This window comes from Hydra viridissima, unplaced genomic scaffold (genome assembly GCF_058129835.1).
Source record: "Hydra viridissima isolate aposymbiotic clone 2 unplaced genomic scaffold, HvirCarnegie_v1 scaffold_13, whole genome shotgun sequence".
Classification (NCBI taxonomy): domain Eukaryota; kingdom Metazoa; phylum Cnidaria; class Hydrozoa; order Anthoathecata; family Hydridae; genus Hydra; species Hydra viridissima.
The window spans coordinates 9,326,808-9,553,916 of NW_028324312.1; the positions used below are offsets into that span (position 1 = coordinate 9,326,808).

The window sequence follows — 227,109 nt, forward strand, 5'->3', positions numbered from 1 at the left end:
CTGAGAACTTGCTTTTTAAACACGCCGGTAAAAAAAACCTTGAAAAGTATAAGTGCTATGATGATGAATTTTTCAGGGATTGTTCATTTTGCCAATATTTATAATATGATCAGAGTAGAATTTCTTATATGACTTAAGATTTTGAGTCATTAAACTTTTTTCATTGCATTTAGACCTTTTTTTGAAAAACGTAATTTGTTTGTAGCCTGTTATAGAGAAAAAAATATTATTCAAAAATCTGCTTCCCTCATATCACAAATTTAGATACTTAGAACCGTTCTACAAAACTTTATTGACACTCCTTTACTTACAAGTCTTTATTTTTTTACAGCGTAAACACAGTTTTTGCGGTATTTTAAGCTATTTGTTTGGTTACCATAGCAGCGAGCTACCATTTTATGTTTCTTTTGGTATTTTTAATGTCAGTATAATATTTCCTATGAGACTAAAGAGAAAGTTACTTTATATGTGTAGTTTTGAAATTTGAGGGTAGTTGCCCCTGAACACTAGTTGTTCTAAAATCTTCATAAAATATGGTTTTTAGGTTTTTTTGTTTTGGTATCTTTTTTTTATTTTAAATGGAGTTAAACAAGTAAAGAACATTAGTACTTAACATTTATATACTATTAGTACTTTTTTTTGTTAGTATTATTTTAGCTTATTACAATTACTCTAATGATGCTATTGATATATTACGTTAATATATTTAGCATATTAACACCAAATTGTTTTCTGTTTCTTTGTCCATTTTGTTGATATATTCGATAACCAATCTTGTTGTCTAAACTTATACATTTTCTAGTAAAATCTTAAAAAAATATTTGTAAATTGTGTTGTAATTTAGAAAAACTCAAAAAAAAAAGCATTAATGGCACTTGTGAAGATTGCTTAACTAATTAGCTTTGAAGAAATAATAAACTATTAAAGTCACCCCCAACGAAGGATTGAGATAGCATTTTTGAATTAAAAATATATATATTAGAACCAAAAAAAAAATTATTTTTATGGATTCCTATAAAGGAAAGGTATAATGTAATATCGAAAAAATAGAATTCAAAATTAAATTTATACGAAAGAGTTTATTTGAAGGGGTCAGGGCAAAAACAATATATATATAATATATATATATATATATATATATATATATATATATATATATATATATATATATATATATATATATATATATTGATTGGTTATGTATTATATCAAAATAATACAAAGCTCTTGTGCGTAAAAGAGTGCTCAATATTATAATAATAGAGCAATATATATATATCTGTTATTTAAATGGAGAAAAATAACATTTTAATAGTACTTAAAGTTTCGTGCCTTACGGCAATCATCAGCTATTAATTACAAATTAAAAACGTAAAAAACCGTTTAAAAACGAATCAAATTTACGGTAGAACGAATTCTGACGTAATGAGCAAAAAGACGCAATCATTTAGTCTTCAGTATCAAAAGAGGATAAAAGGAACTTGTTAGCATGTCGACATTTAGATAATATTTCGCTTCTTTTGTTGAGTAGGTTGTTTTCTTTATGCGATAAAATTTCAAACTTCTCGTGAAGGCAAAGGTTACAGGTCTTGGTTTCAGGGTTGGAAGGTTTGCATCGCTTTACAATTCTCCACTTTATTATAGATGTGATGGCTTTTTCTTTTAATTTCCAAATTTCCTTTGAAAGTTCTGTATCATTCTTATACCTGACCGTATTAAAAGATTTTACATGGTTAGCATATCTTAGCTTAAATGGTGTCTCGCTAATGCAAAATAAACTTTTTCCTTGAGTTCAAGATTTTCGGAACTCACGATAGCTTTATAAACGATGTTGCTTAATAAACATTGATTGTTTAAAGGGCAAGTAGTTTTGTTAGTACAGTTGCAAGTGTTTTTTGGTATGCTTTTTTGGTCTTGTAAAATTTTGTGGTTATGCGAATTAATGATGGATTTTACGTTTTGCATACAGCTATAACTTACCTTGATCGAATTTCTATTAAAAATTTTGTGCAATCTATGATTTACCGGGAAGTGAAGGTCAACCAATGCAAGTAAACGGTTTCCTATTTTTGTTTCCACGTTTTGACTGAATGGAGGGTTAAACCATATAATGTTTCGCTTGCGTTTTGTATTTTTAGTGGTGGCAACATGATGTTGATAACTAAGTTTACATTTATAGCCTGCTTTATTTAAAGCCTCTTCGTAAGGTGGAGTAGCATTTTTAAAAATAAGTTCGTTTGATGAAGTTGAAGATAATCTTAGTTCAACAGTGCGAGGTAGTCTTTTGATAACACTTGGTGGATGGTTGGAATCACAGTTGACGTAACTCAGTTCGTTATCACATTTCGAGTAAGGTCGAAAAGAATTATCATTAAGATCAAGTGTCACATCTAGATAATTTACGATTTTCATATTGCATTTGATGGAAATAAGAAAGTCATTACTTTTAAATATTTTTACGAAATGCTTTTTGATTTTTTCCATCTGCTGGCCGTTTTTGTTTTTAAATATTGCTAGCCCGTCGTCACGATATAGCCCGAAATCTTCACTTTTATAATATTGAGAAAGTTGAAATAATAGAAAGATTCCTACTAACTCACATACTTCAGCACCATCGTAAGCCCCCATTGTAACATCGAACTGCCCCCCATTTTTCTTAATCCACGTTTCATTGTTGTTAAAAAGTAAAGATTTTCTTGCATGTTTTATTATTGCTTTTTGCTCCGAGTTTATTAAAAGGTGCTGTTCGGCAAAGTTGATTGCAGCGTTGAGAGTTTTTTCACTTATTGAAGGATAAAAATCATTAATGTCAAAAATTAGAAATTTGTAGAGATGCTTGTTTTTAATTTTTTTAAACCAGTCGGTAACATTTAAGGTGCTTTGCCATTGGTTTACAAGGAGCTTACTTTTGAGTTCATTGTTGATTTGAGATAAAATAAATTTGCTTATTCTTCCTACCTCGTTTTTTGCTGGATTTAAGAGTCGAACAGTAGGGTTGTTGATAAAGTTTTCTTTGTGGTCTTTCAATGTAATAAAACATGCAGAAGAACCGTTTATTTTGATTTTACTATAAACATCGTGGTTACGCAAAATGTTATTCCCTTCTTTATTTATTTTGTCTTTTAGTTTTGTGTCACCTTTTTTGTAGGTGGTGGTGATAGCATTAGTTAAAAGGTGGTTATATTCTTCTTTAGATAGCTTGTACATATTTGACGTTTTGTCAGCCTTTATTAGCGATTTATTAGACATTTGTATGGTTTTTATGTCCTTTTTCATTTTATTTTGAAACGTGTTTTTGACTTTTCTAAATTTTATTGTTCTAATTAAATGTAATACGTCCTTTTCGAAAGAAGCCATTTCTTTTATTTGCGGTGGACATTTTATCGAATTGATTCCATAAATCACATAATTATGATCGTCTTTAGAAGTTAGTTTGCTGTTAATGAAAAATAACGCCTTCCACCTCATCTTCTTCAAAAATGATTCAGTTTTCTCGATTAGCTTTAGTTTGTATTCTTTTTCCGATGGTATTGTTATGTTTTTGATGGAGTATCTTAAATTGAATTTTTCCATTTTACTGGACGAACTTGAGTAGAGTGCTCAACTAGTAGGAGCAAATATATTGATTGGTTATGTATTATATCAAAATAATACAAAGCTCTTGTGCGTAAAAGAGTGCTCAATATTATAATAATAGAGCAATATATATATATCTGTTATTTAAATGGAGAAAAATAACATTTTAATAGTACTTAAAGTTTCGTGCCTTACGGCAATCATCAGCTATTAATAACAAATTAAAAACGTAAAAAACCGTTTAAAAACGAATCAAATTTACGGTAGAACGAATTCTGACGTAATGAGCAAAAAGACGCAATCATTTAGTCTTCAGTATCAAAAGAGGATAAAAGGAACTTGTTAGCATGTCGACATTTAGATAATATTTCGCTTCTTTTGTTGAGTAGGTTGTTTTCTTTATGCGATAAAATTTCAAACTTCTCGTGAAGGCAAAGGTTACAGGTCTTGGTTTCAGGGTTGGAAGGTTTGCATCGCTTTACAATTCTCCACTTTATTATAGGTGTGATGGCTTTTTCTTTTAATTTCCAAATTTCCTTTGAAAGGAAATTTGGAAATTAAAAGGTCAGGGTGATAACAGGGGATCTCAGTTTTTGACAATTTTGAGATTTTTTTATTAACATGTTATACAAATCATAGGCTACATTCTATATTGAATTTGAAGCAAAAAAAAAAAAAACTAACGTGCCAATTTAGGGATTAAAGAATACCCCTGCTACGTAAAAACAGGGAATGTATTCCTGTTGCTACCGTAAAACCAGGAATCTCAAATATTTTTTGTTTTGAAAAGAATAAATACGGCCAAAAAAATAATGGCAGACGCACATCTTGAAATCTTAAAAAAACCTAGAAAAAGTCAAGTAGACGGCAGAAAACGAGACAGTAAAAAAAATTGAAACTTTCAAGTCATATAATAGACGAGTCTTGTTAACTGCATTCGTTTAAAGTGTTTTGAAGTTATTAGTTTGCAAGATAGACAAACAATTTTGGACAAGTTTAATCAAATGTCATGCAAAGACCAACAGGATGCTTTTTTGACATCCATTATAACTCCAATGGAAGTGAGACAAAGAAGACCTAGAATACGAAGTAATGAGAAATTGAGAAAAATGAGAAAAATCATTACTCTCTCAAAGATTCTAAGAAAGTCTACCTTCCTGAAGATCTTAATCTTAGCAAGATGATCTTAGAAAGTCACCAAGGTGAATCCTGTTCAAGAGAATGTTATAGGTAAGCAAAAATACAAAACAAAAATTATTGTGGCTGATTTTTGAGCAATATTCATAAAGTTGTAGACAGTTCTTATTTATCTTAATAATTTCAAATTTTATTCGTATTATTATTTTTTTATATTCAGACGCATATTTAATAAGAAGTTTAACATTGCTTTTGGTTACACAAGAAAAGACACATGTTCAACATGCGATAGATTTAAAATAGATTTGTCAAATAGTCATCCTCAACATGAACTAGAAAAACTTCTAGCTGAGCAAAAGCTTCACTTAAGGAAAGTAAAAATTTTTTATGAAAGAAAAACTCTTGCTATACACAGTGCACACTCTTTGACCTGGTTTGCTGCAATTGCGTTTAATTTTTGGAAGATTCTTCTTTGCCCTTATTTTAAAACCAATGACACATATTACAAAAAAAAAATTCTTTATATACTTTTAACATACATAATCTGGGAGCTAACAAGGTTTACCTTTTTTTTCTATGATGAGACAATATGAAAAAATGATCGAATGATGTAGCATTAATGTTGTTGCACTACTTAATTAAAATCCTGTCTAAAGAAGTCACTCACCTTCAATTCTTCTGTGATTCATGTCATGACAGAATAAAAATTGGACTATTCTACGATTTCTTCACTACCTGGTCCATCAGAAAAAAAAAATTTGAAAATATTAAACTTTTTCTATCAGAGGACACTCTTATATGGAATATGATCGAGACAATCAAAGAAAAATATGATCGTAATCAATCAAAAGATTCATATAGACACTCCAGCTGACTGGCGTAGGCTCTTTGAGGATGCAAGAAAAAGCCTTTCTCCTTTTCATATAGTTTCAGTTGAAAACACCATGCTGCTAAATATAGAAAAGTACATAAGAACTTTATATTTTACCTCATCTCCAATTCAAACTCAACCACTTCAAGAAATTGTAATATCAAAAACCCACCCAGATAAAATAATTTGCAGAGATAGCTGGAATGGACCATTCCTTGAAGTTACTGTCACAAAACCAATTAAAAAGAAGAGAATATTGTTGGAGCCCTTTCAGCCTTTAAACAGAGTTCTCATACCTATTTCGTCAGCAAAGTATAAAGACCTACAACATCTTAAACTCTTTTGCAAGCTTGATGCACAAGAAATTTATGACTATCTTCCGTATGAAGGAGATGGCCAATCATCTCTTGTAAATGATCACTCTGACTTTGATGAAGAAGAAGAAATTGAATTGTAAAATTTAAATTTAATCTTGTTTTTTACTTTTTAATTGATTGTATATATCATATATTCTTGTTATTATTCTTTGAAATGTATAAATCCGTTGAATACATATATTCGTATATATATATTCTTATATTCTTAATATTTTCTTATATATTCTTTTGAATATTCATTGAAATAAAAAGTAACTTAAAAAAAAGAGATAATATTGGTTTGTGAAAGGATATTAGAGCTTAAATCGCTCAAAGGTAACCCCAGTTTTAAAGAAATGTGTTGTGCAAATCAAAAACAGGGAACGTCATATTTAGAGACAGGTTGCAAAATTCAATAGCAAACAAACAGTTTTTGTCACTATTTGAAAACATTACATTTTTTCATTCATCCTAAGGTCAATAAAAATATAAAAATCAAGATCTAACTTCCTCTTGTAAGATTAAGGGGTAAACGAAGTCTTTGAAAACTGATTTTGAGTTTTCTCAGTTTGCGAAAAACTGACATCCCCTGTTTTTGCCCTGACATCCCCTGTTTTTGCCCATTTGCAAAAATGCTCAAAAACCAATCAAAATCACCCCGTTTGATGGTACTTCACTGGCCCCCAAAGGGTCTTTCTGATGACCGTGCCTTATCAAATAAGATATCACCAAAAGATGACTGGAGATGCTACTCTATAATAAAAATCATATTGGCACATTGTAAGCATTTTGAAATGAAACAATATATATTTGTTATTACTCATTTTATCTCTCACGAGTGTGTGAAGTGTTGGGAATCCTAATGTCTTTTCAGTTTTGTTGTTACAATCTATAATCTGGATTATGTTTGCTAAAAATTTGAATATGAAAACTATTTTCAATAATGACTAGGTGTAAACCCAAGGCATATGCCCAGGTTTGTACCATAAATCTATATTCCTTGGGCACAATAGCATATCAAAATGAGGACTTTTCAATTTTCTAGCTGACAAGCAAGAATGCATGACCTGCAACTACACTACAGAAGCTGATAGTAGCAATGACAAAAAGAAGTTTGAGGAACCTGCACTTTATCAATCAAGGGGAAAAGAATGCAAGAAAAAAAGACCCGTTATTTCTTCTGACTTTGAAAGTGATGATAGTGAAGTACGCCAGAAGATGCCTCTAAAACAAAGCAAACCCCATTTTGATGTATCTGCAGGTACCATTTTACTTTTAAAAGTAACAACTTAGTTTTCTTTGAATAATATTTTCTAAAATTGTTTTTTTGAAGTTGATAAAAGTAAGATTTTTTTCTTGTTCAAGTAAGCATGATGGTTTAAACGATGAGGAAGATAAAGAATTTGTACCTATGTCAAACACAAGTGAATATGACATTTATTTTTCGCTTAGTTTGTTTTAGAGTTTCTAAGACAAACAGTTCTCTCAAATTGATGCAATGTTTAAAGTTGGCTTCTTCTCAAAAAGATTGTTAACGTTATGTTAAGTTTTGGAATTTGTAACTATATTGTGATCTATGTTTAACCCTTAATGACCCCGGGTATCAGATCTGATACACAAACTTTAAACCACTCTATTTTTTAAATGGAAGCTTGTTTTTATCTGAAAAGACCCATTGTTACAAATCTGAGACGTGAATTTTCGATTCCCTACGATTATTACTTTTCATCCGGGTAGATTTTTTAGTTTATTAACATTTGAAAACGGCATTTTCTAGAAGTGGTTCACGTGTTGTTTACCAAATATTGTTTTTACTTCTATTTCATATTGGTTTTATAAACTTTTGTGCTGTTTATTACTTTTTTTTAGAATCAAGGCGCAGGAAGACTTTAATAACTGTTTCATACTTTTTGGTTATCAGATATGCATGACATTTGCTATTTGCATTTGTATGTATCAAATTTGATACCATGGGCGTTTAAGGGTGAAACCTTTTTCGAAAAAGTTCAAATTTTTATTTTTATTCATTTAAACAAATATAGAAAAATGATTTGTATATTTGTTTAGATGAATAAAAACAAAAAGACAACTGTCTTTGATGTTTTAAACTATGTATTTGATGGAGAAAGTTAATTTAGGGAGAGTGATGAAAGTGACAATGAGCTTGATTTGGGAAATGATGCAGCCAATACCAATATTGAAGAAGTGAGTATGAATATAATTAAACAAGTGATAATGAGCCATTAGCATGTATAGCATTAAGACTAGTTGAGAATGATGATGAGACACCTATTAACAAAAATAGTACTACACCAACTACTTACAAATGGAGAAGTAAGAACTTTGAACCCCTAGAGGACGTAACCTTCAAGGAGCCTGAAATAATACCAACATCAGATCTGGAAAAAACACCCTTTCAATGTTTTAAATTGTTTGTTAGTGATGAGATGCTGAACAACACCACAGAGCAAACAAATATTTACATCTTGCAATAAAAAGGTGCAGAAAAAAGCATACTAAGAAAGGATATTGAGAAGTTTATTGGCGTATTCCTCAGGATGGGTTTGGTAAGGCTCCGAAGTCAAAGATCAAATTGGGAAACATTTATGACCGAAAATGGGGTTTCTTCAGTTATGGGAAGGAACAAATTTGAAACGATTCTTCGGAATATTCATTTTGTAAACAATTTAGAAATAGCCGAGGAAGAAAAAGAAAGTAACCGCATATGGAAGTTACGAACATGGATAAAAGAGCTCCGCCAAAACTTTCTGAGAGTTTCACCGAAGAGTTTCACGCTGTTGATGAAATAATGGTTCCTTTTAAAGGGAAATCCCAACTGCGTCATTACTTGCCAAAAAAGCAACTTAAGTGGGGCTTCAAGCTTTGCGGTCGAAGTGACATTTAAAACTTTTTGTATGACTTTGATATTTATCAAGGAAAGTTAAAAAACATATCTGATTCAAGTTTAGGTATCAGTGCAGATCTAGTCGTCAATTTAACTTCTTCACTGCCTGATAAACACAACTCCAATTTATTTGCTGATAACTACTTTACAAACTTCCCCTTGATAGTTGAATTTAAGAAGCGTAACATTTTATGGGAACGATTAAAGGTTCACGAATGAAGAATTGTCGATAGCTGAGTGAAAAGGATTTGAGAAGGCAAGGTAGAGGAGCCATTGATTTTCAAGTCGATATAGCTTCAAATGTGGTTGCAGTTCGCTGGTATGATAATAAATCAGTTAATTTAGTGTCTTCATATGTAAGCATTGAACCACTTCACACTGTTCACAGATATGATCGTTCATTGAAAGAAAAGATTAATGTAAAGCAGCCCAACATTGTTCATGTATATAATCAATGTATGGGTGGCATAGACAAGTTAGATATGATGTGTGCATTATACATGCCAAGATTGAGAACGCGGAGATGGTACATCTATATTTGGTTTCATACAACTCAAACTGCTGTTGTAAATGCATGGTTTCTGTACCGGCGTGACTTGAAGATTTTTAGACTCGATGCTCAGTTAATGCAATTTAAATGCTTCCTTGTAGAAGTTGCTAAAAGTCTGATCAAAGTTACTTCATCTTGTGGAAGACCATCCTTTGATACTACCCTACAGCCACCTACAAAGGCAGCTCGAGTTCAAGGAAATCCTTCAATAGTTCAATAAGCAGTCCAATTTACTGCTCCTTGATTCAAGATATGGACATGCTGAACATGACCGATGAGATTATAGAATTTAAAAAGAACCTCTCGAATGACTCACTTTTGTCAGTAAAAGTAAGGATGTTAATAACAACTCTTTAATAGATACATGTATTCTATTAGTTGCCTAATAAACTCCACGGGGTTGGGTTGAAAAAAAAAACCTTAACCCTTTGCGGTCCAATGTCCCGTGTGACGGGACATTATGAAAATGTCGTTGCGGTCTAATGTCCCGTGCCACGGGACATCTACTATGTTGATGTTTATACAGAAAAAATTATCTTTTTAAGCTAACTTGGACAATTTAATAGGTTCAATTGGTAATATTATAGTGTGTTTTTAACTTTGTGCTTTTCAGTAACATTTTTTGAACGTCTAGCCTTACTTATACTCTTAGAAATTTTTATAAAAATTTACTTACTAATGGCAAGGAAGCGTTTTACAACTGAAGAAGTATTGATGGCATTGGATGAAACAAGTACTGAAAACGACAGTGAATACACTTTTAGTGAATCTGAGACTGAATTCTCAGAGATATCAGAGTCAGAGAAAGATATTGAACTGAATGAAATTGATGATAACGAACCTGCTTTAAACATAGGATGGATAAAAGTAGTGCAAGATACTCCTGCATTTGAAGCATTGCCATTCACAGTAGCAAATGTAGGCTCTCAGCATTCAATAAATTTAACACGTGAACTAGATTTTTTCAAGTTATTTTTTACTAATGAGTTACTTGCAGATATTGTAACTGAAACTAATCGTTATGCTAAGTCAAAAATTAAAAATAACAAATTGAAATCTCATTCTATTTGGCATAAATGGAAAGATGTGACACTTGAAGAAATTCATGCTTATTTTGGTACTATTTTGAATATGGCTTTGAATGAAAAATCAAGTATAAAACATTATTTTTCTTGTGATTGGCTAAACTACATGCCATTTTTTTCAGCAGTTTTTTCTCGAACTCGGTTTCTTCAGATACATTGGATGCTGCATGTATCCCCACCATCAAATTCATCTAATGAACTGAATAAACGTGCAAGGAAAGTGCATCGTGTTGTATCAGAAATGAAAAGTTCCTGTTCTAGAAATTTTGTCCCATCTCGTAATATTGCAATTGATGAAAGTACTATTGGATTCAAAGGTAGAGTTGCATTTCGCATGTACAATCCACAAAAACCCACAAAGTGGGGCATTCGTGTTTTTGTTTTAGCTGATAGTGAAACAGGTTATATTAGTTTCTTTGAACCGTATTATGGTAATTGCACTACTGAAAGTTTGGCAAGACCTATGATGCAGTTTACAAGTCGAATCGTGTTGCATTTGTGTGATGAGCTTTTAGAGGTTGCCCAAGGTAGTGGTTATCACTTATTCACTGACAGATTATATACTAGTTTTCCTCTTGCACAAGAACTCCTCAAAATGAGCATACAAACTACAGGAACAATAATGAAAAATAGAAAACAGTTACCTGAAGATATAAAAAAACTCAAATTAAAGAAGCACGAAGTTTCTGCATATGTACACTCTTCCAATGTTATGGTTTTGGCATGGCAGGACAGGCGACAAGTTCTGATGCTGAGTACTTTCCATGATTCAACAACTGAAGTTGCAAAACAAAGAACAAAACAAGGTATTGTAGACATTGATAAACCAACTGTTATTGTAAATTATTCGAAACATATGGGAGCTGTTGATCGAGCTGATCACTATTGTTCCAGCTATTCATTTCTACGCAAGTCTTTAAAATGGTGGAGAAAAATATTTTTCTGGTTGTTGGAAGTTGCAGTTGTAAACAGTTATATATTGTTCAATAAGTTTTGTGAAAGCAATGGTAAAAACAAACTTCGACACCTAACCTACAGACAAAACCTCATTGAGCAATTAGTAGGAACAGTTCGTAACATTCAAGAACGAAAAGGAAGGCGATCATCACTAGATGATAATGAGCGCCTCAACCAAAAGCCACATTTTATTGCACAAGTTCCAAGTAATAATGCCAAAGACTGTTTAGTATGCAGTGACAGAAAAACACAAGGTGGTAGAAAAAAAACCGTGTACTATTGTAAAACCTGCACTAGAAAACCAGGACTACACCCTACTGATTGTTTTGAACTTTACCATACAGAGACTGAGTTTCATGTAAAATAGGATATCCAAAGTCAATATTGCAATTTACTTAAGAATAAAAACAAGCTTGTACATATATTTGTTTTTTCTTTCTTGTTTAGTACTTGCACTTAGGTCATAGTGTTTTTGGCAGAATAAAAATTAAACAATTTAGTGCTACACTAAAAACCTATTTTTTGTAAAAAATAAAGAAAAGCCATGGGTCAAACATATATTTTCTGTTATATTTAAGGTCAATAAGTAAAAAAAAAATTTGGACCTGATAGGCAAAAAAAAATTTTTTTTAAAGACCTCAAAGGGTTAATAAGCGTTCCCTTCCGTTTATAAGGCAACTAAGAGTACATGTAAAGTTCTATTTATTAAAATCATGGTCTATAATAACAGGCCTTGACATCGCACAATAACGTTGTTTGACTGAATGCCGATTTATAATACTCCGTTTACATTTTGATTTTTTTAGTAATTTATGAAATCCTATTGGTTGATAAGTTATATAAAGCAACTTTAGGACGTAACAGCTAACTGGATGCTGTAATAACTAACAGTATATAGTTGTCGAATTAATGATAAGTTATTTTACCAGTTTAAAAAATGCCTTTAAAATGTTGTGTACCGCTCTGCAAGTTGAACTGTCACTAAACTGTAACGAAAACCTCGATTTATAAATTACCAAAGGATCCAGAGAAAATGAAAAGATGGAGTGATGCCATCCTAAGAGCTTATTTTATTGTCTCTGACAACACAGCAGTATTAGAGCTGCATTAGCCCAGATGATGCACCTTTTGTAACCAAATATGGAAAATAACGACCGTTAAACTCACCATCTATCTTTAAAAATATACTACCAAGTTGTTTACCAACACCACCAAAGCACGAAAAACTATGCGAGATAGCGGATTTTGAAATATTTTACCAGATGAGTTAAGTCTTTCTAAAAGATGATACACTTGTATTATATGACTTTCAATCTATGTTCATAAATAGCAATGATTGTATTGTTTTTCAGCTTAATGAAAAAAGTTTACACACACAGTCAAAAATTTTCGAACTTGGTGTTCCTTTTTTTTTTATGGAAATTTTTGATGATTTTTCATTTGCTGCTTATCGCAATGGCACCACTTCTAATATTTCATCTCTAAATAAAAACAGATTAACATTAATCAAAACTAAATCTTTTTTTTTTTAAAGCAGTTTGATTTTTAGTCTAAAGAAAATTCTCACCAATCTAATATTCTATTTAAGCACGTTAATTCCATGAGAAAGGATAACGTAGGTGAAATTTTTTATACCCCAGATATTATATGCACGGCATATGAATGTTTTGCTATGCAACAAAGTTTGTATGACCGTTTGTGAATTGACGACAAATTGCCTAGTATTCGAACTCTAATACGGCTGACCTCAAAAATTAGCTCAACCAATGACTTAAACTTCATAAACAGTATTCTTATGAATTCAAATCCAATGAAGAGAACCTTTATTCTTTTGATTGATGAGATGTTTGTTAAAGCTTCCCTTCTTTATCAAAGAGGTACTAAATTTGGTCATGTAGTAAACGACTCTGAAAAGTTGGCCACAACAATTTTATCATTTATGATAAAATGTATTTTTTGAGGTCCAGAGTTAATATATTTGTTGTCATCAGTATTTACTGCTAATGCCCAACCATTATGAATATCAATTATTGTTGATACAATAATTGATATTCATAATGGTTGGGCATTAGCAGTAAATACTGATGGCTACTGAATATTTCAGCGATTTTTTGCAACATTTAAAACAGCTGAAAGTAAAACATGGTTATCAACATGAGATAAACTTTAATTATATGATTATGTGCATCTGTTAAAATCTATACAAAACAATTGGTTAACAGAAAAGACTGGTCAGCAGCAATTTTTGCATAATGGAGTTATTTTCTTGGCTAAGTGGAGAGGTTTATAAATGTTACATAAAACTGAGTGCAATAGTCTTTTTAAACTTACAGCTAAATCAATTTATCAAAAACACTAGAGAGATTGTCTGTAAAGTTGTGTTTGTGTGTTTTTTGTGAAGCAACAACTGCTTTTAGAACACACCCAGACATTGAAAGGAAAGCTTTTGAAGGTACTGCCATACTTATAAAAAAAATTATTTCTTTTTGGAGTGTTGTCAACGTCAAAGTACCTGGTGCTAGCACTGGCCTTAGAAATAAATTAAAAATAAAGCAGCAGCTGGCAATGTTTGAAAAACATGGGTCACAAATTGTTTGTATTGATTCGACACATTGCACTAATCAGTATGCATTTCCTTTGGTAACTTTGCTAGTTCGTGATGATTTTAAGAGGGGCTATCCAGTAGCTTTTTTTTATTTCCAATCATTCTGATGAACAAACTATAAGACCATTTTTGGAGGAAATAAAGAAGAGATGTACCATTCCAGTACATGTTAACGCTGTTATGACAGATGATGATTGCTCAAGTTGGAATGCTTTTTCTAAAGTATTTGGAGAAACTCGTCACTTGCTATGCCAATGGCATGTAAAGCGTGCCTGGTGTGGCAAACTTCCTTTAGTTGGTTCTCAACATTTACAAGATATTTACCAGATCCTAGATACACTGATTGATGAGAAAGATCCTATAGTTTTTACATCAATTATGAATGGCTTTGTCAAAACATATGAAAGTATATGTCCTAATTTTGTAAATTACTTTGTAACATACTATGCTACTCGACATGAAAAATGGGCTTCTTGTTATCGCAACTTTCCACATGCGGATACTGACACTAATATATTGCTTGAATCATTTCATAACAAATTAAAAACAGTTTATATGGATAGACGACCCAATAAAAGGTTAGATGATCTAATAAAGTTACTTTTAAAAATTGAGGAAGATGATTATTGGAGACACAAAAGAGACAACATTTATCTAGGAACTATATCTCTCGCCCAAAAAATTTAAATAACGTCACGAAAAAGGAATGCTGATTTCAGACAACTGTGTTCTTAAATGTTCATCAAGTCAATGCACTGTGAAAAGTCAATCAAAAGACTTAACATATAAAGTTGACATTTTGCAAGACACCTGTAAAGAACTTTTATGTTCACACTTATGTATAAATCCAGCCTGTGTTTGTTTGTGTGCATATTTATGTAAGTGTAGTTGCAATGACAAGGTTAACCCTTGTAAGTATATTCACAAGCTACAATCATTCCTTATGAGAACAAAAAAAAACTTCCTAAAAGAATTTTCAGTTGTATCAGAGCATGGTCAGATGATGAAAAAGCCACAAACATTTAATAACGAGACTGAAAGGTTTTAAAAAAATGTTGATGAGTTATCTATATTAGTAACTAATCCCTTGGTAGTAAGTATTCAACTTCCATCAATAAACAGACAATTGGAAGACATGATTAGACAAGTCAAAGCCATTAAAGGCATTAACTCAATTGATGTACCTATGAAGGCAACTTTGCAAAGTAAAGTTTTGAACTTTGCACTAAATAAGAAGATAGATAGTCAATGGCAGCCTAATAAGTTCAGAAAAACAAGAGAAGATAAAAGGAAAAAAAACAAAACCATACCAATATCCTGAACAATATCAAAAAGAGGAGATAATTTTAAAAATGTGTCAGAAAGATATTGATTTAATACGCAATAAAGAAATTGCAACAATATGTGATGACATCAAAGCTAGTGACTTTACCAGTACTCTTATTAGGTTAGTGCCCCTGCAGTAAGCATTTTTGTTTCCATATTTTTTCTAGTGTGTCAGTCGAGAACCAACACTTTTTAAGGTCACTTTTTATGCTTTTGAGTTCTTTGAATTTATAGTTTATTTTATTCTTTTCTGATACTCTTAATTTTTTAAAATATATATATTTGAAGAATATATGTTGAAATTAGATTAAAATATGAATATTGATTGATATAATGCTAATTAGATTCATCAGTATGTTTTATCAACTGATTCATAAAAATATTAAAAATTTTTTTTAGACATGGTCCTCACGAACTTTCTTTTATTTCTCTGTTGACTCTCGAAAACAACATTTCTTCAGACTTATTGCTAAAATTGCAAAAGACTAAATATCATTTTCAGAAAGGCTGGCTTCAAGATGAAGTTATCGGAAGCTTCCTGCATTGTTTAGAAAAAAGGTTTCCTTTTATAAAATACTGTGGGACAACAGAAGCATTAGCATTAAGCCACTCGCAAAGTCTAGAACTTTTATGGAAAGATGTTGACATTGAAAATATAGATCAAGTCTTTATTCCCTTTAATCCAAATAATTCTCATTGGATTTTAATACATCTGAATGTAAAAACAGAAGAAATAACTATTCTTGATCCACTATATTCAAATACTTTATCAAATAATTTTTCACATGCTAACTCAATTGCAGTTGCCAAAGATATTTTCCAGCGTAAATTCAACATATTAAACGCAAATGTTGTTTTAACACAAAGTCATTGTTTACAAAAAGACAGTTTTAACTGTGGTGTTTATGTATGCTACTATGCATTACAGTTGTGTGAAGGTAAAGTTTATAGTTATGTTAGTAACATATCCAGCAGTTATTTTGGTACACTGGTTTTAGTGGTTAATGTAGGTGTTGATTCCCTAACCCTGGGGTTTTTTTCTTGGCTGTAAATCATGGATCTGTAAATCACAGGCTTGAATTTATAATGGTTAATGGTTTAAGTAGGTTAATTTATTTTTAATTTTGTAAAGGTTTACAAAGTCAGTCAGCATCAGTTAAGCACAAATTTATTGACATTAGATTTTCACGACAACATAGAAATAAAAATGGCTAAAACTTCTTGACCTCAGACACTTTACACATACATACATACATACATACATACATACATACATACATACATACATACATACATACATACATACATACATACATACATACATACATACATACATACATACATACATACATACATACATACATACATACATACATACATATATACATACATACATACAGACACACACACACACACACACACACACACACACACACATACATACATACATACATACATAAATACATACATACATACATACATACATACATACATACATACATACATACATACATACATACATACATACATACATACATACATACATACATACATACATACATACATGCATGCATGCATGCATACATACATACTTGGTAAAAGAATTACCTATGTCACTTCTTGTGCCTATGTCACAAAAAGTTATGTAGGCACTTCTTTTATCAAGGCACAGATTTTTTGTAAAAGCTGTTTATAAACACAACAAATTTAAATGATTTTTAGGGAAAAGTCTTAATGATTCATTTAATGAGGTGCAATTTCGTAAATTCATTTACGACACTTTATGTGGTGGGTGTTTAAAGAACCTTGAAAGTGGTTTTGAAAAGTTGTATGATATTTGCAGGGTAAGTGAATAATTCTTTAAAATACAATGGAAATAAATATTTTATTTAATTATTAGCAGTTATTCATTTTTTCCTTGAAGCTGAAAATGTTATGGAGAGAGGAAAATTATGTAAGTTTCCTCCATCCAATCAAACTTTTTTTATTTACTCAAATTTCTTCCATCCCCTTAAGTTTTGGAATAAAATAGTGGATAGTGGAAACTTTCTATGATTTGTCATCTAATCCTCTGTAAATTCACAATCCATTATTTTTTGGAATTATATGTAAATTTAGTTTATCCTTACTTTAAAATCTATATATCTACGGTCTTAGAGGTATACAGTGTGATATTACAAATATATTAATACTGATATAGACTGTAGTATAATCTTAGCTTTCTATTATTATAGGTTTGCAAAAATTCCTTTGGAAAGAAAGATTGGGTGAAGTGTACAAAGTGTCCGCAGTGGTACCATTGTGAATGTGTAAACTTATCTATCAACGATGCAGATCTCATTGATAGCTTTCAAAGCCAACGATAAAACATTTTAAAAAACGGCTATTTTCATAGCCACAAATCTTCCAAAAACATTAAATGACATAGATAACAATTTTGTCATATGGGGCAGGTGAGGCTTCTTAGCCCTGGTAAAGGCAACTTTCGTAACTTACTATTTTTACTTTTAAGTTACTTAAAAGTTACAATTATATCAATTTAAAATTTATTTGATAGTTATGACATATATATATATATATATATATATATATATATATATATATATATATATATATATATATATATATATATACATACATACATATATATATATATATAATATTTTAGAAGAAATTCCTATCGGGGCGATAAAAAAAGAGCTACTCGCTTCACATGCATATGGCATATTTCCGTTATGAGTCAGTCCCTTAAACCAATTCCTGCGCCGCTGTACCGACCATAAGATTTTATCTTATTCTAGTCCTGTCATAACCAGCAAAATTTTAACTTATAAATATAAAAATACCCGTCAAAAATATCTAAAGATTTATCTCCGCCTGTTGTTTACATTTATAACTTTTAAGTAAAAACATCACGAATATTAGAATTATTGCGGGACACGGATGCGGGTTAATTTGTAAAACAATAAGTGTAATTCTCCCCTACACTCGATTCGTTTATCAATGTTGCAAGTTAAATTAAATTTATTTTTATATACTTTTAAGTTGTAAATATTATAATGCAAAATGTTTTACTTGTTGTGAAATGTTTTTGTGAATTCATTATGTACTTTGAAGAAGAGGAAACTGATCATACAGCATTCATCAAAGTGAACACATATTCGCAATCGGAAACTGGCAATAACCATGGTATTTAACTTATGCTGCGCAGTGAGCTGTTTTCAGCATTTAAAAACATTAGTAAAACAGTGTTTGTCTTACTGAATTCAGTGTTTACTGTGTAGGATAAGATTTAGTAAAGATATTTAACAACTTAAACGACTTTGCTCATTTTAAATGAAATCTTTTTTAGGCGATCTTCCAACCTTACTCCGTTCAATGTTTGCTCGTCTCACAAAGATTGAACAAAAATTAGATACATGTCTTATGCAGCAGAAAATGATACTGAAGGTTGTTGGCTCATCAGAGGTTGCTGTTGCATTACTTGACAATATATAATTGCCATTGCATTCCATTGTGCAATTAGAACATCTTGAGCAGGTTCTAATAGAAAAATCTTCATTTGATGGATTGGTATAATTAATTTAGATAATATTTTTATTGCAGATTTTTATCTGGTTTTAATGGGTCTGTTATAAAAAATATAAAACTTTCCAGATTATGCATCTTGGTCAGATCGGTGGACGAACTGTTGCAGAAACACTGAGAAACGTGCTCTCTGAATTGATGGCTACAGAAGTGGCTCAAAAAATAAACTTTGAAGGTCGAGGTGGGCAAAAGCAAGGAATCAAAACCATGAAAATATTATCTGCAATTTACGGTTGGTGATCAATAAATGTTGTTAATTATGTTGTGTATGGCCATTAAGAGAGGTCGATTTTTGAAGTCGACTTAGCTGTTCCCTCAGATGCCTAGAGTTTTTTTTAACTAATAAAGAACTAATTAAAGTTTTTTAACGAATTTGTTTCAGTTTTTTCGCGTTTAGGATAATGACTACAGTTTTTTCATTTTTTACGACTTGAAAAATAAATGCGTAATTCAAAAGAAACTAAAAATTTCTACAGACGCGGGAATAGTTTTATAAAGAAATATTGTAAACAAAAGCGATCGGGTAAATAATTTAATAATAATTTAAAATGTCCTTTGGTTAAAACTTGTAATAAATGGGTCCAAAAACAAGACAAACCACTAAAAAACTCATTGGAGGTTCAAAAAGTGATTTTCCTGTAAGTGACTTACCAACTTATGGAGACATTTATAGATACTTTTATTTCGTACAATCGGAGTTTAAAAACAAATCTAACATAATTGATAAGACCCAACAAGAACTTGTGAAAATTTGGTTAAATGAAATCCAAAATTGCCCTTGATAAAAAATGAGTCAATTTATTTAAAATTGGTCAAAGCATTTAACACAATGAAACTTATTATTGGAAAAAAATGCAAAAAAAGGACTTCTTATTGCAGCATATAGTGTATTGGAAAATTTATACGATATTTCTACCTGTGGTTGTAATTTAGATGAAGTTCCCTGTCATGATGATAGGGTCAAATGCAAAAATCTAGTAGTAAACATTTTTTATGTGTTTGTCCGCCAGAGTACAAGGTTAGTTAAGAATTAAATTTTTTTTATAGAGTTTCTTTGAACTTCCTTCACAAAAGTTAATCTACTTGTTTATCTATTTCTTTTTAGTTTACATTTATGATATTTTAATTAAATTTTCTTAGGTTCCCCTTGAGGAACGAGAATACATCAAATACCAAAGATCAAGAAATGGCACAAGAGGAAACATGCAGCTAGGGCCAATAGATTGGAGCTCTGTAAAAAAAGAAAAAAGAAGAGTAGGAAAGTGTCCAAATATTAAAGTACCTTCATCTGATAACTGCAAATTTTCTTCTTTTGATATAAATTTTGAGTCTGGTTCAGTAAGAATAAGTTTATATTTTTGTCCTAAATAAACACACACTCACACACACACACACACACACACACACACACACACACACACACACACACACACACACACACACACACACACACAGATGATTGCTTTAATATCCAAAAATGTTATATTTTAGGAATCATCTGCAGATTTAGAATATATGGAGCCAATTGCTATTTCAACATATAATTTAAGAAAGCTTGATAGCTTTGCTTTAGAGTGTGTTCGGTTAGTAAATTTTAGTTTATTTAGTTCTTTATTATTTCATAATACGCAGCTACTTTATCAATTTAGTTGTTGAATTTTTCTTTTAAATCTGTTCTCCTTAAAGTCTCTAACTATTCAGGAATTTTCCAAATAAAAAGTGTTATTAAAAACTTTTCTATGAGAAATACAATTAAAAGACTAAATTGGTGTTTTTATGGTTGTCTTAGCAATTTATATTTGAACTTGGTTATAATCTACTTGATAAATGTATTTTTTTTACACAAAGTTGTTTATTTTATTGTAAATTTTTAGCTATGCGGTATCGAGTGAAGCTGCAGCAGCTCTTGACAATGGACTTTTGAAAGATCTTAGAATTATTACTAAAACTGATAAAACTGATGTTTTAGATAAGAGTAAAATGGACCGAGCTAATAAAAGAGTTTGTCTTCAGTCTGTTGCTGAACATGATATTACAGTCCAAAATCTATCATGTATTGGATGTAATAGTAAAGATGATAAAGGTAGCCTAGTTTATAGAAGTATGTTACTAGATAGTCTGCAAAAAAAGCAAATTAACTGAAAAGGCATTTCATCTAAGTTTTACAGTAGAATCAGGAGAAATGAAAGGTAGACATCTGGCACACAAAGACATTTTAAATGAAATGGGAGAAAATTTAGCTCAGTCTGCTTTTGAAGTGTTAACACAATACAACAGTGTTGATTCTTTGTTAGGAATTGTTTTTGACAATACAATTGTCAACACTGGGTATAAAACTGGTCTGTGTTCCAGTCTTGAAAGGAAACTTGGCAGAACAATTCATAAAATTGGATGTGCATTTCATAGCAATGAGTTACCTTTGCGCCATATTATAGCACATTTAGATGGGGGTACAAACACTCCACAAACATTTTTTGGTGAAATTGGAAAAGCCGTAGCACAAGACCATCATAATAAACCAATTGCCAAATTCGAACCTGTCTTGACTACTTTAGTCATTCTAGAAGAGAGTGTGATCAATGACTTAAGTTCTGATCAAAGGTTATTGCTGGAATATGTGTGGTATAAGTTCAGGTAAGTATAATATTAAAAATATAAAACAAATTTAATCTGCAGCTTAATTAAGGATGTTTACTCTTATTATAATTTGTTTTTTTAAAAGAAAAAAATCTATTTAAATTCAGGTGCTGTAAATCCAATTTACACCTATTATAAAGTTGGTCCTGTAAATCATGCCAGGTGGCTAACATTAGCAATACGAATTTTAGTTTTGTATACAAGAACAGAACAACCTACTCCTGTATTTAAAGTGATAGTAAAGTACATACAGACAGAATATGGCCCAACCTGGTTTGCTATTAAGAAATCAAAAAAATTTACTGAAGGGCCAAGTATTTTATACGCAACATCAAAAAATATTAAGACTTTTAGCCAAACTATATAACACATTATACTACCTGTTGTTTTAAGAAATGCATATTGTCTTCTCCCAGAAAACTTTCTTTTATCCCTTCTTGTTAATTATATGAAAGAAGTACGAAATAGAGCAGTTAGGTTGATTTTAAAATGCCGAGAAAATCCTCCAACTGCCCCAATTGATAGAATATATGGTGGCATCAGAATTAACAAAATCCCAAATATTGAAAATCTTAAAATTGAGTGTGATACATGGACAGAACTGGTTTCTGATGATAAACTGATCTATGAACCTCGAGCTACTAAAAAATTAACTTATCAGGAACCACTTAATACAATTGAATGTAAACCAGATCCTTGTGAGCTTGGCTGGGACTTTCAATTGCACAGTCAGTCTGTTGAGCGTGCTGTAAAGCTTGTTTCTGAAGTTTCAAAAAAAGCGTATTCTTTACAGAATAGGCATGAGTTAGCAGTAGGAAAACAAAAAAGTCGAATTTTAAGGAAAAAGTTTTATTCGAAAAAAGATTATGATATATAGTATTTATTGTTTTTAACTTTCTCAACATTCCTATGTTATAATCCACAGTGTTATAATAAATTTAAATGCTTTTATTTTACCTAAAGCGAAAACTAATTTTAGTTAAAAATCTATTTTTTTGTTGCTTATTTTTGGAACAATTGTTAGATTATACCTAGGGAATAGCTAAGGCTAAGCAATGCACTCTAATAGGATCTGAGAATATTTTGAAAACTAAATTTTTTTAGCCTAAAACCATATACTTTTGTTAAGCTGTAACGCTTTAAATAAACGCTGCGTGTTGAATTTATTTTTTATAATACCTAATTTGAATAATAAAAAAAATAAGAAAAATGTAATGGTTTTAATTGAGCTTAATTGAGTTTCGATTAGCTTTTACTATTAAAAAAACTATTTTTTCAATAAAAGGTAATTTACTTTTTAAACTGTTGGGGATCAAAGCTGCTACTTTTGCTACCTTTTTTCACCGGTTCCTGCAAATCTGTAAAATATAACACTAACTTGTATGTTTGACTTTTATATAACTAAAAATAGTATTTAGTTGATGGGTGCAAAGTAAAATCAGCAACGCCACAGTTTTTATTTTTACCAAAAAAAATTATGAATTATGTAACAAGGTTCGTTTTTCAGTTTTTAAGCATAAAATGTGTGGTAACTGAAAAGTTCCGGCAATGATTTTGCTTCTTTGTAACGATACAACAATATCCTAACTGTAAATGTAGGCAAGAGATCTAAAAAATCGAAAACCTTAAAACTACTAGTTTTCAATGATACCCTTCAATTGTTAAACACATTTTTAGTAAAATTGACGTTTTTACTGAATTTTTCTAATCAATTGCGAAAAATTTGAGTAAAGTAGAAAAAAAAAGAAAGATTGTTCCGAATTCCTGACAATATTTCCCAGCTATATGAGGGCACAGCAAGTTAAAACTTTGAAAAAAGTACAAAATCGACCTCCCTTAATGGGCATTTAGTTATAACTAGCAAAATTTACTTATGCATGTTTCATTAAATATACAGTACATGTAATGAAACATGTAAATTTTGTTAGTTACGAAGGTTTAAACCATAACGTATTAGGCCTCACATAAGGTTTTAACTTTCAGTTAACACGAGTATGCTCTATGAATAATAGATAATAGAAAATAGAATATCATGAAATTTACCATGAAAAATTCATTCGTTTTTTTTTTTTTTTTTAATGATTGCACAACCAATGACTTTTTAATTACTTTTAAACCAAATTTTCATCTATTTTTCTTTAGGGCTGCTGTGTACATTATATTAAATGTTTAATTTTTTTTATATGGTTAGGTGCAGTTCAGCATAATCCATATACAAAAAATGCTACGAAAACGGAAGTAAAGGAATACGTGAAGTCGTGGCATCGTAATTCGTGCGATAGCAAAAAGTCAGACGGATCAGGAGGGCGCAAACGTCGTAGCCTTGACAGTTCAACAAACAAACGTTTGAGGATTGTTTCAGCATCCCATTCACTACTTCAAGAAAAAGAGGGTGATGCAGATGACGACGATAATTAATGTACAACAGTTTATATCATCTAATATACGTATATTTTCTTACATATTTTTTATTCTCTACCTTGAAAAGGCATTTTGATACCTTAAAGTAATTTACCTTATGAATTCATCCACGCTTGATCGTGATACCATTCAAAAGGTATTTCGATTAAACTACTTAAATAGGTTTTATAATACATTAAATAATAACAAATAAAAGTTATTTTATTTTAACACTGGCGGAACTATGTATTAAGTACAAAAAGCGTTTGTAATTCATTGGCCCTAATAAAATATATATTCGGATACATGCTGGCTAAACAGCGTCGAGCCAATGTCAGTGGGCCAATGCATGCCCGGCGGTTACCACAGAATTGGCACAACGTTGGTTGCCAACGGTGGGTCTACTTTACGATAAGAATTGGCCAAACGTCGGGCCAACGATGGTGTGTTGGCTGGGATGTAATTTTCATTTCATAAAATTAACATTTTTATTGAAACAAAAACAAATTAAAGCAACCATAAGTTATAAGCAGTTGTAATTAGTTAGCTAGCAGTTGTTAATTGTTAACAGTTGCATAATAACTCCTCATACGCGTTGAAATAAGAACTGAATACATGTTTGTGGCCATTATATTTCATTGATATGACCGATATATCATGCCAATATTATTAATCCATATCAGAAGTTTTTATTTGAAGCACTCATTTAAAATCTCTAAACATGCAAAAGAACATGGTGATTTTGTTAAAAAGATTTGCATTTGCTGCTTTAGGAAAGGGTAGGACTTAAGACCATTAGGTAATGCTGAAACAACTTATTTAAATCTAAATAAATAGAAAAATGGCTACTCAAACCTTATCAACACTGTACCCAGCAAATATTTCAGCGTTGATTCAACGTTGAAAACCGGTCGCAAAAGATGTTGCGGAAACGTTGACAAAGTAATCGATTTTGCAAAGATATGTAACGTTGTTAAAGACACGTTGATTAATAGTCCGGTAGAATTTAGTCTTAACCTAGAAAAAATTAGTATAAAGACATGTTATATATCGTTGGAAAGCTTATTTTTTCCTCTTTTAAATGAGTAATTGGTAATTTTTTTTATTTTGGGGAAAAAAAGTTGTGACGTCATAAAGATTAGCAGAAAAGCACCAAAATTGACGTTTTTTTACTAAAAGAATTTATAATTTAAGCAAGTAAATGTAATATATTTTTATATTTATTACTCCTAAGTATTAGTAGTTGGTTTAATGAACTGAAAGCGAAATAATAATAACTAAAAGTACGGTATAAAGGTAGAGGGGGACGCTACTTTAGCCAATTTTTTGAAAATTTGACTTAAAGATGTGTTTACAAAACAAATATATTCAAAATATATAAAATACTGTTAAACGTAATTATTCTGTAATGTTACCAAGAGCATGTTAAAAAAAATTTACAAAGAAGTTTATCTTTATGCATTAAGTTTATCTTACTTATTCTGATTAAATTAAAATTTATGTAAAAACATCTGAGAAGTGACGGTCATGGGCTGGTTCATTTTCTTCGTCAACTTTTTCAATATTTGTACAGTTAATCCCGTGACAGGTAGCACACGATGAAGTGCAGTGAAGTCCCATCTTTCTGCAGGAACATCGACTCGAACAGGAGTTTTTACACCCAAATCGAACAACCTTTAGGATATCCTCTGGACCTGCATTTTCATCTGTCGCTATTGGTGAGTACATAAAGCCATTTAATTTCCATCCCCAATTAAGTGGGTCAAGATCAATTTCACTTAGACATCTCCAAATACGCACTTGATGATATACTCTCAATCCATGGTAGTAAGCAGCTCTAGGAGATGGTGGAAGAACAGAAGGGTCTATGTGAGCTCGATCTGAGTTTATCATTTCCTCGTACTTTTGCTTTCGTATTTGTTGTAGATTTGATGTTGAGGAATGTAGCAGCTGAAAGAAACGAATTGATGCATTTCCAATCTCATCAGGCGATTTATCATCATGGTAAAAAATATTTGCTGCATTGCACAAGTCTTTGGCTTCAAGCTTTCTAAAAATTGAAGTCTTTCCAAAATTGTGAATTGCTGATGTTGTATCACAACCTGTAAATGCGTGCGCAAAAAGAATATTGTTAATGACATGTTCTGCTGTACTGCCAATAATCTGATCAATGTCATAACATTCACGCTGGCAATCAACTCTATTTGTCATACTTGTTAAATATATTTTGTGTAAAGATTCAACTGATTTACAGTGGTGTAATAAGAGGCAAAGAATATCGCTGTCATCAGCAAATATTGTGACGGGCTCTGTTTTGGAAAAGTTAAGTGCAATTTTAACGATTGTAGTATCTGCGTCAGAATGACACACATACACAGTAAAACCTCTTTCTCTTAATCTAACTTCTAGAATTCGGATAAATGATTTTTTGTTGGCGTAGTTAGAGAAAAATTTACTTCTATCAGACGGACAAGGATTGCTTTTATGTATTTCAACTGCAAATTGTGATAAAGATCCACGCTTTATACGCGTAGCGTCTTTTGTAGAATTTTCATATCCATCGAATACTACTACACTAACTTTAAAGTAATTAAGAAATTGGATGTACTTTTCAAAAATATTGTCAAATATTTCACCCTTGTTCCAATCGCAGTAGTATAAAAGAGCGCCACCATCGGCAACTTTTAAAGAATAAGGAGCAAATGGCATAGATATAACTGGCTTTGTTAGGTAATTTTTCAGCTTGTGTTTTTGAGCACTGCGCATAAGACCATCTTTAAAAAGTGACATAGGGAACGAAGTTAGTTCATAGTAAAAGTAGTCTTCAATTTCTTTTTCTGGTTTTTTCTCAACGATAACTGATAAACGCAAAAACAATGTCAAGGGATCAACTGATATATTTTCATTGTTGACTTTAATATTTGAGTACAGTCCTTGAAGATTTTTGAGTTGATTACTCCTTTTGAAGGATACTTCTGTGTATGTCATATCATTCATTTGTGCCAGTATTGATGCACCAATGCTTTCAGAACAATCACAAGTCACCTGATTAAACTCATCTACAAGCCCTGAGTCCAGAGCCTGAAGTTGTTCTCTTACATCAAATGGGCTATGAGAATCAAACCATGATTTAATTTTTTGAAAATCTTCAGAGTCACGTCTAATCCTTCCCGCACAAAGTTCTTTGTGTTCTTTACTTGAGTTTCTTGGCGAGGTTAATGAATTTATTGCTTCTGTCATTTCAGCGCACCTTGATAAAAAATATTATTTCTATATTTGTAAATATTTGCCCCAACGAATGACCTGTTAAATAAATTTAGTTTTTCTTGTATTCTATATTGTTATGTGTAAAAATTTTTTTAAAAAACAAATACAAATAAAATTATCACTTAATAAACAAACCTCGTCGTCACTTAATAAACAAACCTCACTGCAGAAAACAATGCTTGTGAAATTGACGTTTGTTTTAATGGCACAGGAATTAGTTCTCTGATAAACACCTTCAGCAATAAGGGTATGCAGGTGTTTTCATTGTTAGCTACATCTTCTATTAAAGGATACGTTTTTACATCATGGTCAAAATTCTTTATACAATCACTCAATAGTTTTGCTGCTGCAGTTATAAGTCTGATTTTTTCGTCCTCTGCATTGTGTTTTTTTCTGGTGTACCAGTTTTCGCATAATATATGTCTAAATCTGTCCAGTATAATTACATTACTTTTACCTTATCGCGAGACTAATTGCATAGAATCTCCGTATTTTTCTTTTAATTTATTTTGCGTCATTTTAAGGGAATATATTTCTTCTCCAAATGTTTGCATCATCTCGTAAAACTCAGAGACTGTGTATAGATCAATATCTTCCTCAAGTTTTATGCATGCTGCATTAAAGACAGTAAGCTTTTCTGTTGATGTTGGTCTTCCACAGCTTGATGTAGTAATAGGTTTTTCAAATTTTGCACGACAATAGATGTGATATCGTGCTTCAACAGCTACAAGATCATTTATATTCAAAAGTCTAGCTTCAACTGTTTTAGATAAAAAATCGTTACGTTCGTTGCATAATTCTAGAGTTGCATGATAAACTTTTGATGATTTTGTTCTTACTTCTATGAAATTATTTCTCTCAGGATGGCGACTGTCAAGTGTGCACATATTTCCACAATAAAAACATTAAAAAAAATCTGTTCTGATCGAGTTGAACGTTTTCTTTCAATAGGAGTTTCCATCGATGCTTGTGATCGTTTAATTGATTTTGATTGGTTTCTTAATTTAGTTCGACACGATGAGTGAATAAAAACCTTTTCTCCTGTCTCTTGTTTTTTATTCAGTTCATTTACTAATACATTTAAATCCAATTTTAAAGCACATTCAATTAATTTTCCAAGAGCCCCTTGGTTATCAACATTCCTTCCAAATCTTGCCCCCACTTGGCTCAACGAATCTCCTTCTAATTTCATTTTACCACACAATGCACATACAGAGGATTCATTTTTTAAGTCCATAATTTTTCAGTTTCAGAACTAGTTTTATTATCACTTACAAGATCAGATAATTTATATTAAAATCTGAAAATAGCAAATCATTACATAATTATAAACACTAAGATAAATAATTTATTAAAAAGTTTTTGATAAATATTGCCAAAAAAATTCGATTACATTTCGAATACAAAAAGAATATTACATTCTAATAACTTTAAAATTTGAAATGTAGAACAAAGAATTTTTATTCCCTCTACCCATTTTTACTTACAGAAACAAAGTTTAACAAAAATATTTGACAAAAACAAACAAAAAATCAAAAATATTCCTCTTGCAAAATTCAAAAAAGGTCCTTTGGGGGGCTGCGGCCCCCGCGGCTCCGAAAGCCATGTTTCTAGTAACAAAAAATATATATATATACTCAACACTTTTATATTGTTTAAATATAAGTGTTATTATAGTTACAACGCAACTTATTGTACAGCATACTTAAAATTTATCAGCAACGTTTAAAATTTCGTATTTTACTCCTAATCTTTGTGACGTCATAACTTTTTTTCCCCAAAATAAAAAAAAATACCAATTACCCATTTTAAAGAGGAAATAATAAGCTTTCCAACGATATATAACATGTCTTTATAATAATTTTTTCTAGGTTGACCCCTTTTTTGGTGAAATTCTACCGGACTATAAATGTTGTTGCGTAACGTTGAAAAAACGTTACTAAAAGACGTTACAAAAATGTCGCAACTAAACGTTGAAAAAATGTTACTAAAAAAGCGTTGCATAAACGTCGCAACATAACGTTGAAAAAACGTTATTAAAAAAGCGTTGCTTAAACGTTGTTAAAGCAGTCGATTTTGCAAGGATTTGTAATGTTGATAGTAAAACGTCGATTTAACGTTACTCTAAGACGTCGAATAAAGGTTGAAATATAACGTTGAATCAACGCTTATATATATATATATATATATATATATATATATATATATATATATATATATCTTGAAATGGCAAATAAATATATATATCTTGAATTGGCAAATAAAACAAAATTGTTTGTTGAACTCTACACTTGAAATATTTCCAAAATCGATTTTTAATACAACAGTAATATAAAATGATAAATATAAAAAAAGCCTAAAATATACAATTCATAGATATATATAAAAATATAAATACGTGTGAGTGTCTGTATATATTTATACAATATATAAAAATACATTTTACAGGACATCGTATCGATAGGCCAGGATATCATTGAGATACAGAATCTAAACCAAAAAATAAAACTTTTATCATTAGTGGTCTGAGAGCAAATGTAAAAAAAAAATTATAATGAATTAGTATGATTATTAATAAATTTATAAAGTAAAAACAAATATATATAAATATATAAATATATATATAAATATATAAATATATATATATATATATATATATATATATATATATATATATATATATATATATATATATATATATATATATATATATAAACTTTTACTATCATCAGTTTCTCTGAAGCAATCTAATTAGCTGACTGTAGTTGCTTAAATTTGAAAAGCTTGAATAAAACAATTTATAATACAATGAAAGATTACACAAATAAACGTATATTTAAGAAAAAGCGCTTTACACAAGACACAAACAAAATCATATCACATATCCTAAAATGTCATTAAAAAACTCTAAACTTCCGATTACTGCTTTCTAGAAAAATTTATTGGCAAATATTTCAGAATTGATTTTACAGCTTCATAAATCCCTGCTTCAGCTGGGTATCTTTTTGAGACACTCTTTAAAATATAAAATTGAAACTTAAATGCTATTATTAAAATCTGCATACTTAAAAAGTTTAAACAAAACATATTACCAACTAAAACATGATACAATTTTGTCTTTGAAAAAGCAAACTTTTGTTTGGTTTTGTTCGTGGAATTGATTTGTCCCTTCATGTTTAACAAACAGCGCAACTCAATCGTTAACAGTCTAAAAAGTTAGTAATTATTTGAATCAATATTTACAATATTGTACAATGCAACATTCATGCTACAGGAAAGAAAGCATATAATGATATGCTTAAAAAAGCGTATAATTATATTTAATATAATAAATATATTTCGCAAACACTTTTTAAATTATCCAATAAAAACCATTGCCATTTTTGCTTGGAAAGGTGTAAAAAATTGACCTACCGCTCAATAACACGTTTTACATTATCTTTTAAGTTAACTCCACCAATTTTCGCTATTTGCGATACCTGCTTTCAAAAAAATCTTTAATCAATGCTTAAATAATTATATAAAATAAGGCAATCTTTTATAAAATCCCTTACATTTTTAAACAAATTAAAAAACATTGAAACTTGAAAAAACAAAAAGTATGTATAGAATGACAAATTATAATAAATAAAATTATATTCTTTAATTAACTTTTCAGTTAATAAGGTAAATCAATTTACCATGATAATATAAAGAAAAAAATCAAACTAGCAATAGCAACAGGGTAACTTACCCATTTAGAAAAAATGACACTGTCATTTAATGTAGTATCTAGCTCAATAAGTTGTTCTATTGAACTCAATGCACTTATTTGCAGATCTTCGCATATATCTGAAGAAACATTTTGAAGATCCTTTACCATATTTTCAATTTCTAAAAGTTGTTTAAAAACCTTTTTCTGAAATTCTAAAAAAAAGAAATGCAATTTATTAAGCATGTATGTACATTTTTTTTTTAAATACATACAACTCTTTTTTTTTTTTATTCTTTACCATATAAAAAACAAAGAAAAGAGAAATCCAAAAAGAAACACAATTATTCACAAACATAATTACTCACATTCTTCTTCAGATTCCTCATTTCAGAGTCATGAAATTAAATCCTTCACATGCTTCTTTATCTATTAATAATTATTTAGTAAAATAAATATAAACCATAAATGTAAAAACTAAAATGTAGAATAAGTGTAAACAGATTACAATATATATCTAGGCAATAATAATAAAATAAACAGATTCAAAATATTACTTATGTGTATATATACAAATAGCTGTCATGTTTTGAAAATGTTTGAGGCAGAATTTTCTTTTAATGGTTTACTACTCCAACAACTAATTTAAAAATGTCCAAAGTTTGCTACTGACTGAGCTGAAATTCATTTTGTATAGATATTTATATACATTTATGTGAAATTTTTAAAAAAGCATGAATATATAATACAGACATAAAAACACACAATGAGTCTTCACACAATGAGAGTTTAGTCTGTTAACAGACTAAATTTAGTCTGACTTATTATAATTTATAAGCTTTGATATTACTTTGTACATCTGAACATTGTTAAAATAAAGTACTATTTATAACTAAGAAATAACTTTTTTTAAAAAAATGAGCATCTTATTAAAATGGTCAACTTAAAATAAAATAAAAATATAGACAAAAATAACCTGAATAAATAGAATTTACCCTGAGATTTATGTATATTATATACACTTTGATATAAAATCTAAAAGTTTTAAATTAGTCGCATTAAAAATAGGTTATAAAATATAACTTTAAAATATTTTTTATACCATCTGCATGCATTCTATTAGGTTTTCCTTGCCTTTCCACTACGGCAAATTATTTTTGTAAGGGCTACATCAATGAGACAAAAATTGTCAATGTGCTACTTCCTCAACGTTGCGAAAGCAACGTTTTATTAACGTTGGCAAAAAAACACTTTTTCAACGTTTTTTAATTACCACATTTTCAACGTGGGTATACGTAACGTTGAATAAACGTTGTTTTATAAATAGCTTAAATACGTTGAAAAAGCAGCTAATGTGTAACGTTGATAAACCTTAAACTTTGCGACGTTTCTACTGTGATTATTTGCGTACTTTTATTCAACGTTGAATAAACGCGATTTTTTGAGAAGATAATATACGTTGAAATTTAAACGCTTTTTCAACGTTGAAAATGTAACGTTTAAAAAGCGGTTTATCTTTAACGTTGATTATGCATAAATTTTGAAACGTTTTTAAAGTGGCTTTTTGCGTAAAGTGATTCCACGTTGAATAAACGTTTTATTTTGAGAAGCTAAATTACGTTACAATTTCAACGCTTATTCAACGTTTCAATTTACCGCGATTTAGTATACAAAAACGGACATTGATTCAACGTTGAAAAGACGTTGTTTTTGTCACTGTAACGCTTTTTCTACGCTGCGACCGGTTTTCAACGTTGATTCAACGCTGACATGTTTGCTGGGTATTCTGGAAAGATTATTAAGCGGATAACCTTGACCTTCCTACCATGATTTGCTCGAAATGTAGAAAAAATTTTGTAGGGACTGTTCTTACTTCACTATGCGGCCGTGTTGTGAAGGTTATTATAACTATATTTTTAAATTTATATTATTAAACTTACTTTAGTTAAAATTTTTTTTACGAAACTTTGGTTATTATAGTTGCAATAAATATGCTATAAAATTTAGACCTGAATCCCAGTGTTATTAAAGGGAGAGAATATGATAGTTTTATTTGTTAAAATGGATGCAAGTCAAAAATAGAGAAAATATTGGCCCCTATGGTTGAATGTGTGTCGGGAAAACTTGTTTATCAAGGTGTTGAAGATGTTTCAAATAAACCTACAGAAAAACTAATTTTTCCACATTGCTATGCCCAAGTGGAACAAGGAATTACACATCCATGTGCGAAATTAGAAAGACAAAATAAATTGACTGCCATTGCAAAATCAACATCCTTAATAGCGCAAGAAAAAGTTTTGTTCAGTTCTACCAAAGATTTAAGCACAAATAACACAGGGAACACCTTACCTTTGAAAACTTATGGTTTGAAGCAACTCAGTCTCTTTCGGAAAGATTTAGATTAAAAAACCTTTCTTTTCTTTAGATAAACTTAACAAACGTCAATTAAAACTACACGCCAGGTAAGTTTTTGCTGCTTAAAAATACTTTAAAAAATAATTTTGTTATCAGTTTAAAGCCAATTTCTTTAATAACTTCATTATGATTTCTATGTAATCGCAACATGATTGAAGTTGCACAATTTCTGAGAAGTGAGGAGGGAAGGGGGGGGGGGGATAGAGGAAACGCATGGAATCTGGTTTCAATTTTAAACTGATTGAGAACAACGAAATGATTGGAAAATTATTCAATAGTGATAAACTTCCTTTGCAATTAGAATTAAATGAAAGCGAAGATGTATGTAAAACTATTACCAAAACAAATATTTTTTGATAGCTAGATTGCAACCTGTATCATTCATTTTGATTTTTCATGGGTTTATAATTGGTAGAAAAAGATACTCCTATTGTGTATTGCAATGACATTGAAGAGCTACTAGCAATGGTACTTTATCACAGAAGTTGAAGAACAAATGATGTTGATATCAAATTAGATGTAGATGGAGGGCAGTGATTCTTTAAAGTTAAACTGTTAATAACCCTAAAGCCAGAGTTAAAAAATAATAAAAATCCAGAGAAACTGAGCAAGTGTGGATGGATATGCCTGCAAAGGTTTTAAAGATTCAAGTGTCTACAAAACTATTATATTAACCGTTTTGCCTTCATTTAACGAAAAATATCATAATTTCCTGTTTATTTTGATTAAGTTAAAAATTTCATCCTTTGATTACACAGAATTTGAGGATCTAAAGGTTTTGCTGCAAATAATTGAAATACAAACTACAACTTCAGAGCACACTTGTGCGTATTGCAAAACGTCATCTCCGGACTTTTAAAAAGCTGATCATTTTATCTTTGTGTAGATTGTACCACAAATGGATGGGTAATGGTGCAAATTTTAAAAAAACACACAAATGTTGTTAATTCCCCTTTATTAACAGGCGAGAAAAACAAAAAATTACTGGAACTTGTAAAAATTCCTTGTCTACATATACTGCTAGGTGTTGTAGACAAAACTTTAAAAGAGTTTAAAAAAAATTTATTTGAAAACAAGGAGTGTGGGTTACAGTTTGTTAACCAATATCAATCTAAGATAAATATCTGCAGAGTGTCCTACCAACGGTTGCATCGTTTGGAAGGCAATACTTGCAATAAATTGTTTAAAAACATAGACAGCGTGTTGGAGTATCCACTGCCAAATACATTAAGGTACTTAGAGATTTTGAAAAAATGGTCCATGGTTGTTTTGGAAAATCATTAAGGTCCGCATATATTATAGATTTAGAGGAGTTCTTTATGAGCTTTAGAAATCTATAGGCTACAATTCCTTTAAAAGTGCACATAGTAAAGCGACATATTATCGAATTCATCGACATGAAAGGTGGAGTCTTTGGTATGATAAATAACTTTTTAACTTAATAGAAATTAGTTTATCATATCACGAATTAAATATTCTATTTCAACAGTTGAATCGAAAAATTTGGATAAATTATGACGAATGTTATTAAGATAAACTTGCATTTCTTTTGTACTTCTTATATTCTATAGGCTTAGGTTACTGGACCGAAAAAGCTCTTGAATCCATTCATCAAGATTTCAACCAGTTTTGGCGAATGAGAAAAGTTGGAGAGCTCAGCCCAAACTTTATAGAAGCGCTAAAAAACGCGGTTATTGTTTACAACTGCAAACACTTTTAAAGTAGCTTTCTTTTAGCAGAAATGTAGTTTCTAAAAAGTAATATATTAAACCTCCCATGAACAAACGTTTAGTATGATTTTGAAATGTAAAATATCAATCACAATTTAACCATAATGACCAGAAATTTTTTTTTTAATGTAGTAAATAGTTGTAGCAATCCCTTCTCGACCTCTAATACCCCTCACCTAGGGTATGATTCTTTAAAACCCTTTTCAATTTTTTGCTTGTTTTACATTTAAGTAGATCAAAATTCACCGACAGATTTCAAATTAGATCAAAAAAAAATTTTTTCGTTTAAACCTTAAGAACATTTAAAATTATTTTCGGGGGTAATTTTAAGCTTATCACGGTTATAAATCTTAAACGAAAAAAGAGATTAAAATCAACACATTCAACATATAAAGTAGTACATGCCGATTTACCACACCAATCGCTATTCACAAAAGCAAAAAACCAAATCATCGCAAATAAAATCATGATTTAAAAAAAAAATTATTTTAAAATACTTTAATTCTTTTATTATATCAAAAGATAATCATTCAGTATTTTAAGGATATTCTTGTAATTCATTTAGAATATACACACACAAAAATCATCATTTAACAAATTATGGTACGAAGTGAACATGGAACGATGTCTTTCGAGGACAAGTACAGGCATTTCAAGATCTAGGATTGAACAATTCTGAAATAGCTCGAAGATTGGGTTGTTCTTGTAAGGAATTTTTCAAAGCTATTAATTAATTAAACGATATTGGTTCATTAGACAACAAAAAAGTCTCGTTAACAAAAGATATCCCCCAGACAAGACTCAGCCTGTGTCCGTATCGGTAAGCTAAATCTGTTTTAAGCGCTACAAAAACTAAGGACCAACAGGGCGCGACAAGCTAACGAACGTGCGAACGTCTGCTAAAAAAAAGACTGAAAAACAACGTCACGCTCCTTTACTTTTCCTTACACAAACGTCGGCGTTCGCTTAAAATTTTTCAAAACGAACGCAATGCTAATTGAGCGATTGATAATTAAGCAATTGATCGTTTTTTATTCAATATAAAAAACACGTAATTGCAATAAAAAAACAATTAATTACGAAAGTTTTAAACGCATTTTCAAGGACTTTAAAAGAAATCACGCTAAAACTAATTTCTTCAATGGAACGAAGAAAGTAATTATGTTTGAGCATGGTTTTTGCATGCATTTACAAAAGTATTCAAAGTTTTACTAAAAATGACTGCATTTGCAATTACCTTTAAGAAGAAACCGTGCTTAAACTTAACGATTGCTTTCTTCGATAGCGTGCTTTTTTTTTCTTCTTATTTTCTTTTAAGTGAAGTAATATTTGTTTGCATATTAAAAAACTTCTGAAAGTTTTTAAAATAATTTTCAAGTTTTACTAAAAAATACATTAGCTATTAGAATGTATAAAGTTATTATGTGTATTATAATTTTAATTTTTTTATTGTGCGTTTAGCAACACCAATAATATGATATTTTTATTAACTTATAATTAAATACTTAACATACTATTATTTTTAAAGTTTTTAAAAAAATGCCAAAACAATTAAGCGTCTTTTCGATGTTAAAGAAAGATGGCACAGAGGAGCGTAGCATTAAACGCAAAGGGGAAGAAGAGAAACTAAACATACGAAAAAAAAGTGCAATGACTTGGACTGAACTATGACTTTGGGAAAATTGGATATATGGCCAAAAGTATCCAAATTTGTTGGGTTTGCCAAAAGTATCCAAATATTAGCAATCCAACCAATTCAGTAACAATGGGATGTAAATTTTGGCAAAGAACATACTTGTTACGCCACGATAAAGATGGTAGGCAAGAATTACTTAAGTGGCAAAGCTTGCAAAAACTTCGCTTCGTCAACTTTGTCTGACTTAAAATGCGCCTTAAGTTTAGACGCATGAAATGCTCGTTTTATTGCAATTTTATCTGACGGTTCTACTGATGAGAGTTTTAGTGAACAAGAAACAGTTTTTTTAAGGTTTAATAAAAATCAATAATTTGCCCGAAAAACTATTGATTTCAAAACGTTATCTTGTTAGTCGTTTAAAAATTGCAAAACATTACCACAAGGACTCGCATGTTTTGAAAAATGTGCTTTTGACTAACAAGTTTAATCGCTTTGAATCTGATGGAAAACAATGTTCGTTGTCAATATGTTCGTCAAAACTAAGAACTTAGCCCTCGGTATACTCTAAAGACCGTAAAACATGATGGTGGCATTGTGATTATTTGGAGCAGTTTTTCATAGTGTGGCGTGGGTCCGTTGCATAGAATTCAAGGGAAAACTGTTTAACAAATGTAAGAAAAATCTACAACAAAACGTCATGATGCCATATGCCGAGGATAATCTTCTTTTGGTTTGGAAATTCGAAAAAAGACAACGATTCTAAGCTTATCGTCAAAAGTGTTAAATTGTGGTTTAATGCTAAAAAGATTGATGTTTTTGAGTGGCCCGCACAGTCAACAGTCCTAAATCCGATAAAAAATTCGTGGGAGGAAGTTGACAAAAACATAAACCGGTCGACCGTTACAAATGTAGGTCCAATTTAGATCGAAGTAAAAGCTGCCTGGGCCGACATTACGCTTGAACGATGACAAAATCTGATCTCTTCAATAAGTTGCTGTTGTCAAGCAGCTATTGACTAAAAAGGATACCCCACTAGGTATAAGTTTACACCAAATAAAGTTCCAAATTAACGGGAAAAATGCTTCCAAATAACATGAAGCCAGTCATATTGTTCCTTGAAGTTCTTTTATTCATTTAAAAGAGATATTTTTTCAGAAAGTGACTTTTTGTCATCATATACATCAGATAGACCAGATCCTAATGTTGATTTTTCCACTGCAGTTTCTAACATTTCTAAACAAAAAAAATTTAAATAAATCGACGGCATTTCTGTCAACTTCAATGAAGTTTTTGTTTACAGATTTAAATGAAATACCAAGTGCCACTCCTAATCCTTTACTTTTACCATCGCCTGAAGAAGTAAGGTCTTTTGGAAAAGCTAAGCCTAGAAAACAGAGAATAAATAGGCCTAAAAACTGAAGCATAACATAAGGAACATAAACAGAAGACAGCAAAAGAAAAAAAAAAAGAAAAAAGAGCTTTGAAACAAAAAAAAGTAAATCACTTACTAATGAACTATTCTCTACAAAAGTAGGTGATACAAATGATTCTAAAAGCAGAAAGATTCAATCTTGCCAAACTAAGAGAAAGAGACCGAACAAGAATGATGAGGAAGATGACATTGACGTTGACAACGAAGATGCTTTATGTCTCAGATGCATCAAACATTCTCAAAACGTCTTTCGGGTACTGAGTGGATTCAGTGTTCAATCTGCCATCAGTGGACACATGAGTTGCATAGAAAAATAATTCAAGGGTCTATTTTAACAATGCTTATATTGTAATGATTTTTCAGTCCAATTAAATGAAGAAAGTGACTAATCTGTGATTAAACATTATAATGCATGTAACCATATTAAATGCTCTGATAAAAGAACCGCTGCTCATTTATAAATAATTGTTTTCACTGTATGCAATTTTCTTACCTCTTGTCTAACTATAATTTATATTGAGGGCCGGTCTGCCCTAAACCATAGCCCAACTTACCCCAAGTAAGTGGCACATTGACCCAAAGAACATCACCTTTAAGTAACGCATTTTAAAAATATTCACAAACTTATTTAAGCTTTTAATAATACATTTCTTGATTGTAGGGGAGACCTGGGCTAATTGGCAGCAGGGGTAAGTTGGCGGCAGGGGTAAATTGCGTTTATCTGCAAAGCCTGTCATCAGAAAGTGCCAATAATCTCAGAAACCTTCCTAGTTGACCATTTCATCTTTTACTGTAGTATTGGAATGATTTACGCATGCGCATTAAAGATATTGAGATTTATGTGTTTTTTTCCACATATTTGAAACTTTTTCGATTTTTAAAAGAAATTGCATTTATATATATATATATATATATATATATATATATATATATATATATATATATATTAGGGTGGTAGTCAAAAATTAAATGTTCAGATTTTGTCTGGGACAACCTCTAGTCCTGTTCCTATTGATCTCATGAACTCATGTGCAAAATTTCATAAAAATATTCTTTCATTAAAGGGTGCCACATGCCAACTGATAAAACCACATGTACGCGATAGAAAAGATAGCCCTGTAAATTAATGTGTTGTTGAACATTATTGAAATCTTTAAATAAATTTTTTTATCTGTAAATCCATTTTGAACACAACCAGATGTCTTTTCAATGAGGTGTACTCTTTATGTTTTTTTTGAGAATCTGACCAGTTGTTAAATTTATCAACTAATTAATGTTCTGTATATGAAAAATATTTATAAATTTCCAAATACAGATAAAAAAAACAGAAATTTTACTTTATAGCATTTTTAGAAATTTGTTACATTCAAATAGTTAAATTTTTATAGTGCTTAAATATTAATTACTTAGCTGCAGCCCACTTACTTATTTTTTCTATCCCAGAATTCCTTGTAATTTGCCACCCAATCGCCATTTTGTATGTTTATCACTATCAGACTACCAAATTAATTATTTTAACTAAAATTTTTCATTTTTAACATTTTTGCAGTGGAATATCTCAATTGTGAAAAGTCAGTCGTGACAGATATGAAGACGGTATATCAGATCCTGAAACAGCTTTAGTTTTTAACAGCAACAGAGAAATGATGAAAGAAGCTATTGATTTCATTCAAAACTGCTTGCTGACAGAGAACCAGCCTCGTGATGATTATAGGGAACTTTTAGAACTGTCTTTGATCTACCTGGGTCATATTCCTCCTCGCGGGGTTCATTTTATAGCTCCTGGGGCTATGCATCGGGCCAGATGGATGGCCATGGCTATTTATTCAATCAAAATTTTTCTCTTCAGATCCCAGTTTCGCATGACAAAGCGTGAAATAAATTTATCACGTTTCTTGAATATTTTTGTCTGCTTTGTCTATCTTAACTCATGGTTTACTGCTTCGCTGTCCATTCAAGCTCCACTGAATGATCTCATGTGCCTTAAACGACTCACACAATTCAGGACAATAAATTTAAATGTTGCAAATGTAGCGATAAAGGCATTGTCTCGTCATATGTGGTACCTCAGTGAGGAATTGAGTGCCTTTAGTTTTTTTGATGATCGTGTTGATGCAGCTACAAAATCCGAGATGGTAAATGCAATGAAAACAAAAACTGGAAATGGAATTCCTGCAAAACGTGTTCAACTACGTGAAAACAACATTTCATCATCAAAGCTTGCTGATTTCATTAACTCGAACACCATGAGGTTTTTTGTTATACTGGGCATCTCAACTTCTTGGCTCGAATTGGATTCATCTTTGTGGAACGAGGACCAAGTTTTTATTGCAGCTAAGCATTTTGTAGCCGGTTTGAGCGTTGTGAATGACAGAGCAGAGAGAGGAGTTGCTCTTATCCAAGACTTTAACCAAATTCTAACAAAAGATGAAGGACAAAAGCAAGCACTTCTCCATGTTGTGTCTGAGCATCGAAAACAGTTTCTAGATGCCAAGAAATCCACTGTTGTTAAACAGGACTAAATAGTCATTTTTCCATTCAAAACAAAATGAAAAACTAAAATGATATTGAAATTATAGTTATTTTTTCATGGTTTTTAATGTTCAATACTTTGTTATTTAAAAACTTTTGAATTAAAATAGTTTATGTAGAAAAATTTTTTAAAGTGCTTACAGCCATTAGCGTCAACCTTAGTGAAACTTTCAACCCCGTGTGGCACCCCTTAATGATGAAATATCCTTCTCAAATTTTGCACATAAGTTTGTTATGCTAAAAGGAACAAAAATAGAGGTTGTCCCATCAATTTACTTTGAGAAAGTTTTTTGAGCACCACCCTAATATATATATATATATATATACTTCTAAGAGCGCTATTAGGTCTACACAGTAAAAAAACCGCGTTAAGGGCGACACTGTGTTTTAGCTAAAATATTCATTAAATTTTAATTTTGGCGTATTTACGTCTTTGTTTGTAGCTTTTATGTAAATTTAATATAAAAAAAAAGTCTTAATAATATTTTCTAAAAATCTCGTGTAGCCCTTAATTTTTCTGATTTTTTTATGTAGACCTTAATAAAAAATATCTTTAAAAGCTATAGTAGGACTACACATATATAAAAGTTCGTTTTATTGGAACGCTTGTTTCCGACTGCAAAACAACTTCCTTTACAAAGTCAATTATTTAATAAGAATTAATGAAACCGCATTTTTATGATTTTTTTATTTGTTTGTTTGTTTGTTTATTTATTATTAAAAGACTTACTAAATATAAAAAATAGATAAATAAGTAAACGGAATTGTATTATCGCGCTCTGGTTATGTTCATGTTGTCTCTTGGTCAATTTTTTTTGAAAAAAAAAAGTAAAAAAATGTTATACGACTCATTATTTATATACCTTCATAACTTTTATACACTTTGTTTATACTATTTGGAATAAATTATTTTTTGTTAAAAGTTTGAAAACAGTTCTGCAAACAGTGAATGGACGTCATAAACACGAAGCCGTAAGCAGCTTATTTATTAATTAAATTGCCTGGATGTGCATCGTACGAGAAAAAAATTTTGTCTCGAAAGTATTTCTGAAAGCTTTCTCTTCACTCTCGATAAAAAGTGAATATCTTTAAAATATCTTAATCAGTTTTTTTTATTTATTTATTTAGATAACATGTAAAAAGTAAAAACTAAAAAAAAAAAATTTTTGATGTAAGGAAAGGATAACATTTAAGATGATCATTGAAATATGATGATGAAAAGAAGATGAGAAAGAAAAGAATTAAAACAATAAATAGTTAAGAAAACCCTCAACTCAAATGTCTATACTTCAAAAACACTGATGCTTTCGAAATTTGAGTTCGTGCTCATTTTAGCCTAGAAGTGGGATCAAATGGTGGTGTAGATTATGGTACTTAGTGCTATAGTCTCTTCGAAACCCCACGGTGACACAACTATGGCCCTGAGGACAAAGTCACTTTAACCACTACACTAGCAATTAGGACAAAGCACAGATGTTTTACCTTCTCCCCATCTTGTCCCCTACAATTTATTATTAGCATAAAATTTTGTGTAAAAAAAAATTTTGTGTATATGATTTCGTAAGTGTTGTCTAGTCTTCTTTATTAACAGTAATACAGTGAAGAAAATTTTCGTTTGGAAAATGTATATATATATAAAATAACAACAACTTATCCTGAAGTCCGTGTGGCATAGTGGATGGTTCTAATACTGATCAAAGAGTGTTCAAGGTTCGAACTAAACCTGCGTTATACAAAAATGTTTCTTTTGGGTTATTTAAGTTTTAAATTCTTTTAACCGCGCTCATCAAACTTTTGTACGTGTTTATATTGTAAAAAGACAAGCATATATGAAACAATCCGGTGTTTTGTTGTGTATGTTTGTCAACTATGCATAGCAATTAAACTTTTTAATCTCCGTGAATCTAGTCATCTCCCCAAAAACGTTTATACTATTTCTAATCTTAAAACTCATATTATTTCTTCCGAAAGGCAGCTACTCCTCGGTCTCAACTAGTATATGCATATACAAAGTAAATAGAATTTCTGATATTATGAAATGATAATGTTTAAGATAATCATAGGATAATGACGATAAGAGATAAAAGAGAAAGAAAACAGTTTACTGCAAAAATTAAAAAATGTTTAAACACAATTCGTAATGTTTTATATAATGAGCAAAAAGCTGATGTTGCAGTCAGTTATAGTTTTCTTTTAAATGTTGTTCAAATTCTTGCGTGTTTGAAAAAATGTATAACTTATCAACCACATGCAAAATTTTACTTTTAAATAGATAAAGTTCGCTGCTAATCACAAATTTAAATTTGATTAAGAAATATTTGCACTCAAAGCACGATTTCCTAATTGAAAAATTATTTTACGGATAGATGTGTAAAGTTAAAAAAGTTGCACTGAGTTTTATAACTGAAATCAATTAATGAATTAGTATGATATTACATTTGAATTTTACTTTGTGTAACAAGTCATGGAAGATTGCCAAATAATCGAATAAGAGCCACTATCAAAAGATTAATAGAAAAAGTTTAAAGCGACCATATAAAAAAGCAATAGAATGTCAGCTTTCTTTTTTGAATCTTGATAAAAAAATTTCTTTTACCAATTGAAAAAAATTTTTAAAAAATTAAAATTAAAACCAATTTGCAAAACACTATCCTTACATTGTTTGCATAAGCCTACATAAATTTGAAACCGTTTGACTTAGAAATTTAAAATTAGAAGAACAAGTTTTTATTTGAGGAAAAAGGTACGTGGCACGAAAAAAGTAACTTGAATATGAAAATTAAGTTTTTTATTAGCCCGACTTATAATATCTAACGAATTTTAAAATCCGCCAACAGATTTGTAGGCTTTTTGTACCAACTTTTATGCTTCAAAAACATCTTTCCCTATTACCAGAAAACGACCTCTCCATTCATAGGTTTAGAAAATTTCGGTTGCCGTGAAATAAAAACAAAGTACTTTAAGAATTTTTATAATATATTCAATAGCATTACAAGCAAAGTAACTAGCACGATGCGATAAAATAACGATATAATAAAGAAACTAGCACGATGCGATAATCTCTGACGCACTTTTGTTTGTTAGCAGTTCAAGTTAATACACGTTTTCCAATTCTGGTTATTTGTAGCTGTAGCATTGTTAATTAAAGCATCCGTTAGACAAAGGCGAAGTGTTAATGCAAATCTAGTTGACTAAACTCAAATATAAGCAAGTAATTCACTTTTAGGATCCCTAATATAATCAAAAATCGCAAGAAAGAAAAAATATAACTATGATTATAAAATGTTAATGTCTTTTAAACGTTCTTTCTTTTTATTTAAACTTTTCATTCGTTCATTTGTAAGTTTGGTTCGAGCTGTTTTATATGGAATTTCCTTCAAAAACTCTTCCAAAAACTCAAGCAATTCTTGTTTACCTAAAAAAAAAAATAAGTTAGAGATCTTCACTGCTAGTACAGTCAATTGAAAAAACAGTTAGTGTTCTAAAGCTTATTTTTATCATGATGTAGTTTGAAATATTGCCTTATACAATATCTCTTAGTTGTTTGTTTTATATTTTTTATTAGTTAAGCAGAAATTAAGATTATAATTATTTATAAGTATATATCTATATTTATATAGAACTATGGTTTTAAAATATTTATTTGTTATTTTTTATGCTCATGATTATATTTCAGATTTTGTAAAGCATAATCAAAAGCATAGTTCTTAGCGTAAAAGATTTCATAGTTTTTAAAAATGGAGATTACTTGGCATTTTGTTGTCATCAATGCAACTTTGAAATTTATCCAGCAGTATTTTTTCATCTCTTTGCATCCAAACATGATACTCTCTTTCTAAAAAATAAAATGAAAAAAATGATAATATTGGTTAGAGCATATTTGTGCAAAATAAAAAAGAAATATTTTTCAAAAAAAAAATACACATATATATGTAAATATACTCTACACCAATATCATGTTTACATTATACTAGTGTAGAGTATATATATAACTATTAGGAGAAGTTTAGTCATGTTAAATCTGGTTTATTTGTTATGTCTTTTTTAAAATGTTTAATATATTTTAATTTTTTCATTTATTCTGTATGTTTTGTTTTTTTTATTTTAGCAAATAAAAATGTGATGAATAACATTGGAGCACCATGTGTCTTGAGGTATTTCTCTTTTATTTCAGTCATTTGTTTTTTTTTTTGTTTTGTTTTGTTTGTTTAATCTTTAAAAAGCTTTAAAATGTTTGTTTTTTTTTCTAAGCCAATAATTGTTGGCTGCAAAATTTTATAGAAACATTTATTATAAATATGATTCTCTAGTTTACAGATAGTTTTATTTATATCTCAGAAGCATTCAAACAGTTAACCATTTCAAAAAAACTAATTAAAAATTATATTTGTTACTAAATAATTAGCTACCTGCCAAATCTTTTTGTGGCTCTTCCACTTTTTGTCTCTTTTTGTTTCTTTTCACAATTTCTAAGAGAACAAATGATACAAGTTACAAAAAACCATACTTTTTAATAATACTAAATTCTGACAGTCAAATTAAGAACAGTGTTTAAAATTTTGAATGTAGATCATTCAGTTACACTGAGGTAATTTTTGACCTTTTACATGATTTCAAGAGGTAGTTAAAATTTAAATAAGAATGTGAAACTTTTGAAACAAAGTACTTTTATTTATTAAAAGCTGAATTAAATGAAAAATTTTTAGCAAAAATATAAGATAAAATTTATGGGATATTATGGAAACTTAAATTTAGAAATGTAAATTTAGAAACATTAGAGCAGTTCTGAAATGTTTAAATTTCTGCATAAGTTTGGACTTTTTGTGCAAATTTATGCAAAAAGACTTTTTCTTATATTATTAAGAAAACATAAAATACTAAAGCTATTTATATTTTATTTAAAATTTACCACCAATTTCAACAAAAACTGTAAACTACCTTTTTGACTTTCAGCTGATGAATCTGCATAAGCTTTATCTATGTCATTTTTAGGTTCGACATCAGCTTTGTTAGACACAAGATTAATAGTTTGAGGGAACCTTGAGCTCTCATTAAGTGTCTTGGAACAACTTCCATCTTTTTAAGAAAATAAAATCAAAAAGATATAAGTTTTAAAAATTTTTTTTTTTTTTCTAGTTTTTTCTAAGAGCTGAGCTAAAGTGCTCTTTTTCCTACATCAAACATCTGTATGATAAATTCTCAAATTATAATAAAAAGTTAAACCTACTTGAATCAAAATTAAGAAGATGTCTTCCAACTTTAGTTATCTCCATCAAGGCAAGTGGTACTTGGTAGGTGTTCTCATTTATTTCTTTTTAATGGCCCATATGCTTAAAAAATACTGCTCTATCCTTTTCAGGTAAATCAAGGGCAGAAAATAATGTACTCACTCTATGTCGATTTGTAGTGGCTTTCAAGTTTTCTGGTTTTTTTAGATTTAATTTTTGAATGACACTATGAACAGCATTCCAACCAGATGTATGTCCTTCAGAATTTCTTGTACATGCAAATAAAAACTTATTTCCTTCTGGTATATTTACCTCTCTTCTTATATCGCTATTAGCTATAATTTTTAATGCTGGAAGGGTATCTGGAGGAATAAGAATAGGAACTAGATGATTGTTTCCTTTTCCAGACATAAAAGTTATTTTTAAAGTTTCAACTAGCTTTTGATCAATCTCATCTAGACCAAGCAAGCGTTGTTTGTCTATCCATGTGTTTTCAATAGCTTGCTGGTATTCATCAAGATGAAGCCTGGCTGGTTCACCACCTTATATGTAAAATGCAAATATAAAATTTAAAGTTTGTTTTATATAACTAGTTTTATATTAAAAAAAAAACAGCTTCAAAATTTTAATTTTTTCTACTTGGATTATCCTTTTATTTGTTTTTCTAATATATATCACATTTTGTATTAATAAAAACTCAATATAATATTAAGACATGAATAAGGACAATAATGATAATAATAGAAGTAATAATGATGATAATAATAATAATGTTAATAATAATAATAATAATAATAATAATAATAATAATAATAATAATAATAATAATAATAATAATAATAATAATAATAATGATAATGATAATAATAATAATAATAATAATAATAATAATAATAATAATAATAATAATAATAATAATAATAATAATAATAATAATAATAATAATAATAATAATGATAATAATAATAATAATAATAATAATAATAATAATAATAATAATAATAATAATAATAATAATAATAATAATAATGATAATAATAATGATAATAATAATGATAATAATAATGATAATAATAATAATAATAATAATAATAATAATAATAATAATAATAATAATAATAATAATAATAATAATAATAATAATAATAATAAATAGTAATATTAAAAATAATATTATTAAATAAAATATATAAAGTTATAATGATATTAAATAAAATACATTAAAAGAAAAATAATAATAATAATTATTATTACTATTACTTTTATTATTGTTACTATAAAAGTCAAAAAAAAAAAGAAGATATTTATTGACACTTAGCTTTTATATTTTTGCCATATATTTATAATAATGATCTACTATTTAATATGTTTAATCTACTAGGTTTGTTTAGTTTACCAATAAAATTAATTATTTGTATTATTTAAATATGTTAATATTCTATTCGAAGAACAATTTTATTTTAATCAAAGAAAAATCTCAAATACTGTTTTATGAGGATTCTTGTTTTATTTTTTATTTATTTTTTTTTTTTTTAGCAGAAACTATTGATTTATTAATCATGTGTTATAATTCTTGACCTTGTTATATCAGTTAAAAAGTAGGCATAGATTTTAAAAAAAGATCTTGTATACAAATAACATAAAAAAATTAAGTAAACAGATTTTAAAGCCACAAAGGTTGTGAGAACAGCAAGCTTTCATGTCAATTTCACAAATATTAGTTGAAAACCTTTATGTTTTACAAAATATCTTTTACGGTAAAAAACCACAACATTATGTTGCTAAATTAACACTATTTAAAATTACATTAACATCAGTTACAAGCTCTAATTTTTTTTTTTTTTAAGCTTAGATAAAATTGTATTTGTAATTATAACAAACTAAGATTATGCTAGTTATATGGAAGTAGTTCATCCTGAAATGATATGATGTTAATAGCTGATATTTTTTTAGAATTTGTTAAATAGTATAAAAAACAATAGTTGTAATTCCATACCTCTTCTAGCATTTAGCAATGTAAGTCTTGCACATGCGCAATCCCGAAGCTCAACAAAACATTCAGAGTCAAACCATTGGTAGGAGTCTTTTGCTAAATCTGCCACTTTTGTAATTACAAAATTGCGAAAAGCAATGACATCTTCTTCAACTGGAAGTTCAGATGGTTTACAGGATTTTATGTTTTTGTTTTTATTTAGTTGGTAAGTGGCATCTCCAAAGATAAAGTCCTCCCACATTTCTAAAACACTAACAAACTTGTCAGTTTCACTAGCATCACTGTCATTTGCTTCTGATAAATATAATGCTTTTAGAACTTTTGCAGCACGTTTTATTAAATAAAATAAATTTTGTTTTAAACCAGCTTTGATCCCTGAATCTGCCTTTTTGGTAAAAATATCTATTGCTTCTCTTAAGGCAAAGAAGTTAGAGCGCAAAAACATACTACTAGAATCTTTACTTTGTGTTGGTAAGTTTTTGCAGTGTAAAAATAGGTTGTAAAGATGTGCTAATTGTCTCATGGCATTTCTGACAGAGCTTCTTGCTTCCATAACTTTATCAAGTTTTCTCTTTTCTTTATCATAAAAGACTGAACCAATTTTAAGAATTGTTATGTCTTTTAGGCAAATCTGACCAGTTTTATCTGTTCGAAAATGTGATAAAATGTTTTTTTTAAATTCATCACTTAATCTTGCTTCTTCAGGTAATCTTAGAAGCCCCACTGGAACTGGAAGAACTTTTTGACATGAGTGTTTTTGACACGACTTCACATGATTGTGCCAGAATCGTTTTGAAACAAACACAAGGCATTGACTGCAATAACTAATTTCCATATATTTTTGAGCCTCTCGTTCTCTTTCATATTTTGGTTCCGCTTTTCCAGCTTCAGCTATATTGACTTCCAAAATCCCTTTTCTTTTAAACATTCCAAAAGCTTCATCTCTTTCTTTTTTCGATTTAATTGATAATGCAACTTCAACTTCTGGATGACTTTTGTGCATAAGCTTTATGTGTCTTGTTAAATATGATGTATAATTTTTACAAAAAATGCAAAATCGATGTGGTTTCTTTTTTCTTACATTCTAAAATTTAGAATTTTAAATTTCAATTTCTGAAAATTTTGGGATTTAACTTTATTCAGATTGATTTATGAATTGTGTAAAAAAAAATGTATTTTTAAAAGGTACCTTAACTTTTTTAGGCATTTCTTCATCAGGCAATGTTGGTTGGCTGTTTTGACCTACCTAGAATATTTATCAATAGTATGAAGTAAGAGATGTTTTCTTTTTTAATAGTTTTTCTTAATTTTATTTCATATAATGCTAAGAAAAATTTAATATGTTTAGTATAAAATCAGTGTTTTTCTTAGTTTTTAAAATGTGAAGTACTTAAAATATTTTTTATAAAAAAGTCAACTTAATTTTTACCTGAGATTTGTCTGTCATGTCATCTATCATAAAAATGCTTGAAGCTGTTTTGGCATTTTTGATATCGGATATCTGCAAACAAATGTGATTAATATATTTGCTACATTAATCAAAAATAAATCAAAAAGCAATAAACTTAACTTGATTTTGATCACTTTAAACATGGAAAAGTTATTCATAATCAAATAACATTTAAAATATTAAATTAAGTAACACTGAAAACATTTTGTGTATTTAAAATTGTTTTCAGCTTAATAAATAAAATAATAAATTTACCTCTAAAACTAAGTTGTAGTTAAGAGCTTCAAAATCAATATCATCCTAAAAAATCATTAGCATTTTGTTTAAATCAAATCATATCATAAATGCAAAGTGGTAGTAAATTAAAGTTAAAACTTCACAAACCTCACTGGAATCTGATCTTGATGTGCTTTCATTTTCTAGAGTATCAATTCTTTCTTCATCACAGGACTGTAAATTAAATTTTTAAAAATCTATATCATTTGTTGCACATAAGATATTTCCATTAAAGTTTGAAATGCTGAATATTTTTCCTCTCAAATGATCAATTAGTTTTAATCAATCTTCAAATATTAAAAAGCATGAATTTGTTTACAAAAGCGGTATACCTGTGGAGTTTGGGGTAAAGACTCTTTTTCACTTTGATGTTCTTGAGTGATTGATGAAAAAATCTATTGTAGATAAAATAAAAAGATGTTTCTTCTTTTTTTTTTTTGATAATTGATAAAGTCACTAGCCAAAACCAATGTTAAAAAAAGTGTAATAACAATTGAAAAAGAAATAGAATTAACAGAATCAAAGTAGAAATCTAGTCAAATATCTTTCGAATTTTCATTATGAGTTTGAGTTTGCTTATAAATACGAGGTTTTAAAAAATATTACTCCCTATATTTAAAATATCCTTACTTTATTAAGAATATTTTTAGGGTTAGAGTACATTAGATGAACCTTTAAGATTAAATACAAGAAGTAATATAATTAAAATAATGAATCTGTTATAAGTATGTTGCAAAACATGCGAAGAAAGTTTTTTTTTTTTTGCCAAAAAAATTTTGCTTTTAAGTAATAATATCATGTATGTTTGTTATATATTCATTTAGTCTTTTTTTTTAAATATTTACTTGAATATTGTCTTTTTCATCACAATCTGTAGCTGCCAATTTTGTGACTTTATTAAACTGTACATCACTTCTGACTTCTTTGTCTTTTTCTAACTGTGCACTTTTCTCAACTGGTTCTATGCCATTTTTCGGTCTTTGTAATTTTTCAATCTAAATGTTTGTTTGTTTTTTTTTCAATAAAAAGAAAATGATCAATTTTCTCATATAAAAATAGGCACTTTTTCATTATACTTTTTTAGTAACAGGAGTGAATATAACATAAATATAAAAAAAATTTCAAAAATATCTTGTTTTTTAAAATTGACTTTGAGATAACAAGAAAATAATGCTTCAAAATCAAAAAGTAACTTTAGAACTAAAAAAATCAGTAAATTGTTCTCAAAAATAAATCTTTCTCACTTAAGTTATTACTCATCCTTGTGAAGAAAAAAAAAAAGTGTATTTTATGATAGCCCTAAAAAAAGAACAGCTCTAACAATGTGAAAATAATTTTAGAGTTAGAGTGCAGCAAACTTTATTTATTATAAAACAATTCATTTGGGTATTATTAAATTGTTGTGCACACAGTTATTATCTTATAAAGTGTGGATAAAATTTTTAAAAGGTTTTTTTACCTTTGATATTCTTTTTTGTTCTGTCTTCATTTGAAATTCCTGAGTTAAAAAAAGGTTTTTTAGTAACGTTTTAAGTAAACCACCAGGGAATGCAAATAATTGGCAAAATATAAAAATAAGTAGGTAAAACTTGAGAAGAAAATATAAAAACCTCAGCATGCCACTTTAGATTATCAACTCCATAAAAGTAGAGAATTTCATCACCAACACAAATGTCTTTCAAAGCAAATAAACATAAATGAGGAACATCACAATGCAAAATCTTTTTCATGTGTGCATTTGCAAAGTATTTTGAGTCATTAACATAGCGTCCTAAGTATTCATTGTATGGAGTTGCGTCAATGCTAAATAAAAATTTTTGTTTTAAAAGAATATCAATATAAATAAAGAAAACATTATAAAATTTAGATGAATTTTAGAATAAAAATTAGTTTAGTACCAGTATTCAATATTTTTGTGTAAAAAGTCATAAACATAACTGCCAGCATTTGTTTCTTCGTATAACTTTTCTTTATTTTCCAGTGTGCTTTTTGCAACGAAATCCCCCCTATATTCTACTATGAATTCTCCTTTTTTTATGCTTTTGCATGCAAACACTCCAAAACCTATACAAGTAAAACCATATTTGATATCTGTTATGTAATATTTCATTCTGATATTATTTTTTTTACATTAGAAGTTTTCTAACCTTTTGTTTGATTAATAAATTCTCTTTTTAAATAACTTGGATCTTCCTTTAATGATATATAGTGCTTTGCTGCCTCAATTGGAGAAAGTCGTTTTCTCTAAAATTATAATTTTTAATCACTGAGTTTCTCCTAAAAAATTGGCTTGCTATTTACAATATAAAAACATAGGACAGTCAAAATGTTGCTTTTTTTTCCCTCTGGATTTATATGAATAAAATTCTACAGCAAAAGTAAATTTTAATATAAAGTTTATCATAATTATTATAATATATATTTTAATTATTATAAATATTATAATGATAATTACTAAAGTCTAAGTTATATAAATGCTCTTTGTTGTTATCATTGTTGAGTTAGTAACCTAATGGGTTTGTTACCTGACTTTTATTTACTATCTTCTCTTCATGATATGGCTGAATGCTACTTGATACCTATAATTGTATTTTTGAAATAGTTAGGAAGAAAGTCGTGTGCTATTGAAGGGTTATTTTCAGAACTACTTCTTTAAAAGTGAATTACTCAAAAGTCTGTAGAAGTTGTAAGTTTTCTTGTTTGCATGTTCTATTAAAAAAAAAAAAAAACCTGCAATGTTGATGTATTTATGTCACATGCTTGAATTGGTGCACCCTAATTCAATATAAGTATTTATAATGAACTGCGTTAAATATCATTTGGAATATTGTACTACAGTTACTCTCACATTGCATGAAATAAATTTTCAGAAGTTTTATTTTTAGCCTAGTATAAAGGTGGGCGTGGAAGTCTATTTTTAATGAATAGGTATGTGAGGATGCATATTAAAAAAACAACTTTTGAAATAAATAAATTACAAGTTTGCAATAATAATGTTTGTTAATGCTATAGCTAAAACATGAAAGGTGACCTACCATGACAGATGTTATTATACTTGACACTGTTTCTCTCCACTAAAAAAAATGTTTTTAATGAGCTTGTTATATATATCTTTAGTATATTTTTATATCTAAATTTCAAAGTCAAAGTGAAATTAAAGCTTTTCTTTTCTTATTACCTCAGATATGGTTGGTCTAGCCGTTGGATTGTCTTGCCATGTAGTCTCGATCAGGTTAGTAACTTTAACCACATTAATTGTATTTTCCGTATATAAACCGGTAATGTGGCTTATGTTTGGTCGTTTTCCAGATTTGATTGCATCAAGCAAAAGTATATCTTTAAACAATGGTATAACACCATGCCATGCTGTGGAAAAACTGCTAAAAAGCTCGAATGCAGTTATTGCAAGAGCGTACATATCGGATTTTTTGTTTGGAGATTCCACCTCACAATTACACAGTTCAGGACTTGTGTAGGCAAGGGTCATTCCTTGATTGTTGGGCTTCGTCATATTACATGTAACTGTTGCTTTTATATCAACAAAGTCATCAAAGTCGCTGACTTTTAAAGTTACATTGTACTGATGCCCTGTCACTAAAATGTTTGAAAGCTTGATATCTCTATGAACTATATTGTGTTCGTGCAAATATTCAATTCTTTCTGACATTTGTAAAAGAAAATCTAATCTTTGTTGAAATAAAAAAATTTTCTCTTCATTTAGGAGATCAATCAGCTGAGACAGATTATTGACTTCCATTTGTTCAATGTTAGTGGCGCATAATTCAAAAAAAAAAGCGGTTGGCCTTACAGAATAACCTAGAAAGTTTACAACATTTTTATGTTGTAGCTTTTTTAATTTTGTTGCAATTAGCATTGTTTTTCTTTGAGAAAATTGGGTTTTAATCAACTTCACGGCCGTTTGTTTGTTTCCTAAGTTATACTTGAAGACTGAAGCTGATGTTCCTTCACCTATTTTGGAAACCAAGTTTATAGGCATATCAAATACTTCATAGTTTTTTATGGAGTCCATTTCAGCAACATCTTTTACAAGCTGTAATATAAATCAGTAATGATAACGTTTAGAGTTTAATTATGCTAAATTTATAAATCAGTGACGTAACAACTTATGATGAGATAATAGTGAATGCTGCACTGAATTTTTGAAAATATTAGTGATCCAAAACCTTTATTATCTTAGATTTTCTTGTCAGGTTATACCAGATTTATAATTACTCAGTTGATTATTAATCAGTTAAGTAATGATAAAAATTTGATAAGTAAGTAATGAAATTTAATAATATCTGATTCTCCAAGAAAATTTATCTATATAATAATTCTATATTAAAAAGTAAATTTGCTTACCTTAGAACTCATTTTCAATAGTCCTCAGAATTTCGGAAAACTGTTAAAAATATTTCTAAATATAAAGTTTTAAGTTAATGTTGCTTTTGATGTGGCATGTATGATTTTAATGTAGAAAAAACAATTTCTCTACTTCTTAATGTAAAACCATGTTAAGTAGATGTTTAGTTGTTTATTATACTTTATTTTAATTTTGTTCACTGTACTAACAAACCAAGAGAACGTGTTTATGACAGTAATGATAAATAAAAATTTTTGTTAGTTTTATTTATTTGTGTAAGTAATCCAGTCAACTACGTTAAATTACAGGTGAATAAAAGATTTTACATCTCTTTAAAAATTTTTCCAAAGTTTGAAACTTATAAGAAATTCAATTTATATGCCATGAAATTCGGTTTCCGAATTTGCACATTACAGTAGCTAATGTAGAAATTAGGCAAATTTTATAATGAGATGCATAAACATTTTTTAAAAAATCAACAAGCGTTTTTTTTTAACGCTCAAGCTTCAATGTTCAACTGAAATCCACGTCTATTTTTTATTATAAACACTTTTGTTTTAGAAAGCATTTCCAATTATTTGAAAGATGATAGTAAATATAGAATAAACATAACTTAAAAATGGTTTTCATTTATAACTAGGTAATCTCAACCTGGGTTAGCTTTATTACTGTTCTAAGATTCTTGATATTAAGTTACAGTAATTTTGAAATACTCCTTATTATTTTGTTTTATCTCCCGTTTTAAATGTTGGGAGAAAATGAGTTGTTAATTTTAGTTAGCAATAATAACTTTTAAAAAACGCTTTATTTTATAAATTTTTTTCTAAATAATTTGCTTAAACAAATTATCTAAAGCATAAGTTTTTGTTTTTTTTTAAATTACAGCTAAAACTTTAAACAATTTTTACTTTAAGAAAAAATTAAAAACTTTCTCCCAACGTTTAACTTGGAGATAGAACAAAATAATTCTAACCTCGCGAATTGTTTAACACAAAACTTTAAAAAATAAGAAATACCTTTCTATCACTTACTCTTCACAGTCTTCTTCGGTCACATATGCCTTATGATATCTCCTAAAGGCTATTTAAACGTTTTCAAGGAGTCAATTTCGCGTTTTTAAAATGAGAATTAAAGTAAATCGGAAACATTTTGAAAAGAATGAAGTCAAATTCCAGTGATGGATAGAAACCAACTTCTAAGTTTACCGACTTATTAAGCAGATGAATTATTAAATTAACGACTTTTAAACTTCATAACAACTTTTTAACAGTAAAAGGTTACTCGAAAGGTATTAAAATCTTTGTTTGCTTTTCTTTTGTTAACCCGTTCTTAATTTATTTACTTCTACTTAATTGTTCTTAAATCCAATTTCCACTCTCACTCTTAATTAGGTTAAAAATCTGATTTCACTTCCTCAAACTGTTATGCAAAATGTCACTAGTTAAATATAAGTTTTCTGGTTCGGAAACTAAGTGTTACTAACAACTGCTTCATTTTTAATATCGCAAATATTATTCCTTTGTGAGCTTTTTTAAAAGTGTTGTTAATCTTCAATTGTATCTTTGAGAAGTCATTTGATATCTCAATTTAAAATTCTTTCTTGAATTTTACTAGTTAGTTAACTGTTACAAGAATCAACAGTTTAGAAAATCTTGAAGCAAGTAATAAAAGATGATAATTTACCCACAACATTTTTACTACTAAAAAATATATAATACTGTATTCATTTCTTATAGATGACTTTAAGTCTGCGAAGTTTTTTACCTTTTAGTAAAATTGCGGAGCAGCCATAAATTAACTCTTCTTGTCATTCATAATTATGAGGCAGACTCTTATTTCAGTTTCTGAAATAAAAGCGTTTTATATTTTTTAATTACGAACAGCCTCCCTTTTAATTGCCGTATTTCGTGTTTTGATAATGTAAAAAATACCTCTGATAGATTTCGATGTTTGTTTTTGCACATATTATCTACTGTTTATTACTTCACTTTGAAAATATATTTTATTCCCCTTGAATTGAAATTGATTAGGAAAGTTTCATATTATTTTTTGCAAAAAAGTCAATTGAAGTCGTTCCCAGCTGTCTTTAGTTCGATGCCTTCTAACTAACTAGTCAATTAGATAGCTGTTCCTACTTCAAAAACATACCTTTTTAAAGACCTTAATAGTTGCATCTTTTTTAGTTCGTTGTAAATTATCTAGTCACAATTATGTAAGTACAAATAGAAAAACGCACACAATATTTCAATTGTTTAACAGTTGGTTTATAGATAATCGTAACACTTTGCAACTTGTAATCTAATCATTGGTTACAGGAGTATAACAATTTCTCTCGCTGCGCATGTTTACGAGTGAACGCCGACTACTAAAACTCATAAGTTATTGTCAAAAAACTATTCTTCTTAAAACCCTTATATATTTGTCGAATTGATTGGTCTTCGTTAATTCTACCGAAAATCGAAATAGGTTTTTTCCATAATTTGTAACAAGTTATTAGGTTTCATCAATAGTAACTCGTTCTTTCGAGAAATGTTTCTTATTAATCACAAGAATTACAGATGACGAATGAAATTTTTTGGCGTTTCTCTCCTTGTAAAAAAACTGCTGCTCAAGTTGAACTCGGCAGTGATATTGGGTCACACTTTGAAACTATATTTTTAAACAAATTCAAATAAAAATCAAATAGCACGAGAAGTTTGGAAACCCATGGAAAATACTGAAGGTTGTAATTCACTGTTTTAAGTTTGGCAAATTAGCAAATTCGAGTTCACGTTGAGCACACGAACACTGAGAACAAACTTTTTTTGTAAAGGTTTTTAGTTCATTACAAAAGCTGTAAAAAGTTTCATTTTAGTAATTAAATTTATCTTTAATTTAACTTTTTAATATGAACTAGAAATATAAAAGTTCTTGGAATCTTTTCCATTTTCCATTTTTAGTTTTAAAAAAAGATTGAAGGTATTGATATTCTACTGTAGGAGCGCGACACGAAAAGGCATAGTTGCTTATACAGAAGCAAATAAAATCCTGGAATTGATAGTAAGCTTTTTCTATACATAAATAAAAACTTCCGTAAGAGGAAATTAGCTTCCCGTAAAAATAAAAATTTAATAAATCTGGAAATCTCTATGTGCGAAAGCCGCTGTAATCAATTCTGATGGAATATTGATAAAAATTTAGCATAGTTAAATGTATAAAAGCGTTCACTTAAACTATTACGGCTACAAACAAAACAAAACTTTAGTTTTTTGTTGTGAAAAGTAAAACTTAAATATAAAAAACTCATTTATCATAAAAATAGTAGTCTTACGTTTAATTTACGGAAAGCTATTACAGTACGTACATTAACCTCGTATGTATTTCGACCTTTAGTTTCCTCCTTTTTCTTTATCTCTGGGGAAGTATTAATTATTTTATTCCATGAACAATTATCACAGTTTATTGTTAGAACATGAGAGAATCCTTGTCTTTTTAAAATATCATCTTTTACAACAATGTTGCAAAAACATTCTGGACATACAAGAGTTTGCAAAATGCTTTTGAGTAGGTAAAAATGCACAATAATAAAATAGTCTTCTGTTTGTGGAAAAGAATTAGTAGAAAATTCAGTTAATGTTTTTGAAGAAAGTTTTCTTTCACTTGAGCATATAGATTTGATACCAGAATCTTTAAAAAATTTAACATTCTTTGGAACTATGCCATTCCATGCTCTCTTTTTTCTTCTGCTAATATTTTGTTTATTTGTTTTTTTAGAGTTCATTATCTTTCTTATTTGTTATTTATGATAGATCTTATAACTTATTACTAATTAACAATAAATCTCTAATACAATACTAACAACAATAGGGTCTAATACAACAATAACAACATGAATCTTTAAATCGTGCTACAGCAAAATTCTCAAAATTCAAATTTCTTTAAAAGCAAAGTTGATAAATAAACAATAAAAAGCATGATAGACACAACAAAAAGACAAATTAGCTTGCAATTTTGCTCAACGTATATAATAAACGAGGGTATGTTTGTGGTTGCTATGGCGTTGCTAAGGTAAATAATTTTGCAAATGTAGATTTTTAACACATTTCCAAAAATAGTTTCAGTTTCATACTAACATCAAAAGAAAGAGGATAAAATTTTAAATAAGATGAATGAAAAATTTTTTTTTTCATATTTTGATCAAATATTTGTATTTTAATTGTGCTCTACCACCTTAAGTTTATTGTAAACTCTGGAAAACTTAAATTTTTTAGCTATAAGAAATATGGAAGCATTAAATTAAATTTTTTTCCTTCTTTTTTTGAAGCTTAGCATGGTTTTGAGTCCATTTTAGGGAGTATATTACAGATACCGTTATTTTTTTCTCCAAATGTCTTTTCGAAAGATAATAGAATATATTGAAGTTAGCATTCATAAGTAACAATTTCCAGGTAGCTGTTTCCCAATTCTTTTTCCTTGAACTTGACATTGTAACAATGGATTTTAATTAAACTTCTCTATTACGGAGATGTTTAATAACTACGTGATTTTCCATATATTCATAATTATTATTTTTCGTGTGAACTCTATATTTCGCGTGAACTCTATTTTCGTGTGAACTCTATCTTTCGCCATTCAGCTTAACATTTACACTGTAATTTTTTGATTGTTTTAAAACACGGGGGCAGGTTGGGAGAAAATGAAAGCATTACTTAAATAATAATACTCATAGAAGTTGGAGCGCGACAAGAAAAGGCATAGTTGCTTATACAAAAGCAAATAAAATTCTGGAATTGATAGTTAGCTTTTTCTATACATAAGTAAAAACTTCTGTAAGAGGAAATTAGCTTCCCGTAAAAATAAAAATTTAATAAATCTGGAAATCTCTATGTGCGAAAGCCGCTGTAATCAATTCTGATGGAATATTGATAAAAATTTAGCATAGCTAAATGTACAAAAGTATTCATTTAAACTATTACGGCTACAAACAAAACAAAACTTAGTTTTTTTTATTGTGAAAAGTAAAATTTAAATATAAAAAACTCATTTATCATAAATATGCGACGTTTCTGGGTTTGTTCATTTGAACACGCGATTTATTGTTTTTTCTTTATTAGAATAGATTTTTTTTTATAATGCAGCTGCTACTACATTGTAATTCAAATCTATTCAAAATGTATTCAACTAAAAAACTGAAATACTATCCCTTATGAAATAGTTTCTGAAAATAAGTTTTCCATGTTTCACTAAATTGTCTAAAACGCTTTCTTTCTCTAGAATGTTTTTTACCGAGGTATAATTCCAATATATATTTAGTAACATTTATGTATTGAATACTAAGTGCAACAGTTGCGCCTTAAGTATTGAAAATTTCTGAAACAGGTTGACAACATCTTCATGATTAAGTTTAAAATTTTTTTTTCGCATTAAAGAATACTTTTGTGTAATTCTCGTCACTTGTTTTTGAAAATTATAAATTGTCCTTTCTTATTGGAAATTATAGATTTTTTAACTTGACTTATAAGAAAAGTTTTCGTTTGAAATTTGTCGGGATTTTGTTTCGTTATAGACTTTCTACATTTGGAGTCTAAAAACACATTCTGCACATATTTGTACCAATTTAAATTAAATAATATTTGCAAACGGATATTATTTTTAAAAAAAGACGCCGTTTATAACTTGACATTCTCTATATAGTTCACCGAAATCACACTATTTTTTGTATATAATAATAAATTAACGAAATAGCCTTTTCTTTGTCATCTGTAATTGCATTACTGAAATTCAGTATCATCTGTAATTGCATCATTGTACATCAGTGCCCAGATTACTACTAAAAAAATAAACTATACTCTTCTAAAAAAATACAGATTAATAATGAAAATTGGAACATAAATATCTTATCGGAACAAATTATTACAAAAGTGTTTCAATAAAACTTCAAAAGATAATTTCATTCTTATAAAGTTTTTTTTTTTTTGAAATCTCATTATGATTAAGTTTCCTTCCTTTACAATAACAACGATATTTTTTTTATTAGTTATTTTTTTTAAGTAGCTAGCTACTTTAGAGTGGAATTTTATAAAATGTTTCGCAGTTTGAAAATTTTTAGAACACCATTAAAAAATAGAACAGTTAAATAAATCCCATCATCATTATAAATATAATTAATAGTAAAAAATTTTCAAAAATTTAAATTTTGAGCATATTTCTAATACCATTATATTAGCTATACCATTATGTTACTTATTGCTATACTGTTTAAATAAAAACCAATGCAAGTTTTATTTTAATCACTATCCATTAATAATCCCATTCTGAACAACTTTTTAAAATGAAATTAAGGACATTGTTTAAATATAACTAGTAAGTCTGAATACATTTCGGATCCACCATTTATCTAATGAGATTAGCCTTAGCTCTGATTCAGTTTTCCACATAAAACCTAGCATATGAAAATGTCTTTGTTTTCGATGAGTTTTTCATGTAGTTTTGTTTCGTTTGTTAATATGCGTGATTCTTTAAATTTACATTGATTTTATCATTTCTTATTTAAAGTCAGCTAAGAAATTATTTCGATTATCGCTGTAGGATATTACAAACTCATTTGGTGTAGCCCTTATCTGCAACTTAAAACACTCAAAATATATATGCAATTTAAGGACGAGTCGCTTTAAAATTTTATTTATATTGTGTGACGTTAATCTCCAATTTCAATTGCTCAAAAGTGTAAATGCCTTTGAAGACAACACCGTGTAAAAATTTACAAAATTCGTGTAGACCTTATCTCTATTTTTAAGTACTCGAAAGTATATATGCAGTTTAAGGCGACACGCTGTAAAATATTGTTAGTTCTGTGTAGATCTAATCTCCAATTTTAAACATTTTTTTTTATTGTATTATATTCGGATTGTATATCTTTATTTCATTAGTAATTATAATATATAGCATTTGGTATATTTATTTACATCTAACTTAATCCATAAAATATGCTTGCTTATATATATAGTATATTTATTATATATTTCTATATTAGATTTTTAATTGAGTTTTCCTTATATTTATTTATCATTTATTATATTTGTATTTATTATACTTTATTTATTACACATTATTTAGGGTGGCCATCTGGGAGTATTGTGAGGTGGGGCTTTTTATAATTTACTTATGGGTATATTTCAGGGAATGGGGATGGGGTTTTGGTATTTCGCATAGGTTAGGAGGTTCGGGTTAAAAATGTGTGGGGGTATGGGGAAGCCTCCTGGTTCTATGTAGCATTCTGACTTATTCTTGTTAACACGCGTACTTTTCTTTACGTGCAAACTTTTGTTTTAACTCTAATAATAACAGTCCTTTTTCTTTAATATACCGTAATCGTTATTGAAATCTCTACACTTTAACATTATATAAATACTAATTCTTCTAAACTCCTTTTATAAAATCAATTCTCCGGTCTACTTATATTCCGAAGAACCTAAAACTTTGTACCATCTCTTTTCTTCGTAATTCTTGAAGTTGAATCTTGTATCCCCTCCTTTCGTATCTCTTAACTAACTCCTGACTGACCACTGACTGACTCTCATTTACCGACTAAATCCAACTAATTCTTCTCTGATTCCTACTCCAACTTATTCTTCTGTTTTGTATCTCCCTTTTTATATTGGTTCCAATGCTTCGGGTGTTGGTGTCTTTTCATTTTTTATTCGTTATTGTGTAAAATATTAATTAATGGCTATAGGTGGTTTTATTTTTATTAACGACATCTTGTTTTACTTAGAATTAGCTTCCTCACAGTATTTAGCCAGGACAGTCGTATTTTTACAAAATGTCCCGTGTCCTTTATTAGACCACATTTGTCCCGCATTTTTGAATTATTTAGTACAAACTTCACTTTTGATTTTTTAATGAAAATTTTAACGTTTTTTTTAAAACAATTTGCAAATAATGATGTCGTCGAATATTTCTATTTGAAAAACTAAATTTGTCATTTTATTTTTAAATATTAAATCAAAATCTTGTTTTATAAATTAAACTTCTTTTGTCTTACTAAAAAAATGTTTTCATCAAATAAATTAGTCAAGGAACAGTTTTGATGTTGCATCAAAGTATCAAATGTAAAAATCGACTTGATATTAGATAATTGATTCATTGACAACAATTAATTACAAATCTAACTTAAAATGCTTACATTTTCATAATCTAATTAAGAAAATGTTTCCTTCCTTAATAATGTTAGTTCAAAAGAAAAATATTTAAAGTAAAAGTAAATTTATTTTTTAAAACTTGATTTATTTGAAAAAATATCTCACAGTTATTATTGAGTTTCTCAGCCATTAAATTAAATTTTAAATTAAACAAAAAAAAATTTTTTTTGCAGCACAATAACGTTGTACTTGAAATTGCATTCTCAATTTTTTTTTACTTAAACGCACTTTTGTCATTCATTAAGAAATAAATTATATCTGAAAATGTTGAGGAACTTTTTAAAAATAACTACAAAATTTAAAACATTTTAAAAAACAAATCAAAAACTACTTTTTGCTTCAATATATTTACAATAAAATTTTTTTAGCTAATGTCCCGTATTTTTAGCAAAAATCCCGTATTTTTGCCAATTTTCCCGTTTTTTTGAAAAAAATCGAAGGCCACCCTAACTTTATATATTGTTTATTGTATTTTATTTATACTTTATCTTTTATTTCTTTCGAATAATTACTTGAAAATATATAAGTTGTTCAATTGATTTCGTGTAGACCTAATCTGCAATATTAGATACTCGAAAGTATATATGCAGTTTAAGGCGACACGCTGTAAAATGTATAAAATTCGTGTAGACCTTATCTCCGTTTTTAAGTACTCAAAAGTATATATGCAGTTTAAGGCGACACGCTGTAAAATATTTGTTAGTTCCGTGTAGACCTAATCTTCAATTTTAAACTTTTTTTTTTAAATTGTTTTATGTTCGTAATATACATTTTTATTTAACTTGTGTCTATAATATATAGCATATAGTATATTTATTTGCTTCTAATTTAATTCACAAAAATATACTTTTTTATATGGTACATTTATTGTATACTCCTATATTATATTATCATATTTTTTTATCATTTACTTTATTTATCATTTGTTATATGTATTTATCATACTTTATTTATTACACTTTATTTATTGTTTATTGTATTTTATTTATACTTTTTCTTTTGCTTCTTTCAAATAATTACTTGAAAGTATGTAAGTTGTTCAAATGATTTCGTGTAGACCTAATCTGCAAAATTAGATACTCAAAAGTATATATGCAGTTTAAGGCGACACGCTGTAAAATGTATAAAACTCGTGTAGACCTTATCTCCATTTTTAAGTACTCGAAAGTATATATGCAGTTTAAGGCGACACGCTGTAAAATATTGTTAGTTCCGTGTAGACCTAATCTCCAATTTTAAACATTTTTTTTTTAATTGTTTTATATTAGTAATATATATATTTATTTGATTTGTATTGACGATATACATCATGTATTCATTATGATTTGCATACATATATCGTATTTTATAAATTTATACTTCTTACCATTTTGCATACTGTGCATTTATTTTGATATAGTATATTCAATATATTTATTCTATATTTATTTTTTATTCCTATTGTAATTTATCTATTATTCATCATGTTTTATTTATGTATTACTTTTCATTCATCAAAAATTTCGACTATCTAATCGAATGTATATCAGTAGCCTATTCTCATATTTGAAGTATTCGATATTATATGCAGTTTAAGGCGATATCATTGCAAAATATTATCGATATCGTAGCTTTATATTCCTATTGAAGTACAATAGAACAAATATGTAGCATTGGATGAAGTTATTGCATTAGTTTGTTGAGAAATAACAGATTGGTGTTAACTTAAACACAGTTTTGTACGTATACAAGGAAGTGTCCGTTGCAAGCATCATTTCTTGTGAAGCGCGGTAAAAATGTAAAGAAACTATGATGATGTGGATAGATTTATATAGAAACCTTGATATTTATTAAATTGGTATAACTAATATTGTTTAGATTGATATAACATAATATTGTTTAAAAAAACTAATTTAAAAAAGATTTTCATTACTTAAAAATCTACGCATTACTTTTAAATTATAAAATGACGTAACTTCGATTCCGTGCCAAATTGAATTTTTTTTGGCGTAAGAAAATGTATATCTTGTTTATTTCGATAAACACTCGTTTTCAAGACAAAACAAAATATTTTTTAAATAAGTATTCTAAAAGTCTTTATTAAACAGTTTTTATATTTTTGATATAGACTTAAATAACATAAATAATTGTTAAAAATATTCGTGTAGGCCTAATCTTCACTTTTACGGATTTGTACGATATATATGCTTAATAATAAAACGCTGATTTTTAGCGAAATTTGAAATAAAAAACAAAAATGTTAAATGGAAACTCTATAAATTATCAAAGAAAACCACACGGGTTGTGAAAAAAGTATCAGCTAAAAAAAATTAGTCAGAAAAATTATGCTTGAATTAAGGTCTACACGAAATATGTCGCCCTTAGTTATATGTAGACCTAATATAGCAAACTTTCACATTTCGTGTAGACGTAAACTGCTCTTATATATATATATATATATATATATATATATATATATATATATATATATATATATATATATATATATATATATATATATATATATATATATATATATATATGAACTGCTAACTGCAGAAAGGAAACAAGTCCAAAAAATTCAAAAATGACTTTTTAACATAAATCAGTTTTGAAAAGGTAGACACACTATTTACTAGGGTGTCCCAAAAAAAAAAAAAAATTACCTCTCAAGTTTTTCCCATTCTCTAAGGTCTAAATGGGCTAAAAATACCACAGAAAAATTTTTTGTTCCAGTAAAAGTGATATCTGTAAAATTTCATTTTTCAAAAAAAATGCAATTTTTTGGAAAAAAATCATGTATTTTAGAAACTCTCTTGCAAATATATATTTCCAGTTTAAAAAATTAAATTTTTTTGAGTTGTTTTTTTGTCAGGCCCTTCTTCAGCTTCTTTCTGTTGTCTCTGGCAACCAGCATGAGGTTCTGTTTCATGTTGTCCGACCTGTAGCCTCCAACAAAGTCCTGGATTAGTCGGATATTCCTTTCAGCGCAGTCATTGACACATTTAATCGACTTCAAAAACCTTTTAAATATATCAAATGTCTGACTGGCATCTCCGCTGATCCACTTCTCCACCTCTTCTACAGGGATCTCACATACCTTGAACAAGATTCAGCTCTGGGAACCTACCAGCTCAGTAAGCTCTGTTGATCTGATAATAACCGGTAGCTTCGGTTTCCCCATATAAAACTGGTCAAGGACATCACACTTGACCAACTTCTCCAACATTTTCTTCTTTACCTTGTCGTCAATATCATCGTCAGCTAGGGACAGAATAACTAACTGTTCTGTTAAATACCAAGCATGCCGTTGCATGCTGTAAAGGGCCTGTCCAAGTTTTGGGTAGTGGTCCCTTATGTCAAACGATGACTTAAAGGCAGCCAAGTCATTTGAAGTCGACTTGTCCACCATACAGGATTTTAAGAACCAGGGCCCATAACATACAGAATGCTGCTGTCTTTACCATCTTCTTCTCTTCCTCATTCATCACCTGGGCTACCTTCTCAGTCATCCTCAGGGTCAGCAGGTATAGAGCATCTGCCATGAACCTTTAGAATAAATTATTATTATTATCAAATATGTAAGAAAAACTTGAAAATGTACTTTCCCCTAAACACAAAAATTATTGATAATATACTATAACTGTACCTGGCTTCATGGCAGGCTCCAGGTTGATAAAAATGAAATCCTGGCACATCTCCACCCAAATAGAAGACAACTAACTCACAAAGTTTCTTGTAGTCCCCTCTGTTAAATGTCTCTATGGTCAGTGCCCTCTTGCCAAACTCCAGGGCCTCCCTTGCAATGTTGTACAAGGATGATCCGACCTGTAGCTCATTCCAATCAAACCTAATGATCTCCTCCATCTTGTCTACCTCCTCCTTGATGTGTGGCCAGGTTTTCTGCAGTCTTACGTAGAGTGCTCTCCTTGGCCCCTTTGTTTTCTCACCAGTAAGAGCCTCCATAAAATGAGAGATGTGTAGCTCCAACATGTGTCGCCTGCATAGAAACCAGAGTAAAGGAATGTTGAGGATGTTTGTGAGGATGGTAATGGCCCCAAAATATACTCCAGTGTTGGAAGCAGTGGTGTCACAGCATATGGCAAAGATCTGATCAACAATATCGTAATATTCTAGGAGATTTAAGATCACATCTGCCTGGTCAATTCCCTTGGAGCTTTCAGCTTGAACTACTCCAAGGAGAATGTCATTTGTGTCTTCAATATCAGGAGATGTAACACTGATTGCAATCCTTTCAACAGTAACAGTTATGTTCAGGTTCTCCTCCATCTCTTTGATCTGTTTGCCGTCAAAATGTAGGACAAGCCTCTTTCCCTTCAAGGTTTCCATTATATCTTGTCTTATCTTGTCTCCTAGTAATTAAAATAACTTTATCACCTATATAATTTAATCTTTATTTATCCTAGTTTTACTTGACCTTCATTATTTTCAATAACTTTATATTCTACTATTTACTCTTACCTAGATCTTCAATCTTCTTGAATCTCTTTCGATGAACAGAGCTTCTGGAGATGGGCACATCCTCAAGATTCACGCCTGCTTTATTGCAGATTGCTGCAATGAGTGCGGTTTGAGGTCGAATCCCGACCCTGTATCGAGCAGATACTTCAGAAGTACAATCCACCAGATCCTCAGAACTGATACTTATCATTATCTACATAATAAACAGCTATGATATTTCTAATCTAATTGAATTCAGTTTGATTAAGTTTACTCAAAATTTGTACAACCAACTTTACATTTTATTACAATCTTTTATTTACCTTGCCTTTTACTGTAGAATCAGAGTTTTGGAGTAATTCATTGACTGAATCTTCATCTGTGGAAATTACAGCTTCTGACTCGGATGCAGAAGAACCAGCATCAGATTCAAAGGAAGCCTCAAGTTCACTTAGAACTAGTTCCCTTGTTTTTTGTCTTTTTTTCACTTCTGTAATCTTCATATTCTTCATTCTCTGCCACCGATCCTGTCTGTTTTTAACAGCTTTTTCAAATTCTTTGTCTACCTCTGTAGTTATATACATTTTTCTATCTTCTTTTTGATCTAAAAAAAACTGGATGTCCTCTGCCTTGGCCTTCTGGGAACGAAGTCGATCTGATTGGATCTTCTCCTCAAATTTCCCCACAGATATATCGAGGAGTTTGCTGCTCTCCTTAATGAACTCTTCCTGTATCTTAGTGAATCTACCAATGCTCGAATCCCAGTTTAGATCTCTCAGATGGATTATTTTGCAATACTTAATGTGGAGCTTCAGAATCTTATTCCTGATTACACATAAAAGAAGTTTATAAATTACATAAATATTGGTTTTTTTTTATTATTTGTATTGGTATTTGATTATTTATTTGTTTACTTTTTGATTTACTTATTTGTTTATTTACATAATTAAAAATTACTTAATTTTTTTACCTGACAGCAGCTCCAGAAATGATGAGTTCTCCAAAACCAGCCTTGTTCCACACATCCATTACAAGAGAAGTAACACATTTATGGTTGGGATCTTTACAGGATCTACCCTTGCAGATAAGGTCTTTGCCTGGAAAACTTTGAGGACAAGCTACAAAAGGTTTTGTAGATTTAAACTTTAAAGCCTTGGAAGATTTGATAAACTGTATATATCTGAGCACATTTCCAATGCTGGGGAGCTGGTTCGTGGGCAGCTGGTTGATAGGATACTTGAGAAGAAACAGTAGCCTTCTGGGATTAGTCTGTATCTTCCTCTTTTCTCCTTTATTCTTGTCTTTCTTACGATGACGGTCCATTTTAGAAATTACTATTAAATATTAAATTATATAACACACTTTATTTTATCTATTCATTCAACCATTCATTAAACAATTATATTATTCATTGAATCTTTTTTTAATTTTTAGCTATGTGTAAAATACATTATGTAGCATGACAACAAAAGTAAACTTGTATGTAGTACATATCTCTAAAACGTGTCATATGATCAAATCGCGCGTAATTAAATTTTCCTTTTTAATTGACCACAGACGACTTAAATTGACATTTAATCACACTAATACTAATAATAATATTGTTAAACTAGGGGATCATCATTAAGTTTATTAAAAACAAAATATAACATCAGAAAAATTTCACTACAAATTTATCAAACATTGAAATAATGGACATTTATTTCTAAAAAATCGTAATTTTTAAATTTTACAGATATCACTTTTTGACAAAGGTTTTTTTTTTCCGTTTATTTTTAGCCTTAGGGTACTTCAGAGAATGGGAAAAACTTGAGAGGTATCCTGGAAAAAAAAAAAAGTGTGTTTCTGGGACACCCTACTATTTACTGCTAAAAGGGATAAACCTGCTATAATTTTTATAGGCATGGCACCAGTTTGAATTTTGCGTTTACCGCAGAAAGGAAACACGTCCGGGACTTGTTCCTTTTCTGCGGTAAACAGTAACATAAAATAATAACATTTTGCTTGTGACTTACAAATTTCTTTGTTAATAATGAGTTATTCAGATGAAGATGACAATTCTTTAAAGAGAAGAAAGAAAGGAGTTGTTAATTCCGAAAGATATAAAAGGAATGTAATTAAGAAGGCTAAAGTGGCAGGAAAAGAACATATAAACATGGTTGGAAAAACAATACCTGCCAAGAAACCAGCATCTAATGTTTGCAGGTAAACTGTTATCGATTTATTTGTATTAATTGTTATAATATTTCAGTAATATTCATCTAGAAAGTTTTTTAAATACTGCTATCTTTCGTGTCTTTTGCATAAGATAAATTGGCTGAAGGAAATGCACAACATTTGTAGGTTTCTGGCCGCTGTGTTTGATTATGTGTCATAACATTTTGCATTTATGATATTTGAGCAAAGCTAGGTTACATTAAAACTACATAAATAAAGCCATGCAACAACTAGTACTACTAGTAGTAGTCTAATTTTCTGATTAATTAGGAAATACCTAGGGTTTTTGGTAGAAACCTAGCTTATGTGTTTTCAAACATAGATATTAAAACGTAGATAGACCTAACCTTTTCATTTTTATTTCAGTTGCAAGAAAAACAGTTTGAAGAGTTACATGGCGGATGACATGGTGGCAATATTTACCAAGCTACATGATATGGAAACTAAAACACAACAAGACGTCTACTTGCAGTCACTAATGGAGGTTTCCCCAGTTAACCGTCCAAGATCTAGACCAGGTTCTTCTTCTACAAAACCTAAATCTGTTGTAGTGAAGTACCATATTATGCACAATGGGGCTCGTATTAAGATATGTTAAAATGGATTTATAAAATCATACGGATGTACTTCCAAACAGTGTTACAGACTCTCACATCTGTTGCAGCTAAGCAAAACTCCAATAGATAAAAGAGGTAGAAATGTTTCTGGTAATGCCATTCCTAGTACTGTAATCACTTGTTAGAGAGCTCATATTGAACAATATCCTAGAGAAACTGAACACTATACTGGTAGATATAAAGAATACTTACCAGCTAATTTAAACGTAAAAACTATGTATGAGATGTTTATAAACAAACATAAATATTTCCTTTTAGCTACACTTGGCAGTGAGAAAAGACTGTCATATAAATTTTTCTGGCATTATTTCAAAGAAAATTACTCATTACGTTTGGTCAACCTGCAAAAGACGCATGTATTGCTTGTGAGGAACTTAAGTTGAAAATAAAAAGTCCTTTTCTTAATGACAATGAAAAAAGACATGCAATAGCAGAGCTTATGGTCCTCAATAGGAGGGCTAAAAAGTTTTACAACAAAATAAAAGATACCACAGAGAAATGCATAAAAGACGCTAAACAAGTTGGATTATGTATAGATTACATGTCTAATGTTACATTACCGTGCATACCAATACAAGATACTTATTATTTCAGGAAACTCATAGTAAACGTTTTTGGAATTCACGACATTGCTTCCCGAAAAATGTCTGTTTTTATTTATCATGAAGGCGAAGGAGGTAAAGGTTCAAACGAAGTATGCTCTATGCTTATGTGGTATGTAAAAAACAAAATTTCAGATGAAGTTAAAACTTTACACCTTTTTTGTGACAACTGTGCTGGTCAAAACAAGAACCACACCCTTGTTAGACTTTGTGAAATTAAGAGATTTGATAAAATAAATTTGGTGTTTCCTGTTAGGGGACATTCTTTTATGCCTAATGACCGTGATTTTGGAATTATAAGGAGAAAACTAAAAAAAGTAGAGAGATATTATGAAACTGATGATGTAATTAATCTGATTAACAGTTCTTCAAACATTCCTAGAAAGTTTAATGTGAAAAAAATGTCATTTGAAGATTTTATTGACTACGGTGCCTGTTGGCCCATGTTTTACAAGAGAACATGCTTAAGCAATGACTCTTATGGAAAAAAGGTACCAAAATCTAACAAAATAACATTTTCAATCTCAAAATATCGTGAGATGTCAGTTTCTTCTGATGAACCTGCGGAGATTGAATGCAGTATGCATATTGCTGGATTGATAAGTGACATTTTTCGCTTACGAAACACTATAGGAGACTTTCAACTACCAACCAATAAAGCTTATTCAGCTGTATTATCCATCAACCACTTAAAAATTGTAGATATAAAGAAAACTTTGGTTTATATTCCGGTTGAAAAGCTCCGATTTTGGAATGAAATAACGTTATGGCCTGTAACTACTGTGCCCATTCAAGAAGATCAACCAACTGAATAAATAACGTTCTTAAGTTGTAGTGTGCATTTTATTATGATAATAAAACAATAAAATAGCATTATTTAATTAGTGCAGCCTAAATAAATCACTTTTTAAGATTTTAGTAGTTTATTTTTTTTTTTTAAACCTCGTTTACTGCAAAAAGGGATCATGTCCATGTTTGAAAATGTGTCCTACACTCATAACAAAATACTTTAAAAAAATTCTATATATATCTTTCAAACCCCTACTAACTGTTGAATAACTAGGAAAAAATTGAAAACCCAAAGTTTAAAAATAAAGGGTCGAAAAAGTTTTTTTGTCTTTCCTGTAAAATTAGGATTTGTGGACTTGTTGCTATTCTGCGGTTAGCGATTCATATATATATATATATATATATATATATATATATATATATATATATATATATATATATATACACACACATATATATATACACATATATTATATATAAAAGTTTTGTTAGTGTTTTTATTTACAAAAACAGTGCTCAATGGTCTTGAAGAACATATCAGTAATATTTTATAACTGTGTGTTAGTGTGTGTTAACCTATGTGTGTGTTAAAGAACAAAGCAGTTTTATTTTATACACAGTTATATTTTATAACTGTGTATCGTGTGTGTTTTGGTATTGTTCGTTTAGGTCTTTACTGATTTACAAGAAGATTTGTAGGAACAATATCTGACTAAAGCTTCTGATGTTTATTATAGACTTTCTCCTCAGGAAGTAAGGAGACTAGCTTATCAGTATGAAAAAGCGAATAGCATAAAAATTTGTAATTATAGCGTTACTTGTGAATAATTGTATGCATAAAAGATATGTCATTATAGTGTTACTTGTAAATAATTGTATGTGTGAAAAGATGTGTGAATGCCTAATAGCGTTAATTGTAGATAATTATATGTGTGAAAAGATATGTGTGAATGCCTAGGGAATTAATTTGTATATAAATTGTGTTGAATTTTTTGAATCAGTAAAAATATGCACTGATTCGAAAGCAGTATAACATTGGGTCACCGATGCACTGACTGGAAAATCCAGATTGAAGACAAAGGCTTCAAACGAAATGCTGATTAGAAGTCGGCTTCAGACCATTTCGAATATTGTGGACGAATACAAACTCAGAGCGGATATCAAACTAGTACCTTTGGAGTCTAACTTAGCCGATGTACTTACACAAGTGCCTGGAAGTTGGTTGAAAATTATCGATAAGCCCACTGAACTTGCTGCAGGTAGAACGATTAGTTCTTCTCTATCTCCCAAAGAAATAAACCATGTACATAAGTCCACAGGTCATTATGGTGTGAAGAGAACACTGTATTTTGTTCGTAGGATTGACACATCAGTAAGCAGGCAAGAAGTCATACAAGTGGTTGAAAAATCTGTAGCCTGCCAATCAATTGATCCAAGTCCGATAAAGTGGCCGAAAGGAAAGATGGAAGTAAAAAGGACGTGGCAACGGCTTGGTATGGATATAACTCATTATGAGGGGCAACATTTCTTACCCTGATTGACTATGGGCCTTTACGATATCCAATATGGCGCCATCTTAAAGACCAAACTAGTGCATATGTCATTCAGGAATTAAACGCAATCTTTCTTTAACGACGCGATCCAAACGGAATTTTGACGGATAATGATACAGCATTTCGAAGCACATTATTTTCACAATTTATGAACAAATGGAAAGTTAAACTTCGCTTCAAGTGCGCTTACGTTCCTTCAGGGAACGGAATTGCAGAACGATGCTATCGAACAGTAAAAAGAACTGCGAAGAGAGTTCCGTACAGCATACCCAAGGCAGTTTATTGGTATAACGTCAGTCCAAAAGACTAATGTAAGTCATCTACAGCACCCGCAAATAAATTACACCAATACAAAATGAGAGTTAGAGGAATTGACGACGATAAAAACGCATATGAACCTTATGAGATGATCACCAACAAGTTTAAACTTGGCGATGAAGTATGGGTAAAGCCCCCGGACAACCGATGCGACTCTATACAAGATTGGAAGAATTACAGGAATAATTTCGGAGCAAACGGTAGAAGTGGACAAAGTGACAAAGTATGTCGACTAGGGATATGACTTTTTTGCAACCTACTAGGCCTGTATTGTAATTCAATGAACTTTTATGTAAAAAGAACGAATAGATGTTTCATTTTGACATATTTTGAAAAAAGGTCACCCCAAAACCAAAAAATCGAATTTTCAATAGGTACACTTTTGTACAGTAAATGAATATTAAAGGCTGAAGATGTTGTAAGAGTCATACTCCTGTTGTTATTTTATTTATTTATGCAACATGTACTGTGATATAACAAAAAACATTATGTGATATATAATTATACATGTATTACAAAATTAACAGTATCAAAGCGTCTAGTACAACAATATACATAACTGTCTGTGTCTATAGGCCTACTGTGTTTAGTACAGGGGTCACATGATGCTCACGTCTCATAAAGAGTCTAGCGCTTATTACTTAGAATGAATCGAAGTTGCAGTTTGTCTTTCTTTCTGCAGGAAGCATACAGGTCTTGCATCACCTTGATTGCACGTTCAGCTATCTGATTACTTCGTGGTATGTCGATGACGGATGGCTCTTTCTTCCAGTGATTTTTGAATGACTGCAATGCCTTTTTGTAAGGCTTCAATACATCAGATAAATTCTTGAAGTCATTGTCATTGTACTTTTGACTACTAAACCAATGTTCTGCCCACTCATATGAAATGAACCTGCAAACCTTCTCCAAATTCTTTCTCGCTTCAGGCATAAGAATGAACGCCAGAATGGCGAGAATGGCTCTTGAGTTCCATCTGGCATTGCTCATGTTAGGAATGTTCTGAAAGTGAGTCAGAGGGAAGTTTCTTTGTTCTTCATAGAACCTAAACACTCTTGTTAAATGGTACAAAAACTTCATATCGTCTCTCCACCCTGATTTATCAAGAATTTCTACAGTTCCATTCACAAACTTATCCTTCAGTTCATCATACTTATTCAACAGTTCAGACACAAATAGGTATTCAATGTTTGGAGATTTGGTATCACCCCCAAGTTCTTCGTCCATCACCAGACGGAGAATCCTGTCTAGTACGTGATGCTGACAACCGATAAATTGTGGTATTGTGACACCCTTTAATTTAAACATACGTTGCAACTTCACAACAACTCCATTTCTCTTCCCAGTATTGACGTTTGTTGTATCAGTAATGATCATCTTAATTGAATTCCACAAATTGAATTCATCAATAAGTTTGGCAATTTTTTCAGCAACAGTTTCAGCTTTGCCATCTTTTAAACGCAGTGCATCAAGTTTCACGTCAGTTCTTTCATTCTGAAGTACAACTACCTGATATTCCTTATCATCTATTCGTTTGCCGTCAAAGTGTAAGGACCACTGTTCCATTTTAAGTTGTTGTATCATTTCTTTTTTTAATTTACCTGCCTCTTTGAATGTGGACTTGTAAATTGCTGATTGACTTGGAGTTGGAATATCAATACCTTGTTGTGATAATACATTGCATATTTTAGCAGCTTTCTTTGTGGAAACTCCACTTGATGTAACCATACTTACAGCAAATTTACTTTTGTAGTGCTTTCTAGTTTTTTTCTGAGTGTCCTCATCATCGTCTTTATCACCGTCGTCGTCTTCATCATCTTCACTCTTACTTTTGCAGTTTTCAGATTCAGTACCACTGTCTGTGGTAGACAGGACTTGTGATGTGGAAGGTATTGCTGTTCCAGACTGGACTTTCCTTCTCTTGGAAGGGTGAATGGTTTCTTTACTTGCCACTTGTCCTGTTGAGTACCCCACCTGTCCTTTACTTTCTTTTTGTAGGTGGTATAGACGTTTATCTTCCGAGGATAACCACTGGCCATTCACTTTCGTGATGTCAAATAATGCATTGAGAACATCATATTTTCCACGCTTGACACATTCATCATAGACCTTCAGCACCTTCATAAGCTTTGCTCTTATCACTTGATCAGACACATGTGGAAAATTCAGTTTATTGTCCCACAATTTTGTAATTTCCTTAGAAATTTGGTCTATTCGTTCTTTTCTTCCTTTAACATATGCTCCGAGAAACTGGTCTCTTCCTACGATCTGCAATTGAAGTGGTATTCTGGATTTTTCATCGAGTGAATGTTCTTCTACAGCCACGCTTCCTCTTCTTCTGTGTGACTCTTGAAATCTCACCAAATTTTTAGTCCAAGTCTTCTTGTTCTTTGTTACTGTGGTATGACTTTTCTTGTGAGACATCATATAATATTGTTACGACTTTACGGATAGCTGAGCGTAAATATCCGTTTAATAAAGTCGTTTAATTAATAAAATACTTTAACTGTATAGTAATCCAATTATAGTTCGATAATCCAGTCAATGTTGATAACAGCTCGATAATCCAGTCCGTATCCTAACGATAATGCTACAACTACTTATACTTCGTACACTTACAGCGTCTTTAGTTCGCTACAGTAGTTCCTTATTAGCTCAGTTACACGCAGAGTACTTCATAGAACTATTCGCATTATCAACACTGAGCTCACATTAGCAACACTGAGAATTAAGCTGAGAATTAAGCTTAAGATTAAAACATCGGTCAAAAATGAATGTATAAAAATGGTAAATCAAATTTTTATTTTGGGGGTGACCTTTTTTTGTTGCAGAAAGCTATTTGGGCCTTTTTTCATGATTTTAGGTAAAAGTTCATCGATTTATGATACAGGAAACATTTTATTTGAAAAAAAATTAAAAAGTCATATCCCTAATGTCGACACATACGCGACCTAAGACCCGTCAGAGTTGATAACAAGTCGAATGAGGATCTAGAAGATGATGAAGAACTATGCGTTGTGTTGCCTGAAGACGAGACAAACCAGACGCCAATGTTGCAAAGAAGCACCCAAAAAAGGATGGCAGCTGAGCGATATAGGCCATGAGGTGAAGTAGTCGTTATGGCCAAGGGGGAGTGTAATTATAGCTTTACTTGTGAATAATTATGTGCGTAAAAGCTATGTCATTATAACGTTACTTGTAAATAATTGTATGTGTAAAAAGATATGTGTGAATGCCTTATAGCGTTACTTGTAAATAATTGTATGTGTGAAAAGATGTGTGAAAGCCTAGGGAATTATTTGCATAAAAATTGTGTTGAATTTTAAAAAGATATATCGGCGTTTTCGCACAACTATAAACGATCTTTTTTATGCGAAACTACAAAAATGCCTCATAATTGGAGTGCAAATGAAGCAGCTGGAGAGGACTGGTTCAGTGCTTACCTCAAAAGGCACAAAAAACTGTCAATAAGAAAACCTGAGGCAACAAGTCAAGTACGTGTTTCCAGTTTTAATCCAACAAATGTTCAAAACTTTTACAACAATTTAAAAATTGTTCTTAATCGTTTAAAGTTAGAAAGTGGAGATATTTGGAATATGGATGAAACTGGTATTACCACAGTTCAAACTCCAGATCATGTTGTAGCAAGAAAAGGTTTTAAACATATTGGAAGAGTCACTTCTGCTGAGAGAGGCAATTTAGTAACTGTGGCAGTTGCTGTTTCTGCAAGTGGAAATTCAAATCCTCCATTTTTCATATTTCCTCTTGTGAAATTTAAAAGCTACTTTTTAAATGGTGCTCCTAATGGAAGTGCAGGCGCTGCAAACCCATCAGGTTGGATGACTAGTTGCTATTACACAATCATGACTCTCATATTTCAGTAGAGGCTTTAAATTACTTTAAAGAAAATGGGGTATCAGTTTGTTCATTTCCTCCTCATTGCAGCCACAAACTTCAACTTCTAGATCGAAGTGTATTTGGACCTTTTAAAATACTCTAACACAGCTTGCGATGCATGGATAACAATGCACCCTGGTTCAACAATGTCTATTTACAGTATACCAGGTATTGTGGGTAATTCATTTCCATTAGCATGTACTCATAATAATATCAAGGCTGGTTTTGCAAAAACAGGAATTTTCTCACTAAATGTTAACATTTTTAGTGAACAAGATTTTATGCCAGCATATACCACAGAAAGACCATCTCCCAAACAAAACTGTGCTGTGGAAAGTACAGCACTAAATATAAGTAATGTAACTGATGTTGACTTTACAATATCAGAGAATGACATGTTAGAAGCTGGTTGCTCAAAAGATACAGAAACACGTCATGATATTCAAACAATAGTGATGTACAATGCATCTACAGAGTCAACTGTAGTTCTATCGCCTGAAGATTTAAAAGCATTAAAAAAAAACAGAACCAAAAAAAGAGTCAGGGTTGATAAAAGAAATAGAACCACATCAATTCTTACAGATTCACCAATATGAATGTTTTAAAAATGGAGAATCAGCTAAAAAGAAAAAAATAGCAATTGACGAGAGCAAACAAACAAAAAAGTAAAATAAAGATAACGATAAGATAAGTAAAAGATCAACTAGTAAAGGAAGTATACACTTAATGGGAAAAAGTTTAAATCGTCAAAATAGCTCTGTAGAATAGGAGTGTTTTTGTTTGATTTGTGTTGGAATGTTTTCTAAAAGTAAACCAGAAGAAGTCTGGGTTCAATGCACCCAATGTCACCTTTGGGGTCACAAGTCATGGATGATCGAAAACTCTTTGTTTTTTATTTGCAATAATTGCTGCTAGACGATTTGAAACTCAATTAGTTGAAAATATTAACAAAACAATATACGTTTTAATTCTTATTGTATAACCATAGATTGGGAACACTGTTTTGTTTTAATTTTTTTTTTACTTTTTAATTATATTATAAACTTTAAATACATCCTTTTTAACTATAATTACTCTTTTGCTTAAAATGTTAAAATGACTTGACCTAAAAGTTTGATGATATTGATAAAAGTATTTTTCAGCTTTGATTCCTTTAAAAAAAAAAAGGGGTGGGGGGTTAAAATATTATTGGAATACATATAAATAGGACCTTAAACTTTAACTTTTATTATTGTGAGTCAACTTACCCCTTGAGTATAAACAACTTACCCCGTGGTGGGATAAGTTAGCGCTAGTTTTTTTTTTTTGTAAATGAATGCAACTTTTAAAAGTTACCCAAATTCATACTCTTTGGGAATACACTTAAATATTTTCACAAAAGTGTGCCATTAGGGCTAAAGAGCTTATAGAATAAAAACCGAGTCAACTAGTTCCGGTCTCCCCCATATAGTTTAAGTAATCTTCTCCTATAAAAACACACAAAAAAGCATGAAATAAGAAGAAGCTAGGAATGAAAGAAAAAAAGCGGGCCAAAATGCCCTGGTCTACTCTACTGTAAGAAAAACTATTAGCCCACTTGCATAAAACGCTGAGTCACGAAATTAAAAAAAAAAAAACAACAACAAAACAAATAGAAACAACGCTGAAATTAACATATGATGAAATCAAAAGTTTACTTACAGCTTATGCATCAACTACTCTTATAGAAAAATTTTCAGGTTTATAACTTGATCTTTTTAAGAATCAGCTTTACAATCAAAACATTAAACCTAAAAGTCATCGATACTTGGACAAAATAAGAAATATTTGCATTAACTGTACATTTCTTTTCGCCATGTGCTTGTAATTTTCTTCGACCAGTACTGTCTTTTCCAGCTGCAAGTTCAATAGCCAACTAAACTTCCTCTCTAAATTAAGAACCTGGTTTATTTAATGATCTGATTTCTTTCCTTCAAGAGAAATCAAAATCTGATGGCAATTACAAGAATTGTGCTTTGCTTAAAGATGCTATGGCAACAAAAGCAACTTATTTGATAAGACTATGGGTCAATATATTAGATTTGTTGTTTATGGTAAAGATATTGGAGCTTGTGGTCCGGATACCATTCGTTACAGAAGCTTTAGTTTTTATATTTGTTGGTTTTAAAGGCACTTGAAGACACATATTGGTTACATTTTTCGTAGCATTTTTTTCGGTTGTGCTAGTACTAATTTTAATTCTGTTTTACCAGTGGGAGCGCAGTTAGGTAAAAAATCAAATGATATTAAGCCAAACTTTTTATATGGTGACGTTGATTATCCAATACATATTATTTCTGATCCTTGTCACTTGCTAAAACTAGCTAGAAATATTTTAAATGAAACTGAGATATTTGTAGACAGAGATGAAAATCATATAAAATGGAGTTATTTAAAAGATTGCATGATATGCAAGAAATAGAAAAATCAAAATCTGATAACATACTTTCAAAAAAATATATTTCAGTTCAAAAACATGTAAGGAATGTTAAACTTGCTGCCTAAACTGTGTAGTTCTGTTGCTTATGATATGTAGTTTTTACTTGTATCTCGTCAACCTCAGCTCAATAGGTTCAATATTTTTCTTAAAATGAAACAAGCACAGTAGACAAATAACAGCAGCAGATATGTTTTTAGATGAAAGCTTTCAATATATAAATATTATGCTACCTCCGTTCAATAAAAGTTGTCACATTCAGAATTTCTAATTTTGTACCGTTCTAATTATTTTCTAAAAATTAAGATAAAAAATTAGAAGTACTCACAACACAATACTAGTAGTATTACAGTGTGAATCTCCTATTTTTAAAATTTGTGCGCGCGCACACGCCCATGCTCATAACAAACACTGAGTGTGATCTGTTTTTTCAAGTGTGAAGTTTTTGACAATAATTTCGTGTTTACTGATGATATCAGCTCCCATTTGTGTTACTCGTAATTTTTAAGGGCTTTTAAACTCATTTTTATTAAAAATGGATGATAATCGAACACAAAAGGAACTCAATCAAAATCAGCGTGAGAGTATTCTTCAATTCTTATCAATAAGTTACAAAGATAGCAATCTCAATCATGGAGCTTTAAATGAAGCAGCAGCAAACTTTAAGGTGCATCGCAGAACAATATCTTTTTGGAAACGAGCACAGCAATCTAAAGAAAACGGAAATGAAGTTTTCAATGTGGAATCCAGAAAGCCTGAACGTTGTGGACGTTGGGAAAGAAGAAAGACTTTTCTCATCTATTGGAAAAAGTTAAAGATATTCCTTTAAACCAAAGAAGAATACTAAGATGCTTATCACATGCAGTGAATGTACCAAGAACGACTTTGCATTGAATTTTAAAGACAGAGTGTGTTAAAGCGTGTTTCATCTTCTATTAAACCAAGCTTAACCGACGTTAACTAAGTCGAAAGAGCTCAGTGTTTTTTTACAACATGTTTAACCTAATGGTTTTTTTTTCCTGAAATGAAGGATGTTGTTCATATAGATGAAAAATGGTTTTTATATCACAAAAACATCAAAGTCATTTTATATATCTTTAGAGGAATTAGTACTTTACAGACAATTTAAAAGTAAAAGATTCATCACTAAAGTAATGTTTATGGCAGCGGTGGCTAGAGGAAGATGGGATTTATCTAAAAACGAAAATTTCGATGGAAAAATTGGTACCTGGCCATTCACTTTCAAAGAAAATGCTAAAGAGAACTCTAAAAATCGTCTAAAGGGAACTCCAGTAATGAAAGTAATGGAACGGATCGACAAAGAAGAAATTTGAAATATGATGATTAAACATGTTTTACCAGGTGAAAAACTTCCAAAAAGTTAAAAGTCACGTTCTGTTTACATACAGTAAGACAATTTCGAGCTTCATTTAAGAAATAATGATTCTGCTTTACAAGAAGAACTTTTAAAAGAAGGCTGGAGTGTGCAATTGAAATATCAACCTCCGAATAGCCCAGAGTTAAATGTTTTGAACCTTGGGTTATTTAATTCTATACAAGCATTGGACATCAGATGGTCAATAAAAATATTGATGATTTAATTAGTGCAGCTTTCCAGCAATTGGATCGAGACACTAGAAAGTGTATTCTTAACACTACAAACTTGTATGGAAAATATCATCATATCAAACGGAAACAACTTTTATAGGATTACACATATAAATAAAGAAAAACTTCGAAAAGAATTTCGACCCTCCATAAATTTAAAGTGTAATGCCGAAGCCGTGGAGAATAGGAAAAGTTTTTTAAATATGAATTAACTAAAATAAATTTCATTACTATACAATTAATAAAGAACTTATTCCTGACGCGTAATTTATTATTCATCTATTGATCATCTATTTTTTAGTGCCCAAGCTTGTTAAAAAGCCTTGAGTAACCCTTTTCAACAAGCAATTATTTTTGAAAATTGGTCTAACACAATCGAAGCTATAGCTATAAAAGTTTGATCAAATGGGAAAGGTATTATGGAACAAAAATTATGCATCATATCTGACAAATATTGTGAAACGGAGGTTGTATTAGAAAGCTCAAACTCAATATGTAAAGAAGCCATCCTTGAGTATTTTTCTGATTGTTGTGTTACTAAAATGCTAAAAGAAATATCATGGATTATTTGTTCTGCTTCTCTAACAAACATATGTGCATTACAAAACCATACTAATGTTATCTCGTACAGATCACATTTTAACAGGGACCTTAAGACGGCGGGTGATGTAGACAACGGTTAAGTTTCAGTGATTTAAACTCCCGTTCTGAGTTTTTCCGTTTTCAGCTTTATAAATTAAGCAACATGCAAATCAAGTTTCCGTAAATTAAAGTAAAACTCATGTAAAAAAAATATGGCCTCCTTCAGAGAAAAAAAGAAGTTATTTTAGCTGCTCACAACCAAAATGAGATTTCGAATAAAGAATTTTTATTGTATGAAATAAATTCTAGAGCAAATTTTAACTTTTCATGTCAGAAACACAGTGACTACAAATTAGATTTAACCCTTTAAGGCCTGAAGTACAAAGTATATTTACTAAATTATGATTTTGCTCTAACATGACAGTATTTTATACTGAAACTTGCAGGGGTTAGCTTTAATCGAAATCAGTCTATACAAAAAATATTTGTATTGTGTGCTGGGACAATTTATTTGGATTAAAAATGCTATCAAGACAAAAAATTTCATCAGAGTAAGATTTGGTCAATACAGCAAATATTTTTCTGAAATTAGTTAAGATTTATAAACAGAATATAACTATAGAAAAGTATTGTTTAAAGGTTCTTTTAATATTTTATGAATATTTTGTCAGAATGTTACTTTTGCCTTTTGAAAAACTTATTTTTAAAGATTCTGTGCAATTTTGTGCAATAAGACCAACAAGTATTGTAGAATAGTCACAAACCAGTTCATTCCAATAAATTTTACATTGTGAACCACAGCGACCGTCAGGTTTGATTTTTCCCCACATCAATTTTTTTTTTACGCATACCTTATTTCATATATGAAAACAAATATTTGATTGGGAAAAACCTCTAATAGAGTGGAAAAATATAGGTAAATCAAAATAATAAAAGAGGAATTTTTATTTAAAACTATCGACCATTTTTATAAAAATATCGACTTCTCAATTAAAAAAACGGCATTTCTGTATTTTAACATATTTGGGTAAACAGGGGCTTCAGTGTTCTTAGATGGAGGAAAACAATGTGTGTGCTGTTTGTTTTAAAACTTTTAGTAAAAAATCTACAAAGCTTCATAAAATAACTACAGCTACTAAAGAAAAAGTAAAAGCATTTATCTGGAATAGCTATGATCAAAATTTAGCAAACCATCCTCAAGCTATTTGTAGCAATTGTTATTAGAATTTTTATTGTTTGGAAAAAAATAATACAAAATATATTGATAAATGGCTGAAACAAATATCTCAGGTTAGTTAATAAGATAAATTTTCATTTTATTCATGACTAGTTAACTGTTTGATTAGCTTTATTTGTTTTTTTTTTTTGTTTTGTTTTATCAACTTTATAGAAGGCAAGAACTCATTTTATAGTTATGTATAAAAAAAGAATTTTAATCTCAATGCACCTTCATAAATTTAAAAGCTTTTTTTTTTTAACAGTGTATTTTAAGAACTACAGTATTGGTCATAAGTTTAGAGCGACCTGTTTTTTTCATCATTTTGCGGATTAAGTATGGCGAGGTTAACATTATAAGCATAACAATGCAAATAGTAATTTGACAAGTTACGAATCTATTGATATTCATGAATAATTGTGTATTAAACCAAATATAAATATTGGTTTTCATGAGTTCATTAACATTATAGCCAATTTTTGAATATTTTAACATATTTTGGTAACTTTATGATGTATTGGTATCAATGTTTTGGTTAATTCAGTTGTTATTTATGCTACTTTTTGAAATGTGTACACTAGTTAGTTAATGTATTTAATGTTATTTTCTTTTATATTTTAGAGTTTAAGTGAAAATATTTTCTGAAATGGACAAAGCTAAAAGCCTTGATTCAACTGTTCGGGCCCAGGTGGTGGCTTTGAAGGAAATTAGTGGCTTAAGCCTAAATGATACAGCCAAAAAAGTGAAAAAAAGTCACCATGCTGTACAAAATGCATATAAGAAACATTTGGAATCAAATACATTCACGGACAAACCCAGATGTGGCCGTCCTAGAATGTCAGCTTTACGTCAAGATAGAACCTTAAAACGCCTGGCCCTAACAAATCGTCGCCTTTCTTCCGAAATTTTGTCTCAACAGTGGCATGATGTTGTTGGACCTTTAATTTCTTAAAATCTGTTCGTCGTCGTTTGAATAAACAAGGTTTGAATAGTCGTGTTGCTATTAAAAAGCCTTTTATCTCCAAAATTAATCAGCAGAAGCGTCTCAAATTTGCACAAGAATTTTTGCATTTTAGTGTTACTGATTGTCAAACGGTGTTGTGGTCTAATGAGTCCAAATTTAATTTAGCTGGTAATGAATCTCGACGTATTATCGTTTGGCGTCGTCAAAATGAATCATATAAACCGGAATGTTTGCAGGAAACTGTAAAGCATGGTGGTGGTAGCATCATGGTGTGGGGTTGTATGTCATCTTATGGGCCGGGCCAGTTGCATCAGGTGGAAGGAATCATGAATGGTACCATGTATAGAGATATTTTGCGAAAGCATATGCTAACTTCAGCAACAGTATTGTTTCCTGCAACTTTTCCATGGATCTTTCAGCAAGGCAATGATCCTAAGCACACGTCCAAAGTGGCTAAAGATTTTCTAGCGCCTAATGATGTTCAAGTCTTGCACTGGCCACCCCAGTCACCGGATTTGAACCCCATAGAAAATTTGTGGGATGAAATTGATTGCCGCAGTACAGGCAAACGTGCTAGTAATAAACATGAACTTTGGGACTTTATTTTTGCCGCTTGGACTAGTATCACTGCTGTTGATTGCAAGAAGCTTGTTGAAACTATGCCAGCCCGGTTGGCTGAAGTAATTAAAAGTAAAGGTGGACCTACTCATTATTAACATTTTAATACTCATTTTGGTACTAAAATGTTATAACAATATATTTTACATGTTTCAGTAATATATTAGTTTGCTGCACTGGGGTTATGGCTTTATAATCTGCAAAAAACTAAAAAAAATGGGGTGGCTCTAAACTTATGACCAGTACTGTATGTTTGTTTATTTATATTTATAAATTATTAAATAAGCTTTGTAAATTATCTTTTTATATATTTCTACACATATACTGTTAGATTTTTGTGGTCATAATTATTGTTTTTATTTAAGGACTCATTGAAATTCAGTTCTGTAACTAAATATAAAAAGTTAATTGTTCTATATTAAGATGTTTTCTGTTCAGATAAAACGTCAAATAATCAGAAGAACTTCAGATATTTCAGAAATATCAAAAGATAACGGGTGATTACTAAAAATCTGGACAAAATTGCTTACATCATATTTCTATATGCAACTAATACTTATTTTTTCAAACAATTTTTAAAATGTTGGAAATTTATTCTTCTTGTGAACTATATATAAACTTTTAAAAATGACGTCAAACGAAGAGCTCCAGAGAAAACGTGGGTACCAGTTTTATCAAGAAAATTCAGATAAACCTAAATCATTCACTGATTCTCATTTTGAAGCAGAAAATTTATCAAGATCGACTATATATGGAATTATTAAACGTGTAGAAGAAGATAAACCATTTGAAAGGCAAACTGGTAGTGGTAGAAAGCCGAAAATAATGACTAAGCGCGCCATCAGTCAACTTACCAAGCTTTTTGACCATAAATGTGGCATTTCTCAGCGTATAGCTTCAAAAAAGTTCAAATGTTCTCAGTCACTTATTTCTAAGGCATTGAAAACCAAAACATCAATAAAACAAAGAAAATAAATGAAGATTCCAAGTCGAACTGAGAGCCAGAGAGCAAAAAGCCGACGTTTGTGTGGTCAACTTTATAAAAATTATAAAGATTTTATTTGGGTTCTTGATGACGAGTCTTATTTTACTCTCTCGAACAGCCAAATTAATGGTAATGATAATTTCTATTCAAGTAACGTCGAATTAATACCAAACAATGTTAAACTCAAAGAAAAAAAGAAATTTGAAGAAAAATTAATGGTTAACGTGGTCATTTCGCCTTTTGGCCTATCAACTCCATACATTGTACAGTCTGGAACAGCTATTAACCAGCATACTTGAAGGGCTCAGCGGAAAAGTTGCCTAAGCCACAATTACTTCATTTTTAGTAAACTGTAAAAGACTTTAAGGGTATTTTTAAAAATAACAGGAAAAAGTATCATTATCAGAAAAATAGTATTTATTATAAAGACAGGTGAAAAAATACACTGGTATATCTACTAAAAAATTAGGACACTATATTACTGTGTTCTGCAATAATAAAAATGTTAGGCAACTTTGCCTCTTCAAAATTTTTAAAATATTGTTAATAGAGTTGGTTAGGCTAAATGGATGTTTTGTTTATGACTTGTTAATGATTCTTTTATATATGTAGCATGCACTAATTTATGTCTTCGTCACCAGAATCATCTGTTAGACCCAAATCAGTTGCCTCCTCGTCACCTTTAAGAGCAAGGTAATAGGGATGATGGAAAGGTAGCATGAATTGTATTAGCTCAAAAAGATCACTTAGGTTTTCTCTTGTGAGTTTTCTATCATTGGGGTACAAGGGCTCAAGTTCAACATTGATAGTGGTAGATGGCCGTCCACGATTTCACTTTGTTACGTCCAGCAACATGAATGTGTCACTTTCTAAATGTGTTTGCTTCATTTGAAATGAGCGTGGTGATCCTTTTTCCAATTTTATCCAGCATGTCTTTAACCATAAAACTTTTTCGCCATTTGTTCATTTTTTTCTATTGGTTATCCCACTCTCCAATGATTTTGTACTGAGAAATTCATGGGTCTCCATTTTTCTTACAATAAATATTGGGGCCCTCTTCTTTGCATTTTTAATAAGGTCTATCCAATGATCTGTAACAAAAATTTAGCTTTCCTTTTTTTGGTTTTTTCAATCACAGCAAAGTCTCGGTCGCAGGAGGAAAAACTATGCCCTGGTACAAAAAATTTCTGTTCAATGGTTTTCAGAAATAGAGATTTGTGCAAAATATATTGTAATATAAGAGACATTTTTATATTACGATTTTGTCCACCGCAACTATCGCTATACAATATTAAATGGGTCACAGTTTCTGGTATGTGTCGAAAAACATGCTCGAGGATACACGAACCTGTCTCTTGAGTACCTCTGGATGCTTGTTCCTCACTCCATACATACATAAAACTTGTCTTTAAGTTTTCATCGTGGATTCCAAGATTGTAGGTCCACATTTGCCTTTTATAGTAGGCTATTCCTGTACTAAGCACTGGTGTCGGTAGAGTTTTTTGTAAGTCGAAAACTAATACCCTCTTGTTTGGATTTGTATGTGCATCTAGTGTATCTTCTTTCATTTTTTCTTTTGCCTTTTCAGCCATCTCTTGATGAATAATAAGGTCCCTCCTAACAGTGTTCTTTTCTTCACCCTCTGAAAGACACCTGATTTTATTGTTAAATAGATCACATTTTTGACATGTATCTGATTGCGGATGGTGAAAATGTAAATTGAATTTTGTATTGAATATACGTCGAAATACAAAATTAAGTGGGGTGCGATCATTTTCATTGCAATTGCAAACATATTTCTTGTACATCGTTGACATTCGTAAAGTTGGAGGCAAATAATTTCTGTACTAGTTGTCTTTTCTGCTATATAGTTAGTTTAGTTTATAGGAACGACTATTTGCCCTACGGGAGTTATTTCATGCAGTATACGTCCTGTGTTTTCCTTTTACATCAACAGAACCCATCACAGAGGCGTTTTTTAAATCCCAGTTCATGGTGTAAAAGTTAGAAAAAATTTGATTACGGTGAGCAACTGTTATTTTACTGCTGCACTCTAGATTGCAACCACAATCTTTGTTAATAAAAATCTTTGGTTCAACTACTTTGCCCTTTGATGTAACATTTCCCATCCCTGTTGACCTTTTCTGTTTCAAAATATTTCTTCTGTGTAGTTCTGGATGAGCAACGCGCTTACGACTATGTCTATGACTATGGGTTTCTCCTTGTACTTCCTGGGAAAAGCTGTCGTCCTCTCCTACTTCTCCAACAAGGTTAACATTTGAATCTGCAATGAAAATGTTGGGCAAAAATTATTTTCTAACAAGAAAAGAATTCCTAACAAAACAAACTAAATGGCCCTAGCTAGTCTAATGCTAGACCTAACACCAATGTAAACAATCAGTCCTAGGCCATATCAATAGGACTAAAAAATTCCTTTTATAAGCCTATTTAATTTAGACAAATTGTACATACCATTAACTCCTGTTAATATAAATATAGGTCTTGCATTTTCTTCAACATATTGATCCCCAATACTTGAAACTGAAATAAAAAAGTGCATGTCAGTTTTGAAAAACTAGAAGAGGAAAACCTGCCTAAAGAACATTAAGGCTAGAAACTATATTATTGTATGATAAACTCAATGAAAAGTATATCTTGATCCTGCATTAATTATATACATACCTTCGCTAACATCATCCTCTAAAGAAGTGTTGTTATCTGCATCTGAATCATCACAATCACTTTTCATTAGAAACTCTTCCAAATCTGAGCAGTTCATTTTCGCCATGTTGATTGTTGTATAGGCAACTTTTCCACAATTCAAATTTTATTTTTCTGTTAAAGTAAATATGATTATAGGTAGTAGCACTGTATGGATGGGCTTTGGGGTTTGGCACTTTTTCCACAACAAACTACATACTCAATGTACAGTTTGCAGTGATAATCCAGAAAATTTCAAAAATGTGGGTTAGACCACTTTTCCGCTGAGCCCCTCATTTATGTTAATGAATGTTTGACTAAATAACTATTACCACACATCAAACAGCTTCCAAAAAATACCAAATACATATTCTGGCCTGATCTAGCAAGTGCCCATTACTAACAAAGCTGTTGAGTTTTTGAATGAAAATGGTATAAAGTTTGTAACAAAAAGTGAAAACCCTCCAAATATGCCTTAATGTCGTTGTATTGAGGATTTTTGGTCTTGTATCAAAAGAGATGTTTACAAAAATGGTTGGCAGGCAGAGAATTTTGATTAATTACGCTCTAGAATAATTTACTGTTTTAAGAAATTCGACAAAGAGCTGGTACAACGCTTGGCAGAGTCTACAAGAAGAAGACTCGACACAATAAGAAGACAAGGTCTTGTTGAATTAAGATAAACGTTTTTATTAAAATTAGAATAAATTTGCTATTTTATTCTTTTTAAAACAATAAAATAGGTCTTCTAGATTAAAAGTTATTTAATTTTTAGTTTTGTCAGATTTTTAGTAATCACCCGTTATTAATATTAATGCTTCTGAATTGAATCAAGTAAAAAGTGAAAGAAAGTGCTTAAAATGTTATGGAGTTGTTACTTCAGGAATTGTTCACGTTTGTGGGAAAGTTCGAACTGTAAAAAATATAGTTGATGCAGCATATGGGTTGGGATCAGCAAGTGCAGAGCGTGTTGCTTCAAAAACCAAAATGAAACAGGAAAATATTTTTAGAGGTGAAAAATTCACAATTGCTACGCATGGTAAACCATTGACCATAATAGCTGGGATTCAAGACAAAAAAAGTGACCGTGCTGGTCTTAGTCAAGTTTCTTTTGGAACAATAATGGAGCTTATTAAATGTCTAGAACTTGCCCAGCATAAAACCAAGAAAATGTGTTCTATATTTAGAACAAGTCTTGGGTTTTGACATAGCATTGAAGGAAATATATTTGAAAAATTAAAGGCTTTAAAAGCTGAGTTGGATGAGTATTTTACTTGTAAAGAAGAAGAATTCTATGATCCTCTTGATCTTCAAAATATTAAGTATTCTGTTGCATTTGATTTAAAGTGTGCAAATTAAATGTTTGGTATTTCAAGTCATGCTGGAAAATATAGTTGTCTGTGGTGTTAAGGAGAGAGTCTTTTGGATGCTGGAGAAAAAAGAACACTTGGTTCTCTTGATTACCATTACAGTAAATACCCTGAAGCTGGAAAACCAAAATCAAAGATGGCTGATTACAAAATTGTAATTAATCCAAGAGTATTGTATCTTGAAGAGGATCCAAGTACAATTATAGAACATTAAGTTCCAGTACCTAAGTTGCATACATTAATTGGGATAGTCGCCACTTTCGGAAAACTATTTTTGAAACTATGGTCTGGTTTTGAACAATAGTTAAACTCAAGTTATATAATTTTTTAGAGGCTACCATGTCATTGGATTTGATTGCAACAATGCTAACAGATTCTTGGATAATTTAGATATCCTTGCTCGTGATATTTCTGATCAAGGAAAACTTGAGTTATTTCCAATAATTGAATGTTTAAGAAAGTTTCAGGCAATGAAGCAAGCTTCCTTTGGTGTAAAAATAACTGCTAGTTATGAGATTACAGTTCGTCGCGTTGGTTTGACAAGGTTCTAACTGACATTTTTGCAAAAATTGACTTAATCATTTTATTAGACTATTTAAATCATGATGAACAAAATAAACTGAAATTTACAGCGATATAGCGCAAAACAAGCAAACTGCTAAAGTGCCAAAGTTCTATCTGCAACTTTATTTAACTAATATTTAGTTTGACAAGGTTCTAACTAACAATAACTTCATAATCTCTTGCTGGTTTTTATTAACTATTACGATAGAGAGTTTTATACCCATCAAAAATCATATAAAAAGCAGGTCTAAAAATCAACAAAAAGTGTTCTAATTTGACACCGATGCAACTATTTTAACTTGTTAAATAAAAAACATCAGTAATATTAAAATTTAAACAACTTATAATAAAACGTTTTTGTAGCAATAATAAAAACTAGGCTACGTAGTTAAAAGAGAAACCACGAAGAAAACAATTGTAGTGAAAATGCAAATAAAAACTGATGACCACGCTGAAAAACAAACTTTTTCAAAAAGGAATTAAGCCAATAGATATTTTTTTCATGTAAAAGGAGAAAAAGTCCGTGTTACCAAAACATTTTACCTAACTACACCGTCAATTTCACAAAAGCTAGTTTACCGAAGATTTGAAACAAATGCTCCTGCACAAGATCTACGAGGTAAAATAATGAAATGCAAACGCACAGTGCACGAAAACGTACACCAACTCAGCTAGGGATCACATAAAACCTTTTCCAACAGTTGAGTCACATTGTCGTGTAAGAACCAATAGAGATTACCTTGAGTCACACCATAATATTTAAAAAAATATATAATCTTTACAAAGAGAAATGTATAAACGAAAATGTTGAGCCAGTAAAAAAATCTATTTACTACCATAATTTCTCCACCGAATTCAATCTTCCCAAAAAGGATAGATGCGACCTTTGTGAGAAGTTTAAAGTTGCTGAAAACACTGATACTATGTCTGAAAAGTTGAGAGAAGACTTTGAAAGACATTAAGTTTTTAAAAAAGAAATGAGAGATATAAGTGCTAAAGAAAAAAAAGATAAAAATGTTCCGGTTTTACTTTTTGACCTTCAAAATGTTATTTTGACTCCGCATGCAGAAATTAGTTCCCTTTTTTATCTGAGAAAGCAAAGCGTGTATAATTTGACAGCTTATTTTTCAAAAACCAAAAAAGTGTACTGTGCATTATGGACTAAATCAATGGCGGGAAGAAGCGGCAATTATCTTGCCAGTGCCTTTTGCAAAATTTTGAGTGATGTGGCAGAGGAAAACGACGTAAGTGATTTAATTACTTGGTCTAACTCCTGCGTTCCTCAAAATCAGAATAGTATATTATCAAATATTGTGTTACATTTTTTAAGAGACAATCCTAACATTAACTCAATTAATATGAAATATTCCCTTCAGGTCATTCATGCGCCAAAGAGGTGAATCATGCCCATAGGGAAGTTGAAAAGCTCATGAGGAAAACTGATTTTTTTAGTCCAATTGGATTGATAAGGATGTTGAAACAAGTTAACAGAAAAAATCTTTGTCGTATCATTCAAATGAAACCACATAATTTCAAGGATTTGAGTTAACACAAAAAATCCTTGTCATATCATTCAAATGAAACCACATGACTTAAAGGAGTATTCAGTAACAGCAAAGCTGTTTAATTACAAGTCAGTTCCTTTTTCTAACGTTGCTGTTCTAATATTTACTTATACATCTTACATTATACATTTTAAATCTAGCCATGATTTAAAATTGTACAAAGGAACTTGTAGACTTAAAAAGAAAAGATATAAAAGCCGCATTTCTCTTTTTCCTCTCGAGGACAGAGATTACTATCGAGTTGTTCTTCACCTATAAAATAAACATGAAAAGCTTTTAAGGGTTGTACTTAATGTAAGAAAAAAGAGTAAACAAAATGTTGTAACCTTGTTTTGTGACTGAAACAATAATCTAATTTATAAAAATTAGCTTTTTATTATATTATCATTTCAGTTACAAAATTTAAAGTAACTAACTGCTTCAGTCACAAAATTTCAAAGTAACTAACATATTTCTAACTACCGTTAAATAGCAGTTAGAACCTTGTCATAGTGAGTATACGATTATTTCACTATGACAAGGTTCTAACTGCATTTTGGGGGTATTCATTTTTCTATGAAGAGTGAAACATTTTTTAATAAAAATTAATAATACTTATAGCAAATGCTTATGTTATCATGAGTAAAAAATATTATCGATAGATTTTAATAATATTTTATGGTGGGAACATAACAATTTTTAAAATTGATTTACTCAAAACTCTTCGCGGATCAGTTAGAACCTTGTCAAACCAACGCGACGAGTTACAGAATTTAAGACATCTTATGCCAATTTGATGGAATATGTAAATAATTACTATGAAAATGTTTCTTTAAACATTCCCTGCAAAGTTCATATTGCAGTTAACCATATTATACCATTCCTAAAAAGTACTAATACTAATAATGGACTTGGAAATTACTCAGAACAAGCTGGTGGATTCAGTCATCATGACTTCAAAAAAACATGGATTAGGTATAAGAGACAACAAAACCACTCAGAATATGCTAAAAGGTTTAAGTCAAGTATTGTTGAATTTGCAGCATTAAATAAATTGTCTTTATGTTTGTTATTGGAGTGATATATTGTTGACCTAGTGAAAAACTGTACGAAACATTATTGTTCATTTTAAGTAAATTGGATTTCAAACTATTTTTAAAACAAGAAAGCTTGTTGTTTTTTGTAGAGTATCTTGTCATTTGTGCATTATAAGTTGCAGCCTTATAAATACATACCGTTTTTAATGCATTTTAATATAAGAAGACATATAATACAGAGTAAAATTAGTTTGAGACATATCATGCATTAATTTTGTCTTAAAGATATGTGAAATATCTTTATTTCAAAACAGCCAACCATGTAACGCCCCTCTTTTTTTCATTTAAAACTTAAATGTTTCTTTTATTTCATTTTATCCATCTCTATGGAGGTTTTTAATACTCTTAGTTTATTTAACTAATATATTACTTGTCAATTAAAAAAAAATGGATGTGGGGAGACATCAAACCTGGCGGTCACTGTGGTTCACAGTGTTCAATCAGTTGTACTTCTAATCGGACTAATACCAAATCTGCTTGGGCCAGTAGAAGGTTGTAGACACGATAGCTCTATGCTTACCTCATTAAACCTAAAAAGTTTATTACTTCAAAATAATTTGAGGCAAAATGGAGATCATTTATGTATTTATGGACATCTAGCACTTCCACTGAAAATTCATCTTCATACCTCTTATTGTAATCATTATGCATTAAGTCCAGAACAAAAGGAATTTAACAAAGCTATGAGTAAAGCATCATCAGTGGAATGGGTATTTGGAAAATTATTAACAGTTTTGCAATTCTGGATTTTAAAAAGAAATTGTAAATACAATTAAGCGCAGTTGGAAAAATGAATAAACTTTACGTATTACTAACCACTTGTTTTCTCTTGAGCTTTCTGTTTTGATAAATACTGCTCGTGCTGTGAGAGAAAAATTTGGTTTACTATAACCTGAAAATCAATTTTTCTCTCACAGCACGGCGTCAACTTTAAAAGAAATCCCATCAGTAGAACTAGAACGAAGATTATTAGCAATTACTTTCCACGAACTTCCTTTTTCTCTGCTTCTTTTTTTATGTTTATAACGCTCTATCAACAGCATCTCTCGTAAAAGTAGTTCATTTCTCAAAGCACTCTACACATTTTTCTAAACAAATAGATTATCTAAAAATTAAATTTTCTGTTGACGATAATTTCTGTCGTCTTCGGAAATTATTTAGTCAACAATAAGTAATATTGTTCAAGTTAAGAATTAAATCAATTTTTGGCAACCTTAGCATGGATTAAAGTCATGTTTTGGTTGAAAAATTGACGTAATTTTTACATTAACATATGGCAGGGTTTTATAGAGAACTCATTAACAAACCTAACTTCTTAATTCTACTCTAGAATTTGTTATACATATAAAGAAAATGTTTACACTTTATATTAAACACTTAAAAATAAATATCACCTCTTACTGGTAATTTCAGTAATCTCCAGCAAACTAAAAATTCCGTTCAGAAGATTCTCTATACATAAAGTTGTTTCCGATGTTGATTTTTGAATATATATTTTAAATAAAAATAATTTTAAACCAGTTTTTTTGCCGTTACAAAAACAGACTATTGACAGTCTATTTTTGTAACCCTGTAGGTACATAAAAAATTGAATAATCAATTTATTATCAACTTCATTAATTGTTTTTTTTTAATTCTCTAATGTACAATTTTCCCAATACGTCAATAGCTCAAGCACATAGTTCAATAGCCGCATTTTTAACACAGGCCTCGTGGCGAGTAGTAGGGCCAAAAAAGAAATCTTCGAGACTAAGGAAAATGATATTAATGATGTAGAAGAAGACGAATAAGAATGATGATGTTGCCCAAGAACCTGCGCCGATGAACAAAAAACTGGCGCAAGAGGAACAAGAACCGGCGCTTGATGAACATGCGCTGGACGGTATATTAGAATGATTTTTGAGAAACCACAGAACACATAGATTTAAAACACATTTTTATAAGTTTGATAATTTTATTAGTAATCTTTAACTTAATAGTAAGGTAAACTATCTATCGAGCAGCCAGCATCACCAACGGCTTAGGCTTCCTCCGAACAAGAATTAAAACGGTCTGATTTAACTGAATCTTTTTGTAATGTCAGAATGTTCTAAATTAACTGAATCTTTTTGTAATGTCAGAATCTTTTTGTAATGTCAGAATGTTCCTCCGAACAAGAATTAAAACGGTCTGATTTAACTGAATCTTTTTGCCAAGCAGACGTTTAGAAAATCAACCCGTAAATTTCTCAATTCCTGGCTTAACACTTAGAAATGGCTTCATTATGACAAAGAAAAAAATAAAACTGCCTGTTTAAAATGTAAAAGAAAGGAAACTTAAAGGGTCGTTTATTCAAAGTTAACCCTAAAGGATTTGATAACTGGAAAAATGCTATTGTATGATTTATTATGCATGAAAAATCGGGCAAAGTATTACTAAAGAATCATACCAAGATAAAGGTATAAATATATCTTCATAATTTCGTCCTAGCACAAAAAATGTAAAATAAGGAATCAAGAAAAACTCACGATAAAATTATTTCCACTGCTACCTTAATCGGAAGACTAGGACTTGCCATTCAAGATCATACAGATGAAGCTTTAAATTTGAGTCAGTTTTTAAAAGATAGAGCTCCAGATGTTTCGCAATTGCGCACATGGTTGCAGAGAACGAAATGAGAATGGATTTCGTACGAAATAATAAATTGATTACTTAAAATAACGGCAGCGGAAATAATCAGAGCTATTTCTGCCAGAATAGTTAAATACTTTTTAATAATGCTTGACGAGACTTTAAACATACCTGTATTGGAACAGGTTTCATTGTGAGTTCGATCGGTCAACTATGACAAATTTCAAATTGAAAAATACTTTTTAGGTTTTTACGAAACAGACATAACTGATTGTAAACCCTTTTGAAAGTGGTTTGTGATATGTTAACCACATTAGATTTACCCATAAATGATTTATAAAGGCAATTCTTTAATGGTGAGAGTAATATTTCAGGAGTTTATAACGACTTACAAGGAAAAATAACAGCCATCGAATCAAGAGTATTATTTGTACCACGTCAAACGCGTTTACTAAATCTCGTAACCCAAAACTTTAGGTAGAATGTTATCGAAGTAAGAGATATTCTTCAGCTTACTAGGGAGTTAATTACGTTTATTCGTGAATCACCAAAGAGACTCGCTTGGTTCAAGATATTTCAGCAATAAAGTGAAAAAAGATATTTCAGCAAGAAATAGAAGAAAACAGCAGGAAAGTCAGCAGGAAAATTGTTACAGCAGGAAAATGTTACAACAGGAAAGTCAGGCATTATATACGACTTTTTCATTTATGCAGGTGCTACTAGAGCAGGTAGCCAAACTTGTGGTGCTAAAGATGTAATACTTCGACTAGTTCAAGAAATGCCTAAACACAAAAACCACTGTGTTTACTTTGACAACTGGTTTTCTACATCATCATTAATTAATAAACTGAGAATATTAGATGGGAATATTAGCTACAAGAACTTTCCGTAGTAATCAAATCGGAGAATGTCCACTTTTATCTGACAAAGAATCGAAATCTCAAGGAAGAGGATCTTGGGACTATTAAGAGGATTAAAAAATTACAAATTAAAAAATTACATTCCTTCTTTACTTGGAATTTTGTAACAGCCTTATTTTTTGACTATTTCAATTACCAATTCAAACAACAATAGCTGTTTCTTGATATCAGATCTTACCTTTATTCTTTCATTAATGTCAATTTAATAGAAAAATTGGAAAAATAAAATTGTTCTTGTGTTTAAGGCACATGGGAAAGATCCAAAACAAGCACGAATGTTCAAGAATGTCATTCACTTGGCACTCTTCAAAAAACCAAACAGCTCTTTGGTCCTCACCTTTATAGCACCCATGGAGCTACACCTCCTTCTTGGAGTGGTCAATCACCTCCTCAAGGCCTTGAAAGAGGCTTGGCCAAAGGCTGATGATTGGCCAAGATCACTGCACATCAAGAACCAGCCTTTCCATGGTGGCCACTTTGCTCGCAATCAATGTCGTAAGCTTCTGAGGAATGTAGATGTGCTGAGACAACTGGCTGAGCAGATAATTTTTAAGTTTTATAACTTACCTTATGATAATCTCCTCAGAAGTACAAGGTATAGTGTTTTGTTTCTGTTTTTCTTTACTAAATTTGAGCATTTCTTTATACAGGATTGTGCCTTCAATATTTTTGGCATCATCGACACTCTTCAAAAGTTTGATGCTGTAGTGTCCTCCTGCTTTGGCAGCACCCTTGATCCTCACTTCGCTTCAAAGATTAAGGCCTTCAGAGCATCATACCTTTCTCTCCAAGGGGTCAGTGCCACCCCAAAAGTTCACGCAGTGTTCTTCTATATGGAAGACTTTATTTTGTTGAAAAAGAATCACTTGGCAAATACAGTGAGCAAGCCACTGAGGCACTGCATCACTGCTTCAAATATCATTGGGAAAGATACAAAAGGCCCAACAACCATCCAGAGTATGCAAAGTGGCTTAAAACATGCATGATTGACTTCAACAGCAAGAGTGTCTAAAGTCATCAAGAGTTTATGATCTGTTTGGCTTGATTTAGGAATCCTTTTTAAAGATTATTGTGTACACATTCATCTTAGTATCCATATCTAAAGAGTGCTTGAGTAGAACTTGTTTAGATATGCTGTAAAAATGCAAAAAGAGTCAGAGTTGTCATTTCATTATTTTAAGGAATAAATGAAAAAATTCAAACTGATTTTTTTTCTCGGACGGTCACAAAAGATTTCATTCTTTGAATTTTTGAGAACAGTAATGTGTGAGAATCATTCCCTCTAAAGGATTTTTTCGGAGTCTTCCGTGACGGTTTCTCATGATTCCCGGGGCGTGTGGCATAGTCCATTTTTACCATACTTACAAAATATCGTAATAGCGTTATTAGCATAAAAGATCTTAGCAATAACTCTGAAGAAGTAGATTATGTAATTCAGTTGCGGAAAGTTATAGAACATTTAATGACGTTATGGATTCAATAGTTTTAACTACTTTTACCAGTGAAAACCAAAAAATTGTAAATATGTATTTGCAGTTACATATGACAGTTTTTGAAGGATATTTTAGGAAAAGTTTACGGTATAAATGGAGGAGAAAATTTGAAAAAGGGAATTTTTTGGTAAGAGAGAAAATTATTGTGATGAAGTGATTTGTTTGTTTGCAGTTTATGATGCTTTAACCTCGAAAGATAAAAAAGATGTTGCAGAAGTCGAGCGTTATTTATTAGCAGCGTTTTCTGTAGATGCCTACACTGCATATGAACTGTTTACAAAACGAAAACTATTTGATAGAGAAAAAGCAGAAGTGTTTTTAGATAATTTAAGAAAATTAGCCTACCTTGCTTAGTATTCAGAGGAGTCAGTGCGTTTGGCGTTTGTTGTAGGTTTGCCAGAAGTTTTATCATCAAGATTTCGAACCGTAATGGACCCGATCGATATAATGTTATCGAATGTGAGAGCTGGTTTGAACTGCATAAGTGTGATTGATGGTGATGCTGTTGGGGCTGTATCTAGACGCAATGCTACAAAAACTGCTTTAGTATGTTACCACTGCAAAGATTTGAACCACATTACAAAGTACTGTTCGCTTGCGAAGAACTTGTCTCCGAAGATCTTTAGATGTTTTAAATAAAGTGAGGAAGGACACAGGATCAAAATGGTGGAATATGCAGGTAAACCAGTGCAGGAGCGTCAAATCTGCTCTACCTCGCTCCGAAACAAGGGTGGAATAAGCGCATTATCTATTATTCGTTTAAAAGTTAACGGTAGGGTAGCGAAAGTCTTAGTAGACACGGGGTGTTCGAAGACAATTTTGAATAAAAAAATTCTTGCCTTAAAGTCAATTTCGATGCTCAAACTCTCAAAAGCCAACAAGCCGACATGGGCCCATCTAATTTTTACCTAGGCTACGTGGGCTGATCTGGGCCAGAGTTAGCAATATAAATTCGACATGGGTCTTATGTGGGACGCCCATCAAACCGGCCACTGCGAAGCGGCCGTCCTATTTATAGCCTGATCGGCCATGAAATATTTTTTATAGCGCCGAAATTAGGCAAATAACTTCTCTAGAGAATTTTTCCCTATCTTTGTCTTAATTTCTTTTATTTGATTTCAAATACATTACTGAGATGTCTAATAGACTATATAGCGAGCGAAGTCGACGACGTCACATCCGTTCTAGGGAAGATAAGCATTTTCGCATTGCAGCTGAGAAATCTTTTGATTTTGCTCAAGCTGAGGAGGATTTAACTTTAGAGATAAAAGCTGTTGATGGTTTTGAATATGAAAATGGAATTGGTTTGGAGGGAAATGTTGCTGATGAAGATTATTTGGTAGAAAATTTGATGGAAGTTAAAGATATTGATCTTTGTGTAGAACAATGTGATGTATACTTTGATGATAATGATTTATCAGATGAATTTCAAGAATATGAAGAAGTTGAGCACGAACCAGATAGTAATGTTCAAGAGCAGTTAGCAGAATGGGCAATTCACATGCAACTCACAATATTTCACATGCAGCCACAAATGCCTTTTTTTTCAGATATCACATTTGATGCAAGATCATTATTATCTAGCCCAAAAGTAACTGATATAAAGTCTGTTGGAGGTGCTCAATACTACCATTTTGGAATATCTCATTATTTAACTTCGATTCTTAAGGCAGCAAAAGTATCTTTAGATGACATACCAGATATACTTACACTTCGTGTAAACATTTATGGTATACATTTATCTAGAAGTTCAAATTTATGCCTCTGGCCAATCCTAGGATGTTAAAAGAAATACCCAGGCTAGTTGTGTATATTAGGCATATTCTCTGGAAAATCTAAGCCTAACCCTGTAAATGATTATTCACGGGCTTTTGTCGATGACATGATTAGTGTGTACATTTTCAAGGTAAGTATATAAATATTGCTCTACCTGATGCTTTGATTTCTGATGCACCTGCACGAGCATTTTTGAAATGTACCAAGGGTCATACAGGGTATTATAGCTGCGAGAGATGTTCACAAAAAGGGGAGTACCATAATAATCGTGTCATATATCCGGAACTTGATTCCCCTTTAAGAACTGATGTTCAATTCCATAAACTTATTGATGATGGACATCATAATAGCAAGTCACCTTTACATGACACAGGAATTGGTCTCGTTAGTCAGTTTGTTTTAGATTATATGCATCTTGTGTGTTTTGGTATTGTTAAGAAACTTATTCTCCTTTGAATATTTGGTAAGGGAACTGGGATGATTTCTGCTGCAACTGCAAATATCATGTGAAGTCAGCTTAACTCAGTTAGACCCCATGTACCAACAGAGTTTGTACGTGGGGTCTAACTGTACAAATACTTTAATACTATAATACCATACAGGGTCAATAGTATTAAAGAATAGATTGCCTCCTTTGTTATACAAAAATTTCATGATCCTTTCTGTTTCAATAAGACTTCTTTTAAGTAATGAACCCACTTCTGATGTATGCGATTATGTTGAAAAGCTTGCTAAATCTTATGGCATCAAATTTAGTTTATAATGCACACAGTCTGACATTGTACAAGATGTTCGAAAGTATGGGTCCTTAAACAACATCTTATGTTTTCCTTTTGAGAATTACAATGTTTATTTAAAAAAATTAGTTAGATGACCTTTGACCTTGTTGCCAAGATAATTCGTCGCTGTGCAGAAAAGCAGCACGCTGCTGAACAAAAGACTGATGAGGGAAAAAATAGGCGTGAGAAAATTATCTTGTAAGAAAACTCATTTTGATGGACCAATACCTGACACTTACCGTAATTTTTATCAGTTTATGAAGTATAGTAGTAACTTTTTGCAATCTGAATCTAAACAAGATAGTTGTTTTGAAATAAGTGGTACTATAATTGCAGTAAAGAATAAAAATATGGTTCTCAATCCGATTTTTGAGGTTGCAGCGACATTTACTATTGCTATCATACCTTCAAAATAGTTTGACTCAAAAAAGGAGAATATCTACTTCTGGCCACCTGCTGAAACAAATATCAAGCAACTTGTTCATAAAAAGGTAACACCAAGAGAATCTTGGAAAAAGTTTAGCAATAACAAATAAATACTTTTTTAGCTAGTTTACCAAGATTCTCTTGGTAACACCAAGAGAATCTTAGTAAACTTGCTAAAAAAGTATTTATTTGTTATTGCTTGACGAATCCTCCATCTTTCTCACATATTTTGCTCACTAGAAAAGTTTTTTTTTGTTATTTTTAAATGAGTATTTAAGCTGTTTGAGGTAACAGCAATTCTTTAATTATATGTCTTTTTATGATCCTTTTTCAGGCTAAAGTTAAACAAAAGAGTACTGCCTTCAGACTCTGAGTCTGAATATGATGATATTGTGGTTCCACCACCGAAGTCCTTCATCCCTTGTTATCCCCTGTCAACATCATTCTCTCTGATGTCATCACATTCATTAATTAGTTCTCAACCACCTTCCAGTTTCAACCTTCCTCATCCTTCTGAAACACTGTACACTACATTTTCTGAAACACTGTACACTTTCAGATTTAACAATAATGGAAGGAAAGCTTAATGAAATCAATTTCTTGAATAGTGTGGTAAGTAGAGTTAAACATGGATTCATAATCTATGCCGAGTTTTCCCAAATTTTCGAATGTTTTCTTTCCTTTTTCATTCACTTTTAAACTTTTTTTTGTTCACTTTTATTTTCGTTTCTTTTGTAGTTTATTTTACATCCTTTCAAATAGTTCGTTCTCTTTTCTTATTTTTATACATTTCGGTTTATCTTTATAACTGATTTTATTTTTGAAAAACTAAAGGAAAATTTCTCCTGATTTATAGATTTTTCTTTTTCTTTTTTCACTCTTTAAAAAATTATTTATAGTCGTTAACAAAAAGTGTCCACCGTTTGCGATGTCATTGCAAAGTTAAATCGTTAACAACATTCCATGTTTGTATTTATTTGTCCGTTATTCGTCCGAATTTGGTTATTACTACGACCGTAATGTTATATACAGGGTGACCGGAAAGTTCTGTCAGTAATCAACGTGCATATTTTCCTGTTTCCCATATTTCATTATTTGCAAGTGTCTATCATTAAATTTTTTATCAGTTTAGTACAATTCTATCTGTACAATAATGCTTATCAATTGTAACTGAATTTGTCAATAGTAACTGGGTTTGTTCTTTCTATTGTTGTCATTATGAATGTTCATTATTTGTTGATTCAACGACATTATGAGGAATGACTTACGGGTGCTGAGTTATTCAAATTAGTAAAGGTGCATGGAATTACTGAGAGATGTATTTATCGAACTATCTAACGGTTGCGTGAAACTGCTGGTGTTGAAGACCGTTAAAAGTCAGGTCGTCCACAAACAGTTCGAACCCAAGATCGTATTAAACGAATACGCGACAAAATTCGAAGAAACCCTGAAAGGTGAGCGCGAAAATTGGCTCAGGAGGAATGAGTACCCAGGGAGTCGATGAGGGAATTATTTAAATTAGAGCTTGGATTGAAACCTTATCGCAAGCATAAAGTTCATGAATTGACTGCAAATCAAAAGCTGGCCAGGTTGCAAAAATGCAAAACGTTGTTACGTCAGTATGGTCATTGTGCGGTACAGGGTGCGGATTCACAACTTTAGCATAACTCTTGCGTAGCTGAGCTTAAGTTACGAAAAACATAGGCAAAATATTTTTTGCGTAACTATTTGGTATTCACAACTTTCTCGCAGCATTTGCGTAAAGTTAAGGTTGCGCTTGAGTTACGCAAAACTTACGCAAAAACTTAAGACAAAACTTACGCTAATGTTTAACATAATTTGATATAAAGAAAGTAGTTCTACTGCTATTTATTTTTATATTATCATTTTTATTATATTAATTTTACTTTATTATTATTTTTTTAAATATTATTATTTCTCAAGAATTTCTTGAGTAGTTAGTATTATCTACTAATTACTCAAGAGTAATTAGTTTAATCTACTAATTACTCAAGAAATGAACTAATAAGCAAATAATTTTAAAGACATAAATGTACACATTACCCAATGTCTAGACGGATCAGGATCAATGTATAATATCTGATGAAGTTATCACAAAATAGCTGACACAATCAAGTTCATTAAAGTAACACAAATAACTTTTCACTATTTTGAAGTAGGTTTTTTTTGATTTTATGTATATAAAATATATGTAATATAACTATATATATATATTATATATTTATGTATTGAGTTCTATTATGTTATTTTAGTATAAAGATATGGTAAATATGTTGCTGCTTATATTTTGACAAAACTTATTATTCTAGTGTCAGAAAGCAATAAAGATTGCAAAAAAAGAGCTGAAAATTGGACGAATGAACAGTTGACTCTTTAGATTAAGCTGTACAACGAAAAAAAGCAATTGCTTGATGGAAAATTTTCTCCTTGTAATAAAGATATTTTTTATTAAGATTTAGTATGTAATATTAATAATAAGACTTTTAACGCCTATAATTTTAAAATTACATAAAAATTATTTCTAACTATCTCAAAATTTACAAAAGATGATGTTTGGAGCAAAATTGCAGACCAAGTTTCCCTGATTGGTTCTGATCGGACGATTCTCCAATGTAAAAAGAAGTTGTATGATCAGAAATCAGAGAGCAAAGGCAAAGCAGCTCGTATCATATTTAGTATGAATAAAACTGGTGGAGGTGAGAAATGCTCGGAAGAGCTCATATTTATCGATCAGCAAATGTTGTCTAAAATGCCAAAGGTTTCATACATGGTAATACTTTAGTCGTTTATTTTACCCAGCAGGCCTTCAAAGTTTTGCTTTGCACATTAAAAGAATAATTTTCTATTGTAGGGAATATCCGGCGGTGTTGACACTCTTCAATGTTCTACAACATCATACGATTCACTTACTGCAACTAAAACTACAGAAGAACTGCTAATTTCTGACACTTTAACTAGTTCTTCTCCATCTACGACAAAGGAAGATAAAATATCTATTGAGACAATTTTAACAAAAGCGGTACATTACAAATGATTTTGTCCATAAACATAAAAACAAAACATTTTTAATGTGAAAAAAACTATTTTATTTATTATCTTTTATACACTATTTTAAATCATTATTATTATTATCATTATTACTATAATGTAATAATAGTAATAGTAGTTATTTAAAATCTAAGGTATTTTTTCTTTGGCAATCCAAAATTTTTCTTCCTTACACAAAATTAAACAACTATAAAAACTGAATTCAAAAATAAATAAAAAATGCATATAAATAATGAAAATTTTAAACATTTTTTCTTAATTAATAATATTGAGTTTAAAAATGTTATAAACGTGGATTAAGATTAAGTTTAAAAATAATTTTAGGATGTTGAATCGAAGTCAATAAAGACATCTAAAAAACGGAAACTATCGCCATCAAATGTGGATACTTACATGAGCAACATGTCTAAGCTTGGTGAAGAAATTGTTGCAACCGGACAGCAAATAGCGTCTGCTTTTAATCCAACAAGGCAAACTGATCAACCTCTTTTGGAAAGTATTGCTGTAACCTTAGGATGCATTACTGAACCAACAGAAAATCTTGCGAACTCATTTGAAAAGATTGTGAGTCCCATAAAAGAGATTGCTTCAGCTATCTCAAATAATCAATAAATGTAATTATATTTCTTAATGTAAATTTATTATTAAATGTAAACTTATTATTGTCGACTGATAGATGATTTTTATTGACTTTATTTCTTATTATTAATCATATCAACATAGTTTTTACATAAAACAAGATTATTTTTTTAAATACTTCATGAGACACAGTGATGTCTATTGGAAAACAAATAGCTTTTTAAATTATTTCTTCTAACTATACCAACTCGAGTTTGGTTGGTTTGTCTTCGACCAACACTAGAACAGTTGCCATTATCTTCAGTGTTACCATTAGCGATTGCATTCCCGGGATCCCGGCCTTTTTTATGATCCCGAAATCCCGGGATTGTCTAACATCAATCCCGGGATTTCCTATAACATAGAACAAAACAAAGCGTAATGAAAGAATATATAAAAATAACAACGATTTTGGGAAAAAGAAAAGAACAAGAAAAAATAATTTTTATTTAGTATAAAATTGTAAAAAGTATTGAATTTTCCGTTGTACAATAAAATACGATATCGAAAAGGATTGATTTAGAGAAAAACAAAAGAGAAAATCTTTGCACTATGTCATGTTGGTTAGCATATACACTATTTAAAAATTGAATAGAATCTGATTTAAATAATAGATTTGTAAGCAATGTATAATACCCAGACTTTGTATCATTATACAATTAACTTAGCTGTTTGGAAATATTTTCTACGGGATGAAAAAAGCCTAACAGCGATAAGTAAATTGCCAAACTGCAAGAAGATTTTAAAAATTGGTGGTGGCTCAACAAAAGGACTTCATACACACATGTTGTCGGTGCAAAATGTGAAGGTCGAAATTCCAACCCAACTTAATATTACCGAAGAATGCACACCAAATAAACTAGAGATGGGAAACGAACCGAACCCGAACCGAACGAACCGAACTAGAACCTTATCTACGACAGAACCGAACCGAACCCGAACTTTAGTTGTTACCAAACCGAACCGAACCCGAACTTTAAAACTGTTGGGAACGAACAGAATCAAACCAACTGTTCTTACCCAAGCCAAATAGAGGCTTGAAAAAGTGAAAATTTTGCAATTCGCACATCACCACAATACATAACATGATGCATAACACACCACGAGTTTAGAATTATTTTATTCTATCTCTCATTTTAAGTGTTGGAAGAAAATGAGTTAGTAATTTTAGTAATTAATAACTACTTTTAAAATATATTTTATTTTTCACATTTTTTTCTAAATAATTTGTTTAAATCAAAATTTTTTAAAGCATAATTAATTATTTCTTTAAAAACTAAGCTAAAATTTTAAGTAATTTTTATTTTTAGAAAAAAGTTAAATATTTTCTCCCAACGTTTAAAATGGGAAATAGAACAAAATAATTCTAACCTCGCGATAAGTCTACAATTCATAACATTACTAACCAAAATGGAAATGTTGTTTCTAAACATTTGCAATATTGAGGTGTTGTTAATGTTCTGAGTTTTTATTCATATCTTAGTAGTTAATGACTGCAATAATTACATAATATTTTAGTAATAATGAGTAATAGTAAATGGACTAAAAAAGTGTTGGAGAAATTGATAACAGACGGAGCGGCTCGCTTAGTACCTGCATCATGGACAAAGAGTGAATGCTGGACACGCTTCCGTCGTGTTGAAGTTGGGGATGAGGTTTGTAGCTATACTTACTGCATATGTAATTATTTAGTTTTATAAATATTTCGATAAATCAATAATTAACTGCATCTCTCATATTGCACACAATGCCAAACTGAGCAGCATTCAGGTTTGATAATTAATTGAATATCAATTGCTAAATAGAGTCAATTGACCTTAGTTACAATACATTTTATTTGATAACTGTGAGTAATCATGTTATGATCAACAGGTTGCCAAGGAGTTTGCCGTATGTAAGCAGTGTGGATTATGGTTGTCAGTGCCAATTGGTCATACTACAACTTTACAAAGACATAATACATCACACATCAATAAGATCAATTCAGAACCTGGACAATTAAAAATGACAAGTTTTTTACCTAAAAAGACAGAGGTTAGTAAATATAGTTAGCGGATCTTGCTTTTTTCTATTTACTGTTTTAACTTTTCACTTGTTACTTGCTGCCATTGATAGCAAAATATATTTGTTACAAGTTGTTAGCAATATTTTAGAAATACAATGTTTTTTGCAGTACAAAAAAAAAGGCCATTATGTATTGGTATGTATTTAATGTCTATTGTTTATTGCTTTATACTTTACAGGTTCCTAAACACATTTGTGAAAATGCTCAACGTGCAGCCCTGTAAATGATTGCAAAAGACATTCAGCCATTCTCGTGTGTTCAGGATGATGGGTTCCGTCACTTTTCTCAAAAAATGATTGATATTGGATCGAAGTATGGACCAGTGAAACTTGAGGGTATTATGTGTGATCGAACAACGCTGTCTAAGACGCTACTACCAAAGTTCTACAACGAATGTGTTCGAAAGCTGAAAGACGAACTTGCTGGGGTTACTCATATCGCAATAACAACTGATCACTGGACCGATGACATTCTAAAATACTCTTATCAGACTTTTACAGCACATTACATTAACAGCAGTTATTGCCTTATAAGTAAGTGTGCTGGATTATTTGAGTTTAGTGAGTCTAAGACTGGCATTGCCGTAAAAGCAAAGACAACTGAAATACTTAAAAAGCTTTTCCCTCAGGCTATAAAAAGTGACAATTTGGTATTTGTGATTGATAATGGGAGTAATATGAAGTCGGCTTATCGCAACGATGTTAGACTTAGCTGTGCAGGTCATATTCTGAATTTAGCTTTTGAAAAGGCTTTGAAATCCCCTAGTGCTAATTTAGTTCATGAAATGATCAAGACTTCAAAGGAAATGGTGGGCTTATTTAAAGTGGGAAAAACCAGGAACTAAATCACACTCTCAAACAGAATGTTGCAACTCGTTGGAACAGTTAATTTTTTCTTTTGCAATCATTGTCATGCCAGTTAGATCATGTCAAGTCAGTTCTTGCTGATTCAAAGCAGTTTGACAAATTTGAGCAACTGAACAACGTTAATGAAAAGTTGTTGCATGACGTCGTAAAATTTTTGCATCCCTTTCACAAGGCTACTGTACAATTGTTACATGATAATGTGCCGACGTCCCCTTATGTATGGCCAATGCTATTTTATCTTCGATCAGTCTGTAAGATCAAGACAGCAATAGTATGCGTGATTTGAAGACAGTTTTTCTGTCCAGCTTGAATGAAAAGCATATTATTCATCCTTTGCACAAGCTATCAACACTTATTGTTCCTTCTTACAAATACTTGTCTTTTGTCAACACAGAAGATCGCAATTTTGTTTATTCAGAAATGCTTTGTATGGTGGACAAAATTATTTCTTATTACCAAATCAGGTGATACGAAAGGCAATACAGATATAGACAGCTTTAGTGAATGCAGTCATTCAGATCAGCTGCCTTCTTCAAAGAAGAATAAAGGTGACCCTGAATCTTATGATTTTCTGGCAGACTTAAAAACAACTGCCAATCCATTGTCTAACGCCGACAGTAATGACACAAGACATGAACTTGACAAATACTTGGCACTGCCCATGACAGCGTGTGATGCATTACAATTCTGGAAAGACAATAACGGTGAACATAAGCTTCCGACGATGGCATTGATTGGTAGAAAGTTGTTGGCTATTCCTGCTGCAAGTACTGCCAGTGAAAGAGTGTTTTCAGTGTGTGGGGTGACGATGAGTGAGCGCAGGGCTCGCCTAAATCCAGAAACATTAGAAATGCTGATATTTCTCAAATACAATATGCAGCCCTGATTACTAGACTGACAGTAGGCTACTTAAGCTACCGTTATCTGTGTTCAGAAAGTTACTACTTTAATGTTTTGTGCACTTTAACTGCAGCTATTAGTAACTGCATTGTTTTTTAAACTTTTAAAGTTGCAGTATAAAAGCATTGCAAATAGTTTCAACTTATTTGTAATGCTTTAACTACTTAATTTTACTTTAATTTATTTGTGTTTTATCATTGTGGATGTAAAGCTTTGTAACTAATAAAAAAAACAGTTATGTTGATACCGAACCGAACCGAACCCGAACTGCGCTTAAGACCGAACTGAACCGAACTCGAACATTAGATATAACCGAACCGAACCGGACCCGAACTTTAAAAAAAGGGTTCGATTCCCATCTCTAAAATAAACCACCAAAAATGAAATCTAAACCACTGACAGGATACTTTCCGATTTATGAAAGGGAAGATAAAACACTTTGTGCTACACTTGCTCGTTTAACGGCGTCTGACGGGCCTTTATTTAATGTGATTTGTTCTTCAATAGACTTACGTGCCGCTCTAACTGCTATGGAATTCAGAAATCTACCAGCGTCAGTAAACACAATTCGTAATCATGTAGTAGAGTACAGGAAAAAAACAAGATTAGGTTTAGTTGGTTTATTTCATCAAATTGAAGTGCGCAAGAAAACGGAATTCGGTCTGGGTGAGAGATTTTCTTTTTCTTTTGAAAACTATTAGAAAAAAGACTTAAAGACCATTTTCTTGATCTATACAGCGACATTGTGGCTATAATGACCGAGAGAGCTAGTGTTGTGAAAAAAGTTGGCAGGTTGCTGCCTGCTAACCAACAATTATGTTTTGCTCACGGCATACAACTTGCTGTAATTGATGCTCTTTGTAAAAAGAGAGAATTCGATGCAAATCAGCCAGAATTTAACAACGAATTTTCTGACAGTAGTTGATCCGAAAATGAGAACATTGAGGAAGATTTGTTGGACCACAATCATGAAAATCTAAGACCTAAAATTGAACTAAATGAAGTTCATTATGGGCCAGTCATTAAAAAAGTACGCAAACTAATGCTAAAATTTAGACGATCACCTAACAAGAACGACATCTTACAAAAATATGTTAAGGCTGAATTTGGAAAACAACTGTCTTTAATAATGGACTGCAAGACACGGTGGAGCAGCCTTCTGTTAATGCTTAAACGATTTTACAAAGTAAAAAATTGTATACAAAAAGCATTAATTAACATTTACCCAGTGCAAGATAACTCTATAGCTCTGTCACATGATGAACTGACAATATTATCAGAGATTATTTCAACTTTAGTTCCAATTAAAGCAACGGTTGAAACAATATGTCGTCGAGATTCTAACCTATTTACAGCCGACATTGCCATTAGTTTCATGCTCAAAATTAAAAGATGCTGACAATAATACAAGCAACAAAATGCGTAGAGCTTTAATGACTCGCATGCATGAACGCCGAACCGATATGAGCGGACTTCTGCAATACCTGCATAACGGTCGAAGCCTCGGTGAGGAAATAATAACAGTGCCTTCTTCATTTAAATGTCGAAAACTTTCGGAAAGATTAAATGCTTCCAATCCTGCTCTAGTAAGAGTATCAGTTGAGTCTGACATGCTGGATTTGATTGAGGAACCTGAAATGGTACATGAGTCTTAAAGCAGTACTTTAAGTACTGAAGAGGAACTTGATTGTGTTATTAAAGAAGGACAATCACCAATAAAATCAATTAGACATGAAACATTGTCATCAAAAATTCAAAAAGAAATTTTGAATTTTTGATGACAATGTTTAATGTCTAATTGATTTTATTGGTGATTGTCCTTCTTTAACACAATTTGAAAATGGGGGTACACGTGACAATTATTTAGAAAGAGTTTATTCTTTTCTAATGACCGTGAAACCGACAAGTGTCGAGGCTGAGTGGGCATTTTCCGCTGCACTGTTCAATACAAAAATTCGTAACTGTTTGGGCGATGAAACTTTGGACGCGTTATGCTTTCTGAAGCCGCATTTCGAAGCACAAAAAACATAGCATATCTCCTTATTTCTAACATAATAATTTTACATTAATTAACTTGTGAAATTTAATTAACATGCTAAAGCAAATTCATTTAACAAATAAATTTTTAGTTAAATGTACTGTTTTTATTCTACTTAATACTGTAAAGATGTTGTATCTGCTTTTTAATACCGGGATTAATCCCGGTATCCCGGGATTGATAATTTTCAATCCCGAAATCCCGGGATTGAAAAAGACCTCCGGGATTGCAATCCCTAGTTACCAACAACTTCTATGGTATCTGGATCATTTAAACAGAGTGAATTACACATGTTTTCGAGTATTACACAAGTAAATATTATTGAGCAGCACTTGGATGGGGTATATTGAAGTGTTCCACCACTTTTATGTAGACACCTCCATCGGTCTTTAAGACGTCCAAAACAACGTTCTATTTCACTTCGAACACTTGAGTGGGTTTTGTTGAACAATATTTCTTTAGGGTCTAATGCAGGACTAAATGACAGGTGATAACCCAAAAATCATGACAGGTGATAACCCATAGCCCGAATCACCAAAAAGAAACCCTGAAGCTGGATCAACCTCCAATTTCTGTTTCAAAGTTGAATTTGAATAAACAAAAGCGTCGTGACATGATCCTGGAAATTTGATAACAGCATCTCTGAACTGTCCTTCCGGGTCAACAACAAATTGGCAATTTATAGCAGAATAACCCTTTCTATAAAATAAAGTTTTTTATGAGTACAGAACAAAACTAAACTTTTTTAAAACTTATAGAAAATAAATCTAAATTAATAAAATAAATGTTTGCATCTGGTAGCATAACTTCAAATTTAACACCTCCTTTATGATATTTGAAAGGGCCTATTTAAAAAAAAAAACATCAAAGCGTATGCTCTTTAAGATAAAAAGTCTCTAGCTAAAAAAAAAAGAGCCTCTTGCTTGCGGCAGCTAAGAAATAGCTATAGACCCATAGCTGCATGGAGATCATCAATCATTATTTATCTATTATTCAATCTATTTGTATCATTCCTACATATAGATTACAGTAGTTAATATTTACAAACTTTTTTTATCTGCAAATGAAAGCTGGCTCATCAGGCCCAGTGTCACCTTTGATGGGTACCATTGTACCATCAATTAGGCCCAAAAGACCTTTAACTCCACATGCATTAAAGTATCTTCTTTTTACCTCAGCCATTTCCTCTTGGCTACTGTACCATTTTACAAGGTAGCTATAGTGTTGAATAAAAAATTTACAAAATTGATGAATTGTTCTACTGGTGCTTGTTTGGCTTATCCCAGATGTGTCTCCTAAATTTAAATAATAATAAATTTTTAGAAATATAGTTTTTTTCAATTCAGATTTAGAAACCTCTTTTTTATATTTACTAAAATATTTTAAATGAGGTTGTATGTTTTGCATATAACCATAATTATACATTTATGGTTATATGCAAAACATACAACCTCATTTAGTGATAAAATTTAGTTGAGATAAAACTGCTAAGTTAATTTTAAAGATCATGTTTGGTTTTTTGAGACTTAAAAAATCCACAATGACATATATACACTTCCTTTTAGATAATTTGCAAAAGTTGATATGAATAAGGTGAAGCATTAGCTTATTTAATTTTGTTTTAGCATTGTTACTGCAGTTTTACATATCAAAGACAAACTTATACATATTAAAAGTTCTTACCAATAGTATTTTGAAAGCTTCCTGTAGCTAGAAATCTTAGAGCAACAAGAACTTTTGTTTCTGGTGAAATAGAATTGTTTTTATCTGTTATTGGAGACAAATCATCATTTAGAGTGTTAATAATTTCTAAGATTTTATGCCGTGGTAATCGAAATTTATGACAACATTCAACATCTGAAAAATTATTAAGGACAATTCGCTGAGCTGTTCTCCAATGTTGATTTTGTAATTCCATTTCTTGAATTAATTGAATATCCATTTCAACCAAATTACATTTGAGTTTCATTAAGAATGATGGTAACTAGGTATTCATATTACTAAGAGATATATTATATTTATTTATAATATACATAAGATTTTTCTAATACTGTGAATGTGTGAGATAAACTTGAGTGGTTCTAATCATCTTTTATTATTATTACTATTATATATATATATATATATATATATATATATATATATATATATATATATATATATATATATATATATATATAAATACTAATGTTATTATGCATTTTTATTCTTTTTATTTACTTCAATAATACAACTATCATTTAATATTACTCATATAGCTTCATATAGCTTTGTAGTATGCCGATTATGAAAAAAATCTGAAATCATTTATGATAATTAAAACGCCTTTTTTAAATATTATTAGATGATTTAAAGTTACGCCAAACTTAAGTCAGAAAAATGCAGACGTTACTTTTCTTGCGTAAAGTTTGCTGAGCATTTTTTAAGAAAATGTTGTGAATACCGTTTTTTAGACTTTTTGCGTAAGTAATAACTTACGTAAAAACTTAAGTTTTTGTTTACGCAAGGTTTGTGAATACCACTTAGCGTAACTTTGAACTTAAGCAAAATTTACGCAAACTTTGGACTTACGAAAGTGTTGTGAATCCGCACCCAGGACATTATCTTTTCTGATGAAAAGTTATTCGTGATGGAACTAAGTTTTAATGCTAAAAACAATATTATGTTGTCAACATCATTAAAGGACATATCTCAATCTTCAGGAACAGTTCAGCGGTATCAGAATCAAAGTTCGGTGATGGTATGGGCAGCAGTGTGTAGCAAAGGAAAATTGCCATTGGTCTTTATCGAACGTGGCACCAAAATTAATGCAGTATCTTATCAAGAGAGTGTCCTGAAGGCAATTTTGCAACCAGAGGCCAATTTGTTATATCCCAATGGAGACTGGTGTTTTCAACAGGATTCAGCACCAGCTCATACAGCTAAAAAAACGCAAGAATGGCTCGAACAGAATTGCCCTAAGTTTATTGCTAAGGATGAGTGGCCTCCGTTCTCTCCCGAAATGAAACCACTTGATTTTTGCGTGTGGGGTGTTTTGGAGTCCAAGGTCAATGCTAAACAACATCATAACTTGGCCTCCATGAAACGAATGATGATCCGCGAATGGGAAAAATTTCCTATGGAAATAAATCGTAACGCCATACAATCATGGCGTCATCGATTATCATTGACAGTGGACCGAAAAGGAGACCAATTTGAATTATTCTTGGTATACTTACACTACATGTTACTTGATCTGTTACTGTAATTTCAGTAGTTTATGTATATTTTATTAAAAATAAATTGATTGTGAAATACTGGCAGAACTTTCCTGTCACCCTGTAATGGCGTCAACGAGAAACAAACCTTCTTATCTTTAAAGACCAATTCAACAAATTTTATTCGCTTAACGGTCTGTGTCTCCATTGTTTTACATACAGGAATATACAACCTTTAGTTATGCAAAAGGATTTGTTGGTGTCCGGCAGTGAAATATTGTTACGTCAAAAAACATCAACCGACTGCACTACATTTTGTAGATAATGAAAGTTATAATCCTGAGGCAAATCCACACCCAAAACTAAACAAAATTTGGCCTGTTTTTGATAATCTGAAAAACAAATTTAGTTCTTTCTACATTCCCGTAAGGGATGTATCTATTGATGAAAGCTTGATGATGTATAAGGGCCGTCTAGGTTGGATTCAATACATTCCATTTGAAAAGAGCTCGATTTGGTATAAAATTTTACCTGCTGTGTGAGTCAAAATCTGGCTATTTATATTCATGCATAATATTTACAGGAAAAGGCACTCTCATTAGCGACACATATAAAGACTGGCCTATATCGTCCCAGATTATCTTTGATGGAACCCTTATTGGATATAGGATATTGCCTCACAACTGATAAGTTTTACACCTTTCCTCGACTAGCAGATTTTCTCATAAAACGGAAAACAGATATATATGGGACTCTGCAAATGAACCGTTAGGATGTTCCTGCAGGAATTCAAAACAAAAAATTAAAAAAAGGAGAAATTACTGCCTTTCAACGAGGCAAATTAATGCTTTTGAAATGGAAAGATAAAAAAGATGTTTGTCTCCTGTCTACTGTACATAATCCGACAATGGAAGCTACTAAAAAAAAAAGACAGGGATAGCAATGCAATAAAAAAGCCAAAGGCAGTGCTTTACTACAACGACACTATAGGGGGGGTGGGGGTGGACGTTGATCAATTGGATCAACACCTTCATGATTACCCTCTTGCAAGGAAGACAGGTAAAAAATATTATAAAAAAGTGTTTCTCCACTTCTTAGATATAACATCATGGAATTCATTTGTTTTGCATTAAAAAAAGGAGGCAGGAGGGACAATTTAGCGTTTCGACAGATACTGATTAAAGAGCTAATTGAAAAATTCCATTCAACGTTAAAGAAAGGTAGACCAAGTTCTCAACCTGGGCCCTTACGACTGACCGGACGCCATTTTCCTGATTATGTTCCTCCAACAGAAAAAAAGCTGCTCCGTGTAGATACTGTGCTGTGTGCTGCAGTAAAAGGGAGAATAAAGGAAAGAAAAAAAAAGAAAAGAAACCAGATATTATTGTAGAAATTGTGACGTAGGATTATGTGCTGTGCCTTGTTTTATAATATATCATACAAAATCAAATTTTTAATTTTTTTCTAAATATTTACATTATGTTTTTATGTTTTATTATGTACTTATATTTAAATTCTATATAATATTTGATGAAATGTATTTACAAAAATGTGCTAATTACTCTAGTGGAACTATAACAGGTGTAAACAATTTTGGTGAACTTCCAATTATACATAAATACTAAATCAATGAAAAAAAAAACTGATCATTTTTTGATAGAAAATCCCAAACTAATGTGTGCATTAAGGGGTTAACTGATCATTTAGAGAAAGTTCTTGGTAAATTAAGGCAGGGTGCTGGTGCATCATATTTTATATTTGATCAATAAGCTGTTGAGAAAATGCATAATTTACCATGCCAAGTTGCTTCTGAGGTTTGATGCAGACTTTTCCGACTTCTCAGAAAGTTAAAATTGTGAGTGAGATTTTTGACATGTTGGATGATTTAGTAAGATCTATGAAAGAAGATAGCAAAATGGCGTGTGTTTATATTGCTAGATACATTGTTTACAAAACTGAAGTTGGTCATTCTGAAAATTTTTTAAATATTTTGAAATATATAGAAGTTATATGAAAAAACTCAATAGCGGGTGTTTAAATATTACTGGTTATAGTGTATCAGTGGGTGTTTTTTGTTGTTTTTGTAATTTCTTTCACAAAATTTGATTAGATTTTACTTAAATGGTTTTGTCGAAAATCATTTTCTAAATGTTTACATATCGTTAATGAAATTTATTTTTGTTATGTTCTTCCACAAATTAAAATCTGCAGTAAAATCTTATCGAATATGCTTATAAATAACTATACAAAACTGGCAACTTTGCGTTCTGAAAAAGAACCAGTGTAAAAAAAGTATTGAAGATGCATTTTGATTAGACAATTTTATTTTTTAAAATTGAGCAATAAATGAAATAAATCGTTTATTTTGTGTTTTACTTTGAAATTATATGCCAAAAAAAATGTCTGCAACCAGCTTTCATTTTTTCGGCTTGATTGCTTGATTGTAAGGCCTGGGGTAAAGAAAGCCTTGAATTTCACTAAACTATTTTTGGTAGAGGCACAAAAATAAACATGAAAAAAACTTTTTAACTTTGCATAAGTTAAAAAGTTTTTTTCATGTTTATTTTTAAAAAATAAGAAATCATGAGGAGTAAAAAGTAATGGTGCTTTAGAACTAATATGTTATGTGATAATAATGTTAACTTTTTAGGGATATTTTGTAAGTCTTTAGCTTAAGAAAAATTCCAAATCACTATTTTTATTAGTTCATAGGTTCAGAGTGTGAACTGTTATATTTATAATTTGTATTTTGTCTTTTTTTCTTAAGTTCAGAAATCAATATATAGATGTATCTATTTATATTTTCTCATCATCATTTAGATTTTCTTTTCAATGTATCCAGATTTTAACATGACAATGATCATAAATTTGCTTTTGGAAACCTTTACAAAAATCCACATATTTAAGAAGAACCTATAACTGAATTGGAGTTTGATTACAAGATCACCGTTTGAATATTATCTAGAAAATTCATAGTGTTTTTTTTTTTGATGAATGAGATGAATTTAAATCCTAATTCCTTCTTTGCTTATTTTTTAGTTTTGCTGCGGCGTTTGCTTAAAGGAGGAAGACCTAATGATGTTACAATTGTAACGCCTGCTGATACTGTAGATCTTAATTTAGATGCTAAGGATCTTCCATGATCTATAATTAATGAGATAGTAGTTTTTGAAATTCTAAAGCCGTTTTTTACAGCACAAGCGTGGGAGATTTTAAGAGATTTTAAGATCTCAATGTCTCTACAGAATCAATTGAGTGTAGCAGTTGCCTTGAAAGGAATCACTTTAAAAGTGTCAAGGTAACACAAAAGATAAATAAAAATTGGAACCGTGGCACATGCCTGTTTAATCCTGAACCTTGAAATTTATTGGTAATTAAAGTAGGTTATTGTTAAATTGAACAATAAACTTCATTTTATTATTAACATTAACTGTAATATTAAAAAGAGTTTTTAAAACTTATTTATGTATATTTATAATTACTATTTATAAAATATCTTTGGAATAATTGATACTTATTCAATGTAGTTGTTTTATCTCAACAAGGTGTTAGTAGTTTTAGTAATTTTAGTAGTTTATGATTTTTATTCTAAATGTAGCGGCCTCTGAAGCAATGGTCAGTGACGTAGCAAGGTCGTTAGGGGTTTAGATTTTTGGTAGAGGCCTAATGGGCAAATTTTGAATATAATATGCAAGGTGCGTTGAATGAGGAACTTTAGACTTCAGGAACGCGCTAAAGTTGTGGTAAAGTCGATGCATGCTTAAAAATGTATAATGATATACCATGGCCTACTTAAAGTATACGGCCTTATATTCCGCATATTTGCCGAAAAAATAGAAGGCCAGTTTAGTATGCGGTTCTAAATAAAAGTTTAACGAATCTACATAATTTTAAAATTGAAATATTGAAAATAAAGAATGGTTAACAAATGTTGTGTTGTTGGCTGTTTTTCTAATTATTCCAGACATGATGTGGTGCCAGTGTTTTTATTTCCTGTAAATGAAGAATTAAGAACAAAATGGATAAAATTTGTAAATAGACTAAACTGGATACTAACTAAGTCATCAGTTATTTGTTCAAAACATTTTCAGGAAAAATATTTAAAAATGGAAAACAAGAAAAAAGATTTCGTTTAATAAAGAAATTAAAACTAATACCAACTATACATCCAAATATTATACCAAAATCTTCTATACCGACAATAAATTTGGAAAGAAAATGTCCAACAAAACGTATTTACCAGAATGATCAAAGCAGTGAATTTTTTAAAAATGATTTAAAAAAAAGTTTAAATTGCATTGCTGATATTCCATGCCCAAGTAACTACCAAATGCTAAAACATAATGATCATATTGTATTATAAAAAATGTTGTTTAATGAGCTTTCTATACCAGAAGTTATTGAGTGTATACGAGTTGACAAGAGTTTACACATAAAACTATTTTATAAGGGTTGTTTAGTACCATTACCAAAATGGTTTCGTAATGGTCATAATTGTACATTAACTCGTAAAAGTATGTTTGAAAACTTTCCTGCCTATTTAAGAAGTCAAGCAGAAAAAAATTTCTCAGTTTTTGAAGAACTTGAAAAAATAAAATATCTAAAAAAACCAATTTACTCTGGGAACCTAATTTGATATGCATTATTATTGCGCTATACATCTATGCAATCCTACAAAGTACTTTTGGAAGAATTTCGATTAACATCACTTTCTTTATTTAATAAAATTTGTTCTGGTAACATTGATGCACTAAAAGCTGCAAAATTATTACTTGAAGATGGCAAAATGTCACAAGATGTCTGCATAATATTTGATGAAATGTATTTACAAAAATGTGCTGAATACTCTAGTGGAACTATAACAGGTGTAAACAACTTTGGTGAACTCTATAAAAGTGCTGTTTGTTTTATGATAAACAGTTTTAAGGAAAACATCTCATACATTATAAAAGCTATTCCAGTTGTAAAAATTGATAGTGATTGGTTAAAAAATGAGATTCTTGAAACTTTGAATCTTTTGCTTAATAGTCGGTTTGTTGTGCGAGCTATTGTGTGCGATAATCATGCAAGCAATGTTTCTGCATTTAATAAATTGTTATTAGAATACCAAAATGGATTTCATAGTTTCTCAATTTTATATAACTGCAGAAAAGTTTATTTATTCTATGATGCAGTACATTTAATTAAAAATGTGAGATACAGCTTGTTAAATCGAAAGAGGTTTTTGTTTCCCATATTTGAGTTTATTGGGTTTAAAGATGATATTACAGTTTAAGGTGGAGAAGTATCTTGGAAACTGTTTCATGACGTCCATGATAAAGATCTTGCTTTAGATCCAGATTTACGTAAAGCTCCAAAACTAAATAATAAAGTGCTACACCCAGGAAAATATAAACAAAATGTTCAAGTAGCTCTCGACTTGTTTAATGAAAGTACAATAGCTGGTTTGAAATCATACTTTCCTTTACGTGAGGATGCTGTTGGCTTAATTAATACATATTGAGTAAAAGAAAAAACTAATTAAAGTTAAGAAAGAACGAAATAAAACTTCTACAGATTATTGATAATAATTACATTTAATTTAAGTTACCATAAAAAAATAAAATTTAATATTAAGGCAGTTTTATTTATTTAAAATTCTGTACATAACTTTTTAAAATTAACTAAATCAACGAAAAGTTTTACAAATAACGAGGACTTTAAACAACGTGTTTTTTTTACTTTAAAATTTATTTTTTGAGCGAATGTTGTTTGCTTTGCAATCACCGATTTTAATAGTCGTTATGACTATTAAAATCGGTGACTTCAAAGCGAAAAACATTCGCACACTCGTTTAATGTTTTAAATTTAATATGTGTAATAAAAAATCGTTGTTAAACGGAATCTAAAAGGTGTTTTAAAAACTAAAATATTTTTAAGAATTTTGAAAAAATAATAATATTAAATAAATAATGAAATATTTATTTAAATTAATTATAAAAAATTAGTTTATTGTAACCTTTTAACAGCTGAAATATAAAACGAGCTGTGTAATTAAAAATAAAATTTGCTACAAATATCCTAAAAATTTGATCGGACATTGTCCGACCAAAATTAAATTTAATCAGACATTTTGTCGGGGAATAAAAAATTAAAATAAGTCCTGTATTAATTCCCAAATCATTTTTGGTTTTTTTTACATTAATACCCCATAATGGATAAATTTCTTAACAAACGATAAGCGAATGATTCAGAAGAATAAAATACTAAAAATGGACCGAGTAGTATACTACAAGTGGATGCGGTAGTAATGCTCTTGCTGCACATATTGTGTCTGATACAAACGATAGGATTAAAAGAAAAAAAAATTAATCGACAGTATTCTGAAGAATATTTTAGTCTTGGATTTACGTACATTTGTGAGGAAGAATATCACATTCCACATTGTAATGTATGTGAAGAAAAATTATCCAACAGCGTGATGGTTCCTAACAAGTTGAAACGTCACTTTTCTACAAATCACGCCAACCTTGCTTCAAAAACTAAAGATTATTTCAAACGATTGTTAGATACGCTAACTAAACAAGTAAAATATTTTGAAAAAACTGTGAAAATTTCCGATAAGGCACAGTTGGCGTCATATAGGGTTGCTGAAATTATTGCTGCTTAGTTAAAACCACATAACGTAGCAGAGTCTTTAGTTATACCTGCATGTTGTGAAATGGTTAAAATTATGTTTGGCGATGAAGCAACAAAGGAAATAATGAAAAGTCCTCGTTCAAATGATGCAATAAAAAATAGAATTAAAAATGTCAGATGACATCGACAAAACAGTTGCCGATAAGCTTTCCAAACGGTATTTTGCTCTGCAAATTGACGAGTCCACTGACATAAGCGGAAAAGCTCGTATACTAGGTTTCGTTCTTTACCTTGATGATAACGAAATAGTGAATCAATTTCTATTCTGTCGTACCGAACTTTTGATAGGACAAGATGTCTTCGATTCTATTTCTTCCTATTTTGAACAATTCAAAATATCATGGGAGTTTTGTGTGGGATATTGTACAGACGGTGCTCAATCAATGGTAGGCTCATTAAAAAGGTTTGTGACTCGCGCCAAGAAAAGAAACGCCAATATTATATCTACTCACTGTTTTTTGAATAGAGAATCTCTGGTGTCCAAAACATTACCGGTGGCATTAAAATCTGTGCTAGACAAAGTTGTAAATATGGTAAACTTCATAAAATCGATACCTTTGAAAATACGCGTCTTTAAAAACTTTGCATCTCTACGGAAGCCAAGTACGAATCTTTGCTTTTGCATTCTGAGGTGAGATGGGTATCCAGAGGAAAAGTGTTACGTCGTTTCTTAGAACTGAGGGATGAATTGATTACCTTTTTCCAGATCTTTCTTGAAGATATTCCACAAAATGACATTTGGTGTGCTAAATTGGCATATTTAGCTGATTTTTTGATTATGTAAATAGTGTTAATTCCAGCCTTAAAGGAAGAAAATAAAATTTTTAACATCGACCAACAAATTGACAGCCTTTCAGAAAAAAGTTATTTTTTGGAAAAATTGTGTTTTGGAGAAGAAGAAAGTAGATATCTTTCCTTCTCTTAATGATAACACTACCGACGAAATTATTTCAGCAGTAACGGAGAGTTACTACTGAAATAATTTCGTCGGTAGTGTTATCATTAAGAGAAGGAATAAAACGAAATTATTTCAGCAGTAATTAGAAGAAAAGGTTGAATTTTATTTTCCATCAATAAACGTAGAAATATATCACTGGATACGTAATCCATTCGCCAAGATTGATACATCAAATAGTAAGTTGCCATACCAAGAAGAAGAATTAATCAATCTATCATCGGATCGCACACTTAAAATGAAAATTTCCGAAATGGTTTTTGAGGAATTTTGGATCTTTCAGCAAGAAGAATACTCAGCTATGTCCATGAAGACACTTAAAATCTTGTTGCAATTTTCAATATCATATTTGTGTGACCTCGATTTCTCGATAATCACCAACATATAAACTAAAAAACGAGCAACACTTACTAATTTGAATGAAGAATTGAGGGTAGCTATTTCTAAAATTAGGCTTTATATCACTGAAAATTGTAACAACCGTCAAGCTCAGAATTCACTTTAAACCTTTTTATTTTTCTGAATTAAGTTTTGCTCAATGTTATCTTTTTACTTACTAAATTTATGTTTATTAACAATTTGTTTGTCATGTTATCATTTTAAACTTTTATGTTTTAATCTTTTATTTTCAATAAAATTCTTAAGCATGCGTATTTGTTCTTTTTACTCCTTGATTTCAGTGCTCCCAAAACTTTTGTCATGATCAAAAGTGCTCCCCGACTTCAAAACGGTTAAGAACCACCGCTCTACGCAATCCGCCTACTACGCTACGGTTCATTGTTAAAATTCAGGTCAGAATGTTTGAACCTACTCTAATGTTTTTTTTGTTAGTAATTCACCTAAACTTTCGAATATGTCAAAAAGTTTCGAATTATCTTTATCTTTATTTTGCAAGGAATAGGCATAAACATTTCCTTCGCGCCCGAATGCTTGGACGTATCTTGTAATAAAAATGAGTCTCGGTTGTATTTGACTCGGTTTAACCATGAGCGAGATCTCGTCTCGTTCTCGTTTCTCGTAAGAAATGGGACTTCTCGTGAGAAACGAGAAATAGAAAATTCTCGCGAGAAGTAGAACGAGACTTAAATATTATATTATTTTCCAAAGTAAAAATTATTAAAATTTACAAAATGCTTAATAATTTGTTTTTTTAATTAATTAACATTTTGACTCCGTGATTTTAATCTAATTTAATGAATTTAAAATCTAATTAAAAATTTATATTGTTTTAGAGGATAGTAATAAGAACTATCCGTAATAATGTCATTGAAATAATTAATATCTGGATCAAATTTTTCATCAGATGCGAAGTGTCTCATTTCTGAAAAATTACAACTAAACGATTTAAAATCATTTGCTTCAGACATTTTGATTGTGTTATAAATTAGAAGAACTTTCTTAACACTGTATGTTAAAAAAAAAAAAAAATTACTTTTTATGATCTCTACAAAAAATAGAATCGAACTTGAGAATTGCGTATTTACCTTCTTTTCTTAATTTAATCACTTCATCCCAGAGTTTTTTTACGCTTTTCTATTGTTTCCTTTGCAAAGCCTTCGTTAACAAACACACCTGTTCCGCGTAGTTTTTTTGAATTTTGCAGAATTAACTTTTTATCGTTGAAATTTAAAAGTTTTAAAACAATTGATCGCTCGTCTCCTGACTTAATTGACCCTGTTCTGTGCGCTCTTTCAATTATAATTTCTTTGTTTATTTGGAGTTTATTTGGAATTTTGGAATTTCTTTGTTTATTTGGAGTTTATTTGGACTTAATTTCATTAGTTTACCAGTGGAATTGAACTTGACACATATTGTTCATGTTGAAAAGAAATATTCTTGCCTCATTTCAAAGATCAAAAATGTCACCAAGAAAAAACAAAATCTGGAGATATTTTCAAAAAACAAGTGACGTTGCTGAATGCAAGGCGTGCAAAAAGTCTTTGAAAACAAAAGATGGAAACACAAGCGGACTTCATCGTCACCTCGAAAAAAAACACAGCCAAGATTACGTTGAGTATTCTGAAAAAACTGACGACTCTCTTCTTCCTCCTCCTAAGAAGAAACAACGAACCATGGTCGAAATGCTTGAAACAAAGTCCAAATATGACAAATACAATTCCATTCAAAAACAGTTTGACTCTGCAATGCTGGATTACTTTTGCACTGATCTGGCATCCTTTTCAGCAGTTGAAGGAAGAGGCTTCAAGAAATTGTTTGACATTGCAAACCCTAAACTGAGCCTTCATCACAGAACAACATATTCAAGAAAGCTTTCAATTCGGTCAAGAAAAGTTCAAGCTGGAACGAAGAGCATAATAACGGAGATTACGCCAAATCTAAAAAGTGCTGCATTTACTTCTGACCTTTGGACTTCTAGAGCTCAGGACAGCTACATCTCTTGGACTTTTCATGCTATTGACGAAAATTGGAGACTACATCACTGGACACCCCATGTTCAACAGTTCCCAGGCAGACACACAGGTATATTAATTGAAGGAAAGCTGGATACTTTCTTAGAAGAACTAAATTTGCCTGCTGATTTGCCAATGTACTGCGTAAACGGCCAGGCAAGAAACATGAAACTTGCAGTCAAATTGTCAAAGCGCCTTGACCAATACTTGTGCAACAATGATATTTTGCAATGTGCAGTTCGAGACTCATTTGGAATGACTGCTGGAATGGATGATGCGTTGCAAACATGGAAAGATTTGGCTTTTTTAACTTACCAGTCAACAGTTGCAGCTGAGTTGCTTGAATCAGAATCAGATGCTCAAGGAATCAATTTTAGACAGTTACGTCAATCTGTTGACACAAGATGGAATAGTGAACTGGATTGCATGGCTTCTGTCCTACATCTAAAGAGTGCAATTATCAGCTTATCTGCAAATGAAGATATGTTTTCTTCAAAGACCATCAGTGCATCACAGTGGAAATCAATTGAGGGAGCAGTAGAAATTTTGGCACCACTTAAAGAAGCTACAGAAACGTGGTCGGCTGAGTCTATTCCAACAATTAACACTGTCGCCGATTCTCTTTATTTAATCCATGACAAAATTGATCAATTTATTGAGACGGATGGAAAAAATGGCTACGGTGTCTTGTATGCAAAAAAACTTGAAAAGCTGCATTGAGAAAAGATTTCCTCTTTGTCACACTGGAAACTTATTGAGTGCTGCAGCAAACTACTTAAATCCTGCTTTAAAGGGACTTCACTTGAAGCTCTTCAAAAAATTTCAAACAACAAAAGAATGGTTAGCCTCACAGGTAAAGGATGTTGAGTGCCAACCTGTTGACAGAGTACTTTCAGCAGATTTGTCCCCTAATTCAAAACTGAAGCGCAAGTTAAACGTCAGACTTGAAACGCAAGAGCCAACATCTGAACTGAATCCTATTTTGAGCGAAATGTGCCAGTATGAATATCTCTCTGATGCTAAAAAAGACTTTCCGATTCTTGATTGGTGGAAATTGCATTCAAATACATTGCCAGAACTCTCTTCATTAGCTAGACAAATTTTAGCTATTCCAGCAAGTTCAACTAAATCAGAGAGAGTTTTTAGCTCAGGTGGAAATGTCATCCGATCATCCAGACACAACTTACACCCAGAAAAAGTAGAACAAATCATCTTAATCAGAGAAAACATTGTCTTGTTGGAAAAGTTTGGCAAAAAAATTCTGAATTATTATTTGAAAAAGTTGTTCACATTTGACAAATGTCATTTGTGTCTATTTGTCAAAACCCATCTTTACATTTTTTTTTTTTTACTTTGATTTTAATAAATTTGTTTTCAAAAATTGTTAAATTTCTCGTCTCGTTCTCGGTCTCACGAGAAGTACTAACTTCTCGTCACGGTCTCGTCTCGGTTTGAAAAAACCTTTTCTCGCTCATGGTTAACTCGGTTATATATATCCTCAATATTCTCGGCTGTGGTTTTTGGTAAATTTATTATATAAATTATTTTACGCGTCATTCGTAACAGAACTGTTATTTAAAAATTGCGGGATTTCAAATTTCAAAACAAAATGTTTTTTTACAGAAAAAGTTCAACGTTTTTTTTGAAATCTATATGTTATTTTTTTATGTACGATTAGTAAAATAAAAATTAATAGATTTTTAATACTGCATATAATCTTAGATGCAATTTTATATTTTATATCATATACAATTACATGTATTGTTACACTTATGCACTTTTAAATAAATCTGTTATTTTTTAAAAATCTTTTATATAAATCTGTTATTTGATGTTATTAACAGAAAAACAGAATATATTGTCCTACTATTCAGAGGAAAAAAATAAACTCCCTCGATAATAGTGGCAAGTCATGTTATTAATTCTTTTCCTATGCTTTACGCGGTGGAACAAAGTCTATTTATGTTAGAAAGTTTTGACAACAGAAAAGTTATCGAAAGTTTTAATTTGAATGTATTTTTAACAAAAACTTTATTTGTGGTGATCATTTCGAGAAAAAGAAAAAACTTTATTTGTGATGATCATTTCGAGAAAAAGAAAAAGCAAAACAAAAAGGAATGTAGTATATATAATGTTTAGAGCACGTGTGTGTATGTATGTATGTATGTATGTATGTATGTATGTATGCATGCATGCATGCATGCATGCATGTATGTATGTATGTATGTATGTGTGCGTGTATACTAGTTAATAAACATCAGGGTTGAACTAGGGTCGATGGGTTGGGGTATGCCCCCTGGCCCCTGCAAGACACGAAGGTCCTGGGCCCAACTATAAAAAAAATGAACAAGTAAAACACACAAAAAGAAAAAAAAAATAATAGTAATAAATAATCTTTATATGCTGCAATTTTGTAAATACAATGCAATAAATATTGCTGTTATTTCTAGAATTAAATTATTAATCACATTTTACTGAATAAAATCATTAGAAATATCCTCTTCACTTATCTCCAAAAAAACCAAAATTACACCCTTAAGTGATTAAGGATTTAATTTATTCTGTGCTTAATTTTTTGCTAACATAAGGGTATTATTTGTGTCTTGCCTCCAGCCCCCATACTGCCAGTCGGATTCAGCCCAACATATTGGATAAAAATGATAAAAAACAAAAACTTTGCAAGGTCGGCGCTACCACAAAAATTGCACAATCTTCTTGATATTTCACATAAATGCTAGTTAGACCATTACGCAATACTGAAATCATGAGCAGCCCTCTACAATAAAAATTTAACATTTTAGGGCAACTATCACACCCTAATATATATATATATGTATAAATAAATAAATAAATATATATATATATATATATATGTATATATATATATATATATATATATATATATATATATATATATATATATATATATATATATATATATATATATATATTTAATGAATCGGAAAAAGATTTCAACACGAAGACTCATCAACCTGTTAAATAAATAAATGATGAATAAATATCATATCCGAAATTATAAAACCCTTCAAAAATAAACTTTTACGGACAGAATGAGAGAAGACGGAGTAGAGTTTTAAAGAGAAGCAAAAGAGATTTTTTTAGGAAAGTTTTTATGAGGAAATTTTGGAAAAACAATTTTTGTGGTTAAAGAAAATTTGAATAAATAAGAAGTTTTATGAGTTATCGAAGAAAAAATTTTATTTTAATAAACAGAAGAAAGAAAGACTTAGACAGAAATCAGAGGAAATATTGATTAAAGAAGAATTAAGAGAAACTCTTGCCGTTTCAAATAAAGAAAAGTAAAAGATAATTGTGTAAAGAAGTAAGAATAAAGATGATCAGTATTCAATGAAAAACACTAATGAACACTACAAGTAGAGTAAAAGAGTATACTTTTTACTAAACCAACGTAATGAATAAAAGAGACTTAACCATTGCACTCTAACCGAACCGTACGTTAGATATATTGCATATAAATGCATTAATTAGCATTTTTCAATTAGGCATGTTCTCATTGTTACATATCTAAGTCAAAACTTCTCTCGAGTTTCCGAAAGGCACTGAAATTTGTTATTCGCTTTTATCTGAATTTTATTGATTTTAAACCCGAATATGCATGTCTGAAAAAATAGGAAAGAGAAAAACCATCTGAAGTTAATGGCCCGAAAATTAAAACAAACATGATTTAAATTTCATTAACTCGTCTGGCGATGTTCAGATGATAATAGTCTAGTCAAAATAAGTCTAAAAAAGGGCTAACCTGGACAAAATTTGGATATAAATGAATTTGGTATCATTCGAAGCGTAATTTTATCTACTTTAATATATCCAAAATCCACCAAAATTCTTTTTGGGCAAAAAAAGTTATAAATATTATTGTTGACCTCACTTTGTAGTTTTTTTTTTTTTAAATAAACAAAACCCGTACGACTTGCAGTCAATAAGTTGTGATAATTCAGCGAAAAATGACGCGATTCATATAATATTTTGTAAAAATATAGTTTAAAGTTTACAAATTATAAAAATGTAAAAATTAATTACATAAAATGCTGACATCATCATTTTTTACTTTAATACCAGCATAGCATGCCTAAAATGCGCTAATTTTTCTTTTAAAATAATATATTTTGTGTACTTGGTAAACAGTGGAGCTGATGTTGTTAAATATTATTTTTAAATTTCATGTTTGAATTTTAGATAAATTATTAAATATATCATCATTTTAAATATATCATTAAATATATCATCATTAAATTTATCATCATTAAATTTATCATCATTAAATTTATCATCATATCATTATCATCATATTATTATCAACTTCATCATAATAGTAACTGTCATCCCGGAAAAGTGAGATATTCATGGCGCCTATCATTAACTTAAACCCATCTGATGAAAACTGCATTCATTCTGCACTTGTTTTTATACAAAACCAAGCAAAATTAATCAATTTACCTACTCCAAGTGTAACTTTTGATCAGCCTTTATGGTTAAAAGCTTACGAAATTGCAAAGTCTAAGTAATTGAGTAAGTTATTCGATTGGGAGGATACCACATCTTAATGAGCTTCCTAGGAAGTATTGGTATGGTCATGAGGGCTGAATAGATTACTCGAACTTATTTATGCAAGCAACTCTGTCACGCATACAATGACTGGTAAAGCAGTAGCTATAGCTATAAATATAGCTATAAGTGAGCTCTTAGTGCTCTATAGAGCACAAAGAGCTCACTTCTTAGTTGAGTCTTTCTTGATGAGTCTACTTTTTAAACAAAGCCCTAAAGATGAAGCTGATAGTTCTCTAGAAAATATGGATCTGGTCCAAGGAAACATGGATTTGGAAGAGATAAACAATAGCAGTGTAGTTATAAGATTCACAAATCTTATTGAAAATTTAAAAATACAGCTTTCCCATTCAACCAGAACAGCAAAACTATGGTTGCAATATCTTGAATACATTAGCATTATCAAAATGTTCATCAGAGCAGAGAGAACTGGGAATTGGCACGAACATCTGGAAGCCATCAGGCTGATGCTTAATTTATTTGCCGCAACAGGGCATATAAACTATGCCAAAAGTGCTCGGTTATATCTACAATCCATGCACTCACTTAATTCAGAACATCCTTGGCTTTATGAGCAGTACTGTAAATCAGGTTACCATTGTATTAGACGCACAGATCGATATTGGGCTGGTCTTTGGCCTGATTTAGTAATTGGACAGTGCATGATGAAATCAATAAGAAGCAATGGAGGCTTAACCAGAGGAACAGGGTATGTCAGAGACTACAAGGAATCTTTGGGTCAGTACCTTGCACAAATGCGGAGCAATCCATAATTCCATGTTAACATTGACAAAGCATCGTTTTGAGAGCAATCAGCAACAATGTGAATCTGGTGAGTCTCGGCGAAAAAGAGATACTAAAGATTTTAAAGCATTAAAGGAGCAGCTCGAGCTGTTTAACCCATTTGAATTTCAAGACTCAGGACTTCAATGTATATTTACTGGCCTATGTGCTGATAAGGATGATGAAGTCAATTGTGATCAAGCAGAAAATGTGGGTTTAGAGATTCAAAACAGTCTTAATAATATTGCAGTCAATCAAGCAGTTATCAAGCGTTCAAAGCAGGTCAAGACACTTGCCAAGTTGATGCCATCTGTTAAAGTTAATGGCGATGCAGTCCACGTAGTTCCTTATGTTTTGTTCCAAAGACTAATCATGCTAATTGAGAGGGTTGAAGATTTAACTGAATGCTTCGAATATGATTTAACACCGGAGCCCACATCTCTCTTCAAAGATGGATTAATGAGGAAACCAAACAAAGCAGAGCTTGGTAGAGAACTCATTAAGGATTCAACTATTTTAACAGTGAATAATGACACAACCTATATTTATGACGGCCGAGCTTTGCTGCATCGAGTTTTTTGGAGTCTCCGAGCTACATTTTCAGACATTATTGAACAATATTGTACATATATTACAAAAAAGTATGGTAATCATACTTTAATTATTTTTAATGGTTACAAATCATCCATCAAAGATCAAGAACATCAAAGGAGAGCAAGAAAGTCTATCAACATTGTATTCAAACCAAAAAACCAAGTGAACTGCAAACAATCTGAATTTCTGTCAAACAGTAATAACAAAACTGCTTTGATCAAAGCATTGGTAATAAAGCTAAGAGAAAAAGGTCATATAATAGCGGAATGCGAAGGAGACGCTGACAGAACCATTACTACAAAAGGAATTGAGCTTGTACAAAATGGAAAATGTGTGACTATCAAGCTGATGATATAGACATTCTTGTTATGTTGGTTCACATGTGGGATCAAACCATGAGTGAGATTTTTTTGCACCGCAAAGCTAAAAAAAGTATGAAAAAAAATACTGAAACAATCAGCATAAAGAATGTGACATTAAGTTTATCATATCACGTGAAAAAATGTTTGTTGTCTATCCATGCATGGAGTGGATGTGATACTACCTCTGCGCTTTTTAGTCAAGGAAAGATAGCTGTACTGAAGTTTATTGAATCGACTAGTGAGTTCGCTCAATCTTTATGTACAGTATTCCAAGATCCCTTTGCAACACAAGATCAGGTAGCTAATGTTGGAATACAAGTGGTTTTGAACATGTATGGTATGCAAGACAATGATCATATTTTTTTTAGCCAGAACGACTACCACCTACTGAAAGCGCGATCAAGTACCTTCGTTTCGAGTGTATTTACAAATTCAGGAATCGTTGGAAGTCAATATGGATGAAACAAAGAAGGGATGGAGAAGGGAAAATTACGTTTTAGTACCTATAAAGACAGACAAGGTACGTATACTGGAGCAGAAAAATAAACCACAAATGCCAATTTTACTTTCAAAACGGATTTCTTGAAAATACTCATTTTTCAATAAACAATCTAAGTTTAAACCAGCTCCCAAAAATAGTTTTAATTAACTTTTCAACTTCAGTATTTTTTTATTCAGGATCCAATTCACATTCTTAATATCATAAGATGTAACTGCGGCACTAATACTAAAACACCATGTGGAAAACAATGCCAATGTCAACGTCATGGAATAAATTGCATGACAGCCTGCGGACAGTGCCAAGGTTTGGAGTGCACAAATGTACCAAAAAATAACGTCAATATCGATGACAGCGAAAATGAATATGAAAGTAGTAAAGATGGAGATGGAAACATTTTTGAAAAAATTTTTGACTTGATATTATTTCTAATTATATTAGTCGAGTGTAAAAAGCACTAATATTTAAACTTTAAATGAAAAATTATTCAAAAGTAGTTAAAAATATATTTATTATGAAAGAAAACATTTCAAAAATGCTTGTTTTTTTAAATAGCTATACTAATAAACAAGTTTTTTTTTTATTTCCGTCTCAATATCAACTATATATCTAATAAATTTTTAAGTAAAGGTGTTTTAATATACTATTAGTTTTAGCCTATATAAAAAATATTGTAAAAAAACTGCTGACATCAGCATTTAAAAGATTTCTGAAGCACATTTCATTTTTTTAAATTTTTACACATTAGGCTATATCTGCGCAAAATTTTATAAAGACTAAGCAACTTTATAATAAGTTATTACAACTTATTGACAGTTGACACGACGGGTTTTTTTTGTATTTTCAATAAATTTGAATAAAAGTGAGGTGAGCTAAAATAATCATAACTTTTTTTGCCCAATATGGATTTTGGTGGATTTTGGATATGTTAAAGTAGATAAAATTACGCTTCGAATGATACCAAATTCATCTTTATCCAAATTTTGTCCAGGTTGGACCCTAATTTGACTAGACTATAAGTCAAGATTTAGTTTCACTTGCAATGACACTTATGACATTGGTAGTAGTTCATCACCTCCGCCTGATTTATCACCTCCCTCCATAGAAAACCTATAACGAGGTTGCGCTTTCATATAATAGTTGTTAGAATTGTGCCTAAAGCGTCCGTTTCAGCGCAATAAACTTTAATAACAACAACTAAAAGGAAAAACAAGGTCAACAATTCTAGAAATTAAATTTACTCGGTCATGTTGTGATGTTCCAACTTTATATTTGTAAAAGATAATCAGAAGAAAAACAATAGCATATAGGTTATATTATAACTTATAATTTTAAATTCACTAGTTATGCATTTTTTTTAGAAATACTTTAGAATTTGTTTTATATGTGGCTGATTACTTATCTTACTTCTGATTTATCACCTCCTCCCCCCCCCCCCCCCCCCCTAGTAAATTTCTTATCTTACTTCTGATTTATCACCTCCCCCTAGTAGAATAGTGTTAGAAAAATATTGAGCGATAGTGATAAATAATATACAACCTACTGATGTATTTTTGTTGTAATTTTTTTAAAATTTGTTTCTTATGATTTATTATCTCCCTCTAGAAAATTATTTATCTTACTTCTGATTCATCACCTCCCTCCTAGTTGGATAGTGTTACAAGAGGATAGAGCGATAGTGATAAAAATTATACAAGTACAAATTACCTAGTTATGTTTTTTTGTCGTAAATTCTTTAGAATTTGTTTTTTATATGGCTGATTTATCACCTCCACCTAGAAGGGTAGTGTTACATGAGTATTGAGCGATAGTAATAAAAATTATACAACCTAGTTGTGTATTTTTGTTGGAAATACTTTAGAATTTGTTTTTTATATAGCTGATTTATCACCTCCCCCCTAGTAAATTACTTATCTTACTTTTGATTTATCACCTCCCCCTAGTAGGATAATGTTAGAAAAGTATTAAGCGATAGTGACAGGCCCGGATTAAGGTCTACAGTGCCCATAGGCTGTAAAATATTTGGTGCCCCCAATTAAATTTTTTTTTTTTACATATTTATCTACTCAATACTTGAATAAATAATAAAACTTTATTTTAGGTTTATTACCCACATCAATATGTACATGTATATAATACCTATGTGAAAACAAATAAAAACATAAAATAAAAATTAAAACAAAATATATTTTAGATATATGTAAATATAAAATAATCATATTACAAAAAATAACAAACTATTACTTTATACTTTTCTTTTTCTTGCTTTTTGATGGGCAAATGTGTTAATAGTATCATTAAAATCTAATTTTTCAACCAATTCTGCTTCAATGCTAAATATTGCTAATGCATTCAGTCTTTCCTCCTTCATGGTTGACCTCAAGTAGGATTTAACTCTTTTAAGTACAGAAAAAGCTCTTTCGCCTAAGCAGTTTGAAACTGCTGTACTAAGGTACATACGCATAACTACTTCTAAATTTGGAAGCATACACTCTAATTCTTTGGTCTTGATGTACTTATACATAGAGAGAACAGATTTTACATTTTTATCCGTGGAAATTAATTTTGAAAAAAGAATACACTCATCTATGAGTAAGCTTGAGTTTTCAACATCATCAATAAAATATTTTGCCAAAGTTTCACATGTGTTCCTTATAACAATAGAACTTGGTGTTTTATACGATGTGGGTATACACCCATAAATATCTGATATTTTTTCATAAGCTTGTCCTCTTGAACTAAGTTGACATTTAAGAGTATCAATGATCACATAATATACATTTCTAACAAAATCTAATTTTCCTGTGATTTCTGTGAGAGGTTGAGATCCTGATTCATCAGCCATAGCCTAAGAAAAAAGTTTTTAATGTTGTTAATGTTTATGACTTTTTTCAAATTTTTTTATATGTCTTTTAAAATTAATAAGTTAAACATACCTTTCTCTTTTTGTTTTTCTCTTGGAATCTTTGGCATACTCCGAACAATCAGTAATTTCTACAGCCTTATTTTCAAAAACATCAAAATCATCTCTGATCTGTACCAAGAAGTTTTCAAGGCCATTATATAGGTCTAATACTGTATGAAGATCAATGTCAGTTGATTGTAATTTTTTATTTGTAGCATTAAAACTAAAATCATATTAAACTTTATATTAATTTATTTATCTATTAAGCTTACCCTAATAAAATAAAATAAATAAAAGCATAATTTATTATATAAAAATAATCAATTTAGAGAGTGAAAAATACCTGTTTAATATTGAATTCCATATGAATATCATTAAACCAGTTTCTAAAGTTTTTAATCTTGCAAGCAACCCATTAGCTTCTACTTTATATATAGCTTTTTCTTTCTGATTATTAACTACACAATGCAAAGCTTCAATTATAAATGAATAAGAATTAAATTAAGCATGGCAAGCATCAAAACAAGCACTCCAGTGAGTTACTGATAAATTTTTTACACAAAGATTTTTCTTCAAATATGTTTTTAAAATGTCCCAACGTGCAGTAGAAAAAAAAAAAAAAAATTGTATAGTTCCTGGAGAAGCATAAAAAATGAAGTAGCAGAATTACAACTTTCTGCTGCACACGTTCCGACCAAGTTAAGAGAATGTGCAGAACATGACATACTCTGCAAATGAATTAAAACTTTTAATTCTTGACTGCAATCCAGAAAACTGACCTGACATATTTCTCGCATTGTCGTAGCTCTGGCCACGACAATTTTCAATTGGTATATTGTGTGAATTAAGAAAATCCATTACAACATTGCTCATTTCTTCAGATTTATGACCACTGTTTGGAATGAATATTAAAAATCTTTCTGCAGATACACCACTAGGTAAAACATATCTTAATGCAATAACAAGTTGATCGACGCTTGCTATATCAGGTGTAGAATCAACAATTAAAGAATAATACTTGGCTGCTTTTAATTCTTTTAATACAATTTTAATTACATCATTCTTCATCAAAAGTAAAAGTTCTTCATAGATTGTGGATGATAAATAAGACGGAGTTCCTTTCCCTTTATTCCCATATTTTTTTATATGTTGAGCAATAAAAGGGTCAAATTAAGCAAGTAACTCCAACGTTCCCAAAAAGTTCCCATTGTTAATTTTGTTAAATTGTTCATTATCACCTCTGAATGATAAACCTTTTGCACCGAGAAATTTAATTACTTCAACAATTCGGTGAAGAACAGCTTTCCAGTAATTCATTTAATCAGTCACTTTTGTTGCCAATTGAGTGTCAATTCTACCTACATCACTTTGTAATGTAATAAAACTTAATGTATTATTTTTATGTGCCAAAGAATTTTCGTGCCTGGAAAATAAGTAAATGTCCATTTTTCTAATCATTAAATCCAGCATCTCCCAGTTGAGTACTGCATCCAAATAATTTGCATGGAGCACAAAATAATACAAATTTTGAAATTGAATAAACAAGCCATTTTTACGTTTTTTCGATTTTTCGTAAAGATTGATTTACTACAATAACGATCATAATCAGAATAACATCGTTTTGATGAGGTAGAATCTGCATCAATGTTCTAATCATATCCAAATTTTGCAATATAATTACGACATATATTACTATTTATCCAATCTGCTGGATCTTTAAAATTATTTGTATTATTCTGCGTAAGAGGATTAGGAATGACATTTAGCTCAGATTTTTCTGATTCCTCTTTTACATCAACAACTGATTGATCTGAAGAAGACGCAGTGCATTGAATAGAAGTAGAAGTAGTAGAACAATTATTAGTAATAGTTATATCATTAGAAGATTCTAGTTTTTTATCTTCAACACAACTAGGAGTAATGTTATTTATTTGTTTGAAAAAATTATTTAACCTAGGCATTTTACTAAGTAAAATCACTTCTTTTTCTTTTTTAAAAATTACACGCTTTCGCTCTTGGGCTCCACTAATATGTCTTTTCTGATCCATTTTTACATAAATATAGAACACTAAACTATATATAAAACGCACTACTCGCACTAAAAAAAAACCTTTATAATTTAAATTTACAAGTTACAATAGTGTTAACAAAACATACGTACGTCCAAACGGAGGAATTTTCGATGCACGTGACACGTGTATACGAAATACTAATACTATTTAATATTTTATAAAATAATTTAAAATATTTTAAATAAAAAAAAAATATTTTAAAAAAATTTTAAAAAATGGTCATAAATTGGGTAAAATAGTTTAAATACTATTTTACCCAATTTATGACCATCGGCGGCGAGCTACGACAATTATAAATAAGTAAACGCACTGGCATTGTCTGCCGTCTGCAGCTCCACATACGTTATCGGTGTGCGACCGGTTCTACGGAAAAATAACAATCTAAAAATAAAACGAGGTTTAGAAGACCGTACGACAAAACGCATTGATTATTACTATTTCAAATTTCCGATATTATTTAAATAAAAATAACATCAGGATAGTATTGTGCTTATTGTCAATAATTATTTTACAGATTGTACAACTTTTCTGGTTTAAAAAAAAAAAAAGGGATAGTACGTAGTGCCCGTGCCCCTAAATCCGTGGTTGTGTAGGCTGAAGCCTACACTGCTTACGCCTTAATCCGGGCCTGGATAGTGATAAAAATTCTACAAGCTAGTTATGTATTTTTTTTTGTAAATTTTTATAAATTGTTTTATATGTGGCTGATTTAGCACCTCATCTTAGTAAATTATTTATCTTACTTCTGATTTATCACCTCTCCCCTAGTAAACCACTAACCTTGCGAAAGTGATTTTATCATTCCCAAATAAAATTTTATCTTTCAATATTCACTCTTACTCCATAAATAATGCAATAAGATTTTAAAAAGAAAAGGTGTTTTTACGCAACATCCCTAAGCAAAGTGCCATCATAATATATTGGGTTATTGTCTAAAAACATCTCTTAACCTTTTATTTGGAGAGCTGACATTTTTGTTATCGACTATAGAGTTGCAAAAAAAACCGTTTTTTTTTAATTGTGTTTTTTTTGTGTTTTTTTTTTGTTTTTTAAAGTTTTTTTTTGTTTTTTTAGATTAAAAAAAATTATTTTTACTTAATTTCTATTTTTATTATAAATGTAACACAATATATAATAGTGACATGATATATGATAAATATATAGTACATCACTTGAAAAATTTATTTTTAATTAACAAAAGACTCTGTATTCTGGCTTTCTTGTTCATTAAGGTCTTCTATTGTAAAGTCAAATCCGTATTCTTCAGAGTCACTTGATACCTCTGACTCTAAACTCTGTGAAGTACCATTGTCCAGAAAAAATTCTTGGCTTTCACTTGTTGATGGTTCTGCATTACATTTTAGATTTTTGAGTTGTAAATTATGTGATATAAATACTAATTTTGAAGCTCTTTCATTTGTTAATCTATTCCGTTTTTGATTGTGGATCCAAGATTGTCTACTAAATGATCTTTCGACTGCAGCACTTGTTGGTGGAAGTAATAAAATTTTACTTGTAATATGTGATAGTATTGGAGCACAAGAACAACATATTCCCTTCCACCAACTTACAGGAGATGAATGTTTTACTGAAGCCCATATAAAAGGTTTTGCAAAAAGTCCTTCGTTTGATCTATAATCAGCTATCTCACCCAAAATTTTGTCATCACATTCTTTAATAGAAGAATCCATTTTTCCTAATTTATGTAGCGTTTCAATGGCATCAATCTAAAGAAGATGTTTTGAATAAGGTATCTTAATTCATTTTAAATATAATTTCCTTTTTTTTCAATTAATTTAAATGAGGATTAAATTCTGAAAATACTCACCATTTCATCTCCAGAGATATGACATCCTTTATAACGTGGATCCACTAAATTTGCAGCAAGATGAATGTTTCGAATGTGAAATTTCCTTCTTTTGGCAATTATTTCCATCATTGCATTTGCCTCGCTTTTTAGAATTGGACTGCAAAGGATATTGTCCTGAAAAGACTTTTCTAAATCTGAAAATGTTTTTGCAACAATGGAGAGACTTATCTCCTTCAACTTAGACTTTATCTCCTTCAACTGCTGCAATGGCTATGGCTATTGGTTTTAATAACTTGATAAACCCATCCACTTTATCCCAGAACACTTCTGACAACAATAGGTTTTGAATAGGCTTAGCAAGAGATTTTGCTTCATCGTCAATAGCTAATCCCCGTAGTGCTAATCTGTTGTTATGAAGACTTTCCATACAATGTATAATTGAAGCCCATCTGAAGAATATATTTATTTATAATTAAATATTTATTTGCCTAATGTTGTTTCCAAACTAAGTATTATGATTTATAATGTAATGTAAATTTTTTAAAAATTTATAATAATACTTTTTATGTTTTATTTTTTATGTTTTTATGTTTAATTTTATTATAAAATTAATTTTTAATAAACCTAGTTTTTACTGGAAGCTTTAGTGATTGTTTAATGATTTGTCCTGATTTCTGCTAATGTTGTTTTAACAAAGCTGATAAAATTTGAGAGTTCTTTATCCCTTTTACCACCATTGTGCGATTTCTTTGGGAATCTGCTATTGATTTCAAGTTACTCGCATCAGTAAAAATTAAATTTAAGGTATGTGCTAGACATCCATAAGGATATACGTGAGGAAATTCAGTAACTATTAGTTGCCATGCTTTTTTCATATTGGCTGCATTATCAGTACAAACACCAAGAACTTTCATAAGTCCAACATCGCATATTATTTTTTTTAACTATATTTGCCATATATTCGCCAGTATGACTTTCATTTTACTGATGTTAGTGCCTCTTTCCATGGCCAGAGCTATTAGTTGAGCAAGCTCCAATTGCCTATTTCTATATGCTGATTTCTTCATGAATGATGCAATCACGGCCACTGCATCGAAGCCTTGATATTGTATCATTTCAACAAAATTGTGCAGATCATCTGGCGAGAAATTTGACCAGAAGTTCTGATCAACTTCATTCCTCTCAAAATCTAACGCTTCTTCTCTACTAATATAGGCTTCTTCTCTACTAATATAGGCTTCTTCCATATTTTATTGATGTTCTGTGATATATTGTAGACCAACAATGTGTACACTTATCAGTTTTACGGCGAACAGGAATACCATATTCTCTTACTCTTCCTTTGTTCAATTTTTCAATAAGTGAAGAAAGAGTTTTATGCAGTGGCATGATTTTATCTGAGTTTTCATCAAGCTCAAATAATAAATTTTTCACTGTATTTAACATCTCCCTTACATCTACACCAGAAAAAATGGGTTGATTATTTTTACATGATTGTGTCTCATTGGCAATAACAGTCTGTTCTTGTTTTAGAGGCAACAATGCCTTGAATGAGTTAAAAATTGTTTTTTCGTGCTCTATTTCATAATTTTCGGAATCTAATTTCAAGTATGGAGAATTCCTATAAAGAACAGACAATGCATTCCAAGACCATGCAGGATACTTCCGGAATACAATAAAAAAGTGTTTTCATAAGTAAGCTGTTGATAGCCAATAAACGCAGGTACATTTTGGTATACTAATCTCATCCCCAAATGATATAAAATATTGAACTGAAGTATCGAAGGTACTAGATACTGAAAAAATACCATGCTTAATCATAACAACTTTGTTTAAATCCATGCAACCAGCAGTGGACTTTCGCTTTAAGCAATGCTTAACAAAACTGTGCAGGCGATTGTAGAGATATTTTGGCACCCAACAAGCATATCTTCTGTATCTGGCATCCATCTTGAAGTTGAAATCAGTGTAACTAAAATTTGCATATACAATAAAACCAACACTTAAGACATTAGTCTATTCAAAATTAAATCCATAATTTGTTTATTTAAAGCAAAGTTAAAATTTTAGTATAGAAAAAGTAAACTATCATAGAGAAATGTTAGTTGCCTTGTCATTTATGTAGAAAATGTTTGGGGAAAAAACACAAACTTTTCCAGTTTATCAGTGAAAAATTCCTCTGTCAATAAGGTCAACATTCCAGTCAAAGATGAACTATTGTATCTTTTTAAATAGGAATATTTAAAAGAGGCATTTTGCCTCTCGACACCATTGTTTGTGTTACAACTGATAAGTAGACGATTTTGTCTGTAGCAGTAGATCCACCTCTACATTAAAACAGCATATTTATTTTAGAAACTCTAACCATGTATAGGTTTTAAATACATCTATAATCAAATTAAGTATAAATAGTTGAGTTACAGTTATTAATAAATACCTGCTTAATTGGCAACCAATTAGTTTCAATATATTGTTTTAATTTAGAAAAACTTTCCTGTCTCCAGAATTCTGAAAACTCTAACACTTGGGTGGCTTTTACCTCCACTTCACAAGTTTTTGACTAAGCAAGACCTCGTAATATATTCAAAATTTCATCTTTTCTGCTGTAGCAACCGTTTGCTGTCTTTTTAAGCCAACAATCCCATGGCTGTTCTCTATGAAAATCGCATATAAAAACTTCACACCCTAATAAAAAACAAAAAAAAGAAGTTATAATCAGCATGACATTCATTTCAGCAACAATTTGTGTTTAAGATTGAATAATTTATAAGAAAACATAGAAATCAATTTTGTAAGCAAACAAATTAATATAAGAAACAAACCAATAAAAACAGTTTCCAGAGCTCGTATTTCCTCATTACAATAATCACTCATACAATATAAGGGTTTCAGATCAATATTCCAATACTTTATTACATTCAGTGCTTTTTTAATTGATTCAAAGGTTTCATTTTCGGAAGCAAATGTTGCTACAATTTGGAAATCAACATTAGTTTTTACAACTGTAAAAAACAAGGCCAACGAATACCGAGTGGTTTTGTATGTCGCATCTAAAAAGATCATTTCATTTCCATATTTATTGAGCAGTTTCTTTTAGCCAGCCTGCTTGGTAAACAAAAAGGAACTCGTCTTGACGTTCACTCACTTTTGGTTTATAATGAATTTTAAGAGAACCATCTCTATTCTTCCAATCTTTTATTTTGTTTTCTAAGCATTCCTGATCAATGTTTTGAGTATCTAAAAAAAAACTAGTGTTAATTAAAAAAATATTAAAACTACCTTAAAATCAAACTGGGATCGTCCTGATGACAGTGGTGTGGAAAAAATCATGTAAAAAAAATTTACTAAAACCACAAAAGCCATATTTACACAATTGAGTTTTAACTTTATCAACCCTTTAAAAGTATCAAACATTAGAATTACACATTTTGAAAGCAGAGGAACGCTTTGCACAATTATACCGATTATTTAAATTGTCACCAGTCAAGTTAACTTTATAAGCTTTTTGGAAAACCAGTTAGGAATAAATTTTTGGTCAAAACCAGATATAAAAATAATTGTCATGAAAAACCAAATAAAATGCTTTTTTAAAAATGTAATAAAAATAAGATCAAAAGAGCACAATTTTCAAATTTTTATCTCAAACATTTTTTAATGATATCTATTGTTTAGCTTTTGATTTTTTAATTTTTAGCTATTCGATTTAATGGAAAACATTTTTTGCCATTATCTAAGAATGAAAAAAAATGAATTATCTGGTTTTGCAAGTCCACTCCTCAATTGATGTTATACTTTTACCTTTTGCTTTTTACATTCCATAACAATATGAGCACGGATAATATCATTTCTAGGATAAAATCTACGGTTGTTAGGAGTTGGAAGATTTTTTTCTCCAAACATCTCATTAACAGTTAGTTTCAAAATTCTTTTCATCTCCCGAACATTCAAAATGCCTTGTTTAACAAACTCAGAAATTTTACTTGACAACCAATGGTCTATTTTTTGAGACAGAAGTTTACTCTAAACAATTTATTTACTGTTATAGTTTTCTACTACAATAGTAATATAAACTTTTAAAGTATACAGTTATAGAAAGTAACTACTTGTTAAAGCAAATGGAATCATCAAAATACCTACTATTTCTATAAAAGCTATATGTAATTTTACCTTTCCAAGAGGATGATTTTTGTGACATATTAAGTTGTCACAAAATATCAACCTTAATTTTTCTAGAATATGTCATAACATTTTGTTGTGACAAAGCACTGTGAATACTTTTAGACACTTGCTTCTTGCAATAATTACTTGGGTTAACAACCTAAGAAAAAATCCAAAGTAAAAAGTTAGTTTAAAGAGATTTTGGAATATTTCAACGCTGACAAAACTTATTACATTTAAGTTAGTAAAGTATACAACTTCTTTCATGTTAACCTTTGCAGGGCATTCAAATTTTTTTCTATCCTGAATGATAAAATATTCAGATTTGTACCAATGGTCTAATTTCTTGAAATAAAGAATATTTTTTGAATTAAAAAAGTATTTAATATTTTCAATACTTTTTAAATAAATTTTAATTTAAATACTTGGAACTATTTTTATTTTAAAAACTTTTATAAAGTATTTTACCCAGCACTGCTAAAACAAACAAAAAATAATGCAAAATTAGAACATATTAATACTGCTACATTGTCAAGATTGCTACCTGATTTTCTTTTGCTTTTACATATTTCTACTTTTTACGAGAAGTTCGATCAAAGCCATGGTGACAGTCAAATCTTTTTGTTGACAGAACAATATAAGGAGTGTTATGAAAGTCTGAAGACATTTCCCACAACAGTTTGTGCTTATCAGCATGCATATCTAAAAAAATTGTTTAACTCATAAAATCTGTTATGAATGTTATGTGTCTATATTTATTGAAATAGAATTATGTTTATTACAATAGAAACAATTCTATTACAATAAATATAGATACATGAAGCTCACGATGAAGAAGAAAAAAGGAATAAATCTTTATTTCTATCAACATTATTTAAATAAAAGGAAAACTAGCCATGTGTGTACAATCTATGAAACAGTTAAGTTGAACAGAGATGATGATTAGAAGACTTCAAAATCAAACAAGAAATAATGATTTAAATACCTGTATTACCAAAGTTCTTTGGGGTTGAAAAGGCAGCATACCGAACAGAATTATATATCGCATAGTTTTGAAGACATAGATCAGCTTCTTTCATTGAATCTCAAATGTAAATGCACATGTTATCTAATATTTTAGCTGTTGATCCATTTTTAGAGTTTAAATCTTTTTATTCAATCAAAATTTAAGTATAACTATGACAAATTGACTCGAAACAAAAATAAATAAAAACCTTGCAAACCTAATATGTTATTTTGTTCTTATCTAAAACAAGACATTGTAAAACTTTCTCAATATAATTGCAAATGTGTGTTGTATTTTTTTCTACAATTAACAACTGTGTTTTATTAACTTAAAAACATGTAATTTGTACCATATACATTAAAATTTTTAGATAATTTAAATCAATATAAATCACTAAAAAGTAATCAAATAACATTTCACATTTATGAAATTTTCTGCTTCATCATTTGACATGTCAGTTATGTCATCATAATCTAATAAATCTGAACTAAAATAATAAGTTTGTTTAGATGATATGCCTTCATATAAGCTTATCATTGATAAGCGTATATATATATAGGCTTATCATTAAAAAAATGAAAGTTCTAATACATAGTATTAATAATAATAATAAAAGCAATAATAATAGCAATAATAATAACAGTACTATGTTTCAAAACTTTCATTAAAAAAGTTTTTAATACAAAACTATAATTTTTTTATATTATTATTGTAACATTTAGTAAACAATTCAATTATACTAATTAGTCTTTTTTTAAATATTCATGTTTTGTAAAATTAACTAATGGAAACGCTATATAACTTTTAAAAACTACCTTTTCATTGCCGCATCCATTCTAAATCGTTTCGATTAGTGTGTTCCTTTAAAAGCCACTTTGAAACTCGCGCAATTAGAATTTTAAAACTGGCTAAATTATACCTCAAGCAAATATGCGCATAATTACAAATGGACTTTTATCGACTTCTGAGTGATAGTTTCTTTCGCCAACCGTGTGACATCTTGTACGAACTTTTATGATAAAGTTTAGTTCACGATATCAGTTCTACTAGACTTTCCCCACGATGGAGAATCTTATGATCAATAAAATGCTCAACAATATCATTGGATACATAAGTAATGGGCGCTACTGTGGTTTCTACCTCTGCCTCCCTTATTTATGATTGATTATGATGATTACACAGGATATGTTGTTGCAACTTAATCCCTAAAATGAAATAAACGATGTTCGTTGAATCTTTGGTCTCACTTAAATTCTGATATGTAATCTTCCATCATCTCGCGATAGGTTGAACCCATCAATGATTTAAATTTGCCTTTAGCTTTACACCACGTAGCTTCCACGTGATTTGGGGCCCCATCTGGAGATCTACGAAGTTGTAGGTGTAGTAAACTGCGTCGTGTTGATATTTAGGCTCTTGCAAATCATTTTAAGCGGCCCACATCGTTTCAGATAGTTGTGACAAGAAGGATCCACTCGTCTAATTAGAATCAATGTTGCAGCGTCGTGATTTTGCACTCGATTTAAAAAACTTTTGTTAGTCGCAGGTTCATGACAATCAAATATCCACTGCTGCGGAGTTACGCGACCAACGTGATTCATTCTTCTACAAAAAACGGATTCATCATTTTCAACAATGCACCCTGGCCCGCCTATTGGTGCAGGTTTATTAATGAAAATTTGACGCAAATGTCACTGCAATATTGACTGCAATCAACAATTGTGTGATCAGATTCAATATTGATTTCTTGCTTTGTTTCGTTCAAGGAAAACCCTCGACTTTCACTTGCGCCTCTAATCCAAACTTATTTTAACCCTAAATCATGTTATAAATGTAAGTGAGATTTCACAAAGAAACTGCCGTTACTTCTAACTATATGTTCTTTTGCAGCGCTTAACGGGACATCTCCAAATTCCTGGATCAGTCGTGCTTTTTTTTACTTGCTGTGTGTTCGGAACGCCATATACTCTACAATTTATGCTTTCGGCCAATAAATCATGAGTTCTGCACCAGCGAATAGCACCCTCTTAGTTACACTCATATCTTGCTCCATTTTCTGTTAGGGAATGAGAATCAAACTCGTTCCTTATCGGTCTTCAAAAGAGCCATGTTGCCAAATATTTTACCATTTCTTTAACGGTGTTAATTTTATTTGCCTATCTAATGTAAACTAGCAAAAAGCAGGGTTATCGTCGGTCTGTTACTTAATTTAAAGTGGCAGTTTTCCACAATTTAAAGTTGCGAAACCTTAACTAATACCCAATTAGAAAAAACGCCTTCAAATTGAAAAAATTAAACCATCTGTTAATTTAAAAAAAAAAAGTATGCGCAGGTAAAATAATTTACCAATTACTTATCATTGAGTAATTTACAACTGACATAACTCATATCAGTGTAAGGCAGAACCATTTTCCTCGACATTGCTAAGCTCAAAACAATACGATTTTAGTTACTGACACAAAGTAATAAGACTTCGTCATGCCTTAAATTGATGAAAGAGTAAAGCTAAAATCTTGTAATATTTTTTATAACATGAACTTTATTTAATAAGATTAATATAAAGCGAACGTAAATTATACATGAACTACTAATTTTTTGGTATCCCCTTGATACATGTTTCTTTAAAAAAAGGAAATTGACTTTAAAACGTTAAATACACTCAATTAAGTAAATTTATTAAAAATAACTGATCATTTGACCATAACTATTAGGGTGTCCCAGAAACACACTTTTTTTTTTTTTTAGGATACCTCTCAAGTTTTTCCCATTCTCTGATGCCGCCTAAGGCTAAAAATTAACGAAAATAAAAAAACCGTTGTCAAAAAGTGATATCTGTAAAATTTAAAAAATACGATTTTTTAAAAATAAATGTCTATTATTTCAATGTTTGATATATTTGTAATGAAATTATTCTTATGTTATATTTTGTTTTTAATAAACTTAGTGATGATCCCCTAGTTTAACAATATTATTATTATTATTAGTGTGATTAAATGCCAATTTAAGTCGTCTGTGGTCAATTAAAAAGGTAAATTTAATTACGCTCGATTTGATCATATGACACGTTTTAGAGATATGTACTACATACAAGTTTACTTTTGTTGCCATGCTACATAATGTATTTTGCACATAGCTAAAAATTAAAAAAAGATTCAATGAATAATATAGTTGTTCAATGAATGATCGAATGAATAGATAAATTAAAGTATGTTATATATTTTAATATTTAATTGTAATTTCTAAAATGGACCGTCATCGTAAAAAAGACAAGAGTAAAGGAAAAAAGAGGAAGATACAGACTAATCCCAGAAGGCTACTGTTTCTTCTCAAGTATCCTATCAACCAGCTGCCAACGAACCAGCTCCCCATCATTGGAAATGTGCTCAGAGGTTTATCAAATCTTCCAAAGCTTTAAAGTTCAAATCTACAAAAACTGTTGTAGCTTGTCCTCAAAGTTTTCCAGGCAAAGAACGTATCTGCAAGTGTAGATCCTGTAAAGATCCCAACCATAAATTGTTACTTCTCTTGTAATGGATGTGTGGAACAAGGCTGGTTTTGGAGAACTCATTTCTGGAGCTGCTGTCAGGTAAAAAATAAAGTAACTTTTAATTATGTTATTAAACAAAGAAGTAAATCAAAAAACAAACAAATAAATAATTAAATACCAATACAAATAAAAAAAAAAAAACCAATATTTATGTAATTAATAAACTTCTTTTATGTATAATCAGGGATAAGATTCTGAAGCTCCACATTAAATATTGCAAACTAATCCATCTGAGAGATCTAAACTGGGATTCGAACATTAGTAGATTCAATAAGCTACAGGAAGAGTTCATTAAGGAGAGCAGCAAACTCCTCGACAAGAGAACTAGTTCTAAGTGAACTTGAGGGTTCATTTTAATCTGATGCTGGCTCTTCTGAGGCTTCCTTTGAACCTGATGCTGGTTCTTCTTTAATTACTAGAAGACCAGATAAGACAAGATATAATGAAAACCTTGAAGGGAAAGAGGCTTGTCCTGCATTTAGAGGGCAAACAGATCAAAGAGATGGAGGAAAACCTGAACATAACTGTTACTGTTGAAAGGATTGCAATCAGTGTTACATCTCCTGATATTGATGACACACATGACATTCTCCTTGGAGTAGTTCAAGCTGAAAACTCCAAGGGAATTAACCAGGCAGATGTGATCTTAAATCTCCTAGAATATTATGATATTGTTGATCAGATCTTTGCCATATGCTGTGACACCACTGCTTCCAACACTGGAGTATTTGTTGGGGCCATTAACATCCTCACAAACATCCTCAACATTCCTTTACTCTGGTTTCTATGCAGGCGACACATGTTGGAGTTACACACTTCTCATTTTATGGAGGCTCTTACTGGTGAGAAAACAAAGGGGTCAAGAAGAGCACTCTACCTAAGACTGCAGAAAACCTGGCCACACATCAAGGAGGAGGTAGACAAGATGGAGGAGATCATTAGGTTTGATTGGAATGAGCTACAGGTCGGATCATCCTTGTACAATATTGCAAGGGAGGCCCTGGAGTTTGGCAAGAGGGCACTGACTATAGAGACATTTAACAGGGAGGACTACAAGAAACTTTGTGAGCTAGTAATCTTCTATTTGGGTGGATATGTGCCTGGATTTCATTTTTATCAACCTGGAGCCTGCCATGAAGCCGGATACAGTTATAGTATACTATCAATAATTTTTGTGTTTAGGGGAAAGTACATTTTCAAATTTTTCTTACAAATTTAGTAATAATAACAATTTATTTTAAAGGTTCATGGCAGATCCTCTATACCTGCTGACCCTGAGGATGACTGAGAAGATAGCCCAGGTATTGAATGAGGAAGAGAAGAAGATGGTAAAGACAGCGGCATTCTTTGTTTCTGTATGTTATGGGCCCTGGCTCTTAAATTCCTGTATGGTCAACAAGTCCACTTCAAATGACTTGGCTGCCTTTAAGTCATAGTTTGACATAAGGGACCACTACCCAAAACTTGGACAGGCCCTTCTTTCCAGCATGCAGCGGCATGCTTTGTATTTAACAGAACAGTTAGTTATTCTGTCCATAGCTGACGATGATATTGACAACGAGATAGAGAAGAAAATGTTGGAAAAGTTGGTCAAGTGTGATGTTCCTGACCATTTTCATATGGGGAAACCGAAGCTACCGGTTATTAGCAGGTCAACAGAGCTTACTGAGCTGGTAGGTTCCCAGAGCTGAATCTTGTTCAAGTTATGTGAGATCCCTGTTGAAGAGGTGGAGAAGTGGAGCAGCGGAGATGCCAGTCAGACAGTTGATATATTTAAAAGGTTTTTGAAGTCGATTAAATGTATCAATGACTGCGCTGAAAGGAATATCCAACTAATCCAGGACTTTGTTGAAGGCTACAGGTCGGACAGCATGAAACAGAACCTCATGCTGGTTGCCAAAGACAACAGAAAGAAGCTGAAGAAGTACCTGACAAAGAAACAACTCAAAAATATTTAATTCTTTAAACTGGAAATATATATTTTCAAGAGAATTTCTAAAACACATGATTTTTTTCCAAAAAATTGCATTTTTTTTGAAAAATAAAAATTTACAGATATCACTTTTACTGGAACAAAAAATTTTTCTGTGGTATTTTTAGCCCATTTAGACCTTAGAGAATGGGAAAAGCTTGAGAGGTAATTTTTTTTTTTTTTTGGGACACCCTAATAACTATATATGGCACTAATCTGACCAATTTTATATATGCCCTCTTTGTTTCAAAAGTTTTCAGTAAAGGACCTCTCTTCCCCGTTTTTGCCTTAATCGTGGTCACGAGAATAGAGCTATTTTTATTAAGAGTAATTTTTATTAAGAGTAATCAAGTTTTTGTTGGAGACCTTTCACCAGAATAATAAAAAGTAAAACAATGATTTACATGTATAAGAATTTTTTCTTTTTAATATATAAAAGAACTTTTTCTTTTTAATATATATAAGAATTTAACATACATAAGAATTTTTTCTTTCCTCAAAGCTAATAAATATATATAATAATTTGTATAATAATTTTTTCTTTCCTACAAAGCTAATAAATTAGTCAAACACCTTACAAAATTTAAGTAACTCGATATTTGACAAATGCGCAAAACAACAATATTCACTCCCCGTTTAAAAAGATCCCCTAATTACGTACAACAACTTGTTAGGCATAAAAAAAAGAAAATTTAAAAAAAATTAAACTAATTGCATATATTTATATCATTTTAACTGACAGAAATTTACAATAAAAGGTAATTAGGTTTTTTTTTTTATAAATCGTATTGATGCGTCAATCGATAATATTTAAAGAAAAAAACACCTCATAAAAACTGAAAATCGATTTAGCTATTTATAGTAACCTATTTTGACATTGCAGTTAACATAAACATTTATCAAAAATGTTTCTATAAAATCTGTTTCGAAGTGCAAAAGGATTAACAATATTAACATTAAAAAAAAAAAAAAATCAAATTAAGATATAAACTGCATTTTTAGCATGTTGTTTTGGCTTGTAGTAAATAGATAAAAGCAGTAAGTTCCAATAATGAAACTACCTATTATTCATTTTAAATAATAGACACCAACGTAAGCCAAGCAGTCTATCAACACAAAACATCACAACAATAACACATAACAATAGAATATTTACACTTGATCCTAAAATCCATTAAAAATAACAAACCAAATTAAAATATGAAATGCAAAATTAGAAAACCAATTCAAAGTTAACTATATATTTATCTTTTTACTAAATATATAACTACATAAAAGTATATTTGTTTTTATGTTCAATATTAGTTATTCAATTACTTCAAATTTAGGACATTAACACACCCTAGATTTAAAGATCAAGGTTGCATACTCTCCCATACACATAACGCTAAACATTAACAGCCAGTATTGTGTTTCCAGTATATTTAAAAAAGGCTAGACAATCAGAAAGGCTAGAATCAATCTTGCTCAACATAATGCCAAGTCACACCACTTTGAAAACATGGAAACAACATAATTGAAACATATATACAGCTATATAGTCCGGTAGAATTTAGTCTTAACCTAGAAAAAATTAGTATAAAGACATGTTATATATCGTTGGAAAGCTTATTTTTTCCTCTTTTAAATGAGTAATTGGTAATTTTTTTTATTTTGGGGAAAAAAAGTTGTGACGTCATAAAGATTAGCAGAAAAGCACCAAAATTGACGTTTTTTTACTAAAAGAATTTATAATTTAAGCAAGTAAATGTAATATATTTTTATATTTATTACTCCTAAGTATTAGTAGTTGGTTTAATGAACTGAAAGCGAAATAATAATAACTAAAAGTACGGTATAAAGGTAGAGGGGGACGCTACTTTAGCCAATTTTTTGAAAATTTGACTTAAAGATGTGTTTACAAAACAAATATATTCAAAATATATAAAATACTGTTAAACGTAATTATTCTGTAATGTTACCAAGAGCATGTTAAAAAAAATTTACAAAGAAGTTTATCTTTATGCATTAAGTTTATCTTACTTATTCTGATTAAATTAAAATTTATGTAAAAACATCTGAGAAGTGACGGTCATGGGCTGGTTCATTTTCTTCGTCAACTTTTTCAATATTTGTACAGTTAATCCCGTGACAGGTAGCACACGATGAAGTGCAGTGAAGTCCCATCTTTCTGCAGGAACATCGACTCGAACAGGAGTTTTTACACCCAAATCGAACAACCTTTAGGATATCCTCTGGACCTGCATTTTCATCTGTCGCTATTGGTGAGTACATAAAGCCATTTAATTTCCATCCCCAATTAAGTGAGTCAAGATCAATTTCACTTAGACATCTCCAAATACGCACTTGATGATATACTCTCAATCCATGGTAGTAAGCAGCTCTAGGAGATGGTGAAAGAACAGAAGGGTCTATGTGAGCTCGATCTGAGTTTATCATTTCCTCGTACTTTTGCTTTCGTATTTGTTGTAGATTTGATGTTGAGGAATGTAGCAGCTGAAAGAAACGAATTGATGCATTTCCAATCTCATCAGGCGATTTATCATCATGGTAAAAAATATTTGCTGCATTGCACAAGTCTTTGGCTTCAAGCTTTCTAAAAATTGAAGTCTTTCCAAAATTGTGAATTGCTGATGTTGTATCACAACCTGTAAATGCGTGCGCAAAAAGAATATTGTTAATGACATGTTCTGCTGTACTGCCAATAATCTGATCAATGTCATAACATTCACGCTGGCAATCAACTCTATTTGTCATACTTGTTAAATATATTTTGTGTAAAGATTCAACTGATTTACAGTGGTGTAATAAGAGGCAAAGAATATCGCTGTCATCAGCAAATATTGTGACGGGCTCTGTTTTGGAAAAGTTAAGTGCAATTTTAACGATTGTAGTATCTGCGTCAGAATGACACACATACACAGTAAAACCTCTTTCTCTTAATCTAACTTCTAGAATTCGGATAAATGATTTTTTGTTGGCGTAGTTAGAGAAAAATTTACTTCTATCAGACGGACAAGGATTGCTTTTATGTATTTCAACTGCAAATTGTGATAAAGATCCACGCTTTATACGCGTAGCGTCTTTTGTAGAATTTTCATATCCATCGAATACTACTACACTAACTTTAAAGTAATTAAGAAATTGGATGTACTTTTCAAAAATATTGTCAAATATTTCACCCTTGTTCCAATCGCAGTAGTATAAAAGAGCGCCACCATCGGCAACTTTTAAAGAATAAGGAGCAAATGGCATAGATATAACTGGCTTTGTTAGGTAATTTTTCAGCTTGTGTTTTTGAGCACTGCGCATAAGACCATCTTTAAAAAGTGACATAGGGAACGAAGTTAGTTCATAGTAAAAGTAGTCTTCAATTTCTTTTTCTGGTTTTTTCTCAACGATAACTGATAAACGCAAAAACAATGTCAAGGGATCAACTGATATATTTTCATTGTTGACTTTAATATTTGAGTACAGTCCTTGAAGATTTTTGAGTTGATTACTCCTTTTGAAGGATACTTCTGTGTATGTCATATCATTCATTTGTGCCAGTATTGATGCACCAATGCTTTCAGAACAATCACAAGTCACCTGATTAAACTCATCTACAAGCCCTGAGTCCAGAGCCTGAAGTTGTTCTCTTACATCAAATGGGCTATGAGAATCAAACCATGATTTAATTTTTTGAAAATCTTCAGAGTCACGTCTAATCCTTCCCGCACAAAGTTCTTTGTGTTCTTTACTTGAGTTTCTTGGCGAGGTTAATGAATTTATTGCTTCTGTCATTTCAGCGCACCTTGATAAAAAATATTATTTCTATATTTGTAAATATTTGCCCCAACGAATGACCTGTTAAATAAATTTAGTTTTTCTTGTATTCTATATTGTTATGTGTAAAAATTTTTTTAAAAAACAAATACAAATAAAATTATCACTTAATAAACAAACCTCGTCGTCACTTAATAAACAAACCTCACTGCAGAAAACAATGCTTGTGAAATTGACGTTTGTTTTAATGGCACAGGAATTAGTTCTCTGATAAACACCTTCAGCAATAAGGGTATGCAGGTGTTTTCATTGTTAGCTACATCTTCTATTAAAGGATACGTTTTTACATCATGGTCAAAATTCTTTATACAATCACTCAATAGTTTTGCTGCTGCAGTTATAAGTCTGATTTTTTCGTCCTCTGCATTGTGTTTTTTTCTGGTGTACCAGTTTTCGCATAATATATGTCTAAATCTGTCCAGTATAATTACATTACTTTTACCTTATCGCGAGACTAATTGCATAGAATCTCCGTATTTTTCTTTTAATTTATTTTGCGTCATTTTAAGGGAATATATTTCTTCTCCAAATGTTTGCATCATCTCGTAAAACTCAGAGACTGTGTATAGATCAATATCTTCCTCAAGTTTTATGCATGCTGCATTAAAGACAGTAAGCTTTTCTGTTGATGTTGGTCTTCCACAGCTTGATGTAGTAATAGGTTTTTCAAATTTTGCACGACAATAGATGTGATATCGTGCTTCAACAGCTACAAGATCATTTATATTCAAAAGTCTAGCTTCAACTGTTTTAGATAAAAAATCGTTACGTTCGTTGCATAATTCTAGAGTTGCATGATAAACTTTTGATGATTTTGTTCTTACTTCTATGAAATTATTTCTCTCAGGATGGCGACTGTCAAGTGTGCACATATTTCCACAATAAAAACATTAAAAAAAATCTGTTCTGATCGAGTTGAACGTTTTCTTTCAATAGGAGTTTCCATCGATGCTTGTGATCGTTTAATTGATTTTGATTGGTTTCTTAATTTAGTTCGACACGATGAGTGAATAAAAACCTTTTCTCCTGTCTCTTGTTTTTTATTCAGTTCATTTACTAATACATTTAAATCCAATTTTAAAGCACATTCAATTAATTTTCCAAGAGCCCCTTGGTTATCAACATTCCTTCCAAATCTTGCCCCCACTTGGCTCAACGAATCTCCTTCTAATTTCATTTTACCACACAATGCACATACAGAGGATTCATTTTTTAAGTCCATAATTTTTCAGTTTCAGAACTAGTTTTATTATCACTTACAAGATCAGATAATTTATATTAAAATCTGAAAATAGCAAATCATTACATAATTATAAACACTAAGATAAATAATTTATTAAAAAGTTTTTGATAAATATTGCCAAAAAAATTCGATTACATTTCGAATACAAAAAGAATATTACATTCTAATAACTTTAAAATTTGAAATGTAGAACAAAGAATTTTTATTCCCTCTACCCATTTTTACTTACAGAAACAAAGTTTAACAAAAATATTTGACAAAAACAAACAAAAAATCAAAAATATTCCTCTTGCAAAATTCAAAAAAGGTCCTTTGGGGGGCTGCGGCCCCCGCGGCTCCGAAAGCCATGTTTCTAGTAACAAAAAATATATATATATACTCAACACTTTTATATTGTTTAAATATAAGTGTTATTATAGTTACAACGCAACTTATTGTACAGCATACTTAAAATTTATCAGCAACGTTTAAAATTTCGTATTTTACTCCTAATCTTTGTGACGTCATAACTTTTTTTCCCCAAAATAAAAAAAAATACCAATTACCCATTTTAAAGAGGAAATAATAAGCTTTCCAACGATATATAACATGTCTTTATAATAATTTTTTCTAGGTTGACCCCTTTTTTGGTGAAATTCTACCGGACTAATAAACAAATATGGTTTCATAACACATTTAAACATTATAACACATATAAACACATTAAAAGACAGGTATATTTATCAAAAGCTATGAAAAAAAAATTAAAATAATAAAAAAATATATAACATTATTTGTGTAACACTTTTTACCAACCATGCCTTGAATGAGATGTTTATCAAATTTGAAAAACAAAATATTAAATGCTCTAGTTCTTGAACATGCAATACATAGTTGACCATGAGAAAAACACGGTTTTTTGAGATATACCCCAACTCTATCAAATATTTGACCTTGACTTTTAATAATTGTCATTGAATAAGCCAATCTGACAGGAAACTGACGACGTTTAAGAACTAAAGGTAAATTAGAATCTGATGGAGCCAACTGAATTTGAGGAACAAAAACCCATTTACCACCAGGAACACCTGTCAAATCCTCTGCATCAATATAATTATTTTGAAGAGCACAACTTTCACTCGAGTACCATAGCATAACCCAGCTTTGAGATCTAAATTTCAAAAAAACCTAGGTGGCTCTGTTAAAAAAATGTTTATATATATACATATATATATTGTAAATATACTGAGCCAACAACACTGGGGGGCCGGGGAGCACGTGCTTCCCCCACATTTTTTTTTAAATCAGCTTTTTTTTTCTCAGAAAACTCTGTAGCGTCCCTCTCCTCCCCTCCCCACCCCCCGTTGGCTCTGATATTATCATTAATTAACATACAGATATTAAATAATAATAAATAATGAACTGAATAATGTAATCAATAATTTAAGCTCTAACAATATCAAAAACATTTCTGAAAAGTTTGTATAAAACAATTACCTTCACTATGTCTAAATAAACCAACTTATGATTTGCACTTTGCAATCAAGCTATAAATTTTTCTTTAAGTAAGTTAATTTCTTTACATTTTCGAGCTTTAGCGTCTGTTATCTCGATTGTTCGTAATTCGTCATCTTTACTAATTTTTTTTATATTTATGATATTTCTCCCTATAACATTACAATATTTATTTCTAACAATAATTAAGGGTATGTACTTTTTTAAAATATTAAAAATAATTTAAAAAAGTACATACCCTTATAGTTCGTATATCGTTGGATATTGAATTTTTTAAAAACTCGACGGCGCATGAATTTATTTTATTACCAACGCATTGAAAATATTTTAATAGAGGATCTAAATCTGTTAAAGCTTTTTTCATTTTAAATCCCGAGTTTGCTACAGCGTGTAGAGCCTGAATTTAAAAAAAAAAAGTTGTATAACCCATACTCTACTTGTGATATATTTGAAAAAAATGTAGGTTTCTACAAGCCTTCACTGCATTCGCAATCTATGGAAAAATTTTCTATAATTGTGCACCTTATTTTCGATATTCGATTCTTGTAATATTTCTTTGATTTTTGAAGTGATGTATGGAGATTTATGTGATTCGGTCAAGTGATATAAACCCAAAACTCGACTACAAAGACCATAATTTTTATCAACATAGCGAAAAGTTGCACTTAAATTGGCTTCTTGCGAAATTGAAGTCTAAATATCGTGTGTGAGCGAACCATATGATAAACCGTTCATATCTTTTTGTACATTTATCTTTACTCTTTCATACGTAAAACAACATAGTTATATATATATATATATATATATATATATATATATATATATATATATATATATATATATATATATATATATATATATATATATATATATTTGTATAAAATACTTACCATTTTCGGAACTAAAGTATATGATATTGTTTGTCGTGGAGGCAGTTTGTAATCTTGATTTAAACTTTTAACAAAATCAAGGCACATCGGCATATTGGCTTTGAGAACGAAATCAAGCTATTTCTCAGTTATAACTTCTTGTCTTTTTAATGTAAATCATTTATTAATGTAGCTGTTTTCATCAACTACTATTTCTTAATTTTTTTCCATATCTAAATCGTAAAGAACATCTTATTCTTGTCTTTTGATATTACAATTCGATGGTCCAAATATTTTATGAACAGATTTTAGATGCCAAATTATGTTGCTTGTGGAATTGCCGGACCATTTTATCTTCCATTTAGTATTGTCCTCGGGATACTCTATTTTACTATGTTGACATATTACAAATCTATTATTTTTTTGAGGCAATTCTACATGATCCCAAACAAATGACTTACATCCTCTAAGTTTTCTTTTTTCCCCCAAAATGGGACAGTTTATGATGTTCATGTTATGTTCATTAGTTAACTCTTGTTCATTGAAAGACATTTTTAGTATATTTTATGAAAGTCTAGGTTTATTTTTAAATATTTGCTGAAACTTATCAATATCATTATACTTAAAGTAATTAGTATTTTAGTTACCTAGTTTTTATACTTACTTGATTCATAAAGCGTAATGAAATATTTATATTTAGCCGCGTTTCGTAAGTGTTTTTCTGTTAAGAACCGTTTCGCAAGTTGCGGTGCGAAGGAATTTTTGTTTCAAAAGAAATTTGGTTTTTTATCATTATTTCAATAAATAAAACCCTAAAATGTTCATATGTTGCAATACTGAAAATAAAATTTTATTATAAACATTTTGGTATATAAAAATTTCATTTTTTACAAGTATATTCGTTTGGCTAACAAAATTTTTTTATAGACTTCAAAAAGTCGTTTAGAGAAAGAGCTCGACTTCTGTAAGCGCTACTTTCGTATGTAGCAAAATGGTTTTATTTCGCAATTCAACTTGCGAAAGGCGACATTTCGTAAGTACCGTTTGCGAAATGAACATCGGCGGTTTTAATTGTTTCGTAAAATTCGGTACGAAAAAAAAATTCCTGATTCTCAATATCCTTTCGAAAGATTTTTATTTTTCCGGAATTGCACGAAATATTATATTTAGGTCGCTATTTTTTGTTATACTGCTGGAGTCACACAGCTATTAGACCAAGAACCAAATCAGCAGCTCCATCAATATTTTAATAACACGCGAGATGAGCTCTTTTCCTTTTTCCAGATAATAAATTGAGAAAGGTTCATGAATATCCTAAGAGTAATGTGGAACAATTGGGCATCCGCTGCCAATATTGTAGCAGCTGCTAAGAGAGTTGGTATAAGTAAGAATGGTCTTAATGTTGATGATATGCAACAGGATAAATTTGAACAAGCAGCTCTCCTTATTGAAAAAACTGATGATGTTTCTCTACAATCTTCTACTCCTAAGAAAATAAGAAGTATAACCTCAAAAGACGAACCCTTGGCAACAACTCCAAGATCACAATCCAAAGTCGCCCAAACAAAAGGAAGGTATGGTTCAGCCGAACATTCGAAATTAATGTATGAAATGTCATAATCATTCATACGGAATCTTATGAGAAAAGCCTAAATTTAGCAGAAGTCCCTGGTTTACTTTTAGTAAACCGGGTTAAACCCAAGAAGGTTAATCAAACAAAAACAACAAGGGTCACTAATGTGGATGGATCTATGGAGGCTCAAGATGTGCTTTCAAAAGTGGTTTCTCTCGAATGAGAAAAAACAGAAAAAAAAATCGTGATTCAGAGGAGAAAAAGAAACACAAGCTCCAAGAAAAAGAACTGTATTATTGTTGCAAACTGCAATGCTCTTGTGTAGAAGAATGTTTTGCAAAATCTTTAAAAGAGTGTTCGAATGTCATTCCATTCTTAAATCTGTATTCACTAAAATGGCTTGTCGCATTGATAACAAAAAGCCAACAATGATTCTTCCTGCATCAGCAGCATCATCCTCCGTTTCTTTAAAAGAAACACTCTATTTTGGTTCTGATTCAAGTATTTTAAATCTTAATGACTCAGAGATGTTTTTTTAGATGAAATGTTTGTTTATTGCATGTCTCTTTTTCAGAATATTTTATGGTATACATATTTTTTTGTCATTTATGTTATTCAAAAAATATTTATTGCTGTTATTGAAGCTGTATTGAAATCTGTACTTTTTTTTATAAAACTGTATTAAATCTATACTTTTCTTATCATTTTTCATATTTCCTATTATTCAAAATATATATCGTTGTTGTATTAAAAGCTTGATTTCCTATTTTAAAACTAGTGACCCCTTAAAAGCTTCACCCATAGCACTGCGAAAAAAATACAAAACAAACATCTTTAAGAGTTTGTAAATTAGTAAATATTACATTGGTGAATTAGAACAAGTCTAACATTATCAAGAAATATGATAATTGCAAACTAAAAATTAAATAATTAAACAGAAGGAGGTCAAAATGCTTAAATTGAGCCATTTTTAACACTAAAAATTTGATTTGTATTCTCTTTTTGAGGATTTTAAAAAACAAGGCCGCTGTTCGAGTGCCGACTTTTGGCACTCTATCCACGGTCTTGCTTTAAAGCCTTACATGATGAAGCCTTATCCATCTTCAAATCTTTCGTGCAAACAACGCAAATTTAATTACATTTTATTAACTTTGATCATCTTAATTATGCACCATTTCACCATTCCATTCACGTAACAAGTGATGGGCAGGTTTACCGCCACGTCTCTCAATAAAGAACATAAGCCTTGTACATGCAACATCACGCAATTCAACGTAAGTTTAATGATCCCATAAAACAAAAATTGTCTTCATAGTTTCTCATAACAGATTGTATGATTAGGAATCATTCTAATATCTGATTAAATTGTCAGCTTAAATGGTTCTTTGAATTTATGTTTCTGCATTTTTTTAAATTGTATGTCGCATCCCCAAATAGTTTTTCTTTGTGTAAGTCTAAAAGAATTACTAATTAAGAAATTTCTTTAGCTGAATCATTATTGTGAAACAAAAATAATTCTTTATTTTCTAGACTATTACTCTGTAATATAAACTTCAGACGATCAGGAGATGTAAATTTAATTGGTGCATTTTATTTAGCAGGGATACTGGAATTGGTGCATTTTATTTAGCAGGGATACTGGAATTGGCTTTTTTTCAAACATTGAACTTCACTTTTTTCAATTCTCTTACATGAGAACAGCATAATGTCCACTCAATCAGCATAAAACTGGCTGAGATCGAAAATACTCTAAATGTCTGGTTTCAGGGTGTTTTTGAAATACAATGTATGATATAAAGATTTGATTTCAATGCAAAGACATCAGTTATTCCAGAATATTGGTTAAAAGCAGTAACAATAGATAAAAGATTTGAATCTGAAATATGTCGCATAGATCTTTTGTATTTTGTATATATTAAATGATCATCTAAAATGAGCCAAGAATGTTCATGAATGGTGAAAGCAAGACTATCATCAACATATATTTCATATCGAGGACATGTGTGGATTGTACCGTAAAGTTTAAACTCTGCCACAACATGACTCACACTCATTGTCCAGTCATTTTTTTAGCAATGATGGCAGATGCAGATACTCTTTGTATAGGAATTGATTGTGTGAAAGATTTTTTTGGTAAGCACAGAGTCAGCAATGATCTAAGTTTTAGTTCCTTTTGTAATCGTTATACTGAATTATTTCTGGAAGATAATGCTTTTCACAAATATACAGATGCTTAATTTCTATTTGATTCTTCAAACTTAAAACTTCATAGCGATCTTTAAGAATAATGGCAATCAGAATTTCCCTCCAAGAAGTATTAAAACTGTCGTTAGAACCAGGAACTTTAAATATTGAGACTCCCTTATGCCTCCTAGAAGTACTGCATCCATAAAGAGAACAATAAGCACCAGGCGTTCAAACTTGAACGTTTTGTGTTAGCTGGGTAGATATTTCTCGAAATACTGGTTGAGTAGCGATTGAAATGTTTTTAAAAAAACATGGATCAATATCAATAGTATTTGAATCATTTTCCAAACTAATTTCTCAGCTAATAACTTTGTTTATTGCTGACATGATAATATGTTTTGATAATTTGTTTATTTTCGGTGAATACAAAGACAAAAATGCACTGCAGATTTTTTCTATAGAGGGAATGGTCCATTAAGTTGCAAGCCACGCAATCGTCCCCAGATGTTCCTGAGCTTTTCAACTATATAATTACAAAAATTAGTTAGTCAAACTATTGAATCTGAAAAAGCAGTATTAGAACTGACTTGACTTCCGTGTGAATAAATAAAAGATGGGGTATAACATATAAAAACTCGTTTTTCTTCTTGTTTTCTTCTTGAAAACTTACTAGGAACTTACTGAGTATTTCGTTTAATCCTGGTAAGAACTTACTAGGACCAGCAGGAAATTCATATACGTCATCTGCAGATGACGTTTTTGAATTTTATTAGTCGTGACTAATGGGAAACTTTATAAGTTTAGCCGTATTAAGCAATAACTTACCAGGATTAGCCGGTTTTTTTTATTCTCCAGTTAGAACTATCGCTTTCTAGTAACCAGCTACGCAAATACGGTATGTAGCTAGCGTCTTACCGTAATTAAAATCGCTTTCTTAAAAACAGCTATATGTTGCTAGCGTCATATCGTTACAAAATCGACATGTTTTAAATTTCAATTATTTTCATAATTATAATAGATCCAAAATAAAATGTGAATTTTTGAAGATGTTAAAGATATAACGAAAGAAGAAAAAACTCGCTTGAAAATCGCTATAAAGCTGGCTAGTCGCTAGTTCACTTCCCATCAATTAGCTATAAGGTGCTAAAAATCTTTAAAAATCACATAACAATTGATTGAACATTTATATAGAAGATATAGGAAATGTATCAAGGCAGGTAGTCACCCACAAAAATAAAGCCTAGGTATATTTTAAAGTGCAAAAACATAAATTCAATATTTTTATTCAAAATGTAAGTAACAGAAAGATTGTTTGAAAGAACACTTTTTAAAAAAACTCCCAAGCTATATATTAAAGTGTTATATTTTTTACCAAAATTACATAAGAAGTAGAAGGTACACAAAACATATACGTAACATGAAAGTTGTTAAAAAAACCGATAGGTTTATTTTAAAAGTTTGAGAATCTTTTGTTGTGGCTCTTTAGACGACCTTGGTGCATGTAAATTAACATATTTTTTTAAAAAAATGTTTGAAAGTGAAATAACATATTTTTTCTTTTCATAATAAAGTTAAAAGACTCTGGTATCAACATTAGAAAATTGCAGAGTGACTTTCGGCAGACTTTGTTAACAATATACGAGAAAATAGTGCACTGACAAACATTGCCGTTTTGTATCCTCAAATCTCCACGATTTAATTTTTTAGTATAATCACCTAATTCTCTATAGTAAAATTTAGCTTCTTCTTGCTCTTCAGCTTCATTTCGCACAATATATCCAGCAATATATACAAATCCTTCTTATGTATCTAATTGCAAATTCTTTTCTAACTCAGGCAAATTGTCTAATATATATCAATAGCATTACTGCTAAGAAAATATCTACATTTTTGGCAGTTATGTCCACTTTCTGTAGATAAAGAATCAATGTTTATACCAATATGGAGACTTAATAAAGCTCTTTGAATTTTAACTTTTTAACATTTTGCCCATTGATAAGATATGTGCCTCAAGATGCTTGCGAATTTTTCCAAACATTTTTTCTAGTGGGTCAGTTGTAAATTTTCTTAGTATTACCTATTTAAAAGATTGTTGTAACAAAAAATTAGTAATAGCTACTAAACCACGAGACGTATGAGCAAAAGCTGCAACTGTATCTCTGGTCAACTGAAATTGTCTGTTTCCCTGTTTGCTGGACATTTGTTCTACCATTGTTGCAAGAGAAATTAAAAATGCCCGTCTAGCATTTTCTGAAGTTGATATGGGTGCTCTGTTTGGATCTTTGTATCGAATATCAGCATAAGATCCTTTTATATTTACAATTTTTTAGAACCCCTCAAATATTTCAATGAAAGTAATGGTACCGTCTGCTTCTTTTATGCCATTGTTGGATTTTAGAACAGTTGCAATTTCATGACAAAAGACTTGTAGGTAAGTGGACACTTTTTGTCTCTCAATAGGTTTTGGCGCAACAGGCACTTGTAAGTTCAGACAATTTTACAATGCTATTTCCTTCGAGTTTGAACAAACTTGTTTTTCCGTCATATTCATTACGTAACTTTTGACTTTTTCTGTGATCCAGTTATTACGAACAGATTTAAGTAAATGGACAAAGTCATATAAGAACATATTGTCTTTAGTCAACCATGGATCAACACAATCAAACTTTTTGAATAGTGCTTGATTTACTCGATTATTGTCACATATTACGGCTACAGGTATCCCTCCAGCGCTTTTTATTGCTTCTAAGACAAATTGAGTTTGTTCAAAAAGAAATTTAGAATCAAGCTCACAAACTGGTAAAATTCTGCAGAGATATTGCAGCACCCCATAAAGTGACACTAACATAAAACTTAAAAGAGTTGTTGCTAAAGTGTCTGGTTTATTTACTGTTTTACCAAAGACTGAGCCAGCATGATAAGTAAGTGATGATTTAACATAGACTTCATCAATTAAAAGTATACATTTTTTTTGCAATTCATTGTCAAGCTTTGAAGAAACTGAGTTTTAAAAACTCTATATCAGTGTTTCCCAACCTTTTTAGTGCCATGCCCCACCAAAGCTCATAAAAACTTAAAATGTCCCCCATGTTACATATGAATAACTTTTAAAGTTATAAATTTTTCATAAATAGCATAAAAGATATACTGCAGAAAGAAAGCACAAAAAGTTATTTATTAAACAAAAAAATTGAAGTAAACAAAATATAGTAAACAATGTATAAGTAAGTGAAATAAAATACATCAGGTACTCAAGTCTAAAATAAATAAATGATGCTGGTTACAAATAGATTTTATATTGGGTTACAATTTTGTTAGCTTCATTCTTAGATCTCCACGTTATGTTATATCCAAACGATTTCTTTTTTTAAGTAAGAAATTAGTTTTGGCACTAAATCCGTATTCAGCTATATATGAAGAAGGAAACGGTAATAATGGTTTTCTTGTTTTCTGTTGTGCTTCGATATTTAATTTTGGTCTCTTCAAAAAACCGTGCCATCGATCCTTTTATATTAAATAAAATTTTAATTGACTCGTTACTCTGCATTTCTGCTAATTCGTCTTGGTACTGCATATTTGAAACTTAACCAAGTTGAAAATTAATCAAGTTGGAAAATCAATTTCTTTCAAATCGGAAAATCTTCCTTTTAAATCAGCTCATAGGAATTTTAGATGCTCGACAAAATTAAGTAAAGTGGTATCAGTTACTTCACATTTTTGAAGCCAATGAAACTTTTCAAATTATTTTTGGTAAACGTTTTTGGTAAAAGTTTTCCCTGTGAATACACAGTGCACAAGAAGCATATTTGGATTTTCATCTTTCATCAGTTTTAAGCAACCATTTTTTTGCCCATCACATTAGGAGCACCATCAGCAGCACGTTATATTTTTCATCAGTATTTTACTCATATCTTAGTAACTTTTTAGAGTACTACATATATCTCTAGCGATAGTGCTGCTTTTTATTGATTTTCAAAATAACATTTCTTCAGCAAAGTCATTATTATTAATGTATCTGACACATGTGAGTAATACTGCTTCGCTGTCTCTCAATGTTGAATCGTCCATTTGCACCGAAAAAAGTGTTGTTTTTATTTTTCCGATAAGTTGTATTTCAACATCATTACTCATTTTGTCGATTCTTCTGCTGACAGTATTGTTACTTAGTGACATGGTTTTCACGTCTTGGTCATTTTTTCCAAAAACAGTTTTAACAAATGTTGATATTGAAGGCTTAGTTAACTGCTCTCCGATTGTATGATTTTTCCCAAATTTAGCTATGAGATGAAATTGATAAATTTGATAAATATTGATATTTACATATTGTATTTGTATCAAATGTAGTTTATAAAATTTGTATATTTATAATTGATATACAATTTTTATATATATATATATATATATATATATATATATATATATATATATATATATATATATATATATATATCAATTATAAGTATATAATTTATATAAACTAAATTTGGTAGAAATGCAATATGTAAGTTAGAGCGGGTCATACTTTTATTTTTAAAGTTGCGAACCTGGCTATGGTCTAAAAAGTTGCTCTAGGTGCTACTTATTGTAAAAGAGCCAAAAATATTTAATACAACAGTTGCCTTGTACTTGCAAATTTACCGCAAAGATTTACTCTTTAAAGGCTTACAACTAAAAATATAAGAAATTCATCAAGCTGTTAATATGATACAAAGGCCTTATCTATGGCTAGTGCAAAGTAGTATTTTTTGGGGGTGTTATAAGCATTTTTTGCTTACTATTAAAAAAGCAAAAAAAAAGATGCAACCACTTAATTTCGACCCTGTCAACGACAAGGGGGTGTTATCGACGTCGAAACATAAAATTCACTTAAATGGTAAAGTTCAAGATATTATTAGTTCAATGAAACAATATCATGAAACGTAATTTACAAAATGTCTGATTTACAGCTAACACTAGATAGTTCTGTTCTTGATGCAGTACACTGTAAAACTATTCCATGTCGCAATTCATGTCCAAAAACGGTTGATATCTTGGATAGCACGCTCAACTGCCTGAGAGTGACAGGGTATACTAAAATTGAAATTAAACTGACAGTGTTGAAGTTTTTCATTCTCAATACCTGCTAGCAATGGTGGTGGTGTGAGTTTAGCTATGTTCCAGTCAATCATATCAACGTAGGTGAAAGCATTAGCGTTTAGCTTGATACTTGACTTATCAAAAACAAGCACAGAAGAACTACACGAATTACTTCTCAAATTAATTATTTTTTCACAACAGAAATGTTGCACAGAATTATCATTGTCACAAACACCACAAAGAAGAATGTTTTCGGAGTGGGCAACGTAGTTGTTGTTCTGCAACACAGGCTCTAATATTTTCCAATCTTCTGCTTCTACTATGTAATATACTTAATATATGTTGTTTGTAAGAAAATTTCTTCCTCGGATTCTTTGACTTTGTCAAACGGATGCTTCTCCTTTCCTTTGATCTTGGCAATTTGGCATAAAAGGCACTCACAAACTGACGAAACTCTGGTTGTAGGTTTGATAGAAATTGACTTGAAGTCAAAAAGTTTAGGCACATGTTTGTTTTTTTTAGCAAAAAGTTTTCCAATTTGAGATCTGCATGAAACACAAGTAGCCAAAGGCACTCTTTCGTCACTGAAATCTATGTCTGTTTGAATCAGTTGAAGAGTTTTCAACTTATAGTTTTCAGTCAACTCTTGATCACCCTTTTTCATGCATATAACACAAACAGATTTTCTGCAATCTTCATGAGTTTTTGCAAATGTAGGCATCTTTAAATTTATTAAAAAAGCGCTCACTGTGTTTACATTTTGCTTTCTTCTTTGAATAATTACTGCCATTTCCCGAAAAAATTGTTGGCCGGTAATTTTTAAACCGAGGGGCAAAGTTCGAACTTGAGAATTTCTCATGATACATCGGAACAGCAATAAGATGCATATTTGGATAAAAGCTTTTAAAATAAAAAAGATTTGTTTTTATGCATTACATTTTATATTATATACAATACTGCTCAAAAATTTAGCACGCATTAGATTTAAGTTGCGTTTTTTTTCTTTAAAAATGAAATAAAAGTAAAAAATAAGAAATTCAAGGTTTTTTAAAAAACAAAAAATATTTATTTGACTTTTTTAATTACATTAAGAGAAAAAAAAACTAAAAAAAAACAAATGTCTATCACTAAATATCTTTAATCAAAGTTTATATTTAAAAAAAAGTTAAAAAAAAGCTGCTCATAAGTTTAGCACACCTGGATTTAAGTTTGCTTTAATAGCAAGATCAATAAGGGATATGTCCACCTTTGTTCTTTATGCATAGTTCACATCTTCTTTTAATTGAATCAAAAAGTTTTCGACAATAATCAGTTGATAAGCTGTCGAACGACTCTTTCAAACTTTCCCTAAGATGTTCAGCTGATGTTACGGGAGCTTTAGTGAGTTTGCGGTCCAGTACAGTCCATACATTTTCGATTGGATTAAGGTCAGGTGATCTAGCTGGCCACTGAAGTACCTTAATGCTGTTTTCTTGAAACCAAATAGTCACCGTTATTGCCTTGTGACAAGGAGCGTTATCTTGTTGAAATTGCCACTCTGACTCATTGCTAAAAAAGATGTCTCTAGTCGGGATTAAATGATTTTCAAGCGTTTCGATATATTTATGTTGATCCATACGATCGTTGTATAGGTAGCAGAGACCTGGGCCGTCATAAGTGATGCAACCCCATATGCCTACCGAACCTCCACCACCTTGTAGTCGCGGCACAATGAAGCGACTACGAAACATCTCATTATAGTGTCTTCGGATAATCACTCTGTTCTTTCGGTTAATAACTGTAAAGTTGGATTCGTCACTGAATATTATTCTTCTTAGTTCATAATTAGTCATTTTCAAAATAGCTCTACAAAATTTGATACGTTTTAACCGATCAATTGGTTTAAGCAGTGGTTTTTTAGCAGCAACGTAGCAACAAAGTTTTCGATCAATCAATCTTCTATTTACAGTTTGTCTTGAGATATGATTTTTTAGAGCCAAGTTCACTTCTTGTGCAATCTCTTTGGCTGAGTATTTAGGGTTTTTTCTTGCAATTCTATAGATACTGTTATCATCGGTGATGCTTGTGATTCTAGGTCGTCCAGATCGGTTTTTGTCTGCAGTAGTACCAGTTTTTTCAAATTTCTGAATTGTTCTGAGTACACATGAACGAGATACAGACTTAAGAGTTCGAGCAATTTCAGAGCTGTTGAAACCACCAAGGTGTAGTCCTACAATACGCTGTTTTATTTCAGAGCTAATTGATTTTTTTCCCATCTTATTGGTCACATTATGGACAAAATTTAAGCGAAAAATACCAAGTTTATTTCAAATGAGGTAATACATACTATGTATATCTTTGAAACTTTTGTTCAGTTTTGTTTATGTAAAAATGGATAGTTAAATTTACTTTTTAATAAAATTTTGACGTCAAAAAGTAAAGAGCGGCAGTTAAAAGACAATAGAAGTGCAAGTGTGCTAAACTTATGAGCAGCTTTTTTACACCGCTTTAATTAGCGGTCATTGTTTAAGTTAAAAATAGATGGTAAAATTAACGTAATTTTTTTTCAATTTTTTTTAATTAACTGTAAATAAAAAAAATTGAAAAGGCATAAGAAGTTTACCGCCTAAAAGTTCATTTAAAAGAAGAAAAATGAAACTTAAATCTTATGTGTGCTAAACTTTTGAGCAGTATTGTATATTGTTTTAAACAAAGCATGTCTTGTAGCATTTTAATTACTTAAATAGATCGCATTATGGTATGCAAAAGCTTATAAACTTCTTGACCAAAATTTTGCTTTGGATGTTAATGAGGGATTTCAAAACCCTTTATTTTGGGCTCCCATAGGCATGCAATATCACCCCTTAAAAGGATTTTCATAGGGTATTTCATTGATATTAGGACCCCAAATCTACAAATCGTGGCATATGGACCTTGTTAATTTATAGTACACAATAAAGGCCAGATTTGTTTATTTTTACTATTGTATATTCGAGTGTCATCAACATTTATAATAAGACCAACCTCTGCTGGCTTTCTGAAGCATTTTACATAATTGCTGAGTGCAATTTTTAAAGAAATATAAACAAAATTACCTCCAGCAATGTTTTTAAGATCCACACTTCTTGAAGTATTTTTTAAAGATGTCCCACTTTTAGGAATGTCTTTCATGAAAGTGTTCAAATGTGTCAAAAGCTCGTTTAACGGTTTAGACTTGATATTATTCAACAGCACATTTATGAAGAAAATTTCGAGTCTTGTCAGATTGAGAAACCTCACTTTCTGTATTACCAATTTTTTCGCTATATCCTACTTCTTCATCATCTTCTTTATCTTTTTTATCTTCTTCGTCTTCTTTATCTTCTTTGTCTTCTTTATCTTCGTCGTCGTCATTTTTACCTTCTTCCTCTTCGTCGTCGTTTTCATTAGCTTCTTCTTCATCGTCGTCTTCTTTACATTCCTCTTCGTCGTCTTTTTTACCTTCTTCGTCTTTACCTTCTTCTTCTTCATTGAAAAATTTTTTAAAACTTCTATAATCTTCTCATGTAGCTTTTCATCTTGTGCTTGCGCTTGTTATCTGCCATTTTTTTATTGAGACGATTTATAACTATTTTCGTGTTTTAATATGTAACTAAACAGTCACTACTAAATAAGCATTGAATCAGCACTTAGATAAAATTATTTCGGAATATTTGATTTTTGCGTATAAATTAGTAATGTGTAAGTGGTGATAGAATGGTGATTGAGTGGCGATCACCAGTGATCACCACTTAGTCACCGTTGAGCAGTACTAAATCACTAGTGATGCGCGCATAAGAAATAGATAGAATATAATTTTTTATCGATTCTAGTCTTTATTATATTATAGATTGTATCACATATATTGTAGAATATAAAAATTCTATAAAACTGCTATATATTGCAATTTTCTTGACTTTTTATGATATTCTACAAACCATTTGTATATTACATACAAGAAATATTTGGATTTGAAAGGAAAGTGCATTTACAAACTTTTAAAACAAATGACTTTATATTAAATAATCAAAAAAGACAGAAATAATATATATATACTTATAATATCTTTCATATTTTAACTCTTCTTAATTTTCTACGCAATATTTTATTTTATTTTAATTGCTGTTTCTTGATCGTGCGTGGATGGTCGGTCGGTTGTTATTTTTAAAAAGAATATATATAATTGCTATATATCTCATAGTATTAGATATGGATGGTCGGTCGGTTGTTAAATTATAAAATATATATTAAGGTGGTATACCCCCTTCAAAATTATCTTGGAAGTGAAATCTTATAGTCAAAATTAAAATTAAGCCTATGAAAGATCTTATTAAATGAAATCGATTTATAAAATTACAGGTGGTTATGTTGTCATGACAATCACCTAAAATGGCGGATATAGGAAAATATGCACGTCGCACTGTCAAAAATATCTCAGATTCTAATAGAGTATTCAAAGTAAAACTTGGCCCAATGATAAAAAGCAGTTTGATCTATGCAATCTGCCAAAAGTTTTTAAATCTGACTATTAGTTTCCATGTAGCACTACACGGATTATGAAGATTTTTAAATAAGCCAATTTTTAGTGCTGAAACAGCAATATCTCAAACCCTGAAATGTTTTATAATTAACTTTTGGCAGATTGCATACATCATATAAAAACACATCATTGCTGAAAATTTGATTAAAAACTGATTACTAGAAAATCAAATAACTGTGACGGGAGATTGAAAAATAGAAGTTAGCAAAAAAACACTTTAAAAATTAAAAAAGAGAAAAAAATGCAGAAAAATATTTTTAAAATAAACAATGTCTGTAAATTTTATAGCAAAATGTTTAAAAGCTACCAGCAGCATAAAGAGTTCCTTGTTTTTGCTTTTCCTTATCATTTTTGTTCTTTTTATTGCCCCTGATTGTTTTTCTACGCAACTTAACATCGGATTTATTTTTGTATGACGATTGATACAAGCGTATTTTATTTTCTTTATTGCAGCCATCTATCATTAATGTTCCTGGAATCATATTGAGTTTTTCATAAGTCATCACTGATGCTTTTCTTCTAATATTAAAGTTTGCAATAGCATCATATGTTGCAAATTTCAAATGTAACAATGAACAGAATTTAGTTTTCGGTACTCTTTCCCATATCATCATGTTAAGACTCTCATTTTGGTTCTGAGTTTTTCCATGCATACATTTTGCAAGTAATTCATTAGAGCTAAGTTCTTTATAAATTGGCTTTAGTAACTCAATAATATCACGTGGCAAACCAGGGCCAGGTTTATAGAGAGAAGGTTGATTGGGATGTTTTCGATCAACATTGTGCTGGCACCAACTTTTTTCACCGTTTGGACAATAGGTGTGATAATTATTTTCTTTTGAGGAAGCAACATGAAACAATGAAGCAAGTATAGCACTGCGCATTTCATGAACAGACTGATTTTTGGTTCTTACTGCAATTCCATAATAGTTTTGCAATCTGTCAATTGTTGCATCAGTAAGTCTTCCTTTACCACCTAGACACCTTTCCTTTTTCAATTTTCTTAATCGTGTGCCAACTCTTTTTTGCACATGACCAACACATTCTAATTTTGAAACTATTGTATCACCATACACTCTTTCAACAGATGAAAATGCCTTACTATCTCCGTCACCACAAAATTCAGTATAGCGAAGTTTATATTTTTCAATAGATCGTTCAAAAATTGATTTTGCTCCAGCGACCTCCATACCGGTGGATGGGCCAGTATAGTTGAGGTTACAAAAATGAGTATTTTTTAGCATTTTATATGCATCAGGGTCTGTATTTTTTTTCTTTAGAATTAAAAAACATTGTTTGCAATATTTGGATAATACTTCACAATCCAAAACTTTTCCTGTAATCATTGATATTGCAGTATAAACACCGTTGTATGAGGAAAAACCTCGACGTTGCCAAGTACCATCACAAGAAACACTGGTATTTATTAAATTGAATTCATCAGTAGTATGTTGGGATGCTTTTATAATTTCAAGTGCAGCATCAGACATGGTTTCTACTGCAATTGCTTCAACTTCAATAGCAATTTTACGAACAATTTTAATGTAAGTGTTTTTAGTCATTGGCGGTGGAAGATCCATAAGATAACAGAATCTTTTAAGGCCAGTATGGCCTTGTCCACATGAACGCATTGCATAAACTGACCTTTGGTTAATATCAAAGGCTCTACAACTTCCAGAACCACACTTCTTGGATGTAAAAAATTCATGATTGAATCCACATTTACAAAATATAATCAATGAGCTGGAAAGTCCAAATTTTTTTTTTGCATTTTCAGCTAAATTAAGTCGACAAGTTTTACATTCTGGACAACATAACAATTGAACAACAATGGCTAATAAAGTGCTATCAATAATTCTGTATCCACATATGTTTTTTTTATTAGAACTTGCAAAAGTATTAATAGGGTTTACCTTCGAATTAGATACATTTATTGAGCTCTGTGAATCTGTTAGTAGAAGACTAGTATTTGCTGAATTTTTTTTATTTAAAGTATATTGATTTCCATGAAATCTTTTTTTCTTTTTGTATTGAGTAGCAAATTTCACACGTTCTCTACCCATTAAAAGTATAAGGTTTAAATTATATAAACATAAACAGATACCTAGATATATATATAACTTTTAAGATGGCAATTCGTTTTAAAGAAACTTCTGGAAGAAATTTATGAGAAATCCAGTTATTGCTTTTAATCTTACAGATGTTTTGATTAATGGAAAATAGAAATAAATTATAAACTCATTTCAACAAGCTTTTTTTCAGTATCAAAAGTTATATTTGGGGAGAATTTCTTGGCCAAGTAAAAATTTAACCGTTGCTATGGAGGTTGTCAAGGGCGCTTTAAAAAGTAAGGTTTAGTAAAGTTTGTTTTCCTCAAGTTACATACTGAATTTTAAAAAATGGTTTTCAGAATATGATTCTATGATAAATTTTAGATTAAATAAAACAACAAAAATTTTTTTGAAAAATTTGATATTTCTGAGGGGTATACCACCTTAAGCGCTATATATCTCATAGTATTTGGATTGTTGGTCGGTAGGTAATTTGTAAATCTTTCGTATTATTAGGTTGTGTGTATATAAAGCGATTTTAATAATTTTAATTCTTTTGATATGTTGCTGTTTTTGCTGTTGGTTATTGTTTTAAGTGTTTCTGCTGATTGGTGTGGTAAAAGTGCTTGTCATATATTGTACGATGAATGTATTGATCATAATTTACATGCTTGTGATTGCTGGACTATATGTGGTTGCCATACGACGATTCAATTTTCACATGGGGGACGACTTTTACTTTCAAATACCACCAATTTAGTAATAAAAAGGTTAATCCGAATAAAGTGTTAAAAGTTGCACCTGGATGGGATAATCAGATATTTGGAGTTAATGAAAAAAATTTTAAAGATCCCAAAACAGCTCGTATTGTTGAGAACATCGTTTCTGGTATTACTGGTGCGTTTAAACCTAAAAGTGTTGTGAATTTTGCTTTTAATGTGCGTAATATTGCTGCTGGTAGTAAACGTTTAAATAGATTAACTGGTGGTATAATTGCACCTAAGATTGAAGTTCCTTATGAGCGTATTGAATTAAATGAGTTGGGTAAGATTCGACCGCTAAATTTTTCTGATGATATTGCGTTATTTGAGAAGAATTTGCAAAGTAGTTTTCAACCGACCGATCATTCTATTTTAAAAGTTGGTAAAAGTGTGAAAGGTGTTGGTTCGTATGATTTAATGAAGCCTAATATTGTTAATCAAGATAAATATTTTTTACCTAATATGGGTGTGAAAAGGTATTATGGGAATGATAGTAGTATAAATAAGGTTTCTGAAGTTTTTGATGTATTTCCAAATGGTTTTGAGGATAGAAAGAAAGTACCTTCAAAGAATAAAACGAAACTTCGTTCATCCAAGCGGAAGAAAAGGTTGGTCTCATCGAGGTTTTCATTCAACTAATGGCGGAACAACCACCGAACAGGGAGCCATCCGCGTCACCAGATTTCGTTATAGAAAGAGGGTTTGATCCTTCTCATGGATATTATGATGAATTTACTATTGAGAAAAGTTTATATTTTTATTGTAGTGTTACTGCTGGTACTGTTAATGATATTTATTATTTTCCTGTTGCTGATGGTATATTTTATGTTGATAAAAAAGTTTCATGTGAAGTGCTTGATGTTCGTGTTGAGAATCAGTTAAAAACTTCTCAGAATACCGTTGTTCCTTTAGAGATGTCAAATATTGGTATTAGATTTTTTGATGTTGAGTGTGATCAAATGATAACAGATAATATATATCCTTTATTCGATGTTGCTGATTGGAAAAAGATTCAAGATATGAAATTAAAAAGTAATGATAAGAAACCTGCTTCTTTACCTACTTTGAAACTTTATGAAGATTCTATATTTTTTGATGATAAAGACGGGAAGCCTGTTAGTACAAGATTTTCTAATGTTATTAGTACTAAAGATCCTAGATTTAAAGAAAGGAATAATGTTGCTGAAAAGGTTATTTATTACAGTGAATGGATTAATGACATTGGTCTTCGTAAACCTATTAAGTTACTTTTTAATGATCCGAATTCTGTTAGAAAATTTAAATTTGTAAATACTCAGGGTAATTCTTGTGGTCAGTTTGTTCAATCTGATCAGACTTTGGCTATTCAAAAAAAAGAAGGTTTTTTTGATCAGAGTTGGAATTTATTGAACACTTATCCTTGTGATTATCGTTTTGGGCATATTGAAATGCCACATTATGGTTTAAAAAATTTATTGGCCCGTAGTATTATTAGTGTTAATGATGAAAAACGTAAAGATATTCAATATCCAGTTGGTTTGCATAGGTGTTATTGGCAGGATACAGGTGAAAAAGAATATGCTGCTGGTAATTTAGATTGTGTTTTTGCAGCTATTACGCCTTATAATACAGATTCTAAAGAATCGTTTGGTAACGAGCAATGTTTTGATACCTTTTTACAGCCTTATTCTGAATTTGATCATTCAGCTGTTGTGTGGAAAAATAGACAAAATTATGATTGTATTGCTGGTGATACTTTTTTTGAAAATACCTGTAATACTTATTGGAATAATTTGCCTAATGTTATGCCTTTTTCTGGTAACAAAAATTGTAAAATGTTGATGTTTTGTGTTGATCCAGCATATACTGAGGGTGAGATATTACCTACTACTGTTAGAGGTAGGATAAGATTAACTCATGCTGTTCAAGTTTATAAAAGAGAATGGGTGTTTGATAGAATGAAGTTGAATCCTCCTGATCCTAATTATAGTCGAGCTAAACAGGTTCAATGTAAATTTGGTTCCGACTCTACTTTTATAACTGCTACTATGCCAACTCCATTTGTTAAAGGGAACCCTCAGTTAACTTTTTTGAATTGTTATCAGAAGGTGTTTTTGCCTGCTTTTACTACTATGTTTATTGGTGTTGTTAATGAAGGGGAAGAAGATGAGCCATTGAATAAACGTTTTAAAATTTAAAAGTGTATTTCATTTATATGTTTTTTAAATATATCTTGTGTTACAGATTGTTCTTGTTTTTTTGCTTTTGATAAAATGAATAAAAGTTCAGGGTTAAGCTTTGCGTATTCGGATAACTCCTCCTCTTTTATCCAATCAAATAATGGTTTCCCTTAGAAGAGGATGACTCAGCGATTTTCAAAGGCTTTATACTCATTTGAATGCCATTTGAGTGTATCCTCTTTGTTGTCGCTGTTCATTGTTATGATTACGGGATGTGGATCAACTGGTAGAGGGTCCTTATATTTTATATCTGTTGTTAAAGTTGGAGCTCCTTCTAATAATTGTTTCATTAATTGTACAACACCAGCATGTTCGAATATAAATTCATCACATATGTATACTATACAATTAACTAAATTTTGTAGAAGGAACGGTGATGGGTTCGATGTCATTGGACAATTCCAGTAACCTATTTCATACGGTTTAAATCCCGCATAAAGTAGGTTAGCAAAGAATGATTTACCTCCATCAGATGTTCCACATAAGATTAACCCTTTCTTTTTGAAATTTTCATTAAATAAAAATCGTGCTAGTAGTGTTATTAATTTATTTACAGTTAACATATTCTGCTGTGCAATGTTGCACAAAATATAAATGACTGCGCCAAGTCTGCTTTTGTCAGTGCATTCTACAATTCGTGTTAAAATAATATTACTATCTCGAAACTCTAAATAATTTTGTCTGAATATTGTTTTTTTTGTTAACTCTAAGTCTCCTGTCATCATTCTTTCAAGGGGTCTTAGGTTTTGACATTCTTTTAATTTTAAGTCATACTGTCTGTTGTTCATAATTTTATTGGCTACTAGGTAGTTTATGAACATATCTCGAGTTTAACTTTTTTTTTATTTGCGTTCTGTTCTTATTATATTTACATTAGTTAACTGTTCTACTTCAATTTTGCAATTATTTCTTATATGTTTAAACAATCTTATCAAAATATTTAAGCACGTTACCGAAGTAATTGCGGTCATTAACATGCTTAATTTCAATGGAGGTGTTGCAGCCTCTGCATGTTGAACCATATCTTCTTGTATGTATGTCATTGCAGCCTCTGCATGTGAATCTTCTTGATTTGTTAAATCGTCTTCTGATGGCCAAAGACATGTTGTCGAATGATCTGTCCTTTGGGGGTGAAAACTTGTATCCCAACCAGGTAGTGAGTGTGTTCCTTTCCATCAAACCTTGCCGCTCTTCCATCTGCGTATTCACATTTGATATGTGATTTTTGTCTAATTGGTACGTAACATACCGAGGAGGAGGAGTGATCAAACCATATCGATTCTGATGGTTTTCCTGTAATAATGACATGTAATACATCAAATCCTTTGGTGAGTTCTGAATTATAAATAAATAACTCCTTTTTTAGGTATAATATATATTTGTTTATTTATTTAATTACGTAAATATTAGTAATGTAATTTTACTTACAGATTTATCAAGTTCTAGTAGTGGTGTGTCTAATATCTTTTGTAGTTCTTCACTTGGGTGCTCTTTAGTTGTTCTTTGTATTTCTTTTGTTGCCGGTTCATTGAAGTTTTCCTCCACTATTTCTTGATGTTGCGGAACATCTTCTTCGCTGTCTGAAATTTCTATTATTTTCATTCTTTTATTTGGTGGTTCTATTCTTTCTAAATCTTTCGAACCACATTGGTGCATGTCGTCTGCAAATAATTATTCTAGTTGACTGTCAGTTAGTTCGAGTTGTGCGTTTTGTTGAGGTTGTTTTATTTGATTTGCATAATAATTTGCTTCTTTTGGATCTAATACTGTAAACGATAGTTCCATTAGTATTTCATTTTCTTCTGCTTGATTGTTAGCATTTCGCAAAGCTTCTTTCAGTAGTTCTATTTTTTTTTGTCTTGCTTTCAATACTTCTGGTGGTATTTGTTGTTTGCGTTTTGTTTAGTATTAGGCATGTTTCTTGTTGGTTGGATATCGTCTTTATGGTTATTTTTATTTTGTTTGTTGTATATATATAGCGGATTATGTTAATCCTTTTTGCTATTGGTTGAAAAACCGGTATTTACCAGAAATTAATAATACGAAAGATTTACAAATTACTCACCGACCACCCGACCGACCATCCCCGCCGGCCGTTTCACTATGAGATCTCATAGAAAATGCTTCCGGAAAACCTTTAATGGACAATTTGGAAAATTTAAATAAATTAGAAATTCATAAGGAAAAAGAAATTACGTTTACATCATTATATAAGTTGCATAATACAAACGATGGCCAGTTTAAATATATTCCTTACGAAAGTTTAAACGCATGTCACCCTCAGGAAGTAATTTTAGATAAAACTTTATAATGTAGGATATTGGAAACCTGTAAGAGCATCCGTAACGTTTAATAACGGCCGAGCCTGGGTAACTGAATTACCCACTAACACCTCGCCAAACCACAAAGATATCGCTGATTATACCATGGAATTTTTGTTATGTGGAGAAGATGCACCTCTAAATTTATCAATATTTTAAGATGATGCCGACTATGGTATTTGGTCTAAATATGAACCTCCAACTGGATTGAATACATTTTCTGGTTTGAATCGTAATGTTAATTCAGGATTTTCAAGATTTGGTGCAAAAGTAATAACCTTAAATGATCCTGCTTGGCATCAATTTGGAATAGGTAAAAAACCTGCTATAGCTCACTTTAAGTGGGAACATAATTTGCACATTGATTCACCCTGGCGTTTAAGAAACGAATTATTGGCTCAATGGGAAAATAATGCTTATTATAAAGGGACTGAAGTTCCATTTACATCAGTTATATCATCTACAGGTACTACAGATGTAGCATTTGTGAATATTAAGTCATTACCAAGGTTTGATTATATAAAAGGTAAAATAATTAAACCTCGTATTGATTTTAAAACACTTGAAGAAGCAATGTTTTTATCAGATAATTGGTGACCGCAAACATCTACAAATCGATATATGATGGATGTATATCCTTTAGAACCCTTTTCAGATATTTATTACAGAATGGTAAAATTTGGAGTTGCTCATACTATTAACGAAGATAGAATGTCTCATCCGAAAGCTGATAGCATAAATGGATCTACAGACAGAATGCTTGATATTGGAAAAAATAAAGATTTGCGTTATGAATATTCAGATTTAACTGTCCCGCAACCTTATTTCGAAAATAATGTGATGTTACCAATTATTTATACGGGAAGTTTAGTAAATTTTACAGCTGGTAATATGCCTGTTGAATTTGATTACGACGTAGTAATACAGCATACGATATTAGTTAGAGAAGCCGATAGATCAGGTTTACCTAGTGAAACATATAGACGTATGCAAGAACAAAGTCTTAATGCTCCTGGATTCGATCCTTCAACTACACAATTGCGAGATAAAAATAAATATATATCGTATTTTTTGGATGTAAAGCATAATTCTGGAAGTCGAGCACCTCAAAACAATATACAAGGCAATTTTCATAGAAATTTTTATGTTCCTGATGCATTTCCAATAATGACATTAGATAATGTGAAGTAAATTTATTAAGAAATAAAATTTTACAAATGAATTATTTTTTTATTTCGTTTACAATATATCTGCAATTATAAAAGTTTTTAATAATTATTCTTCTCCTGAATATCCTGCTAATTCTTCTAAATCTGCGGTGAAGTCTGGTGGAGGTAACATGTCCACGTACTTTTCGTATAGATGACACACTATTTGATGCTTGTGCAATCTCAAAAGGTCCAGATATTTGTGCAGTTTGCTAGATTTTAAAGGTGCATTAATCATATATAAATAACATCTATTTGCAATAGCCTCAAACTCGTTTGAACAAAACTTAGTTATATCAGTTATGCAGTTACCATTCATTGTTGCAATACATGGAGTATATGGCAAATTCATATTCTCGCTATATTTAACATTAGCCACTTGATTAACATTACTTTCTAATAACTTTTTAAATTCCCCACATATGGCTACATTGGGTATAAAAAACTCATCCATTCTTTTAATTGACGCATAAACACAATTACTTAACCAAAACTCAGATAAATTATTATCAATAGGTGGTAGAATATTTCCTATTTCGAAAGTATTAAAAGCTCCCATCATTATATCTGCAATAAAAGATTTACCTGAATTAGAACTTCCAATTAAAACTATTGCAATTTTTTTGTAATATTGCATAGTTAAAACGTTAAAAAAATCCATTAATAATTGATTATTGGCATACCCATTTGCAGCCGATATGTCATATAAATAAGACATAAATAATCCACTTAGTCTTTTAATAGGTTTACTATTATCTAAAATGGTAGCGTTATATTTGTCTATAAATGTGTTAGGTTTGAAATTAGCTTGAGCAACAGTTAAACCTTTTCTTATAATTTGTTCGGTTAAATTGTATGGTAATTGCAAATAGTAATTTAAAAGATTAGTGTCTTGATTTAAAAGTTGAAGAAACTGTCTCTTAGAAGTAATTTTATAATTAATAAACATATTTAAAAATTCACTTGTGCAATGCTTATTCGTAGATATAATAGGTGAGTTAGTAATACTACTATTAGGAAATACTACCTCTTCAAAGTTGGTCTTCATCAAGTTGGTCTTAAACTCGTTTGTACTTATTCTCTTTGAATTCGATGTTGGCTTTTCTTTTGTTACTGTGAAATTGTTGATGCTCGAAGTAATTGGGAGGTTCGATTCTGTATTTTTCGATGTAATTTTGGTATTTGTAGGCGCCTGCATTATTGATTGTAACGTAAGCATAACATTGGTTACACTTTTCGCATTTATCAGAACATGGCTTTGATTCGTACAAATACTTTTGCCTCTGGTATTCAAGAGCGTTTCTGAAATGGTTTGCGGACTCAATTCCTCGGACAACGATGTGATTTCCGCAATGGCTACAATTGACGGAATTAGCGGATCGGCTTGATCTGAGACATTGGAGACAAGTCGAAGAAACTCGTTGTTGACTATCGCAGTCACAAACTGAAATATGGGTGGTAAGATCTTTTTTAAGAAATTTGAAGCATCTTGTGCATCGTCCTCTCGCACAGTTTGCGAAATAACGGTTAATGATTGAGCGAGTTGTTTGTATTGGTGTTCCGTCGAGCTGAAATGGAAGTAGTACAATAGTATGGTAATGTACTCCGACTCCGCATCCTTCATGCAGGATCTCATGGACTTTTTTCCCTTCGAATCCAAAGTACTCACCGCAAGACCCATAAGAACTAATAATGTGGACTGGAGTACAAGTCAATTCTTTTGTTCCTTCAGCTGCTTCAAAAAATAATAAGTTTGAACATTTTTCAATGAAAGCTTCCATTTAGATAAATCTTTTCTACGTATAATTAATTGTTCGTTAAAGTCAATATCAAATTGTCTCTCTTGAGTATACTTTCTATCAATAACTAAGTTAAACTTTGCTTCACAATAATTAATAAGATCTTGAACGTCGTTTATATTTGACTCACCTTGCGGTTTAACTGATGAGATTTGAACAGCTTTGTTTATCTCTTTTGATCCGCTGGTGACAGTAAAATCAATATCGTTTTCTTTTCCTTTTATATAATTTTTCAATTTGGTTTGGCGATCTTCTGAGTTTTGCTGTGTTTTAGCCAAAAACATAGCTAATATTTCGTCATCTACGCTATTGTCTTCGTAATCAAATAATTCTGCTTCCATTTTTCAAAACTTCTGAATCCAAACTAACTAAGCTCTATTTTGCAGCTCATAATATGCGCCTATTGACGTCACTAGCGCTATTAATCCGATAATCCCTAGTGGGCGGGGATTTTTTATGGCCATACACTATAGATTCCCCAGAATGTCAAATCCTTTGGTGATATCTGAATTGAAAATAAACAATTCCTATTAGACAGTATTTATCGTTGTTCTTAAATAAAACAGTTTATATTTTACTTACTGATTTGTCTATTTCCATTATTGGCGTGTCAAGTATTTTTTGTAATTCGTTTGTTATTTTGTTTCTTTCGTATTCTTCTTCTGTCATTAGTTCTTGATGTTCTGGTATGTTTAATAACTCATCCTCTGAGTCGGATATTTCTATAATATTTCTTTTTTTCTTGGGTGGTTCTTCGTTGTTTTGTGCATCTTTTGAACCGCATTGATGCATATCGTCTGCTAGCAGTTGTTCTATTTCGGTGTCTGTTGATGGTTTTAGGTTACAGGCTTGTTTGGCGTATTCCATTCCTTCTCTGGCATCATCAACCATATAGGATAACTGCATCAGCAGTTCGTATGCCTGTTGCTGGTTGTCACAAGTGGCTAACATGGCCTTTAAACTTTCTATTTGTCTTAGCTTCGCCTCGTTTATTTCTTTTGGCATAAAGATTTTTCGTTTCACTAGTTTTGTGTTAGGCATGATGTTTTTAAATAATTCGCTGTTGTAGTAATTCATAAAGTAGCTTGTCGGAGCGTGTTATGAATAAAATGGATTTGGTAGTACTTTTATAGTGTGGATTATACTAATCCTTTTTTCTATTGGTTAAAAACCGGTTCTTTTCTTGTTATGCTTGCTAATACGAAAGATTTACAAATTACTTACCGACCACCCATCCGACCATCCATCCCGGCCGCATGCCCATCCCGACCGACCATCAACTATGAGATCTCATAGTGGGATGGTCGGTCGGGATGGCCATGCGGCCGGGATGGGTGGTCGGTAAGTAATTTGTAAATCTTTCGTAATAGCTAGTAAAACATGAATAATGATATGAAAATATGAAAACGACCATCCAAGCACGATCGTGCGTAAATGGTCGGTCTGTGGTTTTTTTTAAAAAGAATATATATAATTTCTATATATCTCATAGTATAAGATATGGATGGTCAGTCGTTGGTTATTTTTAGAAAGAATATATATAATTCCTATATATCTCATAGTATTATGAGGTCGGCTGGAGCGTTTTGAATTTATAAATATTTCGTATTATAAAGTGTTAGCGCGCTCATTTTGGGTATATATTTGGTTGATTTGGTATTTTAATTCTTTTGATATGTTTGTTTTGTTGTTGATGGTGTTTTTTGTTTCAGTTGCTTCAGACTGGTGTGGTAAAAGTGCTTGTCATATTTTATATGATGAATGTATTGATCATAATTTATATGCTTGTGATTGCTGGACTATATGTGGTTGCCATACGATGATTCAATTTTCAAATGGGGGACGACTTTTATTTTCAAATTCCACCAGGGTTTAATCCCAATGGACCGCAATTTAGTAATAAAAAGGTTAATCCGAATAAAGTGTTGAAGGTTGCGCCTGGATGGGATAATCAGATATTTGGAGTTAATGAAAAAAATTTTAAAGATCCTGAAACAGCACGTATTGTTGAGAGTGTTGTTTCTGGTATAACTGGTGCGTTTAAACCTAAAAGTGTGGTGAATTTTGCATCTAATGTGCGTAATATTGCTGCTGGTAGTAAACGTTTAAATAGATCAACTGGTGGTGTAATTGCACCTAAGATTGAAGTGCCTTACGAGCGAATTGAATTAAATGAATTAGGTAAAGTTAGACCGTTTAATGTTTCTGATGATATTGCGTTATTTGAAAAGAATTTGCAAAGTTCGTTTCAACCGACCGACCATTCTATTTTAAAAGTTGGTAAAAGTGTTAAGGGTGTTGGTTCGTATGATTTGATGAAGCCCAATATTGTTAATCAAGATTATAATTTCTTACCTAATATGGGTGTCAAAAGATATTATGGGAATGAAAGTAGTATAAATACAGTTTCTGATGTTTTTGATGTCTTTTCAAATGGTTTTGAGGATAGAAAGAAAGTACCTTCAGAGAATAAAACGAAACTTCGTTCATCCAAGCGGAAGAAAAGGTTGGTCTCATCGAGGTTTTCATTCAACTAATGGCGGAGCAACCACCGAATCGGGAGCCATCCGCATCACCAGATATGTTATCGAAAGAGGGTTTGATCCTTCTCGTGGTTATTATGATGAATTTACTGTTGAGAAGAGTTTATATTTTTATTGTATTGTAACTGCTGTTACTGTTAATGATGTTTATTATTTACCTGTTCCTTTTGCGAATTTATTATTTGATGTTGATCAGTATTTTCCTGTTGCTGATGGTTTATATTATGTTGATAAAAAGGTATCATGTGAGTTTCTTGATGTTCGTGTTGAGAATCAATTAAAAACTTCTCAGAAGACTGTTGTTCCTTTGGAGATGTCCAATATTGGTATTAGATTTTTTGATGTTGAAGGTGATCAAATGATTACTGATAATATATATCCTTTATTTGATGTTGCTGATTGGAAGAAGATTCAGGATATGAAGTTAAAAAGTAACGATAAAAAGCCTGCTCCTTTACCAACTTTGAAATTATTTGAAGATTCTATTTTTTTTTTATGATAAGGATGGTAAACCTGTTAAGATTAGATTTTCAAATACTATTAGTACCAATGATCCTAGGTTTAAAGAAAGTAACAATGTTGCTGAGAAGGTTATTTATTATAGTGAATGGATTAATGATATAGGACTTCGCAAACCTATTATGTTGTTGTTTAATGATCCGATTTCTGTTAGAAAGTTAAATTTGTTAAAACTCAAGGTAAATCTTGGGGACAATTTGTTCAGTCTGATCAAACATTAGCTGTTCAGAAGAAAGACGGTTTTTTTGATCAAAGTTGGAATGTGTTAAATACATATCCTGTTGATTATCGGTATGGTCATATTGAAATGCCTCATTATGGTTTAAAAAATATTAGTGTTAACGATGAGAAACTTAAAGTTATTCAATATCCTGTTGGTTTGCATAGATGTTATTGGCAGGATATTGGTGAAAAGGAATACGCTGCTGGTAATTTGGATTGTGTGTTTGCTGCTATTACACCTTTTAATACTGATTCTAAAGAACCTTTTGGTAATGAGCAATGTTTTGATACTTTTTTACAGCTTATTCTGAGTTTGATCATACAGCTGTTTTGTGGAAAATTAGACAAAATTATGATTGTATTGCTGGTGATACTTTTGTTGAGAGTACTTGTAATACTTATTGGAATAATTTACCTAATGTTATGCCTTTTTCTGGTAACAAGAATTGTAAAATGTTATTGTTTTGTGTTGATCCTGCTTATACTGAAGGTGAGATTTTACCTACTACTGTTAGAGGAAGAATTAGATTAACTCATACTGTTCAAGTTTATAAACGTGAATGGGTTTATGATCGTATCAAGCTTTATCCTCCTGATCCTAATTATACTCGTGCTAAACAAGTTCAAGTTAAATTTGGTGCTGATTCTACATTTATTACTGCGATTATGCCTACTCCATTTGTTTTGGGAAATCCTCAGTTATCTTTTTAAAATGTTATCAGAGAACATTTTTACCTGCTTTTGTTACTATGTTTATTGGTATTGCTACTGATGTTGAAGAGGACAATGGTGATGAGCCAGTTAATAAACGTATTAAAATTTAAAAATGTATTTCATTTTTATGTTTTTCAAATATGTTGTTGTTTACAGTTTGTGTTGTTTTACGTGCTTTAGATAATATAAATAATAGTTCAGGATTACGCTTAGCGTACTCTGATAACTCCTCCTCTTTAATCCAATCGAATAATGGTTTCCCTAAGAAGAGGATGACGCAGCGATTTTCAAAGGCTTTATACTCATTGGTATGGCATTTGAGTATATCCTCTCTGTTGTCGCTGTTCATTGTTATCATGACTGGGTGCGGGTCAACTAGCAGTGGATCTTTGTATTTAATGTCCGTTGTTAGGGTGGGCGCACCTTTTAGCAATTGCTTCATTAATTGCACTACTCCAGCATGTTCTAATATGAATTCATCACATCTGTATACAATGTAATTAATTAGCGATTGAAGAAGGAATGGCGATGGATTAGCGCTCATTGGACAAATCCAGTAACCTATTTCATGAGGTAGGAAACCTGCATAAAGTAGGTTAGCGAAAAAAGATTTACCACCATCAGATGTTCCGCATAAGATTAATCCTTATTTTTTGAAGTTTTCATTAAATAAAAGACGTGCTAATAATGTTATAAGTCTATCAATCGTTAATAAATTTTGTTGTGCAATATTGCGCAAAATATATATGACTGCGCCAAGTCTGCGTTTATCATTACATTCTACTATTCGTGTTAATATAACATAACTATCCCCAAATTGGAAATAATTTTGTCGAAAAATAGTTTTTTTTGTAGACTCCAAGTCTCCTGTCATCATTCTTTCAAGGAGTCTTAGATCTTTCCATTCTTTAAATTTTAAGTCGTATTGGCGACTATTCATTATTTTGTGATTAACTAAATAATCAATGAATAGATCGCGTGTTTGACTTTTTTTTGACTTTCTTTCCGTGCGTATAATGTTTATTTTTGGTGGTGCAGTGTCATTAGTTTCGAGAATGTTATTTATGTGCTTAAATAATCTTGTCAAAATATTTAATGATATTGCCGTAGTAATACCTGTCATTAACGTGCTTAATTTCAATTGATGAGGAGCAGGAATGGCATGTTGATCCGTATCGCCGTACGTGGATGTCATTACATCCTCTGCAGCAATATCTTCGAGATTTGAAATATCTTCTTCGAACAGAGAGGGACTGGTTATCGAACGAACGGTCTTTTGTGGTGAGAACTTGTGCGGCAAGCATATAATGGGTGTGTTCTTTTCCATCCCACTTAGAGGGTTTACCGTCCGCGTACTCACATTTGATATGTGTCTTTTGTTTGATTGGTAAGGCACATGTTGTTGTGGTGGAGTGATCATACCATATAGATTCATTAGGTTTGCCTCCAATAGTGACATGCAGGATGTCGAAACCCTTTGTAATTTCTGAATTGAAAATAAATAATTCCTATTAGACAGTATATTATCATGTTTTTGTTAATACTTTTATAAATTAAATCTTACTGTTTTATCTAGTTCCAAGTTTGTGCTATCCATAATTTTCTTCAATTCATCTGTAGCGTTTGATGTTTCTGTTTCGTTTACTATTTCTTGATGTTGAGGAACGTCCTCTAGTTCATCTTCTGAATCGGATATTTCTATTATGTTTTTTTTCTTTCTTGGAGGTTCTTGGTTGTCTTCTGCGTCTTTTGAAGCGCATTGGTGCATATCATCTGCTAATAATAGGTCTACTTCACTATCGCTTAGTGGTTTTAAGTTCGACGCTTCTTTTGCGTAGTTCATAGCTTCTACTGTGTCTTCAACAGTATATGATAACTGCATTAACAGTTCGTAGGCTTGTTGTTGGTTATCGCAACTGTTTAACATCTTCTTTAGACTTTGAATTTGTTTTTGTTTTGCCTCTTGTATTTCTTTTGGTACAATTATTCTTCTTTTAACTGTTTTAGTGTTAGGCATTATTGTATCAAATAATTCACTGTTGTAGTAGTTCATATGCGTGGCTTGTTGGAGCCGGTTAAAACCGGTTTTATTCTTGTTATCCTTGCTAATACGAAAGCTTTACCAATTACTTACCGACCACCCATCCGACCATCCATCCCGGCCGCATGCCCATCCCGACCGACCATCAACTTTTTAAAAATAAACACCGACGATTGTGCGTGGATGGTCGGTCGATGGTTATTTTTAAAAAGAATCTTAATATAATTCCTACAGAAACGTTTAATGTTTAACGCTTAATGTACAACGTCGTTTCGTCATTAGTTCCTAGGCTTTGAATTAGTTACTAGGCTTTGGAAGAGCGCGTTCTTCAAATGCACGCGGCCATTGGAGAAAGATCTTTTGATCGAGTTAAAACTTTTTTCCTTTTGGAATTTAATTATTAGTTTAGATATATAACTATATAAGTTAAGATCATAAGATCATATTATAATTGAAGTAAGTATAAGAAATAGTTATATATACATTTTTATTAGATAAAGTAGAAAGGATTTAAGTTTTTATTAGATAAAGTAGAAAGAATTTAAAGTAGAAAGGATTTTAATTTTTTAAATCGTTTATATTTTGTTTGTTTTAGTTTTTTTTTTTAGTAGTTTTTTTAAAAATTATTTTAGTTATCAGAAGGAAAATAGGGGTATGGATGTTATTTAAAGTTATACTAATGCTGTTTCCATAAAATTGTTATTTTTACTTTGAAATTTCTGTGATGCTATTAGCTATTTTTGTTCTTTTTTAGAAAATTTAGAAAAAAAAAATTAAAATTTTGTGCCAACACTGACAACGCATGTCACATGTTATTGTATGTAAAGGTTAAATGTTGCTATGAAGGTTACAGTTCTTATGAGAAAAAAAAGAAGGTAAAGAGAATTGTTTGTAAATATATATTTTTTATCTTTTTAAATTTTCTTGCGTCATTTTTAGAATTTTTGTTTGCACACGTTTATTGTTTGCATATATGCTTTTTTGATATGTATGTGTGTGTGGTAATAAGTGCTTTATAGTTGTTTTATCAATGTGTTTTTATAATAATGTAAAGTGTTTTTTTACTGTTTGTGTATGTGTTAATATGTGTTACATAATTGTTTTAAAAATGTGTTTAAATATGTATATAAGGTATTTATTTATTTTAGTATATATTTAACCTTATATACATATTTAAACACATTTATTGTGCTTATAGTTTGTACATATGTTTATATTATGTTCTTTCCGTGTTTTTAAAGTGCTGTGACTTGGTAAACATCTACCTGAAAATCAATTATTGTATTTTAGAGAAGGAGCAGAACATAAGGCTTTAGATCGTGCAGCTCAGCGTGATATGCACCTAATGGCATGGTTTAAGTTAAATACTGAAAAGGAAAGAGCACATTGCTATTCGTATGTAGACATTCCTTATCACTTTATATTTGATGATAAACATTGTAAATGGAAGGTTAGATAAAGGGTTGGTAATAAGGTGATAGTAAGAATGTATAAAGTTAATCCAACTGGAGAATTGTTTTTTCTTAGACTGTTACTTTTGCAAGCAAAAGGAGCAACATCTTGGGAAGATGTGCATACTGTTAATGGTATTGTCCTTGAAATGTTTTGTGAAGCATGTGTTTTGAAAGGTCTGTTGCAAGATGACACTGAATGGCAGAATACTCTTTCTGAGGCGGTTTTAACACATATGCCAAAGAAAATTAGACAGTTGTTTTCAATTATTTTGACCTTTTGTGAACCTGACAATCCTTTACATCTCTGGAATGCATACAAATTTTTTATGATGGAAGATTTCATTCACCACTCAGTCCCACTTCTAATAGCTGAACAAGCTACTCTTCATCAAATCGAAAAGATTGTTAATCAAATGTGTTATATAAAACCAAATTTGTTTATAGTTTAATATATGTTTAAATTATGTTGTTTCCATGTTTTCAACGTGGTGTGACTTGGCATTATGTTGAGCAAGATTGATAACCTTGCCAGCCAAGCGATGTACTTATAGCAAAGGTGTGACTTGGCAGCATTTAGTGTCAGGCGGAGTTACTGCTTTAGAGCTAGGGTGTGTTGTCTAGCCTTTTTTAAATATTCTGGAAACACAATGTCTGTTAATGTTTAGCGTAATGTGTATGAGAGTATGCAACCTTGGTCTTTAAATCTAGGGTGTTTTCATGTCCTAAATTTGAAGTAATTGAATAACTAATATTGAACATAAAAACAAATATACTTTTATGTATTTATATGTTTAGTAAAAAGATAAATATAGTTAACTTTAAATTGGTTTTCTAATTTTGCCTTTCATATTTTAATTTGGTTTGTTATCTTCACTGGATTTTAGGATCAAGGATGTAAATATTCTATTGTTATGTGTTATTGTTATGATGTTTTGTGTTAGTATTCATTTTTAACAATAGACACCTTCATGTTGGTGACTATTGTAAAAAATGAATAATAGGTTGTTTCATTATTGGAATTTGCTGTTTTTATTTATATACTGAAAACCAAGACAACATGCTAAAAATGCAATTTATATCTTAAATTGGTTTTTATATATATATATATATATATATATATATATATATATACACTGGCGAGCAAAAAAAAGTGAACAGTACATTTTTTCAGTAAATTATGTATTATTAATCAATTAAAAATATAATACATAAAATATAACATATCGCTTATATTAAATACATATACATACACATATATACGACTCATTTTGAAAAAAAAATTAATATTTTGTGTGGCCACCGCCATTTTTCATCACTTCATTTAATCGACGCGGCATCGACTCAATTAACTTTGCTATCAAACGGTCAGGTATCGTAACCCAAACTTGTTTTATGGCTGCCCAAAGATCATCCAAAGATGAAATATTATTTTTATGGACCTCTTTATCCATATAGTCCCACAAATTTTCAATGGGATTAAGGTCTGGACTTTGGGCAGGCCAATTTTCAAAAAGGATGATATTGTTATCCTTGAGCCATTTTTTAACTTGTTTAGACGTATGGCAAGTAGCATTGTCATGTTGAAATTTAATTTCATCCTCTTCTAATTCTTCCAATGTGGGCAGCAAAGATTTTTGTAGAATACTAATGTATTCTTTGGAATTTATTCGTAATCCATCTTCGACTCTATGCAATCTGCCCACACCTTTGGCAGAAAAACAACCCCAAACCATAATTCCAAGATTACCCTTTACCGTTTGGTGAATACAATCTGGATTTAATTGTTCGTTCTTACGTCTAATGCACATCTGTGGACGATCTGAATGCAAACAAAATCGTGATTCATCTGACCATAATATTTTTGTCCAGTCTGTGTTTTTATTATTTTTTACCCAAGCTAACCTTGCCTTTTTATGGCGTGCTGTAAGAAGAGGTACTTTTTTACATGGGTGTATTTTGAACCCCTGATTTTTAAGACGCCTCGAAATTGTCCATCGGCTAACCTTTTTATCATCAGAACACGTAAAAGTTTCTGCGATATGCGTCATAGTGGTTTTTCGATTTTTTAAAACATTGAATTTTAACTTGTGACAATCTCTTTCCGTCATTTTTCTTGGTCTGCCAGAACCTTTTTTTCTAGCTGTTGTTTTATTGTTTTTCTGACATGAAAGTATCTTGTGAACTCCACCAACACTAATGTTTACACCTTGAGCTTTCATAATTTGAATAATTTGGCGTATCGATTTACCGGACGCACTCATTCCAACAATGATTCCTTTTTGTTCCATTGTTAAATGAGGTCCTCTGTGAAAGAAAAATGATAATATTTTTAGAGTAATATATGAAGAAAGTATTTATTTAATGATAAACTATGTATTCTAAATGAATATTTTTTTTTTCATAAGAATCCAATAACATCAAAATTAAAGGGGATTTTTCATTTTAAATAAGTTAGAGGCATAAATAATAACCAAAATAAAAATAAAAAAAAATTACCTTTTATTTGGAGACATTTTTTTCCTTTTATTTTTTATAATAATAATATAGCGATAATACGACCTATTTCACCCACGCTCTAATATCAACTACAGATTTTGCTGACAACGTTCACTGTATTCATATCTAATGTTTAGAAGTTTATTCATGTTTTCTTTGAAAGATAAACGTAAATTCTTTGATAGTACGAACAAAAATAAACAAGCTTGTATGAGTTTCTGACCAGAGCTCTTTCATTTTATGCGTAAGCAGTCGCTGTTCACTTTTTTTTGCTCGCCAGTGTATATATATATATATATATATATATATATATATATATATATATATATATATATATATATATATATATATATATATATATATATATATATATAATATATAGTATTGTTAATTCTTTTGTACTTCGAAACAGATTTTATTGTTACATTTTCGATAAATGTTTATATTAACAGCATGTCAAAATGGCTTACTATAAATAGGTAAATCGATTTTCAGTTTTTATGTGGTGTTTTTTTTTTTTGTTGTTGTTGTTGTTGTTGTAATTATGGATCATAATTCCTTTTTTTTTTTTCTTTAGGATTTACGATTAACGCATTTATACGATTTATAAAAAGAAACCTGATTACCTTTTATTGTAAATTTTGGTCAGTTAAAATGATATAAATGTATGCAATTAGTTCAATTTTTTCTATTTTAAGCCAAATAATTTGCTGTACGTAACTTAGGGAATCTTTTTAAATGGGTGGTGAATATTGTAGTTTAGCGCATTTTTCAAATATCGAGTTACTTAAATTTTATAAGGTTTTTAACTAATTAATTAGCTTAGTTTGCATTTGCAACACTTTTGAGGAAAGAAAAAATTCTTATATATGTTAAATCTTAATATAATTAGCACAGAAACGTTTAACGTTTAATGTTTAACGTCGTTTCGTCATTAGTTACTAGGCTTTGAAAAAGCGCGTTCTCTAAATGCACGCGGCCATTGGAGAAAGATCTCTTCAGCGAGTTGAAACTTTTTTCCTTTTGAAATCTAATCATTAGTTTAGATATATTACATAAAGAATCATATTAAGAGAAATGATAATCGTTAAGATCATATTATAATTGAAGTAAGTATATAAAATAGTTATATATACATTTTTATTAGCTAAAGTAGAAAGGATTTAAATTTTTATCAGAAAAAGTATAAAGGATTTTAATCTTTTAAATCGTTTGTATTTTGTTTGTTTTAGCTTTTCTTTCAGCATTTTTATTTTTGTTATTTTAATTTTTAGAAAGAAAATAGGGGTATGGATAATATTTTTGAAGTTACACTAATGCTACTTCCATAAAATGGTTACTTTGAAATTTCTGTGATGAAAATGGCACTTTGAAATTTCTGTGATGCTTTTAATTATTTTTGTTCTTTTTTAGAAAATTTAGAAAAATAAATTAAAATTTTGTGCCAACACTGACATGGCATGTCACATGTTATTGTATGTAAAGGTTAAATTTTGTTATGAGGATTACAGTTCTTATGAAAAAAAAAGAAGGTAAATAGTATTGTTTGTAAATATATATTTTGTTTACTTTGAATCTTTTTAAATTTTATGGCGTTATTTTTAAGATTTTTGTTGAAAGAACTGCCTTATAGTTGTTTTATGAATATGTTTTTACAACAATGTAAAGTGTTTTTTTATTGTTCGTGTATGTGTTAATATGTGTTATATAATTGTTTTAAAATTGTGTTGAAATATGTATATAAGGTATATATATAACCTTATATACTTATTTAAACACATTTATTGTGTTTATAGTTGGTACATGTGTTTATATTATGTTGTTTCCGTGTTTTCAAAGTGCTGTGACTTGGTAAACGTGTAGAGCAAGATTTGTCAACTCTGCCTTCCAAGTGATGTACTTTTAACAGAGGGTTACACGATAGTTTTTAGCGTCAAACTATTACTGCTTTAGGTCTTGCTGTTTTCAAGCCATTATTGTTAAAGATTATTCTAAAAATACATAATGTATTTTAATAACATTTTGTGTAATGTTGTTACTTAAGTAAGATAATATTCATATATAACAAAACATAAGTTTTGTTATATATGAATATTATCTTACTTAAGTTATATTATATACATATATTTACTTATGGTGTGTGTTGTTGCTGTGATGTTTTTTTGTTATCTTTTGAGTTAATAGACATTTGGCTTAACTTCATGTTTGTGTCTGTTATTAAAAATGTTAAATAGGTAATTTTGTTAAAAATCACTGCTTTTAATCATTTACTAAAAGCCAATACAAATTATTTTGCCATATATACAATTTGTTTTATCTCAATTTGATTTTTTTGTTTTTAGCGCTGTTTACTACATGATTTTGATATAAATCTTTTGGAATCATGATGTTCCAGCATAAATTGCTATAATCGCTATTAGTCTCCGTTCACATAATGAAGTTGCAGTTATATTTGTTGGTGTACTACCTGTTTCCAGGGAAGATGTTATTTACCCAAGAGGTCATCCTCTTAAAACTCTATCAAGTATGTCTGCCAACTTAGATCCTATGGTTTATCCTCTATTTTTTCCAAGGGGTGATGCTGGTTGGCATAATCAATTGGTTCACAACCCTGAATGTGCTATATTGGTTAGAAATCATGTTACATTTTCTCAGTATTACAATATAAACTTTCAGTTAGACAATTTTTTTCTTCACTCTTTTATGGCAAAAAACTGTTTCAGCAATATGCTATTGATGCGTATGTTAAAATCAAAGGCCAGCACCTTGCTTTCATCAGAAATAACCAAAACAAACTGAGAAGCAACCAGTTTAATGTCTTACATGAGCATGTAAAGAATTAAATGCAGTTGATAGGTTGTTAAAAGATATTTGCAACAACAACTTTCCTTTCTGAGGAAAAATCATTCTTTTTGGTGGTGATTTTACGCAAATTCTGCCTGTTGTGAAAAGAGGACAACCAGCTGAGATAGTAGAATTGTGTATAAAATGTTCTTTGCATTGGCAATGTGTGCAGAAGTTTGCATGAACTGGAAATATGAGAGTAGAAGATGGAGAAGGTGTATTTTCCCAATGGCTACTAAAACTTGGGAATGGAACAATACCTGTCAAAGAGGAGGATCCTTAAAAAAGATGCATTAAAATACCAAATAAGTGCATTATTAGAGAAAATAAATCGATTGTTGAAAAGATTTTTGGAGATGCTGATCAAAATGATTATTCTAAATGCGTGATTTTAATACCAACTAATGTTGATTCATTATCAATAAATGAAGAAGTGCTTGAATGTCTGCCGGGTAAGGTCAAAATTTATGTAAGTGCTGATCAAATTGATACTGATGACCTTAATGAAAGAAATGACTTTCCTGTTGAGTGTTTGAACAGCTTAACTCCATCAGGTATGCCACATTGTTTAAAATTGAAAATTGGTTGTGAAATAATGCTACTTAGATATTTAGATCTCAAAGCTGGGTTATGCAATGGTACTCGAATAAAAGTTTGCGCTCTTCAAAATAATTATATTGATGCAGAGGATTTGACAGGTGTTTCTGGTGGTAAACGGGTTTTTGTTCCTCAAATTCAGTTGGCTCCATCAGGTTCTAATTTACCTTTTGTTCTGAAAAGTCGTCAGTTTCCTGTCAGATTGGCTTATTCAATGACAATTAATAAAAGTCAAGGTCAAACATTTAATAGAGTTGGAGTATATCTCAAAAAAAAACCATTTTTCTCTCATAGTCAAGAATGTTCAAGAATGAGAGCATTTAATAGTTTGTTTTTTTTAAAATTAATAAACATCTCATTCAAGGTGTGGTAGATGAAAAGTATTACACAAATAATGTTATTTTTTAATGTTCTTAATTTATAGTCTTAAGATTTTTATTTTGAAAATTTACTGTTTGTAAGTTGTTAGCACATTTTGTTTGTATAAATTTATTTATTATTTTAATATATATATATAGTGTGTTACCCAGGAATAAAATTTATACAGCGTTATCATAATATTGGGAATTTTCTTTCAGCTGTCGAGTAAAAAAAAAAAAAAAAAAAAAAAAAAAAGGTCGTTCATTGCAAAAGTTTTTTGGTTTAGTCTAAAATAAAAAACACAAATAAAAAAACAAGCGAAATGAAAAATCTAAAGAACAACTGACGTCAATTAAAAAATAACGCATTTTATTTCTTTTTAAATAAATTGCTACGCTTTTTAAATGGCTTTGAATTGAATGATTTGCTACGCTTTTTCTTTTGTAAAGAAAGTAATTGTTTTCGATCAACTAAATTTTTTTCTTCGAATTAAAGGTCGTTTTATTTAAATGAGTTTATGTACTTTTGGGAAATTTGGAAAATTTGGGAATTCCGCGTTATACGCGGTGCCATCAGGCTAGTTCTTATAAATATTAAAAAGAAAAAATTCTTATACACGTAAATCGTTTTACATTTTATTATTCTGGTAAAAGGTCTTCATCAAAAACTTGATTACTCTTAATAAAAATATCTCTATTCTCCTGACCACCATTAAGGCAAAAACGGGGAAGGGAGGTCCTTTATTAGTATCAAAATAATTAAGGGAATTAAATTTCGAGTAATAAAAGGAACTTTTAGTAAATGGTAGTAAATTACCGTTTTCTAAAAGCTATTGAAACAAAGAGGACATATATAAAAATGGTCAGAGTAGTGCCATATATAGTAATGGTCAGTTATTTTTAATAAATTTATTTGGCTGTGTGCATTTAACGTTTTAAAGACAATTTCCTGTTTTAAAGAAAAATGTATCAAGGGGATACCAAAAAATTAATAAATCATGTATAATTTACGTTCGCTTAATATTAATCTTATTAATTAAAGTTCATGTTATAAAAAATATAACAAGAATATAGCCTTACTTTTTCGTCAATTTAAAGCATGATAAAGTGTTATTATTTTGTGTAACTAAAAACATATTGTGTTGAACTTAGTAATGTCGAGGAAAATGGTTCTGCCTTACACTGATGTGACTTACGTCAGTTGTAAATTACTTAAATAATGTTGAATAATTGGTAAATTATTTTACATCCGCATACTTTTTATTTTAATTTTACAGATGGTTTAATCTTGTCAATTTGAAGGCGTTTTTCTAAAAGGGTATAGTTAAGGTTTCGCAACTTTAAATTGTGGAAAACTGCCACTATAAATATGGTCCGTCTGTTAAGTAACAGACCGACCATAACCCGTATTACGGGCTGCGTTTTGCTAGTATATATAATTTCTATATATCTCATAGTGTTATGGGTCGGCTGGAGCGTTGGTAATTTGTAAATATTTCGTATTATAAAGCCTTTGCCACGCCTTTTGTGTATATATTTATTTTTATTTGTGTAATTTTTCTTTTACGATGTATATGCTGTTGGTGTTGGTTGTGTTACCTTTTGTTGTTAGTGATTGGTGTGGTAAAAGTGCTTGTCATATATTGTACGATGAATGTGTTGATCATAATTTATTTGCATGCGATTGTTGGAGTATATGTGATTGCCATTCTACGATTAAATTTTCGCATGGGGGACGACTTTTATTTTCAAATACCACCAGGGTTTAATCCAAACGGACCGCAGATTAGTAATAAAAAAGTTAATCCTAACAGGGTTTTGAAAGTGGCTCCTGAATGGGATAATCAATTTTTGGAGTTAATGGAAAAAACTTTAAAGACCCGAGAACTGCTCGTATTGTGGAAAGTGTTGTTTCTGGTATCACTGGTGCGTTTAAACCTAAAAGTGTTGTTAATTTTGGTTCAAATATTCGTAATATTGCGTCTAGTAGTAAACGTTTAAATCGTTTGACTGGTGGTGTGATTGCTCCTAAATTGGAAGTTCCTTATGAGCGTATCGAAATGAGTGAATTGGGTAAAATTAGACCTATGAATATTTCTGATGATATTGCGTTATATGAAAAGAATTTGCAAAGTTCATTTCAACCGACCGACCATTCTTTATTAAAGTTGGGTAACAGTGTTAAAGGTTTAGGGGGTTATGAGCTGATGAAACCTAATATTGTTAGTCAAGATTAATTAATTTTTTACCTAATATGGGTGTTAAACGGCATTATGGGAAAGAATCTGCTATAAGTAATGTTAATGAATATTTTGATTCTTTTGCAAATGGTTTTGAGGATAGAAAGAAATTACCTTCAGAGAATAAAGCGAAACTTCGTTCATCCAAGCGGAAGAAAAGGTTGGTCTCATCGAGGTTTTCATTCAACTAATGGCGGAGCAACCACCCAATCGGGAGCCATCCGCGTCACCAGAATTCGTTATAGAAAGAGGGTTTGATCCTTTTCATGGATATTACGATGAGTTTACTATAGAGAAAAGTTTATAATTTTATTGTAGTTCTACTTCTGGTTCTGTTAATGATAAATATTATTTTCCTGTGCCTTTTGTTAATGCTTGGTCTGATCTAGATCAGTATTTTCCTGTAGCTGATGGTATATTTTATATTGATAAGAAAGTGTCATGTGAAGTTCTTGATGTTCATGTTGAAAATCAGTTGAAAACTTCTCAAAATACTGTTGTTCCTCTGGAGATGTCTAATATTGGTATTAGATTTTTTGATGTTGAAGGTGATTAAATGATAACTGATAATATTTATCCATTATTTGATGTTGCTGATTGGAAAAAAATCCAAGATATGAAATTAAGAGTAATGATAAGAAGCCTTCTGTATTGCCAACTTTGAAGTTGCTTGAAGATTCGATATTTTTTGATGATAAGCAGGGTTACCCTATAAATACTAGATTTTCTAATACCATTACTACTAAGGATCCTAGATTTAGAGAAAGAAACAAAGAGAGAAACAATGTAGCTGAGAAGGTTATTTATTATTCTGAGTGGATTAATGACATTGGCCTTCGTAAACCTGTGAAATTGTTGTTTAATGACCCTAATTCTGTTAGAAAGTTTAAATTTGTTAATACTCAGGGTAATTCATGTGGTCAATTTGTTCAATCTGATCAGACTCTTGCTGTTCAAAAGAAAGAAGGTTTTTTTTATGAAAGTTGGAATGTTTTGAATACTTATCCTGTTGATTATCGTTTTGGCCATATTGAAATTCCTCATTTTGGTTTAAAGAATTTGTTGGCTCGTAGTATTGTTAGTGTTAATGATGAAAAGCGTAAAGATATTCAATATCCTGTTGGTTTACATCGTTGTTATTGGCAAGATACTGGAGAGAACGAATATGCGGCTGGAAATTTAGATTGTGTTTTTGCTGCGATAACTCCTTATAATACAGATTCTAAAGAACCTTTTGTTAATGAGCATTGTTTTGTTACTTTTCTTCAGCCTTATTCTGAATTTGATGGCAGTGCTGTTTTGTGGAAAAATAGACAAAATTATGAATGTATAGCTGGTGATATTTTTACTGAGAGTACATGTAATACTTATTGGAATAATTTGCCTAACGTTATGCCTTTTTCTGGCAATAAAAATTGTAAAATGTTAATTGTTGATTAATGTTAATTGTGTTGAAAATGTTAACTGTTAATAAAAATTGTAAAATGTTAATTGTTTTGTGTTGATCCTGCTTATACTGAAGGAGAGATATTACCTACTACTGTGAGAGGAAGAATTAGATTAACTCATACATTTCAGGTTTATAAGCGTGAATTTAGATTGTATTTTTGCTGCTATTACTCCTTATAATACTGATTCTAAGGAGCCGTTTGGTAACGAGCAGTGTTTTGATACCTTTATACAGCCTTATTCTGAATTTGATAGGAGTGCTGTTTTATTGAAAAATAGGCAAAATTATGATTGTATTGCTGGTGATACTTTTGTTGAGAGTAAAAGTGTAATACCTATTGGAATAACTACCTAATGTAATACCTTTTTCGGGAAATAAAAGTTGCAAGATGTTAATGTTTTATGTTGATCCTGCTTATTCTGAAGGTGAAATATTACCAACTACTGTTCGAGGTCGAATTAGATTAACTCATACTATTCAGGTTTACAAGCGTGAATGGGTGTTTGATCGTATGAAATTAAATCCTCCTGACCCTAACTACGTTAGATTTAAACAAGTTCAAGCGAAATTTGGTTCTGATGCTATATTTATTACTACTACTATGCCTAGTCCTTTTGTGAAGGGTAATCCGCAATTAACATTTTTGAATTATTATCAAAAAGTGTTTTTGCCTACTTTTGTTACTATGTTTATTGGTATTGCTACTGATGTTGAAGAAGACTCGAATGATGAACCAATGAATAAACGTATTAAGATTTAAAAATGCATTTCATTTTTATGTTTTTCAAAAATATTTTTATTTACAACTTGTGTTGTTTTTCGTGCTTTCGATAATATATATAATAGTTCAGGATTGAGCTTAGCGTATTCTGATAACTCCCCCTCCTTAATCCAATCGATTAATGGTTTCCCTAGGAAGAGTATGACGCAGCGATTTTCAAAGGCTTTATATTCATAGGCATGCCATTTTAATATATCCTCTTTGTTTTCGCTGTTCTTTGTTATCATTACTGGATGTGGGTCTACTGGTAGTGGATATTTGTATTTGATGTCAGTTGTTAAGTTGGGCGCACCTTCTAACAGTTGTTTCATTAATTGCACAACCCCAGCGTGTTCGAAAATGAATTCATCACACCTGTAAACTATGCAATTAATTAATGACTGTAGAAGGAAAGGCGATGGATTGGCGCTCATCGGACAGTTCCAATAACCTATTTTATGTGGTTTAAATCCTGCATAAAGTAGGTTAGCGAAAAAAGATTTACCACCATCAGATGTCCCACATAAGATCAATCCTTTTTTTTTTAAATTTTCATTAAATATAAAACGTGCTAAAAGTGTGATTAATCTATCTATTGTTGACAAATTTTGTTGTGCTATATTGCGCAAAATATAAATGACCGCGCCAAGTCTGCTCTTATCGTTACATTCTATAAATCTTGTTAATATAATATTGCTGTCACCATATTGTAAATAGTTTTGTCTGAATATTATTTTTTTTTGTTGACTCTAAGTCTCCTGTCATATTGCGCTCTAGGAGTCTTAGGTCTTTGCATTCTTTTAGTTGTAAGTCGTATTGTCTGCTATTCATTATTTTGTGATTAACTAAGTAATCAATGAATAGATCTCTAGTTTGACTTTTTTTTTATTTTCTTTCTGTGCGAATTATGTTTATTTTTGGTGGTGCAATATCTGATGTAGTTAAATATTCATTTAAATGATTAAACAATTTTCTCAAAATACTTAAGCACGTTACCGTAGTAATAACGGTCATTAACGTGCTTAATTTCAAGTTTAAAGTTGCAGGATTCACAATTACTTCCGTACCTGCGGATATGGATGTCGTTACATCCTCTGCAACTGAATCTTCTGGACTTGAAGATTCTTCTTCTAACGACCAGGGATTGGTTATCGAAACTTCTGTCCTTAATGCTGATAACTGGAATGGCCAAGAAATAATGCGTGTGTTCTTTTCCGTCGAACTTTGAGCGTTTTCCATCAGCGTACTCACATTTGATGTTAGTTTTTTGTTTAAGGGGTATGGCTGCGGATTGGCTTGTTGAATGATCGTACCAGACAGCATCGTTCGGTTTTCCCACAATTGTTGTGTGGAGTAAATCAAATCCTCTTTCGAGTCCTGTATTGAAAATGAATAACTCCAATTAGACAGTTAGTAAATGTTTTTTAATTTGAATTATTTAATTAGTTAATAATGTATGTTACTTACTGTTTTGTCTAGTTCTAATGATGTGCAATCCATTATTTTTTTTTAGTTCTTTTGTTACTGTTTCATTTTCGGTTTCTTGTTGTGGTTGTTGTTCTTCTTCATCTTCTGAATCTGATATTTCTATTATTTTTGTTTTCTTTTTAGGTGGTTCAATTCTTTCTTCGGTCTCTTTCGAAGTACACTGGTTCATGTCGTCTGCCAGAAGTTCATCGAGTTGAGAGTCTGTTAAAGGTTTTAAATTGGAAGCTTGTTTAGCGTATTCACTGGCTTCTCTTACATCTTCAACGGTGTAAGACAGTTGCATGAGTAGCTCATAAGCTTGCTGCTGGTTATCGCATGTCTCTAGCATTTTCTTTAAGCTATATTATATATATTTTATGTATTAATAATACATTAGGGTGACCTCAAAACAAAATTTTTACATAACTATCTGTTAGGACCCCTAAAATGTGTTCTATATAATAGATTTTAAATTGTGTTATATAGAGTTTAAAAAATGTTTTAATAAAATTTTATAAACGTTTTTAAAAAGCTAGACCCTTGACTATTTAATGGGTCACTAATATATTAAAATATAAATATTAAAAAAAAAGTTCTTTTAAAGTAAGTCAAGCTGGTACTTGTAGCAGTAAAACTTTATAAATAGTTCAAAAATAGTAATCTTATTGCATAAAATTTTTAAAAATATTATTAAAAAAAACTGTTTAAAAAACCAAACTTTATATTATGTGTAAAAACAGCTTTTATCGAATAACATCTAAAAAAATAAGTTTTTTATGAATTCACTATTATTTATAAAATTTTGCTTTTTTTAGTACCAGGTTGACATACTTTAAAAAAACTTTTTTTTTAAATGTTAGGAACACACTAAATAATCAAAGATATAGCGCCACCAATTACAAAAAATTTTATTATATGTTCTATTTAATCGAACACATTTTTGGGGTCCCAATAGATAAATATATAAAAACCTTGCTTTGATGTCACGCTACAGAACATATATTTGTGGAAATATTTTTGAAAATGCATAATTTCTACCCTCCAAATTAAGGTTTGTTAATCCATTACAGCTATTCTGTAACTCAATAGTAATAATATTATATTCTCTTTAGGCCTTCCACCTATACCTGAAAAGATAAATCAATTCAATGAAATTGATGATTGTGATTTTAACATATCCCAATCTAGTCAAAGCTTAAGATCTAATAATATACCTAAAACATCTTATAAGAATGTATCTACATGTCATGGTTCAAAATACCGATCACCTTCTAGATCTTCTATTCATTGTAACTTAAGATCTCCTTACAGACGCAATGGTGCAAATTACAATAGCCGATCCCCTTCTATGTCTCCTAATCTTCACAACTCAAGATCTTGTTACAGACAAAATAGTTCAACAGACAATAGCCAAAGTAAAAATGCTGATTGGAAAAGATCTCCAATTAGGTCAAGTTCTTCTTTATCAGAATCTCCAACTAAGACATCATCAAAACAGTCATCAAATGTTATGTTAAATAGATTTGTAGAATCATTCAATGAAAAAGGGTTTTAATGATTTTTTTTTTTTAATAAATTAGTTTAGATAAAACATTTTTAAGTAAACTTTTTTTCCTTAAAAATTTTATGCCAAAATAAATCTTAATTTTGATTTGTTTTTAATCTCTAAAAATGTTTTAATTTGATTATTTCTTCAAATTAATGAGGTTTTAATGGTTAAGAACTTTAAAGCACATTTTACTACTACTTTTTTTATTATTCTTACATCCATTGTGAGCAAATCAGTGTTAAATGTAATGATTTTGTCATGTTTAGGAACTTTACAGATGCTTTGCAAAAAATCAGTTATCCGATTGAGATTGGAGGTAAGTTTTTGTTCAACTTGCTAAATATCTGTTTAAAAACGTTGAAATAATATTGTAAACATTGAATAATTATTGCAATAACTAATTAAGTAATATTTTATTTAAAGATGTTTAATTATTATGGTTATATATATATGTATATATATGTGTGTATATATATATATATATATATATATATATATATATATATATATATAAACTTGGGTTAAAGTTTGGAAAACACAAAAATTGTACCAAATGTTGTTATACAGAAAAATAATTAACTACATAATAGTAATTAAGAAAAAAAAAAAACTTAATAGATTTAATAAGCTTTAATAAATTCAATTACTATTTAAAATGCCAACAACATTTTAAATAATAATTAAATTTTGTTAAAACAGCAACATATGCGTGATGCACGCTCGAGCAGAAAATCCGAATTTGCCTTGATTTTAAAAATTGGATGTTCTAAAATTGGATGTTCTAAAAGTACTGTACTATTAGAACTTTCAGAAGTATTTAACACTTGATACAATAAATAGAACGTCTGGAGGTGGAAATAACTAAAACATCATAAATTTTCAATTAAAAACATATCAACTTTGTAGCTCATTCCAAACCTTTTAAGTTCAAACAATAACAATTGTCATTTTTACTTAACCCAAGCTTTATGCATCTATGTATATATTTTCTTTATTAAGAGTTCCAAAAAGGAGTGATGAAATTCATGGCAGAAGTAAAGCTTTTCATGAATGACATGAACATATTTATGGGAAAGGAGATAAATAATCGAGTTGAAAATAAACGAGAAGAATTAAAACAACTACTTGATATAGATGAATTTTTCCAGTTTGAAGAGAAGCTCGTTGATCCCGTATTCCAGGCCAAAATAGTATTGTTTAACTTATTTTATCCCATTTTTATTATTTTATTAAATGAGAAGGTCACGTTTAAAGATAAAATATTAAATAATTTGGTTAAGCCATTTTATCTATGTTTTCTATATAATCATTTTTTTAAAATTATTTTATTTCTTCGCAAAACTAAACTAATGATGATTTTTCTGGGTGTATTTTAGATTGAGCATCTTAAACAAGTTGGGGGTGTTGATGGTAAAGATGCAATTCGAAGAATAATAGATCGAATTTTTTCTGTCCAACTTCAATCGAAACTTAACATGAAAGGGACAGGTCGTAAGATTGGTATTGAAGATAAGTTTATATGGAAAGTAATAAAAGGTAATTTAATTATCGAAGTAATGAAAATTTAATTAATAAAGGAAATAATAAGCTGATTAAATTATTTTTTAATTATTTATGACTAACGGTTATGTACCCAATTTTTATGACAAAATACTATTAACTTTTTATTTCTTTTCATTCTGTGTTTGGTTAATATTTTGACTTTAAAAAATTGAAATTTATGGTGAATATGGATTTTTTTTTTTTTTAATATTTAACGTTCTAATAAATCTTGTTTTTAGAAAGCGTATTCGCCATCTTTCCACTAAGTAGAGAAGCAGAAGTTCGTGAAAAAGCGAGTGTAAAATTAAAGAATGCTCCTGGCAGAAAGAGCGGTGATGGACGAAGGCTGAAAATACTGAAAAATAGTTGATAACTAAAAATTTTATGCATTTAAATCTACTTTTGGCCATAGAGTTCTTTTGAAAAAGTGTAACTGTTTAATTTCTATTAAGAAATCAAACTTAAAGATTGATTTTTTACCTTGTTTCTAAGTAAGTACTTTTAACTGTAAACACTTTTAATAAGATATTTTATTCAGTTATAAAGACTTAAGTCATCCTCTACAGAACTACTTGAAGTCGAAGTATTCTGGCTTTGAGGTACTTTTCAGTATTCTGGCTTTTAATCTGGCTTTCATTGCAGAAAAATTTTAAACGTCTACGTAAAGACGTTTAATACATATGCAATAATGTCTAGATCATGGAGTTGATAGATATATCAACTTCATGATCTAGATATTGCATATGTTGCTTTAAATATTTAAAAATGCATCTGCAATAATACGTCTTATACGTTTTTCCGACGTTTTATAGACAGTTTATTTTAAAGTCTAATCTTAACTTTATGTTTAAACTTTAAAATTAGCGTGTCTGTAAAACGTCGGAAAAACGTATAAAAGACGTTTAAAAAGGCGCATTTTTGAAAAGTCTAAAATGCGCACTTGTAGACGTCTAGATCATGAGGCTGAAAGACGTCTTTAAAAAGATGACTTTACAAAGACGTTGAAAAGATGTTTTTGAAAAGATGTCTTCATGACGTCTTTATAATGACGTCATTAAGATATATATATATATATATACCTATATATATATATATATATATATATATATATATATATATATATATATATATATATATATATATATATATATATATATACATATATATATATATATATATCTTAATGACGATAAGATATATATATATATATATATATTCTATTATCTATTACAATGTAAGCACCGACCGACCATCCACCGACGATCGTCGGTGGATGGTCGGTTTGAAAGATTTAGTTTTGCCAAAGAATCAAATGGGTTCATACGAGCGTATTGCTTTAAAAAAACTTGGTAAACGTACACCTACAAATGTTTTGGAAGATATGTTATATGGTGAATCTGATTGGAGTGGTTCTTCTTCTAGTTTGAGTTCTGTTAGTTCAAATATTTCTAGATTATTTAATTCTAGTCGTAGTTCTAATGGTAGTGTTAAATGGACTTTCATTCAGATTATCAACCGTTGCCAACTACAGATTTACCTGATTATCTGCTATTAAAAAGAACAAAATTTGAGCCTTTATTTCAGCCTAATGACATTCCGTTATTGAAAGTGGGTTGTGTTTCTAAAAAGGTTGGTCGGTATGAGTTAATGAACCCTAAAGATATTCCTATGTTTTTTAATGATTTCCCTAATATGGTTGTAAAGCGCCATTATGGGAATGATAGTATTCCTATAAGTTATAGTTTTTTTTAATGATTCTTCAGTCAGTGCGCTGCTGTTAGATGGTTCAGAGGACAAAAAGAAGTTTCGTTCATCCAAGCGGAAGAAAAGGTTGCAGTCTTCGAGGTTATCATTCTGATCATGGCAGAGCAGCCCCCAAACCGGGAACCGTCCGCATCACCAGATTTCGTTATAGAAAGAGGGTTTGATCCTTCCGAGGGTTATTATGATGAATTGACTGTTGAGAAAAATTTATATTTTTTTTGTAGTTCTACTTCTGGTTCTGTTAATGACATTTATTATTTTCCTGTTGCTTAACCTAATTTATGGACTGATCAAGATCAGTATTTTCCTGTTGGTAATGGTATTTTTTATATTGATAAGAAAGTTACTTGTGAGGTTTTGGATGTTAGAGTTGAAAATTAATTAAAAACTTCTCAAGCTACTCCTGTTCCTTTGGAAATGTCTAATATTGGTATTAGATTTTTTTATGTAGAAGGTGATTTTTTTATGTAGAAGCTTATTACTGATAATATATATCCGTTATTTGATGTAGCTGATTGGAAGAAAATTCAAGATATGAAATTGAAAAGTAATGATAAAAAGCTAGCTGCATTACCTACTTTGAAATTGTATGAAGACTCTTTTATTTTTAATGAAATTAAGACTGGTAAACCAATAACAACTTGGTTTTCTAATGTTGTTAGTACTAAAGATCCTCGATATAGAGAACGTAATAACGTTGCCGAGAAGGTTTTATATTCTTCTGAATGGGTTAAGGATATAGGTTTGCGAAAGCCTATAAAGTTTTTGTTTAATGATCCTAATACTTACTGCAAGTTTAAGTTTACAAATACTCAAGGTAATACTGCTGGTCAATATGTTCAGTCTGATCAAAGTTTGTAGCGTCAGAAAGCTTTTGGACTTTATGATAAGACCTGGAATGTTTTAAACACTTATCCTGTTAATCATCGGTTTAGTCATGTTGAGATGCCTCATTTTGGTCTCAAGAATTTAATTGCTAGAAGTATTGTTAGTGTTAATGATGATAAGCGGAAAGATATTCAATATCCTGTTGGGTTAGATAGGTGTTATTGGCAAGCTAATGGTGAGGCTAGGTATGCTGCTGGTAATTTGCAAACTGTGTTTTCTGCTATTACCCCTTATTTTACTGATTCTAAAGAGCCTTTTGGCAATGAACAGTGTTTCGATACTTATTTGCAACCTTATTCTAAATTTGATCATTCTGCTGTTTTGTGGAAAAATAGACAAAATTTTGATTGTGTTGCTGGTGATATTTTTGTTGAAAATACATGTAATACTTATTGGAATAATTTACCAAGTGTTATGTCCTTTTCTGGTAATAAAAACTGTAAAATGTTGATGTTTTGTGTTGACCCTGCTTATACTGAAGGTGAAATTTTGCCTACTATTGTTAGAGGTAGAATTAGATTAACTCATACTATTCAAATATTTAAACGTGAATGGGTTTAGGATCGCATGAAGTTAAATCCTCCTGATCCTAATTATAGTAGATGTAAACAAGTTCAAGCTAAATTTGGATCAAATGCAACATTTATTACAGCTACTATGCCATCTCCGTTTGTGAAAGGAAATCTTAGCTTAACATTTTTAAATTGTTATCAAAAGATTTTTTATCCTGCTTTTGTTACTATGTTTATCGTTGTTGTTAAATCTGATGCTGACAAAGGAGAGGGATTAGAACCATTTAATAAACGTAATAAATTTTAAAAGTGTATTTCATTTAAATGTTTTACAAATATATTTTCAGTTACATGTGTTTTTTTCTTTCTTGCTTTTGATAGTATAAGTAATTACTCGGGGTTTAATTTTGCGTATTTCGGTAATTCCTCTTCTTTTATCCAGTCGAACAATGGTTTCCCTAAGCGATTTTTCCCTAATGGTTGACCCAGCGATTTTCAAACGCCTTATACTCATTAGCATGCCATTTCAGTATATCTTGTTTGTTTTCGCTGTTCATTGTTATCATTACCGGGTGAGGATCAACAGGCAAAGGGTCTTTGTATTTGATATCTGTCGTTATTGTGGGTTCTCCCTCTAGCAATTGTTTCATCAATTGTACTACTCCTGCGTGTTCGAATACGAATTCGTCACACCTGTAAACTATGCAATTGATTAACGATTGCAGAAGGAACGGTGATGGGTTTGTACTCATCGGACAGTTCCAGTAACCTATTTCATGTGGTAAGAATCCAGCATAAAGTAGGTTAGCTAGAAAAGATTTACCTCCGTCTGAAGTTCCACACAAATTAAACCCTTTTTTTTAAAGTTTTCATTAAATAAAAATCTTGCCAATAATGTAATTAGCCTATCTACAGTCATTAGATTCTGTTGTGCAACGTTGCGCAAAATATAAATGACCGCGCCTAGTCTTGATTTATATTAAATATTTGCCACAGCTTCCTTTGGAACCATTTCATCAGTTATTCTAACGGTACCAACGAGTACTTGACAGACACAAAGGTCTCCTACAGTTACAAAGAAAGATGATACAGCGGTTCTCAACCTTTACATTGCCGCGACCTTTTTAATACAACCCTTATGATATAGCGACCCCAACTGTAAAATTATTTACGCTCATACGTCTAAGTAACTGTACTTTTGCTATTGTTATAATGTAAAGTTATATATCGCAATATAAATTTCCGCATATACAGGAATTGTTTTGATTGTGAAAACTGAACATAGCTAAAGTTTTATGTTTAATCACAAAATAATATGTAATTACATTTTGTTCAAAATAGATTTCTAATTATAATTAAATTACAAGTAAATTAATTTTATCTTTATGACTTGCATTTATATTTACTTTTCTATATCACGTATTCACCATATTCATATTGCATACTTATCTGAAAATTTGAAAAACATGACGTATTATGGATAACAGTCTCATTTACAATACCCTGCAACTGACTACATTCCTACAATATTCTTGCGACAGTATGTACACAAAATGTCAGTGCGAAGGTTGAGTTTGTTTTTGTTTCGCCAGATCAGAAATTCTTGGGGCAGTCTTTGCAAGAGCACAACGAAGGCCATCTTCTGCATTAAGTCTATTTCTGTATTTAGACTTGATAACTAACAGGCTGGAAAACCCTGTTTCGCAAAGATATGCTGATGGAAATGGAAGAAAAAGGCGCAACAGAATCCCAGTCAGAACAGAGAATGGTTGCAAACACTTGATCCAAAACTGTGTAACTGACATTAAAGAAAAATCATTTTTCGCTACATCGCTATTTATGAGTTCAAGAAACTCTTCCTGCGATGTCTCAGGAACATCTTCAACTTTAACTGTGAATGGATTTCTGGCAAGTGTAAATGGGATGTTAGGTAGATTTTTGGAAAGTTTGATGAAATTTCGTCCGCAAGCATGTGCAAATGTTCTTTCACAGAAATTATCATTGTATTTCGTTTGTCAGGCTCAATGCCATTTTGCTCATAGAAAGCAGATAAGGTTGGCTGCATGTAAATTTTATTTTCATTCAAATTTGTTTGCCCAAGTCGAAGTTTCATTTGGAAGGATCGGATTTTTTCAGACAAATCAAGGCATGTTGTATTTGTTCCTTGCAGTGATAAATTTAACTCATTCAAGATGGCAAAGATGTCAACAAGATAGGGTATTTTCTGTAATTCACTTTCATCGCTGTAAAGTGCTTCAAATTACGGTTTTGCTTTCTAGTTAAAAATCTGTTTTAGTTCATCACGAAGATTAAAAACGCGCTTGAGAACTTTTCCTCTCGACAATCATCTCACTTCAGTGTAAAATAGCAGAACATTGTTGGTCGCATCCAACTCATTATAAAGTTTTGAAAATTGTCGACTATTTAAAGCACTCGGTTTCACGAAATTGACAGAACCAATGACACTCTTCATTGCTTCTTGTAACTCTTGTGTCAGTGTTTTCGTTGCTAATATTTGTCGATGAATCATGCAGTGAGTTCCAATGACATTTGGTGACTCATTCTGTACCAAACGTTGAAATCCAGACCGATATCCTAGCATACTTGGAGAACCATCTGTAGTAGTAGTTTCAAGAGATTTGCAAAAGAGAAACTCGGCTTTAAAATCGCCATCATTTATATACCTCACGTAAACCAGTATTTGTGAACAATTTGCAACGTCTGTGGATTCATCAAGTTGGATGCTAAATATTGAAAGTGGAGCAGATTTAATTTCCTGGAATATCTGATCAATAATATCAGCAGACATGTCAGTTATTCTCCTGTGAACAATATCATTAGACAAGGAAATTGCATTCAGTTTAGAAACATATTCGGTTCCAATCATAACTCTAACAATGTCTTTGGCCGCTGGCAACAGCAACTTTTCGGCAATGTTGTGAGGTTTCATAGCTCTGGCGATTCTGAAAGATACGAAATAAAAAGCTTCAACAGCTCATATGTTTTGTTTATGATACTTGCCACTAGAGTCAATTTTGGCTTTCATGACTCCCTCAGCTTTACATCTAAAATACTGGATGTCCTTATCGGCATAGCTCAGATGCTTGATATGAAAATGACGTTTCAGTTTGTTCGGCTTCATAGATTAGGCTGATAGAACTTAATAACAAATAATCCACTGGGGTTTCTCAATTCCTGCTGTAACTATTGAAGTAAAACCATATCGTAAAAAATCGTCATTATGTTTTCTTTTCTAACGTTTTTATCTTCGAGATCCATTTTCATGGGGTTTTCTATAATGCAGATTTTAGCTTCTACAGCTATTCACGAAAGTTTAAACGATTGCAGAATTTTTATTAAGTATGTTTGGTTATTGTTTAATAAAAAAAAAACTGTAAAATAATATCGAATCAATTTTTTTTATTTAATAAAGAAAAGGTAATTAGATTTAAAATAAATATGAACATATTATAAAAACTTTAATATTTAGTTAGAAAAAAACAATTACAAAAAATCATATAGGAAAAATAAGTAGCACAAAAGTTTAAACGAATTGCAACATTTGAACAAAAAATGAAGAAAAAAAAAAGCAGAATTAATGTTTAAAGTGTCCTCCTTGTTTTTATAGCATCACATTGAACTTTTTTTTCAAACAATATTTTTTGATTGAGTGAGCTGTGTCAGCTGAAGACCCGTCTTGTTGAAAGATAAATTGCTTGCTTTTGCCATATAAGTGCCTGATTGATGGAACTAAATACGTTTCCAATGTGTTCTTGTAAGTGTATTGATTAATTCAGCCTTCGTACAGCTCACAGAAGCCTATAACTTTGTGAGAAAAACATCACCAGATGCTAACCAAACCTCCACCGCCTTGTCGACGATGTTGCAAAAACCTGTCTGAATATTTCTCAGTTGCAAATCTTTTGACAGGTTCTTCCGTTGCGGTTTACTACTTGAAAATTAGCTATATCAATCCAAATAACTTTTGCCCACTGTTCTACAGACCAGTTCAGCCTTTCTTTAGACCACACTCGTCGTTAACGTTTATCCGTGATTGAAAGAATAGGTTTTCTAGCAGCTATCTACGTTCCAATACCTTTGTCTAACTATGTTCGTCTCACGAGCTCTCGGCTAACTTTTTGATTATTTTTTGAGTCGTTGAAGATTTGTGCAAGCTTTTTGTAGCTGAGTCTGGGGTATTCTCTGCTCATTCTGAATATACCACTTTTGTCACGGTTGCTGAGTTTGGATGGTCTCCCAGTACGCGGCATATCGGAGACGTCCTTGGTAAGTTCCCAGGTTTTATTGCTTTTTCGAACACAAGATTCAGAAACATGAAGTAATTTGCCTATTTAAACGTTAGTGTCATTTTTTGTCCTCGCCATACCAATAACTTGCCACTTGGTCCCACTAGAAACTGTTATTCGACCCATTTGCACGCAATGGAAATTAATTTGAAATTTACAATATTTCAAGTTGATTTTTAATGAATTAAAAGTTGCCTGATGATGTTGTGATGAATTTTTTGATTGTAAACCACTTATTTTAACTTTATTTGAAAATAAAAAAATTTTTGCACCGCATTAATCAATTAATTAGAAAATAATTAATCCTAAATAAAATTGTTTAAACTTTTGTGACACCTCTTAATTTGTATCACCTACCTTTTAATGAAATTTCTGAGCAAACAGTGATGAGTCGAAACCTACTTTTTTTTATTTTATTAACAAGTAATCTATTTGCCAAATTGGAAAAAAAAAATATTTTGATATCTATTTACATTAGATTTTTATTCAAGAAAAACCGAAGATTAGATCTTAAAATTCTGTTATCGTTTAAACTTTCGTGAATAGCTGTATAACAGACAAAAAATATTTTTAAAATGTTGTGTTACTAATTACTCATGACAGTGTTTTTCAATTACACTGCACCACGATATACGTTAATCTTTACGATAGAATAGATGACATAGAAATAATACTTATAAAATCTATGATTTAATAGTAAAATATGAATTATTATATAGTTAAATATGAATTAAAAATTTAAATACATGTTAACAAATCAGTTCAGGCGTAACAGAGAAGAAAATTATTTTCTTCTTTTTAGTCGGATAGAAAAACGTGGATTTTTAAATTTTTTAATTTACACAAATATTATTTTCTCCTTTTTAGTTTAAACTGTAAATCATTTATATAGAACTAAATAATAAACTAACTCTAAAAAAAAATTAATAAAGTAACTCTAAATATTGTTTACGAGTTTTTTTAACTTCCATATTTTATTTGCAATTGTTCATGAAGTTGTGAAACAATACCATTGGATAATTTTTGTTAAAATTGGAATGTGATTGGTTTAATTATCATGTTTAACTTTAAACATGATAATTACGCGGTGTTTTATAGAAAAACATTTTGTGTCCGGAAAAACAGACAATCAGACAAACAGACAAGAAAGCATGTTTTACATATTAGAATAGAGACAAAAATCCCCATATTTCGATAGTCTTAGGCAACCCCTGGCAAATCTCCATTCGACCCCGCCAGGGGTCGAATGGGGATTTGCCAGGTAAAGTCCTTTCTACTTTACCAAATAAAAATTTAAATCCTTTCTACTTTCTCTAATAAAATGTATATATAACTACTTCATATACTTACTTCAATTATAATATGATCTTAGCGATGATTATTTATCTTAATATGATTCTTTGTGTAATATATCTAAACTAATAATTAAATTCCAAAAGGAAAAAAGTTTTAGCTCGCTTAAAAGATCTTTCCCCTATGACCGCGTGCATTAAGCACGTGCTCTTTTATAGGCTAGTAACTAATTCAAAGCCTAGTAACTAATGACGAAGCGACGTTAAACATTAAACATTAGGTATTTATGTAGGAAGTATATTATAGATTTGTTTTACCTAGGAGATTTTAGAAACTGGATGTATCTAACAATATTTCCAATGGTTGCCAGCTGGTTTATTGGAAGCCCATTGATTGTGTACTTTAAGAGAAAAAGTAGCCTCGTTGGATTTGTTGACAGGCTGTACTTTCTCTTCTCACTCTTATTTTTTTTTTGTTTTTTTGAGTACGACCCATTTAAGTTATTAATTTTATTATTACTTAATCCCAAAACAATATTAAAAAAATTTAATTCTAATTTCCCCCTAAAAAAATTACATTTTATGATACAATATTCAAATAAGTATATGTATATTGAAGATATTGATAACTATTACATAACTATATATGAAAAAATTAGTTTTTATTTCAGTAAAATAAGTTTCTAGTTATTACTATAAGCTATTAAAATCAAAATAATAAACAAAAACCAGTTTAAACAAAACAGTATACAGAAAACACAAAGGTTGTTCAAGTAGTCATTTTTATCAACATTTTCTGTGAATCAGGATTCAATGAACCTTCTATAAAAAAAAAATGTCAGATGGATTGATTCTTATACAGTCTAAAATAATTGGTTTTCAAATCCTCTAGAGTAAGTGGCATTTAAAGTGTAAAATTATTAGGTCCTCATCTAAAATAGTGTTATAAAATGTTAAATTTTATCAAAAATGAAGAAATTTAGATTTTACATATAGCTGAAATTGACCTCAAAAAAAATTTTTAGTCATACATAAACTCAGTAGACAAAACGGAATGGGAAAAAAATGCGTGCAAAAAAATTTTTTTTTTTTTTGAGACACCCTACTGGGCATAACATCAAAAGGAAAAGGCAAAATATTGTCTTTGAAAATTATTCTCTTTTCTACTTCTTTAGTGTTTTGCCTTTTCTAAAGAGAAATCAATTTTTTGTGCTTGGCTAGCAATTCACTCATTTTCTTCTGTACTTTGTCAACTCTGGATGTTAGAATTCCGGCTTTTTCATAAATAGCAGTGACCTTTTTAACCAAACAATGACAATTTTCCTCACAAATGTGCTTGAAATCATGAGAGAATCCACAGTAGAGAAGAGTGTTATCTTTGATCTTAGGATTTTCAGACTTTAAAAAATAATAATGCTCCAAAAATGTCTTTGTTAAAAGGGAGTTGATTGTCATTCAACTTGTCACTTTTAGCCATTCTGTTCAATTTAGTTTACTCTGTCCACTGGAGTCAAATAACAACTGTAATAGACAGAAGTTTATAAAAGTGTCCTATCACTTACAGAATTATAAAGTGTTCTTTCACTTTAAAAGATAGTTACTCAAAGTTCCAATAATAGTGTTCTATCACTACTTTGAAGGACTTTTGGTAATCCTTCAGTTAAGCGGCGTAAAATAAAATTGTTATTTTGCTTTTAAAACGTTTCAGACGTTTTTGAAACAATACAAGAAAGCAAAATAATAATTTTGTTTTATGCCGCTTAACTGAAGGATTACCGTTGCAACTAACCCCCAGGCCCCACCCCTTGCCGAGGAAATGCATTGTTCCAAATAATCCCCCCCTCCCCAAACCCCCAGGTCGGAACTTGCTCATCACATTTAAATTGTAATTTTCCCCCACCAACTCCCACCTCCCTAATTTAACACTCAATATTATAAGCATTTTTACATGTTTCAAATCTTGTCATTTCAGGAATTAATATTTTGGAAAAATTTACATAACTTTAACATTTTTCAACCAATTTTGGATTTTCGTTGGTCTAAATAGGTGTGAAAAGGGTTCGGAATTCGATTTAGACCCATTTTATAGAGATTAGATCACTATTTTGTTTGACTGTCAACCGCGTCAAACCGCATAAAAATGGGTAGTTAGGCTTGAACTTACTTCAAGCCTAACCGTTAGTTAGGCTTGAACTTACTTCAAGCCTAACTAACGGTTTTATTCAAACTGCTCCCAGTTTTTGAAAAGGTTTAATAGTACATGGTTCAACATTAGATTAGCTTGTATCATTCAAACTGCAACTTTACAAGCACTGTAAAAATAGGCTTTTTTCACCCAAAAATCATGTTGTTTGAAACTTAAGGTGGCTTGTGTAGTCACAAAAATAAAGTTAGAGCTCTAAAAATTTACAGATCTTATTTTCTCAAATATACGCAGCAGAAAAATGCTAGGAGCAGTCAAAATAAAATGTGACCCTGAAAACGGGACATCCTATTATATATATATATATATATATATATATATATTAGGGTGGCCCTTATATGATGATAAAAAATTAAATAAGAGCAATGTTAAGTCTGACCATTTTAAATGGTTCCATTTCATACAAAAAAATTATGTGTAAAGTTTCATAAAAAAATATTAATATTTAGAGGTGGCTCAACGCCGTCAAAGTTTTCTCATATACGAATTTTTTATGTCTGTGACAGAATTCAGCACATTTTGCCATCAGTTTCATACAGAAAATTAATTCTAACTACTAAAAACAGTTCTTAATTACAGAGACAAACACAGAAACAATAGAATACACAAAGTTACACATCTTCACTTAGTTGAACTAGTTAATTGTGAAGTAAGGTGGATTTTTTCACATTCGGAAAGTTTGCCCGGTTCTGTTCGATAACCTGCAGAGCATATTGCAGCTGTTCTTCGCTTTTAAATCGGCCAGACTTTGTTGCATCTTGGATCAAGGCAACTCCTCGTTCTGCATGGTCGTTTATTACTGCCTGGGATTTCACGATTGCCTCTGCAACCTTGAAGTCATCTCTCCTGTTCCATGATTCAGGATCTTCGGCCAGGAATCCATCTGGCATGCCCAGAATAGAAAACAGGTTTCTGCTTCTTTTTGAGACAAAATCAGGAAGCGTCTTTTGTTGTACTGTCGCCAAGTCCACCACGACACGTTTCAAAGGTACTTCTTCTCCTTCCTGTTCTAATGATCTTTTAACAATTTCGCGTTCCGTAGTGAAAAGGATCAAATCTTCTGACAGGTACCAAAGATGGCCCTCAAGCTTGCGTGATGTTGCGGCACCAATATCTTGATCAGGGTAAGCCTGGAGTTGTTGAATAAGTTGTAGATCATTCCTAGCGGCTTTGTAAGCCAGAGGCGCCAAAAACCAGAACGTGATATAAACCTTTGCAAGAAATATGTTCACACGTAGGAGGCCACGAGACTCTCGCAAGGTCAGCTTAAACTGTGATCGAAACAGCCAAACCTTTATACTGTAAATGGCTTTCGCCATCCATCGAGCTTGATGCATTGACCCAGGCGCTCGAAAATTCTTCCAATCTGTAGGCTTTCTTCCTAAAAAGATGAGCATCAGTTTGAGCAGCTCGCGATAGTCATCTCGTGGCTGATGATCTTGCAGCTGCTGTTCACAGAAAACAATGATTACATGTTTGACTTCGGAGAGTTCAGCTGAGGCAACATCATCCGAAAAGGCATCTTCATAACTTTCCTGGTCAAAGGATGACCACTGTGCTTGAAATCGTTTGAAAACGAGTATTTCCGGAGCTTTACTGGGTCCCATACAGACACAAAAAGCAGCAGCCAATACCAGTTCCATGATGTGATGTCGACAACCAAAGTGCAGTAGAGGCCACCCTAGTAGCTGTTCGAGAAGAACGCAAGCGCCAGACAGCCGACCGGTGTTGGAAGAGGTTGTATCGAAACACATACCATGGACAAAGTTTTCCAGCTCCCATTTTCGGATAGCATCATAGACTGCTTTGGCCTCGTCTTGTCCAGTGCCTAAAAAGTAATTTATAGTAGTCTTTATTAAAGTTTGTCTGACATGATTTCACATTCACATTTCATAATAATAAATGATTTCGAAATTTATAAAAACATTTAACTAAAATAAAAGTAGGCATATATATTATACCATTATATATTATACCATTATGTATTACCTGCAGGAATCTTTGGAATATCCAAAAGCTTTGTCTTCCCCATTGTTGTGACAAGAATGGGCAACCTATCCACCTTCTCTGTTCCAGTCAGATCTTGCATCAGCTTGCCATCCCAGTGTACTGTAAGAGCAGTATTTGGCTTGAAATGTTGAATGATTCCGGAGGCAATTTGCTGTCGGTGTTTCCGACGGAGTCGTTGGATGGTTGATCTATTCAAAGCGAGTGATTCAGCGTCTTGTCCAAGAGCCCTCGAAGCCTCAACGATGACCATCATAGCAGCCCTGTCGCTCATTTTATTTCTATCAAGCATAGATGCCAGCTGTGGTGAAACAACACTTTGGCGTCCTCGCTTTCGTGATGAAGAAGAAGGAGTAACAGTACTTGTGCTTAGAACTGGATCCTCATCTTCAGGTTCAGACTGACTTTCTTCTGAATCAGCGCTGCTGCTCTCCAACACAGCTTTATCTAGCAAGGTGTTTTTATCAAGTTGAGATCAATGTACTCTCTTTTGCAATATCTGCTTTCTCTCATTCTGCTTTTTTTGTTGTTGAAGCAGAACCTTATCGATTCCGCCCATGCAGCCAGGTCGTCCCTTTTTTCTTTGAGATTCCAGAAAAACCTTACCTTCTTGATTCTCAATTAGCTCCATGGCGTCAGCATGTGCAATGTCGAACAGTTCTTCTATTGCGGCTGAAAATGCGGTTTCATTTGTTTGTTGAGTCTCGGTCTTGCGGCTCTTGTTTTTCTTTAGACTTTTCCACTCGAAGAATAATTGCTCAAGCTTTTTGATGGAATCTTGATGATGCCTTGTTGGAATTTTAGCTCGAAACCAGAAATCTTCAACTTTCTCAATAGCGTGGTTTGCAGCCTTTCGAATATCCTCTTTCAAAACATTGTGGAGATGTAGAAAGTGACCAAGAACCTGCTTCCCTGATGGCAATTTACTACCTTCAATTCTTTCAGCAGGGCTAACAAGATAAATTTGTGAACGCAATGCCATCTGAAAATGCCAAACAGATTTATACTAATCATCATAATATTATAACATAATATTAAACTATGCAATTTTTGGCATAAACAAATTACAAAATTACACATGCCATTGACATGCCATGCAATAATACAAAACGAAATCTACAGTCATACAGACTCCCTCATATAATTATATATATAACATAATATATTTTATAATTAAATTGACATACTAACCTTTGCTGATTGCTAATATCTGTGATTATTGATAACTATTAAATAGAAATTTTATTTTGATTAATTAACAAACAACAGTAGAAGAAGAAATTTATAATACAAGATGGCTACAAAGAACTAGCACAAGATTTATTTAAATATTATATAAGATGCCCAATAGGTGCTAATATTAAATTATATTACATGTTTAGTTTTGTTTACTGAAAAAAATGACTGAAGAAAATTATGAATTAATAAAATTACTGAGGAAAATTATAAATTATTTATTTAGATATATTGAAGAACATTTTTTTATGCGTTATTACCTTTATATTTATTATAATTTTATATTTAATTATTTTTTAGATTAGTACATTATTGAAACATGATATCTAGTTCAAATTATTGATTGAAATATATTTATTCATTTAATATTCAAAATCATTTATTGAAAAGAACCTGAAATTTTTTTTCGCCGATTTTGGTATTCTCACAAAACTAAAGCTTAGTTGAGCCACCTCTAAATATTGTTCAATCCTGCTCATATTTGGCCTGAATTATTTTTTTATATATTGGAACTCATCTGAGGGGTCAGACAATGATATTTTAAAACTTCAAAAATAAGGGCCACCCTAATATATATATATATGTATATATATATATATATATATATATATATATATATATACATATATATATATCGTGAGGCAATTATATATAAGTCAGTTATTATGTAAATTTGCTAAGTTAAATTCAAGTTTGTGTTTAAAAATGAAATAAAAGCTCTGGTATAGAACCGAGTTGTGATACCAAATGATACTATCGGTACCGAAACCATACTGATAAAACTGATACCTTCGCTATAAAAGAAATCGTGTAGATACTAAACAAGAACAGAAATTCGATGCCGATTATTTAGTGCATGGTGTTTTGTTCATGGCAAATTTACAATTTCACATTTTCAATTTTTTCTTATGTTTATCAAACGAGGCTATGCGACCATTTGATACCATACCATTCTTTTTATTATCGGTACTGTATGGTATAGATAATGTCGATGGTATCCACATTAGTATGTAAATGATACCACACTATTCCAGATCATCCTTCTTGTTATCGACTTACATAATACCGATTGTTTTGTAACTATCAATTAAATAGGACTTAATATCGATATAACCGATACCGTCGACACCAGTATCGTATGATATCGGTATTATTATTTGCTTAGTTTTCGAATTTTTGCGTTTTATTTAATCCTTAGCCGTGTTTTAAAATCGAATTAATTACGCCATTATTTCGTCATTACTAGGGGTGGGGGTTAAGGTTAGTTTTAGCCCAACTAAAATTAGTCGACTAACTTTTTAGTCGAACTTTATTTAGTCGACTAACTTTTTAGTCGAACTAAAATTAGTCGACTAACTTTTCAGCGTAACTAAAATTAGTCGACTAACTTTTCAGCGTAACTAAAATTAGTCGATAACTTTTTAATCTAATTAAAACTAGTCGATTAAAACAAGATTTAGTACTAAAAACTTAATAACCTATACCATGAAATTCACACACGATGGCACTGTATTGTGGCGGTTGAATGTCCCAATTATGGTTCATAGGGGCCAGTTAAATCAAATTTGTAACGTATTAAATCAAATTTGGTTATTCAAATTTTTTCCCAGCTCTTAAACAACGTCCAATGCGGTTGGTGCAACTGTTTATAAACACCCAATGGGCACGGAATCTAAAAAAGGTACCCTTTAGAAGTTTAATTAACATTCCGGAGTTTAATTGAACGTCTAATTCGGGGTTGGGAAAGCGAACTTCTTGGGGTATTTTTGTTCTCACGCTCTAACCACCGCGATTTTTTTGAGAAACATTTTCATTTAAATTAACAACATTCTTTAATTTGGAGTTCGCACAAAGCCTAAAACTGTCATGTCTGCAACATCAAAAAATCCTGCCCACGCCGCTGGTAAAGCTATATACGAAAAATAAAATTTTCGCAAGAATGGCAAGCGAAAAGAAACTTGCTAATCAATTCATTTCGAATTTATTTAATGGAACATTTCAATCTTGTTTTTATGACGACGAATTTCAAAAGTTTTCTTCCGTAAGTGACTGTTCGTTAAGTGGATTATCGAAAATTTTCCTTTCGAAATAAGTTTTTTAATCATTATTTGAAAAAACAAACTAGTAAAATTTTAATATGTTGCTATACTGAAGATAAAATTTCAAACAGTTTGATATATACAGATATTTTGTTTTCACATTTCTTGCAGTTAGCCGAATAGACTTCCTTCATAGATTTCGAAACGTAGTTACCGAAAGCGCTCATTTCTAAAGTGCTATTTCCGAAAGCGAATCTTTTGGAAGTTTTGAAAGAGCATTATTTGAAATAGCAACTTTCGAAAGCCTAATTTTCAGAAGTATTATTTGCGAAAGTTACTTTGACAATTTTAAATGCTTCTATATATTCGTTACGAATAAAAATAATTACTAATTGTATATACCCTTTTGAAAGATTTTTTCCAGAAATATTTGAAATCTTTCGATTAACAACCCTATTTTAAAGGCTGAAAATAGCTACATACACTCTTGCGGAAAGTGTGGAGTTTTCCTCCACACTTCCGTCTACATTAGTGTGTAGTCTTCACTCCTACACAGAAATGTGGACCTTTTTTACACAGTTAATGTGAAATTAATTGTCTTTTATAAGAGAACGGCTATTAAACTGTTTGTGGGTTTACTCGACAAAAGTTTTTTTTTTATGCATTACTGTTTTTTTTTTACGTATTTTTGTGATTTTTATACAATAATTTGCATTTCTTTCTAAGAGTCGATTTTTGCAAGTTTCTTTTAAATCTTTTTTTACACATTATAGTGATTTTTATGCATTATTGTGTATTTTGCATTTTAAGTTTCTTTAAATATTTTGAAGATTTTTTAATATTTAAAACTTTTTACTATAGTATATCGTAATTTATTGATTTTAATTTTTTTTTAGCATTACGGAATTTAAAAGATGGGTTAATATTTTAAAGTCATAATATTAAATTACTGTCAATTGAACTGAAACAATTAATACATTCAGATGATAACAAAAATCTAAAAACCGCAAATATAAAAAGGCAAACAACTATAATCAATTATTAAATTAAAAAATAAATATAAATAGTTATCTCCAAATAAGAAATATACCGATAAAAGTTCTCATCAATTAAAAAACAAAACAAATAAGTTGTCTTTAAATCCAACTGGGATTTAAGTCCATCATAAGTTTCGAAGAAAAGTTATTTTGGTAAACAAATCAGCAACGGTTGCACTTTTTACAGTAATATTAAGTCCCATGACTTTCTCTAAAAAGTCATAAAAAAATCTTAATTCGGTCGGATATTCGACGGCGAAAACATAAAAAGACATAAATAAAAACTCTAATGCCTCCATAAAACAGCTGCAAAAAGCAAGTGCTATAACTGTATTATCTGCTTTAATATAATATCCATTAGATATGTTTGACTCCACGATCTTCTAGTGCTTTTAGTGCACAGTCAATTGTATCATCCTGCAATATGTATAAAAATATTTTTTTACATGTTTAAGTAACAGATAATAATATTAAGCATGGGAATTTCGGCCTTCGAAATCGACGAAATTAAACGAAACGAAATTCGTGTTTCAATTTCGGATCGAAATTGAGAACGAAATTTCGATTTTTTGGATTGTTTAATTTCGCGAAATAATTTCGTATAATTTCGGGTCATTGAAAGTAACGAAATTGACACGAAATTAAACATAAGTTTTAATTTCGTGATTTCGAAATTCGTGAATTTGTAATGTTTAAAAATTTCGGTTTTTCGAAATTCGCGAAATTGTACTTTACCCACATTTTCGGATTGACGGTATTCGAAATCGAAATCACCGAAATTAGAAAGAACTCAGCATATTGAAGTAAAATTCGACAATTTTGATCTAATTTCGTTGATTTCGATATAATTTTGGAAGGTCGAAATTATTTCGTTAGTTCAGTTAATTTTGTTAATTTCGCGAAATCCCCTTAAAACCCAAAATTTTCCCCTACAAGATACAAAATTATTAAAAGAAGTAATAGTTTCGTTTATTTTGTTTTAATTTCGTTCTAATTTCGTATATTTCGATTTAATTTTGTTATTTTCCCCATTTTCACCTTAATTTATTTTAAAATGAAATAAAATGAAATGAAATGAAATTAAATAAATTGTAATTTATTATTTCTTTTGCAGTAGAAACATTTAAATCAAATCAAATTTAAATCAAATCATCATCATCAATAAAATCATCATCATCTAAAGCATCAAGGATGCTCCTTTTCCCTTCATCTTTACTTGTGTCAAATGTTTTAGATCTGTTCATTTTTTTTTTTATCCATTGTCTTTCTTTTTGATGAAGTGGATTTCTGCAAAATAGATTGAGATTGAGAACATTCAGGTTGAGATTGAGACTCAGCAGATTGAGTTGGAGTGTCTGGGTCATCCACTAATTCTGCTGATGCACTGTAGTCTGGATTGTGTCTCTTTTTTTTCTTCATGACTTCAGACAAAGCCCTTTTTTTAGGAGGACTCATAGTAACACTTGCATTTGGTGAATTTGGTGGTGCTTGTCTTTTGTTATTTTGATTTCTCTGTTCTTCTTGAGAGGCAGGTATTTCCTCCACACATTTAAGATCCCATTCATTAATGTTTGCATCAACCCTGTGATAATTTTCATTAATAAATAACAGTTTGCTGGTAGTTTCTGGGTCTATGTTGTGTCTTGTGTCTGTAACAATTTTGCCACCAGTTGAAAACATTCTTTCTGAGGTGGCTGAGGTGGCTGGAATGCATAGCCAATGCCTTGCCAATTTTGCAAGCTTTGGTAGAAGGTCTGCTTTATTTTTCCACCACCATTGCCTAGAGATTGTGATCAAAGGATCAACCTTATGATCACAATCTCTAGGCAATAATTCAAACATTTCAAATTCGTGCTGCAAAGGTGGTTTACCGCTTAGCCCTTTTGACTTTGATGTTGTTGGGTTTTGACTTTTTTGGAAGTTCTTTAGAGCGCTACCAAGAAAATTATCGTCTTGTGAATCATCCAGCTCCAAGTCTGTAGCACTTGCACTCATTTCTTCAAGAGATTTATCTCTCTGTTCCTTCCATTCACGAGTAGAGGGATGACCTTTTACGAAATAAGACTGCCAGTAATCTTTGTAATTTTGACCAGTACTTTCAAAGTTATTTGTTGTTTTATTCCAGACTTTTCTTTCCACTTCAAGATGGTGTCCTCTGAACAGTGGGTGAAGCAGTGAACAAATGGCATAGGCTAAGTTGTCAGCTCCATAATTGCTCACTCTTTGAAGTAGGTGTCCTTTAAAACTTTCAAGAAACACAGCCAGGGGGACATACCTTTGTATGCCAACAATTTCTTCTAGCACAGCATCAATGTTGTCTTTGAGTGCTGTTAACAAAAAAATCACTTGATGCAAAGTTCGTTTCTCATCAGCTGATAACATTTCTGAACTAGTTTTTACCTTCATGAGGAACTTAGTCAATTTATGTAGCACATCAAATTCATCTTCTGTGGGTATGAAGGTAGTGAAATGACCTTCTGCAAAGGTACCCAATGACCTCTTTGCATGTAGCAGCCCATCTTTCATCTGTATAATTGAGTCCAACATCATGCAATTTGAGTTCCACCTGGTTTCACATAATTGGATGATCTTTCTTGCTTTAACATTTTTTTCAATACAGTACTTGACAATTTCTTTGTGATCCTTAAAGCTCTGATGTGTTTTCCTTGCTAGTTCCTTACATTTTTGAATGGCAGCATCAGTTGCTGGAGATGCTTTGCAAGCATGTTTGAGACATGTGTTGAGGATGTGGGCAAGGCAAATAAAATGTTCATGCACTTTGTCACTTTCTTGTGCCATGGCAGATTTCATGGTGTTGGCTGCATCTGTCACCACTTGTCTGATCAGGTTTTGTCCATTCAATGCTGGGAATTGTTCAATCATGCTGTCAAATGCATCTGAAATGTTTGCTGCAGTTTTCTTGTCTGTGAAATTTTCAATAGCCAAAGCAATTTTTTTCAATTCAAACTCCTCTGTTGTATAGTGTACACTAAGGGAGACAAATGGGTCTCCATTTTGGGCGGTCCAGCCATCAGTAGTGAAACAAACTATCTGAATATTTTTTAGGTCATATTTAAGCTCTTCATTGACATTTTTCAGTAAGTTCTCATAAACATTATTAAGCTTTGATTCTGCAAATGTTTTTCTTGTTTTGATGTGATATTTGGGCAAAAATTGTTGACAAAAGTTCTTAAAAGCAGGCTTCTCAACCACATTAAATGACAAATTTAAAGATGCTAGCAAAATCACAAGTTGGGAGTCAAACATTAACTGCTGCTTGCTCTGCATAGAATACTTGATGCTCCTTGTGTAGTCCTCCAAAGTGCCTTGAGACTGACTTCTTTTAACTACACCTTTTTGAGACTGAGTATTCTTTTCAGCAGCTTCCTCCTCCTGCCTTACTCTCTTTCTTTCATCTTCTTTCTTAATCAAATCATATTCTTTGCAGTAAGCCAAATACTGGGTGTGTTCATGACAAGTTCTGTAAAAAAAAAAAAAAATATTAATGAAATTGAAACGAAATAAACGAAATTATATCGAAATACACGAAACTCAGACGAAATAAACGAAATTAGATCGAAATTTAATAAAATTAAAAAATAACCTAATTAGTTTAAAAATTTGTTTTAAATTACATTAAAGTTACTAAAGTTACTAAAAAATTAATTACATAAATGCCTACTTAAAATTATATAACAATTATTAAAAAAAATGTCATAAATGCCTACTTAAAATTACAATAAATTTATTTATTTTAAAAAAATTAAATAAATGCCTACCTCAAGTGTGTAATTAATCCAGAAGTTGCTCCATCATTCCTTTTTATGGTCTTCTTACAAGTATTGCAAGAAGCAAGTTTAGTTGGCTTTGCATGTTTGTTGGTTTTAGGTGCTGGAGCAGTTTCCTCAGACTGAGTGAAATAATTCCAAATTGGATTGGTTGAAGCTCTTGGCATGTTGAATAAGTGATCTGTGAAAGGAAAAAAAAATTAGTAAATTAAATCAAAAAACAAAGGAAACTAGAACTTGTTTAATTAAATTATTTAAATAAATATATCGAAATTGAATCGAAATAAACGAAATTGTGACGAAATATACAAAACGCAGACGAAATCAACGAAATTAGTTCGAATTTACTATTTAATTTATCTAATACAATTACCTCTTATTATTTAATATTTATTAATTAAACAAGTTCTAGGTTCTAACAATAACTGTCTTAACTTAAAAAATTTAAAGTCAAGTAATAATTTTTTAAGGTCTAGGTCCAATTACTAGATGCCAATATAAAGTTGAAAATTAAATTATGTGACATAGTTAAAGTCAGCAATTGTGTCACATTATAAAGTATATCCAACTTTATCTAGCTATCTTTTAATTGGACATTGACCTGTTTAATTAATTAATATAACATAACATAAAAGTACTTATTACTTGTACATAGGTTTTATTAAATTAAAATATAAATATAAATAGTAAATTCGAACTAATTTCGTTGATTTCGTCTACGTTTTGTATATTTCGTCATAATTTCGTATATTTCGATTCAATTTCGATAGATGGCGTTGCATCTTGGAAAATAGTAAATAGTAATACCTACTATTATGTTATATAAATTAATTAAACAACTCAAAGTTTTTAACAATAACTATCTTAACTTAAATATATAATCTCCCTAAATAATTTAATAAAGTCAATGTCCAATTAAAAGATAGCTAGATAAAGTTGGATATACTTACTACTATATTACTAGTGTTATATACTGTATGCCTTATAATAATTGAGTAGAAATTAAAATAAAATAAATCAAAAAACAAAGGAAATTGTCCTACCTGAAGAAATAGTGTAGAAATGGTATTGCAGTTTTTTCCGTCATCCGGCTACTTGCCTTACTGACGTCTCCGTTAATAATTCGTCACACAAATACAATTATATGCCTAACTATTACCGGAGTTAGAGAAAAAATAAAATAAAATAAAGTGAAATAGTAATGAGAAAATAATAAAATAAAATAATAATAATTCGGTAAAGAACAGAACTCCGTCATAAAAATTTCAGAGGGGTTGATCACCACAGAGAGAACCTCTCAAAGTTCTCCAAATTTTTTATATATCGAAATTTTTGATGCTTCATTTTGGGAGAGCGCTCATTCTGAATGAATAATTCATTGAGAATAAGCGCCTTTTATGGAGTTTTTGCTCGCTGTTGGTATCTCCTCCTCTGATTAAAAAAATTGTTGTTATTATAATATATACGTTAATAAAGATAAAAATAGAGAATATTTAGAGACTGTCGAATAATATTTAGCGTTTTTGTTTTCATGTCTTTTTATTACGAGGTATTGTATCTTTTAGTGTCCTTTTTTGATGGTGTCGGTGGAGGTCCAGATCTTTTATTTGAAAATTTTTCATTGTTTTCTATCGCCTTTTGTTATATTTCTTTCTGTTGTTTCTCTTTTTTAATTTCTGTTCTTGATTTTACTGTCGTGAAGTCTATTTCTCTTTCTCTTTCATCTCTGTCGCATCTCTCGTTTACTTTTTGTACATATAAATTGAAATTTTCTCTGGTTAGTTTTCTAAGTTCTGCATTGAGTTCTTCTTCGGGAATCGATGTAAACGTTTTAGAAACTAGTTCATCTATTATTTCATCTGCGGTAGGCTTTGTTTTCGTGGAAGTTTCTTCGGTGTTCTTTGGTGAACTCGTTGCTCTATATTTTGATTCTAATGTAGAGTGGTTTAGAGTTTCTGTTTTTGTAGGTTCATTGATTTTCATATTTTTCTCAGGATGGTCGGGTTCATCTATCTCTGTATCTATGCTTTCATTCATCTGGGGTTCATTTTTCTTCATCGCGATGCATCTGATGTTTGGGGGATGTGAGTTCTTGCACACTCCGCAGAGGAAAGATTTCCCAGCAAAGTGCAACGCGATACGTACACCCCCAATTTCAATGAAATGTGGTAATTCTTCTAATGTAAAAAAAGTAAGCACTGTAGCAGTAAGTAGCACAGTACCAAAAAGTAGCACTGTAGCAGTAGTAGCACAGAGAAACTAGTAGTAGTAGTTTTGGTTAACAAAATGATAATGAGTTTTAAGTTAAAATTGTCAATATTTATATTCAAATCGAATTTAATACAAAACCAGCGAAATTAAATCAAAATTATCGAAATTAATAAGAAACCAGCAAGATTAAAACGAACCTATCGAAATTAAAAAAAAGAGGCGAAATTAATACTCATGAGGCGAAATTAATACTCCCACTGGTTGAAATTTAATGAAAAATTTAATCTACCAAAAGTAATAAAATTAATTTCGACGTTTTATTAATTATTGCACGAAATCAACAAAATTATTTCGAAAGTATCAAAATAAAATCAAAATTGACGAGATAAGACGAAATAGGCGAATTAGTTCCAAATTTGACGAAATTTAGGCGAAAATTCGGTATGTTTCAAATTTCGATTTTTGTTTTTTTCTAAATTCACGAAATTGCGAAATTCGATTTACCTGCCAGTCTCGTTCTTTTGAAATTCGCGAAATTTATTTTTCTGATAAATTCGAAATTTCGTCTTTCGAAATTCAATATAAATTTCGATACGAAATTTATTTCGACATAAAACTTGTGGAAAAATTTCGACTCGAAATTAGTTTCGATCCAATTTTGAATACATTTCGGACCGAAATTTAGATCGAAACATCCGAAATTACGAAATCATCGAATTTCGAACTTCGAAATTCCCATGCTTAAATAATATTAGCAATGAAAATAAACTAAAAAACTGGAAACGAGTTCTGTCGCTGGAAATTTGGTCCGCGAAAATTTTTATCCCAGACCAATATTATCGTTGAAATTTTTGGTCCGGCCGGATTAACTTTTACGAAAATTTTGGTCCGCTGTGAAAAAATCGATCCGTGTTAATATTTCTTTTTAATTGCGCAAATAATGTTGAGTTTAGATAACGGACCAAATTTTCGATAAAGTTTTTGATCCGTACGACTATCTTTTGTTATGCGCTTTATTTTTTTGAATTCGTTATTTTTGATTTTTTTAAAGTTCGAGTTATAAGTTAACAAGTTTAACAAGTTATAACATGTAGTAAGTATAAAATAGTATATAGATCATAGTAAATTGCTTTTTACCTCAGTTTTAGGTGGCACATCCTACTATTTTTATTTCTCGAAATATCTTTTCTCGAGAGTGGTTAATAAGCTGAATAGATATTTACAGCCTGTCAATGATTTGTCATACTTTATCATAATTAGTGATAAAGAATAACGGTAGCTGACTGACTTGGAAACACTGCTGGATAGTCCGTTTTTATGTAGTTACAGTTTGATGTAAAGTTGAATACTTAAAACGTTTATTGCTTAAAACAGTGGCAATCCTTTTATGGAAACAAAGAAGTTTTTAAATCTGAATATCTATATATATATTTTAAAATCTAATTATATATATATATATATATATATATATATATATATATATATATATATATATATATATATATATATATATATATATATATATATATATATATAGGCGTCCTTCTATATTTATGCATGCATGCATATATGTGTGTATGTGTGTATGTATGTATGCATGTATGTATGTATGTATGTATGTATGTATGTATGTATGTATGTATGTATGTATGTATGTATGTATGTATGTATGTATGTATGTATGTATGTATGTATGTATGTATACGTGTGCGCTTTATGTTATATTACAATATAACATAAAACACATATAACAAACATAGAACAAAGAATAACAACTATTTGTAATATTAGGTGGTATAAACAAATCTAAGACTAAAAAAAAAAAAAGCTATTTACAACCACAACACGAAAAAGATTATTGTTCATTATTGTTTTTGGCACTTCAACACATTTTACATGAAACCATTCCTTACATAATCCACATTGTATCATTGATTGTTCATTGCTTGGCATTCTGCAAGTGCAATATATATCTAAAAATTCAACTTCTGAAATATGCAGTGAAACTCTCCGCACCTTCGATGGAAACTGTGTCAACTCTAACTTTTCAAATGACTTTAACAAGTGTTTTCTCATGCCTTCCTATATGTATTTCACAACAGATGGGTCACTGCCAAAGTAAAGTTCACAAGCATTAGCAAGTGCAAAGAGCCACAGAAATTTGAGCCCAACTGATACTGCACATTTACATACTCAATTTTAATTTTTTTAGTACTAGAGTGCAAAAGATCAGCAACTGTGTTCTTTAAAGACAGCGTCAACTTATTATGCAAGCTGTCATAAACCCTGACTGTACCCTGTGTGCAGCCTTGTGTTGCTATAGTGATCCAATGCATACCACCAAAATTTAGACATTGAATAAACTCATTACCTTTTTGGATCTCTAAACAATTTGTGAGCTGCAAAATGGGATCTTGAAAACCTGATATATAAGGAAAAGCATC

At 30.8% G+C, this 227,109-nt stretch overlaps 15 protein-coding genes and 18 pseudogenes across 28 annotated transcripts; 19 read left to right on the plus strand and 14 right to left on the minus strand.

The window, feature by feature from the left end:
- LOC149880353 (uncharacterized) overlaps window positions 1-6,041 on the plus strand; it is an 18,062-nt pseudogene extending 12,021 nt beyond the window's left edge.
- A 6,393-nt stretch (window positions 6,042-12,434) lies between these two features.
- LOC149880355 (uncharacterized) lies at window positions 12,435-13,309 on the plus strand (annotated as a pseudogene).
- A 471-nt stretch (window positions 13,310-13,780) lies between these two features.
- On the plus strand, window positions 13,781-16,784 carry LOC149880356 (uncharacterized; annotated as a pseudogene). The gene is made up of 2 exons (XR_016446124.1): window positions 13,781-15,489; window positions 15,768-16,784. The product of XR_016446124.1 is annotated as an uncharacterized LOC149880356 (transcript).
- A 2,521-nt stretch (window positions 16,785-19,305) lies between these two features.
- LOC149880357 (uncharacterized) lies at window positions 19,306-22,472 on the plus strand (annotated as a pseudogene). Its single transcript, XR_016446095.1, has 5 exons — window positions 19,306-19,974; window positions 20,097-20,294; window positions 20,448-20,539; window positions 20,831-21,578; window positions 21,687-22,472. The product of XR_016446095.1 is annotated as an uncharacterized LOC149880357 (transcript).
- Window positions 22,473-24,994: 2,522 nt separating this feature from the next.
- On the minus strand, window positions 24,995-27,819 carry LOC149880358 (uncharacterized). Its single transcript, XM_090071039.1, has one exon. The coding sequence runs from the start codon at window positions 27,231-27,233 to the stop codon at window positions 25,491-25,493; it is 1,743 nt and encodes a 580-aa protein (XP_089927165.1). The 5' UTR covers window positions 27,234-27,819; the 3' UTR covers window positions 24,995-25,490.
- Window positions 27,407-28,497, minus strand: LOC149880359 (uncharacterized; annotated as a pseudogene).
- A 1,159-nt stretch (window positions 28,498-29,656) lies between these two features.
- LOC149880360 (uncharacterized) lies at window positions 29,657-32,378 on the minus strand. Of its 2 annotated transcripts, XM_090070585.1 has the most exons (7): window positions 32,054-32,378; window positions 31,320-31,380; window positions 30,994-31,166; window positions 30,675-30,742; window positions 30,353-30,468; window positions 29,984-30,043; window positions 29,659-29,750 (listed from the first exon to the last, which is right to left on the minus strand). In XM_090070585.1, exons 3-6 carry the CDS (start codon window positions 31,120-31,122, stop codon window positions 30,030-30,032), a joined length of 327 nt encoding a protein of 108 aa, XP_089926711.1. In that variant the 5' UTR covers window positions 31,123-31,166; window positions 31,320-31,380; window positions 32,054-32,378; the 3' UTR covers window positions 29,659-29,750; window positions 29,984-30,029. The 2 variants fall into 2 exon arrangements, with proteins under 2 accessions (XP_089926710.1, XP_089926711.1); XM_090070584.1 differs by lacking the exon at window positions 29,984-30,043 and having other exon boundaries at window positions 29,657-29,750; window positions 32,054-32,370.
- An 11,405-nt stretch (window positions 32,379-43,783) lies between these two features.
- On the minus strand, window positions 43,784-49,411 carry LOC149880361 (uncharacterized). Of its 2 annotated transcripts, none has more exons than XM_090070589.1 (5): window positions 45,924-46,042; window positions 45,635-45,772; window positions 45,106-45,165; window positions 44,445-44,531; window positions 43,784-44,111 (listed from the first exon to the last, which is right to left on the minus strand). In XM_090070589.1, the coding sequence occupies exons 1-5, from the start codon at window positions 45,967-45,969 to the stop codon at window positions 43,972-43,974; spliced, it is 471 nt and encodes a 156-aa protein (XP_089926715.1). In that variant the 5' UTR covers window positions 45,970-46,042; the 3' UTR covers window positions 43,784-43,971. The 2 variants fall into 2 exon arrangements, with proteins under 2 accessions (XP_089926715.1, XP_089926714.1); XM_090070588.1 differs by lacking the exons at window positions 43,784-44,111; window positions 44,445-44,531; window positions 45,106-45,165 and adding exons at window positions 47,921-49,001; window positions 49,107-49,163; window positions 49,347-49,411 and having other exon boundaries at window positions 45,636-45,772; window positions 45,924-46,466.
- Window positions 49,412-49,434: 23 nt separating this feature from the next.
- LOC149880362 (uncharacterized) lies at window positions 49,435-53,325 on the minus strand. The gene is made up of 13 exons (XM_090070037.1): window positions 52,822-53,325; window positions 52,679-52,717; window positions 52,374-52,418; window positions 52,169-52,222; window positions 51,791-51,887; window positions 51,542-51,707; window positions 51,254-51,446; window positions 51,103-51,141; window positions 50,489-50,638; window positions 49,976-50,038; window positions 49,752-49,817; window positions 49,623-49,667; window positions 49,435-49,446 (listed from the first exon to the last, which is right to left on the minus strand). Exons 1-13 carry the CDS (start codon window positions 53,308-53,310, stop codon window positions 49,435-49,437), a joined length of 1,458 nt encoding a protein of 485 aa, XP_089926163.1. The 5' UTR covers window positions 53,311-53,325.
- A 4,489-nt stretch (window positions 53,326-57,814) lies between these two features.
- On the minus strand, window positions 57,815-68,033 carry LOC149880363 (uncharacterized; annotated as a pseudogene). The gene is made up of 6 exons (XR_016446125.1): window positions 67,597-68,033; window positions 66,950-67,451; window positions 66,648-66,840; window positions 65,815-66,538; window positions 65,296-65,714; window positions 57,815-57,892 (listed from the first exon to the last, which is right to left on the minus strand). The product of XR_016446125.1 is annotated as an uncharacterized LOC149880363 (transcript).
- Window positions 68,034-68,610: 577 nt separating this feature from the next.
- Window positions 68,611-69,441, plus strand: LOC145183164 (uncharacterized). The gene is made up of 2 exons (XM_090070038.1): window positions 68,611-68,831; window positions 69,210-69,441. The coding sequence occupies exons 1-2, from the start codon at window positions 68,659-68,661 to the stop codon at window positions 69,439-69,441; spliced, it is 405 nt and encodes a 134-aa protein (XP_089926164.1). The 5' UTR covers window positions 68,611-68,658.
- A 6,278-nt stretch (window positions 69,442-75,719) lies between these two features.
- On the plus strand, window positions 75,720-77,534 carry LOC149880364 (uncharacterized; annotated as a pseudogene).
- A 9,384-nt stretch (window positions 77,535-86,918) lies between these two features.
- LOC149880365 (uncharacterized) lies at window positions 86,919-91,741 on the minus strand (annotated as a pseudogene). Its single transcript, XR_016446126.1, has 3 exons — window positions 87,730-91,741; window positions 87,520-87,588; window positions 86,919-87,331 (listed from the first exon to the last, which is right to left on the minus strand). The product of XR_016446126.1 is annotated as an uncharacterized LOC149880365 (transcript).
- LOC149880366 (uncharacterized) lies at window positions 88,546-89,106 on the plus strand (annotated as a pseudogene).
- On the plus strand, window positions 89,092-97,699 carry LOC149880367 (uncharacterized; annotated as a pseudogene).
- Window positions 97,700-98,480: 781 nt separating this feature from the next.
- LOC145194997 (uncharacterized) lies at window positions 98,481-99,577 on the plus strand (annotated as a pseudogene).
- Window positions 99,578-102,608: 3,031 nt separating this feature from the next.
- LOC149880368 (uncharacterized) lies at window positions 102,609-104,007 on the plus strand (annotated as a pseudogene).
- Window positions 104,008-104,869: 862 nt separating this feature from the next.
- On the plus strand, window positions 104,870-108,094 carry LOC149880369 (uncharacterized). Its single transcript, XM_090070548.1, has 4 exons — window positions 104,870-105,119; window positions 105,368-105,668; window positions 105,886-106,047; window positions 106,257-108,094. Exons 2-4 carry the CDS (start codon window positions 105,537-105,539, stop codon window positions 106,299-106,301), a joined length of 339 nt encoding a protein of 112 aa, XP_089926674.1. The 5' UTR covers window positions 104,870-105,119; window positions 105,368-105,536; the 3' UTR covers window positions 106,302-108,094.
- Window positions 108,095-112,511: 4,417 nt separating this feature from the next.
- On the plus strand, window positions 112,512-113,129 carry LOC149880370 (uncharacterized). Its single transcript, XM_090070040.1, has one exon. The coding sequence runs from the start codon at window positions 112,512-112,514 to the stop codon at window positions 113,127-113,129; it is 618 nt and encodes a 205-aa protein (XP_089926166.1).
- Window positions 113,130-122,385: 9,256 nt separating this feature from the next.
- LOC145193871 (E3 SUMO-protein ligase ZBED1-like) lies at window positions 122,386-124,084 on the plus strand. Its single transcript, XM_080071403.2, has one exon. It carries the CDS (start codon window positions 122,530-122,532, stop codon window positions 123,841-123,843), a length of 1,314 nt encoding a protein of 437 aa, XP_079927529.2. The 5' UTR covers window positions 122,386-122,529; the 3' UTR covers window positions 123,844-124,084.
- Window positions 124,085-127,693: 3,609 nt separating this feature from the next.
- LOC149880371 (uncharacterized) lies at window positions 127,694-129,960 on the plus strand (annotated as a pseudogene).
- A 2,675-nt stretch (window positions 129,961-132,635) lies between these two features.
- LOC149880372 (zinc finger MYM-type protein 1-like) lies at window positions 132,636-134,170 on the minus strand (annotated as a pseudogene).
- A 1,942-nt stretch (window positions 134,171-136,112) lies between these two features.
- LOC149880373 (uncharacterized) lies at window positions 136,113-136,981 on the minus strand. Its single transcript, XM_090070760.1, has 2 exons — window positions 136,754-136,981; window positions 136,113-136,652 (listed from the first exon to the last, which is right to left on the minus strand). Exons 1-2 carry the CDS (start codon window positions 136,862-136,864, stop codon window positions 136,113-136,115), a joined length of 651 nt encoding a protein of 216 aa, XP_089926886.1. The 5' UTR covers window positions 136,865-136,981.
- Window positions 136,982-137,962: 981 nt separating this feature from the next.
- LOC149880374 (uncharacterized) lies at window positions 137,963-142,734 on the minus strand (annotated as a pseudogene). Its single transcript, XR_016446127.1, has 10 exons — window positions 142,715-142,734; window positions 142,313-142,386; window positions 141,879-142,001; window positions 141,438-141,595; window positions 140,903-141,053; window positions 140,509-140,755; window positions 139,558-139,972; window positions 139,173-139,420; window positions 138,887-139,062; window positions 137,963-138,707 (listed from the first exon to the last, which is right to left on the minus strand). The product of XR_016446127.1 is annotated as an uncharacterized LOC149880374 (transcript).
- Window positions 142,735-145,791: 3,057 nt separating this feature from the next.
- On the plus strand, window positions 145,792-147,077 carry LOC145183114 (uncharacterized). The gene is made up of 2 exons (XM_090070931.1): window positions 145,792-146,586; window positions 146,687-147,077. The coding sequence occupies exons 1-2, from the start codon at window positions 145,889-145,891 to the stop codon at window positions 146,880-146,882; spliced, it is 894 nt and encodes a 297-aa protein (XP_089927057.1). The 5' UTR covers window positions 145,792-145,888; the 3' UTR covers window positions 146,883-147,077.
- Window positions 147,078-149,387: 2,310 nt separating this feature from the next.
- On the minus strand, window positions 149,388-151,790 carry LOC149880375 (uncharacterized). The gene has a single exon (XM_090070869.1). It carries the CDS (start codon window positions 151,202-151,204, stop codon window positions 149,462-149,464), a length of 1,743 nt encoding a protein of 580 aa, XP_089926995.1. The 5' UTR covers window positions 151,205-151,790; the 3' UTR covers window positions 149,388-149,461.
- LOC149880376 (uncharacterized) lies at window positions 151,378-152,468 on the minus strand (annotated as a pseudogene).
- Window positions 152,469-155,843: 3,375 nt separating this feature from the next.
- On the plus strand, window positions 155,844-156,969 carry LOC145188556 (uncharacterized; annotated as a pseudogene).
- A 28,061-nt stretch (window positions 156,970-185,030) lies between these two features.
- LOC149880377 (uncharacterized) lies at window positions 185,031-187,123 on the plus strand. 4 transcript variants are annotated; one of them, XM_090070500.1, is made up of 2 exons: window positions 185,031-185,498; window positions 185,914-187,123. In XM_090070500.1, exons 1-2 carry the CDS (start codon window positions 185,464-185,466, stop codon window positions 186,080-186,082), a joined length of 204 nt encoding a protein of 67 aa, XP_089926626.1. In that variant the 5' UTR covers window positions 185,031-185,463; the 3' UTR covers window positions 186,083-187,123. The 4 variants fall into 4 exon arrangements, with proteins under 4 accessions (XP_089926626.1, XP_089926623.1, XP_089926625.1 ...); XM_090070497.1 differs by having other exon boundaries at window positions 185,229-185,498; XM_090070499.1 differs by having other exon boundaries at window positions 185,229-185,450.
- Window positions 187,124-189,517: 2,394 nt separating this feature from the next.
- Window positions 189,518-192,400, plus strand: LOC149880378 (ATP-dependent DNA helicase PIF1-like). 4 transcript variants are annotated; one of them, XM_090071046.1, is made up of 3 exons: window positions 189,518-189,682; window positions 189,987-190,105; window positions 190,916-192,400. In XM_090071046.1, the coding sequence occupies exon 3, from the start codon at window positions 191,974-191,976 to the stop codon at window positions 192,385-192,387; it is 414 nt and encodes a 137-aa protein (XP_089927172.1). In that variant the 5' UTR covers window positions 189,518-189,682; window positions 189,987-190,105; window positions 190,916-191,973; the 3' UTR covers window positions 192,388-192,400. The 4 variants fall into 4 exon arrangements, 2 of the variants coding, with proteins under 2 accessions (XP_089927172.1, XP_089927171.1); XR_016446501.1 differs by lacking the exons at window positions 189,518-189,682; window positions 190,916-192,400 and adding an exon at window positions 190,370-190,597 and having other exon boundaries at window positions 189,866-190,105; XR_016446499.1 differs by lacking the exons at window positions 189,518-189,682; window positions 190,916-192,400 and adding an exon at window positions 190,413-190,597 and having other exon boundaries at window positions 189,866-190,105.
- Window positions 192,401-199,936: 7,536 nt separating this feature from the next.
- On the plus strand, window positions 199,937-201,751 carry LOC149880379 (uncharacterized). Its single transcript, XM_090070042.1, has 4 exons — window positions 199,937-200,155; window positions 200,839-201,029; window positions 201,216-201,375; window positions 201,621-201,751. Exons 1-4 carry the CDS (start codon window positions 200,098-200,100, stop codon window positions 201,749-201,751), a joined length of 540 nt encoding a protein of 179 aa, XP_089926168.1. The 5' UTR covers window positions 199,937-200,097.
- A 4,350-nt stretch (window positions 201,752-206,101) lies between these two features.
- LOC149880380 (SCAN domain-containing protein 3-like) lies at window positions 206,102-207,849 on the minus strand (annotated as a pseudogene).
- A 5,005-nt stretch (window positions 207,850-212,854) lies between these two features.
- LOC149880381 (uncharacterized) lies at window positions 212,855-214,646 on the minus strand. Its single transcript, XM_090070930.1, has 2 exons — window positions 214,337-214,646; window positions 212,855-214,175 (listed from the first exon to the last, which is right to left on the minus strand). Exons 1-2 carry the CDS (start codon window positions 214,644-214,646, stop codon window positions 212,986-212,988), a joined length of 1,500 nt encoding a protein of 499 aa, XP_089927056.1. The 3' UTR covers window positions 212,855-212,985.
- Between the last annotated feature and the right edge of the window lie 12,463 nt (window positions 214,647-227,109).

Bases quoted from the DNA above. Each gene is read 5' to 3' on its own strand.
- LOC149880358 (XM_090071039.1), bottom strand. From the start codon at position 27,233: ATGACAGAAGCAATAAATTCATTAACCTCGCCAAGAAACTCAAGTAAA.
- LOC149880360 (XM_090070584.1), bottom strand. From the start codon at position 31,122: ATGGTAAAGGATCTTCAAAATGTTTCTTCAGATATATGCGAAGATCTG. The intron at 30,743-30,993 runs GTAAGTTACCCT...TTTTTTTGAAAG, and splicing joins GTGTCATTTTTTCTAAATGG to CAGGTATCGCAAATAGCGAA. The intron at 30,469-30,674 runs GTAGGTCAATTT...CTAACTTTTTAG, and splicing joins GTAAAACGTGTTATTGAGCG to ACTGTTAACGATTGAGTTGC.
- LOC149880361 (XM_090070588.1), bottom strand. From the start codon at position 49,376: ATGATAGATGACATGACAGACAAATCTCAG. The intron at 49,164-49,346 runs GTAAAAATTAAG...TAAATATTCTAG, and splicing joins ACATGACAGACAAATCTCAG to GTAGGTCAAAACAGCCAACC. The intron at 49,002-49,106 runs GTACCTTTTAAA...TCTAAATTTTAG, and splicing joins AAATGCCTAAAAAAGTTAAG to AATGTAAGAAAAAAGAAACC.
- LOC149880362 (XM_090070037.1), bottom strand. From the start codon at position 53,310: ATGTCAGAAAGAATTGAATATTTGCACGAACACAATATAGTTCATAGA. The intron at 52,718-52,821 runs GTAATAAGAAAA...CATTTTTTTTAG, and splicing joins CTAGACCAACCATATCTGAG to TGGAGAGAAACAGTGTCAAG. The intron at 52,223-52,373 runs GTTTTTTTTTTT...ATACAATTATAG, and splicing joins TAAATACATCAACATTGCAG to GTATCAAGTAGCATTCAGCC.
- LOC145183164 (XM_090070038.1), top strand. From the start codon at position 68,659: ATGAGTTATTCAGATGAAGATGACAATTCTTTAAAGAGAAGAAAGAAA. The intron at 68,832-69,209 runs GTAAACTGTTAT...TTTTTATTTCAG, and splicing joins CCAGCATCTAATGTTTGCAG to TTGCAAGAAAAACAGTTTGA.
- LOC149880369 (XM_090070548.1), top strand. From the start codon at position 105,537: ATGAGTAATAGTAAATGGACTAAAAAAGTGTTGGAGAAATTGATAACA. The intron at 105,669-105,885 runs GTTTGTAGCTAT...TATGATCAACAG, and splicing joins GTGTTGAAGTTGGGGATGAG to GTTGCCAAGGAGTTTGCCGT. The intron at 106,048-106,256 runs GTTAGTAAATAT...TATACTTTACAG, and splicing joins TTTTACCTAAAAAGACAGAG to GTTCCTAAACACATTTGTGA.
- LOC149880370 (XM_090070040.1), top strand. From the start codon at position 112,512: ATGGAACTAAGTTTTAATGCTAAAAACAATATTATGTTGTCAACATCA.
- LOC145193871 (XM_080071403.2), top strand. From the start codon at position 122,530: ATGTTGAAAAGAAATATTCTTGCCTCATTTCAAAGATCAAAAATGTCA.
- LOC149880373 (XM_090070760.1), bottom strand. From the start codon at position 136,864: ATGATGGAAATAATTGCCAAAAGAAGGAAATTTCACATTCGAAACATT. The intron at 136,653-136,753 runs GTGAGTATTTTC...CATCTTCTTTAG, and splicing joins ATATCTCTGGAGATGAAATG to ATTGATGCCATTGAAACGCT.
- LOC145183114 (XM_090070931.1), top strand. From the start codon at position 145,889: ATGAAAACCTTGAAGGGAAAGAGGCTTGTCCTGCATTTAGAGGGCAAA. The intron at 146,587-146,686 runs CGGATACAGTTA...CAATTTATTTTA, and splicing joins CCTGGAGCCTGCCATGAAGC to AAGGTTCATGGCAGATCCTC.
- LOC149880375 (XM_090070869.1), bottom strand. From the start codon at position 151,204: ATGACAGAAGCAATAAATTCATTAACCTCGCCAAGAAACTCAAGTAAA.
- LOC149880377 (XM_090070497.1), top strand. From the start codon at position 186,110: ATGTATAAAGTTAATCCAACTGGAGAATTGTTTTTTCTTAGACTGTTA.
- LOC149880378 (XM_090071046.1), top strand. From the start codon at position 191,974: ATGCCACATTGTTTAAAATTGAAAATTGGTTGTGAAATAATGCTACTT.
- LOC149880379 (XM_090070042.1), top strand. From the start codon at position 200,098: ATGTTTAGGAACTTTACAGATGCTTTGCAAAAAATCAGTTATCCGATT. The intron at 200,156-200,838 runs GTAAGTTTTTGT...TTCTTTATTAAG, and splicing joins TTATCCGATTGAGATTGGAG to AGTTCCAAAAAGGAGTGATG. The intron at 201,030-201,215 runs GTATTGTTTAAC...GGTGTATTTTAG, and splicing joins CCGTATTCCAGGCCAAAATA to ATTGAGCATCTTAAACAAGT.
- LOC149880381 (XM_090070930.1), bottom strand. From the start codon at position 214,646: ATGCTTGATAGAAATAAAATGAGCGACAGGGCTGCTATGATGGTCATC. The intron at 214,176-214,336 runs GTAATACATAAT...ATTACTTTTTAG, and splicing joins TATTCCAAAGATTCCTGCAG to GCACTGGACAAGACGAGGCC.